At 33.0% G+C, this 288,358-nt stretch overlaps 1 protein-coding gene across 1 annotated transcript; it reads left to right on the top strand.

Annotated features, from left to right (window-relative positions):
* Positions 1-49,381: 49,381 nt before the first annotated feature.
* Positions 49,382-162,499, top strand: LOC137924171 (glutamate receptor 1-like). Its single transcript, XM_068767570.1, has 18 exons — positions 49,382-49,394; positions 50,520-50,672; positions 63,578-63,705; positions 68,204-68,333; positions 117,268-117,521; positions 118,574-118,723; positions 133,440-133,646; positions 134,494-134,601; positions 137,523-137,754; positions 138,904-138,992; positions 141,107-141,274; positions 142,249-142,380; positions 143,320-143,408; positions 144,897-145,050; positions 146,180-146,301; positions 155,965-156,079; positions 156,915-157,190; positions 162,434-162,499. Exons 1-18 carry the CDS (start codon positions 49,382-49,384, stop codon positions 162,497-162,499), a joined length of 2,586 nt encoding a protein of 861 aa, XP_068623671.1.
* The last annotated feature ends 125,859 nt before the right edge of the window (positions 162,500-288,358 follow it).

Genomic DNA, 288,358 nt, shown 5'->3' with positions numbered 1-288,358 from the left:
CCCACGAAGACAGAATAGCAGTTGAAATTCATATTCCCTTTACTTTATTCATACTATTTTACAATTTACATTTATATATAGCAGTGCACTTTGTTGCACGACTACAACTGTATGAGCGGAAGTGGCTAGATATTGGTCCTTTTCTTACTTAGGATGGTCTCCCACAAGGTAACGCCTGATTCCATTAAATTTGTGAGATTACCTGAAGAGCCTATTTAGGTATTAGGTAAAATATCTCATGCTCCCCTTTATAAAATTAATATTATTTGAAACGTACCAAGAATTGCATTACAGTAAATTTAAAAACAAGCAGAAGAACTAAGTTCACCGGCTTAGCTGAAAGAAATGCTAATCTAGTCGGGTGCATGTATGAAAAAAACTAGCTGTTAGATGCAGCGTAGCACCTAGTGATGGCACCAAATAAGTGAAACGAAGACATAGTTAAGTAAAAAGTCGCTTGATACGGGTATTACAAGACCATTCGTGGTGATCTTTGGGGCAACCCCATGCCTTGTACTGGTTGTTTACTGGCTTAGAAGAAGAAGAAGAACAAAAAAGAAATAAGTAAAAAAAATCAACAATGTGAAGTGTTAATAAGGCTTGAGAATAAACTTCTATATTTACTATTTTTAGGACTTTTGTGAAAGTGACTACAAAAACCATTCTAAGTTTTAAGTTCTTTTTAGACCAAAACGTCTATGTTCCCTTAGATCTAAGTTAATGTATGCCATTATAGAGGAATCAAGTTACGAAAAAGGAATGTTATGTCGATGATGAGTGATCAGTCCAGTTTTCACCTTGTGAATTTTTATGAAGACATTTAGATCTTTTGCAACGCTCCGAAAACACTTGTAGTATTAAATCAAAATATTCTAAGAGAAATGGCGGTGTTTCTATAAGCTTTGACTTGTAGAAGTTTTTTTTTTTAAATATTCAATAGTTGACATTGACGATATATCTTAAAAATTACATTCATTGCTTTGTTTTTTATTTAATTATCGAATTGAAATGTGAATTTTTAGGCCAACATTAATTATAATAAAAAAAAGTTTCAAATTTGTAACCTATGACCACATACCGCACTTCCCAGCTTGTTTACTATTGCCGATTAAACTTATTGATTTATTATGGTTGTGTCAATAATTTATTAGTCCGAACATAATTTATTTTCGCGCCCTGTGTCGCAAAAGCTGAGAACTTCAAGTGTAGCCAGTACACCGAGGGAATACAAAATGTTTGTCACGTACTAAAAAAGAAATCTTACACCAACACGTTGGCAGTGAAGAAATGGAATTTTCGGTAAACACATATTTTGTTTTTCTACCAATATTATAAATTGTCGCATAATATTTTTAAACGGTTTTATTTGTTTGGGTCAAAATTAGAAATTGAAATTTAAGCACTTTCCCGTTGTCAAATTGATCTGAAATTTGGTACACACATTTAATTTAGATGACAATACAATATAATAAAATCAATAACATTATAAATCTAAGATGGCCGCCGATACAAAATGGCGAATTACATATTTTTCCTTAACACCTTCATTAATATGGGTATCAAATGAAAGGGCTACACTAGTAAAACACGATGATTATGTCAAAATTTAAAATTCAAGGTGGACGCCGTGACAATATGGCGGACTAGGTACATATTTTTCCACAGCCACTAAAATATGGGTATCAAAAAACCGTTTAACTTAAAAGTTTTTTAAATGTATTTATTAAATATCGCGTTTGAGCGTGAGATTGTTAAATAAATTTAGGTTTAAACTCGCCTATATGCGGAATACTCCATTCGAGTATTTATTTAGTTAAATATGATAACGTCTTTTTTTTTAAGTCCTGTAATTTTAAAATCGACGCAGAATACCTTGAGAAAACGCAAAGGTAATATTAAGTTAAATAGAAAGAAATTTCACATAACACTTATAATAACTTGTGAATTTTTCACGGTTAAATTTATATAAACGTATAAAAAATCATGTAATAAACATAGAAATTAACATAACTATTTTACACATAACCCTAATTGTACTGTGATAAGTAGTACTTATAATATTGTAAGCTTTACGGTATTAAATTAGACTGTCTGTCCGTCCAGTTTCAGTAAAGAGCTATGCTCCTGTTCCCTAAATTTTGATATTAATAATAAAATATATCAAAAAATGATAATAATAAAAGAAATATTACTGAAAATCCTCTTATATAAATGTATTTATTAGTAGAAAGATAATAAGTGTAGCGTTTATTATGTATATATGGAATATAATACTATATAATATTTTTTCTAAAACATTCATATGTGTGCCTGCTTGATGTTTTTGCAGCAATTTATTTAGTTTTGTTTAGAGACAATATCTACATCTTACATTAGTTCTATAAAGAGTTAATAAATAAATAAATATATATCAAATATTTTTTATACATTGATAATAGTAAGATGTTTACTTTGGAAGTGTAACAATTCATGCTTAGTTACGTAAACAAGGAACATAAATAACAATACAGTAATTGTGTGTATTAAAATAAAGAAATAAAATAATAATGTGATCGAAATGAAATCCGCAACCGACTTTGATTCCTTATCGTTATTTGAAAAAATTGTTAACGACGTCGGGTGATGTTGGATGTAAACCGCTTCCAATTGCTGTTATCAAAAATTTTAAGAAGGAAACATATGTCCTAGATTAACCATAAATAAGAAGTAATAATCTTGCTGAAATTTTAAGAACCAAAATATAGTTAATATTATTGTTAAGCTTAATACATGGTCATATTTTTAAAATGAATTAAACAGTGGAAGGTATTTTTTTTTGTTTTGACTAGGCCACTTCCTTTCGGTCTTATCGGAAATTGTTCATCAGCAAGCGATGATGATAAACCAAAGCACCTAAAACCTAATACTATTACTTGCGATCCAGTTTTGTGTTTCAATGTTGCCAATTATTCAACTTCGGTGAATTGACGAAAGGGTATCCACTTTTATGTATTTTAATTTAAAATCCCACCTTTAATTTGCAAGCAATAACTACCGGTCATAAAAATATGAAAATTCAAATAAATACAAATTAACGGACCTCACTGAAATTCAGCGTTGTGATACGTTATAGGATGTATAGTATGTAGCTAAGTTTGAGTTCCCATTGTTGGTACTCCTATGATATAAAGCCTGTATTATTTTAAAGTAAACCACCCAAAAATCTTCTTTTATTGTTATAACGATGGTAAATAATATTTTTAAATTCAGTCTCAGTACTTTAAAACGTAAATATCGACGTTTCAGCCAAAATATGCCCACCGCAAGACATAGGCCGCCCCAAAGATATCTATGAAGAAAGATATATATATATATATACCAAAATCGACACGCTTGGTAGGTGAGTTAGCGACCATAGCGTAGTATCATGGTACGCAGAGGATGCCATGGTCTGTTCTTTGGAAACATTTCTCAACAGTGGCAATCCTATATAATACAGAGACTGTGAATCATCTAAGATTGTCTACCTGAATTCGAATCCGCGACCTGCAATCGCAAGTCTCAGTCCTCTACCGCTGAGCTACCACTGATACGACTTCGTAAGTATATGTTTAAACTTTTATATCTTTAAACATAGTAATAAAAGAAATCTAAATTTGAAAATTGCATTTAATATTCAAAACGTGAATTAAAAATGGGATATAATCTATTAAAGAATATTTAAATAACAAAACTCTTTGGCAAAATTGTTTTGTTTTCGTTTAGGATATCTGACAATAAAGGTATGTACATAAATCGGTATTGTTAAACTTTTTTAAAAGGTGTGTTGTTGTGGAATTTCTTCCTGCTACTTCTTCACAGCTATAATGCCTTTCTTACTTTGTTTACTCTCTTCTCTTATTTTTACTCTGTTCAGCTTTACGAAGCTAACAGCGAAATTAAAAGCTCCAATATAAAATAAATTAATTCCTTACCATTTGAAATTCGAATCAAATTAAAACAGTTTAATATATAAATATAACGTTCATTTCTCATAACTAAATAAATTCACTGTATTTGACGGATTTCCAGAAGAAATATTTAATACGAATTCATTTAAAAGTAATGAATGTTTGCAATTAAGATTTCTAAAATAGAGTCGACTCTACGTTTCTCGGAAAATACTATGGTAATGTTATTTATTTGCAAGCGTTTACTTTCGGCAAAATTTGACGTATTTTAAATTATATAGCGTAATTCCTTATATGTGTAAAAACTTAAAAAATGATGAATGTAGTATTAGCTCAACTGTCAATTAGTGTGTAATATACATCATCCAAAAATCAATGGATTAATCATCAATCATCACCAAGGTGAAGGCAGTCCATCTCCAGTCAATTAACGTACGGTACAGTACCCGGCGATAAATGTGGCACATCGACCTTTGGAAAGAGTCAATCGGCTGATTTGGGCTTCGTAGAGCGTTATCTCTGTTACACCAAATACAAACAGTCCGGTATCTATAAGGAGCTGTTACAACAAGTATAATTTGCTTCTTTTGATAATTAATTTTATTCTTTGTATAAAATACACAAATTTTTCTATAATTGGTGGCTTTAATTTGGGGTAGAATAAAATAAAAAATACTTTATCACCGTAAACTTCTTTATAGAATTATCATACAATTGAAAACTTTATTCTGTACTCTTAAAAATCTAAAAATATAAATAAGTGATTATACAGTTTGGAAATCACTATTTTTAATTGTTCTTTTTTTCTTTTCACTTCATTAAGTCAATATAAATATTTTAGCGAACATAATCTACAGTAATACTGCAGATAATTCCATACAAAGTCAATACACGAAAGCTTTTCATTGAGTACATTCGTAATATACGAAAAAAGTGTATACATTTTTGTCGTCTTTACATTTCACCTTTATATGGATATTGGAGATTGCTTTTAGTGATATTTATATCAGAATATTATCATATAACTTCATAAAATAGTTACTTTGATCTTTCACATCTCTACGGATTAACAAAGAATTTGTTTGTATCTATTTCTAGTGCTAATTTTTTTTTATTATACACAATTTTACTTTTAACAATAAGCTAGTTGTACTCTGCCTGTTTCGCGTGGCTTGCTTTTGAGGGTGGATTTTGAAAAAGATCATTTCCAGGAATTTTTATGATGTTAGAAATTAAAATATTCTGTGCATGTTTTGTACTTATGAGAACTGTAATATGAAAATAAGCAACTATTTATAAACCTTGACATAATTTCAAGGTTGTGAGTCTTATATTTCTAGATGTTGATTCCTTTGGGAACCTAAGTGGTCTTTAACTTGAATAAAAACCTTAATGAAACATGTATATATATTTTCTTTTAAAAATTTACAATATTTCTTAATTTGGTAAGTGTCGGACGAGTATGTATATTTATATATATATATATATATATATATATATATATAACTATATATATATATATATATATATATATATATATATATATATATATAACTATGGTTGTTAATGAGGTACGTAAGACGGATTCACAATTTTTAATTTATTACCTATTTGATTTCGGATCCGCAAGCCCAAAGAAGCTGTAAAAACCAGAAAAGCGTTCAACACCAATTGAATATAATCAGTTTGATGTTATCTAAGTTTATTTTAACTATTCCGTTTGGCTCCATTGTGGAAATTAATTTCACATGAATTTATAAATTTGATCTATTATATTTTCTCGCCTGCTTTTCTCGTTTTTCGAAGTGGACACTTTTAACTGTGAAGAGGCACGGTGTGGCTGTAAATATCCTGTCTAGTCTTTTTACGGCCGCTTCAGTCGTAACATGATGATTGCTCTCCGAGCTTTCCACTGTAAACGCAATAATTTAAGGTACAGACGTGTCGCGAATGTATTAGTGTTTTGAAATGGCAATCTCATTGATATAACTGTCGATGTTGTATTACGTGCAGCAAATGTTAAAAAATTTATTGTTATACTGTTAAAACGCTCGCTTCAATATGGAATCGGAATGTAAAACGAACATATAAAGATCGAAACATGATTTAAGGCGGCACTTGTGAAAGGATTCTTTTAAGGACGAGAATTGTATAATCGTGTGGAAAATTGTTAAAGTCAATATCATTTTTATCTGTATCAAAAAGTGTTAAAACAGTTTAAGTGATTTAAACATGCGTATTATTTATTTTCATAATATCGTAATATGTTTTAATAAGACACTTTACTTGTACAATCGAGTGGAAAAATGAAAAGTTACGTCGTAAATAATTTATGTAATAACATTGCTATATGTTTTAATAAGTCACTTCACGAAGACCAGAATGGTATAATTGAGTAGAAAAATGATTACGTACGCCAATGTTTTATAATCTGTTCTGATGGTTGAACGGTTATTTTTAATCTATTCAAAAAAAATAATTTGTGTAAATTAAATATGCATATTTATTTATCTTTATATATTTTAATAGCGCTCTTGTTAAAAGTTTCTATTGAAGGTGGTATAAGAAGGCGAGAAATGTATAATCGTGTAGAAAATTGTGTACGTACGTACGTAAATATTTTATGATCTAATAGAAACGTTTAAATAATGTGAGTAATTTAAAAATGTATATTTATTTACATATCGTCATAATATCGAAACGTGTTTTACTAATGCATTACAAACATATTCTCTGACTCGGGCGGTGGAAGCCCAGCAATAGAGGACTGGGATTCGCGATCGTAGGACCTGGGATACAATCTAATATAATTCACACTTTGTGCATTAATTGCATAGGATTGCCGCTGCTCACAAACAAATGACCAGAGGATGGACACAGAGAACGCTGCACTATTTATTATAATCTGTTATTATTATTGTGTAGTATTACAATACAAATACTTAAAAAATACTCAATTAAGAAAAGGACCAATATTTAGCCACTTCCGCACATGCAGTGGTAGTCGTGCAATGAAATGCACCGCCCGCCAGCCCGCTGATAAATGCGTATGCGGCAAACAATGCGAATCACACAACCGCCACCACCAAATCACTCAACACGTGTTTCACCCATCCACGGGGCATCTTCAGGAGTTATGTTACACCGGTTAGTGCCAAACACAGAGTCTCAAATAATAAATATTGGTCCTTTTCTTACTTAGGATGGACTTCCGCGAAGTAACGCCTGATTCCATTAAATACTCAATTGGTTATATTTTCTCTCGCTAATGTTCACGGTTGTTAAAGGGCTTTTGAAATTTCACGGCTCAGCCACGAGTCTCTTCGATCTTTTTACACAACATTCTAGTAAAATATTAGGTTTTATAATGTTTTTATTTACCGTACATGTCTTAAAAATGATGGTCAAAGTTCATTATTTTGAACTAATTTTACAAACCAGTCTAACTATTAAGCGATTTCTTAGCTATTGCTATAGCAAGCTAAAAGATTAATCTAAAAAAAGGCATAAATAATAATCTGGTATAAAAAAAATTGACTATTTTATGTATGTACCTGTCGGAGCATTGTGCGATAAAGACAACGCTCTACAAAACTGACAAGGTGATTGTTTCCTGCTCTTTAGTACGATGTGTTATATCAAATGCGAGTTATTCGTTAAGGTTTTCGATACAAGTACACTTTAAGTAAGTTAAGTGCTGAGATTATTATATGAATTGACAATCAAAGAAAAATCATATCTATCGGTCAATTAGGCAATAGATATATAAATAACTAAATTGTTTTGTTTATTAAACATATAGTATATAGGTTGTTAAGGTTCTTGAAAGATGTTGGATTGAGGGCATTTCCAATCGAAAATGAGAGAGGCTTATATTCAGCAGAGGACATTTTAGGACTAAAGAGATGATGTTGATGTATTAGCTGAATAGATAGATTTAATTTTATTAAAAATATTACGGTGTTAAAATGAACTGAATACATTTTCGCACGCGACTATATTCTTAATACAACCTTTAGTAGATGAGAATTTAAAAAGCTTCCTAATTACATCGCAGTATCGTTGGCTCGAAGCCAGTGCTTAGATAAAGATAAACGCATCATTTCCTTGATATTAAAATCCTTTGTGCAGCCTACAATGGAGAGAAATAAAAATAAAAAAAAATTCAAAGTTTCAACTAAAAGGTATTTAAACACCGAGGAGAAATGTAAATGTATTCTGATGGAAAACGCGTTTAAAACGAGTTTTTACTGTTCGTAATCAAGCTTAAACAAAAATAAAATCCGTTTCAATCAAAATGCCACTGTTTTACATTTTCTTCCGCGCGAAGTGAAATTTTTTAAGTTTTCCCACTCGTATATTTAAGTGTGAATTAAGTAATAGTCTTGTGATGGTTTCACTTTAGTACTAGCCTCCAATAAGCGGCTCGAATTAAGATATAGATTAATCTATTTGGTATATATATTTATATATATATATATATATATATATATAGAGAGAGAGAGAGAGAGAACTGTGATATACATAAAAATGTATAAATAAACTTAACTTCAGTAATTGAGGATGGGTGATAGAATATTGCAGCGGCAGAAAAAAATTTACCGAATTATGTTATGAAAGAACAGAATAATAGAGATTGTGATGAATGGAAGAAGAGTTAGAAAATAATAAAAAGGAAGTGAAATATTTAACAAAGAAAGTATATCCCTATTCCCAACTAAATAGGGGGTGTAACGAGATATCCACAATAGAATACCACACTAAACGAAAAAAACCACCACGAAAAAAATACCACACAACGATCGCCATTCTGCCTGTCAAGCCTGTGAGGCCTTTGAATCTATAACTTTTATATACTCCTTCAATAAATGCATAGCACAGTATTTATCGATTTCGAAATTATTTCACATTTAATCGATTAATAACTTGAACGATCTAGAATAAATTACAGTTATTCAGTATTCATAAATTACAGTAAAATATACAGTAATTCATAAATAACAGTAATTTTCTGCAGTAAAAACATTGTTACTATAGTAAATACGAAAAATATTAACAGTACATAATTTTTTTTTTTTAGAAACATGAAACTATTTTATACCAGATTACAACACACTTGTTACATTTGTATATAATGTTAAAATAAACAGCAAAGTAATGTTTATAAATAATTTTCATTACATGCATAATATTCAATATTAATAACCACACTCAATATTGTCTATAAGCAGAAAATCTATTTCTTGGAAAGGTGAGAACCTAACAGAAAATCAGACACAGGATCAGAAATAGAACCAGCGAACTCTACGTCTTTTTAAACCTTTTTTGCGTCATATATTGAGATATTTTGATCATAATAACTGGAAACGTCTGATAGCGGTGCAAAGTCGAAAGTTGAATGAAAATAGATGTCTGGTTTATTTTAAAATATTTATTGTATTTCAGTACCGAATCATAATAATAATTTAATGTTCAATGGAAGCAGGCGTTACCTCGCAGAAGTCCATCCTAAGTAAGAAAAGGACCAATATTTAGCCACTTCCGCACATGCAGTGGTAGTCGTGCAATGAAATGCACCACCCGCCAGCCCGCTGATAAATGCGTATGCGGCAAACAATGCAAATCACACAACCGCCACCACCAAATTTCTCAACACGTGTTTCACCCCTCCACGGGGCATCTTCAGGAGTTATGTTACACCGATTAGTGCCAAAAACAGAGTTTGTTGAGTTGACACATTTCGCATTGTTTGCCGCATACGCATTTATCAGCGGGCCGGCGGGTGGTGCATTTCATTGCACGACTACCACTGCATGTGCGGAAGTGGCTAAATATTGGTCCTTTTCTTACTCATAATAATAAATTATTATGAAATATATTTACTAATATTACGTAAAATATTTTCGTAATATTAATATTTAACTTGTCAACAGTGGCGGTAAGGGAGGGAGGATAGCGTGCAACACGCGAGCGTCTCCACTTGCCCGGCCCATTGACCCTCCGTTACTCGAAAAGAACAAACAATCCTTTGCCTCCAATTAAGCAATTTGTGTGGAAATAAATGAAACAGTGTATGCCGCTTACTGGCGCCAAAAAATTATAACGGCGATGTAAATATAACATTGTTTGTATGGAGCTAGAATAATTCTTCAACCGTTTAATTTGAATATCATTATAATTGTGTTTATATTTTTGGCATTAAAATAATTACTATTGTAAATAATAGTTGTAGATGTACCCTGCTGGGTATAGGTCTGCACCAGTAGACTGTTTCCATGTTGACGTCTGTCTAACATGTTAGAGGACAAAAGGTACTAGTGACCACTATGTTATGTAATGTTATATATATATGTCATATATATATGACTTCTAAATATGTTATTAAAAACAAATTCTTAACAAGACGTCCTAATTGAAACAACAACAATCATCTGCCAAAATTTACCAGACCTCATTACTATATATATATATATTTACTTTACTGGAGATAGACAGTAACAAACGGCAGTAAGAAAGTACAAACTTACAAGCTTAGAAACTTAAAATTAGTTACAGTTCTTACCTTATAACTATCTCACTGAGAACATATAATGATTTATAGTCAAACAATGAAAAAACAAATAAGAATAAAAACATTACTAAACAGGGATCAAAAGACTATGTAGTCAATTTATATTATGTTTGTTTATATATATGTCTATTCTCTTTATTCAGCATAACTATTATTCACTCTACATATCTCGTGAGAAAGTGACGTGTTTAAAAGACAAGAAAACAAAAATGACAAATAAGGTACGTTCATGAAGTTTTTTTAATGGCCACCCCTATTTTTTTTATTTATTAGTTTTTTTAAGGGTCCCCCCTTTGTACTTCTATCTATTGTGGGAAAGGGACTTTATTTTAATTTAATAATTTTTACATGTAATATTTTCATTTTCGCGCTCTTCAATCGTTCTTCCTATAAACATTCATTCCTTTTTTTTCTTCATTTCTTCTTTCTTTTCCTTTCATATCCCTTTTTAATTTTTACGATACCATTCTTTCTTCTCCTCGTACTTTAACTATTACAATTTCTTTGTTTTACTCTAAATCACATTTTTGATCTGTTCCAGGTATACATTTTTATATGTGATATTTTATGTACTTATTTATTTTTACACTTTTATTTACAATTTTCAATATTAGCTCAACTCTTGTTTCTTTTTATCATGTTTTCCGCAATTGTTCTGTACATTTTTAGGAACGTCGGTCTTGATTTCTCGTCGTTTATCAGCGACGCTATAGGATCCTCGCTAACCTTACTGCCTAAACGGCGTTCGGAGATGACCTGGAGTCTTTTGAATGCTGGACAGTGGACTACCAGGTGGACTACGGTCTAGTCCACGCTTGGTTAACAGAAGCACATTTATAAAGTTATAGGTAGGTAATAAGTAAATAAAAAAAATATCTTTTATGTTTGATTATACAAAACTAATTATTAGCGAATTGGAGTTTTATCCACCTAACCAAAGATAGAAACATAAATAGGATCATAAGAAAGACACCCTATTTCATTTTAACAAATTCTGTTCAATCGTAAACAAACATTAAAAAAGATTCTTTGTACCGTTGCAATTAGATCTTGTGAGTTATTTTATTAAACACCATATGTCTTGTTACGTACGGCCACAGTACGATCCCGCAAATGAGACTGAGAGGTCAATGCCCTTCGACCATTGTCCGTACTTTAAGTCTATCTTTTATCCAAAAGATTCAGCAGTCACTTATGCGGTGTTTAATTAAAAAAAATCGTATTTATTCTCGTAACCTTCGTTCAATTTATTTTATCTTTATTTATTTTATAATTAATAAATAACCGAAACTATCGTTTGGGTTTCTTTAATGAATAATAAACGCTATTAAAAAAAAACCCGCGGTAATAAATTGTGGCAAATCATTACTAGTCCGCCTTTAGCAACTCGCCTGTTGGAAAACGACGATATGTTCGAAGATGAAGCAGGTAGACTCGGTAAGTACCTGTTTTATCTAAGCCTAAAGAGACTAGAGTTATATTTGTCAAGAAATAAGAAAGCCGGTAGATTGATCCATACTTGAGCTACGCGGGTGAGAAACGTAGAATCGAAATTCTAATACTAAACGCTTCCAAGGTAACTCTACCGTGTAAAGATGGTAGTAGGCTGATCTTCTACTCATCATGTAAAGAAATTGCGATAGTAGGATAAGGTTGTGGAGTTCCGCAGAGCACACATACTTAAGCTACGCGTGGGAGAAACGTGGAATCTAAATTCTTATACGCTTCCAAGGTAACTCTACCGTATATAGATGGTAGTAGGCTGACCTTCTACTTATCCTGTAAAGAAAGTGCGATAGTGCGATAAAGGTCGTGGAGTTCCGCAGAGCAGGTATGTACTCCCACTTCAAGATATAGACCTCCTGCAATGAACGATGACCGTTCTTACGCATCTAGTGACTTATAGCCACCTAATTAAATATGCCTTCAGTCCACCTATTGGGGGGCTGTGGTTGAGAACCTTTCGACCTAAACAGCCTTGAAGATATGCCCCGCATTTTGTCACTTGTGACAGCCAATTCTTGGAGCTACATCAGTGATGTTGCTTTTCGCAACTAACCTCCGATAACTCTCTCTATTACTCTCTGGGTGATCTTGGACTTCAAGGCTACGTATGTCATCACAGACAACACTAGCAAGCGTGTCAGTAAAAGCCTATAAAAGCCTACTGGAAGTGAATATATATGTGGATAAATATATATTCACTTCCAGTAGTCAGACCTAAGATTATATATGTACCACATAATTACAGTAAAGGCGACGTATATAAAAAGGCTTTCAAATAAAAAAGTTAGTAAAAACTCAAGTTAAATCACAGAAACGGTTTTAGCATTCGCGCTGACACGGAAACTTTGAACCGTATTCAAAAGTGATTTCAAATTTCTCGCAATGAAAGCCGAAACACTAAATTGTACAGAAGGTACCGCCTTCGTAGACCACTCGAATTATTTGAAAAGAGATGGCGAAGTTCATTACACATTCAGATCTCTATTATTCGGCGCAGTGTTGCTTTGAATCAAGTTGAAATTTAATATCGACTTCTATTCAGTTTTCTTAATAATTTTTTAATCAATTTATTTTCGTCAATTCTGACTTCATTTCTTAGGATTTTAATTTTTTTAATTGTCAAAAAAAATAAAGCATATAAACATACAAAATGGCCTTTTTAAAAAGCAATGAATTTAATCGTTTATTTAGTATCTACTAAGAATAAAAAATGTTGTCCGCTTTTATATATCATGCAAAACTACCAGAAGAACAAAAAGTAAATTTTCCTCTACTATGACATTCTTAAATTTGAGCTACGTGAATTGCAATCAAAAACCATATCAGAAGAACCCACACAAAAAATTCATATTTTGTGATCGTTTTCATCAATATCCTTAATACAGTTATATAGTCATTTAAAAAGTAATTGAAGTTTAATTTTATCAATACTAATTTTTTAATTTATTGCAAGATAATGCCAAAGTAATATAAGAGTTTATTGTAAAAGCGTGCACAGGTGAATGACCTATCACCGAACGTGAACCCAGTCACTAATTTTATTCATCAGCTTTGATTCCAAATCAGCAGCTTTAATATACAGGATGTTTATATTTATAAAAAATTTAAAGGGGTAAATATTAAGGAACCGGAAAGTAATGTTTACCTATTTTACAGAAAAATCGATAGATTTTTACCGCTTCGGCATTGAAAATGTGTATACTAAATGGAAAAAGATTGTTGATAACGAAAGGGAATATATTGTTGATTAGAAATAAAAACTTTTTAAAAATGTAGTTGTGTGAATTTAACTAAAGGAAGCGATATTACTTTCCGGTCTTCTAAGTTATAACTCGCTTACTTGTAGGCAAAAACCTATAAAACTTCAACATCTGTTCACGCTGAAATATGTTGCATTAATTTATTATTTATATTATAACCTAAATAATAACTTTCTCTATAAAATCATGGACACATAGTATACAATTAATAATTTTAATATTTATCAATACGGAATTTGAAAACGATTTTTCTTACTATATCATTTTTCTTTTTTTTTAGTCGATGGACGCTCGCAAGGCAAAGGTTTCCGCCAAATTTCGCCACAAACACCAAATTAACAAAAAAAATAAACAAAAATTATCGTTACGTTGTTTATAATTTCTTAAGCTATTAATTTTATAGAAGGAATGTATTAATTGACAGAAAATACGCTAAAAATTTAAAACTTCAAAGTTTTACACATGCCACCCTGTGTAAATCGTATGAAAAGGAGAAACAATAGTTGTGGAACTGTATAGCATTATATTTATGCATAAATCACTTCATGAAGCATTTCGAAAACTAAGGACATAAAGCTTGTCCCACACAGGACTCTTTAGCAGAGGAAATTAATCGTGGCTGTGAACACGACAACCGGACATGTTACACTATGCACGTCGGGAATGATAATTTGATTGGCTGGTATAACTTTGCAGCACAGACCATTAGGATTACCTAATAAAGTATAAATTTTAATGTTAATCGTACGTTACATTAACAAATATTTTTATATTCATTCAAGGTTTATATTACACGATTAATTAGGTTAAAATACCAACCTTCCATCTCTCTAAAGAATATAATATTTTCTCCTCTGAATCACGCTCCCCCTAGATACTAGAACGATCAGAAATCGTTGCGCATTCAAAGCGATATTGATTGAAATATATTACATATACATTTTAATATTTATCACATATATATAAATAACATATCGCTATAGTTAGTAGTAGACATTAGTATGTCTAAATGAGGCGTTCTTTTAGACTTCGTTGTTATATTTCGTTTATTATATTTACTTATTTCAACTAGGCTATCATCCTCAGAGTTGTCGAAGTTAAACTCGCGAGTTTGAAGGCTTAATCTGCTAGAGGAACACGTCGATGTCGATTTACGCTAATGGTGTCGTCTCAGCGGGATCTGCCCTTAATCTCATCCAGCTGCTTCCTTTTAGTTTTATCAATAGCTTACCTCGACTCAAACTTATGTACATTCATGTTAAATACTTATTTAAACACTTCTTATACAATCTATGTATAGCAGCGGACTTAATATCAAAAGCATTTTCTACCAGAAAACCTATTGGGCGGTGCAGAGATGAAGAAAATGAATGGAGTTAGATGAAATAAGTGAACATCATAAAAGAGAAAGAAGTAGTTATAAAAACAAATAGGAAAATAATAGAGAAGATAAAAAAATACATAAGGTTCATATTTTAAAATACGGTCGTATTTTCTAACTTACTTGATAAATCATAAACGAAAAAAAAATATTCATATTTAGTAGATTTGAGTTTGACAAATTATTTATATTTCTATCATTCATTAATTTTTCTTCTTTGGTTTGTTTGACTTCTCTGATATGGTTTCGTGCTTTTTCATCAGCTTGATTTCTAACCTTCGATTAATTTATAACAGAAAATTAATTTCAAATGTTTCACATTACCTTACGTACAATATCATAGTACTAAAAATGAATTACATAGTAAGGAGAGAGACTAGTTTATAACCCATAGAAAATTAATACTAAAAGAATTTAAGATAATAATAACAAAACAAAAAAGGACGACTCTATGCATTCATAAACCTTTTGTGATACGAACACTTTGCTTTGAGAATAGACTGTTTGATTAGAAGAATAAACTTGCTTTTATTAAGTCGAGACGATCTGGAAATAGTCAGTCTTACAGAAAGATAATAATTAGTGAGTGGTGATAATTTATTAACAATAAAATTATTTTGTGTGTTAAAAAGTAAAGTTTATGAATAATAAAAAAATAAGAGCTACTCCATGCATTCATAAACTCGGAACGATAAGAAAACGTTTGCTTCGACAAAAGACAGTGTGATTAAAGAAAGAAAACCAGCGAAGGTATAGTCAATACGATCCGAATAGACCTCAAAACAATATTATAGAGAAATGTTGAATAGCCACTTGGTCTCAGAGGCCTGTGTCTACGATCACGGAGCCCCGCAAACTTTTATGTTGTGAAACTTAGCTGTTTGCGCCTGACATTTATTGCTTTCATATTTTACGATCCTGAGGGAAGGAATCGCTAACCATACCGTCAATGTAGGTACCTACGTATTGTACCGATTTTATTTGTTTCTTGGTTACAACGTAATATTTACATTCAAATATTTATAAATAGGTTCTCGATCATCATTTCAACCTCAGGATATGCACTTTTGAACACAGACAATTACCTCTGAACGCCAAAAAGATATCTTAGAAGTGATCTACACCCATGAGATTCAATAAGGAACGAGGAAATTGGTAGACAAACGAAAGGAACCAGCTACGGTACAGAGAATGGTTTAACTTATAGCCTCGTGGACAATTAGCGTCCACGAGACTATGGGGCTAAAGAACTGGGCAGTCATCGTCTTCCGTCAAACAACAGACAACTTCGGGTTGTATAACAGTGTCCATCACGCGGACGAGACTCAAGATGCGATCGTAAGATTCATCGATGTGGCGAACACGACAACCGCCGCACAGATACTAGCATATAATTTGAGGATGGCAATATGAAGTAGGGACGAGGAAGTGGTCACACGAAACCTAATTGTTAAAGCGTCGTAAAAATAGATTAGTAAACAAAAACAAACGTAAATGTAAAAACAAAGACACGGACACTAATATTTATGGAATAAAGATCCTGATAATAATGATAAAACCGATATAGCTCAGCAGATTGTCAAGTTTGGGTTTGTTTTGGGGCAATAAGGTTTGGGAATGGAGACCTCGAAAGGCATTTACAACGTAGGACCTCAACAGAAAAGACGATGATGATGATGAAAAGACAAACCTTCAAACAAACGAATCCTTCGGGTGAATACGATACTGAAATATGACTACAGTTAAATATGTAATGCTTAGAGTCACAAGTATTGTTTTATCGACGACGGCATTCTGATCCTCTGATATTCGCTCATCAATGATTTTATGTTTTTTTTTTTTATAAAATGCCTTTATCATCAGGTCATTAATTCGCTTCCAGACATCCGATGTAACCTTACGACTTATACATCCGTGTCAAACGAAACGCAGCCTTTGAGGCATTGAAGCGCTCACCCGAAAAAGCCTTCGCCGGTCAACCATACAACTATGAGGCGAACCAAACGAACTAAGTCCTGCATCGGACCTAAAAGCCGCTCTGTAGCGTCGGCCCCACTTAAGATATATATAAATAATAAAGTAGATTTAAAGCTTAAGACAAATATTTCAAGAAAACTATAACATAAAATCTGAGTTTATATAAAATCATACCATAATAGTTAAACGAAAGATTCGAGTACATTGTTGTATTTGTTAACAGTTAATTTATAATATTAACGAGAGATACTGCAATTGAATTGGTACTAAAAATAGTTGTAGGTTGGCTGCAATAAAGTGAAAATTACATACCATATTTAAAAGCAAAAACAAATAGAATTAATTACTATTTCTATCGGTCACTCCATAAATCATGAACGACTTCGCAGAATCATTTTTACTTTTTTGTAAATTTTATAATAATCTGTAGAAAGAACTGTGAAAGTTCGAAAAAAGATTTGAAGCTTTATATTGACAGTTCACTATGAACAACGTGCGTATGACAGTTCGCTGCGAATTTCGCGCGCCTTCAGTTTGTGCGCTGCAAATTTATCATATATACACCGATTAACTAACAAAGAACAATAGAAAACGAAATATATCGATAAAAAAAATTGATTTTTTTTACATTAATATTATCACTCTGATTGTAAATAGCAGATTTGTTTTTCCGTCTTTGGCAAGACAGTAAGTTGTTTCATAAAAAAATGGTAAATCGAATAACGTCGAGAATATTATTTTTCCATTTCAAACTAAAATTCCAAAATATTTAAATTGATGATTTATATCAGTAAGGATTATATGTCAATAAGACAATTTTGATGGAATAATGAATTAACGAAATAAAGGATACTAAATCGATTTTACTCTACATTGTTGTAAATATTTACACATAGTTCAAAGTTTTATCAACATAGAGTGCAATGGAACAGCCTTACAATGAGTTTATTGTTTTCGTCATTGACATTTCGTCCCTGGATATAAAATTAAATTATCCAGTTTATTAAAAATAGAATAAAGCGTTAAGAAAATTAAATAAGTAAATAATGTGAAATGGTAATGTGGTAACTTGATGATTTAAAAATGGAATACATCATCATCTAGTTTTCTTGTTGATGTTTCTGCTGTTAGCCTTGCGGGCTTTCACAGCTTCGTCGGATACAGGGCTAAATAAAAATTTTTAGACTATCCTACTGCCGTCTCTCGACGCGTGGTTGCGCTGCGAGGGACTTGCTGGTGTTGCTGCGGCTTCCTCCTTCGATGGCGGTGATGGAGTCTGCGTCGGCGTTATCTTCTGTCTTGATCTTGATTTTCTTCTCGCTACTGCCTCCTGGCAGTAGCTGTTCGGTGTGCCCTCTTGGTTGGGCGTGTCTTGGCCACTTTGAGAGTGGCCTTTTTGGTGGGGGCCCCCCCTGGTGTTTTCGGGGGGCGTTTTTTAATACCTTTCGGGGTCGGAGCGTCCTCGTCCGGTATTGCGTGGCGAGGCCTGCGCTTTGCTGTGGTTGCGTTGGTGTCTGGTTCGTAGTCGGCCGCTTGGGCCACCAGACTGTTCGGATGATGTACGGCGTCCTGGAAGTATCTCCTTGACGCCTCTCCGAAGAATTCTTGGATGGTTGGGAGGTTCAGGTCGCTGTGAAGATCGACGTTCCTCTGGTAGGGCTCCGCTCCGGTTGCTTTCCGGATGAAGCGGTTTTGGATCACTTGCAGGTGATTCAATTTTGACTCACTGACGTGAGCGAAGACTACGCTCGCGTACGACATTATGGGTCGTACGCAAGCCTTGTAGATGTGGATTTTGTGCCTCAGCGATAGTTTGCTGGAGGCACAGAGTAGAGGGTGGAGTTTACCCAATACAAAGGCGGCTTTGTTCCTCACGGTTTTGATGTGAGGTGAGAAGTTTAGGCGGGAGTCCAGGGTGACTCCTAGATATTTGACCGATGCCTTCCATGGGATTGGTCGGTCGAAGAGTGTGATATTCCCGAGTTTCCTTTTCTCGGGTATTGGCTTGAGTCGGGGCATTTGCTTCCTTCCGAACTTCTGGCCGAAGAGAACGGCTTCGCTCTTGTCCGGGTTGATGTCAATCCTCCACTTCCGGAACCATTCGCCTAGGCGGTTGGCGGCGGTCTGGAGTCTAATCGTGATTCGGCCCTGGTGCATGTCTGTGTAGAACAGGGCCGTGTCATCCGCGAACATGGCTAGTCCGACTTGGGGGTCTTTCGGTATATCGCTGGTGTACAGCGAGAATAGGAGCGGTGAGAGGCAGGAGCCTTGTGGTACTCCTGCCAGGAGCGGTCGTCTGGAGGACCGGGCGCCTTCCACACGATATCTGAACGTGCGGTTCTTCAAGAAGGCTTGTATGATGAGCACAAGCCTGTCGGGCACCTTGAGTTGATAGAGCTTATATATTAAGCCCTCGTGCCAAACTTTGTCGAACGCTTTTTCGACATCGAAGAAAAGTGCGCCGGTGAGGACGGGTTTCTTCTTGGATCTTGCTTGACCTGACAGTATGTGTTCTGTCAGTCTGTGTACTTGATGTACACATGAGTGCTTCGGCCTGAACCCGAACTGTTCGTCCGGGATGAGGTTTTGGCCGAATGCGAAGTTCTTCAATCTTGACAGGATGATTCTCTCGTACACTTTTCCCATGGTGCAGAGGAGGCTGATGGGGCGATAGCTGCTTGGCAGCTCCCTGGGCTTGGCCGGCTTGTGGATGCCGATGACCACCGCTTCCTTCCACTCATCTGGGAAGGTGCAGTTGGCCAGCAGGACGTTGAATATACCTGCAAGCAGAGTTAGTAGCTGCCCGGGCAAGGCTCGGAGCACCTTGTTGGTGATGCCGTCCGGCCCGGGTGCCTTATTAGGTTTGAGACCGTCGATGATCTCAGCGACTTCTACCTCCGTTACCTTTGGTAATTCTTCGCCCTCCGGGGGGAGGGCGGATCTCCTACTTACTTCTGTATTGACCAGATGTAAGTGCATAGGGTCTGTGTAGTGTGTAGATGGAGTACACTGGTTCTCTAGGCTGTCGGCTAAACATTCGGCCTTCTCCAGATCATCGAAGGCGGGATCGGCGTTGTTTGTCCTAACTAAGGGAGGGATGGTTGCGCAGTTGTTGGTCTTCAGGCTTCGAGCCAACCGCCAGAAGGCGTTTTTTGACGGTTCAAGGTCTCGAAGCAGCGCATCCCACTTGTCCTGTCTATAGTCTGAGACGCGCGCTTTCACTAGCCTTTGTAGGCGGCGCAATCTCTGTTTGTTCTCCCCGGAGGGGTGTCTGTCATGTCGCCTCATAACGGCATTCTTTTCTCTGATCAGTCCTCGAATGGAGCCTGGGAGAGCCCCGAGTCGGTGTTCCGACTCGGGTATCTCCCTTGTGGCTTCTTCGATCGCCGATGAGAGATGGGCTGTTAAAGATTTGATCGCTCGGCATGCTGTGTCGGGCGTGTCAATTGTGTCTGGGATCTCGTCCAGATGCTGGGAGTTCGTGGCCTCGAGTTTGATCCCGAGGCTACGCCAGTTGACGACGGTTTTGGTCAGAGGGACCTCACCGCCGGACTGGCCCAGTTTCATAATGACTGGTCGGTGGTCCGATGTAAGATCTTGGACCACCTTCATAGCTGCTACTTCTAGTGTTATATTTTTGAGCAGCGCTATATCTATAATGGACGGCCGATGAGTGGCGTTATGCGCGTACCTCGTCGGCTTATTCGGAGCGGCTATGTCAAAGTTTAGTGTCTCCGCTAGGCTGAAGAGCACCCTACCATTTTGATTTGAGCTTGACGTGTTCCAGGAGGTGTGTTTACTGTTGAGATCACCTGCCAGAAGCACTGCTGGACCCAGATTCATAATGGATTCTAGGTCCGATTCTAACATTGTTTTTCCGCACGGTTGGTATGCAGAAACTATTACTAGGGGCTGATGGCCCGTCAATGCCACTTTGCAGATGGTGGCTTCTAAATTAACTAGAGGAGGGAGTGTGATAGGCACACAGTGAAGCTTCGTCTTGTAATAGATCAGGGTGCCGCCCTTTGGTCCGGTCAGCCTGTCTTGCCTAGCTATGTCGTAGTTTGCTATTTTTGGATCTCGCGTTGCGGGTTTTAGGAAAGTTTCCTGTATGAGCATGATGTCTACATCATGTTCCCTGAGAAACAAGCCGATCTCGTCCCTCTGTGACTGGAGTCCGTCCGCGTTAAAGTACGCGACAGTTAGTGTTTTTGGTTTGGTCCTTGTTTTAGTTGTACTATCCATAGTGGTTAGTAACAGATTTAATGCTCTGCTTTTAGAGCCCTGATGGTTGCGGCGTGTTTGACCACCACCTCCATCCTTTCTTTCCACCCGCTGGCGGCGTGGAGGTCTTTTGAGAGCGCTAATACGCTATCTACATCTATGCAGTCCAGGAATCCCGTTAAGGATTCCAGTCCCGCGCCTAGGTCGGTCTTACCTAGTTTCTTGGCTGCTGGAGCTGGTGGTTGCGGCCTTGCGGCCGCCGCAGCTCGAGCTGGCTGCGTTCCCGGCAGGGGCTTAGCCCATGCCGAGACCCTTGGTGCCGGAGCCGGGCGCCAGGGCGCCGGCGGCGGCTGGGTGGCGGTTGTGGTTCCGCGCGTTTCCTGGCGGGGGCGGTGCTGATAGCGCTGGTTGCGCTTAGCTCCCCCGCGGTGCCTGCGTGGGGCTTTGGAGCACCCGCGGTAGTTCGCAGGGTGCCCCTCGGCCTTGCACAGGCAGCATGTGGGTGGGTCGGCCGAGTTGGCCTGTCGGTCGCACTTAATTGTGCTGTGGTCCCCGTCGCATTTGACGCATCGGGGTCGCGCGTAGCAATTACGCGCTGAATGGCCGTACAGTTGGCAGTTGTGGCACTGCCCTATTTGGCCCTTCCTGTGCGGGGCCTCTACCCTAATCCCGCTCAGCTTGCACAACGTTTTCACGTTGTACACTTTTTTGCCCTCCGGGGAGAGCTCTATCGTCACCATGAGTAGTGGGATAGGTTCCTTTGTCCTTGAATTGGACATTCTGTAGACACTCCTGACTGGAATGCCTTGAGCTTTCAGGTCTTCAAACGCAAGACCCGCGTCTACTTCTAAGGGGATGCCTCTAATGACCACCCTCAGTTGCTTATCCTCTGGGAGGGCATAGGTGTGGAAACCTATGCTCTGGGCCCTGAGGTGTTTAGTGACTTTACGGTAGTCTTCTACCGTACCTAGATTGATCACAATACCCTGTTGGGTGTTTTTTGCCTTAGGGCATGAAATTTTATTCCTCGCTATCCACTGGGATAGCTCATCCCATTTGCCCTTCTCCTGCAGGATGATGGGCGGAGGGGGCTTGGGACCCCTGGGTTCGATCTCTGGGGGAGCCTTGCGCTCCGTCTGGGCCACTTTCTTAGGCGGCGACGCGCCTGGGGATGGGAGGACCGAGGTGTCCTCGGTTTCACTTTTTTTGAGCGCACGTTTGCGCTTTTTAGTAACGAGGGTGAAGCCCTCGTCACCTGTCGAGTTAACATGTTGTTCGACCTCCATGTCGGAGCCGCTGGACTCTGACTCTGAGGTCGTTTTGGACCTCCCGTAGGAGGTGGAGGGCCGGCCCTGTGGGGTCGGACGGGTCTCTGGCCTGTGTGCGGCCTTTGGGTTTTTATCCGGCACTGCTGTGCCGTCGTCGGTTTCGCTTCCTAGGAAGCGTTTATGCTTCGCTATGAAGCCTTCCCATAGTTTGGGGTGAGATTCCTGAAGGAAGAGGACTAGGTGCCTCCCTAGTTCCTCCATCTTGATGCTGTTGGATGGTTGCGTCAGTTAGTTACTCCCCGCCTAGCGGCAGGGAGAGAGAGTCTTTCCTCCCTCGGTAGCCTGCTCGCTTGCGCGGCAGCCACCAACGGGAGGTAAGGGCGTCGAATTGGTCTCCCAAGGGAGACGAAATAAATGGTGTACTTACCCCACTGGAACCCAGCGGCGTTTTCCACCTCAGCGTGGCACGTGCACACTCACACACTCGGGCGCTCTGAGCGCACCGTCGGCTGCGCGCACTTGCACAAGACACGACCGCCCGGCGGGCTGTCGCGTCGAACACTGAATCACACAACTACTCGTCGGTAACTTTGGCGGGCAGCATGGGCTGCCGGGGACTGCACTATGGGAGCGCACGTCCGTCCGCGTCGACTACCTGCGAGCGAGTCTGTTTCAACATCATCATCTAGACATCATTGATTTTTAGTAGGACTGGTAGAAATCGAAGAATCTTTCGATGACCTGCAAGAAATCGAATGGAAAGGTGGACAACCTTGCGAATAGAAATCCTTCGTTGAAATTTATGAATAGAAAAGGATGAAATTGTACTTAAAACCTTTTTAAACTAATTCTATACTTTGAGGAATTTAAATTAAAAATAACAGATTAAGTGACCAGATAAAATTCTTTCGCAAGACTTATTTTAACTTACGAAAATTGTTTAAAAGATTGTTATAATAAATTAAAGAGTGAAAGTTACAGACATCAAAGAGTTTATTAAATTTCAATGTACACATATAGCAAGCGGCATCGACGAGAGGCATTACCTATCTTTGTAGAGATACAGCTTGTGTAAAAACCTAACTATAACAGTGTAGTCGTAAAACTCTGGAATGGACTTCCAATCACACTGGATACAGGCCGTATTCAACCGGTTCTACTGATGTTTGTAGGAGGCTTTATGTCGAGTAACAGAAGTCCTATCGCTGAAACGATGATAGTGATTATTCTGGTGATGGTGTAACAACTCAACTGTGAAGTTCACGGTAAGCGGGTCGACCCAGACTGACGGCCAGCTGAATGCATTACTCTTCTCACACACAAACACACACACACACACACACACACACACACACACACACACACACACACACACACATATATATATATATATGTATATTTATATATACCAATACAGATAAGCGAGGTACTTCTCATGTTATGTTGACCCCTTGCAATGCCATTTAGCTCAACTAAACTCGGATCCAAATGTCACGCGTCATCGCGCGGTAAACAGATCGAAGCGATTCGTTTCCGTAACAATTATCTTCCACAGTTTGCTATCAAATATAATAGAAAACAGTTCAAATATTGTTGGATCATTTGCCTTAATTAGTAAGAGCGGGTGCTTTTATATCATCAGTTTTAGAATACGTCCACACTATTTTGAGTTTGGTACTTCCGATCGACTCACGAGCTTGGTTCGTCATATTCCTGTTTGGACCAAATTTTTCATCACGAGTTAAACTCGTTAAAGCACGACAAATGTTTAAGTTTCATTATTAAATATCTAATATATAAAATTCTCGTGTCACGGTGTTCGAACTTGAACTCCTCTGAAACGGCTTGACCGATTTTTACCAAATTTTATATGCGTATTCAGTAGGTCTGAGAATCGGCTACTATCTATTTTTCATACCTCTAAGTGATAAGGGTGGTCTACCCCTAAATTTTTTATCCTATTTTTTATACAATTTTTTATGTTTTTATTTTTTTATAATGCAGCATATAAAAATACACACAACCCGAAATTTTCACCCCTCTACGATCAAACCCTTATTTTTTATTTGTTAATTAAAAACTTTATTTTTTCTTGTAAAACAACGTTTGCGGGATCAGCTAGTATAACTATACAATTACAATTTTGAAAACATGAATTCTTATAGAGGCCATAAGTAGACAGAGGTTCTTATTAAGGCTGTTAAGGAATGAAATTAATTGTCATAGACCAACGGTTTGGAAAGTTTAAGTGAGCAGAGGTTTTTTATTATAAACATTTATATTCTATGGTCATTAACGTCCGTGTCTTTGTTTAAATATTTACGTTTAATATTTACAAAAATAAAAAAAAATTGCTCAAATTTTCATATGTTACAGCGCTTACTAAATCTCTTAATCTATTTTAACCACGCCCTAATGTACAGCTTTTAAAATTATGTTTCATGCGACCTCCTCATTCCTACTCCTCATTCTTCATCCATTCCTCGTCAGTACACTTTGGGCACTGGGCAGGTTACATACAGAGATCACGCGGAGAACAGATGGGAAATGCAGCGTTGGATGTCCATGAACTTGATGTATATCATGTTGGCTGCAAAACGGAAATTAAAAATATGTTCTATTGCATAATCGACTATCTGGTCTTTGTCATAAAACCTCAAGTTAAACTTATTGGAATAGCTCAGGTGATCGACTATAACATGAATCGTATACAGAAATATTATGTTTGGTGTCAAATAGCATATTAAATTTAAAACAATCAAATCACAAATGTAATACTGTTGAAGAATGCTTTACCCAATTTTCTTCTCAAGATACGCAAAATTTGCATTTTATATACTTCAAACTAACGTTGACCCCAAGCAAGCCCGACGTCTTCCTACCGAAGCAACGATCAAAATCAAACTTGCTCGAATTTGCAATGGAAATATCTTTTTATTTCCCCTTTGAGCTTTCAAGGGGACTCCGCTTCAGTTGCTTAAAGATATTAAACTTCTTGCCTGTTTCGGGAGGTCTTTTTTTAATTGTGGCCCCAAAATCTACTCGCAATGAGGAACCAAATCTTATATACTTTAGTTTTTAAGCCACATCAACAACGTGAACTCAAAAATATGCTAAGAACATTACTGTTAATATTAAAACCTGTGCAACTTTAATAACAGATGTACATAACATTTTCATAAAAAATAGTTATAACAAAATAATTATAAAGATAAAAATAATTTATTCAACAATGGATTTTTGACAACCGTCATATTTTACGTATACATTATAATTATTAACATCAAATAGAAATGACTGTTTATACTTAATATTAATAAAGTATGGGTGAGTGATTGAACTGCCATTATTGTATAATAAAGTCGGCACAGCACCATTTTCATAGCGGTAATGTTCTTAGGCACTTTTATTACAAGCTAATAAACGATTATATTGCATTTACAGAAGTGTTTCGGAGAGAACGAAACATAGCTGATGCTTTCAAAATAATAAATTACTTTTTCAAATAAATTCTTTTTTATATATTTAATATATTTTAAAAAGAATTTTGAATGATACGATCTTTTTATCAAAATAAAACTGCTTTTTTTTAATTTAAGTAAAGGAAAATGTTTAGTTAGTTAAAACAATATTTTTGTTTTCCCATACAAACTTCGAAAGTAAATTAAACACTTGCATCTGGTTATTAAACATTTGACGTAAATCGAAAGTGAAAAAAGATCTATTAGGAAATAATATTATGTCTTATAGTATACGCTAGAGATAATTTATTGTTGTAATTCATTTATTGTTGTGAAATTAAATCGATAAATGAAATTGTTACTCATCAATACGTTTTACTTTATTTTTTCTATTCGTAAGCATTCGGCCAATTATTTTCATCCGCACGAAAAATATCAAATTATTTCGACAGCAATAAAATTGAATTAATCTTTATTTTCCTATTCTATAAAGGGGCAAACAGTTTTTGATACATAGAGGTTTTATTTAAAATTAAAAGTCTTGTCTATTCCACGATATATTCTACACTGGATATAATATTTTAATTTAAACATTTAGATAAAAATAATTTGGAGGTTTTACAATAAACATCGTTTCGTTGTCGTCGTTTGAGCCTTATAGATGCCCACTGTAGGGCATAGGTTTCCCCAAAGATATCTATGGGGGGATTGGCATGCGCGCGGCAGGCCGGATAGCGATCATAGTGTGATATAAAGGTAGCCAGAGGACGTTGCTGACCATCTCCATTTGTTTGTAAGTAGTACCATATATGATTTATGCATTAAATGTGGATTGTATAAGGCTGTATTTAGGGAATCGAACGTCGACACAACCTTCGATCGCAAATATAAGACCTCTACGATTGGGCTACCACTGCATCAAACATCGTTTACGAAGTAATAACTTCAATACATAAATGTACTCTTGTTTTTTTTCCGTCGTAAAATGTACCCTGTTATTTTATGAGCACTCAAAATGCTGGCAGTCAGTGGCCAGAAGATTCATCTTATGCCCGCTCTGTTTTGCCATGTTTGAACTATCTTTATAGCAGTTCTTTAGAAAAGGGATCCATTAAATTAAAATTTAATTTCTTGCGATTTTATGAAGCAAGACGATGACTAAGATTTTGAACAAAGGCGAATGAAACTCGGCGTCTTAGCTGGATTTATCTGTATCGGTATAGAAATTTATTACGATTGAATCTACGTAGCTTTGGAACGTGAAAGTTATGTATTTAACTGTATTTTTTTACGTAACAATATCTCTTGTAATTTCTTTTGAGCATTGTTGTGAAATTTTCTATACTTTTTAATTGTAACTTACAAATTATATTTTTCCGATTGCATTAACAGCTTACGGCATTCGAGGTTGTATAGCGCTGAAAGCACTTTTTTTAGACATATTTATGGTAATTAAGTACAAGGGCTTCCTCGGACGCCTGGACTTTGGACTTTGACAAACTGGTCTCTGAATACTTAGAAATACTTATCCGATGGTGTATACGTCGCAGATATAATACAGGCGTCGTCAAATTTAAGGCGAAATATAAATATACTCTACAGTTTGCCATAATACGAGTATTTTTTTTATGTGAAAGAAAGCTCTTTAGAATATGACAGGGTTATTAAGGGTTTCTACTTACTAACACCCGAAAGGTTCTATAGAGGTGACCACGAGCTGGTAGACGCGGTGTAAGTAGGCTCCTCACTAGGTGGACCATTTTTTATGGCGAAGAAAGCTCTTTAGAATATGACAGGGTTATTAGGGTTTTCTACTCACTAACACCCGAAAGGCTCTATAGAGGTGACCACGAGCTGGTAGACGCGGTGTAAGTAGGCTCCTCACTAGGTAGACTATTTTTTATGAAGAAGAAAGCTCTTTAGAATATGACAGGGTTATTAAGGTTTTCTACTCACTAACACCCGAAAGGCTCTATAGAGGTGACCACGAGCTGGTAGACGCGGTGTAAGTAGGCTCCTCACTAGGTAGACCATTTTTTATGAAGAAGAAAGCTCTTTAGAATATGACAGGGTTATTAAGGTTTTCTACTCACTAACACCCGAAAGGCTCTATAGAGGTGACCACGAGCTGGTAGACGCGGTGTAAGTAGGCTCCTCACTAGGTAGACCATTTTTTATGAAGAAGAAAGCTCTTTAGAATATGACAGGGTTATTAGGGTTTTCTACTCACTAACACCCGAAAGGCTCTATAGAGGTGACCACGAGCTGGTAGACGCGGTGTAAGTAGGCTCCTCACTAGGTAGACCATTTTTTATGAAGAAGAAAGCTCTTTAGAATATGACAGGGTTATTAAGGTTTTCTACTCACTAACACCCGAAAGGCTCTATAGAGGTGACCACGAGCTGGTAGACGCGGTGTAAGTAGGCTTCTCACTAGGTGGACCATTTTTTATGTAGAAGAAAGCTCTTTAGAATATAACAGGGTTATTAAGAATTTTTACTCCCTAACACCCGAAAGGCTCTATAGAGGTGACCACGAGTTGGTAGACGCGGTGTAAACAGGCCCCTCACTAGGTGGACCGACGATGGAGTCGCTGGATGCGGGCAACGCAGGACCGGTCATCGTGTCGATCTTCGGTAGAGACCTTTGCCTTGCAGTGTGCGTACATCAGCTAAAAACAAGAAGAAAACCCCTTTTAGTGATCACCTCGCCCTAAGAATTTTGGAGTGATTTTATGATCTCGTGATAATATGTGCATGTGATGTGTATGATATATATATATATGGAAATATATGTCTGGTCGATATACATCCAGTAGAAGACTCATACACTACTAAAAGCAAGGGGTCCAGACCTTATATATGTATTAAAAGTTGAAACTATTTGAAAACCATCTGTTCACATAAAGGAACAATTTTTAAATTTATAATGACATCTGTATTTACCTTTTCTATATTTATATATGTACAATATAAATACTTTTCAAGTATTTTTATGACAACACCTTTTTTCTTCAATGTTTCTATATCGTCATTTTAATATATTGTAAAGGCATAGCTGATAAAAAAACTTAATTAAGTTACATTTGAATGTACATATGTATAAAAATGTAAGCGATCCTCGTACAGATGCTATCTATCCATCTTTCAGAAATAGATATCGTATAATTTATAGCATATCCTTCGACAGGTTCAATATTGTATGTGACAGTGTTCGCAAATCAAATATTTTGTTTGACGGTAATTTCATGCGATGAAACACGGGAAAACGCTTCGCTGATGTTGAAGTAGGTAATTCAATGAAGCGAGGGGAGTATATTGCATTAAATACATTACTTCGTACAGTACTTACGTATAGTGAATTTTATATGACACCATTATATTTGAAATTATCATTTCAGCCGAAGAACTTCTGCAGCTGGACACATGTCTCCCATATGATATCCAATAAAATCGATTAAAACGAACAGATCGAACAAATATCTCTTATTGACTCTGTGTTTGGCACTAATCGGTGTAACATAACTCCTAAAGATGCCTGTGGAGGAGTGAAACACGTGTTCAGTGATTTGGCGGTGGCAGTTGTGTGATTCGCATCGTTTGCCGCGTACGCATTTATCAGCGGGCTGGCAGGCGGTGCACTTTGTTGCACGACTATCACTGAATGTGCGGAAGTGGCGAAATATTGGTCCTTTTCTTACTTAGAATGGACTTCCGCAAGGTAACGCCTGATTCCATTAAATACGAACAAATATCGTCTTCCGGAAACCTTAATAATCTGTCTACCTTGTGGATGTCATACGCTAAGGAAAGTCTTACGCCATGAGTCAACAGGTCATAGTGAAGGGCTTTAAGCCTTCGTCATAATTAAGTCGCTTTAATGTTTTCATGTTTGGGTCATAATGCTATTGCAGGTTGTTGTTGTTGTATGCAATGTTACTGTGTCCACTCCTGAATTTTAAAGTACCAGCTGCTATCTATTCTGCGTATTATGTGACTTATCAACTGACACTTCAAATTGCTGGACTATGTCCATCTTTTGTACTAATTTAGTAGTCCTTTTAGGACGTTTTCTTAAAACTTAAGTAACCTCTGTGTTGTAAAAATCTGAATATTGAACTACGAATGCGATTAGCGCGCTGTAACGTTTTTTTCTCTCTGAGAGCCTTATACAATCGATGAGTAAGAAAGGTTTCAACCTTTGAAATATAGGTATGTAGGATACAATGGAGAGATAGAGTTATAAATGGAACAGAGTAAAGAAGAATGGAAAAACGATGAGTGTATATATACAATAAAAACAAAAACCCTACTATATTTAGGCCAGAACGAATAAGAAAGGGCACCCATTGGCAAAGCCGCAATGTTAAAAATTAAGTTTGGAAATTATGAAGAAAAAGGATGTATATATTTATATATTTACACTTCGTGAAATAGCGGACTTAATACATTATACACCTTCTGTAATAGTCAAAATTCTGCAAAAATGACCAGTAGGTAGATGTGTTAATGTGGTAAAATACATATACACATAGAGTATAGTATCAACATTACTGTAACATCAATCAATAGACCAATACAAAGTATAAACTTCACACAAAGATCGCCACGATGATTGGTCTTACGTTGACCGCGTCCAGAAACTTCCTGCGAACAAGGATAGGATAGTATATATCATGGTTGCACAGACTTATTAAGACTAGGGGCCACTCGGGAAAATCATGAACTGATGGCGGGCCTGCCGCCTGAAGTATTGGTAATTAAAGACAATAAAGAATTGATAATAATTAGAATTCAATATTTTTCAAATGTATGTACGAGAGTATTAATTTTGCTGTCGGCGGGCCACCAGTATATGACCGGCGGGCCGCGGTCTGTGCATCCATGGTATATATGATAAAGTGAAAAGCACAAATAATACATTTTTTTTTAATTTCGTTTCACAAAAAATAAAATATTTTTTTAATATTACACACTTGGAGTCCATCGGCTGAAAAGAACTTATAACCAAACCTGCGTCACGGCAGCATCTAGTTATTTGCGCTAATTTCTTTTACAAAAGCACAACAGCTACTCTATATTTATCAACTGAATCACTAGAAATGATAATTATTAATTTACATTCATTTCATTATTATTAATAAAAAACAAAATAATTAACCTTTATTTACTTAGATTAACATTTAATAATAATAGATCTCTATTTGTATATTCCTTCAATGATAATGCCTCCTTGTTATCGCTGTTAATCGTAGCATGAGTTTTCTCCATTGATAAAACGTAAAATGGCGACGGAAAAATTGCAACGACTACTTTTTGTGCAAGCGCGTTACTCAGATAAGTGGACCGCGGAAAACCTCTTTTCTTCATCCTTTTACCGGTGCTGGGGGTGCATTTCATTTATATTTCGATTTTTTTTATATGCGCACATTTAATATAAGAATGGAATATATCATATGAACTTATTGTGAGCTTATTGTTTAAAAATAACATATTGTTTTTTAAATTCAGTTTCAATTTGTTAACGAAGCCATTATATGTTTTCACTGTGATCACGGATGCCATTATTGGGAAGTACAATCTGATTATAGTAAACATATAAGGGGGATATACCACAAGTGTCAAGCTTGGTAGGTGGGTTGTAGATCGTAGTGTGGCATTATAGTAGAGGGTGCTGCTGCTCATCCTCTGGAAACTTAGTAAGCAGTGGCAATCATATTAAAATAAAGTACTAAAAAGTAAAGTAATAAAGGACTCTGTGTTTGGCACTAATCGGTGTAACATAACTCCTGAAGATGCCCCGTGGAGGGGTGAAACACGTGTTGAGTAATTTGGTGGTGGCAGTTGTGTGATTCGCATTGTTTGCCGCATACGCATTTATCAGCGGGCTGGCGGGCGGTGCATTTCATTGCACGACCACCACTGCATGTGCGGAAGTGGCTAAATATTGGTCCTTTTCTTACCTAGAATGGACTTCCGCGAGGTAACGCCTGATTCCATTAAATAAAATAAAGTGTGAACTATACATGAATGAATTTTTAGAATTGAACCCGCTACCTAAAACTGTCAGTAGAGAATGGTAATCGTAGGTAGTGATACAGGAGAAAGGGCTTCTACCGCTGGGATACCACCGCTCCCAGAAAGTAACATTATAAAACATGAGATATGTAAGACAGTCTTAACAATTCAAGTTTCCGGTCTCATAGATTTTACGGAATTAGCGTATTCATAGAGTAGCAAGAACCGTTTCTGAATGTAATATTGAAAAATATTCGATCGACAGACTTCTGGTCGATAGACCGATCGCAAATGCAACATTCTGGCGACCAATAGAATATCCGTTTCACTGAAAATCTATTAATTTGTTCAAATTAATTTTAGATAAATTTTAATGGTTGAAAATAACATGATAGGAACATCTGTAAAGCCTTATTTAATAGAAACCATACTTACGGGCACGACATCATGATCTAGTAAAAGTCTATTCATTCGAAGGGACTTTTTCCGATGATTATATTGCTATTATATACTCGTATTATGTTTTAGAGCAGAGTTCCCCAAACTTTTTTGTGTCGTAGACCCCTTGCCATGTTATTTCGTGTTGGGTAGACCCCCTACTTACCTGATTTTGATTTCCTGTAAATTTCTAACTGTAGTGAAGTTTAGTGTTAAAAACTTAAAGTAATAACACATGTTAATTCATACATTTATTAATTAAATTTAAATTAAAACTACTAAAAATACTACCTCTAGGTACTTTCATAAATAATGTAAATGTTTTGATATTATAAAATAGTATGATATAAGTATTTACTTTCTCTACACATACAATGATAGTACCTATTTAGGTACTATCATTGTATGTGTAGAGATCTACTATCGTGGACCCCAATTTTTATTTCATGGACCCCCAAATTTTTTTTCGCTGACGTAGACCCTTGCAGGTTGTCATAGACCCCTAGGGGTCGATATAGACCACTTTGGGAACACTGTTTTAAAGGTTAACCATTACGTATCATTTATTAAATTTTTCATGAGAATAAACGATGAATTTATAAGATAATAATTTTCGAAATAACATTATAAATATGTGAATATAATATTAAAAGTTAAATCCAGTTAATGTAAAATAAGTCTCAAAGACTAAAGCAGAAGTTACGCGTTATATTAAAAGGATATTACATTAGAGTGAAACCTTTTTACATATTTTTATAAGAACATGGTAAGATTAACATGAATTCAATATATTTAATACAAATAATCTGGGTGGAGTAGGCGTTTTCGCTGAGAATTTCGGCTAATGTGTGAGAGAGAGCGACCTTAAGTAAGAGGGTGGGTTAATATAGATCCTCTTCAAATATTTATTTAAGTAAAAAATTCTAAATCAGGTTTAAAAACTAAAAAAAGTAATTTAGTTTTAGAATTAACTTTATGTAAGCAGATAATTCGGTATACATCGTGTTTTTAGTATGACTGCGGGTGTTGAAGGGTGTGAGGCAGCTATAGGGTGGTCCCACCCCGTTCCCCTCATACCTCACGCCCCCGCAACGCCATGCCAGCAGTCGCTAAGTCTCAGGTTTGCGCGAAACATCCAACACATAATCGTTCACGTTACTCATATTTATTGTTACATTTCCGTAACTATGAACATAGCATGTAATTAAAATTATCTATTCTTATATATTAAACTGGGTGTGGTTATACGATGTTTGTCATAAAAGCGTATTTTTTGTGGCTTGTCGGCTTCTTATTGTGTCATATCGGGGTGTTGTCGGCTCAACCTTTCGCGGTCGAGAAGATTGCTGTCGGTAAGTTATATATATATAGTCGATTACATATTTTCTCTTCACTTTTACCTCAAGTAATTATTAACTTTATTTCAAAGAATATTTACATTATTAGACATTATATTTACACAAGCTTTATACTTTATTTATACATGAAATATTATATTCGTATATTTTTACTAATGTATTTAATAATATATAAATATATAGATGCTTTATTTAGAAAATTCGGTAGAGAAATTTTTAAATTTTCGTGTTTTGTTGCGTACTCCCTTTAGCGATTGACGGTCTCGCTCTGTCGTGTGTAATATCGATTTTCTCTTTCTTCCTCAGAGCATTTGTCTCTGTCATTCCCTCTCTCTACGAGATTAGCTACGGCGGCACGAGGTACTCAATGCGTACTATAAAAAGCAGTAGGTTAGTGTGTTACTGATTTTGAAATCTATTATGGTTTACCTATTTATAGTATTAATTATTTTAAAAAAATTAACAGTCAAATATTCGTCAAATCTATTCGATTCGTCATTCTATTTTCAAACTTTGAGGATTCCTGCGAGCATCCTTTTATATCTTGTTTTTCCAAAAAAACCTTTTTTTTATTTTATGACCGCACTGTCACTGCTGCCCCAATGGCATTTGCTGATTCCGAAGACTTCTTTTAAAGGAGCGAAGTTACAGTAATCCCAAGGGAAAGTTCTCCTCGGGCTACTACATACCATTATTTTACAGGATTGGGAGGCCGCTTCGGTGAACGCTTCATATGTGACTAAATTCAAGGGCCCCCATGGGGGGATCTCATTTTGGGCTGTCACTACTTCATAACACCCGCTTAACATTTCGACACAAGGGCGATAAGTCCCGATAAGTCCGGCTACTGTTGCCTGGTTAATTTCACTAATACCACTTCGAGAACCGATAACGCCTGGAGAAAAGACTGAAGGAACTTTAACAACTCTTCTATCTAGGATGATGAAGGGTTGGCGTCCCCTGTGGTATACGAAGCGGCCTAGTTTTTGATACCTTTCGGTTCTCGAATGGCGACTATGACGGTGCACGTGGCATCTCTTATTGTCGTCGCGTTATCCGGAAACTCCAGTACGTGTCTTGATCTTATGAAGGTGAAGGATTTGAATGTAAAAGGGACCCATCTTAATATATAAATCGGGATCCAAAACTCTGGTTTCATGCCTTTGGATTTTGTAGGAAGTATAGGTTACACTATTTCAGCTGTAAGGCGTCCACGTGGACATGGACCTTTCGAGGAAGTTAACAAGATTATCTGTCTACTTTGTAGTTATGCTTAGAACTTAAACGACACATCGGCCATATGTTCTGGCTGGTATATGACTTGCCTACTACCATTTCAAATGACCAATCCGCTGGACTTTGTTGGTTGCTTTCATTCGTCTTTAAATTTCCTGGTTCTTGCTTCTAGTTCGGAGGGCAATCTTGAGCATTTCCCTCTATAGTGGTTTCGAAAACTATATAATCTCATCATGAATGATACCGTGTACGTAGAAAGAGTAGTGGTTTAGCAGTAAGGACTACGATTTTAGATCGAAGGTCGTGGGTTTGATTCTACTCACAAATAAGTTTCCAGAGCATGAGCTTTCCCAGCGTACGATAATACCACACTGCGATGGCTGACCTGCCTGCCTAGCGCTGCAATTATGGTATATCCTTCCAAAGATATCTTTGGAAGTGGTTCATGTCTTGCAGTGAACGTCTATGTACTGAACTGATGATGTTATAAACCAGGCTATAGCAATCATCCAAGTCTAGGGACAGCATATTGAGTACCTTTATGTTGGAATGCTTAGCAAATACTATTGAAGGGTGGCAGCCTAAATCGAAGTCCCCTTGTAGAGGGTCTTTGAAGATAGTCACTCGACGTAGCATTAGCCGAAGCGAACTATGACCTCGTTAGCCTTCCAATTCGGCGAAATAGTAGTATGTAGTAACTTAGAAGAAGTATTACACTAAGCGCCCTCTGCGCTGTGATACATCGAATCTCGTGGAATCTGCAAAGGATAGTTGGGCAGCAGTAAGAGTACTGTCCAGGTGGCCGTTGGAGCCGAAAGTATCCCCAGTGGCAACCACGACTACGACTAGATGTATCTACAACTTAGAGGAATTCGCTGAATGCGTAGGGTCAGTCATCGTGACGATATTTGTGACGTGAAGCCTACGCCTTACACTTGGAGTCCATCGGCTGAAAAGAATAATAAATGTCCAGTGCAAAAAAAATAATATTGAAGTATATGTACGAAATATTTTATAATTTTTTTTTTAATTTATCCAATAAGACTTTAAGTAAACTCTTTCCATCTTATTTATCTATGATTTTCTTTATATAAAAAAAACTTATATATTTTTGTATAGTTTTTAATAATAGGATTGAAAAGTACTTTTTTGCTTACCGTTTTTAACTAGATAATTATTATCTTTCTTTTGTGTATGATGGTAAATAAATAAATCATCATATTGAAAAAATTGAAAAAAAATATGCACTATTATGTATTTAAATATCTCGTTGTTTACACGATAATATAACATCTATGCATATTGACTATTTTATCTTTTACAATAAAGAAGAGTGGATCACGAATTTTTATAAATATAACCTTTATATATATGTATATGCCGGATATGATTATTAAAGTATTGAAACTCAGTTTAACTTCATTTACACGATTTGTTATGTATCGCTTTCCGATAAAACGTTGATTTTAAAAAAAAGGATTATTTATATAAAAATATGGCATTGTTTTAAAATATATTTATAAGTATATTAAATGTGTTTCTGCATTATTATAAGTTATATAAAATTTTGTAAATTTTTAAATAATTTGTTGTATATATGTCATTACGTAATTAAAATTGCGAACCAATTTGAAATATTTTTATTTTTGTTTTATTAAGGTTTTGATATTATGGTTAAATGTTATGGGTAAATTAAAAACACGTAGCAGCGTGATTTTTAAATATGTTTTTATAGTTCTCAATATATAAGACAATCTAAGTTACATGAATAAATAAATAATGACTCAGTTTTTATTACTTATTACGTCATAACCGTTAACCATTGTTGTGAAATACAATCGGCAAATAATAATTTATTAAAATATATAACCATTGTTCATTCTTAATTGCTCTTTATTTGAAGCGAATAAAAGCGATTTTTGAATCGAACGCGGCGATGTTTTCATTGTCACGGATTAACTCGAAACGAATTCCAAAACTTCGGATCGTTTAATCGGATCATCGGCTTTGTCTTCAATGGTACACAGTTTACAATCGTCTCTACGGTTTTCAAATATTTATTTTAAATGAAAACAATTACTGCCCGGACCTCTATTTTGTAAGAGATCGCTTATAGTTTTACTAAGGTCTCTTCATAAGACAAGTAACATAAGACAATATTGATATGAACTTGTTGAACCTACACTTACACTGTCCAATTAAAACTTTAGTTAAGCTGTGGTTTATTCGTGTTGTGTCAGTTTTAGTTGTACTAGCCCTGTATATGTATGATTGTAGTAATATATCTAATACATGCTAACCTTCCGAATTGAGAGACCATAGAGTGTAGAACGCTTAGGTTGACGCTGGGCCGTCACTATAATTGTACATATAGCGGACAGTCCCACTACGTCGGACTGTCCTGTCCGCGGCGGCAGCATGCGCGCCCTAGCGCATTGACGTAAGCCAGCAGCTCGGATCCCAGGTCGTTCAGCGCGTGCGTCTCACCGCACTCTGGGTTCAGCCGCACATCAGCGCACACGCAAGCACGCCGCAATAAACTCTCGCTCCGACGCGCCTACCTTTGTATAGTGGTTGTGTGAAAAATAAATTAGGATTTTCTCAAGAGCATACGTTTATCTCATTTCATCACCACATATATATTGTATAAAAGGTCTTAATATGTTATTAAATGCAATCAAGTTATGACCTTTTGGTTTTTATTCTTCACAGCCCATATATGGAAGGCATAGATATGCTCCGAAGATCGCCATGTTGAGCTGTATTACGTTGCCCGCATTCAACGCCTTTCCATGATCTTAACGTTATCAGTCCACCTAGTGACAGGCATACCCACGCTGCGTCTACTATCTCGTGGTCGACTTTCGAGAAATTTTCTGCCTATACGACCATCGGTTGCACAAGCGATGTACTCCTCCCACTAACACTTCAAGCGAGCAATTCTTCGAACTACATGGGTGATGATGGTTCTCATATTCTGGTTATTTATATTTTAACTTCTTGTTCCAATACAATATTTTCTCATTTCGTGTGAGTTCAGCAAATACGCTAGTTTTAACCATTCTATCAATTTAATCACCAGGTCATACCTTTTTGTATTTAATGGAATCAGGCTTTACCTTGCAGAAGTTCATCCTAAGTAAGAAAAGGACCAATATTTAGCCGTGCAGTGGTAGTCGTGCAACAAAGTGCACCGCCCGCCAGCACGTTGAAAGCGGAGCTGCTTTCTGTGTTTGACATTTATTGGTGTAGAATAACTCCTGAAGATGCCCCGTGGGAGGGTGAAACACGTGTTGAGTGGTTTAACGGTGGCAGTTGTGTAATTCGCATTGTTTGCCGCATACGCATTTATCAGCGGGCTGGCGGGCGGTGCACTTTGTTGCACGACTACCACTGCATGCGCGGAAGTGGCTAAATATTGGTCCTTTTCTTACATACCTTTTTTGACGATATATGTAACAATTAACCAGGGCGTGCGCAACTGCTATCTTCTTTTCAAGATCACACGGGCAAGTTGGACTATCCTTGTACTTCAATCCTACGGAAATCATTAGCGTTGAAGCGAGTAGCGGCTAAAACTACATCAATTATTGTATCTATAATAAGTGGGGGTTATCTCCCTTGTAGTTTGCGAGCCGAACTTGACAGCAAAGGCGTCTTGTTCTCAGCTGACGTTAATCGAAGTTAGTTACCAGTTTCAGCCACATATCGCTTCATTTATTGATCTTAATAATAAATTATTAACACAAAGAAATATTTTTGTAATATATCTTTATTATAATTTAATGCAATATTTTTAAAAATAACTTTTTTGGATTTAAATAATGCGAATCGTTTTAAATTTAGAAAAAGATTAGAATTACTTATTCTTATTGAAAAGTAGCCTTAGCCAAGCGGTAGGGGGCTGAGAAATGCGATCGTACGTTGCCGGTTTGATCACACTTTGTGCATTAATTATATATGATTGCCATTGCTCACAAAAAAACTTTTCAGAAGGTAAGCAGCAGCTTCTTCTGCGTAACATACCACATTATGATCTCCAATCCGCCTGCTAAGCGTGGCGATTATGGTACGTATGTAATATGAATAAAAAAGAATGCTAGTGAACACTATTACTTATATTTAACAGTGTAAATCGTTTAATAATATCTTATTTTATTTAAGAGCAATATTGGATGTTTGTTAATAAGATAGAATGAGATAAAATGAGATAATAACTTATCCTTAATTATTTAAACGAAAACTTTTCTACATGTACACAACACTTAAGATTGGATTTCTACGTATCTCCAGAATCGGGATACGTCGTAATTAAGGCTTTACGTTTGTCGGATGCCATCCCTAATTAAAGACGAAAGAGAAAAAGGGAATCGTATCCTCGGAGGCATTAGCAAACAACTGTACTTAATTCGGCGTATTCATTGAAGGTGCCCTTGCGTTAACTAAATCGATCAATCATGGGCATTAACTTATTTAATTGGTGGTTATATACTGCTTAAGTCTTATAGAATTCTCCTTTCACCAATCCTGGATATCTGGAAAATTCATAAAAGATTTATATAAATATTTTCTTATGTATATACAAAGTTATTGGAAATTTTCTCACACTAATTCCTTATCTATTTATGCTATATATCGTATAGCACAAATACACAATAAATTAGTGTATAACATATAAAGCTATGATACAAAGAGTTAAATCAATAAGAAGTAAATTAACTAGACATAAACAAAACAAGAAAAACATACAAGCTATACGATGGTATATGCCATTTAGTAGATGGCACGAATAGATAAATATAACATTAAAATTTTAATCAATTTTTATAGTAAATAGGATAAGAAAGAAAAAAAAATGAATCAGCGAAAGTTATTTGCCGTTTTAAATTAGAGGTTTATGGCGACTTTAAATAAGTAAATAATAAAAAAAATAGTTTTCTTCCGTTAGACGAATGAAAGTGTGTTGGCAGGTGATATGGCACATGGCACAGATAGCTGAAGGGGTGGAGACAGTGGATCGAAAAGCAAAGCGTGAAACGTTCAACTTAAAAAATGATAGAAAACATTGAATCAGGCCGCTTCCAATAATTCTAGTTTGATATCTGGGAGAGGCATATATACAGCAGTATACGTCTTACAGCTGAAATGGTGATGAAATTTAAAGTTATCTCCTCACTACCATATACTTATAATAATATGTTTATTGCAAAAAATACAATTACAGTTATTTTACTTTTCAAAGTAGACACATAAAACTACACTAATAATAAATAAACACACTATATTTAATGAGAGAAATTTATCTAAACATTCCTGAGTTGTTCCTAATGGTATATGTGCGTATGTTCGTTGTAATTTTTGTGTAAACATGTGCAAATGTCGTTTGTATTTTATATATCATCCCCCAAAGACAGTCGTTTGGTATATGATCTACTTATTAAAGTATTGAATGGTTAAATCTTTTAAATGGATCTTTAAGAGTTCATTGATCTGTAGATCTTGTTTGCCTCATCGCCCAGTGATGGCCAACTTTCGTGGGCTACATCAGACAAATGTCGGTATACACTCTCCTATCTCACTTATGTGTAGTTCTTGTCAAAATACATGAATGATTGCCTGTTATTGATATCTTTCGCGGCTTTTATAGAGTGATTTCCAAAGACTCCATATATCTTAATAATTCACTATATATAAAAGATTTTTAATTGATTTTAATTATTTTCTTGTAGAACATTGCATAGCGGAGGAACATTCCGTATTCAGTGTTTTCCTTCCATTTCTTTGCTGTCAACAGTCGTAAGCCAGCATAGGTACATTAACTATATATAAGGGGGACCGGAAAGTAATGTTCCTTTCTTAAGTTAAATTCACACGACTACATATTTAACAAATTTTTATATCTAATCAACAATATGTTCACCTTCGTTGTCAACAACCTTTTGTCATCTAGTATACACATTTTCAATGCCGGAGCGGTAACAAATCGATCGGTTTTTTTGTGTAAAATATCTCCGATCCCTCTAATATTATTAACTATAGGAGCAATAAACAACTTTATTTGTGATTAAATTTAATATATCTCGTTTGCATATCAAATGACATATAGGTTGGGTATAAATGGATCCTTGTGAAATTAATTACATTGGTAAATATATTTTTTCTTACCTTCCTTTTTATTTCTAATCAACAATATATTCACCTTTGTTATCAACAACCTTTTACTATCTAGTATAAAATGTTCAATGCCGAAGCGGTAAAAATTAATCGGATTTTCTGTAAAATATGTCGTCAGAAACGATATTACTTTCCGGTCTCCCTAATTGTTGTTAATTGTTATAAATATATAATGTATATTAATTTGTGTATAACCTAAATAAAAAAAAAATAAGTATATCCTTTTTAATGCTAGAAACTATTTAAAATTATACTTCACAAACATCTGTTATATAGAGACACCTGTTACAATATTTACAGTCCGAAGTACATATTGAAGCATCGAGTTAGATCGGTGGATTTTTACTACGAAATTATTTTTTTCTAAGGCTACAATACAGGATAATTGATTATAGGCTTCAAAGCTTTAAAAGTAAAGCTAATTTTTTATCATTTATAGACAGTTGTAGAAAAAGTTTTTATCACTTATTTAAATTAATTATTGTTAATTATCTGTATCTGCAGACTCTGTACTACCAGAAGGTATTGCCGCAGTTTCAGAATGAAACCTTTTATGGTGATGGAATAATTTTACACCTGTTATACCTTTTAAATAGACTGGACATGCATACATTCATACTAGACTGTATATAATTATTAATTTCAAGAAGGCTTACGGATTTGTAGCAAATATTTCATATTTTTAATATTTTAGGCGTTTCTTGAATCATATTCTATATATATATATATATATATATATATATATATATATATATATATATATATATGTGTGTGTGTGTGTGTATGTATTTATATTCATGACGTCGGTCTGCTTTACATATTGAAGTTTTAAAAAATGTTCTTTTATATATTAAGAATCACTAGAGCAATATTAAGGATAAAAACTTTTGCTATCACAAAAGTAGTAGGCGCTTGAATAATATTTAAGCTTAAGCTATTATTTTGCTAGCCGCAAGCTTCCACGTCTACTTATTTACACGTAAAGTGTAATAGTAGGCCTGTCAGCCAAGATCACAGGTTCAATTCTCGGGATGCAATTTTATATAATTGACTATTTGTAACTTAATTATATTTCATTGCCATTACTAACAAACAAATTTCTTTTTATACAAAAATAATATATACTCATAATCGTCATTCCTGTCACATCCTGTTCACTGCTGGACATATCCCCTCCCCAACATGGCTTCCCTCATCTAATGGAACTGGTTGTAAGCGGCATGTATGCAGTGTTTTACAATGACTTTAAAACAAGATCTGATCCGCTTTGATACATATGATTATAAGTACGGTTGGTTGTTGTTAACTGCAGTTGTTAAAATAATTGTGTCATGGGTAATAATCCCTACATCTATAGAAATATAATGGGAAAATGTATATGAATAAATGTAAATATTCAAATCAATGTTTTCCGTAATATAAAGAGACAAATATAAAAATAGAAATAATGTCTAGATTTCAAAATTAAATGATGACTTTTTACGTAACTTCGACTTAGGGTAAGATCGCTTGGGATAGCAAAAGTTGATCGTAGCCATCCCTGCAATATAGGGGGCGCCCCCTAACTTCGGTAGCCGGTAATGCTTAAACTTTATTCAAATTTTGTTAAAACTTTTCTCTCTGTTGTTTCGCTCAAGCTCAATATGCCTGGAAAATTCTTAACATATTTCACAACTACGCGAAACACACACACGGACGTATCCGCAAACATAACTCTTTTAGATCCCACAATGACAAGTGCGGTAACTTAACATGAGATTTAAAAGTTTCTCCATTCTCCTTCTTTGATCTACTTACTTCAAATACACTTGCATACTTTTACCTGTTACATGTGTTATACACAGGATGATTTGTTTTAAGTGTAAAAAATTTAAAAGGGTGAATGTAAAGTTAATAAAATAGGCATTATTAATCATAAAAGAAATAATAAATAAATATAATGAGACAACGTAAAAACATAAGAGAAATAAATTAAAGTAGAAAATAATTCCAGTGATAATGTACTGTGATAATAAAAGAAAAATAACTATGAAACTTTGGTTATGGAGAGGAGGCATAAAAGGTGTTGTTTAGGAGGAATGTTAAGGATTTTATAATGAAAGACATTGTGGGGAAAGGCAGAAGAATAATAAAAGAGATTAGAAAATATGAAATATACAAAAAAAAAACAGTTTTTTTTCTTGTCTAGAAATCTTTCCAATAGGACCACACAGCGTTTTTGGACGATATTAAGAAACTTATCAGTCCGCCTTGTCGTGACGTCAAATATAATCATTTAAATTAAGTTTTTATTATACTTTTTCACAATACTTATCAGCTACTGCCATTTTGTTCTTACGTGACCTAAAATACACATTTGAACATCCGATTTCGTTCTTTCCTTTGACACTTGCCTTTAGTTTTTAAAAAGGCAATCACCAGGAAGTCAACATATACTATGTTGTTTTATGTATAAATTGCTATTGTAGTTTTTATTGTGGATTGAGATGATCTTTTTAATATAGTCAGAGCGAAATAAATATAGAATTTTAAAACTGAGATATACATGACTTTTAAAAAAAATCTGTAAAAATTCAAACCAATTCACCTATAGTATTTATGTAAACCATTACCAACAGAAATTCCAATGGTACGATATATAAAAAAAATGAAACCGGACTGTTTGCACTATCGTACTGGGAAATTTAACTTTTATACTTAAAAACGTACAATAAAATTCTTTTGTCCAATATTATTTGTTAAAATTGAATTTCGAGGTTTTGTAGTCATAACATCGCAACGACTTGTTTTAACTAAACGATTTTGTTTACAAGAAATGTAATGTTTGTTTAGATTGAATGAAGTTGACAAATCAGAGAGAGACAAAGTTGTTAGTAAGAAAAGGACCAATATTTAGCCACTTCCGCACACACCGATTAGTGTAGTAGTGATGTAACATAACTCCTGAAGATGCCCCGTGGAGGGGCGAAACACGTGTTGAGTGATTTGACGGTGGCGGTTGTGTAATTTGCATTGTTTGCCGCATACGTATTTATCAGCGGGTTGGCGGGCGGTGCACTTTGTTGCACGACTACCACTGCATGTGCGGAAGTGGCTAAATATTGGTCCTTTTCTTACTTAGGATGGACTTCCGCAAGGTAACGCCTGATTCCATTCCTTTTCTTACACATATATAAATTCAACAAAATTAATATGAATCTAAAAATATATTTATTGAATTCTTTGGCAAGGAACACTTGAAATCAGCGGTTTATATATTGCATGCCACCAATTATTGCAATGCGAGACTACGTGACCGCGTGTAGCAATGAGAGTTTTAACATTTTAACTCTAAACTTATTTATGCGACATAAAATGTAATTACATGAAGAATTCTCGTGTAAGCTATTGGCTTTAAGCCAGCTTCCAGTGCGGTTAGGAATTGTAGACGGTTACAAATAATCTACTTGTTTATGTTATATCGTATACCATCACTGACACTGCGACATAAAGTTTTAACAACTTTTAATAGATACTGCTGATTCATAATTATTATTTTTACTTACAATTTTAAAACATTTGCCTTTTAACCTTGAAATATTGTTATTTCAAACTATGTACAGCACCCGGCAATAAATATTGCACATCGACTTTTGGAAAGAGACAATCGGTATTTCGTGCGACAGAGATAACGCTCTACGAAGACGAAATTAACCGATTGTCATTTTCTAAAAGTCGATGTGATATGTATCGCCGGGTACAGTACGTACTTTAGTCATATTTTATTACCACCTAAATAGTGTTAATTTTAAAACAGCTTTAGTTCAAGTGTGAAGTTGTATGTGTAAAAAAAAACTTAAAAAATTTCCGCTATAAAAAGAGGTCAAAGTTACCACAGCAGTAGTGCGAGATATGAACCAATACTCAATGTACGGCTCCAATATCACGTCTTACTAAGTCAATTGTATACTACCAATGGTGTTGCTATTGCCGATGACTTGGAAGATTTAGAGTAGCTCCTCCTTCTTGTCTACTACCTAACTGTGTGAGAACGGACCTCGAAAAATCTTACTAAGCAGTTGCATATATACTCAACGCGGATAAAAACTTTGATAGCGTGATTCAGAACCTTTTTTTCTAAAACTACCGCCGCTTGACCGTCCAAAAAAATCAAACCGCGTGATATCACGTTGCGCGTATTTCTAACTACCCGCATTTTATTATATATTTATAACGTGTAGATTATACATTAAAAAAAATCAAATTTGCAATTTAATGTACTCACGCAGGATATTATAAGTGTCGTGTGTTATTAAAAATAGTCAGAAGTTGTAATAAACTTTAGTTTTATAGTCTGAACTATTGCACATTTTTGGATAAGGTTCGTTGTAGCTTGAAGCTATTTCGGCACTTTCATTCAAACCGTTGTATCCGATTGAGTGAAGGCATTGATTTGTGGTGTCTAACATATGCACTTGAAATGTAATATTGCAATTCCTACACATCGAAACAGCTTTTTATTTATAGCCTAATAAAATGTTTGACATCTACTTATATATATATATATGTATATATATATCTATATATATATCGGCGAACTTTACTCTTCATACAAATTTTCTGCCAGCAATTGTAGGTACGTAATTGGTGGTGTATGTATATAGAAATTTAAATAGTGTATATATATATATATATATTAAATCAAAAATTAAAATATATGTATATCTTTAGATATAGATCGTTTAAATAATTTTTCTTGAACTCAGCTTGGCTTATATATCAAGACTCTTATAATGAATTACATATGTTAATTCTTTGCATATATAGATTACATATATACCAATTACGTACCTAGTTTTACTGGCAGAAAATTTGTATGAAAAGTAAAGTTCGGCGATACACAAAGTATGTTTCAAACATTATTTAATGGAATCAGGCGTTACCTTGCGGAAGTCCATCCTAAGCACCAACAAATGCACCGCCCGCCAGCTACGACTACCACTGCATGTGCGGAAGTGGCTAAATATTGGTCCTTTTCTTACTCAAATATTATTTGTTTACTTATTGTATACATAATAAATGATTAATTAATCCTGACTCAATCGATAGTAAAACAATCGTAAATTAGCGCCATCTATCGGTTGCCTTAGAAATTACAATAATAATGTAGTTAACACGTTCACTGCGGCTTGAGGTCGATTCAGCCTCATGGTAAACTTTGCACTGGGGCGGCGCGTAAAACTCGTGTTTTCTCTCTAGTGCGGCGGCTAGCTTTCTTTATGTCTGCGAAGCATTGACTCAATATTGTAAAAAAATATTAATGAACATGAGGCAGAAAAGGCCTCAACCGCACTACTAGGAAGTTCAGCTTGAGGCTGATTCGACCTCAGCCGCACCAGCTGAAAGTTCTTCAAAATTGGGCCCGCAGTGAACGTGTTAAGTATAGTAATTGTGACTTCAAAAAAATATAAAAATATAAAACAATCACCAAAGTATCTTACTACCAATACATACCTATAACTTTTATTAACCTATACCAATGATATATGGGGGAGATATACCATAACTTCCACCCTTGGCAGGTTGGTTGGTGAATAGAGTGTAGAATTATGGTATTCAGAGGACGCCGCTGATCATCTTCAAGTAACTTGTAAACAGTGACTATCCTATATATATATATATATATATATATATATATATATATATATATATATATATATATATATATATATATATATATATATATATTAGTATACAAAGTGTCAATTAGACGAGGCTGTGTATTTAGAAAATCGAAGCGACTTATGATATTTTTTTAGAAACTATTAGAATTATTACAGCAGAAGAATTGCTTGTGAGAAGTAGCAGTTGGCTGAACGCATTGACATACAACTGATGGCCGTTGGTACCGAAAGGTGATCGAATAGCGACAACGAGTCGGGAGATGCGGCAAGGTTAGACCCTCCTCTAGGTGAAACGATGATGTAATTATGGAGCGATAAAGTCGCTGGTTTCGGGGAGGGCAATACAGGTGATAGTGACGATTTTTTAAAAGGTCTATTCCTTGCAGCAGGCTTCGGTCTGCCGATATGATGATCATGATGGTGATTGAGAATATTATCATAAATTAGTATATCCTTTTTATTAAATACGTCTTTCAGGATATCCAATAAGGAAATTACACGCTATAACTTTGTAACTAGTATAAATTTTATTTAAGCAAATATTAAAATTTAAATGTAGTATAAATACAATAATAATACAGAAATATATTGTAAGAAATAGTGAATTCCCATAAGAGCAGTATATTGCAACTTGTGACTATCGTATCATAACATTCGCGGCGCTTTTACGAAACGCCGGAGGTTTAAAACACTTTTGTAGCGTTGAAAAAGTTTCTTTTAATCTTCTTTTAATGAAGTTGCCGGGTATAGTCAGGTAAGATACTAACCAGTACAAACAAGTCCGCCTCTATTTTAAAAACACGTTATAAAGAAAAATTATGATACCTTTTATACCCAACTATAATGAATTTTAGTTTCGAACTGGACAACTGTTACATTTTTATTACAGTGAATTACGGTTTAACTTATTCATATAAAGAATACGTTTTATAGTTTATTTTAAATTATTGTTTCATATTTATAAATAAATGAAACACCTGAGAAAGAAATTGCAAAAACTCTACAATTACTCTGCCGTCCGAACGATCTTTCTGAAAATTAAGAGAAAAATAGTAAAAAAACTTTTTTAATTGCACACTTTTTTTTACTTGCAACTTTTTTACTTTTTTAATTGCAGTCAAACATTTCATTATCCTCTTATTAAACCTACCGCATGAATTTCCAACAAGATTAGTTAGAAGCGGCATTCATATCTTTATTATCATTATCATAATTTATATAGAAGGTCCTCTGATCATTGGCCTCCTTCAAAGATTTAGGACCAATAGGACCCGGTGAAAGCAGTCTTCATCATGCTTTTTGCGATGACCTAAATAAGGTCATATACATACCATGTTCATACGCATTCAAATAAGTATATTTAATTAAGTTATGTTAATAGATACAGATCTAGACGAGACTAATATATTTAATGGAATCAGGCGTTACCTTGCGGTAGTCCATCCTAAGTAAGAAAAGGACAAATATTTAGCCACTTCCGCATGCAGTGGTAGTCGTGCAACAAAGTGCACCGCCCACCAGCCCGCTGATAAATGCGTATGCGGCGAACAATGCGAATCACACAACCGCCACCACCAAATTACTCAACTTGAGTAATTCCTTTTCTTTGAGTTTCCTTTTTCTTTTCCTTGAGAGTCCTTTTCTTACTGAGACTAATATAGTCTGTTCATCCTGTGCGTGGACGGTCGACGCTATGCCTGGCTGTTCGCGATCTCAACTCTACAACTTTTAAGTTTCCAACTTGTTTTACTGGCTATGTGGTCTCCCCACTATTTCTTCAACTTTACAATCAGCTTGACTGAGTCGGTGATTTTTATTTTTCTATAGATCTTCATGTTTTTGATTTAATCTTATAGATAAATCCCAAGCATACCTTTCTCTGTGGCACGTAGTCAAGCATTTTGTGACTTTGATGTAGTATAAATATATTAATTTTGATTTCATAGCTGTCATAAGGTTGTTTCTTGTAAATGATTTTCCTTTATTATATAAGATATTAAATCAATAAATCAAGTTATAAGTATAATATGTTCTATCTATATATTGTTTTTAGCGGTATATTTTGTGATTTCAATATTCACGGTGTATTGTTATAGGAGTAAAATCTTTAAATGAATGAATCTTTATGTATGTTGTGAAATATGTTACGTTAATTTATTATTTAAATAACGGGACAGTTAAAAACTTCTGCAAATACAAGGTCTATAGGGACACATAGTAAACAATAATTCATTTTAATATGAATTTTAAGGATATTTACCGCATTTAACCAATTTAAAACTTTATTTTTAACCAAGTAGAAAAAACACGTAAAATCACGAGCATTGAAAAGCGGGATAATAAAAAAGAATCCGCTGTAACGCTGAAAGAAAATGACACTGGAAATGGAAGAAATATTACTGGATATAGCGTTTGAGAATGGCTCTTAGGGGTAATGTCCGAAGGCGTTGGCAGTGAAAAAAGACAACGTAATAGTTTCCAGCCACGTGGAGTAAGGCGGAGTTGCGGATTCTGCGGGCATTAAAGGGGCAAGCGAACGGTTGCTTCAGTGATTTCGATAAGCGTTTTGGTCAGCGGTCATATTTCAAGACGATGACGTCATCCCGGAGCGGGATACGACCCCAGCTTTTTCAATACTTCAGATAAAGACCTCCACGGATACACTCCATTACTCTTGATTCAATAAATTACTCTCTATTGTTTTTGTACATCTTCTTACTGTAATTTATGAACGTTATAAATAAAGATAAAAATTGAATTTGTTAACCAACGATTTATTTTATATCTCCGTTTATACTTATGTTTCTTTTTAATCGAAAATTTTATTACGTAATAATTTTAATAGATTCAACCATTATCGATATCGTGACAAAATCGAGTAACTCAAACTTTTAGACACGAGATTTTTTTTTACCAAAAAGCGGCCAATGATATAAATTCTTTTTAGTACGGTCACTGCAAGGCCAAAGTCACGAACACCGGTCTTAGGGTGCCGTAGCCAGCTACCTTATCTATGTCGTCGAACAACCTAATGGGGGGCAAACCCACTCCGCGTCTATAGGATCAACTGAGTAAAGGATTCTTAAGTGAAAATACAATATGGACTACTTTAAGAATGTATTCAGGAGATGGTGGTTACATGCCAGTGTGTTCGCACGCCACGTAGATTAATTTTTATTTTAAAGGATATCATAAACGGGAAATTTACTATACAATTTCTAATTAATTTGGTTTGACTGTCATTTTTTTGAGGCCAAGATAAATGTTACAAATTTGAAAACAATATTCGCATCTTTCATTAAAGATACTAAAATTTTTTATACCTCTTGATAAAGTGCATAAAAATATATTACTCGTAATATCACTGTTGGCATTTAGGCATCTTGTTAGAGCATCGTCTTACTGGATGTCAGACATGTTTTGAATTTTAAATCAAACGATATACCAAGATATATATGACAAAAATAAATTAACGATAATCATATGCAGTCTTCATAAATAAACTTAAATGTTTAACTTAATAACCGAAAAATTCTAAAGTGACTTTTATTTCCAGGTGCAATCTTCGATCAGAACACTGAAGAGATACAGAATGTATTCAAATACGCCCTGACGGTCCACAATCAAAATATTAGCAGCAGACGCCTAGAGTTCCAGGCCTATGTCGACGTCATTAACACCGCCGACGCATTCAAGCTATCCCGGCTCAGTGAGTATGACGTCATTTGACACAAGTGTAAAAAAACAGGTCACCTGGAAATCAATCCTCGTGTTTCATACATACTTAGTCTTGCCATAAATATTGTTATAAAGAAAAGCACGATTTTTTTTTATACGTAACATTTATTCCTTTCATAGTGAGTTAGTTTAATACATCAATATATAACTATTAAAAATATACAATGTTTATTCGAAGTGGTCTCCATTGGCTGCAATACAGTCTTTTAAACGTTGAGGCCAGTTATCAATAGCAGCACGAACTCTTTCTAGAGGAAAATTCTTCACTGCCAACCGAATGGATCGTTTTAGGGACTCCAAATTATCATGGCGTTTAGAGCAAGCCTTACTCTCTAAAACTGACCATAAATCATAATCCAATGGATTTAGGTCAGGACTTGACGACGGCCAGTTTTCAGTGCTGATAAAGTCCGGAACGTTAGTTTTCAACCAAGATTGGGTGGATCGAGCTCTATGACCCGGTGCCGAGTCTTGTTGAAAGCACCATTCTTTGTTATTGAACATGGTGTTAGTTAAAGGCTTAACTACCGTCTCAAGAATGGTATTTTGATAAACTTGTGCCGACGTTTTAATACCTTTTTCACAAAAATATGGCTCAGTCACCCCTTCATAGCTAACACCCCACCAAACCATCACTGAAGTGGGATAATGCCCACGTTGTACTCTGTTTACTAATTGCGAAGCTTCTTTAGAGCTTCCAGCATAAATACGGTCATTTTGTTTATTAAAATACTGCTCAATTGTAAAAATTTTCTCATCCGTAAACAAAATTTTTTTGTGACCTCCCTTTGCGTACCGCTTAAGTAGTTGTTTGGATTTTACCACCCTATTCTTCTTTAAATTATCAGTTAAGAAGTGACCAGTACGTCTCTTATAGGCTGCAAGTCCTAAGTCATCTTTTAATATACGCGACATGGTTCTAGGAGCTATCTTCATCTCCCGAGATAAAATCTTTTGCTTACGGACAGGATTTCTTCGAATTCTTTCCCTAACTGCTTTAATCACCTTTTTCACACGAACGGTACGTGGACGGCCAAACCTTTTTTGTCACAAACAGAGGAGCTATCATTGTACCTATCAATAGCCCGGTAAACAAACATTTGACTAATACCAAGCAGGTGGAGGGTTTTAAAAATTGCACTTTTCTCCATACCTACTTTATGTAAGGCAATCACAGCGATTCGGTTCTCTTTATCACCCCACTCCATTTTAATATAACAAAATATTTAACAATATAATGGCGCGAAAATAAGAAAACACATCAAGCAATCATATAAAAATGACAGATTCCAAATTCAAACGTAATATTTTCTTTTTTTGAATAGTAACAGTATTTATGGCCAGACTAAGTATAAGTATATATTTATTTATGATTCTCTATATTATGTGAGCATTTAATAGATTAAAAATAAGTCCAAAGTATTTTCTTATTAACTTTTTTTTGTTAGATCTATTTCTGCTTGGGAAAACGTTAGATGATTATTTTATTAACACCTTTTAGATTAAATTTTCCAAACATTCTCGTATTTAGTTTTTATCAAAGCCTAATTATAAGTAGCCAGAGACATGTTTAACATGTAAAAAGAAGGTTTCATATGGCGAATTTACTACAAAAGAAGTCAAGAACGCCTTACATTTTACCATTCACAACAAGTCACTGAAATCTCATGTTCAACTATTGCATCTTATTAAATCACCATATAATCGTATGACCTTATAAAAAGACAATTGAAACTGAGTCAACTTCTTCTATTCTAGACCGAGCGATGTTTATTAGGCATGGCATTAATATCGGTAATTTATATTTTTTTGTAATATAATCAATGCAACGCAAACCAAAGTTCACAACGAGGATAGACAATCATATTAAGATTGTCGAAAGAGGTGCAAATCAGGTCGCTTTCAATTGGTTCTATTGCAATGTTTTATATATGGGGAAAATCTATGCCCATCATTGAACATCGTAAACGGCTAAATGATAGAGATACCACAATCTAGACTGTAAGAATGTTCAGTCATTGTTACTACTAGTTTTAAAAATTTAAATTCTAAACATATTTTTAAATACAATCACTTTTATTAAATATATGAATTTTGTATTAAATTTTAATAAATTACAAGGTATTATCTTCAAAATAAATTATAATAACGTGAAATAACGTAAGCCATTGTCCTCGAAAAGGTGAGGGAGCTTGTCGGAGGTTTTAATGAAAGTTTCGTCAGCTAGTGTTGTGATATGAATACTGCGATTTCTTTTTTTTTAGTCTCTTAATCAAAACACCAGACGTTACCTACCCGAACTTTCAAGGGTTTTTTTTCTATTACCTCTCGTCTATGGATATCAACGCTAATTTTGTGAATCAGTCGAAAGATTAAAGAGATTTTCTTTATTATACACTATCATAAAAATACCCACGGAAATTTCATACAACACTGACATATTCGCATGTAAAAAAAATATCTATTTATAATATCATATAACAATATTTTAAATAATTTTTATTTGTTAAAATTATATTAGCTTATGTTTCGTAGGAGCTAAGTTTTAAAATATAGGTAATGTGTGAAATTAAGTTACGCAAAATGTTATCGACAAATCTCAAGTTATTTTGGTTTGGCATAGGGTAAAAGAGCACGTCGGTGTGATCACCTGCCAGCATTTCTGATCAAATGTAGATAGTAACTAGATTCTACTATTGCCTGAGTAAAAATATAATTGTTTGAAAAAAGTTCGTTATAGAATACCTCGAGACTTCTCAAGAAGGGCACGGCGTACTGTAATGAAAAGAGAAATTGAGATTATAGAACCAATTAATTTTCAAGATCGGTTGAAGATACTGTATATGTCCAAAATATAAAACGGAATTCACACATTTAATAAAAACACGATAGAGAACTTTGTTTATGCCTATAAATGTATATAAGATAAAATTAAGGTTACCATGTGTGGGTTTTTCATTATCATGAAGTAAATTTAAAAATTTCATGGATCAAAAAAATGATAAAAGATCTCCTTCTGCTTCTTCACAGCCGATAGGCGCCCACTGATGATATAGGCTTTTCCGAAAGATCGACACGATGAACGATTTCGACGCGTGATCTAATACAGTTTTGGTGGCGTTTAACAGGTTAGGTTAGCACAAAAATTAAAACGCTTGGATGAAAGATAGACACAGTTTATTTTAAAAGTCATCCGCCTACAACTACAAGATAGACCAACGCCATAATAAATTATTCGTCATGCAAATGAAATAATTTTTACAGAAAACTTTTACCACTCATCTGTAAATATTAAACATCGATTCAAAATTGATACAAGATAGTCTTTAATTCCATGTTCTATCACAGCACTATAGATTTAATACAAATTCACGAACAATAACACATATATCAGTTGTCGCCGTTCGCCATTTTATATTTCATAATATTTTTCGGCGTGAGACGCGATTTTGACAACCGCCTACTAATCATACGCCGCGCGTCCTTACATTTTGCGCATGCGTAGACCGATGGATTGACAGATAAGAGAAAACGTTTTGCCAGCTGTGATTATTTCTTTTTTTTTTGGCTCCCGTTATTGGGATCCTCTCGTACCCCCTATCTGGTGTTTGACAGGGTCTTTTGGTTTACATTTATTTTATTTTTTTCACATACTTTTTTTTATTTTATTTTCTTTCTCCTCTTTCATACTTCATATTATCTGTCGTTCATTTTTTTCTTTCCACAATTCCACTATCTTTCTCTTTCTCTCTGTATCGCCTTTCATTCTGTGATTATTTCGCTACACAGTCTTAAAGCAGTCCATATTGTTTTACCACTTATGAATATTTTACAAGGTAGACCCCGGTAGACGCGGCGTGGGTAAACTCCTTCTTGGTAGACTGACGACATAGTTCCAGTTCTGAGAAGTTGATGAATGTGGGCAGTGCAGGACCGGTTGATGTTGCGACATTTGGAGGAGGCTTTTACCTTTCAGCGGACATCTATCGGCTGAAAATTAAAAGAGGAATGTCCAACAATGGTTGGATGTATGCCTTACAAATAGATCTAAAATAAAAAAATTACATTTATCTATTAATACAAAAAAAATTAAGTCAAATTATTAAGAGCAGAAACTCAGTTTTATTGGAGTACAATAGACCAAATTATAACAGCTTAAGCATAAATAATAAATGTCTTAACTTTGGATGGTACTTAAAGTAAATATAACCTTAATGATATTAACTTCACAATTTGACTCGGTCGCAATATGAAATTTAGAATTAACAGACAAATATAATAATGAATGGTTACTTTCATGATGTCGATTCGTTATTAACTTTAAGAGAATTGCGTTATTTGAAATTTAAGCTTTCGAGTTAAATTTATATTTGATATAAAATTTTTGTTGAATAATATCATACTTTAGGCTTCGGAGTTTAAGTTGGATTTTTTTAATCTCAACTTTAAAGTTCAAGACCTCCACAAGGTTGTGTGTGAACACAACAAAATACACATTAGTTTAATTAGAAATGGACACATGACCAAACCTTAATTAAATTTAACCTCAGTTTAATTTAAGTTTATGTCTTAATCATCATTATTATATAAGCTATACTACGTCCATTACTGAACATAGAAATCTATCGTAAATTTCTAAAAGAAATAGTTGGGATCGACCTGTACAGCGTTTTTCAAACTTTTTCAATATCGTCGTTCATCTGACATACATACAATAAAGTCTATTTTGAGGTATTACATTGTATTGTTTTTTTTTCAAGTAGTATAATAATTATGGGTTCCTAGGTCGGGAATAATATTGGAAATAAATTATTTTACTCCGTTATTAATGTAATTGTAAGACTAAGCACAAAAAACGTGTCAGAGTATGTTGTGCTATATTCTAAAATAAGGTAACCTATACAAATATGGTTTATAATCAAATCTGTTTCTAATTTCTATCATATTAGAATGTTCTAGAATTGTTCTCATGACGCAAGTGTTATGTTAATGATCCATTAGGGACGATGTTACGAATAATTGAATGTACTAACTGTTATGAAGTAAGAAAGGTGGCAGACATTAAAAAAAATACTGGTGTTTAGAATTTTTTCATTGTTATTTACCTATCCCTTGCCGCTCGTAGGTCTAAATCTGTGAACATTTATGAAGGGCGAAGCGCTACGAAATAAGGTTATTCATAAACTTTTTTAATATTTTTTTTTCTCGGAGCATAGAGACAAATCCCTCGGAGACATTTCTCTCGAAAGCCGGCATCAAACTTATCGCAACAGTGAAACGACGACACGGGGATTGTTGCGTTTGTTCCTCGCCGAGATACAGCCACGGCTTTTTTTTTTTTCACCCGCGAAAAAAATATGAACAATAGATAGAAGTGGGAACATATTTCGTATCTAGCGAAATAAAAAAAATAACACAGAGAGGGGAATAATACGAAAATACTGACACGGAAATTAAAAGGAGGAACAAAAGCAAATTGCCCATGAAAGAGGAGGAACGCCGACCGCGGGTGGCTCGCCTATTTGCTCTAATGACAAGTATTTTCCGGATAGCCGTGTCCTTCGGACTGCGAATTTTACGTCATTCATTTTATAATTTTAATTACGGTTATTTAAGATAAGTGCGTTGTTTATTAACTAAATATCTAGAAGTTGTTTATTTCTGTTCTATTTTTAAATATGTTATTATTGGCGAGCGCGTGCACTGTGTAAACAGATTAAATATATGAATATGATAGTGGTAATTTAATTATAATTTTACATAACTAGGTAACAGCAAAATAATACTTAACAATAGACTGACTGAATAAAGAAAATAATATTCAAAATCGCATCTCGGTACGAAACGTCAAAATAAAAAGTATAAAAAACAAATATAAATACAAAGAGGTTTTAAATGACCCAATCAGTCAGTTTGAAATGAAAATTAAAAAAAATATATCGCGATTTATTACTAACAGTCATACATTGAAGAAAATAGAAAACTTTTCTCGTAGGAAGCTTTTTTATCATTAAGATATTAAATACATCTATAAAGTTAATGCCCTGGAGTATATTTCTTTTTCTCATGAACTGGAAGCTTAAAACTTTTAATATCATAAAACTATTCCTAACGCCTATCACCCTTAGTCTCTATTTGTATAATAAACGGCGAGCAAATAAATTTTAATTTAAACTTAAATAAAAGAATAGGAAATACACATTATAAAAGTATAGGTTAAGAAATAAATATTATAGAGGGCACTTAATAATATAAATAAATTAATATTTAGCATTTATCAATTTAGATAAATTACAAGGCAGTAATGATTAGGCATCGTATAGGCAAAAAAAATTAGCATTGAGAAGAAATATAAAAAATAGAAATGATAATTAGTGTAACCAAAAACCAAAAGGTCTCAGACATTTGGATTTTTTTTTGTTTTTAATGGCGTTTCACTTCCCCTGTCTTGGGTACAAAGAGGCTACAAAGTATATATAAATATTTTTATCATCATAATAATAGCGTTCTCAACTTTTTTCTTTCTCAATGTCATTTATTTATTCATTTTTCATTATTCACAATTTCTTTCGTTAATCCATCACCAGCCTTATCTGAATTCATCACCTAACATTCGCTGCTTTCTCACCAGAATACTACCGGTTTACATTTTATTTTGTTTTGCTTAATTTTTATTTCTTTGTTTTCTTTTTTCTCACATTTACATTAATTTATATTTTCATTTTTCTATTTTCACACTACTTGCATCATTGATTTACGTATTTATTTTGACTAGTGTTAAATCCCTCCTTTTTAAAGGTCGCGAAAGAAGACACGTGGAAAAAAATCATGAAACCTGTCGGTGCATTTACTGATAAATAAATGCATTAATCTTTAACTTAATGTTACATAATACAAACAATACAGATCACGAAAGGACAGAACAGATATTAGCTTTGTTCTAAGATGTTTTACATTGTGATCCGGCTGTTACATTTCCATTGCATATACATGATTAGACCGTACCGTCTGGTAATAAATTGAGCCGTGTCTGCCTATACAGATATAAATAAATTACAAGTGCACTTAAACGTATATCTATGTAGATGAAGCAATGGCATATGAATTGTTAATAGACGATTTGTATATACATGATGACACACAGGTAACAAAGGAAACTGTAATCAAATAATTTCCAAGTCTTACATTGTTTCACTTTGCAAGAGCCAGAGTAAGTTTATTGGACTAAAGGGTTTGCTATATACAGGATGGGCTGCTTTTAAGCGTAAATACATTATAGATGTAAATGTTCATTTTAATAGCATAACATATAAATCCATCTACTTCTAAACATCCTGTACCAATTAATCAATATTAAATTTTCTCTATAAAATCGGACATTTCAATAATATCTGGCAGTATAAAGTATTTTTTTAACTATAAAATTAGTTCGTATTTATTGATGGTGTACCATATATTTTTAAAGCTTTTAAAACAATAAATAATCATCCTGTATTTTTTAAGATACTTCATATACTCGCTCATGTAGTTGAGTCGAAATTTCCTGAACTAAAATTGTATCTATATTGTTCTTTTGGGATTTGGTCGCCGTCGTTCTATACACGCCCATACACGCCCATAAGGCATAGAGCACGCCAAATATATTTGTACCATAATAACCACGCTGGCAGGTGGTTTTGTGATCGCAGTGTGGTATTATGGTACGCAGAAGACACTGCTGCCCATCCTCTGGAAACTTGTGACTAATGGCAATCCTATATTAACATATTTGTACCCATGTAAAGACACTTGTGTTAGGTTTGATTTGTCTATAGCACAGGAAGATAGTATACGCGGGCTTATGATAACCTATTGGTGCTTGCTCGAAGAGTATTCCGGAACTTCATGATTTAACTCCTTATTTCTTCTATCTGGGTCGCTTTTATTAACTGGTTGACTTTAGCCCGATATACAGTTTATATACTAATATATGTTGAACAATTTCCGACGCACTAATGAGGATTTTAGTATTTATAATTTTTATTTGGAGTTTTTTGATGAAAGGTTAAGATAACAAATATTTCATCACTTAATTGTATAGATTTTTCCCTTCATACTTGGCCCCGAGAATATTTTTACGTCAACCTCAAAACTACCATGATAAAATGTACCAATATGTTTGGATAGAACGATAGGCTCTCGTGAAGCGAAACCGCATTTGGATCAGTTCAGTAGTTTTTCCGTCATGCACCCATAAACACAACCGGTATGTATTTTAGTAATACTCAAAGTAAACCTTTACATGTATGTATTTTCTACTCTATTTACTTATTTCGAAATTTAAAAAAAAGTAATTATATATTGAATACAAGTATATTTTATGAGATAGTCAGTGATGTATTTTTATCGCTAAACATAGTCATCATTTCAGACATAGAACCTCCACTGCTGCATGTTGGTCTCCCTCCTTGATATCTAATAACGACGATTTTTTTTCTTTTTTCTTTTTTTTTAAATGGCCCTCGCTATTGGGAGCCTCTCGTACCCTCTACCTTGTGTTTTAATTTTTTCACATATTTTTTTTATTTTCATTATCGTCTTTCAATAACTACAATTGGAAGCAGCCAACATGAAGCGTCTTCTGATGACATTAAAAAAGGTTGTTTCAGTCTGTGTTCTCCTTTTTATCGTATTAGAGCTTCAGCGGCCATCTATTTTCATTTCAATTTAACAATTCTCTCTATCTACATATATTAAGTACTATCTATATTAAATATGTAATTAATGTACAAATTAAACTGAACTAGATTTATTTATTAATTACATAAAGCATTTATATAGAACCAAAAGCTTTGAATTCATTTAATAGTAATTTAATTTAATGCTTTCATGTGTTCAGAACTTTGTATAATATTAATATAAATTCTATAACACTGTATTTACGGTCAGTACGAAAATATGTATTTCATGTATTTTCATCTCTAGAATTAATTCAATTATTTATTTATTTATTCATATTATAATAAATCTTTATGGTTATCAATTACGTCATAAAAGAAATGACTCGATGAAATCAAAGGGTTCTAAGCGCGACTTCATCTGATAATGATAAACTTAAATTGTTTTTTTTTGACTCACAATAATAGAAGAATATTTCATGCGATAGAATTATTGGCTGTTGTTCATAATTCTTCTCTATAGTTCTCCAATAATAGTGGTTAAAAATGATCAGCGTTTTTCAAAAACTTTAGCGAGGTCACCTGTCCACCTTGCATGGAACTCCTATGATGGTTTTGCAGGACCATGGTCTCCACTTAAAATTTTTTAAGACGGTAATCATCTCCAGGCTGTTGAGACTGAAAAATTCTCGAGTTTGACTACGAGACGGTAAATGCAGCGTGAGTAAGACCCTTACAAGTTGGATCGACAACATAGTTATGATCGCGGTAACTCGTTGCATGCAGGCAGTGTAAGACAGGTCATTATGGCGATCTTTGAGTAAGGCATATGCCTTGCAGTTGGCATTCATCAGCTGAAAAGATGAAGAGTCATCACTTTCAAAAAAATCTATTGTTGATTTTCATAGCATCTTTTCACAGCAAATACGTCGCTACACTTCCAAACCCCTCTTTAAAACTAGTCCACAGTCGTTGTATAAATACTATCACAAATATCTGTAATAATACTTTATTACATATATTTGTGAAGTTGAAGCTATTTCATCATCAACATCATCGTTTTAGCAATAAGACCTTTTCCAGAGATTAACAATAAGACTGGCTGGTAGCGGCTAGGATACAGCTTTTACGAGTTTAATAAGGACGTATGGCAAACCTTGACGGACGTCTTAAGCTGCTATTAGTAATCATGATTAATTTAATTAAAAATAAATAGGTTTTTATTTACCTATATCTCGGGTAAATATTTATTTCTGAAAAGAGTTGTTATAAAAATATCATCTTAACGTAAATAAATGTAAACAGAAAATGATTCACAATAAAAAAAAAATTCTCATTCATTTTATATCTGATATTATTTCATCCTGATAGACATCCGCAGTAGGGACCTTCGTCCATTGTAATTGCACCTTAAAGCAATTATCTTAAAAGCCTGTCATTTGGGGGCAAATTTAATATACTTTAAAGTAAGAGAAGTAAGGGAATTTTCTTAACTTATTTACATTTTTCTTCGTGAGAATTTTATTTCTCACCTTAATGTTATATTATCAAATATAATATAATTAATCGAATTGCGAATATTTCGACAGATCGTGTACACAAATGCCCATGTTTTTCATCGTCGTCAACATTTTAACTTATACTTACACTGCTTAAAATGCTTTTCCATAGAACTTCAATATGATCGATTTTAAGCCTACATCCAACGTATTTTGATTAACTTAACAAATTCGTATATACTTTGTAAGTTTATATGCCATACCAACAGTTAATGGGACAACAGAAACTAGAAAATTAACACAATCTTAATAAAAAAGTAACCTGTCATAATATTGTAATCAAAAAGTAAGGCATATTTGTTAATAAAACGTAAATTATTTATTTATTCCTCCAAATCAAATTCATTCCCTTCAAAGCAATCCCTAACGCTTTTAAAATAATAGTCTGAATAGTCCATTTCCGGTGCATACTCTTCTTCTTTCTTAAAAACCATCTTCGATTCGGTTTTAATCTCATCAATCATGTCAAAACTGTATCCCTACAATGCTTTATTAAGTTTGCTGAATAACCAAAAGTCGGACGGAGCCAAATCAGGCAAATACGGTGGTCGCGGAATGATATTAGTCTAGTTCTTGACCACTTTTGACTTCAATCGAGACGACGCGATTGAGACACAAAACGTCCTTTAAAATAGTTTGAGTTTACCAAATAATACTCTTACTTTTAACAAACAAACGCTCGGCAAATATTATAGTCAGTTCCACCAACATAAGAAAAAAATATCTGCCTCCCTAATTCCCGGGAGTTTTAAATTAAAATTTCACCTTACTTTTTAATAGTAGTAAATTTCTCATTATAAACATATCCATATAAATAGCATATATAATATAATGCTTAAAAGTTTAGAAAGGTTTCAAGCGATGCATAGTATAAAAATATCAATAAAAATTAATGTAAAAGAATAATCGACAGAGATCTTAAGTCTCTAGAGAAGAAACCAACGATCGACAAGCGGAACATAGGACGTCGATATATAAAGTAGACAGACGACCTTTGTAGATCGTAAGAAGCTGGACCCAGGTCGATTGCAACCTTTATTGTGAAGTATCAAAGACTTTTTATAATATTACGTTAAGGTTCCTTGATTTTTCTTTACCTTATTACTTTTTTTTCTGATCTGAACGGTTCATAGCGCTACTATAATTAACTTACATTATATTAGTCTATTCTAGTTTACTCTATTTTTTTATTATTAGGTATTTATGTCAACCTGTATTCATTTTTACATAGTTCTTCCCTTTGCCACAAAAGTGTGGAAAGCCTTAAGGCTTTTACATCTACTTTATACTACTTAAACTATCTTTGTACAATACTTTTTATTCATACCGGTTCTATTAAAAATCTATGTATGAGACCTTTATCTAACAGACGTCATGGAGTATAAATAATGATAGATAATTATAATTAATCAAAATTTAATGACAATTATCTGTTGTATCTTTGATTCCCAGAATGTTAAACAATAGAACAATATAAGCACCTTTCATGGTTAAACCAATTTACAGCCGTTACTTTACCAGCTTAACCATGATGACGTATAAATTATACATGAAAACCTGTCCAATTTACGCCTTTGCGGTTTGAGCATCCACCGCGGGAATTCCCCTATGCAAATTATCCAAACAAATTAGATGTTTACCCAAATTGTTTGGTGATTTGTTTTTAGATCAATACAGAGTGTTTAATTAGCGTTCAATCAAAAAGTCTATTACGAAATTGATTTTACTTTTTATTATTAACATTGTTGGATACCCACTGGCTAAAACAGAAGCCTCTTTATAAGTTGAAATTACAGGCTATGATCCCGGCTTATTGCCAATAGGTAACCAACATCAATCATCATAACCAACGTCCCGTTTTTGGTGCGCTGAGATCGGATTACAAGTTTAGGTTGAAGCAAAGAGTCGAACAAAGGAACATCGCATTACTTATGGACAACGAGAAGAGTCGCGGTATTTTTCTAGATTATTGCAGAAGGGTCCTAGGAGATTCTAAATAGCTCTAGGCTAGGCGCTTTTATAGCTTAGCTATCTCCGAGTGAAGCTATAAATGATAACCGTCAAATAGCATTCATTAATAAGAATAAAAAATATTAACTTTTATGTGATATTGTGGTACGAAAATAGAACTTATAATAAACTAGCCGTCCCGACGAACCTTATTATGCCTTCTTAGTTCTTTTATCCGATAGACCCCACTGTAAGGTATAGACCTCTCTTATAGACCACCACGATGCGCACATCCAATGACTTTCCACGACCTTATTTTTGTTGTAGGTTTACCTAGTGGGGACCTGACCTGCTGTTTGAGAACCTTCCGACCGCAAAAGCCGTCCCCTGTACAAGCTACATGCCCCCTACTGCCACTTTGACCTTGACTTTGATTCTTCGCAGATCTCCTTATTTATTATTCTATCTCCAGGACATGTAATGAGAGTTAATAATAACATGTTTTTTATTTCTTAACAAGTCAACACAACTCTACTTCTTTCCTTATTTATTAATTTTATTAAAATAAGAAACATATGTATTTTTTGGTTATTTAAAAAGAATTCTTCGTCTGCAATATCTCTATTCTCGTCCGGTTTTTATGCCCAAACGGGGTAGACTGATGAAATAAAAAATATAAATGGCGCCTAATATTTTATATCTCTGTGCAGTATGCAACCAATTTGCGAGAGGCGTGTTCGCGATGCTGGGAGCTGTTACTCCGGAGTCATTTGACACACTGCATTCATACACCAACACGTTTCAAATGCCATTCGTCACACCATGGTTTCCTGAAAAGGTATGTTATTTATTCATATATATTTATGAAAAGAAATCAAACTAAAGGAACGAACGAATCGTTGGTCATGGCCTAGGCTTCCACAAAAGATATATATTTGAGGATATACCATAATCGCCTCGAATGGCAGGTGAGTTGGCGATCGCAGCGTGGTATAGGCAGATGACGCTACTGATCATCCTCTGAAAACCTATTTCTGAGCATTGTTAATCCTTTTTAATTAATGCACAAAGGTAACATAACATTGTATCACAGGAATAAAATATTTCAAAATAACAATAGATTTTATTATGAAATTGTGGATCTATCCATAAATATATTCTACTATGGCATTTCAGAGAAATATCGAACATTAAACACTAAAGCAGGGGTAGCCAAGTATATAGATAGTTCGGGTCGCATTTCAAAACTTATTAGTTTTTAAAAGTTATGCGAAAATATATTAAAAATGAAGAAATTGTTTTAACAACATGTAAACACGTTTACAAAATGTGTTTATTTTTGTAAACGTTAAAAATAAAACACATTTATTTTACTTCTCAATATTGGGTGAAAAATTCGTTAAAACACTTCTTAGTAAATCTTTCAGACTCTGGTTAATTAATACTGATCGCTGTTCATCTTTCGTAAGCTAAAATTATCCTGCAGCGTGCCGTAGGTTGGCAACCTCTGTACAATTGTTTTAAAATTTATTATTTCATAGAAAAAAATGTGTATATTATTGTAAATATTATCTCCCATAATTCTTCTTTTATTTTTTTTATTCATGTACAAAACTATCGATTTTTAATACTATAATATTCAAATTTAATAATATATATGAAAAAATAATTCAAATAATTATTTACGTAAATATATATTAAGAACAATTCCACGTATCTGTGAATCATGGAACATAAAATACTGTATTATACAAATTTAATAAATCACGTTTTTTTATATATTTAGCACTGCAATATTATAGAGCACCGATATCTAAAACTGTGGCAGTCAAATAAAACAAATTGTATTAAAAAAATTGTTCACGTTTTCACGAATATAGTATGAAATAAATTCTTCACATATTTAGCACGACAATGTTTTACAGCAAAACTTATATAAAATTCAATATTTTATACTAATAGATCATGCATACGTTCATAAATCTATGTGAAATATTTTTAATCATGATTTCTGCGAAGAAAAACATAGAAAAGTATAATAATTAAATTGTTGTTTTTTTGCTAAATAATTGTACATGTTGTATGATAAAATACTTCACATAAATGTCGTCAACGTTTCAGCTCATAGACGCCCACTGTAGAACATAGGCCTTCCGGAAAGATATCTATGGGAGGATAAACCTTAATCGCCACGCTTCGGACGATTTGGAAACTTGTCTTGGCAATCCATTGGGAATAATTTAGGATTATATTCCTAGAATCCAACTCACGACTTACTATCGCAAATCTCATCCCTCCACCGCCCTATTAAAAATACCTCAGTGAATTAAATGCAATGTACAAAATACCAATGAATCGTTTCATCCGCGACAGCAGAATTGTAAATTTTAACAAATCGCCCTCGCAATTTAAGCATTGAAATTTAATCAATTGAATAAAAGAAGACTCAGTCAGCTGAATTCATCAGACACTAACTTAGAGAAATCCACTCGCAAGCGGTCGGTACATTTATATTCATCAAAGCTAATGTTTGATGGAGACATTCTTTTTAAGCGAGCATAACAAAAAAATTTCATTTACTAATTCATATAGTTGCTATACCACAATTACAAACAAAACCAGTGGTTACATTTAACAAAATTATTATACACAGCGCTTAGATATAGATGTAAAAGTTTTAAGCAAGTTCATCTATAACATATTTGTTATCAAATAATGTTCGGTAAAATATCCAAAAATCTATGGCTTCAGCAATAATTAATTACGTATGGTTAGTATATATTATTGTAATATACCGCAGTGATTACATTTTTCTTCTTGTTAGTCGATAAACATTACTACAAGATATAAGCGTAGTATAAGCATTTCTGAGATGGTATATACAATAATGTCCCCGCTTGATGTGGATTGGTGATCGCATTGTGTTATTGTGGTTCGCAAAAAACGCAGCTGTTTAACCTCTGGAAATTTGATTATGGGCAATGGTAATCTTATATAATTAATGCACAAGGTGTTAATTATATAAGATTGTATCTTAGGATTCGATTCTACCGCTCTACCGTTCTCTACCGCTGTCTGCTTACTAATGTCTTAAAATGTACGAAATAGAAAGAATATGTCAAGTACTCGTAGATTTTTATTATTTTCAGCTTATAGGCTCCCACTGCAAGGGAGTAACCCCCCCCCCCCCAAAGATCACAACGATTACCGGTGTTACCTTTACTATATCGTCGGTCTACCTAGTGGAGTCCCATGCCGTGTCTACCGTCTCGGGGCTATCGGCTGTGCGATCTTCTTATTATTTTCTGCCTATAGGCTCCCACTGCAAGGGAGTAACCCCCCCCCCCCCAAAGATCATAACGATTACCGGTGTTACCTTTACTATATCGTCGGTCTACCTAGCGGACTCCACATGCCACGTCTACCGTCTCCGGGCTATCGGCTGTGCGATCTTCTTATTATTTTCAGCCCATAGGCTCCCACTGCAAGGGAGAACCTCCCCCAAAGATCACAACGATCACCAGTGTTACGGTACCTTTACTATGTCGTCGGTCTACCTAGTGGAGTCCCCGTGCCGTGTCTACCGTCTCGGGGCTATCGGCTGTGCGATCTTCTTATTATTTTCAGCCTGTAGGCTCCCACTGCAAGGGAGTAACCTTCCCCAAAGATCACAACGATTACCGATCTTACGGTACCTTTAATATATATATCGTCGGTCTACCTAACGGACTCCCCATGTCGCGTCTACCATCTCGGGGCTACCGGCTGTGCGATCAATATGCGACCCACTCACTGTAACTTCAGAGCAACTAAGTCGACGACCATCGTTCCTCCACCTAATCTCCTCATATTGTATTTTGTTTATTTACATAGATAGGACAGTTCTGAAATTATATTTTACTTGCGTTGTAATAATTAGTAAATATATTTTTAATATTTTTTATCAAACCTACTTACTACGTTTTTAAGAGTCCTTACCCAGGATGCTGCCACTCTGGTAGGCTTTAATCAAAAAAAGATCGCTTATGTTGCAGTTTCATTACGCGCTTCTGTCAGTTGCCATGTCAGTGACGTCACTTCCTTTTAATTTACGGCTCACGTCCGATTTGAAAAGTGGTACATTTGACTTGTATAATCGTGTTTTGCGTGCGATGAAATACGATTTCAAAAACGATATATGAAATATAAATTAAAAGAATTTTTTTATCGATATTCACGTATTCGCATTTGAAAGTCGTTACTTTAAATGTTAAAACTATTTTCTGTCTGAAATATTGTGGTGTAAATATTGTATTAAATAGAATGTTCTATGAAAGTTCTAATTTAGATTACAGATTATAAATAATACAGTTAAGTCGAAACGAAAGTGTGTTTTACTTTTTAAATGTAAGTCGCTTCTAAAGGATCTCATATAATCTTTGTCCAAGAATTTTAAGGCCTGCTCAGAGACTATGTCGTTCTCTTCCCACTCAAACCCTCTCTTAGACAGTGCTTCTTGCTACTCCCCCAGTACCTCAGTAAAGGCCAAGAGACGTCCCAAAGACGTACTCCACCACACTACACCTACTGCAGACACTCACAACATTTCAAGCGTTAACTACAAAGCACCTGCACCCACTGTACCTGCGACACTCTGCTCAGGATACTGGGTTATACATAACAGAACTAAAGACTGCTCACCACACCACAACACCTGTTTTTAGGGAGCGGCCACCAGATCCCTCACCGTGAACAGTGTGAGCGAACCGAGGTTGGGTCCTGATCACTCCTTGACTCCTCTGAGGTCCATGCTGCCGTCCACACAGGCACACCATATAGCATAGACTCTACTGAGCTCTACTCGGGTAGAGAGCTTTACTACGTATGAACAACTTCATGCAACTAGTACACACCCATCCGGCTTTGTTTGTTTTTAGTTCATGGACTCTTCCGCTCTGTGAGCTCAGCTTCCATAAAGGTATAGAAGGTTCTAGACTAACAGCAACCACTTCAACAGAGAATAAGTATATAAATTTATGGGCAGACTTATGACTCTGGACCTCTTAGGAGTGAAATGATGTTGATAATGATAGTTATTTATTGATCAAATGTAAAGTTAATAAATAATTTAGCGATACATAAATAATACACCGGTTCTGCTGTTAAAAGATTTTATATATTTGTAGCGTTTGAATTTGGCGAATGTGTTTATTGCGAACTATCAAACGCAAAGTGAACTTTATACCTAAATAAATAGAGTTTAATTATGTTTAATATATATAAATAATAATATATATAAATAAGTACATAGCTATGAAGGTACGTAAATAAGATACTAAAAAAGGTTTCTTTTCCAGGTCATACCACCATCGTCTGGTCTTATAGACCACGCTGTCAGCATGAGACCGGATTATCACAAAGCCATCGTGGATACAATTCTGTATTACGGATGGAAGGAAATTATCTACATGTACGATTCTCACGATGGTAAGTGTTACACATATAATTTTTTAAGCCCATAGCATAATTAATAAGGAAATTATATTTAATACACTATAATAAAAATAACATGCATACAATTCTGTATTACGGATGGAAAGAAAATTATCTACATATAAGATTCTCACGACCATAAGTGTTACACCTATAATTTTTAAAGCCCATAACATAATTAATAAAGAAATTATATTTAATACACTATAATAAAAATAACTTATATTACAAGATTAAATACTTTTCTGTCTTACGTTCTAGTACATGTTTCTCGAATAATTCTTAAAATTGAATAAAGAATGTCATTATACGTGTAAAAACTTTAGAAAGGTGATTGTAAACCTCATATGGTTTCAACTAAATTAATATACATCCTTTCCAAAAATCTGTAGTTTCAGAAATATTAAAAAACGTAATGATAATACAATAAGAAACCTTCGTACTATTGAAAATTATTACTCTGCCGAATTCTGATATAAAATACTTATTAATTTACTATTACAGAATAATCTACCTTTGAAAGGATTGAAAATATGTGCAAAAAGTTTTAAGCATTTTGTTGATACATCAGCTATGCATTTAATTTATTTATTCTTTATAATACACAATAGAAAATATATACATAGTTACATAATTATAAAGAAAAGTATAATGGGCGGTCTTATCACACGAGGCAATTACTATAGTGTTTTAATTAGTATTTTATGTCTGTATTATCGTTTATGCTTTATCATAATGTCAACTGTAAAATGTCCACTGCTGGAGATAGCTCCCCGTAATATATTTTCAATAACAATGGTGTGAAGCAGCCACTATCTATGGTTTTCTTTGTACCCTGCGGGAAGATGTCTAACCCTGCGCTTTGCAGTTCATGTTCACCACTTAGAACTTTAGGTACCAGCGACCATCTGTTCTGCGTACTATGGTTTGCTATAATAAAAAAATAAATAAAAATATATAGGTATTTCTTCTCCTTTTGCGGCTGAATTGCTTTTATAGTTTAAGACACCTCTGGGAGAGGTACAGTAATGCATTATAAATGTAAGTTTTTAAGTTATATATCATAAAGTTTGAAATGTATCGAGAATCTGTTTCTCGTAACAAAAGATTTAATTTTTATATTTTCAATTTATAAACTTTTTCATCCACCAGGAGAAGAATGCGTGGAGAGACTAATCTATTGAAAACCATAATCAAACTAGAGTTTCCTATTTAACACACATTAATATTTAAATTTTATTTATTATATTTCCATATAGAGAAAATATAACGATTCAGTAGAATTTCATAATACCACATAGAATAGACAATTGAATGTTGTCCAACATGAAACTTACTACCCTGGTGTTTGACAGGATACGTTGAAAGACCATTCATCATTATAATTTCAGCTGTAGGAACTCCACGGCTTGACATATGCCTCCTCCGTTAGTTTTCAAATAAGCCCACTTCGAAATGCCCACAGCGTTTCTCAACCAACTAAGTTTGTCTGTCCGTATATTGAGAACAGCAAAATAAAGTGCATTTTTTTCTGTTTTCATTTTTAAAAATATCCTTGATAAAGGTGTGTCAAGTATGTAACATTTAATGGAATCAGGCGTTACCTCGCGGAAGTCCATCCAAAGTAAGAAAAGGACCAATATTTAGCCACGTCCGCACATGCAGTGGTAGTCGTGCATTAAAATGCACCGCCCGCCAGCCCGCTAATAAATGCGTATGCGGCAAACGATGCGAATTACACAACCGCCACCGCCAAATTATTCAACACGTGTTTCTCCCCTCCATGGGGCATCTTCAGGAGTTATGTTATACCGATTAGTGCCACTCACTCACTCTGCTCACTCTGTGTTTGGTTTGCTGCTAAATATTGGTCCTTTTCTTACTGAGTATGTGAACGTTATTGATAGCGTTTAACAATATTGTGCGTGCATTAATTGTCGGAGTAAGCGACTGGCGGCTGTGACCATTGTTATCTTTTAAAACTTTTAAATATTTCCAATTAATTAAAATAATGACTGCGCGATTGTATCACTATTGAGATAATTCGCAGAAGAACCAAGATTAACGACGACACTACTCGAATAATTACTAGACCGAAGTAGCAGAAGGCGGTGCACATCGCTTGTGGTGGCAACGAGCCGATATACACGGCGTCGATACGCCCCCACAGACGAACTTTGAAAGAGTTTATGCCGTGCAGTACATATGTAGGTTGATGGTGAATGACTGTAATGGCTTGTACGACTGACTCGACAAATATATATATATATATATATATATATATATATAATATAAGTAACAAGATACTTATGTATTATTGCATTATTTTCTTTTATCTCCTTATATAATAAGTATTTCTTTAAAAGAGAGTTTTCAAGTTGTTACCGACCTTGTGGTCTATATAAAAAGCCAGAGCCTTATAGCAAGTGACATGACAGGAATGACAGTTTTCTCAATTTGCTTTCTCTAGTTCATAAATACGTAAAGCTGTGGTACACCCTAAGAGAAAGATTCTACAGACAGTGTTCCCTATCGTTGGCTCGAAGCAGGTGTAATGTTCCATTTTAAATTCTTAGTCCAGGTCCGGGTTCCAGTTTCGTATATATCATATTTATAGTAAGATTATACAGTATTCTGATAATAAAAATGTCATTTATTTGTCCAATAACAGTAAAAGTAAAACATTCTTTTTGCTAGAAACGAAGTGCTCAAATTAGGAAATCAGACTTCATCGCTTTGATGATAATTAGGATATTTATTATTTATTTACTTTATTGGAGATAAACAGTAACAAAAGGCAGTAAGAAAGTACAAACTTAAAAGCTTAGACATATAAAATTAGTTACAGTTTTTACCTTATAACTATCTCACTGAGAACATTTAATGATTTATAGTCAAACAATGACAGAACAAGTAAAAACATTACTAAACAGGGATCAAAGATTATGGTTTATATACTTATATTATGTTTGTTTATATATCTATATCATATATTTATATTATGGTTTAAATTATATTGTGTGCACTCAATAATTTCGAACGAAATTGTCTTTTAAAAGATACGAGAGAGCACGAGAGTATATCAATATCGATTTAGTGGAATAAGACAAAGACAGTTCTAGTTATATATGAAAGTTTATTTCGGAATTTAAAAAATAAGATACAATTAGCGAACTCAAGGTAATTGAACATTTTCCGTCAGTGTATTTAATTAGCACACTTTAAATTCATATGCTCCTTGTAATATGAGCATTGTGATTGTAATGCGAACAGGGATGTCACAGAAGAGAAAAATTAAATAAAAAAATATTCACGTTTCTTTATATGAATTTAAATTTCACTTATATTTTGAAATAATTATTGAGGCATTTGATTTAATTTTTTCACAGAAATTATAGTATGAAATTAGTAACGATTTTTGCAATATTTCAGCTATTCATATTTTCAGCCGATGGAAGTCCATTGCAAGTCAAAGGGCTCCCCCTCTCCCCAAAGATCGTCACCATGTCTGGTCCTGCGCTGCCCGCATTTCACAACTTCTCTTGACCTTAATTATGTCGTCCTAGTTCAGGGCCTATGCACGGAAACTACCACAAGAAATGAATTATCAGATAAATAGTCCAAAGTCTTGTAAATAGTTCTTAACCATTTTCTTAAAGATAGGTAATGAGTTAGCACGTCTTAATTCAGCGGTAAATCGTTTCACAATCGAATGGCATGTGAATTTTTGATTCCAGATTCTCTGATGATCTTAAAGACCTCTCACGTATGTCATGAAGTAATTTAAATCTTGATTTGAGATGAGTGGGAGCGGGTGGATTTATTTTATAATTATTCCGTCAATATCAAACCTATGTACATACTTTTAGTGACATCTGTAATTAAATTAAAAATTGAGTATACGGTTACGTTTATAAAACGAGTTTCAACCTTATTTTTCTGTGATTATGGTTGAAAATACAGCACACTGTGGATAGTAATTACGAAACGAATTCGTATTCCTTAATTGAAATATATCAGGCTGCGTTAAATAACATTTTTCGCCGAATTTTATTATAAAATATTATATAAATTTTGTATTGTTGAAATTAAAAATATGTGGATACCAGTAACTTTACAAAGGGTCTATGATTTTACGTATAAACACATAGATTTTAAAGTTGGTATCAGATGTATTCTAGCTTCATGTTATTAAATAGGTATTTGAAAGGTATTGTTTTTACATATTTACTTAAAAACTGGAGTAGAAAAGAATGTTTATCGAAAATAAAGCTTTGCATTTAGTCAGTGATGTGCATGTATTTGTCAGGAATTAAAAATAATTTTTAATATACATAGAGAAAATAAGTTTTTTTTTTTTTTTTAATTAAATTAGATTTTAGTTACATTTTTGGGCTCTGTATTCCGGATGTTGTTCTCGTTGTTAGCCTTGTGGAGCTCTTACAACTTCGTCGACCTCAGGGCTCGCGAGCTAATAAAAAAATTCCTTCCTTCTACTCTATACTATTCGCCGCCTCCCGGCGCTTCGGCGCGCTGCGAGAGACTTGCTGTGTTGCTGCTGCTGCTTTTCTCCGTCGACGGTGATGTTGGAGTCGGCGTCGGCGTCGGTGTCTTGATGTTCTTCTTGCAACTACCTCCTGGTAGTTGCTATTCGATGCGCCCTCTTGCTTGGGCCTTGTGTGTGACTTTCTTGATGGGGCCCCCTTGGTCTTTTGGGGGGGGCGCACATTTTTTGAGAATCCGAAATAACCCTTTAAGCGGTACGTGAGCTGTAGGATGCCTCCCCTCCCCCATATATCCTGTTCTTCCACAATAGTCCTCTTCATCAACACTGCACAGCTCTACTCGGGTAGAGCGGTGTAATGTTGATGATAATGAAACTTATAAAAATATTCAGTAAACAATTATTATATGTATAAAAAGTCGCTGCTTTACCATGGTAAAGAAGAACGAGAGATCCGCAAAAATTGGGACCATAAAAACATACATTGGTAGAGTTCACACAATCTCGATCGGATTTCTTCAAGATCCATGTTTCTGCCCCTTAGCTCAATATGAAGAATACCAATGAATTAGCCAGTTTATTTTTTTTATTTTTCCGTATCGTAGCTGTATATACACGTCATATAATTATATTATATAGAGTAGATACAACAAAAACTACACTAACAATAAACATTCATACAATTTTTTTAACAAGTTATTTTATATATACAAATTCCTTAGTTGTTCCTAATGATATTGTTTGTGTTTATGTACGTGTGTGTGCGTCATGTTTTTGCACGGATGTGTGTAGTAACCTATAATAAATAGTAATAATCAAACCAAAAAAATAAGCGTAGAAAATAAACCGCCATTAATTCACTGCTCCGAGTTCATAATCGATGTGTCGATTAGCGCGCATTTTATGCATTATTGTAGTATATAAATACACAATATTACCTTTTTTTACCGTATTTTGTATAACTTGTATTAAGTGAACTGTATTAAAATTGCATATTTTAATTTTAGTCCTTTTAAAGAAATATAACTAGCAGTGGTAGCCATGCTTTGTGCATTAATTACATATGGTTGCCACAACTCACAAAGAAGTTTCCAAAGGATATGCAGCAAGTCCAAACAGCATTTTTGGGGGAATCATGTGCCTTGCAATGAGCGTTTATGGACTGAAACGAAGCCATTATTATAACATCAAATTGTCAAATATCCACAGATGACAGACCTCCAGTCTTGTTTTTGGCCCTATATCTTTTCAATTGACCCCCGATTGCTTTTTTTATATTACTATGACTAAATTGTTAATGCATAGAAAAATAAAATCAAAATCGTATATACGTTTTGAGGAGGAATGGCGAAGGATGTATGATGTATGTATGAAAGGAAATAAGGTAAAGAAAGGAATGATAGGGAATGTGATAGAATAAAAAAAAACTAGTGAAAGATATTAAGAAGATAGAAGAAGAAGAAGAAAGTACAAAAATATGTCAATAAATCTGTAAATTATAATCTATACATTAGAAAACTATTTGTGAAATTTTTAAAATTATTAAAAATTCAGAGAAAAAAGTTTGGTTAGGTAAAAATTACAACAATATGTCAATAGGCTGATAGGTTATGAGTATACTCGATTAGTGGGCGGTGATGATTTACCACCCAAAGCACGTTAGTGATGAATACGATATATAATAATCAAGTGTGATCAAAGAAGGTGTATTCACTGTACATGACTCTAAATGCAGCGGCCACATCACTGAAGACGTTCCAAATTCAAATTAACGTTCGTATTTCTAAGAATGATTTCACATGGAAGTATTATAGTTGTACTGGCCAATAACACGGATCGTGAAGGCTTCATGTGTAAAAAATTTTATTGGGTGATTGCATAGCTTATTTATTAGCAAATACTTTTGTATTATATAAATATATGTCTGTATAAATAAAATATATACTCGCGATCGATGTTCGTAGAAGACGACATGCAAGAATAATATTTTTTTTTTCAAATTACTAGTACACTAAATTTCCTATATATTATAAATACGAATCAAATTTCATGACCTACTTAGATATAACCTTTAAACTCTGGGGGAGTTCGTAGAAGGCATAAATAATGTTTATGTTACGGTAACCGAACATCTCATTCGGGACTACATTGCTTAGCGTTAGCTTCGAGTTATGAAAGTTCTTCGGATTTATGGCCACTGCCTTACACATATACATGTTACTTCATCGATTTAATTTTGCTATGTGTGTGTTAGATTTCATGATTTTAATATAATGTAAGAAAAGGACCAAGGTGCTTAGCTTTGTGTTTGGCACTAATCGGTGTAACATAACTCCTGAAGATATCCCGTGGAGGGGTGAAACACGTGTTAAGTGGTTTGGCGATGGCGGTTTTGTGATTCGCATTGTTTGCCGCATACGCATTTATCAGCGGGCTGGCGGGCGGTGCATTTGTTGCACGACTACCACTGCATGTGCGGAGGTGGCTAAATATTGGTCTATAAATTAATATATGATATATGATACATAATATATGATCAATGGTTTAGAATATAATAAATATCGTAATAATTATACGAGTATGGTTATAGTGAGCATTTTTATAATCCGAATAACTACATTTTAAAATCAATTACTGTTTACTATTAGTCCTTGCAGATTTTATACTAAACCGAAAGTAAATGCTCTGTCGCATTAAAAAAGAAAAAAATAATGTATCACATTTCAGACAGATCTTTTTTTTAAGTATGGTTACAAAACCTTTTAAGGCGTTTAAGGCGTCAGCAGATGAACTACACGTTCAATACTAAACCTTTTACTAAAATACTCTAATCACAGTGTATAGTGACATATGAACTATGACATATTTTATATTTTAATCTACTCGTAGTATACAGATCATTAAAGTTTAGGGGACTGAGAAGAGGTAAGTAAGGAGTAAGACCTCCATCTATGAAGAGGACAGACGACTTTGTATGATAGATAAAAGACGGAAAAAGCTTCTAAATAACTAGTCTCCTTATGGTCATATTTGAAACCCAATGATCTTCCCATGCTACGTCCTAAAACTTAAATTATAACAATGATGTTGTGGTTATGTTATAAATATTTGGTATGAAGTATTATGTGAGAAATTATAGGATTTTACAATGACAAGGGTAAAATATACACAGGCTCCTGGACTAGTATATAAATATAAAAAAAAAATTACCACGACAATACAAAGCGCATCATATTAACAAAACTAAAATCACCGCAGGGTGTTTCGCGTATGTTATTTATGATGAAAGCAGTGCAACGCTAAAAAGATTTAGACATTTTTAATGCAATTTACTGTTAGTAACAGGTTTTCACCTCACGCCTCGGGCATGACAACGTATTCGTATTTTCTTCATAACAAATGTTAACTTCATAGCAGAAAAATATCATGCCATTAAACACTTTGTTTATTATATCTACTTCTTACACTACATATACCACTGTCTCTAAAGTAACTAAAGTTTTGCAATAAGTTCTGAATAGTTATTTTTACATATTTTATGGAATCAGGCGTTACCTTGCGGAAGTCCATCCTAAGTAAGAAAAGGACCAATATTTAGCCACTTCCGCACATGCAGTGGTAGTCGTGCAACAAAGTGCACTGCACGACAGCCCGCTGATAAATGCGTGACTCTGTGTTTGGCACTAATCCTCCCTCCTTTTCTTACTTATTTTTACGAAATCAAATTGTTAGACGCTCCAAATTCTGGATTATTTATTCTTCTTCTAAAAATTCTCCATAATCGTGAGCATTATTTATGTTATGAAATGTTTATCACTGCATATTCCTAGCATAGGTAAAAGCAATGATCGACTGTGAAATTTGACTCATCTTTGCTTAGATAGGTCTAGGAATAGGTCTCCAACGGTTTCTAGGGATTGGAAATGTAAAAACTTCTACTTTTAAAAGGTACTGCAATACATGAGGCGTAAGTAAGTGATTTCCGCACAAGCAGTGGTAGTCGTGCAACAATGTGCGTGAGTTTTTGTATTTGGTCTGTGTGTCACTCTGTGTTTGACACTAATCGGTGTAACATAACTCCTAAAGATGCCCCAGTGGAGGGGTGAAACACATGTTGAGTGATTTAACGGTGGTAGTTGTGTAATTCGCATTGTCTGCTACTTTGTAGCACGACTACCACTGGATGTGCGGAAGTGGCTAAATATTGGTCCTTTTCTTACTTAGGATGGACTTCCGCAAAATAACGCGTGATTCCATTAAATATGTGAGTAAGAGATGTTCGTGATGTTATGCTGGTAGCCATTTTGGCTTTGTGCAGCTTTGTCGAAATCGTGATCACGGAAACAATGATCCGTGAGCTAAAAAATTTTCTCTCCCAGATCGCATTTCAGTTACAACGATGACGTTTGCACGAAGAGAGACTATACCCGTGTTGGTGTAAAGTGTTAAAACAGATACAGAATGTAGGTTTGTAAGACATGGACTACTCGGTGGATGGAAGAGACACGGGTTTCTCCTGAACGCAAGAAATAAAACTGGTTCACCTTCTACGGGTGGCGGGGAAGTTCAAAGACACCTCTGATACTCTAAAAGCTCAAAGCGCAGGACATCTTTACACCGGAGAGCCGGAAATCTGAGCCTAATTGTGAGTCAATAATATGGGAGGCAGATAAGTAGAGATACATATCCGAACGCTTCAAGCACTGAACTCGCAAATTCTGTGAGGCGTGAAATTACTAGGTACTTTTCAGCCCTCACAAACTCTTTCGTAGAAACAACATCGCTTCCCCTTTTAAAAAAAAGAGTGCCGCCACATTTCTTACGTTGTAAGCTGTAATACGTGATGTAATTAAGCGTAACAAAACCGTGTAAGAAGACATTGTTAGATATCGAATTGGGAAGCGATGCGTGAATGTAGTGTAAATAAATTTATATTTAAATATATTAATATTCAAATAATTATACTTAAAATTCATTTATTTTTCTTCCTCTATTTATTTATTCGTTCTGAGGCTAGTGCGATCCAAATCAGTTTGATGTTTTTATTTATTATTGAATTATATATACTATATGCATGTTTGTATATATGTAAGTTGTGTTTCCATACTATAGTTGTCTGTAAGAGATTGCCTCGTGTGATAAGACCGATTGTACTTTTTTGTTTATTATTATGAAACTTTTTAAATGTATCCTAGCGTGTACAATAAATTATATTAAATTAAATGTGTGATGTGAGAATGATATAAAATATGAAAAATGAAAGAAAGGAGTAAGTGAGGAAGAGAGTGAAAATAGGAAAGTTTGTGAATAAGATCATTGAAAAATATTTCCATGTCATAGAAATAAGATGAGGTAACTAGGCGCCCTATATAACGGTGCTTTTAAAAAGCTCTTCCGTTACTATATTTGTTAACTATGAAGCATACATTTGTAGTTCTTAAGAGTATGAACCAAATATACAACTTTGCTACTGGATGGTTTGCAAAAGATTGCTATTCTAGAAGACATATCTCGTATACTAACTCTAGAACCGTACGGTTTCGTCATTATCATGTCAGATAGATGAACACTGTAAGCCAAATGCCATCATTGAATGATAAACGCATGTAATTTTAGATAAAAGTATAGTATAATTACCGTTGCTGTGACACAAATTTAAAAAAAGATTAGACAGACCTGATCTATTTCAAATAAAGAACAGTATTTGAGTGGATACGCGTGTTACTAATTACGTATATTGGAGTTGTTACATTAGAACGATCTCGTTCATTTCCGTACGTGCGGCTAAGTTTCGCTTCCCAGAAGTTAGAGCTTCGCACGCCACTCCATGTAATGATCTAACAACTCATTTTCTTTACCCTTTATAGTGTCCTTACTTATTGGATGGTTGTACAACAATGCGTTCATGATTTACTCCGTCGCTTTGTTTAGTACAATTCATTTCACTGCTTCGTCTAATGTCTTTAACTGTACATCTATTTATTTGCTACTGAATTTATTTTAGAAACATAGTGCATTGATCTTTATAACATTATATCAGAGCTATATATAAAATCATCACTACTGTCGTTTCCTCCAAGGGGCGTCATCTGTTGGATAGGTGCAAAACGATATTTACATACTTACTCCGCTGGCTCAGTGACCCAAAGTGGGTCTTGGCCGCCGAAGCGAGACACTTCCACTTTCCTCTATCTTGCGCCATCGTCTGCCATTGGCTGACATTCAATTCGCGCAAGTCTGCTTCAACGCGATCGATCCAGCGATACCTGGGTCTACCCACTGGTCTTCGACCCCTCGGTTTTTCCAGGTACGCTACATTCACGCTCCGATCCGATCCCATTCGCCTCAAGTGACCAAGCCAGCGGATTCGTTGAGCTTTATATTCGCCAATGATATTTGGCTATGCTACTAAAGTAGCAAAACGATACACAGACAATATTAACAAATTTTATCAATATTTTTGCTGTTATTTGTTCTTATAGTGATTGTGTCTTGTCTTATCTCTACCGGCTGGTTTCCGTAACTAAGCAGCACTGTGCTCATTTCGGGGTTTTTTGTACGTCCCCGTTTTTGGAGGATCTCTCGTACTTCCTCTGTCTTGGGTACACATATAATAAAAATAATAATTTCTTTACAGAACTCCATTTTTCTTCCACTTTAATGTCAATTATTCTTTCTTCTTTATTCCTCACAAATTCTTTCGCTCCTTTTTATTGTTTGTTCTGTTCATAGTTCACTTCACATTCGTAGCCTTTTCTTACCGAATTTTGCCGGTTTTACTTTATTTTAGTTATTTTACTTTCTTTTACGTTTTCATTTATATCTATTTTTCATGCGTCGCGATTAGCCTTACTCAAGCGAACCCAGCTCCCCGAGAAATCCCAGCAGAACCTTCATGTCTCGGGAAGGCGTCGTAGTTATTCAAGATGGGTAACCTTATAGGACGCTGTACTGTACACCGAAGTAGTACGTGGGCAGCAGTTTTATCCTCTTCTAGGCACGCCCTGAATAGAGGACTTTTTAACGTAAGCAGATGTTTGTTAAAAAGACAATGGCCGGTTAATATTCCTGCCACTACGTGCAGCAGCGGTCTCCAGAGCATGGTGTTTAAGTCGGCAGCGTATGGTAAGCATTGCCTCTGTTGTTTGTCGGCACTATTCATTGGTCGTCTATTGCTCACTGTGATGAATCTTAGTACGTTCTAGAAGAGATCTAGCCTTACCGGTTGGTAGAGAGATTAGTGGCTCCAGGATGTAAACCACCATGCTGGAGCCTCCCTGAGCCTGGTCATCTGCAGCATGGCAGCCTATGGAACCCCTATGACCTGTTAGCTACTCTAGTGTTTCAAGGTTGTTACTACTTACTTCCATTACAAGTTTGTGACACTCATATATTAAAAGTTAACTGTGGGATTCTTTCTAGCCAGTATCACCAACCCGCTGTCGGAGAGAATAATCGATAAGAGTATAATGTAACATTTTAAATTTAAAATTGTCAATATATATCAAATTTATTTATAATATGACCCATATTTAACGATAATCTATATTATTGGTTAGTCTGTGGTTTTGGTATTAAATATAATTATTAGTTATTTTACAGTAGTAATTTAATTTAAAAATTTTAATGTAATGTTTAATTTATTTATATAAATAATCATTATCATTATCATTTTAGTCATATAACGTTCACTGCCGGGTATAGGTCTTCCTACAGATCTTCAATAAGATCGGTTGGAAGCCATCTACTATCAGGGTTTTCGGAGGACCATAACAAGGTCATATCCACCCTGTAGATAGACATCCTGTGCTGAGTTCACCTTCCATGGTCTTATAATATTAAGTGCCGAGCAACCATATGTATTGCGTAACCTTCTCTAATAATGTTTATAGGCTTATATCGCAGCTGTGATATTAATATAAGGTATATAATTGTGATTATATTACTAGTTAAACCAGTTTAAAATCTCCAATCTAGAACCTTACTTAAACTTTTGACATATCAAAGACATATTTGAAATTGACTGTTAAATTTTTTTTTGGTTTAAAAATGTTCTCCGTATATCTAATATATAAAATTCTCGTGTCACGGTGTTCGAACTTGAACTCCTCTCAAACGGCTTGACCGATTTTTACCAAATTTTATATGCGTATTTAGTAGGTCTGAGAATCGGCTACTATCTATTTTTCATACCCCTAAGTGATAAGGGTTGTTCACCCTTAAAAATTTTTTTTTATTCTTTTGACGAAATTTTTTTTTATTTTTTTATGATACAACATACAAAAATACATACAACCCTAAATCTTCACTCCTCTACGATCAACCCTTATTTTAAAATTGAAAATTAAAAATATTTTTTTGCAAAACAGCGTTTGCTGGATCAGCCAGTATCGTATAATAGTCTTGTTAGTACTAGAAGCAACCGCTGCATCGGACATCTCTCAGTGTAGTCGTCGAGTTGTACCAGCGCTGTGTGATTTCATTACACGATAAGCCGCAGATAAAGCAACATTCGATATTCAAACGTGGAAGATAAATTCGATGCGGAGCAAGGGAACGCTTAGATGATATCTGAGTGCAATTTATTCAGAGCGTACTTCGTGACGTCCGATACGGTCTTAGTCTGCATAAGTCACTAATAGCCAAGATGCGACGGCGGACTTCGTAGTGGAGGTCTCATTGAATATGATATGCGATCAAAGCTACCGCCAACTGCCACCTTTTACGTGACCTCGTAATTTTTGGTATGATATTGAAAATTTTATAGAAACTAAATTTTACTATTCTTTTACCGCTTTGCATTGACTGCATATGAGATCTCATAATACATCGTTATCTGTGTTATCGAATTAAAACGTCATTAAAATGTTGTATATGCCCTGTTTTATTAGGATTTTGTTTTATTAGGTTTAGGATTTTAAACTCTAGGTTTCTTTTTTCTTGAGGTAGTAAAGTGTGTATATTTATTCAAGCTTCGCTCGTATTAATAAAGAACAATTTCATTACTGTGGAATTCCCCTTTTCAATTCACCGCAAATGATGTAATGTTGCCCCTACAACACTGTTAACTTACTTTATATCACTAAGAATGGCATCGGAAATTTTAAGTTTTTCTTACAATATTTTTTTGAACCAGTTAAAACGACATTAGACTACTTTTAAAATGAAACTACCTATACAGAGACATTGATAATAAAATAATGTGAAATTGATTCAAATGTTTTTTTCTAGATAAGAGCTATGAAACGTAGATATGATAATTATGTATATTATTTATTTATATAGTAACAATTTTAACAATTTGCGTAATGCAAACTTTATACCTTAGATTCATACAGTACACTTCAGCATGGAGTGGTAGCAATAACCAATAGACAGGTGTGTAGTGATAGAAAAATAATATTTTTTTCCTTCTCTATCGTTTCTTAATTTCTATCGGTAGAGTTATTTTTGTAACGCCTTGACGAATGAAAAGCCTTTTCATACTATCATATCTCTGTTCTCCTCAAGACAGTAGTAACAGAGAGTCTTGTTATTTCTTTTACTTGATAAGACCAGCAGATAGATCAATTAGGTCTTCTACCGTCTTTACCGTCCTTACTGTCTAAGTCATGGATGCACAGACCGCGGCCCGCCGGTCGAATACTGGTGGCCCGCCGACAGCAAAAATAATACTCTCGTACATTCGAAAAATATTGAATTCTAATTATTATTAACTCTTTATTGTCTTTTATTACCTATACTTCTTGCGGCCGGCCCGCCATCAGTATATGATATACCCGAGTGGCCCCTAATCTTAAGTCTTAATAAGTCTGTGTAACCATAGTCTAAGACGTCTGGCTGACTGTGATGTGGCGTAAATTATACAAACATAAAATAACATACTGTATATATTATATCTATTATCTAATTATACTGAATCTATTATCTAATTACTAATACAACCAAACTTAAATAAGGATTTATTATAATCATGAATTATACAACATAATATACAATTCAAGTTCAAAGTTCTTTAACAAACGTGTGTTGGCGGTGAAGACGTGATCGCTTACGGTGAACCTAAAAAGAAAGTTCAGGGTTACAAAGTGTTCAATGCATAGAGTTATGCATTGATTCGCAGAATAACCTAGGCCATAGACGTATTTCGAAGAATTGTTTGTGTAAAGTGGCAGCGGATAAGGTATTATACATCGATGCCCTTTATTTTAAAGATACGGATAATTGATATATTGTGTATCGTGGTACAAAATGATAGCATCCAACATTTTTTTCTCATTTAATACGAAATATAAATAAATAAATTTACGTGTTATTAATATATTAATGTTTAACGTTTTATGATATAATACAGACAATGGGAGAGAAAGACTTGGATTGCAATTATAAAGTGTAAACTGTTAAAATCCCACGCGAGCCTATTTTAGATCTGTCCTATATGAGATAATCAAAAAGTGGAAACTATTACGTATATCTGACAGTTTATGTTATGCATACATAATTTACAACTGATATCACTCCTTACCTGAGTCCACAGAAGCTAGGCTTTATGGTTCGTAGGTAATGTATTCATAGGCGTACCGTAGGCCATAGTTATGCATTCAATTGGGTTATATCGTGGCACTTGAATATTAATTCAATGCTCGGAATTTATAAACTATAAGATTACGAATGCGAAACGTCTTATGTATCTTGATACTTTAATTATTTGTATTCATAATGTCTCTTTTATAATAAACTCCGAATTTAAATTTTATAAGATTGAATTTTTATTATTTATTCGAATAATGAAACATAATTCATTATTTGTTATAAATGATACGAACTAATCATTATTATATTTATACGTTAGTATAGCCTTAACTTTTTTTGATTCCCGTTTTTAGAAACCTCTGTACCATTTATGGGGTACATTATATATTCGGATAAATATTTTTTTCAGTTAAAATTTTTATTTCTCATTTTTCTTCCATTCTTAAATAATTCTTTCGTGTTTTCTTTTTGTTGACCGCTGACATATCATCTGCCTTTCATCGCTCTTAGATCTTAGTTTGAATCATAGATATAAATTTATTTAATTTACTTCCCTTAGGGTATTTCCCAACCGCTGTAATAATCTTGAGTCTTATTTTTATTTATTGCAAACTACAATACTTTTTTGCAAAAATCTAAAACCATCTGCGCAGTTGGTCATAACCTTAACTTTATGGCTTGTGTATTATCGAATCAAGAAAATTCGATTCTTCTTGTTTTTATTTTCAGCTGATAAATATTCACTGTAAGGCTTCTATCAAAGATCGCCACTATGACCAGTGTTACGCTTCAGCATCCAGCTACTTCGCGAGACATTAAATATGTCCACCGGCTGGCCACTCTAGAACCTTTCGGACTCAACGGCCATCAATCAATTAGATTGTTAAATTACATATTCTAGAGGAGACCAAGCTTCTTGACAGTCCGGGATATATACCAAAATTTAAAATACTCTCGACTCGCAATTAAACACGTATTTAGAAGAGTCATATTTTTTTAAATAATTTATGTTTGTTGACTTCAAACTTTTAATTTAAAAATATTTATTTTACTTCTATAGACATGTTTTTGTTTGGAAAATTACTATTTTTCTTGCTTCTTAAAAAGTCATCTTTTTGCGACCATTAGGGCAATGTGAAAATTTTGACATCGCAACTCTGAAATCGAACGGGTGCTGTTTCCAAATCACTCGCATAAGTTTTTCGGCAAGGATAGAGTTTTTCGGTTTCCGTGAATCTTACCCTGTGCGATAAGTTGCAGTATCTCGTATTTTGAGTTTCTTATCACGTGTTTTATATATTGTAGATTACTTATGTTTATTACATACAACACCTATGATTTTTTCTTCATGATTTTCTACAAAAATTTTAATGAGAAATATCTGTATGACTAAGTTGTTATATGTTACATAGACAGATATTTTTTTTATGTCCGCCAAAACAAAACGTACGCCGTATTCCAGAGACAACCTAAATATTATCAGTGTAAACCACTAGTGAAATAACTCTACTTTCGGCGTTTCGTGATAATATTTACTCAAAATTGGCCGACCGAAATGTGGCGAATGATCACAGGTAAAACAAAGGGATGTTTTCGCTGCGGCATAAAGCCAGAATTTACTGGATTAGTAACAAAGCCTGGTATGAAAAAGCCTGATAAAAATTACTTCGCAAAAATTATTTTTCTATTCGCACAACCTACTTACTTATCGTTCATATTAACGAACACAAAATATATTTTAGGTCTAAAATAATTATTACGAAGTTATTTATTTATAAACTCTCTATTTAAACTTACAGGAAAATGCATCATTATTATATAATATCCATTTATATAAATTAATGACACATTATACAAAATATAACATTTAAATGATAAAACTTATTTGATGTAATATTCTTTATTTATGTACTATAACTAAAAAAAAATAGACTACTAGTAGCACAGCGGTAGAGAAATAATACTAAGGTAGTTCGCAGCATTCATATTTGGTTCATTGATTATATAAAATTGTCACTACTCACGAACAAGTTTTAAGAGGATGGGTAGCAGCATCGTCTGCGTGCCATACCAAATTGCGATCGCCAACCCCCTGTCATATACTTAGGGAAGGCCTATATCTTGCAATGGACCTCTATGTGCTGAAATGAGAAGCTAAAACTTTGTACTGAAGTTAAAATATTATATATATTGTACAATATTTTTTAGTTCAGTGCAACACATTTACAGTACATCACATATACATTGGACGATCATTTAAGTAAATTTCTTAAATGTCAACCATGATATATATATATATATATATATATATATATATATATATATATATATATATATATATATATATATATATATATATATATATATATAAAATAGAAGGACAAATAGCTTATCGTATTTGTTACATAAATATAAATATACATGTGTGTGTGTGTGTGTGTGTGCGTGTGTGCGCGCGCGTGTGTGTGTGTGTGTGTGTGCGTGTGTGCGCGCGCGTGTGTGTGTGCCATATCATTCTAAACACAGACTATTTAATTTTACTCTGTACTTATCAGCTCCTGAGGTTACTGCTACCTTTGTATTAAGTTACTACAACATCACTGATAATACTGCGCATATATATATAAATGAAATACCTATATACTTTAGTTGAATATAAATAAACTTTGAAACAATATGTCTAGAGATTTGGAGACTAGGGATCAATTTCAGGCGTATCATTGGGTGAATATACTAAAATCGCCACGCTTGGTAGGCGGGTTGGGGAATTAGGGTACACATAGCAACCCGTGGCCTGTGCTTTTAGTATGTTATCCAAGAACACGCTTGTTTGGTTAATTCTGGAGAATGTTTCAAATATAAAACAGCATATCCATAACAAATCCTTAACCACTTTTAGACTATCTTTTCAGGCGAAGGACGGCCACTACAAGGCATAGGTTACCGTTGATGATGACTGGTCCTGCACTTCCCGCATACAGTGACGTGCCGCTACCATAACTATTGGTATACCCACGCATCAATTGGTTTTTGGTGGCCATTCAAGAACTCTTCAGCACCATTGGCCCTCAGTTGCACGAGCGATACCACACCCACTGCCACTTAACACGATAAATTCTTCTCACGACCTCGGTGATCTTGTTTCTTATGTGATCTCCTCATTTCTGATTTGATCTTCAAGCTAAACTCCTAGCATAGCGTTCTCGCTTTCTCTCTGGATGATCTTGAACCTTCTTACAAACTCCGTCATATTTCAAAGACTTTTCACTACCATTACTTTAATAATATTAATAAAAAATTACAAAGTATTCGTGTCGTCAATTTTAATAATCTTCTGTAATGTATCACGTGAGTTAATATTGAAAAGCGTACAGTACAGAGTGGTGAATTCATTAAGTAATGGAATAATTTAGTTAATTGAAGGATGCAATTGGTTGTTCAACTTGTCCTCAAGCGAACTCTGTAAACTTATCAATTTCTTAACAAATATTTAACTTAGTTTTAACTAATTTAATTTTATCAAATATGAATAATAACTTTGTGTCTTACTTATTACATACTTAGAAATGTATTTATAAATGTTTTGCGTAGAAAAAATTTAGTTACTGCTCGATCAATTCAGTGAAGGTTTTAATTTAAATTTACTTTTCGTAAAAAGGCTTAAGAACAACACTTTTCTTATCCCATAAAAACCATGGGGAAATTGAATATTAATATTTTATGCCTATTATATGCCTTTAACCTTGCCCGCTATAACCTGGTAGATTATTTCGGTAGAATTATATTTTGTGAATTTTTTTTTCTGTCGTTTCAGCTAATAGACGCCTATATATTAGATGGGTGATGGTGGGATGGGATTAAAAAAAATTAAAAACAACACTTTTCTTTTCCCATAAAACCCAAGGGAAAATGAATATTAATATTTTATGCCTATTATATGCCTTTAATGCCCACTATAACCTGGTAGATTATTTCGGTAGAATTATATTTCATGAATTTTTTTTCTGACGTCTCAGCCAATAGACGCCTATATCTTTGATGGGATATACCATAATCGCCACGTTTGGCAGGCGGGTTGACGATCGCACTGTGGTATTACGGTAAACAGGAGAAGCTACTGTCCATCCTCTGTAAACTTGTTTTTAGACAGTGATAATCGGATAACATTAATGCACAAATTGTAAATTGTAAAAGATTGTTGTATGCCGGGAATCGAACTTGCGATTCAACATCTTAAGTTTCATACCTAACCGCTGTGATAGCACTGCTCAAATTTGATGCTATTATATATACATTACACGTATCATATTAAATGTATATGTATATATATATAAGTGTGTGTGTGTATATGTACGCGTGTGCGTGTGCGTGTGTGTGGGCGTGTGCGCGCGCGCGAGCGCGTCTGTGTGTGTGTGTGTGTGTGTGTGTGTACACATATATATAATATGCGCGCAGTGTGTCGGGTAGGTTGTAGAATATTTTACTTTTAATATTTAAGAAGATAAACGTCGACAGCTGTCACCACTTGAGCTGATAACGACACGATAGAGTTATATGTTCTGTATTTTGAAATAAACATCATGTCTTTACCTTTTACCTTCATGTATCTCATCTCCTATGGATGTCTGATAGAGATCGCTTAGTGTTAAAACCACCTCTTGTACCTCTGTATAAATTGTTACTTTATTTTACAATAAAGTGTAAATAAATAAGTAATTGATGTAATAAAAAACTGATATTATTTTAATATGTCACTCATTTTTATAATTAATTTGATGGGAGTCGGGAAGTTTGTGAAAACGTTATTTACGTTGAGTTATTAGGGGTCTCAGCTGGCTGATTCGAGAAGCTCGAAGGGTTCCGTGCTCCGGGGCTATTGATGAAGTTGTATTAATTTTAATTCATAAACAATAATGAATATTAATGACGTTTACTTTCGCATGGAAAATCAACCTAAACTAAATTTTCACCGAAGTGAACTCTGAAAAACGGAAACTTTTAAAACATTGATGGCTTATCGTTAGCATTCTAATTGATTTATTGAACTTTATTATTTAAACTAACTATTACTAAATACAATTGTGAAACGGCGAATAAATATTTCTTTAAGTTTTACTAAATAACAAACAGTTTTATATTTCGTCTGCCTCATTTAATATTATATTATAACATTCATTGGTTATAAATCAATAATAAAATACATTTAAAAAACTTTTAAGTTAAAAGGTTTTTTGATACCCATATCGTGGTGGTTGTTGAAAAATATGTACCTAGTCCACCATATTGGAACGGCGTCCATCTTGAATTTTAAATTTTGACATAATCATCGTGTTTTACTAATTTAGCCCTTTCATTTGATACCCATATTGAGGGGGTTAAGGAAAAATATGTAATCCGCCATTTTGTATCGGCGGCCATCTTAGATTTATAATGTTATTGATTTTATTATATTGTATTGTCATCTAAATTAAATGTGTGTACCAAATTTCAGATCAATCTGACAACGGGAAGGTGTTTAAATTTAAATTTCTAATTTTGACCCAAATAAACAAATTCCGTACGGGTCGAACTAAATAAAACCGTTTAAAAACCATTTAATTACCTTTCGGTCTTCATCAGCAAGCTCTCGTTCGGTTACCGATCCTTAAAAAAGGATATTTTTGGAATTTGATTATGAGATAGTATCAAAAAAGAGGAGATCCGTTGACGAAGCCTATGTCTTCCATTAGGCATCCATCGGCTAATGTGACGATGAGTAAGATACTGTCGAGGACTCCACGGTCTTAAAACGCAACGATACGTCCACCCATAAGGTGAACAAAAGACCTTTTTAAAAAGTTTAAGACCTCTAAATCTGGGAGAGGCATATTTCTAGCAATTCTACCTGCTGAAATGATGAAGGTGAGGAAATTATATAATGCATTAGTAAAGAGCCAATTAAAATGCAATGTCTTTATCTGTTGTCTACATGAAGCTAAATACAATTTCATGCTAGAATATATTTCGGGTAAATTTTTTATATTACTCACGTTGTTTTTAACTTGTTTTATTATCTTGCATTTAGAAGACAATATAAATATACTTTTTCATTGAGAGAAAGATAATCGGTGAAAGCCATGGATCCTGCATTGTATAGACTCACCTACTTCCTCCCGTGGGTGTCGTACGAAACGACAGAGGGATCAGTTTCCAGAGGATAGGCATGGTGTCCTCTGCGTGTTGTAATACCTCACTTACCACACTGCTATCGCCAATCCGCCTACCAAGCGTGCCTGTCCTAGCGTCTCGGGCAGGGGGTGACAAGGGGTGACAGTCCAGTCAACGTAGCGATTTTTGAGAGAGACTCATGCCTTGCAGTGGGCGTCCATGGGCTGAAAAGAAGAATCAGTTAAAGATAAAATTTGAACTTTTTCAATAATCATTTTTTTCTATCTTAAAGTATATATATATATATATATATATATATATATATATATGTAGCACAGAAATTCTCCCTTAAATACTTTCGAAACATGAAAGTAATAAGCAAGTTTTTATTAATTACAAAAATACGAAGTGTTTGAAATCACTGTCATAAAATAAAAAACAAGATTAAAAAAGGTATTCTAAATAATAACTTTGGTGTTGAATAAGAATATAAAAGGCTGCTAGCTATACTTCTATTATTTTACAATCGATTCATATTAGTCGACTCGTCGGATTTTGTGTTTATTTTAAATCTATACATATACAATTGCTCACCTGTCATCTCTTTAGTTTCGAGAGTTAGAAATTCTATTTTCAATCGGAATATAACATGGCTATTACCTTAAACTTTACGAAGTTTGACGTCTATCTTGGTTGGTAGCATTAAATAAATTGATGCAATGAACAATACTAATTTCGGACTCGCGCTCATGTCAGTGCAGATGGTTGTCACACTTCTAATTCCATCCCCAATTTTAAGTTCAATAGTGCTTTATATTATAAAATGTGCGGTTTAATAATCGTTCTCAGTTCTAAAATAACGATGTACGGGTGATTTGTTTGTTAAACAAATCATAACATGGTAAAATAGATATTTTTCTCCTTCTTCTTCTTTTCTGCGAATGGAAGCCCACTGTAAGGCATAGATTTCACCTAAAGATCATAAGGTTCTTTGTTTCCCGCATCCAGCTTTTTTTTAGTTTCCGAGGGGGAAATCTTCAGGACGTTCAAGAAGCCCCGCCTCTGGAGGGAGGACAGGGGTATGTGGAATTCCTACCCACTAACCCCCCCCCCCGTGATCGCCCTCTGCGCTGTACGGGAGACCGCGATATCTCCCCATCAGGGATCGCCACGCGGTTTTCGATTGCGGCGGGCTGGCAGATGGTGCAGTTCATTGCACGACTACTGCTACGTAGCGGAAGTAGATAGCTACTTCCGCTACGTAGCAGTATATATAGCATATTTGTCCTTTTCTTACTTAGGATGGACTTCCGCAAAGTAACGTCTGAATCTATTAGATATCCATTAATAATGTTTGATACCACTTCTTAGAGGATGGGCATTAGTGTCTCCTGTGTATAATACCACATATAACCTTCACCAGCCTGCCGGTAAAGCGTTTTGATTATAGTATATCCACATAGATATCTTTATTTTAGCCTTGTAGTGGGTATCTATGGGCCGAAATGACGACGATGATAATGTTTGCTTGTTAATACAGTGTAACAATTCCAGAACGTCGTACGTAGGTTTTTATGACTATGACTAATCGACTTATGACTATGAACATGACTAAACGACTAGTTCAGTGAACTCGATAAAAAAAAACATAACACATTAAAAGCGAGAGAATGTGAACGCGTTGATGCGAAACGAAAAAGAAAATAAAAGTTAATTGAAACAGCTTTGGCTTCACTTCATATCTATTATATTGCTTCGCCGACATCATATAATTACAGTATTTTCGAACGTATGTTTCCCTACGTCCAATGTTTATTGTTCACAAATTAACGGCCCCATTTGAAGTTCGTATTCAATGGTTTTATTTTCAGACTTGATTTATCGACATATTTAAGTTTCATTGATCACTGGGAACCTAGCGGTAAGAACTGTGATTTGCGATCGCTGGTAACGAGTTAAATTCACGTGATACGATCTTATATAATTTACAATTTGTGTATGTGTATTAATTATAAAAGATTTTCGCTGCATTAAAAGCGGAAAAATAAATTACGCTCCCCGTATCAACGTCAGAACACTCGACACACATCGAGCTCCCGTCGGACGCGATGCACCGAACATACTCCAAACATGTACTCACGACACCGGCGGCCGCGCCCGCTTAACCCGCGTTAAAGAGAAGGACAAGAGGTCCATTTCGCTTCTGACCGCCGAGTAGTCCTCGCAAAACTTACACTTCATTCAACACTATACACTTACATGGTTATTTCTTTCTTCAGGCGTGTGTCTTTGCTGTTACTACGATCTTCCTGCGTTAATTTTTAGTCAGCGGACCTCCTATTTCCTCCTATTTCTCTCTCGCTGTGCAGCTATTTATTCATTTAACACTAAACGTCGTACCAGCGCCTAGTAATAACATAAACCATGACGAAGGTCCGCTATGAGAAGCCATCACTTAAAGAGACCTCAGCGCAGGTCAATCTAAAACCGTGCACTCTTTGAGAGAACGAACCTACTTTAAATCCTGGAAAGATGTATATGACAACTGGCTTTTTGAAAAAAGAAACAGTTTTGTGTATGCCTTAGGTTTGCCGTACCACAAGCCACAGGCCTTTCCGATCTAAAACATAAATTCGAAGTACCTTTAATTTTATATACCAAAAGTTCATTTGCCAGTACTGCACTGTAGAATTTAACCTATCGATGAATCAACAGTTCTAAGTATTCATAGGTTTTCATAGGATTAATCATTGAAAGCTTATGAAAGCATATGTATTGAAATTTTCTATAAAATATAGCGTTTGTGAAACGGACGAAATCGAACAACTATTATGTTTAATAATTTAAATATTACCTGCTTTATGATATGTATATTACACGTGTATGTGTTTTATGGCATTTTTGGGACTTCTCGTACTACTCCTGTCTTGGATTCATATGGACTATGTTCACATTAATAATATTTTCACGTATTTTTATTCTCATCTTTTTTCTGTCTCATTATCATTTAATCATTCTTCTTTCAATAATCATTATATTTTTCAATCTTCCGTCGCTTCCGTCGCCTTTCCTCCAAAATACTGCAGGCTTACATGTTTTTATTTTCTCTTGTTCTTTTTTTCTTAGTTTTTTATTTATACATAACATAACTCATAAATTTATTTTTCTTTTTTCTTAACGCTATATCATATTTTTAATTGATAATTCCGTTTTTTGTTTCCTAACTTATTTCTTAATTTTAATGCTCTCTCCTATGACCTTCCTTGTACTCCAGGAAAGTCCGGTGACTGTCTTTGGTGTTTACCAGCATGACGGTGGTATCCTTGCTTATTCTGTTCTGCAACCAAAACCGGTGTTCCGTTCTCAACGCGCCAAATACTGTATACCAGGTTATCAGGTGCGTCATGGTCTGGCCCATCGCTAACGTAAACTTATATTTGTATATATATATATATAGGTTTTAGAGATATACGTATATATAACCTAGAATATATAGCCTAGTAAACCAACAAACTAATTCCGCCCACAGATGACACGATTACGTTGGATTCTTACTTAAACCGCCTAGACGGACATACGTACGGACACTAGAAGATATAAGATATATTATGCTACAAATTAATTTCATCTATTGAAATGTTTACAAAATAATACATACAGAAGAGAAACGTAGACGCTGAACATTTAGTAAGGGAACAAAATCACAGCCTTGCCGCACAAGTCATTATTTATATGGAAAAATATATATTTATTTATATCACACATGTTATTTGATGATAGGTATAAAAAGGGTGAAAGTATAGCTAACTTGTAAGTAAAATACTTTAAAAACTTTTACATCAATCTCAAATCACTCTGTATAAGACATTTAAAACATTAATTATTTTTATCATTTGTAATGCGATAAGCTAATAGCTTCTGTCAGTACGTCTGTAGGAAAAGGTCAAATCAAATAAAAATATTCTTTATTCTAATACTCTCTTAGAAGCTATTTCGAAAAAAATATCAGTTTTATCAATACTACAGGAAGCAACCACCGGCTCGGAAGGCAGTTCTGCTGAAAACAGCCGGCGAGAAAATCAACAGCTGCTCTTTTGTTTTTTGTCTTTTTTTTTTCAAATATAGTTTTACAGTGAGACCATGAAAATAATTAGCTTCCTGAAAAATCAACAACCACCATTAATCTCAAACATAAACATTTACATTGAATAGTATTCTTGTTATGTTATAAATCAAACATTTTTAAAATTCTCCAGTGGCAGATCTAAAATTAATTTTAGTGTTTTAATGTACACACATTGACATGTATTAATTAAATCAAGAATTTTGAAAGTAATTAGACACGTTCACCCATTTAAAGCCTTTTCACCTTTAACTAATAACCTTATAGTTAACGGTTGAATAATTTTTATTAGTTTTAATATAATTGCGATAAAAATTGAGAGAAAAACCGATATCGTCTCATGGCAGCATTCCAATAGTTCAAGTAAAGATAATAGTATATTATTGTTTGGTCTGTGACTAAAATATATCCTTCCGTTGCTATTATTCTCAAAACTTTCCGACTTATTCATTATCTACGACCAATAATACTTCACCGAAACAATGCAGAAGTTTTTAAAATCACAGTTTTTGTGCCATTAATAACTGATAAACATTTTTTATGTAAAATTATCTATTAGTGTGGATTTTTATTTCTATTGCGACTATATTTTGCGGTCTATTATATTGTATAAATCGACTTCTATTCTTCTATTGTGTTCACACCATCAATACCATACAATATTTTCCACGTGTAAATGTATTCGTTATATTATATTATATTTGTGTCTACAAATCCGAAAATAGTTAATAAAACATTTTATAACAACAATTATAGCATCAATTGATCAGTATCTCACATTTTTTTATCAAAAATAAAATCAGATACATCGCATTTTTCTAACAATATTCGTTTCTTTCCACATCTAAGAAAAATCAATATATATATATATATATACATATATTCTATATATATTATGAATATTTAAATTATATTTTGAAATATGTACGTTACATTCATTTTATTTTATCGAAGATAAATCGTAACAAAAGTTATCAAAAAATACAAACTTAGAAATATGTAATTAGTTACAATTGTTACCGAATAACTATCTCACTAAGTACATTTAATGAATCAAAGTCAAACAATAATAAAACAAGACAAAAACAATTACCAAACAGGGATCAATAATCCAGTGCATGCAGAACAGACAGTAATAATTACGAGTCACAGCAAGCCATCATATTTCAATGAGGTTTAAATTGTATTGCGTATATCCAATAATTTCGAATGAAATTGTCTTTTAAAAGATACGAGAGAGCACGAGAATATATCAGTATCACAAATATATGAATTGTGGAGGTCACTCATAGCAGTTGATAAAAAGAAGAGATTTGGAACGCATCAAATTATTTCTTATTACCGTCATTTTCTTGCAAGAGAAATTATGTTTATTGAAGTCCTTATCGAAATTTACCCAATACTGCAGGTGAACACAAACAACGGTTCTTCGCGACAATTTGCAACACTCTCGGCATTAATAATGACAAGTGATTCAGGTTTAGTCACAACAACGCATAGGACTACCTTCTTCATCTCTCATCATAGATTTATGCGATGGCAATTATTTTTTGTTCATTAGCTACAGGCTTTAAGTTACATAGATATACCGGAAAAAATGTGATAAATCAAAAAAAAATAGTAATAATTTATTCAGATAAAATTACGAAAATTAAAGGAAACTGAAAATTGTATGTACGATGTGTGGGTTTTGATCTCAAAATTATTCTAGCTCTAAACATTTTGTATTTAAACTTTCGGCAAAGGCCGACGCCGAAGATCTTTATTGTATTGTAACAAGTGTTTTCATTGCCTTTAGACTAGATCATGACTCATACATGGACTTATGGGGCATTATACAAATGCGCACTACATTTTTTTGTCGTATTATTTACTAGTGTCTCTGGACTAGATTCTTTAGGGTGCAGTATTATTAAATTTACTACAACGTTTATCTCCAACCGTAAACGAATATTGAATTCTAAAGTTCATTATGTCATTATTAGAGGTTTGACGGGATTATTTATTTCACACAAACACGAACACGTGCGCGCGCTTGCACGCACACGTACACACATACGCATAGACGCACACACACACACACGCGCACGCACACACATGTATACATATATATAAATATATATAAAAGTTAACAGTCAAATAGATTTTGATCTGAAAAAAAATTGTTGTAGTTTCGTTTCGTGCAGTATTAAGCGGTATTCGAAGGAAGATATTCCTTATGGGTTCATATTTAGTCCCACATGGTGGTAGAAAACCAGAGAACATTTGAACGCCGAAAAAGTCCTCCGATCAGGCCGGAACAACGCTTACTACCGCAGTATCCGAAGAAATACAAACGTATACGCACTCACGTCTATAATTTATTGTCCATCGGGACTTATTTGGGTGAGAACTTTATTAAGTACGATTGAGAAAGGTCTGTAAATACTTTATCAGAATGCCTCTTCGTTACGGCTCATTAAAAATAAATTATATTATCTTCTAAATATTATGTACAAGAAGAACAAACAACTAAGTCAAATTAATTATTTAAACCGATTTTCTAAACAAAGTTATCTTTTATAGGAATATCCGGCATGGGATATCTGCGGGGGCTACTTAATGGTTATGCCGGACTCCTACCTGCTAAAACCCCGTGGTCTTCTTCGATACTTTTGTTGAAACTACGGGAACGCTTTCGCATACCGTAGTTTCAACCGCGGTGTCCTAGTGCCTCAACTCCTTAGACTAGAGCAGTCCCACGCCCATCAAAAATACGCGAGATTTAGTGCGCGTGCTACCAGACCGAGCATAATTACAGCGGATCACTCCGAATCGCCCAGACCATGTTATGGGGTTGGAGAAGGTTCCAGAACGTCTAGGTCTCCCAAAAAATTTGTAGACGTTTTTATATACCTGGGACAAACCGTTCAGACACGTAATTCCAACTTCGATAAAGAGATCATTCGCCGAATTCATTTAATTGGGTAGCATTCGGGATGTTTCGAAACACCTCTTCCAAAATACCACAATAATAAATAGCTCTTCACGGTATAGCTTTGACGGGTTACCACCACACCAGACCACAGGCGGACCGAAGAGGGATCCGGATCCAACTACGGTCCGCCCACGCTCTTCGCGGTTAGGGAACAGGCGGTCGCTCACTAAAAACGGGTGTTGTGGCGTGGTGGATGATGTTTTGTTCTGTTGTGTAGGACACGACGACCTGTATAAAGTATTGGAGGTGTAGTGGTTGCTGACGGTGCTGAGTGGTTTGCGCTTGCAGTGTTGTGAGTGTCTGCAAGGGGTGCGGTTTGGCGAGTGTTCTGTGGGAACCCTCTGATGGGCGTGAGGAGAACGTCTTTAGGACGCCTCTTGGTCTATACTGAGGTGCGGGGGGAGTATCGTGAGGTGCTAGCTATTAAATTTAGGCTATTGGGTTGTGCGGAGGCTGACTCAAAGTAATTTTTTGAGTAAGCCAGAAAGAACCTTTAGATCATAGGGAGTTTGAGGCCGCTATGGAGGTCTACGTTGCGCTAGAATCAATCCGCCCCCGTTGCTATCCGGGAGAAGCGGTTTTGGAGCATTTGTAGAGCTTTAATATTGTTGAGTGCGGCGTGCGTGAATACAACGCTCGCATATGAGAAAACTGGTCTTACGCAAGCCTTGTCAAGTGCAGCTTATGCCTAAGTGACAGTTTGCTTGAGGAACAAATGAGAGGGTAAAGCCTATTGAGGACGTGAGAGGCTTTATTCCTGACTTGGCGAATGTGTTTGTTGAATGTCAGTTTCGAGTCGAAGGTGACCCCGAGGTATTTCACCGAATCCTTCCAAGGAATGGGTCGGTCGAAGAGGATGAGTGTGCCCTGGTCAGCGAGACGCTTGCGCTTGCGTGTCCGGGGGGCCCGGAGTCGACGCGAGAATATAATCGCCTGGCTTTTGTCAGGGTTGACGACTATTCTCCATTTCCTAAACCACTCGCCTAGGCGGGTGGCTGCGGCTTGGAAATGACAGGAAATTAATGCGCGTGGCATATGTGTGATGCCTGTGATGACATACTAATCCGAGACGTGGTAGAGTCGACGGAGAGTAATATAAAGCTATGGTTGGAGTTTCGCTGTGAGATCGAATAAGAAATAGCTTGAAGAATTGCTCGCCTGGAGTGGCGGTTGGCGGGGTAAATTCGAAAGGTACTTGAAATGCGACCAAGGGGGGGGGGGGGGTGGCAATGACGATATGGTTAACGTCGCGGGAAGTCGATAGATTCGGGCTGGAGAAAACCGATCATCATGACAATCTTTGGGGAAGATCCTTGCAGTGCACCATTTTGGGCCGAAAGAATCACATATACATAATAAGATATGCGTCATAGATTTTATGTATTTGTTGTAAATATTCTAATGTTTGTATCGCCAAAGACTTGCATAGATAGCGCAACATATTGCATGACAAGGTTCCGTAAAAGTGTACCGATCAGTATTGAGGGGTATAAAGTGAGAAGAGGCATGTTAGTTTCAACGATATTTTATTTAAGAGTATTTATATATAAATGAATGAATGTTGATGGATTTATTTGAGAAAGCTATTAAAGTTTGAAAAGCAATTAAAATTTTTGAATTAATCTAATAAAAGTCAAAGGTATAATTATAGGAGTCATGAACTGGATGAATGCGAGAGGTGAATAGAAAGGTCTTGTTCGATTCAGATTTATTAATTGAATTAAAACTTCAATAAGTTAAATTTCGAAGGCATAATTGGCTTCAACGAGTTATGGATGTTTCATCCTATGAAAGTTTTCAACTTAAGGAAATGAAATTAAACTTGTGTTCAGAAATTTAGGTTAGGGGGTGTATTTCGCAAAAATTACTCATTGATACAATTTCAAATACTTATCCTTTATTTTCTGTATAAAACCTTTCAGATGTTACACAACCAGATAAACGTAATAAAACGTCGGTATATTATCTAAAACGAGCGAACTTTTCGATATTTTAAACAAGGATGTATATTCTTTCGAATTTGCACCCTTATTTACAATACAATCTCCATACCGTCAACTAACAATTAAACTTAACTTTTGGATTTGATCCATGTTTAAGTTTTAAACCATTTTAGCAATCACAATTTCCACTGTTTTTAATTCTCAATTTATAAAAAATTATTACATGTGAAGATAAATTATATTATACTAGCTGCTCCCGTGACTTTGTTTGCGTGCTATGTACCAAAAAAACACTTTTTTTTTCGTTTAACAATTTTTTTAAAATAAAAGTACCTTTAGTTACTCCTTATTACATTAGCTATCTACCAATATAAGTTATGTCAAAATTTATCTTACTATTTCAGAGATAAGAGGGAACAAACAGGCAGTCAGACAGAGAAAGTTTTAACAAAAACATTTTAGTACATGTACGGTAAAGCGTCCGTTTTAATATAACATATAGACACAAAAAATTATTTATTTGTATAGATAACATACAGTTATAAATATATCGTTGAATATGTTTGATTTACGGTTGATTGACTAAAAACAAGAGGTATTTCCGCTAGTCCGGAAGGCCAAGGGGTTGCTCTTCTAACGTGCTTTCGAAAACGTTGCAAACGTAATAATTTAATATAAAAGAAATATAATTAGTTTAATTGCAATTATTAATCAAAATATTATATTTAATGTAATGTATTATTGTTTCTCGCCCGTTAACTTCGTATATTTGTGCGCATGAGACAGAGCTAAGAATAATAAATACGGCCGAGAATTATAATTCCATATTGACCATTAAGCATATGTAGATTTTAATCTTTAGGCACTTCTGATCTTTTCCTAATTCTCTCGACGAGATTTATTCAGTATATTGTAGCGTGTTAAGAATTTAATAATTGTACCGTTCTCGAGTTGTATAGACGAGCTATACATAAAGCGTAATATATATATATATATATATATATATATATATATATATATATATATTAATAGAATCAGGCGTTACCTCGCGGAAGTCCATCCTAAGCAAGAAAAGGTAGTCGTAAGATAAATGCGTATGCGGCAAACAATGCGAATTACACAACCGCCACCGCCGAATTACTCACACGTGTTTCACCCCTCCACGGAGCATCTTCAGGAGTTATGTTACACTAATTAGTGCCAAACACAGAGTCACGCATTTATCAGCGGGCTGGCGGGCGGTGCACTTTATTGCACGACTACCACTGCATGTGCGGAAGTGGCTAAATATTGGTCCTTTTCTTACATATATTTACTTATTGATGACACCTCCATAATTTATTATGAGTTAATTAAAATATATTATACTTATTTATACCTATATGACGTAATATTATATATAAGGAAGGAGATAGAATTATCTAATTTGTGAGTAACGCGCGTAAATAACATTACGTTCACCGTAAAATCAATTTCGAAAACACACAAGAACCCGTATTTCTAATCCAATTTGTATTCCTATAAGCAAGAATATGGGAATATAGGGGTTGAATGAAAAAGAACAATAGTATCCTATCAAACGAAATTGTTGAAGATACAGTGGCGACGGCACTAGAGCTGCGAACACAAACCAATAGAAAAGTCGATACGACTAATCAAGGGACGGTGAGGTTGTCCATTTAACGTTTCGAAACGAAACAATTTCACGTTTCGCCCGATAATTTATTTCCCATCGGGGCTTAGTTGGATGCGAGCTTTATTTAGTACGATTGAGAAAGGTCTGTAAATTCGTTAGCAGTACGCCAATTCATTACGGCTCGTGAAAAATAGTACACTTTATAACAATGATGTGGGCTATTGAATTTTTTTTTTTACGGAACCTTGTTTTATTTTTTATCCATATACAGAATGATTGGTTATAGGTACAAGAGCTTTAAATGGATGTATTTATAGCTTACTTACTGTCAAAAATGTATCGCAAGGTATAGGCTTCCCCGGGAGATATCTGTGAGATAAAATACAAACATAAAGCGTGGCAGGCGCGTCGACAATCGCAGTGTGCTGTCCAACCTTAAAACATGTATCTAAGTAAAGATAATCCTACATGATCAATGCAATGTGAATTATATAAAATTGTATCCCGAGAATCAAACCCGCGACCCAAGATCTCAAGGATCAAGCCTCTACCGATGGGCTATCACTACTCTATTATAAATATTCAATCAAAATATTCAACATAGTAGTAATGTTATAATAAACAAGATTAAGAATGTTTTAAAAATATTTAGTCATTTATCAATATACTTAATATATATATACATATATCATATATGTGCGCAGTATTATCAGTGATGTTGTAGTAAATTTATGCACAGATAGCAGTAACCACAGGAGCTGATAACTACACAGTAAAATTAAATATTCTGTGTTACAATGATATGACAAACATACACACATGTGCGTGTGTATGTGTGTGTGCATGTGTATGTGTGTGCGCGTGCGCATCCTTGTACGTGTGTGTGTGTGTGTACCTGAATTTCAAGCATTACTTTAAGTTATAAAGCAATTTTTTTTGGATATTTTAATTTGATCGCATAGCTGTCTAGTGTATTCTATACACAAATTAATTACCTTTTTTTACAATTATTGTCGATCACTGTAATTAAAATTCAAATCGGTTGAGAAGTGCCGACTAGAAATTTGAAGGTTGTTCTTTTTAAATGAAATTTAAATGTTTTGACGCATACATTATAATTTCAACTATATAAATAAAACAACTAACCAAGTTCTACACATTTTGTTTAACTATAATTTCTTCAATGCAACTAAGCAAAATAAATAATAATAAATACGTAAATACGTAATAAAATACGATTTCATTAAAAATATACTCGTAATTTTATAAATAAAACTAAAATAAAAAGGACTTAGAGAATTCATGGAATGTGCGCACATACCTATACATGATTTGTTTAATTTTGAAGACAAAATTATAATTTTAATTTAATAACTGTCACTATATAAATATGTAGTCTGTATTTATGTCAATATATAAATATATATGTATTTGAGCGCATCTGTATATATATATATAGATACAAAGATGCGCACAAATACACTAAAACCGAAATGAATGTGGAGGATACATAGTAAGGTTGACAGACGGGAGATGGACAAAAACGGTGACACTATGGAAAAGCTCTTGAAGAAAACGTTAAAAGGGAAGACCACTTACGAAATGGGCAGGCGATATTAACAAAACCGCAGGTCCGAGCTAGAGATAAACAGTACGAGATAGAGAAATCTGGGCTTCTTTGGAGTCGGCATTCAGCCGTAGAGAGGTTCTTTTAGACCAGAGTTCCCCAAACTATATTGTGTCGTAGACCCCTTGCCATGTTTTTCCGTATTGGGTAGACCCCCTACTTACCTGATATTGATTTCTTGTAAATTTCTAACTGTAGTAAAGTTTTAAAAACTTAAAGTAAAAACACATGTTAATTTATACATTTATTAAATGAATTTAAATTAAAACTACTCAAAATAATATTATGTATCTGTCATGTAAAATATACGTAACATTAAATAAACATAAAATAAACCATAATTAAAGTAACATAAGCAATAAGTCAATATTATTAGTGAGAAGGATGAACCTGATGCTTTAATAATAAATATCAACATTTGGCGTCAATTTTGTAAGAGTTAATCTTAAGTCTCATCGGCTAATGATGTCCAGTCTGTAAACCCCCATTTTCATTTCATGGACCCCCAAATTTTTTTTATAGACCCTTTGCAGGTTGTCACAGACCCCTAGGGGTCGATATAGACCACTTTGGGAATCACTGTTTTAGACTAAAGAAACCAGCTAGTAAAAAGAAATTTATAAATCTGTAACTTTCCTTTCTACATGAAATTAAAGGCTTTATTATTATATAGATACACAGCAGATAAAATTAATAGATATGCCTGTTGATAAAACTTTATCTGAACACAATTCCATTCCATTTAAATAAGGTATTTTCTATTTTACATGACACAGTTTTATATCATAGTAACAGCTCTATTAAAACATGCAGCGGTTATCGAGTGTTTTGAAACTTTCATATTAATAAGTTCGAGTTTTGCTCTCAATTCCACTAACACATTTCCCATCTAACATATATGTGAAACTGACAGTCCCCCGCCCGCTTTGCGTGGACTGTACATCCCTTTGTGAGAGTTTTGTTATAAAATACGTTCTAGGTATTTTTGATAATGTCACAAAGCCATGTAATATAGTTTCTGCGAATAAATAATATAATTAAACTGGCTGCCCTCCATCCGTTTTATAAATTTAATAAATGCTCCAACTGCTCTAAGCGTTTTGGTTATAAAATTATCGTAATGAGTCAGTGCACAGATGAAGATCACTTATCTAACAGGTGGCGCAAAAGTAATATCATATAATGAATGTACCTTAATTTTGAAAACGGTACCAATAGACTTTACTACTTATTAACAACTAATTCTTTATATATTTACGTCATAAATATCAAAGAACAGTGATTTTTGCCGCTACCTTTAAGAATTAAGATACGTTCTTATTATGTTATTACTTTTGCGCCATCTATTACCAATATTAGTTTATAATCTTTTGATCTGGTACAACTTCACTAAAGCTGCACGAAGCCTGAAACGGCTAGCGCGTGAATTACGTAAAATTCAATAATAGTCGATTATAATTATACTAACACCTCTAGTTAAGATCGCGAAATAAGTCCAGCATTGTGATGTTCTATGGCAGAGACCAATGCCTACCATTGAGGCAATTCCTACAACATATTGATATGTTTTATTTATCAATAATTATAATTTTTTTTTTAATGAGAGTTAAATGTAAAATTATGGCAATTGTGAGACTTAAATAAAATCATAAATAAAAAGATATATATTTATATAATATTCTTCCTTTCAGTCTCGTATCCTCTAGCGCTGAACTATCACAGCGTATATTATAATATATGAGAATATTTTTCTTATATGTTAATGTATTAACATTTTATTTCTATTTTCATCCTTTACTTTCATCCATTCTGAAATATTATATTTCTGTATTGAACAAAATGAACTAGAGGAGCCGCGTGGTTTCCTTTATAATAAAATATAACATTGGAAAGGGAATCCTTATAAACAAAGTTTCTACGCCGCCTATATCCAGTTCCTTTAGACGGTAACCGAGTAGGTTTGAATCTAATATAGTTACCGTATGAGTAGTGTTATTTAGTGGTTAATATCAGCTTATTTAGTTCATGTTAGGTTCGAATCCCGACAGGTAATGCATATGTGATACTCAATACGAAATCATCTAGTTAGTTCAAAAGAAACGTTGACAAAATTTTCTTTGATAAACTTGAATTGTCATTTCAGACATAGTACGTTCACAGATAGACATATGCGTTCATCGTAGATATCCGGTAGGATGCAACCTGCGTCGAACCTTCGAAAACCTTGAATACCTTTTCTGTAGCCTAATCTCAGCAAATGAAGTGATATTGTTCAGGTCAGGTACAGTAGAAATGACACGAACCTTCTTAGTGTACGTTGGTCTACAGCAGAGTTCCCCAAACTTTTTTGTATCGTAGACCCCTTGCCATGTTTTCCCGTGTTGGGTAGACCCCCTACTTACCTGATATTGATTTCCTGTAAATTTCTAACTGTAGTGAAGTTTAGTGTATGTTCAAAATTTATTGCGACCACAGAGCGAATACCAACATCCTACAACTAACACAATTTTATAAACATATATAATTTTTTTTTACTTCAATGGTAGTTTTATAAATAATGTAATTGATATTATAAGATAGTATGATTAAGTAAGTAAATAGGTACTATCAGTGTATGTGTTGAGATCCTCTATCGTGGACCCCCATTTTCATTTCATGGACCTCCAAATTTTTTTTCGCTGACATAGACCCCTTGCAGGTTGTCATAGACCCCTAGGGGCGGATACATACCACTTTGGGAATCACCGGTCTACAAGGACAGACAACCATGTTTGTCTCGTTGAATGTAGATACAGACCTTTTCCAGCAGGTTTTAAATATCTGTGATGGAAGATCTATCCATCAGTGGGCGTCGTGGTCAAAATTTATTTGCAACGAAGTACTATGTTCTGATGATAAAATCAACTATAGTTTAATGATGGCGTCCCTAAAGAATTTATTATATAGTCCGCACAGTTCCGTACCTATATATGAATTATTTCATGTAAAATATATAACTTTACTAGCTGACCCGCAAACGTTGTTTTGCAAAAAAAAATATTTAATTTTCAATTTAAAAATAAGGGTTGATCGTAAAGGGGTGAAAATTTATGGTTGTATGTATTCTATTATGCTGTGTCATAAAAAAATAAAAACAAAAAATTTCGTTAAAAAAATATTTTTTTTTAAGTGTGAACAACCTTTATCACTTAGGGGTATAGAAAATAGATAGTAGCCGATTCTCAGACCTACTGAATACGCATATTAAATTTGGTAAAAATCAATCAAGCCGTTTCAGAGTAGTTCAAGTTCGAACACCGTGACACGAGAATTTTATATATTAGAAGATTACATGTCAAATATGTAACTTTATTACATATAATTAAATCGTTTGTTATCCTGTCGCCATAAGTTACATTGGAAAGCCAGTTAAAATGACACGAAAATATATTATTGTGTTGCGGTTCCAAGCACGGCAGTTAATCATGGTCGCAAAGCTAATCAGTGTTACCAAATCGTTAAGGCACATCCATTATCTGCCACATACGAGTTATGATGCAGCGATTTGCATTGTTTCATAGTTGTACTGCAAGTGTACTCCGGTGCATTAACCCGCAAATACAAATCTCTCTGCGAATTATATCACACAGACATACTTTACATATTTACATACTTAAAACTTAATACATTATAAATAATATATATAATCGCTCGTGCAATCGAGGGCCGTTGGGGCCCACCACTAGACGTAACGAGAACTTAGTTAAGTTCGCGAGAAGTTGCTGAATGCTGATAGGACTCGTAACTTAGTTTCACATAGTATATACGAATAAACACATATATATATACATCACACATACATACACACACATACACATATACGAATAAAATCATATTGTTTAATCCTTAATATACGAAGCATTTGACCTCTGTCTTGTCAAATCTTAAGTGATGAGTCTGAATGCCAGAAGTAACCTATTTACTCTTAGTTTGAAGACGCTTAAGTTATATATATATATATCCACACATATATTGCAGTTTAGTTAAAGCCTCCAATGTAAATACGTATATGTTTAGACCCTCCCAGTCGCCTCTCGTAATCATTTTAACCATATGACTTCCGCTGTTGAACATAGCCTTTACAATAAATTCTGCCTGCATCTGTTTTCCAACAATCTTAACCTCTTTTCTGTTCCTCCAGAGCTTTAAGGTTCTAGTAGCAATCTGTACTGCGCGCCATGTGGCCAGCCGACAACTACTTTTAATTTGCAATCATACGAAAGCCTAACAGAGTTGTATTCAAAAATCTATTACATATAAAAAACCGGTAGCAGAAGTTTAATATAAGATGAATTTATTTAAAAACAAAAATGCAATAAACCGTGGTAACACAGTGATAATAATTTTCTTTCATACAATCTACGGCTCCTTTTACTCTGAGTTTATTTATATGTAAAAAATATCAAAATGTGGAACTCTGACGCAGTAAATTATTTAATCTATCATATTTATTATGTAACATTGTAATATTTATCTTTATTTAAAATTAATTTTTGAAAACGTACAATGAAAGCAATATATTAAAAACGCCTACATATTTTAAATAGCAATTATACAATTCAGTTAAATGGTGCTATTATTGACACGTAACTCTTGCTAAATATAATCATCATCGTTTTTGTTTCGTATTTTGGAAATATATGAAGACTTATGTTTATCAGTGGGTGTCCTGCGTTTAAAGTGATGAAGATGTAGCTTCACATTTGAACCTTTATATTAACGTCTAATTGCTAATCCGTGAGTCCCGACCGACGTCACACTTCAAGTTAAGATAGAGTAATCGTCTTGTTGACAGACGGACTTCGGAGTGACGGCTAAAGTGGAACAGCAGTCATCTGACTTTGTGAAACTTTCATGATATTCCTTACGAATAAATTGTTACGTGACTTTTTCAATACATTCACTTCATAATAGCATTCCGAATGGTATTGTTATGGTAAGTGGAAGAATCTTTTAGAACAGTAAAACTACACTACAGCAAAGACGACATTTATGTTTATCACCAAAATTAAATGTTTACAACTTTGCAGAAGTCTTTTGAATAAAGATTTGAATTTACTAGACGAGAATTTTTCAGTTTTTACGCTACCGAAATTATTTATAAATAGAAAAGAGAAACGTCAAAGGGACAGTAATGAAAGCTGGCACAAAAGGAAGTAGGTTAAAAACAATAAAACATAAATTAGTAAAATAAAAGATTGGTTGTAGTTCGCAAACGTTCGCGGATTCGGGATGTCGTACAAGCGAAATTGTTTCCTATTGTCTGTCATTGTAGAATTATTTTTTACTTCTCTTCAGTTAAATAAAAACTAACCTTTTTTAACGTTCAAGACGTAATTATAAATATCGATGCTGTTACTTTTAAATAAACTAGACGCCAAAACTAACTGGCCGGTTAAGGTCCAATGTAAAAGAAAAAACTTATAGTTAATATTGTCTTCAAGTCTTTTACAGACGGAAGCATAGTATTTTTTGTCTTTAATTGAGGAAAACAAATGTATTGGTTCTTAATAATTTAGTTTTTGACAAGTTATATTACAGTTTGAAAGGCAGTTTACTATCGTACAATTGGTATTGTAAGAAATATCATTATATATCTCGAGGTAAAATGCATTAATAATTAAAGATCTTCTACTGAAGAATTTTCTATACCAAATACTTTTAAGAGAGATTATTCTCTTGTTCACTTTATCTAAATATATTATGAAATGTATCCCTATTACCAACGAATACGTGATTACTTAAGAAAGACTATAGATTAATATCATCATATTTGTACAAATGGACTCATAAGAAAGCTCCAGGTCAACCAGAGAACAACGGAGAGGGCTTAAATCGGAGTTTCTAAGAAGATCCAAAGTTACCGACCTAGATAACAGCGTTGGAACCTGAAAGGTTCTGAAAAAGCTACCAGGGATCGATAGACGAAGCCTGGACAAATCCCCACCTTCACCCCATGCCGCAGGAAGTCAATGGCTCCGGGCAGCGCAAAATTATAAGATCATTATTGCGAAGGAAGAAAGGAAAAAAGAAGGAAGCCTATTACCTTGCAATGGGCGTTTATTGACTGGCATGAGCGAAAGCACAGCACAGCACAGCGCACAGGTTGCACAGCAGCTTGAAATATTTTAGAAAATACAGTGAATACCTTCACGCGTTTGACAATACAGTCACTGAAAATATATAACATTGATAGCTGCATCAATCACAAGATTCGTATCGACAACATTGATCGATTTAACATTGATGAAAAAAAAACTTTATTCATCACATCAATTCGTTGCTACTATATCTGAATATTTATTGTCTATTGAAATGTATATATAAATGGATTCCATTTTTATATGAAACTTTACGCTTTTCAACTCTGCAGCGGGTCTGGTCTTTGGTTTCGTTGCCAACCATAATGTAGCCATGAGATATGACTATCACAGACAGTCGCCTTGCAATCGCTGCTGCTTAGCGACCGAACTTAGTCGTAGCAGGTAACTAGAGCAACGCATTGTGATACTGACTTTACTCTGCCTATGCTACTTCGCTATCAAGACAGAGAGAGACAGCCGCTACCCGTATAAGTGTCAGCACAGAGTGGCGGCAGTTTTAGGTCGGCGCTACACCAAGACCGGCTACATTGTTCGAAAGAATGCTAAGAATATTATAAATCAAAGATATTGTAAGTAAAGACAGGAGAATGATGAAAACGCTTCAGCAATAAAACTGAAGGTAAAAGGCAAAAATGTCCTTATTACATATGTAGAGCGTACAAGATTCCCAAAAAGGGGAGCAACTAAAAATGTGCCTGCCCTTTTTAGTTTCATCATGAGTGACAAACTCACGTATACTGATCACCTCCGCCATGTCAATTTGGAAACTAGTTCAAGAAGTTCGCTGTTGGAAATGCTGTGTAAGATGATGGAAGCCCGTCGTACGCCTTAGAGCGTGGTGATATATATTTGTCATCCTATATCTATATCCAGTTATACAAACCGAAGTATACTTCAATTTAAACAAATAATATTTCGTTCTTTACTGCATATGTCATCAGCATACATTTTAATAACATCTGGCAATTTATATAAGGCTTTAATAAAAAAAAAAAAAAACAATGGGTTACACTAAAAAGGGTCGTTTTGATATTCGACAAGTTTAAAACAGACGTTGATACATAAAGGTCACAGCTGACGTCACAGGCCATTAGTCGAACGGCGACAGATGAAAACCTCAAGGGTCAAAAGCTCAGACGCAACACATGCGGGAAATAGTCCGGGTGCAGACAAAACTTTCGCCACATCCTATCTACACCGCCGCACATTTATCTACTTTAACAGCACAACTATGACAATTGGATGCTACAGAATAAACTCGTTTCGATACATCATCAAAACTGAAACGAACATTATTAAGGTTATATGAACATAAGTTCATGTACGTTTTTTCATGTTCAGATTTTAAGAATCACATAGCTTTAACATTCGAACAAGATTCATTACTCTAACAATGTTTAGATAAAGATTTTATTAGTAAATTCTATTACCAACAATGCATATTCTAAATAAATAATCATGTTGAGCATATAAAACCTTTTCTAAATCAATCCTAAATCCTAAACTAATTCTAGGTGTTAACAATTGTAATAGAAACTGTATTTTAAAATTCCTAAAATGCTATTCATTTCCACGTTTGATGAACGAGTTGAACAGGGAAATTTTCAAAATTTTCTTTTTACATACAAAGAAAAATAAGTGTAACACTTTATTACTTACCATCGTTGTATTATGTATAGATAATAATAATAATGTCTTGCTGTAACTATGTGTATAACATTTTTATGATAAATATTGTATACTAGTACTAGTATATATATATATATATATATATATATATATATATATATATATATATATGTATATATATATATATATATATATATATATATATTATTTATATATATATATATGTACTAGTACTTAATTATAATAGAAGCATAAAATAGTTAGATTTAAATTTAACAATAAACAATCTAGGTAAATAATTGAGAAGTATTAAGTAAGAATTGGGTGTCGTATACACAAAAAATAAATAAAGAATTTGCGATTATCATAAATATAAAAAATATAAATGATAATAAATGTAACTAATATAAAACATCTTTGCTATTTGACAGCAGAAGATTACATGGGGTTTCAATGAAAAATACCACCTCCGATTGTACTTCTTAGCTTATTTAAAATGATTTATTTTATTTTATTTTTATTCCGGAGACTTGATTTATATATAAAGGTTAATAAATAAATAAACTGTTTATATCACAGTATTTATAAATCTATAATTTCTTTTGAATAGTTTAGTTGGTTAGTTCAGTAAATATTATTATTGAAAGTCTTGATCATAGAACAATGGTATCCCATCAATACACGACTGAGAGTTGCGATTGTAAATCGCCGGATCCAATTCCGAAATACTAAACTATACAAAACACGTTTATTAATTATATAGGATTGTCACTCACACACACACACACACACAAGTTTCTAGAGGATGATCAGCAGCGTCTTCTTCGTACCATAATACTCTAGGATCGCTGAGCCATCTGCCAATCGTGGCGAATATGGTATATCTCCTCAGTCCAATAGTGGGCTGGGCTGAAACAACGGCGATGTCACCATTATCTTAACACTAGGAGGTCCATGGCTCGACATAAGTCTCTCCTAAATATTTCAAATAGAACCTATTGGAAGCAGACTGTCTTTCAACAGCCTTCATAAGGTCCAAAACTTAAAACTCCATTAGCCATTTATTCCGTGCAGTATTTCAACGGCTACAAACATTATGTATATATGTAATATCTTAGTAGGTAGTTAAATGTACCCCTTACTCAGTTTTTAGACAACTGTATGACACGTCAAATGATATATGCATTTTAAATACGGTACAGAAATGAATTGGTCTATGTAAACAACCAAAAAAAAAAATAAAGTTAAAAATAATAATTCCGGTGTGCCCTTTTGAAAGAAATTGATGAAGTTTTCAATGGGTTGAGTATTTGATTAATAACATAAAAGACTGGCGGGAAAGTTACACTGAAAAAGCTATAGAGAAACGCCCTCGGCGCCGTTTTATAAAAAAAAAATCCAGTACACGTTGTAGTGCTTGAAGCATTCAAACAACTTCAACGGAGTACTGGACCGAAGCAAGCGCTTTCACTGCTTAAAATTACATTGCTCTCTATACGCACTGAATATACTTCAGCGCTATTGGATTCGAATCTATCATCGGAACACGTGTGTTCTATATTTAAATTCATTCATATTATTTATTTAATAATCGAACTGGCCTGATAGATTTGCCATAATCATTAGCCAGTCGTAAAAAAAATATATGAAAATGAAATTAAAGATTTCTTACATCCTATATTGTTTGTCGCTATTTACTGATTGGTATGGATGTACTAATAGTAAAACCATATTTATTAAAATAATATATTTTCTTTGTCATAAGCGCCAGAATTTAAAAATAATAATATACAATTTTATTATTGATCTTCTTGTCAAAAATACAATTGCGGAAGACGAAGATCTTTGACCTATGTGTGTTGCCGGTGATAGGTTACGGATCCGGAATATGATATCTTACGGTAGGTTTTATAGGAAAGCTCAATATCACCCAAAGCGCAATGAGCTATGCTTGGAGATGGATTCAAGGACGCTGACCACCCACGCAAGGGCTAAAGAGCGAGGTGGTCATGTTCTTCTGTCGAACAACAGACACCTTCGGGTTGTATAACAGTGTCACATCCATCATGCAGTGGTATCGATATTACGTCACATGAACTGATGTGGCGAACATGCAACCACCCAGATACCGCCGTATAACCTGAGAATGAAAATATGGAGTAGGGAAAGGAAGTGGTCGCGCGAAACGTAATTTTAAAATCTGGACATTGCTAGGGTGTCGTTGAAATAGATTAATAGACTCCATTTTTCACTTAACCACTGTAACATACAATATAACGTGAACAAAAAAATTCGGAAATAATTAACGTAAACGTAAAAACAAAGTCACGGACGCCAATGTCTGTGGAACATAGATTCTTATAATAAAATAGAGATATAGACAGAGTTTCGCTGTGATATCCAATCTGAAATGAGGAGATCTACAAAAGAAATAAGATTACCAACGTTAATGATTACCATCTGAAGTGGCAGTGGATGGGAGATATCGCTCGTTAAACTGATGGCCATTGGGGCCGAAATATTCTCAAGTGGTGACCACCTAGTTATTATCACGAGAACTCGCTGGACGTGCAAGACCGATAATCGTCGGGACTTCAGAGGAAAGCTTGTTCCTTGCAGTGAACTTCTATCGGCTGAAAAAAAATTTTATTTTGGTTTTGATCGACGTCACTTATTGAAAACATACACAGTTTAGTAAGAAAAGGACCAATATTTAGCCACTTCCGCACATGTAGCAGCAGTCGCGCTACAAAGTGCACCGCCCAAACACAGAGCGAGTCAACTTTTTTGGCACTAGTCGGTGCAACATAACTCATGAGGATGCCCCGTGGAGGGGTGAAACACGTGTTGAGTGATTTGGCGGTGGCAGTTTGCCGCATACGCATTTATCAGCGAGCTGGCGGGCAATGCACTTTATTGCACGACTACCACTGACACGCGGAAGTGGCTAAATATTGGTCCTTTTCTTACTTGGGGTGAACTTCCGCTAGGTAAAGCCTGATTCCATTAAATATACACAGTTTACTTTGTTTCTGTTTTGTAAAGGAAAAATGTTATTTACACTAATTTACTCATTATTTTTTTAAATATGTTATATATAAAAATCTTTGTGGATGGTTTATAAATTTATTAAAAAAATAGACAAAATTTAGAAGCAGTTCTCCAATTTTACACTTAGCTACTTGATTATAGATTTCATTTATATATTTAAGACCTCTTTGTGGTTTAAAGGCCTTTAATGTACATGCTACCTTTTAAAGAAAAGACTAGATATTTTAACTATTAAAACCTTCGGTTGGGTTCCTTAAAAATTTAAACTGGTCATATGAAGTTTGTTTACACTGTGGACCAAACTAGAGGTAGACTGGAGGAGTCACAGTACAAGAGAACTTCATAAGGCAGTCCTCCATGATTTTCCTAATAGATAAGAGCCAATTTAATAAATTTAATGGCAATATGTACCCGCCTGTACAAATTTTAATATTTGAATAATTACATTCAAACGTTCCTTTAGAAACGTATTTAAACATTTCACAGTATGACTAAACATCGCTCGTTCATCCTTTTGATGTTTTGATATTACTATAAACAGTCAAAGCGTTTTAAAGTCTTTCAGGGTCCGAAAGTTCACTATCTTTATCATTATTCTTTGATCGAAGTACTAGGTATCCTTTCAAGATATAACTTGAAAGCTTTTAGACAGTTAATTTATTCAGTTTTGTTAAGTTTTGCTTGCCTTCGTTATTTTATTCTAAAAGCTATTTTAAATATTATTTTTATAATAGTTTCTTAGACTACTGTATATTACTAAATATCGTTCCTGATAACATTTCGATAACTCGTTCATAGTTTTGTTACGTTATTGTGTTTCGGAATTAGAGTGACATGTCAATTGACATGATTTGACAAGATCACGAAGAAAAATCCTTGGTTCATTGCTAATTAAAATACTGAAACCATAGACTCTTGGCAAACAGTACGTAAAGTTACAGATATTCATTGATCTCGCAGATACTAACTTCAACGATACTCGCTTGTTCTTTTCAGCCGTTGGAGGCCTACTGCAAGGTATAGGCTTTTCCCAAAGACTTCTCAACTATCCTGTGTTGCCTGCGACCTTAACTATATCGTCAATCCACCTTATGGGGGACCAATCCAAGCAATGTCTACCTGCTCTTGGTACTCAAGAACCTTTCGTCCCAGCAGTCACTTTATACGAGCAATTCTTCGAGCTGCGTCAATGATCTTGATTCTTCTGAGGATCTCTTCATTTCTGATACGATCTCTATATTTACACTAATTTTATTTTATTTTCATTTATCACTGCTTTTAAAAATAATAAAGCATGTTTTTATTTTATGATCAACATTATCACCATTTTAACACGGACGTCGGCTTCTTTAAAAACAATCAAAAACCAATGATATTAAAAAAATATCATTATAATTAGTTTACTTGAAATTAGTTATAAATAACGATTTAGTTAAGTAATTAGTTTGATAGATTTAGTAAACACTGAGTAAGAAAAGGACCAATATTTAGCCACTTCCGCACATGCAGTGGTAGTCGTGCAACAAAGTGCACCGCCCGCCAGCTCGCTGATAAATGCGTATGCGGCAAACAATGCGAATTACACAACTGCCACCGTCAAATCACTACAAGTGGACTTCCGCAAGGTAACGCCTGATTCCATTAAATATTTAGTAAACACTGTAACAAGCAGAAACCTGGACAAAAAAAAATCGGAAATGTTAAACGTAAATGTAAAAACAAAAGCACGACGATAATATATGTAGAATATATATTCTTATAGGAAATATATCTTAGGAAAAATAAATTACTGTAACATATATAATTTAGGTGTAAAGGCTTTTTTTACCTTTTTTAGATGACAAATGAGGTATATATTAACAACTTTTAATAAATTACATATATAATCCATAATTCTTGTTATATATGCTATAAATATTTTTATAGCCTCTATTAGGGGCCTCTTTAACTTATTCAATAATTTTTTCACTATTTTCTTTATTAATCACTCTCTTTCACGCGTCACCATATCTTCCATTCTTTACTTTCGTCCTTCATAATATCTGTCGTTTTGCTCTTTTACCTTCTTTCTTTCCTCGCCTTTCTTCCATCATCTTCTTACTCTAAGGAGGCTAGGTACATTTATTTTATTTTTTATTTATTTATTAATTTCTTACATTTAATTTTTTTATTATTAATACTTAACAATTCTACACATAATTTGTAAAACATTTCTATTTATTTTGTTAAAATCGTTTACATGCTTTTTTATTTCATAGCTATAAATATTGTAAACCAAAAAATATCTGTATTGAATTGTATTGAAGAAAATTCGAGAATATATTTCTTATGTTATCCATGTCATTAGGGAGTTATGATGTAACACAGGCGTCTCTTAGAAACCGAGCAAAGGAGTATTTTTTTTCGCCACTTCCATTCCCGCTTTGTCCCTTTTTTCGTTTGGCTTGGTTTATATGGGGCGTTTAATTCGATAAAATTCGCATGGACTCGAATCGGTTTCGGAGAGTTGGAAAATGGAGTGGCATAAATATGTTTCTACCCACATCAATGTAACGTTTTCTTTTGGCTTTACTTAAAGGTACATTTTTTTTCTTACAATAAATTTACTAGATTCTCTCTCTCTCTCACACACACTCCATCTATCTAATATATAAAATTCTCGTGTCACGGTGTTCGAACTTGAACTCCTCCGAAACGGCTTGACCGATTTTTACCAAATTTTACATGCGTATTCAGTATGTCTGAGAATCGGCTACTATCTATTTTCCATACCCCTAAGTGATAAGGGTGGTCCACCCCTAAATTTTATTTTTAATTTTTTAGACAATTTTTTTGGTTTTTATTTTATTATGATACAGCATACATACAAACCTAAATTTTCACCCCTCTACGATCAACCCTTATCTTACATTAGTTAATTAAAAACTTTAATTTTTTTTGTAAAACAACGTTTGAAGGATCAGATATATATATTATATCTAATAACTACAATGACGTACATAGTTTTGTCAAATGTTTTGTATGATCGCAGTTCGAAAAATAAATAAAGAAAAATTTACAATTATAAACTTTGATTTATTTTATGCGATGTTTATATGTACGTATACTCGCAAAAATAAATTTTCTATTGCATTCTATACACTCTACGAATGTTGGAATATTCTAAACGATGTTTATTTTTTATTTTATTTGACATCGAATGTAATGCTGCTGATGTACCGAGTTATCAATTTATCGATTAAATATTTTAATAATAAACAACATTAATATTTTTGTATGTCTTGATTTCTTTAGAAATAACCTAATCAAAAGGTAACATCAAGCTGTGTTTTGTTTTATTTCATGTCGTATATATGATATTTTTATAGTAATGCTACACGGTTTTGACGTAAAATTCTTACCCTATCAAGATGAAATGGCAGTGGTTGGACTATTGCGCAGAACAGAAAGTTGCTGTGGTCTTAAGGATTTGGAGATCATAGACCATCAAGCGTAGCACAGGAGGTAGAACTACACAGTGCACAGACGTTCTTTTTAAGGTTGTCGAAAAACACTTGTTGCAAGACTTTTTATTAGAAATCAATATTGAAGGGTTAAGTTTAGAAGACATCCTATAGTTGAAATGGTGGTTCAAATAATGATGATAATGTATTTTGTCATTGAAGTGTTATTAGTATTATATTAACAATTTTTCAATTTATCACTCGTAACATCTATCTACCTATCAATCAATCTATATAGATTGATATAAATAAGAATAAAAACTCATGATTACGTATGCAATTACAATGAAAATGAGTAAATTTCAGATTTGCCTCTAAAGAAATTTCAAACCGATATAAGTAAATATTATTTAAAAAATATATTATTATATACAAGAATACTGCACTGATGTTAATGTGTGGAATTTAAATGTTGTTGATGATCACTCAGGAAGCTAATTATTATCGCGCACTCTTTATAAAACTATGTATGTGAAGAGCAAATGTAGAATTTCTCACCGGCTCTTCTTAGCGGAACTACCTTCTGAGCTGGTAGTTCCTAGTAGTTCCTTCTGTAGGGACACCAATGCCTATATTTTATGTTGACTGACAATTCGAAAATGCTTGTTATAGCCAATTCGATATAGAGATATATTAATTTTGATTTGATTTATGAATGTACGCGTATTTTTAGAGTTTTTCCTGGATTTTATCAATAATACAGGGTGATTGTTTATAAGTATAAAAGCTTTAAATTCATGAATATTTAGTCCATTTAATGTCAATTAACATATGATAAACCATATTAACAAATCAATATATACTATCTGTCTATCCGTCTCTGTAGATTTTTACTACCAGAAGTAATTGGCCTAACGCATTTGAAAGGAAAAAATAAATTAATATAATAAATTTCAGAGTGTTCACTTTATATAAGGCTATTGTAAATAGGCGTTCGCCCTAATAAATATTTTTACACCATATCTTATAACCAATTACCTAATATATATATTTACATAGAATTTATCCTCGATCTACAAATCAAATGTTGAAGTTAAAATAACATGTTCAATACAGTATTTAATTATAATAATTTAGAATTGTTGTTGATATAAAATTTCTTTTGTCATCAGGTCTGCTTCGACTCCAGCAGCTGTACCAGACAATGCAACCCGGAAGGACAACGTTTCGTATATCGCTTGTAAAACGAATTAATAACGCATCAGATGCAATGGAATTTCTGTTAGCTTTGGAACAGTATGACCGATGGAGCAATAAACGCATAGTGCTCGACTGCAATGCGAGAAACGCGAAAAACATTCTCGTGGAGCACGTACGGAGAGTGCAACTAGGCCGCAGGACCTACCACTACATGCTCAGTGGTCTGGTAAGCCCCCGTTTTTCTGTTTCACTGACCTCAGGTCGTATAACGTCGAACGAAACGCCGCAACCAATTCGAAGCTATCTCAATTGTCAACCATTTTGCACTGGCGCCATCGAAAAAAGATTCACCAATTCACTCTTGAACAATTCGAATAGTTACATTTTTTACAACGTTTACCAAACTATACAGAACATTTTTATATTCTATTACACTTCTGATATATTTTTTTTAATTCCGGCTGCCTCTACTGAATTTATGTCGTGAAAATTTATTAGCCTATCACTGTTTAATCATAAAAAATACTTTTCAGAGTGATCACTTTATTATGTATTATTACCAAAATACGTTTTATATTTTACTTAATGTTTTCTATTTTGACATTTTAGCAAGCTTTAAAGCGAATATATTGTCGTTGATTAGCGTTAAACGTTTAACATCTACAGACAGATATTTTAATTTACTACGAGGAAAATAATGGTCGATCGTCGAACTTACTAATTTCCTCGAAATTGTACCATTATTTCTCTCCATTAGAAACTTCCTTGTGTCTGAAAGACGATATGAATAAAAATATATTATACCAAGGGTAGCCAAATTGCAGCTCTCTAGCCACATGCGGCTTTTTCAACGATTATTTTTGACTACGATTAATTGATATTATATTAGTCATCTCCTGAGAAATCGAAACAAATTACTGGTGTGAATAATTATTATTATTATTCCACCATAACATTAGCGAAATCAAAGCACCGATCATAATTAACTAACCGGCATTTTAAGCATCATTAGAAGTGCTGTGATATACATGTGCCATTATATCTAATTTCAATTCAAATATTTTGTACTTTTGCTTAAATTTTAATAAATATGATTTTTGTAACATTTCATATTTCGAATAAATGGATTGCACTATCAAAGAGCTTGGCCGCCCCTGCTATATACCGTATGTCAAATTGATCCAGATTTTATTGAGTTTCTCACTTAGAAACACATTCGATAATTCTATTTTTTATACTAATACTATTTATTTAAAAAAAAAACTTTTTAATTACCAGGTAATGGATGATCATTGGGAAAACGAGGTCACAGAATACGGAGCGGTGAATATAACTGGGTTTCGAATTGTGGATCATTCCCGGAAGATCGTACGCGATTTCATGGACGGCTTGCGAAGAATGGATCCCCGGTTCAAGGGGACCATATCGGTGAGTGTTCTGATATCGCAATGTCGCAATACCCAATGCGTTTTCTGTCCCTGGCAGTTTAATTACCGAGCCCAGCTCCGGTCGAACTAACTCGATACGGCATTTGATTAATGGTAATAAAAAAAAAATCCGGATAGATTGCGAAATTATTTATTTACACACGCTACTTCTCAATTTTCACATTCACTTCGGTGTTTATTTCAAAAGTTTATTCTTAATAGAGCTATCCGTATATTTTAAATAGTTTAATAATGCATTGAATAATAAGTTATTAAAATTTTCTAAACGTACACCAAAACATTGTATATGTAAATAAATACATTTAAAAAAACTTTGAAGTTAATCGGTTTTTTGATACTCATATTGTGGTGGTTGTGGAAAAATATGTACCTAGTCCGCCATATTGGAACGGCGTCCATCTTGAATTTTAAATTTTGACATAATCATCGTGTTTTGATACCCATATTGAGGGTGTTAAGGAAAAATATGTAATCCGCGATTTTGTATCGGCGGCCATTTGAGTTTTATAATGTTATTGATTTTATTATATTGTATTGTCATCTAAGTTAAATGTGTGTACCAAATTTCAGATCAATCTGACAACGGATAGGTGCTTAAATTTCAATTTCTAATTTTGACCCAAATAAATAAATTCCGTACGGGTCAAACTAAATAAAACCGTTTAAAAATTAAAATAAGATCATAACTCTTTTCTTTGGATTATACAAAGTTAATTAATACTTCTATTTTATAAATAAATATGTGTATCTTTATTGACGTCAAATGTTTCACAGCTGGGGTTCAGAAGGTTTCATGTAGTCTGTGGTTTTGAAAAACAAAAGTTTGTTTTTACAATTTCCATCATAATGTTTCAATTTTTTTCTTTCCGTCTCCTTCTTTGCCTTAGGTCTTAGGCTTATTTTTAGGTTAATTTTTATTACATAATTACGACCTTATATATATTCTTATTTTTAAATACATGACGTAATGTTCTAGCTCGTATAGTAAAAAAATTGTGGGTGTTAAATAGATATTTAATGGAATCAGGCGTTATTTTGCAAAAGTCCTTCCTAAGTAAGAAAAGGGCCAATATTTAGCCACTTCCGTACATGCAGTGGTAGTCGTGCAACAAAGTGCACCCCCTGCCAGCCCGCTGATAAATGCGTATGCGGCAAAAAATACGAATTACACAACTGCCACCGTTAAATCACTCAACACGTGTTTCACCCCTCCACGGGGCATCTTCAGGAGTTATGTTACACCGATTATTGCCAAACCCAAAAAGCAGCTCCGCTTTCAGTGGGCTGACGGGCGGTGCACTTTGTTGCACGACTACTACTGCATGTGCGGAGGTAGCTAAATATTGGTCCATTTCTTACTTAGGATGGACTTCCGTAAGGTAACGCCTGATTCTATTAAATATTTACGACCATATATATACTTATTTTAAAATACATGATGTAATGTTCTAGCTCGTATAGTATAAAAAATTGTGGGTGTTAGTTCAAATAGAACCTACTGAATTTGTTTTTGACCTTTTTTCAGATCGCGACACTTTGAAAATGCAACCATTGTAACTTTTGTCAAGTTTAAAAAATATACCTGTAACTCAATTTGATTCTAATTTCAATCTAATTGTGCCTTCCGCGATTCCTCCTGCGTTCAAAAGTGATCACCTTTAAGTCAAGTGGAAAAATAGGTAAATGAATAAAAATATATGTCCCTTTGTTAGCGGTGACACTAACTTTCGTTAAGAACTTACTATAGATATAATCCTATGAAGTGATTTCTTTGCTTTAAAACTAACTTTCGTTAAGGATTTATTATAGAAATAATCCTATGAAGTAATTTCTTTGCTCTAAAACCAACTTCCGTTAAGAATTTATTATAGAAATAATCCTATGAAGTAATTTATTTGCTCTAAAACTAACTTTCATTAATAACCTATTATAGAAATGATCGTTTGAAATAAGTTCTTTGACACTATCTAAAGCCTTTAAAATGCTTATATTAATTGAAATGTAAACAGACAGTGTTCATCATGTGATGGTTGCAATATCACGTCACGCGATCTCGTATGTGTATTACATAGACTGGACTCTAGATGCGATCGGGTGGTAGTAATTCTAATTTTAAAAATTAGACATTCCTAGATCGTTGTAAAAAAAAAAATTATTTCACTTTGAGAATAGACTTGAGTAACTTAGTTCTTATAGAAGTAAACACTGTGTTACGAAAAAACAAGAGCAAAGAAAAAAAAATGAAAACGTTGATGTGATTATATAAACAAAGGCACGTATGCTAATATGTGTCTGATACAGATAATAAAAAATATTAAATAGTCATTTTATTTAAGCTGTTTAGGTATATTTTTCAGTGTTACCTTTACCACTATAATTATAACTACAAAATAAATTATAAATTAAATGAATCACTCTTTTAGTTCTAAATAGAACAATAAAATTTATCGTTTTAAATTGAAAAGTATTCGTATTTTTTTAAAAAAAAAACTATTTATCATCTGTTTCCGGACTAGAAAGGGCTATGTACGATTTCTACCGAGTAGAATCTTCACGATGTTCCTCTATGATCGATTCTCTATATCGATACATATGTACGAAAGGTAAAGATCGTCATAAAACTTTGGCCACTTAATCATTTGGTTACTTCCATCAGTATGTCTGCTACAATGCACCCTTGTCTTCTCCCGATAACATACACTATTTGCGTGTGCAATTGATTTACCACCCGAGCACGTTGGCAAGGAAGATGACAGCCAAAAGTGATCAAAGAAGGTATATACATAAATGTACAAAAATTGTTTACAATTTACACGACCGTACCACAACGGCAGCGACCACATCGCTGATAGCTTCCAAATTCAAATCGGCGTTCGAATTCGAAAGCTCAAAAATGATATTACATAAATAGTAGCCAGCATTACGAAGCATAAACTTTATACCGTCCTGTCCAGATGACTTTGATAATCTTGTATTCTTAATTTAATTTTTATTTCTGTATACAGACAACAAATAATAACAAGAAAAACCATTTTATTCAAAAATTGAACAGTGGTAGCCCTGTAATAGAAGACTTGACCTGCGATCGTATGTCGCGCAGTAGATTTCATGATTTTAATCTTATATAATTCACACTTTGTGAAGTTACAATCTAATGTAATGTAATAAATAAATGTAATTACTTGATACATAAGACTCTGCGTACCACAATACCACAATCCATCAACTCGTCTCCAATCGTGGGGATTAACCCTTTTCCTATAAATATATATATATAAAAATGTATGTGTACATTTTTATATGTATAATACCTCAGATACCATTGGGGGAGGCTTATACCTTGTATGGGCGTCTGTAGGCTAAAAAGAGAAGAGAGAAAGTCGAGTTTAAAATATCTACATACTTTAAATTTAAAATGTTTCTTAGACGTGTTACTACAATGTACTTACAAGTATTATATTGATTTGTTTAGCTTATTCTAGCTCTGGAGATATGGATACCATTTGTGTGAAGGCCTCTCTTCTTTTACCTTCCAGAACTCTCTATCTTTTGCTATGGTCATTCAATTATATATCTCTTTTTACTATATCATCTGCCCACCGTTTTATATTCCTATCAAATCGTTATTGTTGATACCAGTTTTTTAAAATGAACCTGTGAAAATACAGAAAATAAATATCTTAGATTTTTTAACCTAGATTTAATTGTTAATCGTAAAATTAATGAATAATAAATTTATTTAGAAAACTTATTTGGTTAAAGATCATATAACAGATGACGCAAACATTGTATTTATACTGAACATTCCAGTCATTCGCATAACATCGTCACAGTATGGGTTCATTTCATACTGTCCACACTTTATTGATTTCACCCATTCGTTGCTTTGATATTGGACTATTTAAGTCCATCAATCATGGTTCCATCTTGCAACGTTGTTAGGATTGAGTAGTGTATGACTACCGCATATTTCATTTCATATACGTGTTTATATATGAATTTTATTTAATCAAGTACAAATTCAAAATAGGCGTTTATATGCACTTTTGATTCGACGATTATTATAACATTATAAGCAGTAAGCTATGTTATATACGTATATATATGTATAAGTATGTATGTCTATGTATTTTTAAGTATATTTATGTTTATTTGTTTGTAAATATGTATTTTTTGTACACGAAAACTACCGATTATTAGTACTTTTATTCATACTATGGTTGTCTGTAAGAGATTGCCTTGTGTGATAAGACCGCCCTAACTTACTAAATGTATCTTAACGTGTAAAATAAAGAATATTAAATAATAAAATTTTAAAATGAAATATAAAAACTTTCGATGTGTACATTAATTATCAATCATGCAAATGAGTCAATTATGCAGCTGTGGTTGTCCAACGGTACAGGTCTGAGATTTGCGATCTCAGGTCGCAGTTTTCATTCCCGGGATATCTAATATATAAAATTCTCGTGTCACGGTGTTCGAACTTGAACTCCTCCAAAACGGCTTGACCGATTTTTACCAAATTTTACATGCGTATTCAATATGTCTGAGAATCGGCTACTATTTTCCATACCCCTAAGTGATAAGGGTGGTCCACCCCTAAATTATATTTTTAATTTTTTAGACAATTTTTTTGGTTTTTATTTTATTATGATACAGCATACAAAAATACATAAAAACCTAAATTTTCACCCCTCTACGATGCACCCTTATCTTACATTTGTTAATTAAAAACTTTAATTTTTTTTTGCAAAACAACGTTTGCGGGATTAGCTAGTATTCTTATATAATTTACAAATTGTGCATTAACTATATGGAATTGCCACGGCACACAAATATGTTTCAAAAGTTTTAAAGTCGACATTTCAGCCTATATACGCAAGACTTAGGCTTCCTTTAAACATATTTGTGGTATCATAGTACAAGGATAACGCTGCTACAAACTGAAATCCAGTATAATTAATGCATAAAGTGTGTATTATAAGATTGTAACAGTCGTTGTTGTCGCAGTCCTCTAATAAACTTAAACTTTTCTGGCTTTCCTTAGATGTCGTAAACAGATAAGTATATTTTATCAAAAATGAAAAATAATATTTATTTATATACAAGGTATACAATACAGAATGCAGGATGAAGGTTTTCTCAATTATAAACAAGTACTTCCTACGAATAACAAATAGTCAAAACTTTTATAGATTTTTTTATAAGAACAGCAATCCAACAACAAAATCAATCGAACAAAATTATAATACTTTTTTTATTTAATGCGTTTGTTCTTATTTATATTAACGAGATCCAGTATTTAAAATAAATAAGTAGACTGCTATTTCATCTTACATTTCTAATATTTTTTGAATGAATTATTTTTCGCCATCTATCAAATACATCGAAAATAGGTAAAGACATTCACATTTCACCAAACCCTTATCGAATTCCGACGGTAAATGCTTGTACATAAAACCTCTAGGTAGGTAGATATAATTTTCTGTACTTCTGTTGAGAAAATATTTTGACTCGATACACAAGTTTAAATGAAATTACTTCTCAAAAACTTCCGACTAAATCAAACTCTATTATCAGTCTATTATCATTATCTATCAAATTAGGTGGATTCATATCTTAATTGAAAACATTTTTTTTATTTGTGTCTATGTTCCACATACATTAGCATCCGTACCTTTGTTTGTACAATTACGTTTTATATTTCAGTTTTTTTTTTATTTTTGGTCAAGTTTTTGGTCTCGTTTTTGAACTATTTACTGCCTATAATCATTAACTATATAAAATTAAGTTAATTCGATTTATTATTATCATCATTTTTAAAATTAACCTTTTTTAAACGGTTTTAATTAGTTCGACCCGTACGGAATTTATTTGTTTATTTATTTGGGTCAAAATTAGAAATTGAAATTTAAGCACCTTCCTGTTGTCAGATTGATCTAAAATTTGGTACACACATTTAATTTAGATGACAATACAATATAATAAAATCAATAACATTATAAATCTAAGATGGCCGCGAATACAAAATGGCGAATTACATATTTTTCCTTAACCCTCTCAATATGGGTATTAAATGAAAGGGCTACACTAGTACATCAAGATAATTATGTTTAAAATTTAAAATTCAAGATTGACGCCGTTCCAATAAGGCGGACTAGGTACATATTTTTCCACAACCACCACTATATGGGTATCAAAAAACCGTTTAACTTAAAAGTTTTTTAAATGTATTTATTTATTTTTAACGACATCCTAACAATGTCTAGCTTTTAAAATTACAATTTCTGAGACCACTTACTCATCCCTACTCCAAAGTGCTATCGTCAGTGGAAACAGAATTATATCTACATCATTTTAACATTAACGCTTCCAATGTTGAACATAGGCTTCCATCAGAGATTTCCAATTGAACCTATAGGATACGGAATACATACAGAGAGAAGAATCGAAGCAATTTTATTTTATACAGACTGATCAGTTACAGGTATAAAAGCTTGAAAGAGATGAATATATAGCTCATTTTCTGTCAATTGACGTATCATATATCTTATCTATATAGTAATAAAAAGCATCTTTAAATTACAGACATTATATATTTACAAAAACAGTACATTAATATTACATATTTCAGAATGATAATTACATAGAATGACAGGAAAAAATGTTTAAAATCTTTTGATAAATAAAATCGGTAAAAAAACTTTTAAGTTAAACGGTTTTTTAAACAGTTTTATTTGATATCCATATTGTAGTGGTTGTGGAAAAATATGTGCATAGTCCGCCATATTGGAACGGCGTCCATCTTGAATTTTAAATTTTGACATAATCATCGTGTTTTGCTAGTGTAGCCCTTTCATTTGATACCCATATTGAGGGGTTAAGGAAAAATATGCAATCCGCCATTTTGTATCGGCGGCCATCTTAGATTTATAATGTTATCGATTTTATTATATTGTATTGTCATCTTAATTAAATGTGTGTACCAAATTTCAGATCAATATGACAACGGGAAGGTGCTTAAATTTCAATTTCTAATTTTGACCCAAATAAATTCCGTAAGGGTCGAGCTAAATAAAACCGTTTAAAAATAAGCTATATATTCACAGCTTTTTAAAACTTTTACATCTATAACCAGTTATCCTTTATAATTGTACGTGCCCATGTAATATTAGGGGGATCGGAAAGTAATGTCGCTTTCTTAACTTAAATTCACATGACTAAATTTTTAATAAGTTTTTATTTATAATCAACTATATATTTATCTTCGTTATGAATAGCCTTTTGATATCTAGTATACAAATTTTCAATACCGTAGCGGTAACTAATCAATCGGTTTCTTTCATAAACCTACCTATAAACAACTTTATTTGTGATTAAATTTAATACATGTAAAAAGATATATATATATATAGGTTGGGTATAAATGGATCCTTTTGAAATGAATTACATTTGTAAATATCAACTTGTTTACTATTGACGATATCGCCATACATTTCTCGGCCGATTACTTATCGCACGAGAAAGTTTTCTAAAAAGAACTTCTTTCGTAACTTGGTCGCTCGGACCGGAGTAAAGAACGTCTCTATTCGCTAAGTGAATAGTGTAACAACGAAAAGACCCTTCACAAGTAAATAGTCGAAATAGTTTCACTGGTTACTTTATATATGTATTAATTTAAAAGGGTACACGTTTATATAATAGTTTTGATGGCACTGAATGATTTGAATGTTCACTTATATATATGAGACCCGGTGTTTTACGACGAGTTTCACAAGGCTTTCATAAAGGCCAATAGTGAAGGCTGAAGCCTGAGCTTGACCACGACACCGAATCATAAATGAGGAGATACTCAGAAGAACCGAAAGATTTTAGCTCGTTCACCCCTTCATGTGGAACAAGGACTTAGTTTACATACGTTTAATAATTTTGTTCAGGTTAAAAGTTTTATTTTATTTTCTCCTTCCATTATTACAATTTATTCTACTATTCTTTATCTTTCTTGTTTCCCAAATTCAAACATTCTTTACATATCTTTCAGACATAATCCTTCATCCATTACGAACACACCTAAAGTATAACACCTTTTTACGTAAGTTTTCTTACTTCAGGTCTTTTCCGACCTTGATTACGTAGTTAGATCTTATTTATATGTATTGCACTCTGAATAATTGCCTCAGATACACGGAATGACTCTCTTCGTCGCCCACTAGGGAGGCGATGTTCCTAGCGTCTATAGTTTTACCTAAATGTCTCACAGACAGACCGAATTTCTACAAATACGAATCCGAATTGTTATCGAGTGGTGACCAGGAGCTGATAGAAGTAGGAGTACTCTCCATTGTGATGATTTTGGAAAGACCTTTGCTTGAGTATCTATTGGCTGAAAATAAGAAGTTTCTATCGAAGAAGACGACCTTTAAAGATAACGGTCTAATGATATTAATACCACATTTAAACTCATTAAATTAGTTTTTTTTTACATTTATTTCCTAGAATTAAATTTTTGTAAATATGTCATTATTTATTTTCACTTTATTGTACACCAAATAGATCAAAAAGAAATGTCACAAAATAACATAGATAATAACTAAAAAAAGAATTTATTTGTATAACGGTACAAGAGGCGGTCTTATCGCTTCAGGCGATCTCTTCCAGACAACCTTTGGGTAAAGTTGAGAGACTTAAAGAAGAGGGCATTTTAGGTTGTACATAATAAAAAAACCTTAAAAGAGGGTTATTTATATAAAAGAAAATTTATTTTAATTCAAACCGGTGTGAAAGAGTTTTTTTTTATATTCCAAATTCGATCTATAGATGTGTACAAGATATATTTTAAGTTATAAGAATATTTATTTAAATAAATGTTTAATAACAGTTCCTGTTCTAAATTAAGTAATTTAATGCTAATCTAAATAAATTTCTTTGTACCGGACTTCTCCTTTTGAAGTATATAAGTGATTAAATAAATATAATCTTTTAAATACAAGTATTTAAATACAATCCTTCCTCTCCAATGTTGAGGGTGCATTTAAATCTCCTTTAAGGTTTCGTTACAACAAAATTTTACGACAAACCCAAAGCATAACATAAAGTCAGTTGCGAGGTCTTAAATATAGCTCGGCGTGTAAAGAAAATTTCAACGTTGAGCAATATAAACCGTTTATGTAGATTCCACTAACTTATACTCTAATGAAACCGGCATAAATTATTACTCCATATTACGATCTCACGGCTCCGAGTTACACTTTGGTCCTTTTTACACTCAACCACGCCTACACGGGGGAATTGTTTCGAAGAAATTGCTAATGTGATAATACATCATAATGTATGCGTTGAGTGATTCGTCGAATTTTCGTGTTGCCAAGTGGTAAGAGAACTTTGCGAGGTAATTTTGCACGCGATATATATGTTAGATTTAATTATTATATTTCGTGTATATTATTAAGCTTTAATGGTTTTAATATATGATTATAAAATCAGGGTTGATGACTTGTGTATGTTTATGTTCCGACGAATATAAGCTCTACCGTTCGTAGGTACAAATCATTTAAGATCGGTACAGCAGTACCGGTCGAGTGTAAGTGAGTGTCATGTAGATATTTTGATGACATGCGGATACGAGACATGGTCACTGACAACAGTCAATCATAGAGCAACAGAGAGCGCTATGCTAGGAGTTTGACTGCGAGATCAAATCAGAAATCAGGAGATCAGCAAAATAATCTAGATCACCGATGAAGCCCAAGTGCTTGTCTGTAGAGTCGATGGCCGCAGAGGCCGAAAGGTTCTCATGTGGCGCCCAGGATCCGGTAGACGCGGCGTGTAGATTGCCCATTAGGTAGACCGATGACATAGTCTCGGGAAATCACTGGATGCAAGCAGCGCAAGACATCAGTCGGCATCGTGTCGATCTTTGTCCCCTTGCAGTGGGCGTCCATTGGCAGAAAAGAACGAATAAAAGAAGTCCTGTGGTAGATGATATTTTATTATAAAATAATTTACGAGGTTCACTTATTACATGACTTAGAATCTAACTGAAGTACCATATATTGTCGTCCTTCAACTTCAAATCAACGCGGTATTAAATTTGTGATGATGTGAGAATATCTTGCAAAAATCTAAGAAAGTTTTTTTAAGATAGCTTTGACAATATCTCTTAAACTGTAGATACATCAATTCATTCCCAAACTTTTTTTAACAAAATATCCTTTACACTGTACGAGGTGTTTTACTAAAATTTATGTATGTATTAAACAAATACACGGGGTTTAAAAATCATATGCCGTTCGATTTCGGAAGGTGGCTTACTAATAACATATGTTTTTTTAATACTAATGATTGGTAAATATCGCCAAGAAATAGATATAGTCAAGAAAATCACCAGGTGGATTAGAATCCGCAACCTCTCATTAGAAGCGAGGCTTGATTAAAGATTACAATGAACAATCCGGGATTTGAGTCCAGAGATATCGTATCGGACTAACACCACGCAGCGGTTGTAGGTTGAAGGATATAACTCAGTACGTATGTAGATAGAGAACTAAAATTTGTTTCTAATTTATAACAAAGTTATCAAAGTAGTTTGAAAAAAACATACGAAAGCCAACTCTTAACGTGTTACATAGAATGGGGTTAAATTGCCCTTCCCAACTTATGTATTGGGAACATTGTAAGATTCAAAAAAAATGTCTAAATTAAATGTGGGCACTTTTCAGGTAAAGAATTATTGCCATCCATGTACTTGAAACAAATCTGGTTTCAAGTACATGGATGGCAATATAGGGGAGCCCAAATAGATTCACGGTATTCTCCTGAAACAATAAAAAAAAGAATCTGTTTTTGGCACTAATCGGTGTAACTTTACTCCTAAGGATGCCACGTGGAAGGGTGAAACACGTGTTGAATTATTTAACAGTGGTAGTTGTGTAATTCGCATTTTTTGCCGCATTTATCAGCGGGCTGGCGGACGATGCACTTTATTGCCCGATTACTGCTGCATTGGCGGAAGTAGCTATATATTGGTCCTTTTCTTAATAAAGGAAATATTAAAATAAATATTTCTCGAGAACAACGCCATCTAGAAGCGTTGCTGGCAACAGTATGCAGTTTTATCGATACCTATTTTGTATATTAGCGCCATCTATTGAGTTTTCTGTATTTTATATAAATAAAGCGTAGATCGAAAGCCATTACGTAAATTGTATTAGACATTAGTAGACGACTTAAACGAAGAGAAAATAAACGAATTTAAACCCTAACAAATATTTATGTGTAGTTTTATTGGTCGAACCTTTTCCATACACTACTGTGGGATTGGACTGCCGTACAGAAGTATGTACACTATTGACATCAAAATTGTGAATACAATTAAAATATCTAGAAGTAAACATTGCGTCAAACACTTGATAAACACAAAAAATTAGATATTTAATGAAATCAGGCGTTACCTTGCCGAAGTCCATCCTAAGTAAGAAAAGGACCAATATTTAGCCACTTCCGCACATGCAGTGGTAGTCGTGCAACAAAGTGCACCGCCCGCCAGCCCGCTGATGTTGCGTTGTCGTAACGCATAAATAAACAAACCCTTCATGGGTTTGTTTATTTATGCATTATAGTTCTTCAGTCATCTTAGAACTTTGTTTTCTTTGTTTTAAACCTAAAATTAAAAGTATTAAATGTATCTTACTATAGCAAAGAGTTTCTAGTTGATTAAAATGTATGGAACTTGGTTTGTTGACTCCTTTGCATGGATATTATAACGTTTAGTTTCCGGTTGGTTCTTCTCAGCAGATCAGCATTCCGAACCTGGTGGCAGCTTATTACTTGTAATAAAATAATTGACGATTCAAAAGTACATGTTTATGTCTAATTATAATATTACGAATTTGAATTTAAATAATTTTGAAATGTTACCTAACAAATAAGACATGTAAAATATAAACATATATATATCATTTTAACTTGAGTGTGAAAAGAAGATAAAAAATAACTCGTTAAATCAATTTAACGAAGGGTTTTATCGCAACAGAGGACATATATTAAAATTTATACTAGGTGTAGAAATATGATAAAGCGAGGTAAGATTGAAATTATCAAAGCTTTAAAGTTACTTTGATGCAGTTAACATAAACGCCAATATATTTGACAACGATATCTCTTTGTTTTCAGACATGTTATGTTTCCTCTAGAGGTACGCAAAGAGATTATAGAGTATACGAGATAATCTACCACGCGGAAACAGTTTGCCACATTCGCTTCATATTTTCAGTTGCGAAATAATAAATCTTACTCAAAAGTAATAAGGATTAAATTAACACAGATGAAACTGAACGCTCTTCTCTTACTAAGCAGTTGCTTATTTTAAGCCACTTAATGAAATAGGTTCTTATTTTTGAAACTGTGTTTATTATTTTTTAGCATATGGCATAACAATGTATTGATCTAAAAAATAGTTATATTGGACGGGTCGAATAGAATTTTATTTGAAAATGGAACTATTAAAAAAAACGGTAGAGAACTGGCAATCGTATGTCGCGATTTCGATTCCCAGGAGTGTGTCATAGTCTCATATATAATTCAAACTTACATTAATTATATAGGATTGCCACAATTGACTATAAGATTCCAGGGAATGGACAGTACCTGCTTGCCAAGTGGCGGTAATCATACATCCTATGGAAGAGCTTCTGTGAACCGGGCGTGGACCAGACCATGGTCCACCTGGTAGGCCAATGTCCCGCATTCGGAGGACTCAGGGTCGACTCCGCATGCCGATCAGGCATGAAGATCTGCAAGGAGTTAATGACCTCGCTAATAAAGGAGATCGAAAAGAGACCAATATTCCTCGAACTTTGCAGGAAAATTACAAAAAAAGCAATCCGTAGAAATGAAAGTTAAAAATTAGAATAGGTGCAAACAATGAAATAGCAAATAAAGCCAAATAAAAATGAAATGTATATAGAACAAAATGTTTAAAATAAAATAATAAAATGTAAAACTGAGGAATGAGGTGAGGAATGAATGATAACGAATGAAAGAGAAAGGCAGAAGAAATGTGGAAAGAATGATTAAGTACGAAACATTAAATAAGAATGCAAGAAGAGCGTGCAAATAAAAGTAATTTGAAAAGATATTATTAAGTGAAATAACACGACCCTGTCATTCCCAAAGATGGAGGTACGATAGGACTCCAATAGCGGGCACGCCTATACCTTGCAGTGTAGAAATTTATTAATAGAGTGAAAGTTATGATATTAAAATTAACACTAATATTTGGTGATATATTTTTTATTTATATCAAGTACACATGGAGGGTGATTGAAAATAAATGTAGAAGCTTTAAAGGAGTGAATATTCAGCTCGTAAGCTGTCAACTATCGATTAGTAAATCCTTTCCAAAATATCAATGGTTTCATAGATGTATAAGATTTGTTTTCTTTTTATGAAAAGCACCGTCGATAAGGAAATAAAATACTAACTAAAAACTGTTTGCTTTTTCTTAAAAGCTAAATATTTTTATACAATTTAATAAATGTAATAATATAGTATTTGTTAATATTATATTATATATTTTAAAAATAATTAATATCACAAAAAAGTAAAGAAACCGACATAACATGGTCCCATTCGAGACCGTGCATATTTTTGGTAACCATCCCCAGGATCCAAAATTTTTATTTGCTTAGTATTGACCTTTTTCGATACAAAAACACGTTGGCAATAAAAATCAGACAGAACATATAGCATATTTTATTCAATCGTTTACGTGATTGTAGAAAAGTTATAGATAGAGAGAGTAGGAGTTAGTTTCTTAAAAAAGTATAATCATGCTTTAAATACTTTTGTTCTTTGATATCAGTTTTGAAATTTTTAACATCAATAACTTTTATTTCTAAGTGAAAATAGGTTTACCTTACGTTTTCAACAACGGGCGTTTAAGAAAGCCGTGCGTATAAAAATTGCTTAATTCAAATAAATAATTAATTTTAACATTGCCCAAACTGATGGCCATGATTTATAACGCAATTAGTAAGCGTTTTTTATAATTCAGATCGAGTGACTCGATCTGCGAGTTGCCAATTTATTAGCAGTGGTGTTGATGAAGATTTATATATATATTCATTCATTCATGTCTGCCGATAGATAGGTGACAGCGCTAGGCTGCCCGTGTTCAGCGACTTTCGCGACCTTTATTATGTTGTCAATCCAACTAGCGAGGCGGCCTATTCACTCCACGTCTACCGGCCTGTAACCACAATTTCTGAACCTTTCGAATCCAACTGCCGTCGTCTGTACGTGCAATTCTTCGAACTTCGTCGGTGACTAATTCATTTGCAGATCTCTTCATTTCTGATTTGATCTCGCAACGAAGCTCCGAGCTTAACCCTCTCAATTGTTCTCTAGGTGACTTTGAGCTTTCTAATAAGGCCCATCGTTAGCGACCACTTCTAGGGTCCATATGTCATCACTGGTAACACATTGGTTAAAGACCTTCGTCTTCAAACATTGCGGTGTTTAAGACGACAAGATGTTTCGGAGCGTCTCAAACACAGCTCATCCAAGTTGGATATATATATATATATATATATATATATATATATATATATATGTGTATATATGCGTGTGTGTGTATATATATGCGTGTGTGTGTGTATATATATATTAAATTACTTTATTCATTTTCCAATTAGGCTCAAACAGCATTGATGTACGACGGAGTACAAGTGCTAATGGACGCTCTTGGAAGGCTGATGAGGAAAAAACCAGACGCCTTCAGGAGTGCGTTACGTCGTGCTGCCGCCCAGGCGAACACAACCAAAGTGATAGACTGCAACCCTGGCAAAAGCTGGGTAGTGCCGTTCGAGCACGGTGATAAAATTTCCAGGCTCATTAAAAAGGTAAGTGAATACTTTATACAACATACAATCTTACGTTAAAATTCTAGAAATATATATTGTACAAGTTGGACAAAAACTTAATGTATTTAATAACTAAAAAAAAAAATCTTTCAAAATCTTCTTTATCAACGTTTAAATGTACATGTATCTGAATCAAATCAAAGCATATCTTTTATGGAAGATATAATTCCTTAGCGGACTTATACAACCTTCATATATATCCAAATAGTTTAGAATAGCGATAAGCAGATTAGATCCTGAAATGAATAAAATTTCCTATTGCACAATAGTTTTATAAAACTATTTAAATTAGGAACTAGCGAATTATTACATTTAAATAATCAAGTTTCGTACATAAAACCTTTTTTAGTAATACTCTTTTTATGGCGCGATACATATGTTTAACATATGCCCCTATTTAAAGAAAGTTTAGTGCCACAATGTAAATGTTCTCAGTTCATTGTGGTATTTGTTATGGAGGCAAATAACAGAGAGCAAGCATTCCGTTATAAAGCGGTTTAGGATTTGAGACGACTATTTTGTTGTTGTTTATTAATTTGTATTTGACATTCTCTTGTGTGAAGTACCGTTCAAATTTTATTGTCAACTTCATCAACCAACCAATAGGGTGTCATGGGATGTCTACTGCTGTATATAGGCCTCCCCCATACGTTACTGATATGACCAAATGGAAGAGGTCAGCGTTCAGTGTTTTGTGTACAGACTGTGGACACCTTGTGATTGCATGTTCTACACTTTGTTTGCCGACTAGTTTCTATATCAAGGCCCCAATGGATATCTGTTCTACGCGCTATGTGTGAAATAAACTCAAAATATTTTTTTTTAGACGGACATTGAAGGGCTAACTGGAAATATATCATTTAACGAAGAAGGACATAGATACAATTTCACTTTGCAAGTTGTAGAAATGACCGTAGAAAGCGCAATGATCCAGGTAAGTTCATATACCACGTTGATTTCATAGTTTTACGTCCGAGGTATCGAGGTAAGCTGATATGAACTGGATAATGTTTTCTTTTTTATACATGTTTTCCCTCCCGTGAGGTAGGGCAGGCATTATAGAGTAAGTTTTTTATATTTTAATTTTGTTCATCATTCTTCTTCAATCTCTTATTCTCCCTTCTGTTTCATATCTTCATTAAAAATCGCCTTCCTTGCCTTGTTGTCATTCCTAGATCACAGATTAATACAGTATTATATCTGCCTACTGTTGGGAACAACAAGATGATGTAATTATAAGTTATTACATAATAAATTAAGAAATAATTAAATGTTATAATGCTAAACTTATTTAGCTTAACCGAGCCTATATAACCACAACAATACCGGAAACGTGAGACTGTCATCAAATCTGATTTCCAATAGGAGAGGTCGGAAGCGGTCTGCCTCCACTGCAATATATATATATTTGTAGTTTTAAAGCCTCCAAAGTAAATACGTATATGTCAGCCATACGACTTCCACTGTTGGACATAGCCTTTGCAATAAATTTCCAATAGGTCCGGATTAGCGGCCTGCTTTTCCGTTTCCGTTTCCTTTTCCGTTTTCCAACAACCTCAACCATCTTTCTGTTCCTCCAGAGTAGAAAAATAAAGAATGAAAATTACACTTAAATTAAAGAATGTACACATTTAAGTTCGTATGTATAATAGTTTTTTTTAAGAGCACACTAATAAAATGACCAATTAAAAGTCAAGCTAGTAACTATATATGAATATATAGAGAATTGGTAAGAGATATTTAAAAATAGACGTGGCGTGGGTTGGCAGCCCACTAGTTGGTCATGGTGGCGATCTTTGGGAGCGGCCTAAGTTTTGCAAAGGGCCTCCATGGACTGATAAGAAGAAGATTGAAAAAAAAAAACACTTAGAAATACTCAACAATTTTATTATAACAATACATAATAATGTACCTAAATATATTATATTTACTCCTAATATTAACATAAAAATACAAAAGTATTAGAAACAAGGAAAAGAAAAATAATACTTTAAAATAGTGTCAAGTAATACTATTATTATTTAACATTTCTTCTATCTAGATGAGAGAGATGACATTGCCTCATCTTCAGGTATTATATACTGTTGTTAATTAGTGAAAGAAATCAAATTTTTATATAAATTTTAAGAACACGTCATCTGTTGCGAAAACTTTTCAAATAAAACATTCTAATGCCCTATAAGTAATATATTTTTCATTGCCCATTTCTCACTGTTACTTCGTAAAGAAAAAGTAAAGTCTATATCTTGGACCTTAAACAAGCGAAATAAAATTTAATATATTTTTTATTGTGATATTCTTAAATATAAATTTTACGATAGCACAACAGAACAGCAATGTTTATAAATTTTACTGCTGCCCGACTCTCTTTTGGGTAAATTCTGTTTTCTCACGTTCCTTTAAAACGAGGTCAGCTTTGGCCGATATGAATTATCTTTTACATTTTTATATATTCTACAAACTCTCTCTGTGACTTATCAAAAGTTTGAACGCTGAGGTGAAATCGGGAGGGAATATTTTTCTCAATTATCTTACCTTACACCTAGATAAAGTTTTAGTTTACAACTGTTATTTTAACAATAAAAATAAATTGTTTATTTTGAACAACTGCGATATATCGTTGTTAGTAACATTTATTATATGAAAATAGCTATATTATCATTGAAAATTTATTTTATTTTCAATATTATTTATTGTAATAACATATACATAAGTGTGAGCGTATATCAATGATGGGTAGATTTGATTCCCGCTATACAATCTTATATAATTCACAATGCGCAATAATTATACAGGATTACCACTAATAAGTTTCCAAAGGATGAGCAGCTGGGTCCTCTGCATACCATAATACAATACTGTGATCACCAACCTAGCAAGCGTGGCGATCATGGTATATATCCCATCTATGGTATCTATGGTATATATCACGTCTATGTACTGCAACATTGACAATATATAAACATTTCATATATAAAAATTAATTGTTGACTGTACAGATTACTCGACCTTGATACTTACCAAGGAATACGTACATTAAAAATAAATATGGCTATGTAATGAAAATTTTGTTCGTTTATTGTAGCTTTGACCCACTGTTTTTACGTTTCTCTCTTTAGGTTTCTTTTTTATTAGTATTCTTATAGATGGGCAATAATGAAAAATCGCCTATGTACCCAATTAAAAAAAATATGTACTTCTAGTTTTAATATATCCATAAAGGTTTATGTTAATATTAATGATATGTATAATGTTGCAAAATACAATAAATAGTAATAGTCAATTCTTCGAGGTTATACATAAACATATCCCCACATAAACATTTTCATACATAGATATATACCATGCATTATTATATAATATGGCATTATATTATTCTTTAAAATGGATTATATCTAACGCTTTTTCCAGTCCTTGTAACAGTCGAAATAGTCCGGTGTGGCCTTAGAGACCTTCTTCAACTCAGTTTTGTAAACGGCGTAAAAGTATTGGCCTTTTGATTTTGCTGAATAGCTAGAAGTCGCACGGAATCGAATCAGGCGAATACGGTGGTTGCGGAACGATATCAACCAAGTTTTATAACTGAAAAAAATTTGCGATTTTGAAACCAATCGATACTTGACGCATGGGAGACCCAAAATATCCTTTAAAATGGTTTGAGTTGAGACAAATGATTTTACAAAACTATCAGCGAGGTCTCTAATTGTCGAACGAAGATTTTCAAGTGCAAAATCTTTCATTTTTTACCTTACTTTTTGATCCCAATTTAAATCACAAAATTAGTTCATATTATGAAACAAACTAAGTAAAAACGTCTCTTTATTTTGAATAATAAATCTCTTGTTTCATTGCAAGGTTGCAACATGGACAGACAAACAGGGGCTTACATTGGTATCGCCGAAGTACATACAACTACATTCCCCATCGTCACTGGATCCAAACAAAACTTATATCGTCAGTACTGTCATTCAAGAACCTTACATGACATTGAAGCTCGACACTAAGACCCATGGCCGAAGGGAGGAAGAATTCCAAGGATTCTGCAAGGACCTTCTCGATCTGGTTGCGAAAAGGCTCAAAATAAAATGTAAGTGTGTTTGACTTACCCTTCTATTACTAACTCTTTAACAGGTAAAGAGAAAAAAGCAAACAGAAGAATGATAGCCAATGTGATATCCCTACTCAAAATAAACAGAGCTATGAAAATTTCAAAAAAAATTATAATTAACAAATATTATTAAAATAATTATTCCCAATGCATGCTATCACCTAAAAAATTCTTCATTATAAATTTAGAAATCTCGTAACGTATTTAGCAGATTTTATCAAATGAACTATTTTTCAATGAATTGCTAATGCTATAAGAACAAGAAAATAAAATAATGTCGACTTTTCCTTTTGTAATGCTGACAATCACTGCTGCCCAAATGGCATTTGCAAATTCAGCGTGTTCGAAGTGGCAGGGCGAAGAGTGTGCCTAGCTTAAAACTATAACATTTTTTTTAGTTATCGAAGTTCGTTGGGTCTCTTTGGCTCGGAACGGTACATAAAAGTCGTTATTCGTTACAGCCCATAGTCGCTTCCTTTACCTCCCCCAAAGATATCTAAAGGAGGATATGCCATAATCGCCACGACAGATTGCCAATTGCAGTATGGTATTGCGGTACGCAAAGGGCGCTGTTGCCTATCCTCTGGAAACTTATATAGTTAATGCAGAAAATTTGGATTATATAAGATTGTATTCCGGGAATCGAATCCACGATTTACGATCGCACGTCCAAAAGGACCAATATTTAGCCACTTCCGCACGTGCAGTGGTTGGTAGTCAAACACTGCACCGTCAAATCACTCAACACGTGTTTCACCCCTCCACGGGGCATCTTCAGGAGTTATGTTACACCGATTAGTGCCATGACTTTCATGATTTTTTCATGAGATTTATGATTAGTGATTAGACTCTGTGTTTGGCACTAATCGATGTAACATAACTCCTGAAGATGCCTCGTGGAGGTGAAACACGTGTTGAGTGATTTGACGGTGGCAGTTGTGTGGTTTGCATTGTTTGCCGCATACGCATTTATCAGCGGGCTGGCGAGCGGTGCACTTTGTTTCACAACTACCACTGCATGTGCGGAAGTGGCCAAATATTGGTCCTTTTCTTACTTAGGATGGACTTCCGCAAGGTAACGCCTGATTCCATTAAAAAGTTTGTATTAAATAAAATTATTATTAACAGATGAGCTTCGTTTGGTAAAGGAAAACAAACTAGGAGTGAGCAGCCATTTTGATGCCTGGTCCGGACTGGTAGCCGAGGTTGCTAAAAAGGTATGTATGTAAAAAGGTATAATGTAATGAAACTTTATAACTACTGTGTAAAATACTGTGTAAAAGCATTTATAGTAACAGACTGTAAAACCAGAAGTTATTGACCAACCTGCTAACCCGCTAGGCTATATCGGCTACATTCGTTCGTTACCGAATCTCCTCATTCTTCACGACTAGCATGGCACTCTGCATCGCTCGTTGATCCTTCCACAGAGACTCATATCTCGTGTACAATACAAAAATGACTACCATATATTTCGGAGTGATTTATATTATTAATTAAATGTACAATGAAATGAAATATGTGGCGTTTTCTGTTATTGATTCCACTCAACTGATACTTACAGACTTATAACAGTCTTCTGATTTACTTAAGCCTCACTTATTCTAACTTATTTAACATCAACTTAATGATGCCTTAAGTACTAGTGCTTTAGCTGAAGATGTTCTTACTAATGAAGATATAAGGATTAGTTTCTCTCATTATATTGTCAACGGTCCGATAAACTTGTCCTGTATCGTTTTGATTTTGACGCTCCTTGTTTATTCAAGCAACTATTAAAACCACTTCTCGGCTTACATGTAGTTCATACGATGCATTAAGGAAACGGTAGAGACGGTCATTAAATTTGTTACATAGAGCATGCATTCAAAGAAAATACATTTCGACTAAGATGACAGGAATTGCGCAAAGGAAAAAGTTATTCATATTATCTCGGTCACAATACGTCATAAAAGTGTAACGAAATAATTTATGTAAAACCTATTATCCTGGCATACGTTATCCTATCTTATTCTATGGATATTCTATTCGAATTTAAATGAATAAAAAATATTTTAAGCATGGAGTTTTTAATAAACAATAATATTATTTTTATTTTATGGTTTAGTGCTTAAAAACATGAGTAAAAACGACTTAAGATTAGCAAATGAATAACTAAAAATATTTATCGACATTACAAATTAAAGCATTATTAAAAATTTGAATTTTTTACTACGAAAACCTTCTTCGTTATTATTAGAAAACACAATCAAAAGATGAATCTTTTCCATACTATAATAGTCTGTTAAATATTGTTTTGAGTATTAAAACGTATGTGTGTCTCTTATGATGTTAAATTAAATAAAACAGATTAAGTTTTTCCCAAGTTACTGCTTAACTATGGAAAATAAAAACATTGCGACATAATAAACTCAAAGTAAACAATTATAACAACAGGAAACTTTTTAACCGGAGTGAATTATTACAATCTTTTTTCTTATTTTGCTGTCTCCTGCTGGTCGGTGGATACCATCATCATCATCATTTCAGGTGTAAGATATTCTCTGTTGGACATGGGCCTACCCAGAGGTTTCTAATAGGAACGGTTGTATGTGTGTGTTGAATTATGTCGTCTGTCCATCTTGGGGTGGATGTTCTGCACCATGCTTGTAAGTCCATGGTCTTTGCTCCAATATTAAGGCTCTAATTAATACCAAATCGTAGGTAATAAGTCATCTAGAATACGTTTAATTCGTAGTTTCAACCCATAGACGTAATGCAAGACATGACATTCCCCAATGATATCTATAAGGGATATATACCAAAATGGTCACGTTTTGTAGTCTGATTGACGATCGTAGTATGGTAAGGTAAGGTAGGTAAAGACGAAATTTATGTTGAAATCTTATTTAAAACAATAAATATTAATTAATTATAGTAAATAGTAGCCAAAAGTATATTCTTATAAGGTGTTTTAATTTGGTTACTTTCCCTCTCAATTTGAATTTACTTTTTATTTTATTTTTTGTCTTTTATGATATTAACTAACTTCACCTACCTTTATTAATTTATCTTTGCACAGCCGGTTAACTGGTTAGAGAATGCCTTCGGCTTAAAGTTGTCATTTATATAATAAATGTATGAAATGTGTTTTAAACGAATAGATAGTCTGATTATCGCTGTACTAGGCCTTTGGTCAATTTTCTAGAATCCACGACTACTTTACAATCTTTATCTTTGAATGGGAAATCTTTTCTCGCTTATTTTTTATTCTCACTTATCGGTTGCATTATAGGACATTATGTTTTCACAGGACGCCAAAGTAATCAATGTTTCTTCTATTCTATCATAGGAAGCAGATTTGGCGGTGGCTCCGTTGGCGGTCACATCGGAGAGAGAACGTATGGTCGATTTCAGTGAACCTTTCCTCTCTATGGACAATCCTGTTGTACAAACAAAAACACCTAAACAACTCACCGACACGTTCAGTTTCCTCAAGCCGTTGTCAAAGGAGATATGGGTAAGTGACAAATTATATAAGAATGACAGAAATACGTTTTGATAGTGAATTGTGGGACTGTTGAGACTGGTTAATATTCAACGAATGTTTGATAAGAAACCTCCTTGGTAGTGAACAAAAGTTTGCCGCCCCAATCTACGTATGAACTAAGTTTCTTTGGAGCCGAAAGCGTAACCAAACATTTAGCGATAAAAGCTCACGCGACAAGATTGTTTGCGACTGTTTGGGCGTTCGGAATACGTATTTGATTTATTGCATCTTTGTGAAATAACGTATATTTTACATAAAGATATATATTTGACGTTTTATATTCGAAGGAAAATATAATTTAAGTTCATTTTTATTAAAATCATTTGGCCACTTAGAGTTTTATTTTGATTTAACACATTTGTGTCAAATAAGTAATGTAATACATGATCTATACTTTTCATTAAGATATCTTCTTTAATGGTCTATATACGATATTTAAACATGACATTTCTTTGTGAAAATTTGTATTTTATTTTTTTTTTGTTTCACTTATGCGTGCTATTCAGTTTCTTCGCGGCCAGCATTTAAATATATTTATATTCCTAATTGAAATTTTATAGTTTTAAATAATTACGTTAAACTATAATTTTTTTTATTAACCATGCGTATTTTCTAGTTTATTCTCTTAATACGTTATTTGTGCCCTTTGTATAATATTAAACGTAACGCATGCTTAATAAATAAACATAAAATTTAAAAAGTCATGTTCGAAATAAAATTTCTATGCTTAACAGCTAAGCTTAAAAGTAAAAATCTTATTATTTTTATTTTAATAACTTAAGTACTTAGTTAAGTTCTTAGTAATTAATTTATTCAAGCATTGTGAATTCATATTTAATTTATTTCATTTGTGTTTGTTAAATATATTCTTTAAGGGTGGGTTAACATTCGATATTTGAATATATTTTCTTTGTACAAATGGAATACATTTTTTTTTATTTTAGTTATGCGTGCTCTTCAGTTTCTTCGCGGTCAGCATTGTTCTGTTCTTGGTATCTAGATTCTCTCCGAATGAGTGGCGATCTGTATCTATTTCGGACACGCATATTGAACAACCTTTGTCAAGTACAAATGAGGTAAGTTTCTTCATGTTTCATTCGTATTTAATTTTAACAAAATTAATGCTTTATTCCAAAATATTAATATTTATTTTGATATGTACACATTTTGGTATTTAACGAGTGATGTCAATGATAAGTAATTTATTATTTTGAATTTGGATAATTATAATTCATAGATTATAAATATAAAATACGTTTTTTTATTTTGTTTTGATTTCCTGTTTTAAAATTATTATGTAAATGTTTTAAAAGAAGCATTTTACAACAATAAACAGTAAATATAGTTTCTCAGTTTACAAAGCAATATGTTTACATTGTTTTATTATCATTTATTGAACCTAAAAATCATGAGAAGAAAAACATCTCTTTATAAATTATCCTATTAAAGGAACGGCTTTCTTTTTAATTTACCAAAAATTTGTTACATTAACGTTATTTATTTTTTCAACCACGACCACTCAGTTGTGAAATGAGTGGTCGTGGTCGTGCTCCGTACATTCTCGTTCCCCTGCTGTTATCGCTATGGGTCGATATTGTTCGGTGTTTGGCGGATTGGGAGCATTAATGTATTTATTGACAGTTTTGACGATATCTGTTCATCTCGCTGGAGATGAACGGATCGCTTGCCTTGTACCACCAAACGTTCCATTGGATCCTCATTGGGTGACATGTGGACAATAACAATTCTTTCACATAGAATTATTAAAGGATTTATAATAAATATTGATCTTTATTGTGCAGTAAAATCAATTGTAATAATGTGGTTGACTTGTTAACATTTGTTGGCATTTAACTCACTGTTATAAGAACACGTCAAAGTTTAACAAATAGTCTATTTTTCTTGATCGTTGACGTTCATACGTTGCACGTATTGCCCCTACTAAACTTCCTCCTTTCATATTCGTTTGTAAGATTGGTATTGGCGGAGTTGCGTGCATAAATATTTTTTTTTAGATCATCCTACACAATGAGTTCAGCATTTGGAATTCATTTTGGTTCTCGCTGGGATCGTTCATGCAACAAGGTAGCGACGTTGTACCGAGGTATGCGATAAAACTTTTATTATTCTTAAATTTTCTCATGAGTATGAAAGGCATTACAACAATGTTAGTTGTCGATGTTGTTGAATTTAAAGTGAGGCAGTCGATATTACTCCGCGCGCCGGGGAACCCCTAGATTAAATTCCATGTCTTCAGTTAAATTGTACGTGCTTGAAACACGATCGTTTATAGATGTAAATACGAATAAGGCAAACACTCAATAGTAATAACAATAATAATTTATAAACCTTATTTATACTCCAGTCTTGCTATTTTTATATATACATAAATATATATATATATTGTTTCCAAATTTGATCACATTTTCGGACAGTACCTGCTATAATAATACAAATAGCTGAATCGCTTAGTGTAGTGTAGTGTAATCGGCGATGTAGTTAATTGTTAAGCTGTACTGCAGTAGGTAGCTGGGAAATGATTCCCATTGTTGGTACTGCAATAATAATGGCCGTATGAATTTTATGCTAATTGGCAACGATATTTTTTTTATTTCTTTTGCCTTATCACACTAATAATTACGCAGGTTCTTATATTTATACTATGATGGATATAGAAAATGGCTACCCTCTGCCCCCTCCCCAAAAAGAACAAAAATGTAATACACCCAACCTACGCTTACTTACTTTTACATATAGTCTTACATCAATACGTTGGAATCTCAAATATAATACGTTAGAATAGTAGTCTAGTATATGACTACAATGAGCAGAAAATTAAATTTTGAACTTGTTAATAATCCTATCATCAACATATATACAAAATGTATGTCTCTTCCGAATTATGGAAGGTGTTTTAGGACTGGTAATACAATAAATAAAGACACACACACACACACACACACACACACACACACACACACATATATATATGTGTGTGTGTATATATATATATATATATATAAAAGTGTGTGTGTGTATATATAAAGAGGGATAATGTGTCAGTTCAGATTATACTGGACAGCCGGCAGCTTCTCGAAGTGCTGGTTTTCAACCGTTCCCAGCTTTCTAAGATATTATGTAGAAAGTTTAAGTTGGCCTACTATAAGATAAGTAATTTTCCACGTTTCGAACTATAATTAAAACTCCAGCGTGTGCGTGATGACAGTCATAGGCTTATAAAACTCAAACATATTAACCATTATTCAGGTTGAGGTCGGTCGTAGTTATCTTTAGCTCGAACTACTGCGTTTAAATTTAACTTGATCACCCAACAAAAGTCGATTTTTTTTTTCAAATAATCCTTCCCTTTCAATGTTCAAACAAAAACCGAATTCTTTTTTATCTATTGTATTAAAAACTTCAAAACTGGTGTCAAACGGATGATTATAATGCCAGTAGAAAACATCGATGAAATATATTTTTTACTTGACAATATTTATATATATTTCACATTCTATTTATTTACATTACAGGTTGATTTTTATAAGAGATTAGTTTTCATTATAATTGAGATGTATAAATTGATTTATAGATCATTATCGGGAAGAATTGTTGGGACTGTATGGTGGTTCTTTGCGCTTATTCTGGTGTGTTCATATACAGCAAATTTGGCAGCGTACCTTATAATAGAACGCATCGCGGATCCACCTCAATCGTACCAGATAACGCCGAAAGTCCATTCCGAAGTAAGAGACAAATACAATTTTAAATGGCACAGGTAACAAATAACAGATCACTATGCGAAGCGTGACTGCCGCTGCGAAATTTTTACATCATCATCGTTTCAATTGTTACCTTCACTGCTGGACATAGACGTCACACATGAATTTAATATAACTGATCAGAAGAGACCTTGTATCCAGCGTCTTGACTTGGGAGTCCGTGGTCTCCACTCCATACCTGACCTGACCACTGCCACTTCAATTTTCCAATATTCCATGCTATTTATTTATTTATTTACTTTATTGGAGATAAACAGTAACAAAAGGCAGTAAGAAAGTACAAACTTAGAAGCTCAGAAGTATAAAATTAGTTACAGTTGTTACCTTATAACTATCTCACTGAGAACATATAATGATTTATAGTCAAACAATGAAAAAACAAATAAAAACATTACTAAACAGGGATCAAAGACTATGGTTTATATTACGGTTTAAATTGCATTGTATATACTCAATAATTTCGAACGAAATTGTTTTTTATAAGATACGAAAGAGCACGAGAATATATCAATATCACTAACATATGAATTGTGGTGTATTAGTGTTATATTCCAAATTTTTACTTCATATAAATAAATATTCAAAAATAAATTCGTGCTCTACATACACTGTAAGAATATATACAACATTAAAAATTATTAGAAATTAATTTTAACCGAGATGAAATCATAAATGAAGAGTTCTGCACCAAGAATCACAGATGTACTCTAAAGTGGCAACTGGTACAACACTCGTGCAATCGGTGGCCGTTTAGGTCAAAATGCTTTCGAGTGGTGACTACCAGTTGGTTGACGCTGAATAGGCCCCTTACTAGTTGGACCGAAAACATACTTAACGTCGCGGCAAGTACTGGATACGGGCAGCCATTGTGGCGATCTTTGGAAAGACCTAAGCATCACATATATATTCTATACCCTCATCTGTATATAGACCGTTTCATAAGAGTATAATAATATAAACACGTTGTCAAAATTACTTATTACATATCAATATTGTATATATGATTGTGAGTAAAAAATACTAATTGCAGATATTCCAGAATTCGCTAACTACGTCGTACAATTTCGCAAATGACCCGGACTTGATACCAAAGGACAACGTGCTTTTTCAACCAAAGAACAACAAAAACGGACAGACATGCAACACCTTGTCGCGTATATGCCGATATAGACATGTGAACTTCGCAATTGCAATGCCGAAAGGATCACCTCTAAGGTAAACATATTTTTCACTCTAGTCGTACTTTTCTTTAGTCGTACTTTATTAAGTCATACTATATAATTGTACTTTACAATTAAATATTCTTTCATGTCATATTTTTTAATAAGCTTGTCGTCCGCTTCAACGTTATTTAGCTGTACATTGGTTGTCCTTCTTAGTCGTACTTTATTTAGTCATACTATTTAATTGTACTTTACAGTTAATTGTTATTTATTGTCATACTTATCAATAACTTTGTCGTCATCTTCAATGTTATATAGCTGTAGATTAGTTATCTTGCTTATTCGTTGCTTTGATACTTATATTAAAAGTAGATAGTCTTCTTATTTAGTCGTTCGTATGTGTGAAGTTTAATTTTCTCAACTCCATACACTAGGAATATCGATGCATGTTTTTATAAAATTAATATCTTATTTAAGAAGCCCTTTGATAGTACTATGACGTCGCTTATCAATGAAGATTGCGGTCAAGTGTTGGCCTATATCTGATATTAAAAATCTATTTCTCCCTCAGCAAATCTTTTTCCACCATAAGCCTCTTCACAAGTGGAATGAAATCTATTGCTTTTATAACTTCATTTTATCGATACGAAGAAAATTACGTATTTATGACATTGGGGTAAAATAGCCCTTAAAAATTAGATACTGCACTGTAAATCTACCAAGATTGCTATAGTGCTACCGATACCGCTGTTCCGCGCCTTATATATGCGCGCGGTGGGACGAGGGGAATATCGGCTGCAGCATTCCATCAGTGTTGTTATTAACAATTGCGGCTACGCTGCTCACTCTCTTTTCTCCACACGCCCCCTACCTCACCGCGTTTACCTAAGGCGCGGTAAAACGCTTTCGGTAATACCTACAATATGCGGGTAACCTCATGGGTAACCTCCCCGCTACATGTACTGACGATATAGTTAAGAATGAGGTAAATCACTGGATACGAGCAGCGCTGTACCGGTCATTAATGTGATGTTTGGGGGAGGCCCACATCTGGCAGTGGGCTTCCATCGGCTTAGAAGAAGAAAGTTCTAGCTGTCTTCTACAACAATGAGAACCAGACTATCGATATACACAAGTCAGTTATTAACAACTATGAACCAAACTTTTCTCTACGCCGCATAGATTTATATAAAAAAAAATTGGGAAATACAAAGTCGGTATACACATGATATATTCGTCTTTCTTTCTGTAATAAAATTCAGTTATTACAACTAGGAGATAAAACGTTATAAACTATTATTGTATAAAAGACTTTATACAATAATAGTTTTTTTAGTTAGTTGTTTAATTTGTGAAAGCAACATAATAAAAATTCGTCTTTTTATTGTGTTCTTTTCTTAGACTGAGACGCGTTTGTAGCCCTTAAAACGTTTAAACAAAATATGTAATTAAATGACAGGTGAATTTAATTTTAAGTAAATTTTACTCTACTAATAAAACTTAATAATAACTTAAAAACACTTCTACACAAATTTATTTCAATAATATTTCTCTACGCCGACACTTCATTGAGTTGAAAAGGAATGAAATAAACGAATAACAGTAGACGATTTTTCTCGCCTAGCTGTGATGAATGTAATCCTATTGGTTTCAATCTATTCGACTTCAATCTGATTTTTCAAGGAAGTGTGCTTGAAGAATCACGCTTTCGACTGGTGTGAAAATGAAGTGTGTGTTCATTTGGCTGGTAATATGTGATGCATATTTTTACGTTGATATTACTCTGTAGATATAAATGTGTTCTTTCAGTAAAATAATTACGTTTAATTTTTTAAATCCCTCAAAGATCATTACCATGTCTGCTCTATCCTGCGACATTTCACGACTTAAACTATGTCGATCTACCATGTGAGGTGCCTATTTTAAATTACTTTCTGTCAACGTCCCTTCTTCGTCATCTTTTTAGTCGATGGACGACCACTGCATAGCACAGGGCTCCCTCAATCATCGCCACGATGTCCGTATTTATATTTTTACATAATATTTTTTAATTTATTATTCTTTATTGTACATGTTAGGAATTAAAAAGTTTCACTATAATAAACAAAAAAGTACAAATATCGGTCTTATCAGAAAAGGCAATCTCTTACAGGCAACCATAGTATAGAAAAGATAGAAGTACTAATAATGGGTAGTGTACGTATCCAAACATACATATTTACAAACAAACGAACGTAAACATACATGCATATGTTTATAACATATATATTTATAATAAATAAGGTTTAATACATATTATAAATATAATACAATAATAAATAAAAACATCTAACTGATTTCTATCGCACCTGAAAGAAACAGAGGAAGAAAAAGAAATGAATTAACAGATAGATAATCTTAATATGTTGTTATGTGCACGTAAAAGATTTTTTTTTTAATTTTAAATGTAACGAAACATTTTGTACATATACAAGAAGCGGCATGGCTCAGTGGTCGGAACACATTGTTACTATCCGTGTGCATTCTCCGCTAACACGTCGTAATATAAAGTTATTTAGAATCAAAATGCATATACCGCTTTTGAGTTCCGGCAACGTGTATTAACTCTCGTTTTTGAGCGTTGGATTATGGCCGCTGAAAAACTCATAAAACAACTCAAAATCTTACAAAATAACTAGGAATAGCGAAAGTGTATTACTATTATCTTTAGTAGTCTGATAAAACGTGAACATTGTTGTGGTAAAATAGATCAAAATCACTTTCTTCACTTACGGATGTACATTCGCACACATTTAGAGTTGAATTATTACCGTGTAGTCGGTATATCAGTTTTGACGATGACTGTACTTTCACTAGCCTCTTTTACATGTCGCGATAGCAATAAGATGGGTGACAATATAATAAAAAAAATAAAAAATAAAAAAATAGAATGCGGAACTTTTTTCAAATATTGTCCCAAAATTATAAAAATAAAACTTACCACGTAAGGTCGGTTAAAGCATGCAAATGCAGAGAATGTAATATAAATAAAAATAGAAATATGTTATAGATAAAAAAAACATATATTAATAGTAAATAATGACTTCAAAGTTTGTGGCGAAGGAAGATATGTGATGTTTGAACAGATTGTAAACATATGAGAAGAGAATATAAGATACATTATCTAAAGCACGAAAGAAGATACAGAAACATACACTGTGAAGTATGGCAGAAAGTAGTGTCAATAAAGTATAAGCTGAAAAAATTTATTCAGAAATAGAAGTCCCTGTCATGTTGGGATAGGCTTGACCGAAAGGTCCTCAAAACTCGGGGTCGCATCAAAGACTCTTAAAGTAATTTTAATTAGGATTCATGTTTCTCTCAAGGACCTTTGGTGTTAAATATTTAAAGCAAACATCTGGTTAATAATTATTACAATTTATTATTTCATCTGGCATTGCCTAGATAGCTCTCTTAGGCGAATGCTTCGTGACCCGGCGACCAGGGGCAGGGGGAAGCCGAAAGTAAATCGAAGCTTGAGCTGTGATTCATATTACACTTAACATTCTAAAGCTAACATTACTGCCAGACGAAGGGGAGAGAGAATGCTTCCTCAGCTACTGCAGGAAGGTGGTAATAAATGCAATAGGTAAAAATAAAACGAACACTAAAATATAGAAATAAAAGGAATATAGTAGTAGCAAAAATACTGTAATAAATAGTATAATATAAGATGATAGTTACAAAGAAAATACGTGTTAAATATTTGAACAATAAATAATGTTGCAAAATAAAATAGTAAGGAAACCAAGAATGTAGTGGTTGAGGATGGATGTATGGCTAATGGAATGAAAGAGAAAGACTGTGAAAATTGTAGAATGAAAGAAACAGTACGACAGATAAGATGATATATGAAAGAGAAGAATGATAATAATAAAAAAAAATGAATAAATTACTAGAATTAAAAAGTCCCTGTCGGGACCATTTAAATAAAAAAATAAAAAAACATTACTGCCACTTACGAAAACTTGTGCTACTGAAACAGCTACACTGCACAGAAGTATATCGCGGCGAGGTTTAGTAACAAGTACTTGATGTATAGTAATAAAATATCCTACACTACCGCAATAGATGTAACCTGTAATCCAAATTAAGTTCAAATCAAAGTAATCTTTATTCGAATAGGCTGTTTTAAGCACTTTCGAATCGTCAATCAACATAAAATGTCGGCATTGCTATACCTACAGAAAGCTACCGACTCGGAAGGCAGTTCTGCTAAGAGCCGGCGTGAAACTAAACAGTTGCTCTTTACAAATATAGTTTTATAAAGAGTGCGCAACAATATTTAGCGTCCTAAGTACAACAACATTTAATTTGACACATTAACAACAGTATAATAATATAATATTTTTTTTAAATTTTGGTTTTAAATCTCTCCTGTGGTTGATTGAGGAATTATATTATACATACGTATACCTTTTGTTATAAATGATTTATTTAATTTTGGAAGACGAAAACTATGTTAATAGTTTATTTTCGTGTTATATTACTGTCGTCATGTTTATAACACTTTTTTCAAATAATTCTGGATGTTTTTATAGACAAACAATATAGATATATTGCGACGAAAGAAAGCAATTAACGCTAAAAATAGCATTTTTTGCCATCGTTTTACTCCATGAGGTTCTGTATAAGTATAATTGGTCGAGCCCTTCTCGTGTTTCACCGCTAGAGACACTTTAGGTGATTATTTTTTATTTATACAGATAGATTAGGCGAAAATTGAAATAAATGCGTCTGTTTTATCTCACAGGACTCTTACGGAAATAGTAAGGGTCATTTAAAACACGGGGACTAGGGAGGAAGAGGGGGATATCCCCCATGTGTGGACGATTTTGAATTTGGATTTTTTTTATTTTTTCTGGAGATTTTTATAGTCCGTTAGTAGTAGAGATGCTATAATACACACAACATAATAGTTCAGGGATTCTTTGTAATGTCGAACCTACGCTTTTATAGCTACCGAATACCGAAATCTTTTCTAGACTTTCGTCTAAATCACTTAAACTTATTTAGATATTATCAAAAACCTTTTACTAACTGTATATTATTCAACTGAGTAATATTAATGAAAAAGGCAAATAAAAGTTAATGTAATTTTTTTGGCGTTTCGAAAAGAGCAAGTGTCAAATATCTTGCCGCTTTTTCTCGGCGCATATCATTCTTTCGAACGCGGTGGGAAATATAACATTATATATTTAAATACGCAAAGTTAGTTCCTATCATAGTGTGTTAGTTTAATACATTAATATATATGGTTTATAACCATTAAATATATATTCGGAGTGGTCACCATTGGCTGCAATACGTTGTGGCCTGATATCAATAGCAGCACGCATTATTTCTAAGAAGAGAAATTCGTTTACTGTCAAATTATTGTAGCCTGTAGACCAAGCCTTATTATTTAAAACTGATCATAAATCAAAATCCAGATAATAAATTCAGGAATCAATGACTACCAGTTACCATCTCTAATGAAGTCGGGAGCGTCAAGTCTTACTGAAAATTATGTTATTGGTTATTTAACATGATGTTGTTAAGATAGTTAACTACCTTCTAAAGATTGGTATCTTGATATATTTGTGCCGATATTTTGATACCTTTTTCATAGAAATATGGCCTCCACCAAACCAGCACTGAAGTCGGATAATGATCACGTTGTATTCTGTTCACTAATTTGGTAGCTTCTTTAGAGTTTTAAACATAAATACGGTCATTTTATTTGTTTAAATACTGCTCAGTTGTAAAAATTTCTCATACGTAAAATTAATTTTTCTGTGACCTCTCTTTGCGTACTGCTTGTGTATTTGTTATGATTTTACTGCTCTATTTTTTAAAAATTATTAAATGACCAGTGCATCTCTAATAAGGTACAAGTCCTAAGTCATCTTTTAAAATACTTGTCACGGTTCTACTTGCAGTCTTCATCTCCCGAGATATGAATCTTTGGTTCCGGACTGGATTTATTATAATTCCTTTGCCTACTGTTTTGATTTTGGCTTTTTTGTACGAATACTACGGACGGATAGATCGTTTTCTTTGAAAGGTTTCATTGTACCTATCAATAGGCCAATACACAAACATTTGACTAACACCAAGCGTATAGAAGATTTTAAAAATTGTATTTGGCACCATACTTACTTTATTAAATGCAATTACCGCGATTCGGTTCTCTTTATTACTCCTTCCCTTTTTAATATCACAAAATACAATACAATATATTGACGAAAAAAAGCAATGAACAATCATATAAAAAAGATAGATTCCAAATTCAAAAATAATGTCTTGTTTATTTTTAATTATAACTGCGTTTATGACCAAAGTATATCAAAGTTAGTATTAATAGAAGTATTATATAGAAATATTAATATTAATAGATAGAAAAACTTCGTTTAACTTCAGACTTGCCTTTGAAAGTATTTTTAGATATTTTATTAAAGTACGTTCTCGATTTATTAGATTAGCAGTAGTTGTTATATCGATGTCGAAACACTTTATGTTTCAAGAAACTTCTATATCAAATAAGTTACTTTTTACAATATAAATGCATTAATACTTACTTACATATTACTTCCAATAATAAATAGTAACGCATAAAAGCCTTACTTAATAGAAATACTTAAAAATATACTAAAAATACTTAAAAAAAATTTTAAAAACAAAAAATATAATAAAAGTAAATTATTAACAATGTTGTAAATTTTTCCAATACACACATAAAAGTAAATATATACTTACATATATTTAAAATCACCAAATATACTTACTATATGTACATATGAATATGAATTTTAAAGACAGATGGGAATCGAATGTCGACTGTTTATTTGAGTGACTCTTTCTTGTCAGTTTTCTTAGTCATTTTTAAATGTTATATCAAAATCGACAAAACACGTGAATAGAAGTCAATTTAAAATTTTTCTACTCCATTCATATGAGATGAAGAAATAATAACATATTTTTATAGCGCTATATACGCCCGGCGAAATCCTCTGTGTTCTGAGCTGACACCATATAACCATTACCATTTTTTAACACAGCCCATAAAAAGGTCGCGGGGAGACAGCCCCGTATTGGAATTTAGAGAGCTTTTCAAACAGTATCTATTGCGGATTCCGGTTACGAAAGAAATACGCGCGTATCTTGACGTCTGGTGCGAGCGTTTTAGATTTAATATGCGATTATTTTAGTGACTCTTATATTTCTCACCGTTTATATGTAAGTTCCTTGTTAAAGTATATATTTTATCTCAATAATCTCTAACACAACTTACCATCATATACCACTTTATACCAAATAAACAAAGAAAGTGAGGTATAATTAAACTTCAAACTTTATTACTAATGCAGTAAGAATTATCACCACATCAGCTGAAGGACGTTCATCACCATAGTCCTCAGTTTTTACTCTTAAAACCTATTGTAGATAGACAGGAGATGGATCTTCATCACCACAGGCTAACCGAAGTCCATAACTTTGTTGAAGACTGCAAGGAAAATTGTATAAAATATATTTTTAAGCTGTAATTAATTTGTGAAAATAAATCATAGAATCGTGTAGTGTAAGTGAAAGTATTAGTTGGGATTTCTTTTCGATTTTATTTTAACTGACTAGTTCTAGGCACATTCAGTGCCAAAAACGTATGTGGTTTTAATTAGTTAAAATTAGCTGTCCTATCGCAGTTGATTACAAAAAAAAAATGAAACATATTTTAAAGTGATCACTTTATTTTTTAATTTTACGAGTCAATAATAAACAAATGTTTACAAAAATTAGTTTTCAAATTTTTATATATAATCATGCTTTAGTATACGATATTTTTTGTTTCGTCACATCCTAACGCCTTTTTTTGTTTCAATTCACGTCAATTATTTAGCTTCTAAGTTCAGTTTTACTTTACTCTGTGGTTTGTATGGACAGATAAATGTTTTTTCACTATTAGAACCTTCTTTGAACAACCAATAAAATAAAAAAGTATATTTCATAAATCGAGCAAGCTGCCTGACGACACGATTTATTTTATAAACATTTTCTGCTATTAGTTAATGATAATACCTTCTTAAGTTATTTGGCACGTTCTTGACAGTCTGTAATTAAATTCGCGCAATGTTTTGAGGTTATTATTTCTATTTAAACTTTGATAGTGTTTCAACTCTTTTTACGACGTTTATATTTTTCATTTGTTTATTATAGCTTGCGTTTAGTTAAATATAAGAGAGGCTTATGTGGTAAACGGTGGTGTAAATAAATATTACATTAGCACAAAGAATGTAGACTGTATTAAATACGTTTTAATATACAATTGAAATAAAATTATAAATAATTTTAACAAACATAATTATGTTTCGTCGAAATAAGAAAAGAACGATTTGCAATACGGCATTTCAAAAGCGGAATTACAAACTCCGCGCTCGAATTACCGCAACACGGGGGTGTACCTACTATCAAGCTGAAATCTCGACTCTACGGTAATTCCCGGTTGAATACTGAACAGTCGTAAATTTACATGGGGCCGCGTCAGTGTGGAAAGTGGGTACACTCCGCGTACCGAATTTATACCAACCACCTCCCCCATTTTATGGTACGCGATTTGCGGACGTGATTTTTAACAACAATTTAAAAATTTGCATTTTATTTTCGTGTCGGATGTCTTTTTATGATTCGTTGAAATGTTACGATGACGACAGCACTTCAACCGCAAATGTTGTTCATACATCTTTGTCGGTTTTCGTGATGAGATTTATATGCGTTTGTTTTTAGTAGAAATCATCCTTTGATTCGTTTTTTTTTATACAACAACAATTATATATTCAACTTTTTTATAATTTCAACTAATAATTTACCATGATAAAACAAGGATCCGAGACGTGGTCACTTACGACGGGCATCATAAGGAAGCTCGAGGTCATCCAGAGAGCAATGACCTCTCCATTTCTCCATTACTCTTCTGCTATGCTCAGAGTTTCTCTATGAGATCAGAACAGAAATGAGGAGATCCAATAACTAAGATAACCGACGTACCTCGAGGAATTGCTATTCTGAAGTACCTCCACTGGTGCAACCGATGGAAGTTGGAGCCGGAAAGTTCACCACCAGCTAGTATACGTGGTGTGGATAGGTCGCTACTAGATGAACCGACAACATAGTTAACTTCGCTAGAAGTCACTAGATTCTTTGCAGCGCAGGATCGGTGATCATGGCAATACTTGGAAGAGGCTTTTGAAGAAAGAAAAAGACTTAGAAGATAATTTAATTCTAAAGTCATTTGATATATTCTTTCATCGATTTAAATTTTCTATCACTCACGATCTATCCAATGCTAGACGTAGGCATGTCTCAGAGATTTTCAGTAACACCTGAAACAGCCTGCATTCAGCGATTTCCAAAGTCAAGGTCAAGTACTACACTGCGCTTGAGGGTCCTTGGTATACGATACAGTAATTTAATAACCCATGGGCTACTTGTTGTGCGCTATGTGGCCTGCTCGCTTCCACTGTTACTTGCAAATCTGCTGTTGCTTTCGTTCTCCTATGGATCTCCTTATACGTGTTTCTCTTTGGTATAATCCTCTCCGTGTTTCTGAACTGGTACATTAAGAGCGTATTACCAAATATATGTATTTTCTTAATCTCTTCTCGTTTTATTGTACTAATAAAAAAGCTTAAATTGTTTATAGGGAAGGAATTAATTTGGCTATTATTAACATGAAGAAAGACGGTACCATACCAAGACTATGGCATAAATGGGTGTCCATCAGCAGCAAGTCCGACTGTGAAACTGAGAAAGAGGAAGTAAGTACTATTAACTTTTATATATATATCTGTAATTCATGTATATATTTACAACTTATTATATAATAATTGTAGATTTTAATTATGATTAATATATTTTTTATTCGGTTCGCTATACTTTTGGATAACACAGATATAAAATTAAAATTATATGATACTAGAAACAGAAATAGATGTACGACTTTTAACAATGTATATTACATGTGATATCAAGTAAAAGTTTAACAGATTTAAGCAACAATTATGTTAATATGTATATAAACAATGTGATAATTTATAAAACAATTATTATGAATCGATTGTATTGAACTAGTTGTAATAATAACTGGACTCCCATATGGACAAGTTAAAAAACACTTCATTATGCTGACGGTTGTTATATAAAACGAAACAATGATTTCTGATACAAATTCAGAACGTAAATAAATATTGTAGGAATATGGCGCATATCATATTTCTAAATCACTTATAATGTTAAGTGGTAGTTGATAAAGATGATAATTACCGTAAATACGATATAAATATATATAAAAAATCGTTAAATTTGTAGTTTCAAGTTTAAGGGTGGATCAGACATTTAATCTATGTGTATCTACTAAAATAGACTTAAAATAAAAACATTAATTTCGTATAAATGAATTTACTTTTTTAATGTATATAGATCTTTTATTAATATTAAAGTAATTTGAATCAACTGGAACATTTATTTCTTTGACTTATTATTACTGCAATAAGTAATAGAAAATATAATATAGTAAGAGAAGTAGTAAAGAAAATATTTTTTTAAGGTTAAAAATGTAATGAATTTTATCAAAATACTGGCAATATGTTATAGGAAACAACGATAACGGAGATGACATTAAGTCAAGTAGCTGGAATATTCTACGTGCTAGTAGCTGGCTTGGCTTTGGCACTGACAGTAGCTCTACTGGAGTTCTGTCAACACGGTCGCGCTGAGGCGGCAAGAGCCAACGTTCCTTTACGAGCAGCGCTCAGGGCGAAGGCCAGGCTTGCTTCCAGGTCCCAGCACAAGAGTCCACACGTTGGAGTGCAACGTCCCCCACAACGAGATCACGAACGCCTTGGATGGAATGGAACCGCCTTTGCTGGGGTAAGATTCGATTGATTTGCGATAAAAATCAGACACTTTAAAGTTATTTAATCGTAATAATATAGGATAAACTGAAACACATTATTTATTTAACTCTATTGCGTATCAAGACAAGAAAAGAAAATGAATCAATTGAATAAGCAAAAATAAGTATAACAGCTGTCTATAACATATACGTTTTAAATCAATAAATTTAAATTTAATCAACAAAGATCATATAGTCAAATAAAAACTAACTATTCTACCTACGATAAATTAAATAGTTTATTTTGTCAATCTTCGAAATAAATTGTGATGTTAATAAAATTAAAATATTACCGGAATTCGAATCAAATAAAAATATAAAGTTGCGGAATATTATAGAAAAAAATTTTTTGCTTTCCGTTATAGACTCTGAAAGGACATCGTAGTGTTATTTTCAGTCATATAATATCTTGGTAGAGCTTCATTTAATGTTAAACATGGATAACTTGTAAGTTTCCAACATTTACGAAAGATGTCAAATTTTATTCGATTTCAAAGTGGTTATATAATCTAACATCAAATACACGTTGTACAAAGTCAAAGGTTCAATGATCGTTTGATATAAAAATATCTAAACATTTTATACATTCGAAAAATAGAGAGAAGTGGTATTCTTTGTTTACCTAAAACTATTGGGACTCGAAAAACAGTGACACTGTAACAATATCAAAAAGGTAAGGAACGTTTGGGAAATATCTAAAGAGTCGTTCGTACGACACCTCTCCGGTCGTTTAGTCGAATTCGCTGGAAGCCTGCATCTTGTATGAGCACACCCTAATGGGCATTCAAGATATCCGTAGCGATACCAAATTCTTAATTCCAGTGTACTGTTTTGTAAAAATTTATTTAAACACAAAATGGCGGGTATAAAAAATTGTTCACATAATTGAAACAATTTTATGCTCAAATTTAAATTTCTTAATTATTTTAATAGTTTTTAGAAGTTATAATCTAGTGTAATATAAGACTTTATGTCTCTTTGATAGAAAAAAATGTTATATTATTGGGGTATAATTCCATTCCCTGGTCATATGGGCCGAAAGATTCACGAGCGACCACTAGAAGGTAAAGTCAGCGAAGGTAGCCCTCCACTAGATGGAACAACGACATCGCAGGAAGTAGATGGATTCAGCAGCGCAGGATCGATGATTGCAATATTTGAAAGAGGCTTTTGAAGAAAGAAGAAGACTTAGAAGAATAATTTACTTCTTAATTCGTTTGATATGTTCTTTCATCGATTCGAATTTTCGATTACTTACGATCTACCCACTGCTAGATGTAGTGTTGTCTCAGATTTTCAATAAGGTCGCAGAAAGTCGAAGGATACGGTAGCGCAGGATCTGTCATCGTGGCGATCTTTGGGGGAGGCACATGAGTTGCAGTGGGCATCCATCAGCTAAGTAGAAGAAGATAAAGAAGAAAATTCCATTCTTAGAGTTAACTACAAGAGTAATAGTTTAATAAATAATTTTATTAATGAATGCACCTTTCAACATTGTTTAATTTCGTAATATTATAAAATTTTAGTTCCTTATTGATTTCTACTCGGTGAAATATATTTATATCAAATTTCAAGACTAAGCCATATAATTCCAGAGATATTGTGACGAATACAATACGTAGATGTTATAAGTTTTTGGTAGAACTAAAAATAATAATCAATTTTATAAAAATAGCTATGTTGTTGTTAGCATTATAAATATACCTCTTTAATAATAATGGTAATATATACGCTATAAAATTAATCAAAATTACATTATTTGTTGATAAATAGTCATACTTTAGTGCTAAAATAAAATCATACTTTATCTTTTTCTAGGCTAAATAAATTAATAATTTTTTTGAAGGCAACTGTTCACCTCTAATTATTATGGTATAACATTTAAAGGTTTGGATAACTTGTCGAAAATCCTTAAACATTGGAAAGTATTTTAAATAATAGGTTAGGAATGAACTTCTCTTAGTTTATTACAGACTTTTTTGAAAAGAAAACTCGACTGCATTTGTTATGGACTATTCCGAGTTCGAAATGCCTTTGTAACGAAATGCTTTTGAAATATGAATGTCGTTATAAAAGTACCGAATTTGATTCTAGTTTCAAATTAGTTCGTAAGTCATTCTTCTTTTGACTTATTATACACTCTATAAATCAATAGGATAAATAAAAAAAGTTAACAACAAAATTAAAGTCGCATTGTTGAGATACAAATATACTGAAAGAGTACAGATCAATGCGAATTTTTATATCTCACATATTTTCGATTTTCGAAATTGAAATCTGTGAAAAAAAAATACGGAATATCTAATAATAAAACGACGACGACTTCTGAATCGGACTTGTTGTTATTAACTACAACATTAGAACAAAAAGTACTAATAGAATTTACTGCCCTGGGAAATATTCAACTAAATAACCAGGAATACGTTTATAGTGAACTTGTAAACCAATTAAGACATACGGATTCGATGTATAGTGGAATCAGGCGTTATTTTGCGAAAGTCCATCATAAGTAAAAAGGACCAATTTAGCCACTTCCGCACATGCAGTGGTAGTCGTGCAACAAAGTGCACCGCCCGCCAGCCCGCTGATAAACGCGCATGCGGTAAACAATGCGAACTACACAACCATGGCCGTGAAAATCACTCAACACGTGTTTCACCCCTCCACGGGGCATCTTCAGGAGTTATGTTACACCGATTAGTGCCAAACACAGAGTCTGTGTTTGGCACTAATCGGTGTAACATAAAGTGGCTAAATATTGGTCCTTTTCTTACTCATACGGATTCTAGATAAGATCGCTTACGATAGACCATATAAGAAGACCGTAGATCATATATAGAGCAATGGAGAGAGCTATGCTTGGATTTTCGCAGCGAGATCTAATCTGAAATGAGAAGTTATGCAGAAGAACTAAAGTTACTGACGTTGCTCGAAGAATTGCTCGTCTGCAGTGCCATTTCAGGAAATTGCTCGTGCATTCGAAGCCTATTGGATCCGAAAGGTTCTCGTGTAGTGACCACTTGCTGATAGATGCCGCGTGATTTGGCCGACCACTAGGCGAACCGTGAGCAAAGTCTGGATGCAGGCAACGCAAGACTTGCAGTGGGCTTTGATTGGCTAAAATAAAGAAGAAGAATTTTCAAGCTGTTATCCACGTAGGATTTTATTCTTCTATTTACTGTGACCGCTTTTGTACGTCATGATAAGAATAATATAATGCTAGAATAAAAATAATATTAATGCCAGAGAATAATAATAATTTTGATATAAACTGGAAACAGATTTAGCTATTATGTAATGGCATTGTTCAAGTTAAAATAATGAGGATACCAAGGGCGAAACTAAGATCATTTTTAGTACAGCGAAGGTTTTCAACAGGCCACTTTAAACAGCGAAACTCTAGCATTCTAAAAAAAATTGAGACCGGGATTTAGCAGCGTTAAGAAGATGATTGAAAATTAGATAGGAAGAAGAGTCTGGTACACGAAATTGAATGTCAATCCATTACAAAAACGCCTTTTTGAACTGCTCGGATGGTAAGCCTGTACCATACCGACTCTATCCGAATTCATAAAATGATAATAAGTTACGTCTAGTTCTTAAAACACAATTTTAAATCACCAAGCTACGACTTTATGTATTCTTCTTAATATGTTTTTTTTTTTCTTTGATTTAGTACACTGATTTCCTCCTAGGAAGAGAAGGGATTGGAAATATGCATCGGAAGATTTATTAAACACAAATTCTTCTTTGTGTAAGTTGATTATAAAACTTGGTTCGTAACCCTTTATAAATGATCACGATATATATAAAATAAGTTATCACAACCCTACCGATTGTACGTTACCTATGTTTACCTGTGTGTATAGATTCAATGTGTCCTAATGACTGTAAAATTTTATTTTTTTATGAATCCTCATAAACAGGATGATTCGTTATAGGTGTAGATTATTGTGAAAAAAAAGGGTGAATGTGTAACTTATTTTTCGGCACAATGCTTTAAAACAGTTTTTCCAATGAGGCCCAAAGGCAATTTGATTGTTAAGGCAATTCGAAAGTGATTTTCACAATTTTGTTTTAATATAAAAATTATCTATGCTACTCAGAAGGACGTAGATTTTAGAAATGCTAAGGTAGTGCAAGGCACAAAAAAAGTTGAAAAGTAGAGCTTTCAAGTAATGCCACCTATTTATAATGACGCTACATAAAGAGATAGCTCTGAAATATGTTGCGTCGATTTATTTTTAACAAGCCAATAATTTCTAGCAGTATAAAGTATGCAGAGATAAATATTAACCAATAATTAATTTTGATATACATTAATTCGAATTTTAAAAACGTTATTCGTTATTCTATGATCATTATATTAATTTGTATTTCTGAAACCATTGATTTTTGGACCATAATTAAATTGACAACATATAAACTATACATTCACCCGTTAAGAACTTTTACACATATATCCAATCACCCTGTATAATTGAGACATGTTTAAACCGATTACAAGGCACCTACACCTATCCATTAAAACAAAAAGTAACGTGTTATATACACATATATTTATATTATATTGTGTATACCTGTACTGTATTTGCCAGAGTTTCATACCTAGTGTGTTATTTGAATAGACATCGGACAACGGAAACTCTAGAAGATGATAATAAAAACAGACACATGTAAACTCTTCTTTACATTTGTCGCTTTCGTTAGCTTAAAAGAAAGGCCTTAAAGGTTCTGTATTAACTCGTTGGGCAAATAAAGTACAGTACCTTAACCATAAATTAAAAACCCCCTATAGTTTGATATTTTTTCACAAAATGGCATTGCGAATATGACTGATATTTTTATTGTCAATTTGTTTTTTATTTTAACATATAGATATCACAGCATATATGGATTGACTAAGGATATAAATGGGAATAAATGTTATAAGAATTATGAGACGAAATATTTGTTGCATATTTATAGGTATATGTGGACAGGTCTTTCATTTGGTAGACAGATGACATTAGGACCACGGGAAGTCCATAGATCCGGGCAGCGTTAGTTCGGTGATCTTAGCAGACTTTATGGGAGACCAATGCCTTTTAGTACACATTTTTCGGCTGATGTAATTGAGATTTGAAGTCATCTATGTTTCTAATTCAGATCTAAATATAATTCAAAATGAAAATCGAAATTTACAGTTGACTAAATGTTGAATATCTCTGCATTTCAGTATTTTGCGGCCGGTGCTCAGATATCGCAAGAAGATGCTGTCCACGCCAGCTTTACTCATGTCTGATCGTCGGAGAAGGGTGTCGTAGACGTACGTCACTCATCGTTCTCGAAAATACCTGCCAACGCTGTTGATCTTTACCAACTGTAAAATTTATTTCCCTTTCGTTATATATAATTTTATTTAACATCAACATTTATACATACGGTACATTTATTTCCAAAGACTAAAATATAGTTTAGTTCAGGGGAGAGCAACCTTTTTAATCAACGGGCCAATATAAATTTTAAATATTTGGGCTGACCGCACGTAATGTAACACTTTAAAAAACTTTATTTTAATGCAAAATAAAAATAAACTTCAACGAATATGTCTGAATATTTGAATGAAAAATTTATATTAGCGTGTATATTATACATATACAGCTTTCTAAATGTACGTGCAGTTTTTATTGGGGGTAATTATTTATTGTTTCGATTTAGTACGTACCACCGTTTTATTACAATTAATATTATAACAATATATTGATCAAAGAAACTCCATAAAATAAATTAAATTTTAGAAATGCTTGACGGGTCGCATAAACATGTTTAGCGGGCCGAATGTTGCACATCCCTGGTTTAGTATGAATCTTATACATTCTGGATTAATACTAGCAAATGTTTTCAAACTGTAGCAATTATAAACGTCATTTTTTTTGTAATAAGTTTTTACTATCAATGTTTACATTTATTTTCCTTAAGATTCTAAAACATTGACCTAATTTGAATTTTACGTCTTCTTAATTATTAAATTTGACAACAATTAATATCTTTACCAACTATATTTATTGACTCTGGTTCGTTTAACTTTAAATTTATTTAAATTCTCCATTATTTAAAAAAATTGCCAACACTGTCGATCTACATCAATTATATTTGTTAATTATATATTTTTTTAATGTGTACGAATAAGTACATACATATATATTTTTAAAGTCGAACAGTCTTTTTTTAACTTTTCCTATTTTGTAATTTAAAGATGTATTTGTGATATGTACGCGCATTTAAATTGAATTAAAAGTATTTTTTTTAATTCTCGATGACGATATAAGAAAAAATAAAATTTATTTATTATTTTTATTTATTGTTTATGGTGAAATGATGAACTATTTGATTTATTAATATCTCTCATTAGGGTATAAATTAATATTATAAACTATTCCTATAACGTAGATTAGATTTTCACTATTCTCTAAATTCTTCTATTTAATCTATTTGTCTCGCATATGCGGTTTTAGAGCGATGTACAATCGAGAACAAAAACGTCCAAATAACCGATTACTTTTTATAATTACTTCCATTTATTTTCATTCTTCTATTTTTGAGAAAAATATCAAATTAACCAATATATTAGATGATTGTGAAATATTTTGTTCAGAATATATAAGACATGTTTTATAATGTTAAAAAAAAACTGTTGTTAAAGTTTTCATAACTGAAATAATTTTCAATATGCTATAATATTATATACAATTTAATTGAAAAAATTTTGTATGAAAGAGTGCCAAGCTCGAGGCTGCCAAAGTCAACTTACGATGGACCTTATATGAAGACTTAATGTCACCCAGAGAACAATAGATAGGCCTCAGAATTTTGCTGCGAGATCGACTCCGAAAGGAGGAGATCCGGAGAAGAACTAAAGTCACCAACGCAGCGAAGAATTTCTCGTCTGAATTGGCAGCTGGTGAAGCCCAAGATCGGTCATAATGGCGATCTTTATAGGAACCCTGTGCCTTGCAGAGAGACTCTATCGGTTAACATGAATGAATGTTTCTCTTCAAGGGTTCTGAAAACTGCAAAGCCAAGTATAATAAATGTCTAATATTTTCATTATTTATTTATAAATTACTAAAATTTTAATAAGAAAATAAGTGACCTCTTGTTTGGACATATTAAAAGGAAGCTCATGATATCCGTATCTTAAATCGGAAACTTAAACCACTTGTGTATCTGATTGCACATCGTCTAAACGTCTTACTCTTAAATACTAATTATAATTCTTAATGTAGTTTTTATGATCTTTTAATATAACAATTTATATTCATCTTCTGGTTATGTAGAATATTAATATAAGCCGTCTTCCGCGAACAACGCTTTTGAAATATAAAAGCAATAACAGATGCACAGATTTTCAAATGTTATGAAATTTTTAAAATAGTTTATTACTTAACTGTACAAAGAAAGGAACACCAATTCTATAGATTATTGTTCAAGTGATTATATATAAGATATTTTATTGTTAATATACACAAGCAGTTGGTTACAAAATGGCTTCACGTATTTGTGTAGTGCCGCCGCCATAAATGAATGCCTTTCGCTTATATTTATAAATAATAACTCACGTACTAAATGCCGGTGCCTACATATTTGCCATTAAAAAGAATTTTATACAAACGTTTGTAATGATAATCTTTCAATTAATATATATAAAACATAGAGATATTGTGACATTGATACAGAAACAGTTTTAAATACGCCATAGAAGCTCAATTGTTACGGATAATGTTACAATAGATTGCAGATAATATCGATGATTTCAATAAGCCAGTGGCTCTCAACCTTTTTCTTGTCGAATAAATGTCATATATTTAAGCTCGTGATTCATGGATTTAATAATACGTGCAGTATTTTTGTACATATTTTTATTAGCACCTCGCGGACAACCTCTGTTTTGGGTTCATAGTTTTTCATAATTATTTATTCATATTCTACTTTTTCTCTCTCTTCTTACGTCCTTCTTAATATTTCTTCCTCATAACTAACCTTAGCAATCTTACAGGCGTTATGTTTTTACAAACCGTAAATTCTGTAAAATTGATTAGAAAAATTAAAAAAAATAAAATAATCAGTTACTCATTTATGGCAATATTATAAAACAGTCGATAATTTCAGCGCTACCAGAATCATTGTACGAAATGACTACGCATAACACGTTTTGTACATATGATTTACATATATATTTTCTATATAAAGAAATTTTGAATATTACAAAAAAACTATATGAACAAAATGTCTGTGTGTTTTAACTAAAAACACTATATTAGGGCTTAAAAATCCTAATAAATCTCAGAGTACAGAAATATAAATTAGACAATCCACACGTTAAAGAGGGAAACATTTCTCATATGATTGATATGAAAACGCAATATAAAATTTTCGTGTTATAAAAGGGGTTTATTTGTTATAAATGATTTCATAAAACGGGAATCTAAAAATATCATAATTTGATATTTAATTTGCACATACATGAATAAAATTGTACATAATACTAACGAATACATTTAAAAATATTCTATAGTAATAACGCAAATGGATTTAGAAATCTTTAAATGTGTACTTAAAAATAAAAGGTTGAGAATCACTGTATCCCATGGTTTATAATACACCAATACCTCACTTTGCGTCGCGGTTACGTTCCAAAAAAACACCACGCAAATTGAAACGCCGCAAAGTGATTTAAGATTTTCTATAGTAAACCATGTAGAGATCGAAGATAGGTTCCCATGGTCACGAAAATAATACTTTTAAAAAAGAAAATTGAACAAAGTAAACATTTAAAAAACAAAAATAATATAACTCTGCTAATCAATAAATTTGAATAATATTTACCTCCTTTTTAACCATAAACAACAGGTAAAATTTTTTATAAATTTATTATTCTTTAAAAAAAAAAACCACAACACACTACGTAATCGAAACTGAACTTTAAAATTAGCAAAACAAAGTGAAAATAAAACTGTATTAAAATTGCGTTGATTTGTAGTTGGAAAGGGAATCCCCGAGTTTTGATGACATGGCGCAATTAGAAACAAAAGTGCTGCCATCTTTTAGAAAAAAAAGAAAATTAAAAAATTAAAGATTCGATCCCAAAACAACGCAACCTCGAAAATCTATTGACGCACAGTGAAAATTAGTACTAATTAAGCAGCGACGTTACTTCGAAAAAAAAACGCAAAACGAAACGACGCAAAGCGAGGTATTGGTGTATATCGTTAAACTTAAATCGACTTTATGTTTTATCGAATCTTATTTAGATCTAAAAAAAATATTTTTAATTATCAACTTTTAGCACTACTTTGAACAATCATAATTGAGTTTAAGTATTTTATTATAGTTTCTAAAATATTTTCTTTTCCATTCTTTATATTTAAAATAGATTTAATTGATAACATATTAGTGATAAGTAATATAGATTAAGTGGTGAAGTACTTTTCGCTCGTATGTTTAATAAATAATAAGAATTTTAAAATTATTAACAGCAAGGCATACCGAACTGTATATATGATAGTATGTACTATCGTTACTGCAACAAAAACTTGACCGAAATAAATCCGAAATGACATTTTTACGTCACACTAGAATGACATTCTTTGATTATATTATGTCAATTACCAATCTCATGAAGATTATTAAATAATAATGATATTTTATTAAATAATGTTTAATTAATCGCTTCGCCGACGGGTCAATCAGGTAGGATTTCTTAAAATTCGTTCTTAACGCAAGGAATATTCGTACGATATTTCAACTATACTTAGTCTGGCCATAAATACTGTTACTATTCAAAAAAAGAAAATATTACGTTTGAATTTGGAATCTGTCATTTTTATATGATTGCTTGATGTGTTTTCTTATTTTCGCGCCATTATATTGTTAAATATTTTGTTATATTAAAATGGAGTGGGGTGATAAAGAGAACCGAATCGCTGTGATTGCCTTACATAAAGTAGGTATGGAGAAAAGTGCAATTTTTAAAACCCTCCACCCGCTTGGTATTAGTCAAATGTTTGTTTACCGGGCTATTGATAGGTACAATGATACCTCCTCTGTTTGTGACAGAAAAAGATCTGGCCGTCCACGTACCGTTCGTGTGAAAAAGGTGATTAAAGCAGTTAGGGAAAGAATTCGAAGAAATCCTGTCCGTAAGCAAAAGATTTTATCTCGGGAGATGAAGATAGCTCCTAGAACCATGTCGCGTATATTAAAAGATGACTTAGGACTTGCAGCCTATAAGAGACGTACTGGTCACTTCTTAACTGATAATTTAAAGAAGAATAGGGTGGTAAAATCCAAACAACTACTTAAGCGGTACGCAAAGGGAGGTCACAAAAAAATTTTGTTTACGGATGAGAAAATTTTTACAATTGAGCAGTATTTTAATAAACAAAATGACCGTATTTATGCTGGAAGCTCTAAAGAAGCTTCGCAATTAGTAAACAGAGTACAACGTGGGCATTATCCCACTTCAGTGATGGTTTGGTGGGGTGTTAGCTATGAAGGGGTGACTGAGCCATATTTTTGTGAAAAAGGTATTAAAACGTCGGCACAAGTTTATCAAAATACCATTCTTGAGACGGTAGTTAAGCCTTTAACTAACACCATGTTCAATAACAAAGAATGGTGCTTTCAACAAGACTCGGCACCGGGTCATAGAGCTCGATCCACCCAATCTTGGTTGAAAACTAACGTTCCGGACTTTATCAGCACTGAAAACTGGCCGTCGTCAAGTCCTGACCTAAATCCATTGGATTATGATTTATGGTCAGTTTTAGAGAGTAAGGCTTGCTCTAAACGCCATGATAATTTGGAGTCCCTAAAACGATCCATTCGGTTGGCAGTGAAGAATTTTCCTCTAGAAAGAGTTCGTGCTGCTATTGATAACTGGCCTCAACGTTTAAAAGACTGTATTGCAGCCAATGGAGACCACTTCGAATAAACATTGTATATTTTTAATAGTTATATATTGATGTATTAAACTAACTCACTATGAAAGGAATAAATGTTACGTATAAAAAAAAAAATCGTGCTTTTCTTTATAACAATATTTATGGCAAGACTAAGTATAAGCTTTATAGTTCTATAGAGGTAATAATCATTATATATTGAAAACATATGTATAAAATTATTTTAGTTAAACTTACTTTTCGACCAGTTGTCGGTCGCCAAAATGTCTGTAGGCCGAACGTACAAATAGCGCTATAGATACTCAAACTAGATACAGTTCGGTATGTGTTTGCTATGTTTTAGTGTAAAAATAACTTTGAAATGCATTTAATATTTTATTTTTTATGTTTTATCATATATAGATCGTTCAAATGGAAACGTGAAAATGATCTATAGTCCTATATTTGAATAATTCTTTTCTTGAAATATTCCAAAAATTCAACGTATTGCAATTATTAAATTAAGATTTTTGTGAGAGACATCGGATATTGTCACCTGCTTTTATTTAATGTAATCTGTACACTTGATGTTGACTTTTATAATGTTATGCATAGGTTACATAGACTCGCATGAAAATCGAACGCAATTAGCGCGCGTGACAGTGACGTCATAGATTCTAGAAACGTCGCGTTCCGTTTTGCTTTTAGGAACGTTCATTTTTGAATAGGCGAGAAAGTCGCTACATATTCAGTATTCTTTTTAATTAACATTATATTCCATTAGAATAATAATATAAATTAGATAGTATTATAAGACTAAATTTAATTGCAATATTTTTCGTAAATATTATTGTCGTTTCACACTAACTATATTAATATTATTCGCGTATTAAATTTTCATTGTAATAAAAAAGCATCTATAGCAATAAATTAATGGTGATAATGAATGAATCACTCCACTTATCCCGATCTACAATCATCTTCTCTATTATTGTAGATTGAATTTATTATTTTTTAATTAAATTATATACTATTAAATAAATTCCATATAAACATTTTTAAATATTGCTCGTCAGCTAAAAAATATATTCCTTTATCATTAGAACATAATTCAAATTACTCATTGTTAATATTATTTGTAATAATAATAATTAACTAAAAGTTTTATGCTATTTATAATATATGAAATAATTTTCAGAAAAGCGCGTGCAAATTGAAAGATAAAAAAAAATGTTTTGAAATAAATGTATATCGCATTTCAATATAATTCTTTATTATAATATGTAATCTAAATATAGATGTAAGTGTGTTAATATAAGATATTGCTAATGCCGACAAGTGTAGTCAATCCACAAAGACAGACGACTTTGCTAAGGTCGTTAGAAGATTTTGGACGTAGACCATTTCCAACAAGTCCTATAAGAGATCTATAGGAGGCCTTTGTCCAGTGGTGGACATTAAACGGCTATGATGATGTAGATGACAATGCTAAAATACAAAGTTCAAGTGCCAAATGCCTTAATATGCCATTTTATAGAACTATATATCCAATGTTCCTTAATATAATAATAGTTTGTTATATGAACAGTGACGAAATATTCGGACGCAAATACCTAAAGTTATTGAGCTAAGTAATTATGGAGTAGGCGTCAATTAATTACTTTTTATTTAATTTAATATAAAATTAACTGTATTCAAACATTATAGATTATTATACAAATATTTCAAATATATAGTGAGACAAGAAACGGTTCCTTGTCTACTGTGATCAAAAAGTAAGGTGTAATTGTCATTTAAAACTTCCGAGCATTAGGATGGTAGCTAAATTTTTTTCTAGGTTGTTGTCAATCGTCTATTTGTGAAAAGGTTTATTTATCTTCTGGTCACACGTGTCTTTGTCAAATGTTACAATTTTGTCGAACGCGTCGTCTCAACCACCGTATTCATATGTTTTGGCTCCGTGCAACTTTCTGCTATCAGCAAACTCAAAAGGCCAATTCGGGGACGGCTCTTTATTAAACCGAATCTAAAGGTCTTGAAGGCTATACTGAGAAAAACTATTCGGTTTTTTCGGGGACTGGAAAAAGCGTTGGTAAAATTCCGATTTATTGAAACGAGATTACTAAGAAGGGTATGAAATTGATTTGGAAAAATAAATAAAGAATTTACAATAAAGAAATTCACCATACTTTTTGATCACAAAAATAAATCTAGTACGTGTGTTGACATCTGTAGTAAATTAAAAAAATGATTACCTAGATAATGACAATGTTAAATGTGGAAAAACTATGCTAGTATTATATTTAATTAAAGATTAATTAATTAAATTGTATGAGAAAATAAATAAATACTACTAAATTAAAAGTCACTATTTACAGTGTTCCGCAGACGAACGAAACTAACTGTCGTAGCCTAGCGGAATTTCAGGTTGAAGTACAGTTAGCAGGTCACTTAGATAAAAGACCACAAAGGAGACGGATGATATTGTTAAGATAGTAGGAAGATACTGGATGCAAGGCGCTGCCACCTAATCCTAATGATAGTGTTTAGCCTATATCTACGAGTAGCTGGCTTGGCTTAAAAAATCCACCTAATTAACTTAATTAAAATGTGGAACATTAGCAAGTAGTTTATTGTCTCACTCATCAGTTCGACATAAAGTCGGTTTCCATATTAAACCAACACATTAACTTTACATATATATGCATCCGAATATCATCACTGTATAAATTACACTTGTTAATTTTAACGTAAAATTCCACTAATAATTCGATAGGTGTGTATTAGACTAAGTATTTTATCTCGTAATTTTAATCATATAAATAATAAATTGAAGCAATAGTTGAGATTTGTCAGTACAACATTTTAAAAAGCTCTTCCATTTTAGTGTCCAAAATAAAAAAGTAAAAAAAAATTTTTGTACTGCCATTACAATATATATTCATAGTTAAATATACGATTTACATTTGTATTCGTTATTAGCACATTTGTATCTTTTTAACATTGTAATAAATTGTAGTGAATTTAGTCCGAAATAAACTATCGTTTTCTTTCACCGATAACCCTGATCTATTTATTTAAGAAAATAGCAGTTAAATAGCTTTTTGTGAAATTAAACAAATAACAAAACCAACTGAAGAATAAGAGATGAAAATAATAAAAATAATGGAAGTAGCGTCTTATATTTTATTTTTGGTGTGGTATTTTACCATAGATAAAAGCATTGGTACACTTTCTTACGAAATCTTCTCCCTGCGCTAACGCTATCCGAAGTGGTGGTAATGTTAGCCAGGCAAAAGTTACCAAGTCGAGGTTCGAGGCTTTTGGGTGCCCTTAAGTTGAAAAGCTAAAGGCGGTTTGATAATCCGTCCAAGCGATTTAAAAGTCATATGGACTCCTAAAAAATCTACCTAAAATAAGATTTAGGTTAAGCGTCATCTACGCCCTTCAAAGTGCTAATAGGATTATGGTGACCATCTGTTATAAATTTATTTTAGCATCATGATGTTAAAATATATGATAATATTAGAGTTAAATTAAAACTTCTCATAGGCTACATTTCCAAATTCATCCAAAATGTATAACAAACAATACATTTATTGGCACCGATAGATGTCGCTACTCGATTCCTTAGAGCTACGATTGGACACGGGCTGTGGTGCGAAATAAATTTATTTTAGTGCCATCTATGCAAATAGAATGGAACTAATTTTAAAAATAGCAAGTACTAGGAAACAAATTTTATATAATTCAATTGTACTAATAAATACTTCAATTAATGCATATAAACAGTTAGTTTTCAATGTTAAAGTATTATTAATTTAATACATAGATTAATTTTATAAGTAATGGTACAATTATAACGAGCATTAGTGCATTGTTTTCTCTGCAGATGGCGTTAAATTATAAATGTCTAAAGACAATTATGGAAGAACAAGAGAAAGAGCAACCGTCTGAGTTTAGTGGTTGGGGAAGCAATCGGTATTAATACAAAGTCGTCATTAGCTTAAATTAAATTCCCACAGATTACAGTATTTTTACTTTAACTATAAATGTACATAAAAACATTTGTCTGACAATGAGCGAGAGATGGAGCTACCGTACCAGTTTGTGCTTGACGAAATAAGGTCAAGGTTACACTTAAAATCACGTGCGAGTAGTAATGTCAACGCAGCGTTGCTTAAATATGGTCTGTATTTGATTGTATTAAAGTCGTTATTCACTTAAACCAGATTCTCCGGGATTGCGGAATTTCTTGTTTACAAATTTGAATATAGCATGTACGTTTAAATATTTAAGCTGAAACTTGTCTTTCAAAGAATAAATATCTAATATGTGCTACACACGTAACTCGTAGCACTTTGGCAAGAAAAATATGAATTTTACGGTTATACTATAAATTAGTGATTCTCTTATGATTGTTATTATTAAGAAATAAGTATATTACAATATTTTATTTATAAAAAGCTATGATTATTCGTAAAATAAAATTAACTTCACGAAACAGTTGAAATTACTACTTTGAGTTAAAACACCTTTTGTCTACTTTAAATCAATTTTTTTTTTTTCGCCAAGATTTTAATTTTTTTTTAATTTTATATATTGTGTATATATACAATAAGATGGCTTCGATTAGCCAGATGTACACGAGATATTTTAGAACAGACGCCTTAATGTTTGTATACCTCCAGCGCCCTATCGCGTCGCTCTTTTTTTTTCAGGAAACAGTGCATTTAGACTAAGACCATTTTTAAAGAAGCGAATAGAGGGTTACCCTCTTCATCTACGGTCACTAAAGCTTTCCCTTTACGGCATGTGCCATTGTATGTATTGTATGTGGTTTCTTACCAAAATCATTACGCAACACGATAAAACATAAAACATGGAACTAAAAATAATACAATAATTAAAACAAATAATTAAACGCATACAGGAACAGACATGATTTATCAATAACATATGTTTCTGCAAGATATAGGCCGCCTACAAAAATCGCCAAGATAATCGTTTTTGATCTACTTGCATCCAGAGACTTCTTCCAACTTCAACTATAAAAAAAAAGTTTTAATAATTCTTACTAATACACTATTATAAAACAACTAGCTGATCCCGCAAACGTTGTTTTGCAAAAAAAAATATTTTTAATTTTCAATTTAAAAATAAGGGTTGATCGTAGAGGGGTGAAAATTTTATAATTTAATTTAGGGTTGTATGTATTTTTGTATGTTGTATCATAAAAAAATAAAAACAAAAAATTTTGTCAAAAAAATAAAAAATAAATTTTAAGGGTAAACAACCCTTATCACTTGGGGGTATGAAAAATAGATAGTAGCCGATTCTCAGACCTACTAAATACGCATATAAAATTTGGTAAAAATCGGTCAAGCCGTTTCAGAGAAGTTCAAGTTCGAACACCGTGACACGAGAATTTTATATATTAGATAAATAGTTTATTAGGTAGTATACATTTTAAAATAATGATCAGTATGTGTTGTGTGTGATCATTTTCTCAGTATTTACTTCATTATCCGTCTAATCCATTAAATGGCTTTTTAACTTTCACTGTACAGGTTCCTAATCCATCGTGTTGTAAGAAGATGGATTGGATACAGTGCTCGTTGCTGAAGATATGCTTATGTTTAATAAGGCCTCCCTATAATGCATTCATTTTCACCGACCAAACTCCTCACCGCACTTAACCCAAACAAAAATAAATAATTATTTATACTCAGGCAGGTTTTAGACTGCATGGCGCTATGATGGTATTGGCTTCATGCCTTAAGATTCTTGGCTCGTACCGCTTCATACTTTAAAGCCTTCACTTTCACGAAACCTTTTAATCCATTTATGTCTGCTTTTGTTTGCTATATAATTCTTAGATCTTGTCAAGATATTAAACACTGCTCTGTACGTGAATCCAAATTTAAAATTGTCAAATGGTAATTTTCCCTGTTATATAAAGAGACTGAAAACACTTTTAAAGCGATAGAATAATAGTTGAGTTTGTTTCCTTATTTTTCATCCATTATATATATTGTCTCTTCTAGAGCTTAAATTCAGTTATAAGTGTTATTTTATATAATTATTTTTTCTTTCTATTTGCCGTGCAATCTAGTATGTGAATGTCACTGCTCCTGCCCCTGCGGTACAGGCCTTGTCTAGTGTGGGAACAAAACTCACATTGGTACACTTACATTATTATAACTGTAACTTTAATTATATAATGTGGTTTTACTATATATATAAATAAATAGAGTTAAAACTCAAAGGCTTCCATAAGAGTCGAAATTCAACATGATCAATGACATGGCTTACAATACTGTTTATTTTTCTTATGCATGAAATTAAAAACTTTTTATTTGTTGTAAATTGTGTAAGAATGCTGAGAAAGGTTTTTTATACGTACCCGTTATTGGAGACCTCTTGTATATAAATTTTTCACTGATTTTTTTATTTTCAACCTCATTTGTTATACTTTACATTATCTTCTACACATTTTTCTCTTATTAGTCACATTCTCTTTTATTCCTTTCCTCACTTTATTTTCTTTTCTTATGTCACCTTCCTTACTTCGCCTTCGCTTCCAGCCAAAGTACACTTATACATTTTTTTATTTTTTATTTATTTACTTTTACCCATTAAAATATTTTACATTTAAATTTTTTAATTTACATTGTTGTTAATTCTTTATTAAATTCTATATCACATATACCGGATGGTTTTATCGAGTCATACCCAAAAAGGATTTGTTGCTTTAAATTACCTTATTTATTATCTGTTTACAATAGTCCATGAAGATTTGGCGCCTTTCTTCTTTCTCTAACAGCTTGGAAATGTTTGCTCCTTCTATTGAAGTCTCTATTGAAGGTTGTATAAGTCATCTACTTCCACGCTATCTTATCGTCTGTTCTTCCCTTGTCTTATCGTCTGTTCTTGGTGTAGTAGTAACAGGGTGTTCCGTTATAGATTAAACTATAGCAGGTAATTATTTACGTCATCTTTTACGATCTACAACCTTTTATCTGCAACTATTTTTTTGTAACTTATCTGGTAGTCAGACGAAGTGTCAAAAATAACTTACTATTCCTTGGAATTTTCAGTTAGGCATGATTATTTTGGAACTGTCCATGATACTGTATCGTTTAAATATTAAATTAAATCACCTGGTGATATAACTCCATATACAAAAAAGAGAAACCTCCCATCGGTGGCGTGTAGTCATGAAACCTGTTTTTCCGATATTCGTTATTCATGAGCGATGTCCTTTGGATATTAATATTGGAGCACCTAGAACAAAATTCGATCAAATCTAAACCCTATAACCATTGTTATAAAGACATTATTCTCTTAAATCAAATGACATAGGCGGCTTACTTGCTTATTCAAGCGATTTGAAAGCCGTACGTTGGCAGGTACGCGAATGTATTTATGGGTAACCGAAACTTTTTCTATTACCTGCTGAAACGAAATACGTATAGAGTTCTGAATAAATTATTTGAAAGAAAATATTTTAAATTTGATTCATGTGACAGTTTAACACGTTCACTGCGGCTTGAGGCCGATTCAGCCTCATGGTAGATTTTGCACTGGTGCGGCGCGTAAAACTCGTGTTTTCTCTCTAGTGCGGCGGCTGTTTACACTCAACCGAAACATGAGGCAGAAAAGGCCTCAACCGCACTACTAGGAAGTTCAGCTTGAGGCTGATTCGACCTCAGCCGCACCAGCTGAAAGTTATTCAAAATTGGGCCCGCAGTGAACGTGTTAACAAACAATATGGGATTTATTTAGAGAATTATAACTTCATAGGTCTTGGTAGTTCATCATCATATTTTCAGTAGCAGAGCGCCCTCAACTGGACAAAATCCTTAACCACAGGTTTCCAAAAGGACAGTCTTTTTAAATAGTCCCTCCTTTTTTGGGGGCTTCTCGTTCTTCTATCTTAATCTATGAAAAGGACTTGAACCTACGAAACATATTTTTTTCAGTATTTTGTTATTCATTTTTTTTCTTTCATCCTCTACATAATATCGCATTCTCTCCTTTTCATTTCTTATCAAATTACATTTTTATTTACGTTCATTTTTTTATTACATTTGTTTTTCACCGTTGTGAACCATTTTTTTAACAGAACAAAACAAACATACACACACACGCATTCGATATTCGATTCACGATAAATACATAAATAAATAAATAAACTAATGAATAAAAGTTTGTTAATATTAGTTATTTATGATGTTGATTTATTTAAAAAAGAAACCAGTCTATCACGATGTATAGAAAATACGTATAAATTGACACGGAGGATGTATTCAAAGGTAGTAAAGGGAAGTAATGTGATCAATTTGCGGCGCCTTGAACGACAGTCGATGTTTTAACCCAATAGACCCGACTTCCGCTATCGACGCATTCAATCATTCAAATCTCGCTCAGGTGACTCGAGATAATCTAATACAGTGCATAAAGCATTCAATCGCAACTCTACGCGGTAGTATAAAAACCGGTGATTTCACACACACATTTCACAATCATTGTGTATAAATACATTTAAAAAACTTTTAAGATAAACGGTTTTTTGATACCCATATTGTGGTGGTTGTAGAAAAATATGTACCTAGTCTGCCACATTGGAACGGCGTCAATTTTGAATTTTAAATTTTGACATAATCATCGTGTTTTACTAGTGTAGCCCTTTCATTTGATACCCATATTGAGGGGGTTAGTGAAAAATATGTAATTCGCCATTTTGTATCGGCGGCCATCTTAGATTTATAATGTTATTGATTTTATTATATTGTATAGTCATCTAAATTAAATGTGTGTACCAAATTTCAGATCAATCTAACAACGGGAAGGTGCTTAAATTTCAATTTTCATTTGCTTCAATTTCTAATTTTGATCCAAATAAACAAATTCCGTACGGGTCGAACTAAATAAAACCCTTTTTATAAACTGATCTAAAATACGTTACATTAATTTATTTTACTACTAGAATGCGACAAGTCAATAATTTCTGAGAGTACAAAGTCTACCGGGATAGTTTGTAAACAATCTTTAATTTTAAAATATCTATACGAAATTTAAAAACTAACTAAATTTATTACAATATTCGCATTTAATTTTTTAACTTTGAAAGCAATTACTTTGAATTGACGTAAATGAGCTATAAATTCACGCCTTTAAAGTTCTTACACCTATAAGTAAGCCTTTATAATAATTTGTACGCTTTTATAGTTAGTGGTAGCCAGGATTTCGAATTAGGAGAAATCAAAGGCTCTTTCGTCCTGTTCATTGAGAGTCAGTCTAATTGCCAAAAACTTGACGGTCTTTTAAATAAAAATTCAACGACAATTGTATTGCTAAGAGAAACACTCGTGGTTTGTTCTATTAAAGATTTTTTATACATTTTCGTTATATCCAATTAGCTTCTAGTGGAGCGATGATACTTCTTCATAGATGAATCGTAACGAATAAAAAACACAACGAGTAAATTCAAACATCCATAATTGACAGTGTTAAATAAATCATTTAATTTAAACATTCATTGACTTTTTTTAAATTTAGCAATAGAACACTTTATACACATATAAACTGAATTGTGGTCGAAAGGTTCTCGAGTGACGACCAGAGCCGGTAGACGTGTCGTGGGTAAGCCTCTCACCAGGTCGACTGATAAGTCGCTAGATGCGAGAAGCGCAGGACCGGTCATCATTCCTATCTTTGGCAGAGGCCTATGTCTTGACAACTACGACCAGCTAGACGCGGCGTCGGTAAGCCGACCACTAGATGGACCGACGACATAGTTAAAGTTTGTGGGAAGTCGTCGTGACGAGGGGAGGAGGGTTGGGGGAGGCCTATGCCTTCCAGTCGACTTCCACTGGCTGAAAAGAAGAAGAGCGTACGTATTAACTTGTCTTTTAAATTAGACTACGAAAGACCAATAACGTTGATTAGTACGAAATCTAGAGTTTTAACTATTAAATTCTATAAACAGCTAAAGAGAAGTCACAAATGCACAAACCAATAGAACGACGGTCATAAATATTCCACGTCGAAATCCTACGTAATTCCTTTACACTTCCGTGCAAATACAAACCGCGCTATGGATTGTAGCGTTAAGCTTTGTAAACAACGACTGTGACTCTAGTCGAATAGAAATGATTTTAACCGTTTTGTTGGGTATTATAATTTTAGGTAAAGAAAATTTAGAAATAGAGTGAGGATCTATAATTGAAAAGTAAGATTCTCATTAACGTAATGCTTTGTATTGACTCTTTTATTTACTGAACATTCACTGCTGGTGAAATAGCATTTGCAGATTCTAAAGGCTAGCCTAACACATCTCTTAACACGTTCACTGCGGCTTGAGGTCGATTCAGCCTCATGGTAGACTTTGCACTGGTGCGGCGCGTAAAACTCGTGTTTTCATTCTAGTGCGGCGGCTGTTTACACTCAACCGTATGAGGTATAACAAAGACAAATATAGCTTTCTTTATGTCTGCGAAGCATTGACTCAATATTGTTAAAAAATATTGATGAACATGAGACAGAAAAGGCCTAAACCGCACTACTAGGAAGTTCAGCTTGAGGCTGATTCGACCTCAGCCGCACCAGCTGAAAGTTCTTCAAAATTGGGCCCGCAGTGAACGTGTTAAGGTAGTGAAGCGCCATGGATTTCGAAATATCCTCACCTCAGGTCGCTACATACTACAACTTCGACAGACAGGTAGCTTTCGAGCTCTAAGATCGCTTCAATTGAGGCACGAGAGTGATTAATCTCAAGGTTTCACACGAGGAAACCCAGGCACCCATAAATGGATCCTTTGGTCGACGCGTATCAACACAGTGTCCTGTTATACTGTAGGCGTGAAATTCCGTCGTCGTTTAATTGTAGGCGATAACGTATATACGAATGTATATAAGATCATCGATGTTGCTCGAAGAATTTGATCATCTGAAGTGGGAGTATACGGGGCACATCGCTCATGGAACTGATGGCGGTCGGGACCGAAATGATCTTGAAAGGCAACCACGAGACGCAGCATGGGTTAAGCTGCGAGAGTCGCTTAATGTTGGCAGCGCAGGATTCGTTACTGTTGCGATCTTTAGGAAAATCCATATTTTGCAGTGGGCGGCTATTCGCTGAAAATAAGATATGTATATATGTGTGTATGTTCAAGTGTTTCAGATACACAATTGTTCTAATTCCAATAACATATTATTTAAACGTTTTTATAAATTAAAAAATATTACACATAAGGATACGATAAAATTAAAAAATGTTCAGTTTCTATTCGCTTTTTTTATAAAAAGTTTGGTAAAAGATGAATTTTGTCTATTAATTAATTTTAATTGGCACAAGTAAAGTACTATAGTTTTATTTACTCTATAATTATTTCTTATTGTTTTTAGTTACTACCTATATTAGTTTTGTTCACATTTGTTACATGTTTTGCTATTATTTTGGAATAATCAAGAAACACTGGCCTGTCGGGTTTTTCTTCTATTAATGAGGCGATGGTGTCATCACCTTTTTTTTTACTCAACCTGCTTTCGTAATCGTACCGAAGTCCTCCGATCGCGTACACAATTAGGTTACATTCTGCGATTTATTAAGACCAATATGATATTTAATTTACCTCTACCATTTATATAGATTTGACAGGAAGTACTCAAGCGAAGATCTGTCTGATTTAGACAAGATGTCTAGAACACCTGGCGAATGCGCTAACGAGCCGACCGCTTAGGCAATGCGCCAATAGTCTAGACTTTACCATAACTATTACTATCTGGAATGTATGGAATGATTCCAACAAATATCTTAAGATTAATTGCGGACATTCTCGAGTACTGTTATCTATAACCGCTATTATTCATATTGAATTTATGTCACCAGGAGTAACATTTATCGATAGAAACATCTAATACTGGTTTCTGGCGTCTTATTAAGGATTCCCCCCTTCGTCTAGAAAGTAAATAGATATTAAGGCTATAATTATGTTAGAGAAAATTTTATAAAATTACTATTTTAAAATACTGGTTTCTTTTATGAAAATAGGAAATGTTACAAGGAAACAAATTTTAGAAACGTTTAATTTTATCGTTGAAAAATGTCAAAAGTTTGGCGGAATAAAATTCGAGAGAAATCTATGAAACATTCAATCAGTGTTGCCTTAGATACTTACACAACCACAACCGAATTGACTTTTGGCTTTCTACAGAATATCGGAAAGGAGATAAAGCAAGGAGAAAATAGAAAAGAAGTCTAAGAGGAATAAAGAGAGATAATAGAATAATAATAATTTTATCTCTGCACCGCCCTAACGGTTAACTGGCAGACAATGCCTTCTGCATTAAGTTCGCCGGTGTACAAAAATGTCTAAAAAGATTTTATAAGTAAGTAAATAAATAACGCGTTCCGTAACGAATAAATGCTATCACCGCTAAATCTTTACATCGGTTGGATTGATTACTAAAAACGGGGTTCAAAAAAGAATGTACTTCAATTAAAAATCAGAAAATATTACATTCACCAATCCTTACTAAACATTATCTTACTAAAATTAATCTAAAATTGAACGAAACTTAAGTGAATTATTTAAGAAAAATACTTATACATACATACATATATATATATATATATATATATATATATATATATATATATATATATATATGTATATATAGTACATAATGTTGCGACCACGAGCAAACACAGGACCTGTTATTGTGGCAATTCGACAGAGGTCTAAGCCGTGCTGTAGGCGTCCATCAGCAGAAAAGAAGGAAATAAAAAGGAGACATAATTTTAACGTTATATATTTAGATAAGCTGGTCTTATACTGTGATCAAAAACTAAAATGAATGTAAATGGAAATAGAGGGAAATAGAGGGTCAATTCTCTATTTCCAGGTACGCTACCTTCACGCTCCACGTAGACCCAGGTATCGCTGGATCAATCGCGTTGAGGCAGACTTGCGAGAATTGAATGTCAACCAAAGGCAGACGATGGCGCAAGATAGAGGAAAGTAAAAGTCTCTCGTCTCGGAGGCCAAGACCCACTTTAGGTCACTGAGCCAGCGGAGTAAGTAAGTAATTCTCTATTTACACTTCTAAATCAATTTCATCCCATTCATAGTCTTTTCCGTCCGATAAAACGCACTTCTGCTAACGCATTTTCCGGTATAGCCTTAAAGACCTTCTTCGATTCGTTTCAATTTCCTCAGTCGTGTCAAAACCAAGTCTACGCTTCGGCCCTTTGAGTTCGCTAAATAGCCAGAAGCCGGACAAAGCAAATCGCAGAACGATACAAGTCGAGATATTGACGCTTTTTTTTCGAAAAGATTATGCTATTTTGGCATCAATAGACAGTTGACGTACAGACACCAAAACTTGCTTCGAAATGGTTTGGACTGACCCAAATCACATTCTGACTTTAGACAAAAAGATGCTTGGCATATGTTATAGATAGTCCTACCAACGTAAGAAAAACCTAGCCAAAAATTACCTACTTTCCTAATGCCCGTGAGATTTAAACGACAATTTTACTTTTTTATCATATACATATCTCTAGGCTTCATTAGACTTTATTTATCGTATTATATATGCACCTAAATTATTACGTAAAATATTTTAGAAAAATAACTTGTAAAAAAATTAAAACGAAAGAGTTTTAAGTTATTATAATGCTTGAGAATGAAAAACTCTACAAAGATATTAATGACCACAAAAAATTCTTTTGAGTTTGTTTTTGAGCTCTCCTCTGTGTTTTTTGATCTCTACTAATTTTAAATTGATGGAATCAATTATAGGATAGCTTAAGCTGGTTATGATTTCTATTATGGCGACCAGGAACAGGTTGACCCGGCTTGCGAAGGAGTCACTATGGGTGGACCAACGACATCGACTCGCTGCATGCAGTGCAAGACCGGTGATCGTGCCAACGTTTGGAAAAGGCCTATGATTTGCAGGCTTTTGTCCGCTGATATAATATTAGAACAGTAGCATCCATATTAGCAGAATACATGCCGTTATTACTCTAAACCTAATCCGATTAATTAGTCCATCCAATCTTGTACATGTCGAATGGGAATACAAAATCAATACGGATAACTGTAACTGGCATATTAAGACGTTATGTGCGCACTTAATCTTAATTGAGGCGTTGTGGTTCGACGCATACATCGAATGCCATTTCAGTGTTGCTGTCACGTATTAGATTGTTGTCGAGATTAATTATCCATTAGCCATGACGTCATCGTAATATGCAATTACCTTCGCAAATGCAATCCGATTTAATTGGACAATATTAAATCAAATTCACGTGTTACAGAGGTATGTAAAATAGGCATTGATTACATATGTATGTGGTTACGTAACTATAACATTCACTTACAAATTTATTTCCAAATAGTTAAAATATTACAGAGGCAATTTTTTTGCTATAGCGATAAAGGGAAAAGTTTAAAGAACAACTCGAAAATCTCTAAAGTAAAAGAATATATTAAAATGTAGATATTTAAGAAGTAATTTACATACGACTTTGAATCGTCGATTATAAGGAGTAAGCTTCCACAGGCTCGGAATACTGATCTGCCAAGAGCAGGCCAGAAACTCTGTAGTTTTTCTTTTAAATGATATTTAACATTTTTTTTGTAAATTCACATTATAATATCAATCATGTCACATTTCGATCAAGTATAAACTCTTGAATGCTATAAGGTTAATTAACAAATATAAAAAAAAACAATTCATATGGTACAAGAAGCGGTCTTATCGCTCGGACAATCTCTACCAGACAACCTTAGAGGATGGGATGAGAGACATGACGGAGAAGGCTGTTTATTTATGTCTTCTCCTATCTCCATCCTAAGGTTGTCTTGTAGAGATCGTCTCGAGCGATAAGACCGTTCCTTCTATCTGTATATAATATGTTTCTTTTTTTAAATTATAATCTGTTATTTTGCAACATTTCCATTTCGTTTTTTTTTTTAAACAGTTTCAGTGTACAAAAAGTATAAATATATAAATAAAATAAATACTATTAATTTTTGGTATAAAGTTATGAAACTGTAGTTCTATAATATCTTGTTAAACTTTATTATATATGCAGGTGCATAAACAATTTAACTTTTTGAAGACAAAATTTAGCCGTTACGATTTTAATATTATTTCTTGTATTTATCATGTGTCTGTCACAGTTTTTCAGATAAGATTTTAAATTATGGCGTATAAATAATATATTATTATAAATGTATTGCGAAGCAACTGTTAGAGTACTAGTTTTTTTAAAAACATCATTCAGGCGATCTTCAGCTTTTAAGTTATAAATAGATCTGAAAAAATAAATAAATATAAAATAAATGTAAGAAAAACAAATAGATAAAATTACATTATTATAACGAGGACCAGTAACTTTAAATAATTCGTAATTTTCTTTCCGTCTCCAAGAAAATTGCGTTTGTTCATGACTTTCTCTTGAAGAGCTTAAGCGAATTTTTGTACTCGATACAAAATTCAAGTGGATTCTTATACTCCTTCACCTTAACACTAAAATAGTTTCACAGGTTTAAAGTATTTCATTTATTCCGACTTCTGAAGAAGAATCTTACCTGTGTCAATTACATGAGCTAAAACTCTTTAAGATTTTAAAAAGACTTTGTTAAGCAGCTTTATTTATCATTGTCTTGTAATTTGAAATGCTTTTGGATTTCTTTTAAGTTTTATTTAAAATCCTTTTTAAACATTTTTTACAATTTATATTATACACTAGCTATGCCCGCGAATTCGTCGATGTAGAATTTAATATTTAGTTTATTCGGTTTTTTGTTGGTATAAGAATATTTCTAAAATAATAATAAGCCAAAGTTACTCCGTATTACATCAGCTAACTGCCAATATATGTCCCGTCAAAATCAGACCAGTCATTTCAAAGATAATACAGAAGAAACAGATTAGACAGACAATAATTAAAAAATATATCATGTACAATATATATCCAAGAGCATGTAGTGAAACGGTTATATTAATATTAAAACACACACACTAATTTTATTTAATAATAATAAGTATATGTAACCATGCAAAAATATATGTGCATATCATTAGGTCAATAAACAAACTTAACATATATATGTTATCGTAACTCTACGCATTAATTATCTCTACGCAGTTGAACGTCATTTACAGTTCAATATTAGGTCAACACGTCCATTGAATTGTAAACAATCGAGGCCATTGATTGGAGTTAAGTTGTCAAGTGGTTTATTGGAAATGACCACTTCAATTCAGGAAGGTGTTTCAGTGATTGGCCCTTTCATAGCATTGAATACCTTTTGACGTTCGAATTTGTGGTTTGTTATATCAAATGACAATCGACAAGTACAGTTAGCACTTTGTAAATTTATTTATTTTACGTTTTATAAACGTAAATATTATATTTTTCTTTTTCATTTATTACAATAATTACGTCTTTATTTATTTATATAATCTGAGAATGGCTTGTACTTAACTTTGCACTCTTATCAGAGTGGTCGAGATCTTGCTACGTGTCGCCATGTACATCGGTGTTTGGCGGAGTTTCATTATTTCAGCAATAAGACATCCACAGCTGAACATAGGCTCCACAGACCATAGACTCCACATGCATCCAGAGGCTTCGACGATCTTAACAAGTTCGTCTGTCCATTCTGTGGGTAGAGTCCAACGCATTTCATGCCATTGCGTTTGTCAACGCCTAAAGACGAAGGTCTTCTCCAGTGTGTCTCCGGTGATGACTTACAGATCTTATATGAAAGCTCAAGGTCACAAAGAGCAATGAAGAGATCCATGATTGGAGTTTCGCTGAAGAAAATGCGGAGACGAGAGGAGATTGTAGAAGAACCAATATCACCGACGAGTTCGAAGAATTGGCCGTGTGAAATGGCAGCGGGCGCAGCACGTCACTCTTGCGACCGATGGTCGTTGGAGCCGAAAGTGACGAACACTAGCCGATAGATGCGGCGAAGTGGGGGACCTATCCCATTAGGTGGAACGATGACATAGTTAAGGTTGTGGGAAAGGCTTTGGATGCAGACAGTGAAGTAGGCTTCTGTCGGGTGAGAAGAAGAATAAAGATTGATTTAAAGTTACTTGTGTATGTGTATGTCAAGAATAGTATATATATATATATATATATATATATATATATATATACTAGCTGATCCCGCAAACGTTGTTTTGCAAAAAAAATTAAAGTTTTTAATTAACAAATGTAAGATAAGGGTTGATCATAGAGGGGTGAAAATTTAGGTTTGTATGTATTTTTGTATGCTGTATCATAATAAAATAAAAAACCAAAAAAATTGTCTAAAAAAATTAAAAATAAAATTTACGGGTTGACCACCCTTATCACTAAGGGGTATGGAAAATAGATAGTAGCCGATTCTCAGACATACTGAATACGCATGTAAAATTTGGTAAAAATCGGTCAAGCCGTTTCGGAGGAGTTCAAGTTCGAACACCGTGACACGAGAATTTTATATATTAGATATATAAATATATATAAATATATATATATATATATATATATATATATATATATATATATATATATGTTTATGTATAACATGAAGGATGCTATTTCTATGAAATTAGAAATATTCCTTAAAGAAATAGTAGCTTATCGCGACGTGCACTGATGGACGCGAGCCTCTTTTATATCTGTGTGTATATATATATATATATATATATATATATATATATATATATATATATATATATATATATATATATATGTATAAATATATATATATATATATATATATATATATATATATATATATATATATATATATATATATATATTTATATATATATACACAGATATTATCACAGATAATAAAAAATCTTTTCAACTGTAGTAGGAACAATATTAAAAAGTTTGTAGAGTTAAAAACGTGCAAACCTTAATTTAATGTATAAATTTATAATCCGTGTAAACGGTGTGAGTGGTTGTTAAACAATTTGATTTAACTAAGCTCACCTGCGGTTTTCGAACACATAGCCGCATAATATCCAAACCACTTCTCTAATTAGCACGCTATGCAAACTAAACCTTATCTCTTAACATACGTTGATATAGTGAGTATAATATATCTATCATTTAAATATTATTATCAAAACTGTGACGTCATATCATTATCATCATTATTGATGTTCTTTTTTTTCTCTCACGTTCCTTCTGCCTTGCGTGAGACAGTGATGTTATAAATTCGGGTAATCATAATTAAGTATGTTTAATATACATTTGTCTTCTTTCTTCTCTCACAATATCTTTTATGCTTTTTATTTTTTTTATCCATAATAAATTTTGAAACCATAATCTTTGATCCCTGTTTAGTAATGTTTTTATTTGTTTTTTCATTGTTTGACTATAAATCATTACATGTTCTCAGTGAGATAGTTATAAGGTAACAATTGTAACTAATTATACATTTCTAAGCTTCTAAGTTTGTTCTTTCTTACTGCCTTTTGTTACTGTTTATCTCCAATAAATTAAATAAATAAATATTCTCTCAACCATTGCCTTCGTGCACGCGCTCGAAGGCAGGAACCATAGATCTTGCCTCCACCGCCTCCGACAGCAGTACTCATTGAGGTGAGTATCCTGTGCGCGTACGACACCAAGAAAGAAGTTCTCGCCAGATAACCTGGCTCCCAGCTCCTGGGCCCTCCATTCCCAGGCGTCCATTTGAGGATTCCCCCCAGTTATTTAGAAATATAGGCTCTGACTATGTTAGAGGAAGACTTTGTAATATTAAAAAAAAGCTGGCTCCCATATGGTACCGGATTTGTTAGCACACTCTCTTCTCATCATTTTATCACGGAATCTAACCTAAATTATACTATTATATAAGCTGCTTTCAATCGGTTCTATAGGATAAATCATTGACCCTTCTGAGATTTAAATGGTTATGATGGGAATGATGATAGTGCTACGACGTCAGACACTTGCTATCAACTTCTTCAGTTACCACCAGTTCAGATTTTGTTTGAGGTTAGAAGCTTCTGTATTTAACGCAAGCTGGTGGAATAGAGTTATTGGTGTAGAATTTAGTTCAATGAACCTTAAAAGTATTCCTTCAAAACCTCACGAAAGCTTCTTTACGTTTTCTATCGAGCCTTCTTCTAGATATAGATCAGTTACGATATCATGGATTAACTTTGATGATTTTCATTTAATTATTTTTCATTAATATTTTTCACTTTATGTTTGAACGTAAGGATAAAAATGCCAAAACTGCTTATTTTGATAAAAATTATATCACATTTAAATGTAATAAATATGAATTAAATATTTTAAAAATAATTGTGTCCGAAATAAATAGAGTACGTGCTAAATAACGGTCGTATTGTTGAGCGCCAAAATCAACAATCGATTTCATCCAATGAGCAAATAATCAAATCGCTTCGTATGTTTGAACAGTTGATTGAAAATTTGATGACACGATCACAGAATAATCGATGTATGGACATTTGATAAATTACGAAAATAAACACATGTGTTGACAAAACGTGCTCCAATAGAAATATTATGACTAAGCGGTACGTGCTTCAGCGAAAGAATTCTATTTTTCAATCTACCTTAACTTTTATAGGATACATAAAAGAATGTATTTATAAAGTATGTAGTTTCCTTTGTCCCTGTCTATAAATATAAATAGTATGTTTGTTTATAGATAAAAGCTCACCTCATTTTATATGTGAAATCGTTTTATTTAAACACCATTAGTTTACAAAGTGAATTATATAAGATCGTATCTTGGTAATAGAACTCGCAATCTGCGCCCCACCACTGCTACCATAGAAATATTTTTAAAAATTTTAACAGCCGTGAAATTTTCAATTAATAAAAAGGTAATGAACAATATATTTTTTGAACTTTAAGTAACATATTTCAAACAGTGGTCCCTTCCATACACGCTATCACTTGGACCACGTGTATGGAGGTTTGATAGTAGAATGCGAAATGGAACTGGATATACAAATCATTTGCGGCAGCATTGCTTCTCTCTTGGAAGATGACAAGAACCGCTGTATTTTCCTACGGTTTTCTACGAAGGTGGTATGTGACGTAATAAAATGTAAGAAAACTGACGTAGAGCTATAGACTCGAAGTGTGTTATAGAAATTAAGAAATTTTAGTTTTAGAATTCACTAAATTAAAATTTGAATCGAATGTAAAAAAAAAAGAAAATAAAACTGTAATTATAAAAATGCAAGAAATGTGGCGAACGATGACTGTAAACAAATGCTGTGAGATTGATAGAGAATGAGAAGCATGAAAGTGAGATGAAAGGAAGAAACTGTGATGAACAAAAGAGAGAGAGAGAGATTATTAACCCTTAATTAGGCGCATTAAGAAAATCACTCAATTAGGCGCATGGGGTCTTAAATGACCCCAAAAAAACATTGGAAAAGAAGTATCAAAAAGGAATAAAACTTCGTGGATTTCTATAGCAATTAATAAAGTTCTTTAATATACTTAACATTAAGAAACAAATACTTACTATGACATTAAAAATATTAAAAAAAAAACGAAACAGTAAACCTCTCTTTAAACTAATTTTTTGGCATAGCCGAGATCAACTTAAGAAATAAAGTTTATTCAGCCTCATCAGCGGAATCTTCTGTTCTGCATCCGACGCAGTAAATCCTTGAGTGTTGCTGACAAATAAATTGACGACACTTGAAACATTTTCTTGGCACTTTTTTGTCGTCCTTTCTAGGACATGATGAACAGCGCCCGCGCTTAGCTGTCGATTGATAAACTGCCTTGTTCACATTATAAACTTCATGGAGCCGTTTTTTTGTTGTCGCTGGTACAGCACGTAGTTGTATGCGACGTTTATGGTGATGTTCCACAAGTGCCGCAGCTATTTTCTTCAAGAAAATCCGTCTTGTATATGTCAAAGTCTTCTCAGTATTCGCTTTGTGTATAATAAATGGGTTGATGCCAGGTATGTTTATACTCCAGGTAAATGTAAAATAATATTTTGTGCTCGGGTCCTTACTGCGTTCGATGACTTTACACCATTTCACTTTCGGGCCATTTCTCTGAGTATGTCGAGATAAAAAATAATTATCTTTCGTTGATACAGGGATGTCTTGGATATGTTCAGACTCCTCAATTTCGCTTTCTGAATTATGAGCACTATCAATGACAGCATCTTTTAAAGTTTCGTCTTGCGAATCCAAACCAGCAACATCTTACTCTTCATCAAGCACTTCATCCAGCCATTGCAATACTTGTTTGTCGTTAGGCATTTCAATTCAAAAAAAATAAAAAGCATAGAAAAAAACACAAAAATACATAGAGAAATCATAACGTATCAAAGTAGACACATACAAAGATAAATAGTAAACAATATACTAATATAAACACAAAAAAAATCACAAAAGTAAAAACTTACCTTTACCAAAAAATGGAACGTAACTGGGCGCATGGGGTCAGCTCTCTAAAGGACAGCGATGTGTGCGCAGGAGTTAATGTTCTGGATGCGACTAATTTACGTACCCCGCGGGGAATGAGAAAGCTAGAAAGAGCGTTAGTACGCTCTGAAGACTGTAAGCCATTATTTTTTGAATTTCAAGCGGCCCTGACCCCATGCGCCTAATTAAGGGTTAAAAGAAAAAGATGAAAAAAAATATTTGTAATTTTTGCCCTATAACATTATGGGGGAACGAGAGAGCCTCAAAATCGGAAGCTATGAAGACATATATCTAAATAACATAAGAAAATAAAATAAAAATAAAAACTGAAAAATTAATTTACAGGAAAAAAATAAAATTCACAGAAATTCATTTCGACCTGACTTAAATTCGCATTCAAACATTTAATTCTCGCCGTGAAATATGTTTAAATGATATTTCGCACCATTCAAATTTCTCAGCGGAGGCGTGAAATGGCACATCAGTTGGTTTCACGCTTTATTTTAACTTTATAACGCTTCTGTTATTCTGAAGAGGATTCAATTTTAATTTTGCACCCTTTGAAATATCCGCTTAGAATTTAAAATATATGTAACTCTTTCCTTTATTTAAACCATTATCGACTAATAATCATTTATTAAGAGTTCCATATGTGTCATAATAAGAATATTGTAACAATCATTATAATGGCGATGATAATGTTATTCTGAAACTTAAGACTAATATGGTTCCTAAGTGAGAAAAGGACCAATATTTAGCCACTTCCGCACATGCAGTGGAAGTCGTGCAACAAAGTGCACCGCCCGCCAGCCCGCTGACAAATGCGCATACGGCAAACAATGCGAATTACACAACTGCCACCGTCAAATTACTCAACACGTGTTTCACCTCTCCACAGGGCATCTTCAGGAGTTATGTTACACCGATTAGTGCCAAATACAGAGTCTCTGTGATAGAAGGAAAGGAAGGGAAGGAAGGGGGGAGGGAGGAAAGGAAGTGTCTGGGCTATATTCGAAAGTGGATGGGTGCTGTTAGCCGTTTTGGCTTTTACAGCTTCATCGGACTCAGGGCTCGCGGATCCGAAATCCGCGAGCTAATAAACTTAAAAAAAATCTACGTCAGATCCTTCACCTGACGTATTGTATTCGCTAATTGTTACCTAGTCGGTTTTCGGAGAAAGGTGTGATCACTTCCTCCGAAGACATTTCATCTGAATAGTGTCTAAATATTGGTCCTTTTCTTACTTAGGATGGACTTCCGCAAGGTAACGCCTGATTCCATTAAATAATATGGTTCCAATACACCATAATATAAGAAAAGAATACAACAAATTCGGACGGTTTTAATTCCTGTCATCTCTTTTATAACCACCCTTAATCTCTTTTCATACATTAAACGCCCTATAATGATATCTATGGGAGGATATACCATAATAACTACGCCTGGCAGATAGGTTGGTGATCGTAGTGTGATATTATAGTATGCAAAAGACGCTTCTTATAATATCACCTATAATTCATTAAAGAATGCTTTTAAAGTAGTTTCCTAGAAACTGCGTACTTTGTGGTATATTATCGGTATCATAAGTATATTATTCTATTATTGACTTTATCGTTTCAGCCCATTGTAAAACATAGGCCTCGTTCGAAGGTATCTATGGGTAGGTAGAACATAATCCAGTGTGATTTTGTGGTACGCATAGGATGCTGGTATCCATCCTCTGGAAACATGTATATGAGCACTGGCAATCCTATATAATTAATACACAAAGTGAAAATTATATAACATCGTATCCAACTAACTGATCCCGCGACCAACATTCGCAATTCTGAGTCCTCTACCACTGGACTACCGCTGCTTAATAAAGTGATGAAAATGTGTGTTACAAGTGATGATTTATGGTATAGCAACGTGGTCGTTCAATCTACTTGTCCTTGACAAGCTCTCTGTCGAGGATCTTAAGTGGTGAAGAGACCACGGATCGGCAAGCACAGCAGTGGACGGATAACCTTGATAAAGCAATCGAAAGACCAAAAATTCAGGCCGCTTTTAACTGACCTTGTAGTAAATTTATGGGTAAAATTTTGTAGCGTTTTTCTGAACGCAATTATCGTACAGGCAACCCTTACAAGGCTGTCAAGGCTGTGTGACTTTGTTTTAACTTGTCGATATTGATAACCTTGTTCTAATTAATCGTTTAAATTTAACATAATCATTAAATAAACATATTAAAAGTCCACGTTTAATTCTGGCTTCAAATCTTCGAGGTTAATTGGGATGATCAAGGATTCGAAAATTAATAGCCTATTTGTTTAATAAAACGATTTGCTATAATTCAGAGATATAAGAGGTATAATATTGTAAAACGGTATGCAGTGGCCCATAAAAATTATTAATTTTATAGAGCTTAGTGGAAGGTATAACAAATTTATCTTTCTATTGAAATATTTCCAAATGCGACCGTGTTCTAAATGGGAATGAACATTGTATCTTGTTAAATATGCAGTGAGGATCGGGTGACAGAGAATTAAATCTGGCAAGTCTATAACAGTTTCTAGCAAAATTCGATTTAAGCTTTGTGGTTTTAAACGGTTGTACGAATTTACATTCATAATTCTGAATGTAAGTTACATTATTAAATAATTGTTTAATTTTTGCTTCTCTATTCTGTATATTATTTTTGATTTAACACTATCCTTATTTCATCGGTGATGAAACTTTATCCATGTATCTTTTTATATGAAAATATACCTATTCTTTGTGATAGTAGCGAACGCAATGATGAGACAGATTCTAGAGTATAGATCGCGAGCTGGCAAGTAAAGAGTAGAACCTTCACTCAAAAGGTATATATACGACCTTATATAAGTAGTCGGATGGCGGAGGAAAGCTTCTTCTAACTAGTCCTTTTCGAAATCTATGAGGCCTATGTACAGCAGTGATTTTACGGCCTCAACAATTATCAGGTCTACGCTATGTTGCCTTCTTACTGCCATTTCATCTTACTAATCCGCTATATTGATTATTCGTCAACAGATATCTTTCATTAATTTAAATTTGGAACATACATATACATAAAAATGATGATTCGTGGAAAAAACTAGGTCACCAACGTTGCTCGAAAAATTGCTAGTCTGAAATGGGAGCAGGCACATCGCTTGTGCAAGCAATGGCTGTTAGAGCAGCAAGGTTCTCAAGCGGCGACCACGTGTCGGTAAGGTAAGGAAAATAACTGGATGTTGGCAGCGCAGCGCGTAATCTTTAGCAGAGGCATATATATTGCCGTGGGCGTCTATTCGTTGAAAAAGAATAAGATATACATAGCGTTTTCATAAAATCCATTCGCCTATATAATGTAATAATAAAATATGACGGCTTCGAGTGCCGGTCTGGCGTTGAAAACAGGGAGGAGACAATACCCTCCCTGATAGACGGAGATGACAAACAGGCATTCATATCCCTTTGTAAAGAGATCGCAAAAAGGGCGATAGAAAGAAATAAAGCAAACAGAGTATAAAAATATAAATAGATTAAAAATGTAAATAGAAACAAAACTGTGATAGAAAATAATTATAGAATAAGTAACAATGTAAAATAAAAAATACAAATCGAAAAATGTAAAAAGAAAAAGGGAAGAATGATAGACGAACAGAACAAAAGGGAAAGAAAGTAGAAATGTAGCATGAAAGATAGAAAACGGACCGAAAGAGAATGTGAAGAATGAAAGAAGAGAGAGAAAATAAAAGATAATGTGAAAAAATTAAATGCTAATAAAGTCCCTATCCCACCACAAATAGGGGTACGAGAGGCCCCCAATAGCGGGGGTCATAAAAAAAGAGAAAAAATATTAAAATATGTATTGTAATTAGCATGACATTGACATATACGTTGTTTTAATGTTAATAACGCGATAATAATGTTTACCTAAAAAAACATTTTCTTGGGTTCCCACTTGGAACACTATTGGTGATTAATTTTTATACTTTGACATATTGATCATCAAATCAGATTAGTTTTTTTTTAATACGATCGTTATTAAAATTTAATGATTTTCGGTTTTATAAATTTTAGCTGAGCTTTCTGCTCTTTCATCCTTCACATTTAATCCGAAGCTTTTATATACGATCCTTCTTTGCATTTCAATCAGTATAGTTACAAGTTTTCAGATACTTAACTTTACAGAAATCATTACGCATACAGAGTGATTGTAAATAGATGTAAAAGCCTTAATCGAGGGAATGTATAGCTCATTGCAGAAACCTTTAAGGCTTTTATACCTATTCTCGATCACCTGTACAAAGTTTTCACTCTGAAATATGTACAAGCCTATAAAGTGTCCAATAAATAATGTTAATATGCAGTAAACTGACATTTGAGTACGCATTTTCTTACTATATTTTTATTACTTAATTTAATGTTTTTTTTAAACTATAAGTGTAATGTTGACATACACGCTTCCCTTTAAATCCTTTACACTTATAACCGATCACCCTATATATACTTTTTCGTATTTATAATATATTTAATACGACTTAATACACGGAATTTATATTTAAAATTTCGATTTTATAAACATTAGTTTACATTTGACAAGATTTTCATTAAATATTTCTATTTACATCATTTCAAAATAGTTTTGAAATACACTTGGATTTGAAATAGAATTTATAAACTTGTACTATATTTTCAATGCTCGAAACAGTCAAAACGAAATGTTCAAACATTTCTAATATTTTTAGAGAACGTGAAAAGCCAAGACAAGACATTTCTAACAGAATCAAAGTGTTTACAAGGCTGTCTGCTCAAGACAAAGCTACACAACAGACAATAATAGTTTGGAAACAAGATATGAATTTAATAACTCTCGTGGATATTTCTGATACCACGGAATTTTATATGAGTTCTTCAAGACAATTTTGTTAGATTCCAACAATAGTCGAACTAGTGTCATGTTATTTCCAAAGACAATAATTTCTAGGTTGTTCGGAATTGTAAATGAAAGCTTACATCATCAGTTTGACTTTCATCATCGAAATTATCATTGTAGCCACCGTAGATAGGCATCTCCCACGGACTTATAATAGGACCTTCGCCCGTCCACCTTGTGATATGACGTCATGCGTTGCTTTTGATGTTTCATGATCTCCGCTCCTAATATGCGGTTTGTCTACTGCCAATTCTCTGGACGATGTCACGTACTTTAGATCGTTTTCTCATTTCCGATTCGATTTCGTAAATAAATCCCAAGTATAGCATATATAGTATAGTCCAGGGGAGGCTAAACTGCGGCTCGCGAGCCACATGTGGCTCTTTGAACGATTATTTTTGGCTGCGATTGATTGTCGAATTATTTCAATATTTAAATTTATATAACCTATGTCAGCTCCTGTGAAATCGAAAAAAATTACTGTCGTGAATAATAATTATTATTATTTCAGCGTTAAATAAGCAAAATTCAAACAATGATCATAATTTACTTTCCGGCATCTTAAGTATTATTAGGAGTGCTGTCATATACGTTTGCCATTGTATATAACTTTGTTTTTTAAACGCGTATTAAATTTCGGCTCGCGAAATAATTTAAATTTCGAACAATGACTCCTACTATTAAGGAGTTTGGCTACCCCTGGCATAGCCTGTGGAGAGTTTAGTTTACTTTGTGAGACTTCTGACACAGAGAATAAAGCGAAATAGAGATATGAACTAGAATTCAATAAAATTGTTCTCTAATGACACAATTAAATTGAAAATAAAGCCAAGGTAACGTGTGCTGATCGGATAAAAGCCCACAAAAAGTCTTTGCAGATATCTTTATATTACTTACACAGACGTTTTATATTAGCTCTATTTTCCAAAAACCGAATAGCTTTTTAAGATTGTAATATTTATTTCGTTTAATTCAGACCTTGATTTTTTTTTATAATATGCGCAAATAGAAATCGATTTCTGGAATAAAAAGTTAATTCCTTTTAAAACAAGGAAAGAATAAGATAATGAAGCTAATTCATGAACTCGAAGAACGAAGTTACAGTTCGATGGAGAAGCGAGCTTTTGCATTACAACTGACTCCATTGTTCTCTCTTTAAAAGTGTATGAACGGGAAATGCCTACAAGTAATCTAGAGATCATTTATATTATGTTAATTTAAAAAACTAAAATGTAAATAAGGCTTACAATACCTTTACCTTAATTTATTACAATTAATATTATATCATAAATACTATTAATTTAATTAATTTTTTTGATTTTTTAATTACATAATGTCATACTAGCCTATTATATGTAAAAAGTAATATAAAATTTTACATGTACTTTTTTTAACTTGCACGTTTTTTTGTGTTTATCTACTCTAACTCTCTAGTTATATATATTTATTCATTTCAGAACAATTTTTATAGAATTTCATATATTATTTGTTAACAAGTCAATACAACAACTGAGGTAAGTAAAAATATAAATAGTAATTTTTTTTTATTAATAATAACGGTTTTAATATAGATATTTCAAATTTCAAATAACGGTATTCAGATTTTAGTTCGGTATTGTAAGCCCTTTATGTAAGTAGCTTAGTTGATGATATTTGTTAAATCTTCTAGTTTTTCTTCTTTTCAGGTAGACGTTCACTGCAAGATATAGGCCTCTGCCAAAGATGACCGTGTAACCGTTGCAAGTTAACGTTTTACACTGCGAGTTTTTCACTTAAAATTACTTACTATTTGAGGTTGAATTCATATAACCGTGCACCGGAACCGACACAGCCTGTGAACTACCGGCGCTTCCTGCTCTCGACTTGCTGCCGCCTGACCAGTCCTGGGAGATCGTGCGGCTGGCTACCACCACCATCAGGGGAGTACCGAGCTGCGGTGCAAAATTAGACCAGGCCTTCTGCCCACTACCCCTAATTAACTAAATTTATATATATAAATATATATATATATATATATTTCCCCCTTAACGGCACAACCGGTCCTGCGCTTCCCGCATCTAGCGACTTATCAGTCGACCTGGTGAGAGGCTTACCCACGCCACGTCTACCGGCTCTGATAGTCACTCGAGAACCTTTCAGCCCCAACTGTCATCGGTTGCACCCATACTGCCAATTCGAACGAGCAATTCTTCTAACAACGTTACAACGTTCTTCTGTGAAGCTCCTCATTTCCAATTCGATCTCGCGCTGAAACTCCAAGCATAGCCCTCTCCATTTCTCTCTGGGTGATCAAAAACCATATGTAACATATTATCCAGAAGCAACCTACCACATTGGTGGCTGATATAAGTGGAATATAACTGTTTAATTTTATACAAAATAACACATTTATTTCAGCCAATGGACGTCCAACTCGATATAGACATCCCCGTGGATGTTAAATTGAACCGATTGGAATGCCTGCATTCAAAGTCTTCGTCGGAAGTTCATTTTAGCCAGGAGTAAAACGATAGAAGCAGAGCAGGTGCAAAGTTGCATTGTTCTTCTATAAAGATTTTAATTACCAGTTTATAAGTATTTATCAAGGGTCATCGGGAACCGTCTCGAACGCAGGTTTGATGGCTTCAAGCCTCCCGAAAAAACCTGTTGCCGAAGACGCCATTGTACCATGTGGTGTACCACATTCACACGTTTCATTAAGCTATAGAGAAGAACGGTACGTAGCATAGTAAAAATATCTTTAATTCGGAAACATGGGCGGCGCTTGTATCTCTCCAGCTATGCATAATTGACTACTGTATATAACTATATTGAAGTGTTTATTTAATTACGTTACTCTGTCGGTCCAAGTATTTTCTACTGGAGAGATATAAAATCAACATTAAAAAATATAATCGATGTTAATGTGTGGAATTAAATGTTGTCGATGCTCACAGGAAGCTAATTATTGTCAAGCACTATTTATAAAAATAAAACTATATTTGTAAAGAGCAGCTGTTGAGTTTCTCGCTGGTTCTTCTCAAAAATGCCTTTAGGGGCCGTGATAGCTTTCTGTAGGAATAACAATGCCGACATATGTTGATTGTCGATTCGAAAGTGTGTATAATAACTTATTCGAATAAAGAATATTTTGATATTGAGGAGTACACAAAGAACAGAAATTGAATATTAGCGTGACAAGGACAGGCTATCATTACGAAAAGTTTACTACGTGACGTAATACGTTGTAATGATTAGGGATATTGTCTCATTATACGAATGATTACATCGTTTGCTAAAGAAAAGCAATATACATGTTACCATAGTTATAAATCAGAGTAATAAAAAAATGAACGATCGTCTGTGTATGGTTTATTTTATGGTTTTAATATGGTTATGCTATTAATCTTTAGTATTAATTGAGTAATGAAGATCTAATGGAAAAGAACTTTGACCTATTGTGGTGGAATGTGGTTATTTCGTGGCGATCTTATGAACCTTTATGCATTGGACGTCATTCGATTAAAAATAATAACAATATATATATATATATATATATTTATTAGTTCATTATTTTGTAATATATTATATATTAGTTCATTATTTTGTAATAGATTAGTTAGATTTATTTTTATGAGAGTGGTATCCCTACGTCTGTCAAAAATAGATGTACGTCGGGTGAGGTGAGGTATATATATATATATATATATATATATATATATATATATATATATATATATATGTATATATATATATATACACTCTCATAAAAATAAATCTAACTAATCTATTACAAAATAATGAACTATAAACACAAATATTCCCACAAACACACGCACATATATATTTACATATGTATATATATATATACATAAATATATATATATATATATATATATATATATACACAACAACAATTTTAGTATTTTTTTATACATAAATTGATCGCCGAATCAGAATAGACTTTTCTCAAATTTTGTTTTCATTGTCATAGTTAAAAAACGTATTTCGATTTCTTTAATAATTTGTTAATTTTTTATTTTTAAAATCCTTGCCAAGTTTTATACTTTGTGACCTATTATCGTAAACTGCGTTTATTTTTTGGTCTTAAATTTACAGACGCAAGTTAATACGGCCTGTATTAATGTAATGTTCCAAAAAGTTCAAATATAATAAATTAAAAATATGATAAGAATCTCAGACAATTTTTATTATAACAATTTTTGCAATTGTTTTAGGACACTTATTGATCGTGATGAATAAACTCTTTAGAAAAATAGATACTTCCATTTTTTGAGCCATTTGTCACTTGAATGAAAGCTTTTAAAATAAATAAAAAAAAAGAAACTTGTAGCTGTCTTGTAACTGTGTGTGTTGTTCCAATGTTTTTCGTTAAACTGTTTCAAAATGATATAAAAAAATAAATGATTGTATTGCATTATTTTCGTCAGTCTTGCTATTTATAAAAGACGTCATTCTAAATTCAAAATGATTTCTTCACGATTTTCATTTTAAATATGTAAATGACTAAAATGGTTCCTTTTAATATTATTATTATTATATTTTTGGTTGTATATACAGGGGGCCTAGATGTAGCGTGCTCAAACTTATTAAGAACACATTTCTTCAATGGATGAATGCTTTAACTATAAATAAATAATCATTTGACATTAACATAGTTCCAATAACTCGCAAGAAAATATATCAACAGTTTAAATTTTACTATATATTCAGGTGGTAAGATCAAATCCGTACGTAACTAGACATCAAGTTATATGATCCCTTCGATTTCAGTGATAAGACTAGGCAATATAATAAGGATTAAGGTAACCCAGTGTCCAAGAAATCCCGACCCCCAGTCATAGGAACAACGGTGTGGGGTTGACGGGGAGGCTATTGACAAGTAAATGACCTAAAATAAGTTAATTTTCAAAATAGTTCATTAAAAATAAAACTAATAAATATAATGAATTATTTAAAATAGTTATTTATTGTATTAGTAATGTTATCTTTTTAAACCAGATTTTTTTTCTTCTCGTTCGTGATCGTGGTGAGATCGTGGTCACGCTCTTGTCATTTCTGGTGCCCTCCGCTTCTTTCTTCTTTTCTTCTTTAACTATGAACAGAGTCTATACCCACTATTTAATTTTCTTTACAAATACAACATATAGTACAAACTATGTTTAAAGGTACATTATACATAGCTCTTTGATACTTATATTAATAATAATTACTTATAAATATAGCCATGAAAAGAGAAAATGTGAGAAATAGAGAGAGAGAAAGAGTCATAATCTACCCTTTGAGCCCAATGCGAGTTGATTTATGGCAAAGAATAACCGGTTATATATAATTTAAGTTGATTGCGGGTCTTCTTCTTCGTCAGAGGTCCAGCATTACTAGACATATGCTTCCTCCATATTTTTCTCACTGGTTCAGCTGGAGGCGGTCTGCATTTCAAAAATAGTGCGCCTTGTAGAAGCCGTATTTGTCTCGTTTAAAGGTAAATCACATTGCTTATTCTATAAGCTATCAATGGAGTGTAAAACAATAAGATGTAATAATACGGATTACGAGGAACGCTCCATCTCATTCGTCAAGCAATTATATCTCGGTGAAACAAAAAATTTATTGCAGCAGCATTACTTCATAGTAGTATATATATATATATACGTAGCGAGATCGAATCACAAATGAGATGTGAAGAAAAACTTAAGTCTCTAACATAACTTCAGAAATTGTTAATTAATATTAAACCTAAAACAAATGAAACCATTTTCAAACTTTTAATAACCATAGGCAAGAAAAGCTTATTTACACACACACACACACACACACATATATATATATATATATGTGTATATATGTATATGTGTGTATACATACACACACACATATATATATATATATATAAATATATGTGTGTGTATGTATCTTGATTACAGTTTACTATTTAGCGAAAGGAAATTTTGAAATTAAATTTCGTTTAAATCAATTTACATTTAACGTGTTTAATTTTCAGTAAACAATTTTCCACTCTAAAATTACAAAGGCTTTTGATGAAACAGTCACACTTAATTCTACGTGTTTAACGAATCATGCCACGGTTAGCGGCATTTCGAACGAACAGGATGTGTTTATTTGAATTTGAATAAACCACAAATCGATGAGTTGATCAGAAATGTAAATTCTCGCACCTATATATTAACACATGCATTCAAAATTATTGTTAGTGGTTTAAATACGCCCTTAGTAATATTATTTATTTTGTCGATAGTCACTTGTTAAATGTCTTATATATAATATGTAATTTTAAAATTAAATACACCGGCATTACTTCTAGTCTTAAGTTTTTGTAAGCATATGTAATGTAATGTATTTCACACAAAGTTTTTATAACCTTCCTATTGATCCGTTCATATGCTATATAGTAAGTACAAAATGAAAAGCAAAAGCCTTCGCCGAAAATCACCACGATGATCAGTCTTATACTGTTCTTGCTCCACCTGTGTGTGATGTGACAAGTGGGTAATCTACCTACTTTACCTGCTTTACATCTTCTTCTCATTTGCGCACTCTTGTCATATTTGTCGTAGTCTTGTCATCAGTTCTGATGCCTCTGCTTCTCTAGCTATGTATCTCTGTTGACCCAATTGTCATCACCATCTGCACGCGCCGCATGGCGACAATCAAGCGCCCGAATCCCACGCTTCTAGACAAATAAGCTATCTAAGCTATATCTAACAAATAAGCTAAGTATTTATTCATCCATTTAAATTTACTACACCTATGATCAATCACCTGTACATAACGTAAAGGGTAATAAAGAAATATATGAAATTATTAATCAATATCTATTTATATACAGTAATACCTCGCTTTACGCGACCCCGTTATACGCGGTTTCACTATAACGCGAATTGCAAATTTCGCGCTCAAATGCCTCGAATTACGTGAAAGAGTGCATAAAAATATAATATAGTCATCAACTTCTCTATGGTGTCTTGACCATCTGTCAAACAATTAAAAACAGTGTTGGGTGTTATGAACGTATTTTACAAGAACGTAAACAAAACGTTACCCAAATGACAACAGATGTATTTTTCCGTAAAAAATAAGAGTATGTGTTGCATAAAGTGTTCCTAGAATTAAAGTAATCGATTAAAAAGATTTGTATTTTTTTGTAATAATTTTTGACTATGTTTAATCATAAACCTCGTTATACACGAATTTCAGTTAACGCGATGTTTTTTGGAACGTATCCCTCGCGTAAAGCGGGGTATTACTGTACTCTATATGTTCACTAACAGTAACTTATGCTACGTACAGTTAGAATGAAAGATAAGTTCTGAGATATTGTGATCGTGTGGTAGCATAAGTGATTTCGATTTCGCCGTGGGAGCAGACAGACTACTAGGGGTTGCGACCAAGCGGTAGAGGGACTTGCAATTTATTGTATTGCATTACGTTTGCATGATTTTTTGTTAAGGCACCTATATTATTATGTTTATATCTATCAACTGATAAGTCTACATACACCTAGCAGGGCAATCCGTCCGGACGAGGCGACATTGACCTTGGTTCCCAAATACACCCTGAAAGATCTGGTGCCTAAGGCAACCGGAAACAACTGCACTATTATACCAGAGTAATGCAAAAGGTCCAAGAAAAATAAATGCCGTACATATCTATACATTTAAAATTAATTAATAAATAATTGAATTTATTAAACTTAAAAACAGAATAAATTTTTATAACTAAAGATAATTGTGAAAAAAATGGTCTTTGACTTTTGTCTTAATAAACTTCGGAATGTTGCACGTGAAAATATTTTATCAACTTTATTATATTTTATTTATAACACTAGAATCAAAAGTCATAAATCAATTAAAATTGGATATAGAATTAAACACAAAGATAAAACATTTAAATTTTAAAAAAAGAATTATTTAAAAATGTAAGGCGGCATAAATTTAGTTCAAGCACCACAGGGTCTATAAAGGTTATATATTGCATGGACTTAATAGTTTGGCGTAAAGGAGGCCTCTAATTGGGGCATTGCCAGCCTGGTAAGATTTAAAGCTTTGTAACATGCGTGCTGGTTAATAAACTGTGTTCTTACTGTTGTTCCATTTGCCATTGATTTATATTGCAGGATAAATACTTGTTTTAATATAGGAGTTAAATTTCGGGAATGTATTAATAAGGCGCATCTACACTGTCGAATATTTATAGTTGTAAAAGCTTTAATTTGCAAAGAAGGGTACACACTATCAGTCTATATATATATATATATATATATATATATATATATATATATATATATATATATAAAACTGCTTTTATATATCTCACTTTAAACATATAGCTTACATAACAAAAAACAAATTGATACCCTTAATGTAAACAATTTTCAATTATATCGCGAATATATCGCCAAAACGCCATTCTTTAGTCAGTGGCATTTGAAGTTCGGTCTCCGGTCTGCGGGTCTGACTGAACGGTCCACATTTTTCAATCTACAATCTCTAATCTTCGAGAAGCGATCGCCGGACAAGCATAGCCGTATATTATTTACAAGTCCCAATACGATAATTGTTTACAAGTCCCAATGGGTTGATCTGTATTTGTATCTGCAATTTACTTAATAACTAACACCACCTTTCAAACAGATGATGAGATCGTGACCTCTCCCCACTTTGCATTATTTTGAAGGCTTCTTCATCTTTTAAAGAAGTAAAGGAGATAAATTGCTTCTTTTAAACAAAATGTCTGCGAAAAGAAAATTTAACTAAATAACTTTGACGAGTGAAATAAAAATTATATAACTTACTACAAGTTAATTATACTTTCAAATATTTTTCCACTTTCAAAGGCAATTTTTTGTTAATTTCTAAATTTCTTTTTGAACTCACTGCGTGGCCCTATATACTTTCACAAAGGAACTCAGACTACAATTATAATTTGTAATATTTTAATTAAAGAACAGCACGCGTTTAAATTTACAAATATATTTTATTGCAATTAAGTTCTACTCTACTACTTACTAATTATAGGAGGCTATAATTGACTTACTCCACAATTTATAAGTCCAATTAGATAATTACAATACAAGTAAAGTGTATTTATTTTCTTTGTTCTACTTTAAATATCTAAAGAATATTTATTAATTATCGATTTATCATTAAAATTAATTTCAGTTATAATTACCCACTTAACCAACATTGTGTCCTTATGTCCTTAGCGGTGCATTGTAAAGGGGAATCCCACAGAAATATAATTCTTTATACATCGCGCTAAACAGAGCGCTCTGTAATACTTTTCGACTTGACTGTGTCATTTGCTGACGATTGTTTGAACATTGTTTTTTAGTATAAAATTCGAACAAACATGGGCTTGACTTGATGAATATACAGACTAATATGGATTTCGTTTTGTTACTACCTCCAAGAATTACCGTCCTTAAGAAAAATCCCATAATATCAATATCGTATAGCTAAATGATTATAGTGCTTCCGAAACCGCTACACCGTGCCATATGTATTCGTATTTTCGTATTCTATCTCGAGGTAACATAAAGGTAGAGAAAAAAAAGTCTACCGATTTCGGTCAGCGCTAATGGGGTAGCTGATGCTCCCAAAGGCAATGAAATGAATTTGGAAGAATAAATAAAGTATTTAAATTTTATACATGAAAAATAAATAGCACTTCAACTGAATAAATTTATTATTAAATAAATTCTCTGTAGCATTTCATACCGTAATTATAGCCTGGGCGACTTAAAAGAATGACCTACTATAAGTTTAATAAATATTCCATACCTATAAGAGTTATTACCTTTACAAACGCAACACGTAATAATGTAGGCATGAACATAGAAACACCTTCAATGTTTAACCCAATTCAGTGTTTTAATTATTTCGTTCGTAACTTTTTATGACTTTAATCTTCTTTATTTTATAGTTATATAGGCCTAAGGTTACCAGAATAATGGAAAAGGTTATGCTTGGAGTTTCTATGCTAGATCTAACCAAGATGACATGGCTTGTAGAATTGCTTGTCTGAAATAGCAGCGGGGAACATAGCTCGTGCAAACTGATGGCCGTGGGGCTGAAAGGTTCTCGAGTGACCACGTAGGTCCACCGCCTTAAGACAAAGATGTAAGGTGTTTTTTATATGATTTTGTATAATTTAAAATACACTAGCATACCCCGCCAGCTTCACAAACTTTAACGCTATCCTTATAGACTTTTTTCTGTTACTAAGCAAACAAATAAAAAAAATTAATTAATGTAACATGTTTTAAAATGATCACTTCATGTTTGATTAAATGTGAGGTAAATAAATTAATTACAGAGCAGTATAGCTTCGCGGTAGAGAACGATCGCAGTTTCGAGTCCCAGGATACAATCTTATATAAATAATACTTTGTAAATTAATAATTAATGACTTGAAATCGAATTTTATTTCATGAATCGAAACGAAATAAAAATCTTAGATTATTAAATTGTCAAACTGATCCAAGACTAATAGAGCTGTGGTAAAGGTGTGAGACTTGGAATCGTATGTCGCGTATTCGATTCTCGGAGTAAACTCTTACATATAATTCACACTTTGTGCATAAAAACACTTTCTAACTACGTATTTCTAACACAACGGGTCAAACGTTCCAACTTTATGTTGTGTGCTTGAATGAAACCTCTAAAACATGGTTTTTAGGAAGGCAATAAAATAAAATGTATTATAAATTATCCAATATATAAAATTCTCGTGTCACGGTGTTCGAACTTGAACTCCTCTGAAACGGCTTGACCGATTTTTACCAAATTTTATATGCGTATTTAGTAGGTCTAAGAATCGGCTACTATCTATTTTTCATACCCCTAATTGATAAGGGTTGTTGACCCTTAAAATTTTTTTTTTATTTTTTTGACGAAATTTTTTGTTTTTATTTTTTTATGATACAACATACAAAAATACATACAACCCTAAATTTTCACCCATCTACGATCAACCCTTATTTTTAAATTGAAAATTAAAAATATTTTTTTTGCAAAACAACGTTTGCGGGATCAGCTAGTTAAACTATATATTGATCATTTCTATTACAAACGCCAAAAAATTGAATTTTTGATCTATTTTCTATGTAAAAGTTCAAAATGGGTCATTTGATCCCGTTATGGTACGTTTAGTGTTAATTATATAGGATTGCTACAGCTTGCAAACAAGGTTCCAGAGGATGGGCTGGAACATCATCTGCGTGCTATAATGCCACACTGCAATCGACAACCTGCCTATCAGGCATGTTGATTATGATATATCCCCAATCTTTGGTGCCTACGCCTTATAATGACGGTGTATAGTCTGAAACGACGACAAAATAAATAATTTATGAGATAGATCAATATTCGCCGATGGCAAATATAAATTATAAATGTGCTTAGCATGAACTGTCCAACGAGCGAAGTAATATGTAATAAGTGCGCTTAATTTCAACAGTATTAAAACTTCCTGAAAATTTTCAAGTTTTTTTGCAATATTATAAATTAAGTTCCGATTAGAAACTTTCACAAATTATTATCAATACGTAACGTATTAAAAAACCAAATTAATTTGATCAAGACAGTCTCAAGTTGTGGCGTGCCTAAATGAAAAAGTGATACTTTTATATATTTGTATATATTGCTAGTATAATAATATTACAATAAACGTACAGCTTATGTAATAAAAACAAATATACAGAACTTATAACCTTAATAATCAAATATCAATTACATATATATAACTTAGATCTATATATTTGATGTAGAAGCCTTTTCTCTTCTAGGAAATATATGATTGCTATTCATTCTATGATTAACAAGATACGTTTGAGATTATAAAATTTGTAACAATATAATAACTACTATATTATATGGCCGTTTTAGCTCATATGCCTCCAAAAATATCTATGATGAGATATACAGGTGTTTATACAGACGGGTTGGAAATCGCAGTATTATGGTACATATAGCTCGCTACTGTGTATTATATTATGTGTATTATATATATTCTCTTGAATCTTTTTTGATTAGTAGCAATCTTATGTAATTAATGCACAGAGTGTGAATTGTATAAGATTGTATCCCGGGAACTGAACTCGCGACCTACGATCTTAAGTCTCAGTTCTCAATCAGTGAGTTACCACTGCTTGACACTACGATTACATTGATATTAAAATTGTTTTAGTGTTTAAATTATAAAAAAATAGATATAGATAATATTTGAATAAAATATCTTTTAATCCTTGTAAATATTTAAAATAATTTTCGAACAACCATACATTTAAAAAACTTTTAAGTTAAACGTTTTTTTGATACCCATATTGTGGTGGTTGTGGAAAAATATGTACCTAGTACGCCATATTGAAACGGCGTCCATCTTGAATTTTAAATTTTGACATGATCATCGTGTTTTACTAGTGTAGCCCTTTCATTTGATACCCATATTGAGGGGCTTAAGGAAAAATATGTAATCCGCCATTTTGTATGGGCGGCAATCTTAGATTTATAATATTATTGATTTTATTATATTGTATTGTCATCTAAATTAAATGTGCGTACCAAATTTCAGATCAATCTGACAACGGGAAGGTGTTTAAATTTCAATTCCTAATTTTGACCCAAATAAATAAACAAATAAATTCCGTACGGGTCGAACTAAATAAAACCGTTTAAAAATCGCTTAATTAAATAGCAGATGTTTTGAGTATAATAATTAACAAGAGCTCTTGTAATTTTAGAAATAAACATCCGGAGCGACAGCGAATGCATTGTGCTCTAGACGTCACGTCCTAACAATGAACGATTGTTCTCGAAGCTTGCAATGATTTACAGAAACAACATACTATAATAGAGCAAGGATATAAACCAAAACTAATTTATATAGCTATATATATAGCTATTATGTCTATTTTGTGATGCTATTTTAAACTTCGAATTGTTTAGTGCCTTAGTGATTGTTAAATACAACTTCTGTTAGAGTTAGCACTTTTAAAATCAAATGTAACTTAATATCTGTGACTTTAAAAAATGTACATGCCTAGTACAGTATAGAGATGCCGGATGCAATCCGCTTCCAACCGGTCCTTTTGGAAGTCCACGGAGAAAGCCTATGTCCAGCTGTGGACGACCTATGGCTGAAATGTTTTTTTTTTAAATATATTACCTGGAAATGAATTGTTTTACTACTTTATTAAGAATATTGTGAAAGTGATCACAAAAATCACAAAAAAAGTCTCTGCGTGTAAAAATAATTGTGGGCTCTTGTCAGATCTAGACGCGTTTGGAACCCGTCGAAGGATGCCAATATAGTGCGACCCAATCTACGACTGTAAAAAATATAAGTTTGTTTAGTTAGATTATCTTCCTTGATCGTCGTCCCACGTTCATTGTTGGACATTGGCCTCCTCAGACATTTCTTCAAATCATTTTTTAATTTAATTCATCCCCCGAAGTTTCTGATAGATTGTCAATAGGTGTAAAAGCAGTCAAATTAAAAGGTTAAGTTCATTTTATTTTAATTTATATTGTACACGTTATATTAAAATCAATAGTATCGGAAATATTTATAAGTGTTATCATAATATAGTAAGAGGAAACGTTTAAAAATGTTCTGATAACAGCATATTAAAATTTAATTGTTCTTGTAATAATATTGCAACGTAAAAAGCCGCCATATGTGAAAGTTCCCGCGGACGTCGTCACAACGCTCAACGTTTGCTCGTCTCGCCCACTCGTCTCGCTCACTCGCACGGCGCGCACTATACACGCTCTCGCTTGCGTCTTGGCAGGTAGCCAAGGCGCAGCACATGCGCCCGCGGCCGTTGCAGTTGGGGAGTCGGATTTGAACTAGAGAACGATGCGCAACCGCTCGTCGGCGCATTATTCATTTTCTGGGCACAAATTATGTTAATTATTCAATAAACGTTTTTCCACATCACATTCTACTTTTTATTAACTTATGGATGGTATCTGCAAAGAATAGGTTTCCTCCCATGCTGCCTTCAACTTCTCGTGACCTTAAATATGTGACGATGTGCCCGCCTACTCCCATTTCAGACGAGTAATTTTTCAACCTACATCTGTGATGGTTCTCCTTCGGATCTCCTCATTTGTGATTTGATCTCTGGGTGACTTTGAACCTTCTTATGAGACCTGTCGTCAGAGACCACGTCTCGGATCCGTACGCCATTGCCACACACATTGGTCAAAGACCTTCGTCTTCAGAAATTGTAGTATTTTTCACAAGAAGAGGTTTGGAAGTAGTCAATGGGCATCTATCTGTTGTTATACGGTGATATGTTAAAGCAGATCTGTACTGCTAGAAGTTATTGGCATGCCGCATTGTATAGAATAAATAAATTAATGTAACAAACTTTTAAGTGATCACTTTATACGGAGTGATTAGAGATATGTGTAGAATCTATGAAGATGTTTTGAGCTATACAATCAAGCCTTTACATCTATTTACAATCATTCAGTATAATATAATATAAAAAAATCTCGATTTGTATATACGTATCTAAATTAAGTTACAGTTAAGTAAGCATTAAAAATGTGAGCATAAACTTTATTAAAAAAGCAACTGATGTAAATTGCGTGCGTGTTTAAAATTAATGTCAACTTAGTAATTGCCTAGTCGCGCCAAGGGAGTTGTTTTATATTGAAAAGCTCAAATACACCACACTTAGGTACTTATTTAAATGAAACGTGCTTTTAATATTCATAAAAGCTCTGAACACCGCTTCGAAATTCAAAAGTCGATACGGCAAGCGTCGGAGTGTACAATTTTTACGAAATCTCAAGGGGCTGTGGTTCATTTTCCACTAGACTGCATTTACTCTGCGTCGTTATGAGATGTACCCAGAGATAGTGTATTTTTTACCGAGAATGATTTTTATACGAAGAAAAATGTATTAAATTTTTCAACTTCACAATTTTAAAAGCATTACGTTAATTTAATTTTTAAATGTATATTAGAATAATTTTACAGTTTTAAATATTATTTTAATTTGGGAGAAAATTTTCGGTAAGTATGAATCATGGAAAATAACAAATCTTTTTCTCTATATACATAAAAATGTGAATAAAAATTAAAAATTGAGTTAAAAAGGACCAATATTTAGGCACTTCCCCATATGCAGTGGTAGTCGTGCAACAAAGTGCACTGCCGGAGATGCAATAGTGTTAAAATTTTCTATCATTATCTATAAATTGGTGATTATAAATTGCATTATATTAGAGTTAAACATTGTTGAAAGATATTTTGCTTTTGACGACTGGTTTAAATATTAATAATTTAAAAATTTCAGTGCTTTAATTGGCTTTAAATTTAACACCATTTTATATTTTCTATTGAAATAAAAAAAACAATAACTTCTATTAGTAAAAAATGATTTCTTTTCTGCTTTTTTTCTGCTGATGAACGCAATTACAAGAGATAGGCGTACTACAAAGACTCCATTATGACCGGTCCTGTGCTGCCCGTATTTAGCGACTTCCAACGATCTTAACTATGTCATTGGTCCACCTAGTGGGTGGCGTTCCCACGCCACGTCTATCAGCTCGTGGTTGCCAATCAAGAACATCGGCTACAAAAGCTACGTTTCACTTCAGATGAGCAATTCTTAAAGCTACGTAGGTGATCTTGGTTTTAATTCTAATTCGAATTTCGAACACGCTTTTTCTTATAATATTTCGATATCTATTATTTAAAAAAAAACATTATTCGAAAAGGGTGTGCCGTATATAAATTGAAATCAAATGAGCTCTGTGTTTGGCACTAATCGGTGTAACATAACTCCTGAAGATGCCCTGTGGGGGGGTGAAACACGTGTTGAGTGATTTGGTGTTGGCGGTTGTGTGATTCGCATTGTTTGCCGGATACGCATTTATCAGCGGGCTGGCGGGCGGTGCATTTTATTGCACGACTACCACTGCATGTGCGTTGGCTAAATATTGGTCCTTTTCTTACTTAGGATTGACTTCCGCGAGGTAACGCCTGATACCATTAAATATTTAAGATCAAATGAGCTGTCCACTTATACTTTTTCTACACACTTTTAAGTATTTTGCACCTATACCGAATCATTCTGTACTTAAACAAATAAACTATTAAATAGTTTTTTAATAATGTGATATAATTGTCGAGAATCGAATCCGCTATACATAACCTTAAGCCGCATTTAATCACAATTCCCCGCTGTGTGTTGCTGTTAACGTGCAAAACGGTATTTATGGGTTTGCTCCGCCCGTAGGTGTTTACAATGTACTCTGCAATGCGACATTCATGTTACCAATACAATGCCACATTTCTACGTATTAAATCGACAATTTAATTCTTTTGTATTATCTGTATAAATATTTTAATTAAATAATAGGCTACAGATTAAATATATACGCTGAAAATTGTGTTAAAATTCTCCGGTAAAAAAATGTGTCATTTTTTGACGATATTTTTGTACCTATTCAATATGACTACTGATATAGAGATGTTATAGGCTCGAGTAGTAGTCTGCATGCAGTGTCTCCTGAAGATATTAAAAATGTCATTCCATCTTGCAGGAGAACATTATCAGTGCTGTCCCTGTCCTTGGCCTCTATTCCAAGACTTCAAGGCCTGGAGCCATGTCAAATGATGTCATAAAATACACAGATAATTAAACAATTGTCTTTGTATACATTAAGGAGACCGGAAAATAACGTCGTTTAGATCGATATATTTTACAGAAAAAACGACTGATTTTTACGGCTCCGACATTGAAAATTTGTATAATAGATGTCAAAAGGTTGCTGATAACGAAAGTGAATATATTATTGATAAGAAATGAAAACTTGTTAAAAATTAAATCGTGTAAATTTAACTTATGAAAGCGACGTTACTTTCAGGTCCCTCAAATACATAGTCTACCACTAAGTTATAAAATGGAATCACAATTCATTAATCAAGCCTTTGAATTTCACTTATTAAAGTAACTTGAGAACTTTATTCGTTTTTGTTTCAGCTCATAAACATCCATTGCAAGTTATAGGCTTCTCCCTATGATATCTATGGAGAAATATATCATAATCGCCGCCTTTGGTAGGCGTGTTTTCAATCGCAGTGTGGTATTATGGTACGCAGGTAATATAGCAGGGATATATAGTTATTGCACAAAAAGTGAGTTATTTCTATTATTACAAAATTGCATCCCGGGAATCGTACCCAAGATCTGTGATCGCAAGTCACAGTTTTCTACCGATGGCTTGCTACTGTACAACAGGTGCGAACTTTATTCTACTTATTTTCAAGGCATATCAATTTTGTGTATAAAAAGATATGTACAAAAAATCGCTGCAAATATTAAAACACTATTACATTTAGTTTAAATTAGGTGCACCTAAACGTTGTCATATTAAAAATTAGAAGCAAAATTAAAAATGAAAGCCACCTTTATTATAAATGAAGGACGTTAACTGCTAAAATAGGTCTCCTTTATAGATTTATAATTTGACCGGTTGAAAGCGGCCTGTGTATAGCGTCTTTTACAAATATAACAGATTCGTCTATACATTTTCTAAGTACGATAATAAAGGCAAACTATGTAGTCATTATAAAAGAGTAATTGTCAGGTTTTTTTATAAATGTCATGGTGTAGTCATGAATAAAATCCAAGTCTAGATGTTCGTGTCAAATGTGGTGAAAATAAGCCTTGTAATGTTAGTGTTTGTTTTGTGTTTTTTTTTGTTATGGTTAGTGCGATAATTAGGCACTTTAAAAAGTTTTTAAAGATTATCTTTATTTTTAAAGTTAACCTTTTATATTTCGCAATTTCCTTTACAATTTTGGATATTCTTATGTATATAAGACAATATTATTATATTATTTATATATATGATCATGTGACGTTACAATAATATTTGTTCTAAAGTTTTTTTTTAAAGAATCATGTCAAGATCAATTGTGTCAAGAATGAATAGGTATCTTCTAGGCAAGCATCTGCCAGTGCAGATCCATATATGCCTTCCACCTATTAAAAATATGTCAATGATAAAAAATAAAAACCCAAGATTTGTCAAGAATTGTCATTGAAACCTCCCGAACATTAGGAAGGCAGTTAAATTTTTAATCCTAGGTTGTCCTGTCTATTACGTTTACCAAGCGTCTGTTTGTCCGAAGTTGGAATATCATTAGGCTCAGCCAAAAACATTTTTAAATATATTTTGTAACGTAAACGCGTCGTCTCGATTGGCCGATGTCAAATTGAATTGGTTCTTCACGACTTTTTTTTTTTGCCGAAAACTCGAATCATATCGTTCCATAATCAATGTATTCGCCAGATTTTACTTCATGCGAGTTCTGACTGGCAGAAAACTCAAATAAACCAATGCGAGGATGTAGTTTTGAAACGATTTAGCAGATAAAAACCGAATCGAAGCTCTTGAAGGCAATACCGGAAAAAGATTATCCCGACTATTTCGAGGACTAGAAAAAGCGTTGGCAAAAGTGTGTTGTATTAAACAGGGATTACTTTGAAGGTAACAAAATTTATTTGGAAGAATAAATAAAGAAATTTTGTACAAATTCATCTTACTTTTTTATCACAGTAGTATGTTCAAATCAGCTTTTTTGAAAGTTAATAATCAAAAACAAAAATGTATTGAAAATAATGTTTAATATTAAATTGTAGTTCATTTAAAAAACATTCTTTTTTTCATGATTAAATATAACTTTTGATCTATTTAAGCTAATAAATGTATTAATATAGTAATTGCGAGTCGAAAAGTTTTAAAATAAAATTAAAAATTCTATTAATGTTTGTTTGCAGGCAATGCTGTATTCTATTTTTTTAAAATGGCGGAGATTAAATACCTGTATAACATCTAGTCATCTCAACGTTGTTTATTATATGAGAATCCAACGTAGCAAGCGAGCCAATTTTCCTCTAAGATATAGTGCAGTGGAAGCAATTCAGCTTCACCATAATGGACGCTCTCAGCAAAGTCAATTTGAGAGAAAACTTAATTTCGCCTCGGGGGTTTTAAAGATTTCCCCGCATTATTTACCGGATTTTACGGCGTTGCGGTTTATGAAATATTTTAGCACATAAAAGTTGAATTATTACCAACATACCTACTTGCTGAGAAATAAAACTTTATAAAAATCTTTTAACTATATACATATAATTTTTACATATGGGAGAGATTATAAAGATCACTGTCTTGGCTCGAATAATTGCTCGTCTGAAAGGTAATGGAGTGGCGACCACGAGCAGGTAAAGCCAGTCCCCCCCCCCTCCCGGTGGACCGACAACATAGTAAAGATTAGCAAAGGAACGCTAATAGTAGCGATCTTGGCTGATCTATACCTAGCAGTGAGCGTCAAGTAGCTAAAAATAAGAATGGATTATAATTACGTATTTAATTCATTATAGTAGACTCTGTGTTTGGCACTAATCGGTGTAACATAACTCCTAAAGATGCCCCGTGGATGGGTGAAACACGTGTTGAGTGATTTGGCGGTGGCGGGTGTGTGATTCGCATTGTTTACCGCATACGCATTTATCAGCGGGCTGGCGAGCGGTGCATTTTATTGCACGACTACCACTGCATGTGCGGAAGTGGCTAAATATTGGTCCTTTTCTTACTTAGGATGGACTTCCGCGAAGTAACGCCTGATTCCATTAAATCATTGTAGTATGTATATAGTATGTTATGTAGTCTATGGACATCATTATTATCTGTGACTATAAGCAATACAAGAGACGTGAATCACTGCCTAATTGTAATATTATTTATCCAATACCCTGCCAAGCCTACCCAACTTTATGACATGCATAACACTTATTTTCATATGTATAGAGAAAGAGAAACGGTTACATTAAGTGACAAATAAAAATATAAGTGAGTAATTTCGGCTATGCATAGTATACAGTGCACACACCACAAGAATCTGATGGTGCATACCATATTATAGCCATGATTTTCAGAGATGTCATAGTGACGCATTTATGGACCCTGAAACTACGCAAAAATAACCATAAAATACAAAATTACAACGTATATTTTATGTAGAAATTGTAATTATGGATCCACACAATCATGAAGAAGATTGCATTCGAGATACTACGTGACAGAAGCAGGAATGAAAATATCTGTAGGCGAATTAGTTACCTGTATAGTCCAACAGAATGCCAAGTAAAAATTGTAAAAGTCATGCACATAGTTCGTTGTTCTGGCTTTATTAATAAAATGGTGGCATCCTATTGAAATTTGTCATTATTTTAGACGAAATTTAATAATTTAAAAATAAATAATGATTAAAATATTATAAAAAAAATGTTCTGCGCTCCACTAAAGTTAAGAAACGTATAAAATGTTTTCAATGTATACAACGTTCAAGTTATGTTAGAAAATGGTACGCGAATGATATTACATTTGCACGTCTAACACTGTCACGAAGTGGAACACGAGATGTAGTACATGAAACGCTTTGAGTTTCTTGAATTTAATTCTTCTCACGTATGACATTATTTGAAATTTGAAATAACAAGTGAAGTTGTAGCGTTGGTTTCGAATAAACGAACATATTCGCGTCATGTTTCGTTCTGACTTTGTTTTGAATAAAAGTTGTTTTAAATTATCTCTCAGCCTAAGACATAAAGGTTATACATTATAGTATGTATATACATAAAGAACAGCCAAGTCTTTTATAATTTTCGTCTATACATTTCATTAAAACTGAAGTATCTGTTTGTAATATTAAAATAACTGCTTTTTACTAAATGCAATACATATACTTTACATTTATAATTTTCTTTATATTCTTCCGTTTGTCTATCTATTTGTTTCGGCTGTTCTCTAAAATGGCTAAACCGATTTTAACGGAACTTACACAGACAGATAGCTATGTCTCCTAAATTTAATTAATAAAGATAATAATAAAGATAAATTAAAAAAAAACATCCAAAATTTATCAGCAGAATTAGCCGAAACTAACAGATGTTTGTTCCGGCTAATCTCTGAAATTACTGAACTGATTTTGACGAAATTTATACTGGCATATAGCTGATGCAATAAGGAATAACTTAGAATATTTATTTATTTTACAAAAACTCTTAAATTAAAAATAAATAATAAAACTAAAAATTTATGGCTAAATTCCACGCGGACAAAGTCACGGGCACAGTTAATATTTAAATATAAACGAACTGTTATATATTAATTTGTTTACAAGTTTATTACTGACCAATTTTTTTTGTTTATTTATAAATAAAAATTGAGCTGTGGCAGCCCAGTTTTAGACGACTGAGACTTATGATCGTAGGTCACGTGTTCAATTCCCAAGTTACAATCTCATATAATTAAACTTTGTCACTACAAGTTTCTAGAGGATGGGCAGCAGCCTATGCATACCTTAATACCAAACTGCAATCGACAACCCGCCTGACAAGCGTGGTGATTATTTTATATCCCCCTATGGATATCTTTAAGAGAGACCTTTGCATTGCACTAAGCTTCTAAACTCTAAAACGATAAATATAAATCACCTACAATATTTGTAAATGTTTACACTAGTCATGTATTATAATAAATCTAACTGTTTTTTAAACTTCGTGACATTACACCGAAATTTGATAACATATTGGCTTGATTGCATTTGCAAATATTCACCGAAATAATGCCTCGTCGCATCGTCGGATTAATTATGCAATAATGCATTATAAACAGATATTGTATCGCCCAATTAAATTATAATTAAGCCTTTGAGCCAATTATCGGATAATGTACAATATAATGGTAATGTTATTTAGTTAATTTAAAACCTATATGCGATAATAATTATGAATTTATATAGGTTGTTAAATGGTGTAATATATATATATCTAATATATAAAATTCTCGTGTCACGGTGTTCGAACTTGAACTCCTCCGAAACGGCTTGACCGATTTTTACCAAATTTTACATACGTATTCAGTATATCTGAGAATCGGCTACTATCTATTTTCCATACCCCTAAGTGATAAGGGTGGTCCACCCCTAAATTTTATTTTTAATTTTTTAGACAATTTTTTTGGTTTTTATTTTATTATGATACAGCATACAAAATTACATACAAACCTAAATTTTCACCCCTCTACGATCAACCCTTATCTTACATTTGTTAATTAAAAACTTTAATTTTTTTTGCAAAACAACGTTTGCGGGATCAGCTAGTATATATATATGATAAAGTTTGGTGTTTCCTGGGGGGTGGAATAAGAAATTAGAAGATTAAAAAACCAAGCTAACTGATGTAGCTCGAACAATTGCCCGTCTGAAGTAACAGCGGGCACACCGTTAGTGAAAACGATGGCTGTTGGGGCTGAAATGTTCTCATGAGGCGACCACTATCCAGTATACGCAGCGTGATTGATGGGAGGTCTATACCTGGCAGTGGACGTCCATCTGGTGAAAATAAGAATGTATTTTAATTACGTATTTAATGTATATATAGCAACCGATAGCCGTTGGGATTTGGGCACATCGTTAGCGCGCCCTGCTGGAATGTTACCCCCCACAAGGAGGACCGACATCATAGTCAAGGACGCAAGAAGTTTCTGGCTAATCAACATTATATTCATCTTCGTTATGAACAACCTTTTGCAATCTAGTTTACAAATTTTCAATTCCGGAGCGGTAACTATCAGTTTTTTATAAAATATATCGACAGGAACGATATATTGTATAAAATCTAAGAGAGGTAGAGTGAATTCTTGAAAATTGTTGTAAAAGATTTCTGCCCACAAATGAGCTATACACTCATCTCTTTAAAACTTTAACCACCACAAACAATCGCCCTGATTAAGAAAGAATATGTTAGGTAATAGAAATATTATTTCTGTTTTTAAAAATAAATATGTCTACATTAAAAGATTTTATAAAAATCTTATGCTTCTTATCGAATAATGCAATACGTATCCATGAATAAAATACAACAATAACAATGAAAACGTGTACTTATTCTATTTTCTTTGAAATACACAATGGAATATTCCAGAGAGGAATATAATATCCAGTGTATGAAAAGGATAATGCATTATGAAAATGGTCAGGGGATTCGGAAGGCGTTCTCATTTTATACACAGTTGCAATGCGGCTTTCCTTTGTGTAAAGGCAATGCATATATGGAAGCAATTTTTGCATCGCTGCAAGCATTCGTGTTACAAAATCCATTAACATAATACCAGGGCTGTATTTCAAAAGGAATTAAATGATATACTTGCAAATAAAAATTGTGCATTGAATTTGGAAATGAGTTGGGAAAATAATTTAGAAAACTTTTCGATAATCCAGAAGAGAAATGGTCTGGTGAAGAAGAATTGAGGCAAAACAACATGCACAAGAAAAAACACAAATATAACAGAAGAAGAAATGTGTGTATTAAATTTGTAAATTAGTTAGGGAAGATTTATTGCTAAATTTATCGATAGTTCAGAAGAGAAATAGTTTGAAGCAAATCGACATTCACAAGAAAAAAACAAGAATAACGGAAGAAAAAACCGTTGTGAGCAGATTTAAAGTAAATACATTAAATATCGAAAATGATTCTTCTTGTTGAGAAGACAGAATTCTGAATCACGAAATTCGTTCATTTTTGAAAGTAAACATAGTGGGAGGTGAAAAAAATTCATAGCAGAACGTTGTGGAGAACCGGATTAATGCATGATTGAAAATTTGACATTTATGTAATCGCCCAGCGCGCTAAACGGCTCTATACCTTAAGTTTACATGACGATGGTGTCTTAACAGTGAGAACACAAAAACTAACTTAATTACTTTCAAATCATTGTTTTAAATATAATCTTATTCGCCAATATGCGTGGCCAAAAGTTATCATAGCACCACAATGCGATAGATCAACTCGCCTGCCAAGCGTGGCGAATATTCTATATCAGTGATTCCCAAAGTGGTCTATATCGACCGTAGGGGTCTATGACAACCTGCAAGGGGTCTACGTCAGCGAAAAAAAAATTTGAGGGTCCATAAAATGAAAATGGGGGTTCACGATAGTGGATCTCAACACATACACTGATAGTACCTATTTACTTACATCATACTATCTTATAATATCAAAAACAAATTGAATTGACGCCAAATGTTGATAATTTATTATTAAAGCATCAGGTTCATCCTTCTCTCTATAAATATTGACTTATTGCTTATGTTATTTTATTTACAGTTTATTATATGTTTATTTAATGTTACGTATATTTTACATAACAGATAGAAAATTTTATTTTGAGTAGTTTTTATTTAAATTCAGTTAATAAATGTATAAATTATCATGTGTTTTTACTTTAAGTTTTTAACACTAAACTTAACTACAATTAGAAATTTACAGGAAATCAATATCAGGTAAGTAGGGGGTCTACCCAACACGGAAAAACATGGCAAGGAGTCTACGACACAAAAAAGTTTGGGGAACTCTTTTCTATATCCTCTCATAGATATCTTTGGTCTATATCTTGTAGAGAGCTTATATGGGCGGACGACCACGACCACCACATCTCTAATTATATCTGTAACAACTTTATAAGGAGTATATGGTGGTGAATTTTCTCATTTATATATTGTCGACGTGCATATGTTTGCTTGATACATTTTCGAACGAGACGGTAGATGAAGTTTTAATTAATGCTGGCTAGTATAGCACGTGATCTCTCGTTAATTACCGTTTAAATATCGTTCCACGAGGCAAAATGCTAATAGTTTAAGCAAACTTAGTTTCAGTTTGATGGCTTCTTCGTCGATCATGCATTATACAAACTATTCATAGTTATTTTATATTACATGATATTTTTTAAATTCCGATTTGACTAATGTTACCATTGACATATAGATTCGAAACGTCGTCGTTTAAGATAGACCTCATGAGGAAGCTCAAGGTCACCCAGAGTTCCAAAGAGGAGCAAAGGTCACCGACGTAGCTCAAAGAATTGAACGTAAAAGGTGGCAGTGGACATCGCTAATGCAATCGATGGTCGTTGTATCCGAATATTTCTCTTGACTTCCATTAGCTCCCCCCTAGCTGGACCGACAACATTGTTAAAGTCACGGGTCATTGATGACTATCGGTCTATCACGGTGATCTCTGGTATATACCTTTCACTGGGTATATGTCGGCTGACAAGAAGTTTCTGTCTTATAGCACAATGATCGACGATGAAGAGCTATTACCAATTTGTCTTATCCTCTGCTATTAATAGTCCGGTTAACTTTGAGACCAGCGAGTAAGTGACCTGATCTCCAACCGTGTACTTTCCCTTAAAACCAGTAATTTGTCGGTAAGTTATCTGTCGGTAAGTTAACCAGTAAGTTATCTGTTTGTGGTCAAAACAACTTGAAACTCGGTCACATCCATTAGAAAAGCGGGTAAAGAATCAATGTGCGTCATTCGCTCAGTTCGCTAGAAGTTTATGTAGTTTAGTTGTAAGTTTGTGAAAGAAACATTGAGTTTAAATGATTATTTACCTATTGTTATTTATAGTTTTCTTAATATGAACTGTAACGCCAGCAGTTCTATATATGTCGCTTTATAAATTTAATAAGGAAATATAAATTAAAAACACGCGAAAGTCTAAACAAGATTTCTAATGAGTAAAAAGTTGATTTCTTTTCTTACATATTTCACAAAATATTGGGAAACTTTAAAAAAATGACAATGGCACAAAATTTATACATAATTCAAGTAACAACATAAGGTAAGCGCTGACAAGGCTTTGGGGTAACGTGATACAACGTTTGTGCATTAAAAAATGGTAGTCACTTTTTTATTTCAACAATATACTTAATGACTATTGAATAATATAAAAGGTTATATTACGTCTAATTTTATTATAAAAACTTTCCCTTGATTATGGGAAATATATAATTTTTCGTGTCTTCCCTATATGAACTATATATATATATATATATATATATATATATGAACTATATATATATATATATATATATATATATATATATATATATATATATAGTTCATATATATATATATATATATGTGTGTGTGTGTGTGTGTGTATGCATTTGAACTCGTTCACCAGCTGTAATGCCAATCGAAGTTTAACGTGACTTTGTTCCAGACAATTACTCCGTAATAACATGACTTAATGGCGTAATGTAGGCAGGAACGACTAGTTGTTCTATTTTTAAATTTTTATACTATTTTCAAACTGGCCAGTGCTTAAAACTTAATGTTATCTACTGGCCGGTGATATTAATATGACAAGTTTTTTGCATTATATAATATTCGTGCGAAATCATCAGCACAGATGGACTTAGACAATGCCAAAATATTTGCAATATCGTCGGTTGAAAGCGGAATATTTATATTGAGCGTGTTCCAAAGATGTTCCCAAGGTTATTTGTACACTGTGTGAGTAAAGGTCCTATCTACATTTCGTACCAGTGTAACTTCAGAAACTAGAAGCCATAGGGCTTCTGTCAATTCTACGTACAAATGCACCCGCTGTATAATTTCCTTAGTTTACAGATCAAATGATTTCTGATTCTATTTCAAAAGGAATAAAAAAAAATTGAATATCGAATAAAATAACTTACAAATTTTCGCCTAAATTCTAAAATTAAATAAATGTAAAAACATATTTAGGTATGTTATTCTAAATCATTTACATTTCCTATTAAATACATTACTAACAATGATTCTGTATTAAAATTTTTCGAACACGTAAGAAAAACATGTACAAAACAAATTAGTTTTATTAGCCTCCTGCATGCACAGTCTACAGACGATAATAAAGAAAGCGGATAAAATTCTCTTTGAGAGAATCAAGATATGTGAGCACGTTGCTAAGAATGCTCCTTGGGGAATTCACAAAGCGTTTGTAATAAAAATAACAGCTTTAAACGCGCACTGAAAATAAACGCTTGTAATTTGAAAAATGTTTATAATGTTTTATCAAAGAATAAAAACAGAAGGTATTTGTGCGTTGAATACAGTGTTATTAGCTACAAAAGCTTTATGAAATTTATGAATTAATTTCCAACACTATTTTTGACGTAAAATATTTTTCTAATAATGTGTTTTATTTTTAACTTTTTTTAATTTATCATCTTGTATATATATATATATATATATATATATATATATTATAGATATAATTTGTTTAATTTAAAACTAGAGAACAATGTGAATAACCGTGCAAGAATTCTATAAAATACATTACATTTTATCACAAAGCTCTATATCAGATAACATGTTCTAGATTTAGTTCTTGGAAACAACCCACAAAGGCGGGTTACAATGCTATTATTCTCACACCTTGTGAATTCAAGTAGAAGCACCTCGTATATATCCACGTAATAAAGCACACGCCCCGGACACATCGCTGCACCTAATGTATACTTTTATCATAAAATATTTCTAATCTTTCTCGGAAGAGTTCTTACAGCACTCGAGTTTTAAAAATGTTCACATTAGATTTTTTTTTATTTTTATGGCTCCCGTTATTGGGAGCCTCTCGTACCCCCTATCTGGTGTGGGACAGGGACTTTTTGTTTACATTTATTTTATATTTTCACATACTTTTTTATTTTATGTTCTTTCTCTTCTTTCATACTTCATATTATCTGTCGTTCATTTCTTTCTTTCCACAAATCCACTATCTTTCTCTTTCTCTCTGTATCGCCTTTCATTCATTCCTCATTACTTTTACATTTTCTTATATTCTATATCACATTACTTCATTTTGCTTTTATGGTGTCTTTGTGTTATTTGTTTACAATTTTTTACTTTTTTAGTCTTTATTTTTATCTATTGCTTTCCCTATAATTTTTTTACAGAGGTGAATGAACTCTTTTTTAGTTTTTTCGTCGTATATCAGGGAGGCTATGGTTTCCTCCCTAATTTTTACGCCAGATAGGCACTCGAATTCGAGCCAGACACATTCGATTTAAATCTGCTTTATTTCATTTATTTGCCGTTGTATATTATAAATTGTTTATATTCTATATTTATGTTATATATGAGCAGCAGACTGAGAGTTACGAACGCAGATCGCGGGTTGAAATCCAGTGATACAGTCGTATATAATTCACACTTTGTGCATTATTCAGGATTGCTATTGCTCGCATACAACATTCCAAGGAATATGCAGAGGAAGAGACAGATGTAAACAACTGAGACTTACGACAGCAGTTCTCGTGTTCAATTCCCGGAATACAATCTCATATAATTGGAAAAGGATGGAAGAGAGTTCGTCCTCAAATTCTTTAGGAAAGTTGCACAATACGCAATAGACAAGAACAAAACATAGGCGGATAAATCATTGTAAAGTTATTAAAATAGATGTACCCGAGAAAATAATTAAACCAATTAAAACTGTGATACCGTAATAGAAATGGATAACTGAAGTGTTTGAGGATGTACGAAAGGAATGGAATGATTGAGGAAGGAAGATGGTATTGTAGAATGATAGAAGGAAGAAAAAAAAAAGATATTGTGTACCATGAAAGACGAGAGCGAAAATAAAAATTTAAGTGAAAAAATTATTAAGGAATACAAAACCCTGTTCCCTATTAAATAGGGGATAGAAGGAGAGGTACCCAATAGCGAGGGCCAAAAAAAATCTAATATATTTCAAACTTTGTGCATTGATATGACATTGCCACTACGCATAATTTTTCAGAGGATACGCAGGAGCGTCATCTGCGTACTTTAATATCACACTACGATCGTCAATCTATCTAACAAGTGCAGCGATTATGGTGTATACCACCATTGATACGTTTGAAGGAGACCTATTAGTCTGTGTGTTGAGAATTCGACAAAGAGGACAACGACGACTGCTGCGACGACATCGATAATATGGTAGAGTTGTAGAATGGAGATCTCGGACTGGAAATTTTTATAGGTATCGATGTTTGTCGCTTCATTTAAATTTCAGCTACAACAGTAGTTTGCGCTAGTTAAATATTGCGGTAATTTGGCTTAAAATTTTTAAAAACTTGCGGTAATCCAGGCGAATCAGGCAATGTTTTTTCTGATGCACTGATAACACGCGTATTGTTAAGGGTAGCAATTTTTAACGTAGAACAAAGGAGGAAAATACCAAACAAAATTAATATATATATATATATATATATATATCGTATGCGTGTCTGTCTTTTTATTAGCTGTACACTTATATTATTTCCGCGTGTCTATTGTATTAATATATTGCTATTCGTTATTAAAGATTTGAAAATATATTCTACATTTTTTGACATATCTATACCTTGAATTCATGTTGAATTCAAATTCGTAAAATATATTTTAGGCAAATAAATATGCGTGTATGTGTGCATGAGTGTATTAGTGCGTGTGTCAGGCAATTTTACATATATATATATATATATATATATATATATATATATATATATATATATATATATATATAGAAAAGGAAGGTGATGTGTATACGAAGACATGTAAGCCAGGAGAATGTAAGATATTTTGATGCAAAGTATATGACGAATGAAAGAGAACGAATTGTGGAGAATAAGAGAGAGAAAGAGAAGTGAAAATAAGTATGTGAAAAAATTATTTTACAGAATAAAAAGACTCTGTTCCTTCCATATACGGTGTACGAGAGACCCCAAACCAAGGTCAAAAATAAACAATTGTCTATCCTGCGAGACTTCGAACGGTTTTATAATTAACGAGTGCTATATACCTTTTTTATTATCATTCCAAAGATGCTGGACATGCCCTTATTCTTGTTATCTTTCTATAAACGCTGGACAATCGGTTCTATTGAAAATCTAGGAGCAGAACTATGACAAGCAGTGAACGACTTTTGTCCAAAATTATGTTGGTGATTTAAGTAAAATGATAATAAACATGGCTATTATTACATGCTAGTTTAATGTATTAATATGGTACGGTAGGCTTCAAAGAAGGTTCCGTCATTCAATTAAATTTTCGTTTTTATTTTACATAGTAGTACTTGTTACTATAGGACTAATGAGGGCTGTACAAAGAACTTTTGACGACACGTTGTCTATTATTTCCCTCGGGTAATGAGGCGCTATTCACAAAGTTGTTAAAGCTCGTTATTTTTGTCTATAGGAAACAAAATCAGCGAAAGGTTGGATAAAAGCCAAAATCATAGAGCAGCTATTGTAACCTTTGGTATACAGATAAAAATATTTTAGATATTGTATTTAATTAAATTATATTTAAATAAATTGTTGTGATAAAGGCTGGTTTAATTGACATAAAATATTTTAAATAAAACCAATAAGTATTTAAACATTTAATTAAAAGACAAGTACTTTATAATCTATACTATTTTTCATATATCTGCGTTCAAAAAGTAAATTGAAATTGTCATTAAAAATTAGGGCATTAGGAAGGCAGGTAATTTTTTTCTAACTTGATAAGACTGTCTATAACATTTGAAAGCGTCTGTTTGTTTTTCACTTCCCTACAGGATGTAGATTGACCTAGAATGCTCCTAGTATTGGCTTTTATAGTCGTCAAAAATATTGAATCGGGCATTCTAGTGTGTAATAATTTTGAAATTATAATAAGTTTGAAATTAATGTCATTGTCAATTTTCTTTTCAGCCAGCTGTAGCATAAAACCTCTGCACTCGTTACGAAACTATAATTTGGATACTACTTCTAATGTATTTTAGTTATACAAACTTCTTGGATCTTTTCTAACCATTTTGTATGTGACAGCTATATTGACGTTTCCTGCCTTCGTGACAGTATTGTCTTTGACAAAAAAAAAATTAAAAAAAAACTATACAGCAAATAAGTTGTAAATTTAATAACAATAAGAAATATATAAATGAGTAATGGACACGGACATGTATATTCATTGTTTTATATGTTATATATTAACAAACTCCAGAATAATTTTTATTAATAATTTCAAACATTTCAACCATTAAACCTTAAAAGCACCCAAGCGAGTCGTGTTCCGCATTTAATTTTTGTATTTCATAATACGGGTCATAAATAAATTACTCTGTATTATCGCTTATAATCGAATAAAGGCTTTAAAAAAAAGTACAGGTATACACTTAAAAAAAGTAATTACTTGAGGAAAGAAAGAAAAACGTCAAATAATGTTAACACGCGACACGTGTAATGTTTTTATTATGCAAACGAAGGCAAATTGAAGGCTTTATAGGGGTTAACAGTTCGCGATGGCCACAGCGAAGTTTTAACTAATATGTATATTTCGTTTCTATCAAAGATTATTTGAAATTATATTAACAGTTAATAAATATAATGTAGTTAATGTTATATCGTTTAGCAAAAAAATTAATGCCTTTATTGCATTCTCTAATAATAACACTAGAGTGAAATGAGACTAGTATACGGATAAAGTTAGTAAATTTAATTTTTCAATTCAATTACTAAAATACAAATACTTAAACAGGAGAACATAATAAGCATGGAGGAGAGAGAGGTCTTATTTCTATTACCAATATTTTACCGGTTTTGTAGATATTTGGTTTTATAAATCCAAAATATTTATGCGAATGTATACTGGATGCAAGCAGTACAAGACCAGCTATTATGACGATCTTTGAGGGAAGTCTACGCCTTGCAGTGGGCGTGTATCGAAGAAGAATAAATTAACCTTAGAGAAGTGCTTGTAATCTTTTTCCAGAAATAAGTAATACCTGTTTAAGAAAAGTAGTGCAGTAGTAGTCGTGCAACAAAGTGCACCGCCCGCCAGCCCGCTGATAAATGCGTATGCGGCAAACAATGCGAATCACACAACTGCCACCACCAAATCATTTGTTTCACCCCTCCACGGGCCAAACACAGAGTTAATGGCACTTTTCTTACTTAGGATGGACTTCCGCAAGGTAACGCCTGATTCCATTAAATAATATCTGTTGTTTAATGTAAATTTATCGGACGATTAAAGAAATAATAGACCGCCATTTGAAGTTCTTTTTTCACTAATTTATATGATAACTTTATTTCCCTGTCTCGTCTCAGAACTATTAAAAATTTAATTGTAATTTATTTGGTTTAACAATCAATTATTTAATTACGTTGCTAACAATTGTATAGAAACTTAATAACTGTACTATCAACACCATTCTCTCTTAAATAATATTAAAAAAACACAATTGTAAAAAAAAGAACTGTTTCTTTTTTACAAACAATTTTCTATAATTAGAATATACCTCTGTATATATCTCTAAATATTAAATATATCTCATGTAAAACAATTTTATTTATACCAGAGAAGTGATATAAGTTTTTCATTTATTTATATATATAAAAGAACAATATATCTTTCGCAGATAAAACTGTTTAAATAAGAATAGTTTACTTTGGAATATTTTAGATTGCATACACTATAAAGTTTTTTGCGAGCCAATATCATGCCATTACGTAGTTTCGACGCCAAAAGTTTCGTAACATAAACCAAACGCTATCGTCCATAAATCATAGTTGCCTTAACTGCAGTTTGAAACTAGCGGCAAAAATATTTTATGAAATCGTTTTTAAAATCTATCCAATATATTACAACATACTATATCGTATATTTATATAAATTTTGTTATGTTTGTTTTATGTTGTGGTAGCTTTAGGTCTGGGTAAAATAAAATGAAAATAAAACATGTTAACATTATGTTTACGTATTTAATTATTACCTATTGTTAAAATGAGACATTGTTATAAAAATAAAATACATGTTTTACAGCTCCTAATATATACCGGACTATTTTTATTTCGTGCGACAGAGATAACGCTCTACGAAGCGGAAATTAGCCGATTGTCTCTTTCCAAAGGTCGATGTGCAATATTTATAGCCAAGTACTGTAATATTAAGAAACTTTTTATTATTCATGTATATATGTGTTCATGTATTCGTTTATTTATGTATTGATGTATTTATTCATTTAGAAACACCAGTAGTATACATAAGGTAAAAATAAATTGAAAGTTACAGTATACATGATATATAAATTCAATGCTAGAGATTTTACATTTTTAATCAGTACAGGAGAGACAGCAGGCTTCGCATCCTCAAGGTTGTGAAGTGGAGACCACGGATAGGCTAGCGAAGGTTATAGAAGGCTTTGTTAAGGTCGACAAAAAGCTCTGGATGCTGGCCGCTTCGAAACGGTCGTGTTTGAAATCTATGGGTAGGGTTATGTCTAGACGTCAGCGTCTTACCCATAAAATCATGAACATGATTATCAGATGGAGACCACGAACCAGGGCAGCCAGGACGTCCAACTATAGGACATACGACCTTGTTATGATCGTATGAAGATACCCTAGGAGGCCTTATTCGATATTATTACTTCCCCTCTATACAACCTGAGGATGGCAATACGAAGTAGGTATGATGAAGTAATCGCACGCACCGTAATTTTAAAAATCCAACATTGTTAGTGCGTCTTTAAAAATAAATAAGACATCAATGATATTAATTTAGTATTCATTTACAATTTAAATTAGAAAATAATTTAGGAGACTTAGTAAACACTTTAAAATTTTGATTATTATTAAAAACGTAAATATTAAATGTAATATTAAAAACAAAGGCAACATATATCTGTAGAATATAGATACCACTTAAAAAAATAAGGCTTCACTCTTTTAATTTACAGTAAGAATAATAATTATGGTAATTAATATCAGTATTGTGGCATTGGCTTCCAAGAAAATACAATTACAATCTATACATTATTATTTTTTAATAAAAATGAGACGCTAATAAAGTAAGAAATGATTTAAAATGAAATAACCAATAGTGAACTTTTCCATTCATTCGGGTTACGGGATGATTCTGCCCGTGAACTCTAACGAACTTGTAGTGACCTATAAAACGTTTTTCAAGGCCGGCAACGCAGCGCCATCTCTGTTTACATTCTGACAACTATTTCACGGCTTACATTTTTTTTATCCGTATTAAAATTTTATTTAATTATTACGCATTATCTGTGTTTATTATAAATCCGTTTATTAATTACGTATTTTTATTGTGTAAAAAAATTTTGAGTTTTTAAAAGTAATCAATTTTTATTATTGATAACTTGTATTTATTTTTATGATATCTGTATTTTAATATGTATAACAAAAGGATCTTATAAAATTATTGAAAGTCTTTGGGGAAGGTCGATGTACAGTAGTGTCCGTCCATAGGCTAAAATAATGATGGTGATGATTTTTAATATTTATCTTCACCAGATTTTTAATATCTATCACTTTAGTAATATGATAGAGTAGATGGTGTTAATTAACTTCATGATCTTCCTCTGCGATGTCTACTTTGATAGTTTTTGTCTCTTATCATATTAGTTACGAAAATAACTAACAACGTATTTATAAATAGCAGTTTGTTAAGAAATAATTCGCTAAAATAGCGTTTTAATATAACGTTAAATGTTACATACGTTTTGAATAAGATCGTAGAATGTATCGACATTTGTGAATAGCTCTTTAGACATTCAAACTACGCCGTTTACCGATATCTAAGTAAATTAATCAATTGTCATCTAACGCGCCACCTCGTTTATAGCAATTGAGTGTTCATGCCGTTAGGCGTACAGATCGGTCGCTGTCAAAGGCGAAGTGGCACCTCGAAGCGCACGGAGCCAGAGAGCAATTAAGATGACAACCCTTTGTGTAGAAGCGATAAACGGAGTGATCATTTGACACTAGAGGTAACACACACCTCTATACCCCTCTTATACATTGAAATGTTTATTTACGCTTAAAATTAAAGCATTTGTATAAACTTAAATTTAATAAATAACGAATGAATGAATTGGTGGTGGTGCAGGTTCCAATAGGTCCTATTGGAAATCTCTATGAGTGGCTTATGTCCAACTGGACATCTCAAGGCTGAAATGATGACAAAGGTTACGAAAGTAAATAAGTTTTAAAATCAAACCAAAGAAACTGGAATTGAATTCTAAGATTCGTAAATAGAATTTATTAAAATATAATAATATCAAAAAGTTTATTTTCGAGAAATATCATATTTATTCTGTTCAGACGGAACTTAAAGAAAGATTAAAAAAAAAAACTTTATTTTCGATAAATCGAATCGATAATCGATCTTTGCCTTTTGTATGAATTCAAAAAATAAATTTTAAATCGATTCGTTTGTAAAATGAATACAAAAAATGCGTGCTTGTTCCAATGTTGAGACTGGAGAATACATAATATTTTTGCAAGTGTAGCTTTCAATAATTGCAATTAAAGTTTTTAAAGATATTAAAAAAGCAAAAAAACCCAAGATGGCCGAAGTCCAAAACGATGATCCAATGCATGGCGTCATCTTTCTTGAAACTTTTATGTCTTGGAATATAACTATATACTTTTAACTGTCAAGATATAATTTATAATAAATATTGAGGGAAATATAAAATAAAACACAAAACGACTAAATAACGGAGATAATTGATGAAGTACATTTGTAATGCACGCGCCGACCCATTCACACTGAAACATTAAAAGTGAGTCTAGCTATATGTAAGAATTTTTAAATTTTTATTAGTTATGTGTAAAAATTTTTATTTAAAAAAAACTCGATTCAGTTTTCACTGTAAAATTGCAAAATACATTTTATTAAAGCCGTCACTTTATTTGTTATAAGGTTTCAAGATTTAATACAATAATAAAACCCGAAATAGTGAAAAAATATTCCGCGCCATTAATGCAATTCACGCCACTCAAAAATCTTAAAACTAAAACGCGAAAAATCCGGATAAACCATATAAAAATTTATCTTCAGTCGTGTTTCATTTTTATAAAATTCTTCCCACATCGTATGCTCTTTCAGTTTAACGTTATTCAAGTATTATTTGATATACCGAGATTTTAAAATCAACTTCATTTTCAATAAAGCGTGAAGCTCATATGAGCCTGATTGTATTATGTTACCCGCTTTTCGCTAAGAAATACATGGCAAGTTTAAATAAAACATTACACATTTTTTCTTGTATAATATTTCGCGTTAAAACTATGGGCAACATTATCATTGTAAATTAATTAAACACATAATTACAACTTTTAAAAAAGCGTTCAGAAAAATATTTTGCAAGTGTCAAAGGCCATATGTTTCAATTGACCAAATTAGTATATTTATAACTGATTAATCAAAAAACTTTAACTTAACTTTCTGCTAAAAATATTTTTTGAGTTCGATTAAAAACTTTTTAAGAGCCGATACTGTCTAGCCGATAATAAGCTGCAATAACTAAAACAATTTAAAAAGGTAATCAAATATTTAGCGCCAACCTAATCAAAGTTGTCAAATTAGTTATGCTTTTTAAAAACTGACAAGATCTGTCAATTTATACCTGGTTGCTTTATAATTTATACAATTCATACAAGACTTAATATTTTAATAGGACTTCTAAGATATAAAATAAATTTTAATGAGATTTTCTTCCGATATATACAAACATTTTGTTTGCGGTAAACTAGATAGAGAAAGAATAATATGTGAAAGTCATACTGATCGTCAATACTAAACATATTTAAAACAATTTTAACCAATGTAGTTGACTCTAATGTTTACATTTTGTCGACGCAAAAGTTGTAAAAAGCGCCATCTATTGACTAAAGATTGAAAGCCTGTACTTTCGGCAAAACGATGGTAGCGCTCTTTTCACGTTTCGTTTTTCTGTATTTCGGCGCGGTTTTTTCGTTCTACCGACATCTAAAAAGTTATCTACAGTAGACAGTGTGTGTTATTTATTATAAATTATGTTTTAAAAACACAATTCAAAATCAGTATGTATTTGAACGTACTTTTATTAAGTCCCTCCAGTTTGCATTTAAGTACCAAATGACCATTTTTAAAAACCAAAAATTTTTGTCTGTGCTAAACGATTCGAAAAAAATATATTTTAAAATAATTCTCCCTTGATTATAATTATATACTTTGAAATATTTTAGAAATGACAGCAAACTTTTTTACAAGTACAAAAAACAGGTTAAAAATTTTTCACAAAAATTAAATTTTAATTTTTAAATAATTCTGATTATTTTATTTATATTTATTTTGGAAAAAATTTCAAATATTTTACAATAGTAATATTCAATATTCAATGTATCAAATATTTTTATCAAAAATTTAAAGGCTATTTATTATTTTTTTTACAAAAAAGATTTTTTATAAGATTAAGCAATTGAGATAATTAATTTGATATTCGTTTTCTCAATGTTACTACCTTCTTTCATCTGTTTTGAAACTTTCAACGAACTAATACGAACTATTACGAACACCTCCGACCTTCTCGTGGACATGCGCAGTGGACGCCAGCGGAGAAAGTAACTTTTTTAAATGAAAATTGCGCGGAAACAATCTCGACTACACATTTCTATGAAAATAAGCTTAAAAATAAGTCTACATGCTTTTGATATAGTCAGAAACAATTAAATTCAACTCTAGAATGAAATTTATGTGACGAAACGTTATGTTTACAAAATTTAATGACTTTTTAGAAAAGTGTTGAAATAATTTTTTAACTGATGGTTTTAAATTGAATACGTGTTAAAAAGTGTTTAAACAGTTTTTTCAGAAGTAAAGAAAAAGTTTTGGAAAAGTTATTTCGACGTCCCATGGCGCTTTTTTCACGTAAACAATGTTTAAAGTACTCTTAGATTGTGTTCTGGTGAAGGTTGTTGGTTTTTTTATAACCGGAGGTGCAGAATTAGAGTTTCCCGCGTAAAATTGGAATTGAATGTTTGAATTTCGCGCTCAAAGTGACGTCGCATGGTCGCGGCGGCGCGTTAGACGATGGGGCTAGCGACAGGCGGTGTCGGTCGGGTTTCGAGCCCCGATCGATTTTCGGCATGGGGCGCGTGTTGACGCGGAGTAAACTGGCAGTCCGCCGCGTGACACCGGCGGTGACGGAGCTGGAGCACGCTCGTCCATGATCTCACCGCTTGTGCCATGAGCGGCATGCCGCTCCTCCTTATCTTCGCTGCCGCCTTCTTCCCGCAGGCCAACCACGTCGCGTAAGTACTCAAGAACCCTTCTTTCATTCATATTTTCAATTTAAACCATATTTTAAAACTTTCGGATTTTTCGCGCCAAAAACATGTAAACAAATGTTTGTTTACTAACAATAACTGACATGAAAGTTACTTTGAAGTGTTTGAAATAACTAGTGATGACATATTAACGATCTAATAAAACTATTTAACAGGTTTTAGTGAAAAAAATGCAGAAAAAACATTATTACAAAAGTTTTGTTTACATACGAAACTTTAACCTTGAAATGTTATGTCAACAAAAACAGTTGTGTTTATAAATGTTTTTTTCTTAATCCTATGTGACTTATTGCTTTCTAATGATGACTCTTTATTGCTTCTTAGTGGTTTTTGTGAATATTTGTAAGATTTAAGCGGCTTTTTAACAAACATTGAAATGTTTTGACAACATAAACAATGTTATGTTTCTAATGTTTTTCGTATTCCCAGTGACGTGTTGTATTAAAAAAAAAGTGTTTTAAAGTGGTTTTAAGTGATTTTCGTGAATATTTGTGAGGTTACGGAAATATTTCAATCAACTTTGAAAATTTTAGAGAGGTAAACAATGTCACGTTATCAATGTTTATCTTATAAATGGTGACTTTTTGGTTTCTAATAAGTGTTATAAGGTGATTTTAACAGGTTTTCGTGAATGTTAACCAGGTTTATTCAATTTTTTAACCAACTTTGAAAATTTTTATAACGTAAACAATGTCACGTTTTCAAAGTTTTTTTCATCACAGGTGACTTTTTGGTTTCTATTAAGTATTATAAAGTGATGTTTATAGGTTTTCGTGAATATTTGCCTGGTTTATCCAACTTTTTAACCAACTTTGAAAGTTTTTGATAACGTTAACAATGTCACGTTTTCAATGTTTTTCTTATCACCGATTACTTTTTGGTTTCTAATGAGTATTATAAAGTGATTTTAATAGGTTTATGTGAATATTTACCAGATTTATCCAACTATTAAACCAACTTTGAAAATTTTGGCAACGTAAACAATGTTAAGTTTTCAATGTTTTTCTTATCATTGGTGACTTTTTGGTTTCTAATAAGTATTATAAAGTGATTTTAATAGGTTTATGTGAATATTTTCCAGGTTTATCTAACTATTAAATCGACTTTGAAAATGTTGGCAACGTAAACAATGTCACGTTTTCAATGTTTTTTTTATCACCGATACTTTTTGGTTTCTAATAAATATTACAAAGTGATTTTAAAAGGTTTATGTGAATATTTACCAGATTTTTCCAACTATTAAACTAACTTTGAAAATTTTGGCAACGTAATCAATGTTGAGATTTCAATGTTTTTCTTATCATCGGTGACTCTTTGGTTTTTTATAAGTATTATAAAGTGATTTTAATAGGTTTATGTGAATATTTACCAGATTTATCCAACTATTAAACTAACTTTGAAAATTTTGGCAACGTAAACAATGTTAAGTTTTCAATGTTTTTCTTATCATCGGTGAATTTTTGGTTTCTAATAAGTATTATAAAGTGATTTCAATAGGTTTTCCTGAAAATTTTTCGGGTTAAAGTGATTTTTGGGAAAAATTTGGAATGTTTATTTTTGAAACTTCGTATCATCACGTGTGTAAATAAACGTTTTCGGTCTGCTACAAGAATAGTTCGTCTTATAACAATATTTTAGTCAAGTGTACATCAGTTAAAGCGCAGACATGTTTATGTTTTTAAAATTTTTGTGGAGTATCATTTGGCTATGCACGAGGTCTTTGCTGATCTCTTTTTTTAGGCTTTAGTTAAATAAAAATAACCTTGTTATATGCAATAATTTAATGAATATTGTATATAACGGAAGTTTAGGTTTTTATTTTTAGAAATAAATTTCAACTTTTTTCTATATTCAATAATCAAAGTTTTTTGGCGGAATTTATACACGAAGATAAATGATATATGCATCATCGATTCGTTCTAAGGTTGTTAAAAATTTTGAATTTAGAACACGTATTCCTTCATTGCACATGTAAATATTTTTGGCGGGAAAACATGCAGTCAGCTGCACAGAAAGCCTTAAATATTATTACTACATAATAAGCGATAATGAAATAAATTTTATCTGATATCGTGATTTTATATTAAAATTAAACAAACATTAATCATAATTAAATTTTACTCTGTACATACATCAGTTCAGTTTTCGAAAATCGAATGATTTAAAGAGGCTTTTAAAAAAATTTCTTTCTAAAATTATTCATTCAAATTAAACTATAACTTTGAAGTTAACGCGGAAGTCTATAAACTTAGAACGAGAGATAAAACGCTTAAAATGCAACCTGAGTGGTAAATGTTTGCATTATATATTTAAAACGTGATCGTAAATCTTTAAAATGCTACTGGCTTTACTTTAAGGTACTTTTAAAGTTAGAAACGGAAGTTAGTCTTGAGGTTGACTGCTGTTTTTAATGTATGGTTGTATTGTTTTTGTGTGTAGTTTATATTCATTAATAACACCTTTCCGTTATAGGTGTTGTTAATGAATATAATATAGATTAACGAGTATAATGCAGTTTGAATTCAAAGCTACGTAACATATATAGCAAGGAAATATAAACAAGCTCCGCCCTGAACCCGTTCTCCAATCGCATTGGTCAATTCGATTGAACAATCGATTCAAGACAATAGTAGGCGTTTTTGATTGCAATGAAAATCAAAGGTGTTGACAAACAATTGTTTAATTTCAGTTTAATTTATGTGAATTAAATTATATTTATTAAATCAAATTTAATTAACTTTAATAACAATTGAACATGATAAGTTCAGTAGTAGGTATCGAGCTTTGAAATTTAAACGGCGTTAGGCGTTTCTAATTGCAATGAAGATCAAAGGTGTTGACAAACAATTGTTTAATTTCAGTTTAATTTATGTGAATATAATTCTATTTATAAAATCAAATTAAATTAACTTTAATAACGATTCAACATGATAAGTTCAGTATTAGGTGTCGAGCTGTAAATCGAAGTTAAACCTATGCATGCATAATCAACCGTTACAAATGAATACTAAATGAAACGACTGAAGTGAATTTTTTTTATTTTTAAATTTACTCAGTATTATGAAGTTTTTAATGATAAAATAATTAAGCAATAATGAACATCATTCATGTAAGTTTCTCATTTGCAGACCTATGACAATTAATCAAATGGGATTATGGAGAATCGGCATTTCTTCCGAAGACATCGGGAAGACGAGATTTATCGTAAGATTGGTTTGGTTGTTAGGCAAAAACATTATTAAATTCGTCCATTGCAAACACTTGCTTGAATATTCGAATCCACTTAGACAACATGGTCTTTTGGATTGATTTAAAAATAGAACGTGAGCTTCAATGAGCCTAAAGATTTCTTGAAATGGCCTAAGATGGAACTTAGTTCGAATAGAACTGTTTTTTCAGTTCTATCTATGATTAAAATTGTTTTTAAGATCTCTTCTATTACAATAATGACATTCTTATTACATTCACGAAAATAGATACTGAATTTGGACTAAATTTCTAAAATATTACGTTGTTAAACGTTCTACAGGTTATTATAAGTATGATGTTCTGGAAAAGGAACATGGAATGATTTTTTCAGGGACAACAGGCAGCGTATGATATCATCGGGAAGGTGTAAATGCTAAGTATATGTTTAGACACAGGACTCTCGTATGTATGGTTAATATGGTAAAAAAAGTAAACAAAGTTATTCTAAAGCAGCGTTTCCCAACGTGGGGCCCAAGCATCATTGGGAGGCAACTCGAAAGTGGACTTGACACGAGTTTAACTCTTTGGCTTTAATTTAAAAATTACTTATGTAACATAGGGAGGTTTAAGAATTTTGGAAAGGCTTAGATGGGGCCTGGTACTAAAAAGGTTGGAAAATACTGCTCCAAAGTCGCATAAAAATACTCAATGCTGAAACTTAAGGCACTTCTCTGAATAGGTCATACATAGAACCTGTGACCTCTGTTTTAAGTCGCAATGGTTAATTACGAGTTTATCACTGAAAAATAAAATTAAAAAAGAAACTCAGAATAGTAATAATCTTAAGTTAAATAAATATTCAACTAAAAATTACTTAAATAATGTTTTGAATATTTTTAAAACTAAAAACAAACTCTTTATAAATATTGACTACAAAATTGTTAGTGTAAAATCACCACTACTAAATATCAAAGTTCCTAACTATTTCATCAAAGAACTAACCTATAAAAATACAAAACACACAAGTTATAAGATAGCGAAATGTCCCTAAATGTTAATGAACAATACGGGGAATAATCCCATCAAAGTCTCTCTCTGACAGATGTTTTGCCTTCATCGTGAATAATCAATTTGAACAATAATAAGTAAAAATGAAATACAATACAGTGTTCATTGTAATGCTTAATATACAACTTTAGGTCTATTTAATGATAAACAAATAATGTGCCGAACAAGGCAAGAACTGAGAAATAAAACGGGCACCTTCTGCAAAATACTAGGAAACTTATAAAAAAGATGGATGAAATTATTAAAATCGTATCAAATTTTAACGCGGCCGAAAGGGATTCAAAGATTGTATGACAGTTTAAAAAAATAAGTGGCTAAAACAAAACACCTTTACATGCTATTAAGAGGTAAAATTATTAAACTCCTTGAACAAAATATTTAAATTATACTTCATAATATCACATATACATATGAGAATAATAATTTACTTAATCCTTAAGCCAAATAGAAACCTTAACTGATCAAGTTAAAACATAAAACCTTGTCAAATTGGATGTAAACTTTTCACGAAGGCTTCCTCAACCTCCCTTGCAATTGGGATTTTGTTAACATCTTTCCTGATCTGTACTCGGCAAAAGAAATAATTATTCCAAATTTCAAGTCTCTACTCCTTATGGTTTCAGAGATATAATAATAAGTCAATATGTAAGTGGAGATCACTTATAGATAGGTATACGAGTAAATGATAAAGCCTTAAGGAATTATGAAGAGGTGCAACCAGTATGTTAACAATATATTGGTTGCCGTCAACAAGTCTATCATTAAACAATAGGGGATATGAACACTATAAATGGTCAATAAAAACCATCTAACGAAGAGAAAAATGTGCACAACACAACTGGGATTTTGAGACGAAATTCGCACTTCAAAAACACGGGAAGTACATATAAAAAATTTCAAAGATAAATACACAAGCTTTTGCCATAAAATATCCTATACAATAAGCACATAATGCTTCACTTACCTTCAAGTAAAATCTCTTAACATCTTTTCCGTTTATGCAGTAAAATGCAACCCAAGTGGCATCTGCAAAGCTCTGTGCAATAAAAGTCTTCAGATTTAAAAGCTCGGGGAAAACGCAGTGCAATAAAGCGATGCAGTAACTTGAGTCACTACTAAGTTTAAACTCACATCAAGTTAAGTGAATACACACAAGGGTGCTTATTCGTAACTTGACTACGTTCAATTGCGTCAAAGCTTACCTTTTGAACTTGTTTAGCGAAGTTGATCGCATACGAGTTTATTTCTTGAGAATGAAATGTCTTTAAAAGTATTTGAACCAAATATATTTAGAATGCTGCTATTAAAAGCAACTATTTGGATTTAGGTACATTAAAAATTGGGGAATTTTGCTGAATACGGGCACTGTAAGATCGAAGATCTATACCTTGCAGTAGGAGTGTATCTACTGAATAAATAAATAAAATAACCACCATTTCCTTCTGCAAAAGGTCTTTAGTTAAAAAACCGTATTCACAGTACTTTTAACTACACAAAATTAGTTCAAATTTTGTTCAATTGCGTTGTCTTCTTATCTTGCTTCTTTTGCTAGATGGTGGTTTCTGATTCTTTACACTTTCATTTCCAATTCGATCCTTTTGACACAATTTAACACTTAATAAACACAATACAAAATCTGATTCATAGAGCAATAAGTATGCAAATCTTCTCAAATAGAATAACTTCTCTAAGTCAAACTATTTTTTGGTGATATTATACTATACATGAAACTAAAATTACCAGTATCATTTAAATCTCCAGCGACTTATTGTCAAGAGTATATAATTAATCAAAACCACATTATTAACACTGATTTGATTTGCGCTTATACATGAAAAATTAAAATATGTTTAGACAAGTCTATTGTCGAAAAACGACATAAATTTTGAAAATGTTATTGTAAATTCATCATCATTATATCAGCCGATAAACGCCCACTGTAACGCAAAGGCTTCATCCAAAGATCACCACTAGCCAACGACCATCCGTGACCTTAACAATGTCTTTGATTCACTTAGTGGAAAGCCTACTCTTGCCACATCTACCAGGCACTTGCCCACTGCCACTACAGATGAGCAATTTTTCACTTCATAATTGCTAGAACAGAAATTCTACCTTTTTATGTCTCATGGGAAAGTACTTCTTGGTAAACCATTCCGTTAGGAAGACATTGGAACGATTAAGTTCGACTCTTATCCGCTAAAATACCACGATCCTTGTCACTTTTTGTCAAAACTATGCACACGTCAACTGTACTTTCAAGGACGTTGTCCTACTCATTGTCAAAAAATGACGCGCCAAAAAATGCTAGTGCAATTAGTTTCCGAATCCACCGCCAATTCGGCGGTCGAAGGAGATCGTCGTAGAACCCCCTTGGACATCCATTACGAAAATACTACTTTGTTGTAACACAACACGAGACGCGAAGAAGTTAATTTTAAAACATTCTATTTACAAGTGAGCGGCCCATTCATAGATATTACATTTATGTCCCCTATTACTTTGTAATGTTAATGCAATAGTACTTTGCAAATATATGAATTTCCCTCCATACTACTGCATTATTGTTTGTCGTACAAGGAAAGTAACTAGACACGTTTATTATCTGTTAAATATAGTGTTTTACACTAACAGTAGTACTTGTAATTTGTTTCACAGATACGTGTATAAAATTATGTTAAACTCACTTAACAATATTGTAAGTACAATAAACATAAGAAATACAAAGCCGAAATGATGCGGCCTTAAAACTGGTCCAAATCTAATAGATCTTTGATCCCTGATCGACTTGACTGGCGATCTTAAATTGCGCAATCGATTCCCGGGATACAGTCTTATATAAATCACACTTTGTGCATTAATTATATAGGATTGCCACAGCTCACAGACAAATGTCCCAGAGAAAAGGGTGCAGCGATATCTGCGTACCAGCCTGCCATGTATTGTGTTTAGGTTAAATCCCCCCTATATATCATTGGGAGAGGCTTATATCTTGCAGAAAGCATCTATGCGCTGAAGCGACAACTCAAATCTTGCTTATGGTGCAAGATAAATACAACTCTTGCAAAAACTATTTTTTTATTTATTTGTATATAGACCTCAAGGTACAAGGCGGCACCTGTCCCCCTTCCTCTAAATTCCTTAACAAGATCGCATCCCTACCTCATTCTGGAGACACAAAGACATCTAATATAATTAGAATATTAGGTGAAAAAGACTTCTTAATAAATACGTATATTAATTTACTTTCCTCTATATACACAATATGCAATAGATACTTAATGCCTTATTGGCAGATAACAACAAGCCATGTGTATAAATTTTATAGATAAATAATAGAAAACATAAAATACAATATGCTAATTATACAAAATCAACACTATACTTATCATATTCTAGACACACCGTCTTCATTTCAGTGCGCTTCGAACGCAGTGTTTCCAACCTCTAGAAACTTTTTAGTAAGCAGTGGTAATCATATACAATCACTGAAATCGATTCCGCGACCTACGATGGTGAATCCCTATCCACAAACATAGTACATAGATATACACACACACACCTATATATATACATATTTCGAGAATGTTTTTAGAGATTTACTATTTCGTAAATGATCATAGGCTTATATATATAGGGAGGTGAATGATTGCCAGTACTAAGAAACTGGTTTATACATATATACCAAAAGTTCAAGCCGTGCAAAGCAATAGCTTTTGAAAGCTATTAACGATGTACAATGCACAAATTAGTTTCGCTTCCCGCGAAACCCCATTATGTTGCAAATTTATAGCGCGACGCACAAGTTTCGACGGCATTGTGAAGCAAATGTTAAATGCATTCGCTTCATACCGCCGGACAAACTATCCAACAACATTGATCTATTAAAACTTTCACGTTGTGATATTGTTAGGCAGTTATATATTAACAGAAGCTAGCAAACTATTAAAGTTAGATGTACCTCGTTCCCGGTATTTGGAATAGTTAAATTGCCTTTTGTTATACATAAATCGTATCTAATAATTTACTTGTTTTGACTAGACATGGTTTTAAAAATTAAATAAAACGTGTAGAAATCTAGGGGCGCAGGTTTAAGATAATATGGCAGTTACATTTATTTTATATTTTATAGGTAAAACATTTGACCTCTGTCTCGCCTGATGTTAAACGATGACGCGGTCTACGATGGTACATGCTTGCCTAGAAGAAACCTATTCACTCTTATCTTGAAGATTTCTAAGTTATAATTGTATATAAACAATGAAGCCGGTAAATTGTTCCACTACTAGTAAACACCTAGTACGTGTAGAACAAATCTTAACCGTGTACAGATGTGAATCCGTATTATCTTGTTGTCTAATGAAAGAAAGGAGATGTGGGAATTATTTAGTGTAATTCCACTGCACACTCTCCAAAATGCAGTCTTCATTATTACCTAACGGGTAAACTCTCATAATTTTTATTTAAAGATGTGGCTGGTTTACAGTTATTGTGATGAAAAACCACACCCTTCTGTTGATTATTTTCTGCTCTTTCTTGCGTAGTTTTTACTAAAATCTCATTATTTTGACTGGAGAGATCCTAATCGAAGATTCTATCTAGCAATTAAAGCTTGTCAAAAGCAAAAACCTTGATAATACCACCATACATACAGCATCGCGCTGTTGTGAGTTAACCAAGGTTTTAAGCTCTATTCTCAGTTGAGGTACTAGACCACAGCTGTTAAGACTTCTGTAGTATAGAAAGATGTTCCAGTAGTTTAACAAAAGGCGTTGAAGAAGACCGTGGGATTTTAGCCGGTAGAAGAACGGTATAATCCTTTTATTTGCTACCGTCACGAAGGGGAATCCCGTAAAGAATATCACCACGAAAAGATAAGGTTTTGCCACAGTCTGTATAGCCTGTCTGATCTACGACAAACTATTTAAATATGGCCAACATTTTCGCAGGTACTTGACGTACGTGATGCACTCAACAAATAATCATTAATGAATACATGCTTCAAAAAGTTTCTTTTCGTAAGCTTGTGTGGCTGGCTGTTTTGGGATCATTTTTCAACTCTTCAGTTACGTCATATCTACAGAAATGTTCATTTCAATTAATTTTTTTTAAAAACATTGTCTATCTTATCCGTAACTTGTCGACCAGAGCGCGGTGCATCTTGAACGTCAAAACTCCCGGATTCATAATATTTAAACCATATTTATCTTACTGATACTGAATTAAATCCATAAACATTATAATTTTCATTGATTTCCTTTTATCTATATTTTAAAATTTAATAAATATCTGTGAAACTTCGCTCTTTAAAGGTTCGTAGCACAGTTGCTACGAATAAGCTACGAATTAACCTAAGCGAAAGAAAAGTAGTAATAACAAATTTATAATAGATTCAGGTGTTATTTTGCGCCTAAGTAAGAAAGGGGCTAATATATAGCTACTTCCGCTATGCAGCAGTAGTCGTGCAATGAAGTGCACCGCCCGTCAGCTCGCTGATAAATGCGCGCGCGGCAAACAATGCGAATTACACAACTACCCAACTACTCAACTACTCAACTACTCAACTACTCAACTACTCAACTACTCAACTACCGTGAATTCATTTCATCTGTCATCAATCGTCATTAATCATAGTGGAAGTAGCTATATATTAATAACAAATTGTCCGAATAATTATAAAATTTCGCCTAAAAAAGGCTTCATCATCATAAAAGCGAAAGCCTTCAAAAGACGACATGAGTTACAAAATTTATTAACATTTCCAAAACCACTTTAAACCTCGAAATGAATACTAATATAGACATTAAACTAATTAACTGAACTTTGTGTACTCATATGAAACTTCGTACTTCAAACGAATTATAAAAGCTCTATTTATACATTAATATGTCGTAGCACTAACAGGGCGAACTTTCGAAAAGCTTCACTTCAGTACTATGAATATAACTACACGTAAGGCACCGCTTTCAAGTCACACTCATGTTGGAGAGCACTTTACGTAAATAAAGTATATTATTTCAGAGCTTTCGTCGTTTATAACTATTTGTTTGATGAGAACCGATGAAATTTGTGAGAGAGAATCCAATTATACGTCCAAATATGCATCTTTAGTTAAAGCAAAATGAAGATTTTTTGGCTGGGTGTTTTTATGTAAAGTTTATAATTTTTACTGCATTTTTACTTTTATCACAATTGATCTTATAACTTTTCAGCCTATTCTCATAATTTTATATACAATTTCTTTTATTTAAAATTATTATTCTATCCTTTTTTCAATGTGCAGAAATTATGTCATTTTTATTTTTACTTTCAATACCTACATGGAAAACATTCCATTTTGCCCCAAATTCGTTGGATTACGAGTCATAATTATGATCAAAAACGCTGAAATATCGAGGACAATTGTTTTGAAAAACATATGAACAGGTCGAAATTTTGTTAAATGTTCGTTAAGGTTGTTCTACGGTTTTTACAAACACGCGAGTTAGAAAAATGAAGGCTATGTTGCTAGTAATTTTTTTATTCCGATTGTAAAAAAACGTATTTGAATATATTTACAAAACATTTAAGAACTTTCGTAAGAATACCTTTTATTTTATGGGGAGATCAAAACATATTTTTATAATCATGTGGGTATATATATTTTTTGGCTAATAAAACTTAAATACATTTTATATTCGCATAATCCGAATCAAGTTCGTGTATTTCAGACACCGCGTACCTATAAATCATATATAAATAACGACAGTAGTTTATTGGACAACAACGACGTATGGTTCGTTACATAAATCGTACACTAGATAGTACATTCGCAGCAATGTATGCCGCAGCCAATGGAGGCGTCACAACTGCAACCTCCCTCCGTTACGTACATACTCCCCGTTCCACCCAAGCTAGCTCCGCCTCAAAGCCTTCGTATAATTTTATAACCCAACTTATAGCTTTTGGCATTAATATCTTTTAACTTAAAATAAAAGTTAAGTTTAACCTTTTATTTTTAATTCAGAATTCAGCTGAATAGTATAACTTAGAACATTTTAACTTAATAAATAAAATCAGAAATTTTCACATTCGTGCCATCTCTTTTGACATCTTTTCGTTGTCACTTTTAACTTAAACAGATTTTCGGTTTAAAAATTATATGCATTTTCGATTCATTTCAGTCGTTGTAATGAATATATAGTACATTCGTATTAAAATACTGTAACTTATGATGATAACTTAGCCACGCCTCCTTGACCTAAGTGACTAAGTCCAAAACTTAAAGCCAGTGTTAGTCCCAAGTGGTTTTGAATATGTTTGTATTTAAATACCTCTTGACTTTATATGACACCTATCAATAAATTTACAATAAAATATAGAATTATCGATTTTTAATAGACCACACATACATTAAGTATAGAGAATAAACATTATATTATAAAATATACACAGATAAATAAGAATTAGTAGCTTTTTTTTGTTATTGACCCCCGCTATTGGGGGCCTCTCGTACCCCTATTTATGGTGGGACAGGGACTTTATTTGCAATTTAATTTTTCACATGATTTTTTTATTTTCTCTCTCTTCTTTCATATTTTGCTTTCTCTTTCGGTCTATTATCTATCTTTCATGCTACATTTCTACTTTCTTACCCTTTTGCTCTGTTCATTTATCATTCTTTCCTCTTTTCTTTTTACATTTTTTCATTTTAGATTTTTATTTTACATTTTTACTTATTTTCTATAATACATTATATCTCACATTTGAGTTTTATTTTATCACATTTCTTATTGTATATTTGGATTTTTATTTTTTTGTATAACGTTTTGAATTCCCAAGAGGGAGAGGGCGTCCAAAAGCTACGTGGTGGTCTAATATCAGAAAGGAACTGGAAACCCTTCAACTTGATGCGGGGACAACCCAGGATAGAGTGGCCTGGCGCAAATTGATAAGGAGACCCGACCCCAAATAAAGGGAAAAGGGAAGGAAGAAGAAGAAGAAGATAACGTTTTTAACTATTTTCTTGCAACAAGCGAGGAATTCTTTCCTAGTTTAGAATTAGTAGCTCAAAGAAAACATGTGAAGTTGCAGTGAGCGAGGTATATCGCTAGTGCAACCAGTGACCGTTAATCGAAAGGTTTTCGAGTGTCGACCACGAGCCAGTAGACGCGGCATTGGTAGGCTCTCTAGCAGGAGGACCTTCATAGCTAAGTTCGCGGAAAGTCACCGGGCTTCCACAGCACAGGATCGATCATCGTCAGTGCGGGTTGAAAAAAAAAAGAAGAAAAATTTAAATTTAACTGCGTTCTTTTTTAACCGACACTATAAATCTTTACTTTCAGATTTCGAATCGCAGATCGTAGAATGATACTATTGTTAAGTAATAGGTATATTCTAGAACTAAAATATCACAATGATAGGGTACATCCAATTAGAACATGCGAGGTAGAACCCGACTCCTTCCTGTAAGAGAAAGTATTTGTGTGTTTAAAAGCATAAATATTCGTCAAAATCATTATCAGTCTACATTCATCTACTGCTCAATATAGACTTTCTCATATTGTATCCACTAATTCGCATAAGGCTTTCGTGGTAGATTTCACGCCGTCTCCTTTCTATAATATTTTAGGCGGAAAGGAGAAGTCATGTCATGTACAAATTAATCTGCCTATGTGCTTTCTCATGACATCCACCAATCTCCTTAAACTTGCGTTAAGCCTTCGATACGACCGAGACTTGAGCTGTGCTGCAGTCCCCCCAAAGGTGCTAGATTGACTAATGGTACCTTCAGATAATAATGTCAAATTTAAACAAAATATGGCTTAAATCAATTAGAAGTTATACCATCGGTATTATACAGACTTCATTTTAAAAAGTGTGTAGTGGAATTGCACCAAATAATTCCCACATCTCCTTTCTTTCACCGGACTTCCTTCCTTTATAATGATAACAAACAAGGAGTGGAATAATCTACTAGCGTCATTGTTTCCAGACAATTATAAATTTAGTAGTCTTCGAGGGTTAAATAGGTTTCATCTATGCAAGCATGTAGAAACGTAGACCTCGCAATCGACCGACCAAACGAGACAGAGGTCAAATGCTTAGCTTATAAAGGATAAAAAACCATCATGCTAAATGCCATCTATAGTAATACATAGCACGTAATATTTATAAACCTTAAATCATTTTCGGCCCAATACAGACCTTCATTACATGTAAGGTCCAATCTGTTAGATATTGACCTAAGCACATGCGACATTCAACAATTATAGTTTAGTTTTTCATGATGATCACATTCATAAATGCAAATATTAGAGCATACAATTCCCAAACTCTATTCACCATCATAATCATACCAGCCATTAGAATTACACAAGAATAGGTAATTAGAGAATTTAAATGATTAAATGTACAAGTCATTTGTCAAATATCTAAGACTTTTACATCTATTTTCAATCAACCTGTATGAAGTGATCACACTGAAATATGTTCAATATTACTATTAGTTAATATATGTTTAATATTAACATCTGCAGAGACACATACTATGTAATAATTCATTTCAACACTGGTATAAACAACACTATAGTAGTCTGAATTTTTTACGCTTTTTATTACTATATTATTTCTACGTTCTTTATTATTTCTGAAACAAATTATTTTTGTATAAGACATATATTAGTTGACAGCAAATGAGCTAAAGTCACTGTTTTAAAGCATATATACTTATCAAGCAACCTATTTGTGTCGGTTTAAACGGAGCAGTTGTAGCCTAGCGGCAGAGGACTGATATTTGCAATCGTAGGTCGCGCATTTAATTCGCGGATTACAATCTTATATAATTTATATTTTGTGCATTAATTGTACAGGTATGCAACTGTTCACAAAAAAATTCCAGATGATGGGCAGCAGTGTCGTCTGCGTACCATAATAGCACACAGATCGCTAACCCGCCTGCCAAGCGTAACGATTAAGGTATAACATATTTCGTTATTTTTTTCTTAAACAATGAAACGTGGTAATTCTTAAATGAATTTTTTTTGAAATTCTAAATTTGAAATGAGCTTCAGACTTCTCATTGGTGTTTCCAGTTTGTTCAGTTTCAAAGAGCAATGGAGTCAGCTGTTATGCAAAAAGTAGCGACTCTGTCGATATGTAACTTAGGCTTGCCGCTTCTTTATTAACTTAGTTGTAACTTGTTTGCTTGTTTTAATGGATATTTGCTAAGAAACTTGTACTTGTGGTAATCAGTTTTTCTTTGGGTTCGTAAACATAGATCAAAGTTTAAATTTCTTAGATGGGAATACGATTTTATGGAATAATTATACTGTATTTGCTAGACATGATTAATAACTTATAAAATTATATACATTTATAACTGTTTTACTACAAATAAATATATATATTATATCTACACGTGAGAATCGAAAAAAAATATATACATAAACATGTGACTTGAATCCAAAGAAACAATATACAACATTCGAAAAAAACATTAAAATAATCGTAGAACAAACACACATGGGCACTGTGGTACACATAAATATATATGCCACAGATGTCATCAAATAAAATACGACACGGAGGAAAAAGATCGTCTAAGTTCGTACACAACTATATGATACAATATATGTCGAATGACACAATAGCGGTGCACACTTTAAATAAAATATAACAAAAAATGATATTACTTTAAAGTATTTTCCCGCGATATTTAACAAAGATGAAAATCCGAAGCTTTTAAGTTGAACCGTAAGCTTTCGAATAAGGTAAGCCGCAATAAATCGCATCGGAAAATTCCCTGGATAGCTTTCGCAAATAAACTAAATATAATATTTTTCTCTACATTCTCGACTTTCAGTTGCTTTAGTCATTTTAAAATCTTATATAAATATATATAAATTTGTTTCAATTGCTAATCAGTGCTAAATTTAATAAATTATATGTATTAATAAATAAATAGATTCTTATAAACCGATAACACAATGCGACTGACAGTCGATTTGATTTCCCGATCGGCGTTCCTGCTAATTAGTGATGCGGCCTGTGCGATCAGGACTCCGATAACCGCAAGCGAGCTTAACACGTTCACATTGTTAAACATCTACAACCAATATTTGTCAAGAAAACAAAATTTGCACATCCATTCTTTATTTAAAATTTAGTTTTATATTAAAAAAATGTAGATTGTATATACCTCTAAGGCTCTTTGTTAAAAGTTGCCAAAAAAGGCCTGCCGTTTATTGTAAAATCTTCTCTTATGATCTTTATTCTTTGGAACACTTGTAGCATCGTTTTAAGTTAATGAAGATCTAAAGTGAGGAGAATATAATGTGGTCTTCATTTTTGAGAAGTATTCAACTTTTCGACTGGTCATTGTGAACACGGTTTTCATATTTATTAATATCTAATTTCGCAAGAGTTTCGTAAACCTCAGATATAGCGATGAGTCACCACATTTGTATGTAATTTGTGACAAATTGTATTCGTCTGTTTGACTTGACATATATTTCTACATTCAAATTTAATCTCTTTTTCTCTTGGTAAAACCAATAACTTCGGAACGAATTTACCCTTTCGTTATTCATTCATATAAGTTACATATATAGATATAAAACAAAAATTTCAATAAGTACACATATGTAATGACTAAATGGGGGAGGTGTATGTCTTGCACGGGTGGTCCATCGGCTGAAAAGGAGAAGAACCAACCAATAAAATGGTCACTCTGAAATATATTACGCCAATTTTTTTCTATCGTATTACGAATGGCCAGTTATTTCTTGCTTTACAAAATCTGCCAGGATACTCAATATAAATGATTAGGACTAGAAAATAAAGTTCATCAAATTTTTAAATATTAATGAATTAAAAAGTATTATGTTACTTAAGGAAGAAAGAGTGCGTATGTTATTATTAATTATACGAAAGAAGTTGTTTTAAAAATCTTATATAAATAATGATTGTAGGAACTTTCGTAAATTTATAAAAATAGATTTATACTCCGTGTCAAAAAAATCGAGTGCTATTGACTTGTCGAATTCGCTTGCCCGGTTCACGTATCGACTAATTTTCCAACCGTACCATTTCCAGTATTCATTTTACGTTTTCACATTTATCGAGCACCGCGCTCGAAACGGATGGGAATTATAAAATGAATTCTGTATTTCCAGCAGCGGAGAGGCGGTGAAAATAAAAATGCATTCTCGTTAGCTTCACTTTGTTTGCCTTTTGCGCTTTGGCCTGAAGGTTTTCAAATGTGTTTTTAGCCGGTATTGCGTTTTAATAATCCTCACTTTAATTAAAAATTCGCTTGTTTATTCATTTGTTCAAAAGAAAATTCCATTTATGATCATTTAAACACATAACGATAAAAGATTTTAATTTTATTCCAACAAGGATCAATTCAAAATTCAGCTCTTCATTTTAAAAATGTTGGTTTCAAATGTGCGATTTGAGAAGAGCCCATAACAAACTTCCATGAGCTTTGTGATCACAGCAAGAAAAATTAATTCCAAAGCCTTAAAGTTTTCAATATATACACATTTTGCGGGTGGCAGTGGAAAACCGCCTGAGCACGTATTCTTTCTTCTTGGCAAGAAAACTGAAAGCCAGTATCTATATATTTTATTATATCGATACTATTATATTTACAATACAATTGTTATTGAATTAAACACTATAGGAGCAGCTATCTCGCTCTTCGAGTTCGAATTCATACGACCCGTTCGAATTGAAATTCGAACGGGTCGTATGAATTTAACTCTAAAAAGTATTTATTACTTTAGTGGCCAGTAACATAAAATTTCTTACGTAAACGATACAACTGTAAAAGTATTTTATATAAATAGAAAAATGGTTAAGATACTAGTGTAATAAAAATGTATTTTTAATTTGTTAATGGTAGAGGCGGTTGATTTTAATTAAAATAAAGTGCTTTAAAAAATCATACTGAGAATCTACAAAGTCAGGGGTGGAGATTGCTACATGAAATTATAGTAATTGTCGTTTATGTTTATATATATACATATATATATACCTAATTTGCCTAATAATTATAAGGTACTTCATGTCCAAAAATTGAAGGTTTCAGAAATAATAAATAATGAAATGATACCATATATTTTAATTAGTACTTGTTTACTATCTGTATTGTCAGAAGTTATTGGTCTAACCCACACAATAGAAAAAGTAAATTAATGTTCAGAGTGATCACTCTAAACAGATTGATTATACAGTAAATTCTTTCATTTAACCTTTATCACGAAGTCATCATTTCTCTTACAATAATAGTCATTCGTTTAAAAATCTTCCCGGCATTAGACATGGAATTTCTATGAAAAGAAAATGCAAAGCTAAAATCGTAAGCGAGCGGGCAGATGAAAGAAAATACGCTGTGGGTTATATAGAAATTGCAAATGGAGTAAAACCTTTGCATTCAAAGTATAAATGGGGAGAAAATATTCTTTCAACTTATTCACAATAGTCACTGAGTCATTTAATAAATTGTTCTCTATTTAAATATAAAATATATATCTCTTAAGACTTTCTATTACAAGTAAGCGATATAAATAAGATAATGATTTAAATAAACTACTATTACTACAAATCAAGGTATATTTGGAGGTATGCCATACGTCATAATTAGTATATAAGTAGTAAGTAGTATAAATACACTATATATTTTGTTATAAATATGTTAAACATAGACTTAATATGGTAGTTTTTATCGTACCTCATTTTATTATTACATTCACACTCACTATTTAGAAATCAAAGGCTCTTGTATTACAGTAAAAGTTCTTTATTCGCGGGTTATATGTTTTATAAATATGCGGCGAATACATACATAATGTATACGGAATTGTAACTTATATAGGATTAAATGGGATACGTACCTAGGTGACAAAATAATAAAAAAAAAACTAATTTATAAAGAATCAATTTAATTGAACTTTTTGAACGGTTTGATTAATTATCTTAAGACTAATATTTTTTTAAAGAATGCTGCAATTTTCTCTTGCTTGGCAGTTTTTTTAAAGCTCCTTCAATTCAGACTAGTATTAGAAATTTTCCTCTTAAAAACAACACTTCGTTCCATTGACGAATCAATGTTCATAAAGAAATCGCAAGTCTCATCTTGTATGCTTAAACCTTCATTAAAATTTTTAATATTAAATATCACGTTTTTAGTGCTTGTTGAAGCACCTTCTTCAATGGGATGTGAATTTAACATTATAAGATAACTTTTTTATTTAACGGTATTTGCAAAGGATATTAGGTTGGATACCTATTGGAATCCTCTTGTTATTATATATGGCAGTATTAGATTCGCGAATAAATAAACTTATAGCCGCGAATGTTTGAGTTGAGTGTTATGTTTGTCACAATTTTTATGCCTCTTAAAGTATTTTTAACTTAAATCTTAGGTTCTCAAATGATCAAATTCCGGCCACTAACACACAACATATAGTAAGGTTGATTAAAAAGTTTCATGTATGTCTTAGTTGTAAGTTAGCAAGCCATAAGGTGATCAGACTACCTCAGTCAATTGGAAATCTATGGAAGCAGAAATAATGATGAAGATTTTAAATTTAACAAAATGACATCTTTTCATGTGCACTGTAAAGTATGTAGTGATGTACTATACAAAATCATTAATGATCTAGTGCAGTGTTCTGCAACCTTTTCTCATCTACAATACACTAAAATCTTTCCTAGTATTTCGCGGCACACCGAAAGCTAAATTCGAGAGACGAGTGCACGTCACGTGCTACTGTGTCTCAAATACAAAATATGTATAGTAAAAAAAAGTAAAATTGTAATTTATTTATATTTACCGTGGCACATTTGTATCCGACCTACGGCACGCCGGTTGCAAATCACTTACTTACTCCGTTGGCTCAGTGACCCAAAGTGGGTCTTGGCCTCCGAAGCGAGAGACTTCCACTTTCCTCTATCTTGCGCCATCGTCTGCCATTGGTTGACATTCAATTCGCGCAAGTCTGCCTCAACGCGATCGATCCAGCGATACCTGGGTCTACCCACTGGTCTTCGACCCCTCGGTTTTTCCAGGTACGCTACCTTCACACTCCGATCCGATCCAAGTGACCAAGCCAGCGGATTCGTTGAGCTTTATATTCGCCAATGATATTTGGCTGTGCTACTAAAGTCTCAATTTCGGCATTCTTTCGGAGCCTCCAAGATCCGTCTTGATTTCTCGCTGATCCCAAGATCTTCCGCATGATTTTGCGTTCCGTCACTAGCAGTTTTTGTTCTTCTTTCAAAGTTAGCGTCCAAGCTTCACAGCCATACATCAATATTGGTCGTATTACGGTTTTGTAGATACGGACTTTTTTACTTCTGCTTAGGAGCCTAGACACTAGAACCTTGTGAAGTGCTGCACTGCATCTCAGCGAGTTCTGGATACGGATATCGATCTCCTCTTCTCTGGTGTTGTCATCCGTTATGGTGCAGCCTAGATACCGGAACTTCGCCACTCTCGCATATGAAACGTTGCCAACATGAAGTTGCGGAGCACTGATATAGTGAATTCCTTAGAATTTATCGCAAATTAAATCAAAGGTTCCTCATGTTACTAGATAATATTTTCATTTGTTCTTTTACAGAAAAAATCTGGGCCGATATTCCATTATACATCATCTTGTTCATACACATTCTAGCGTCTGTTAGGATTATTATTATGAGTAGGCTTGTGTCTAGAAGTGAATGTCTTTACGCAGAAATAACGATGAAAAAGTCGGTACGAGCTTACAAAATTGAATTATAAATAAACGTGAGAGAAAAGGGTCAGTGTACTAGAAAAGAAAAAAATAAAGATATAAAAACAACTGAATGAAACATATTTGAAATAGGTCGTCGTACCGTTCAAGGAAAATGGGTCACAGATCATCGAACTATGTTTACGGTACAAAGTTATTTCGAGAGACCGACGGTCAAGCGTATATTCCAAATATAAACATCGTATTCTGAGTATAAATACACCAAACCGTAGAATTTTATTTCGAATTCTCGCCTCCATTCATCGTAAAATCTCGCGACGTTATTTAAGCATATAGCAAGCGTTTAAAGTGAGTAACTTTACTCTTAAGGATATTGTTTATTTATCAATGAAAAGCTTTCATACTAGTTTATAAAACATTTATTTATAGCACCTCTGTCTTTGCCTACAGAAGTTATTTATTATTATATTTGATTTATTTATTCGTGTACATTATTTTCCACTTTCGATCATTTATAGACATAAATTTGAAAAGCCTTATTCGATAGAAAAGTCAAATTTCCCTTCAATTGTGTCCTTATCGAAAAGTCAATTACAAAGTTAGACGAATTTTTTTGTGATACATAATATCCTTACATGAGTAATAGAAAAATTCATTACCAAGATATGTAATCAATTAGAAAATCACACTGTAACAGGACTTTTACGAACAAACTAGTAATGGTTACATGAAAACTTTGTTTTTGAATTAAAATCAGGCTATACATTTTAAAAGAAAAATAGAAATTTATTAGTATAAACGATTGTATTCGTTATTCGATAAAATTATTAAATTTTGAAGTTAATTAACGACGCTTCAAAACATAATGTATCGGACAGTTAAATTCAACTTAATTAGTTTAAAATTAATTACGCTTTCAAATTAATTAACCGATAATTAATCGAATTGATGTACTATAACTTATTTGTTTTATTACCTAGTTATAGAAATTACGATGTGGTGACTGAAACAGATGAAAGCTTGGATTCGGTTGAAGTTGATGCTGTTAGAGCGAGGACTTTTGCAGTTTCATCTGGGCGGACAGAACGGAAGGATCCTTGAACTTAAATAAAACAGATGTCCCGTAGTACTTCATATAGTTCATAAGTTTCCTTTTTTCGTTTGGTTAGTTTCCTGCTTTGTGTGGAGCAGAGATGTTACAGTATCGGGGTGAAACAACCTTCACAATTTCTTTTTATCTTTCTTTGCATCCTTCACATTTTTTTATACGTTCCTTTTTAATCTTCTCTACTCATTAGTTTTTTTTCCTTCATCTACATTCCCAGATACGTTTGTTTTTTACAGTATCTTTTATTTTGATTTCTTAATAAATTTGAATTCAAAATGTTTATTTTTACCAATCAATAGTTACAGGCCATTAATATTTTTATTATATTAAGCCACTTGAAATCTCAATCTATCACTTCGAAAACACCTTTAAAATGTCTACAATTTTTGTTCAAATTTTGTATTACAATAATAACTAGATTTATTAATATTACTTGAATAATATCTAAGCCTAGAAACACTCAAAAAAATCTATGGCATTAACAACTGTCGTAATTATAAATGTTTTAATAATTTAACTGTACATGTTTTAAAAGTAAGTATAATTGGCGGTTTTATCGCATTACGCGATTCACTACAAAAAACCTTTGAATGGATTGAAAAAGATTTGCAATTTATTAGAGGTATGTAAACTGGTTCGAAAATAGAATCAAAGTAAATAAATTGTAAAGAAAAAAGCAGTCGGTAATTATGTATAATTAACTGAAAGTGTATAAAATAATTAAAAATAGAATATGTATAGAAAGGCATGGCCCTCTCTTAAAAATATATATACGTATATATATATACATATACATATATATATATATATATATATATATATATATGTGTGTGTGTGTGTGTGTATATACATATAACAGTCTATGTACATACAAATAAGGTACAAATATAACAGCCAAAAAAGGACAAAATAAATCAGAGACATTAATAAATAAAGCTGTTGTATTAGCTTTCAAAAAGTTTATATAGACATTCATATAAATACATTACACAGCAGTAATTTTATACGCTGTTATAAATTTCATAAATCAATCTATTACGTGAATCATTAATGCAATCAAATGTATTGTGATTGAACACAGAATATGCAAAAACACATTTTCAATTAACGACTTAATGTCATCGAGTAAGCAAATTCACAGTACGGATATCTAAATTTCCATTTCGAATTCGAAATTACTTCGTGTTGCTCAATATTCGGAGGCGCTTTATCGCTGTCTATATTTGGTCAGATCATTGACACTTTACGATGATTGTGTGTCGGAAGTTGAAATGCATCGGTGTGTTGGCCATTGACAAGCGATTTCACTTTGCGATAACTCGGAACATTTGAAGCGAATTTCCGATATTTGCTTCGAATTCAAAATGCATTATTCAATTTTATTTTGCTTTCGTATAATTGAGGTATGAAAAAAAAAACTATATGTAATAAAAACATGGAAGCTACAATATTTACCCCACGCGTTGAGAGACACAAAATACGAGATACTGCAAATTATACTATAGGGTTATTTTTTTTAATGGCCCCTGCTTTTGGGAGCCTCTCGTACCCCCTATCTAGTGTGGGACAGGGACTAGTTTACATATATTTTTTCACTTACCTTTTATTTTCATTATCTTCTTTTAAACATCATATGATCTTTCGATCTTTTCATTCTTGCCACAATTTTTCTGTCTTTCCCTTTCGCTCTGTAACGCCTTTCATTCATCCCTCATTACTCTTTTACATTTTCTTTATTTTTATTTTGTTTCTATATAATTACATTATCGCTTTGTTTTATATTATTTTATTGATTTTAGTTATTTACATTTTTATTAGCTTTTATTTTTATCTATTACTTTGCTCATTATTTTTCTACAGAGTAGGAAGAACTCTTCTTTGGTTTTTTTTTCTCTAATCAGGGAGGCTATTGATTCCTCCCTGATTTTTACACCAGACCGGCACTCGAAATCGAACCGGAGTCCCCCGAATGCACTAATACACTGGGTCACAGGGTGGATCACGGTTTGGTTCACGCCCGGTTCGCAGAAGCACGAGGGGTCCCCCTTGAGCTTGAGCCTGTGGAGGTACTCAGAGAACCCCCCGTGCCTCGTGAGGAGCTGGACCAAGACCGCGTCCACCTCGACACTGCGGAGCACGCGGTAGGCTGAGATGGCGTCCGGGAAACCTATAGGGTTATTAACCTTCACGGAAAGCTAAGAGTGGGATAAAAGAGGAATATACACCAGCGGTTTGACCCCATTCGGATTTGAGAGCCGAGTTGTCAATAATTAAAATTACTCTAATTGCCGCCGAGTTTCGTAAGTGTGCAGCTTGAGAAAAAAAGTATTTTTGCCGATCGTTTTTATAAGTCAACAGATTTCTATGTAAACAGTAACTTGAAATTTCAATGATGTATTATATATTTACACGAAAATTACCTCTCTCTCTCTCTCTTTTTCTGTATGTCTCTATCTATATATGTATACATATTCAAATACATATAAATATGAGTGAAATCGATAAAGACGTATGTAAGTATTAATTTGTACATATAAGAGACGCGGTAGTCCAGCGGTAGAGGATTGAAACTTGCGATCGTGAGTCGAGGATTCGTTTTCCGTCTACACTTTTATATCACCACATTTTGTGCCTTTATTATATATGTCTGCTACTTACAACTTTCTTCACAGTTTCAAGAGAATTGGCAGTGGCATCCTCTGCGTACCATACCACACTGCGATCGCCAGCGTGCTTGCTAAGTGTGGCGATATCTTAAATTGAATATGCCTTGCAGTTGGCGTCTATGGCCTGAAATAACGAAACTAGGAATAGACAAACACTTTGAAAGCCCGTGCCACTATACTGTAGTAGTCTCGAGCACAAAGTTATTGACGTACCTTGAAAATAAAGTTAAAATTCGTAAGTGTTGGGCAGTAATAACTCAGCGATAGAGGAATGTTACTTGCGATCGTAAGTCTTCGGTTCAATTCCCGGTACACGATCTTTAATAATTCACACTTTGTCCATTAAATATGTAGGATACTTACTTGCAATACCACATTGCTATCAACGACCCGCCTACCAAGGATAGCAATTATGGTATATCCTCCTATAAATATAGGTAGAGATCTATGTCTTGCAATGGGCGTCTCTGGGCAGAAACAACGAAGGGACAATATTCAGTGGCTTTCTCAGCTCTTATCATATTACGCCTTAGAAACGCACGTAGCATTACTTTATAGGAAGCCGTTGTATGGAAGCAAATTTCGATACTAGTTTATATCGAATTGGTATCTTTAATGTTTAAATAAATTTATAATTTTTTATTAATTTTAATTTATATCGCTAGTGTTTTGTTGACAATATTTTTTCGCGTTTATTAAGCGCAGACAGTTGAGAGAGGGTTACCGCTATTTGATACGGATCTTACTTCTCCCAGATGGGAGTCACGACAGAGTTTTATCATTATTTACAATTTTTGTTATAGATAAATACAGCTAAAATTTAAACATATTAGCTTTATTTGGTACATAATTTTATTTCAAGCTACTGCCCAATCGCTACAGATAAAAAAAAATTAGAATATGTCACTAATGAAATAAAGAATAAAAAAAAATTACCTAGCCACCTAAGAGTAATAAGAGGATCGAAGGAAGGCGATGAAACCAAGAAGGAATGAAAGAACAAAATGAAAGATACTGTGATGGAAATAAGGTAAGAATAAAAGAAATTGAGAAGAATGACAGTGAGTGAAGAATAAAGATGAAAAATCTAAAGAACTTAATTGGAACCAAAGACCCTGATCCCAACTGATACGTACCCCTACGAGGGGCCTTCAATAGCGGGGGCCATAAAAGAAATCGCTACATATCGTTAAATGCGTTGAGGTTTAGAACAATATTTCGGGTCAACTCATCAAAAGATTATACCGTAGATATCACTAAAGTAACTTTAATCAACGTTTAAATATTTCATTACAGTGAAACTAGGTCTCCGTTCTCATTTGGGTCGTTGCGTGTATAATTTAGCGATAATAATAATTGAATATATAATTCACGTAGTCATTTTACTTTGCATGCGATTTCGGATCTCCTAACTAATATTTTTTTTCCTGCCCGAAGGTCTGCACGAAACATTTTTCGTATTTGCATACACAGCAAGTAGGGTAACACGCGATCACGCAAAGTGACTTTTAGGTAGCACACGAGCGGCCGCGCCCTACTTAGTGTTTTTTTTTTTTTTTTAGGAGCGGCTTACATTAGCGTATTCAAAGCTCCGCATTATTACTTTTAAAAGAAAATAACATCCGGTGCTTTCAAAGCTACAAAACTACTTGTTAAGCTTAAATTTAATTTATAACTTTTAAAGAGATCTTAATTCTTACCATATAATTTTATTATACAGGGTGATCAGTTATATAGGTTTTATACGTGTATATTTTTTGTTTATATGTGTATATCACGGTACATTCTGTATAAAATAACGGTTTGTTAAATAAACTTTATTAACATATAAAATTATTATTAAATACTTTTCTTGAAGATTTTGTATCCGTTTATAGAGGTGATATAAAATAAGTAGTTAAACTTAAAAAGATTTTCTGGTGATAAAGGAGCTATACATTCACACCTTTAAAGGTTTTACTCCTATAACCAGTAAGCCTGTATAAAATACTTTTATAACTAAGGGTCAGTTATTGTTCTAATGGTGTTTAAATATCAAATCGTGATAAGAAAAGTAATCAAAAAAAGTTTGCTTTATAAGAATATAGTAGAATATTTATTTCATATTTATACTTCTTATCTTGAAGTCATATCGTTTAGTAAATCTAAACAACCGCCTATACAATATTTTTTAAAATTAATTTAACGTAATCATGTGGCATTTAGAGGGCGGCATGTTACAAGCTTTCGTGTGGAGTAGAAATAAGTTATATTTTCGAAACGGAAACCTGTTTTTTTTTGACCAACGCTTTTGTTATAATTATTTAACACGAAGTAATATTACATTGCGCAATATCGACGTTGTATTTTCAGCTTATTCCTTCTTACTGCAAGAAATAGGCCTCACCTAAAGACATTCATGGAGATAAACCATAATGATAATAGTTGACCATCGCAGTGTTGTATTATGGTATTCAAAGATCGCTGCTTCATCCTCTGCAAACTTATTTGTGAACAGTGATACTCTAGAATTAATTCACACTGAATTATATATTTGTCTGTATTCAGGGAACCATACACGCGATATATATATATATTTAAATATATATACACATATATGTACACACACATACACACACACATATGTGTTTGTATGTGTGTGTGTGTGTGTTATTTAATTAAAATGTAAAGTTAAAAATTAAAATTTTATATAATATAGTAGTCAAATTGCTACGCAAGTAAATGCATTGTACATAGAATGAGGTTTCAGAATTAAATTAATATTAATTATTTTTAACGCAAGTAATATACTACCCATGTTTTATAATTAATGTATTAAGTGTGAATTATATTAGACTTTATTATACACTTGAGTCGAGAATCGGCGATATCTGTTTAAGAACATTTATCAAATATAAATAATCCCCATAACGATAATTTAACACAATTTAAATATTTTAAATATTATTCTAATAAATTGGCAACGAATTTCGTTGTCACATCTGTAAATTTGTCAATACGTTGCGTTCGAAAAAAATAATTTTCGTTGGAATATAACTTTACAAAATATATCTCTCTCATAACACAATTTAGTACAAACCGAATTTTTATCTAAAAAATACATACATTTTTATTGTAGTGCCGACGAACGTAGCTATTAAATCAACTGACAAATTTAAAACAAACAATTCCTATTTGTATTTGTTCGTTCAATGTTTTTTTAAAGCTATACCTGTTTTAAAAAGACAAAAGCCCATGTTTTATTCAGCCAATACAAGATACTTAATATTTATATTTTTTACGATCGAAATATACCGTGAATGCGAATTGAACTCTAAACAATCAATCATAGACATAAAAAAGAATATTTATTTACATTGGTCACGACATAACTTAATAATCACTTTAACGATTTTAATCTTTCTTAAACAGGCTTTCAAATACTTAGAAGGTTCGATTTTGATGATTCATTGTTAACCTCATCTCGTCTAAACACCGTAATGCCTGAAGATAAATGTCTTGACCAAGATGTTACCGGTATTTACTTACGGATTTAAAACTCGCTTAGGGTTGGCTGTAGAAGAAATTTCAAGGCTATTCTCGAAATAAGGAGATTCGTAGAAGAACCAAATGTATGGACAAGGCTTGAATATTGCTAGCATGAAGTCGACGGGACATATCGCTCGTCCAACCGAGCCATTGGTGCCGAAAGGTTCTCTAGTGGCGATCATGAGCCAGCAGACGCGGCATATCCAGGCCACCAAGACCAACGTCCATCTAGTGGACTTATCCATGGACCAACGTCCATGGATAAGTCCACTAGATGGATATCCATGTCGTTGAACATAGTTAAGGCGAGGTGCTCACTGTTTTCGGGTATAGCAGACCAGTCATCCTACCACCTAGCTTTTTTATACACAAGTATCTCACACAAAAGTCACTCAATGACTATCGCGGTTTATGCTTACTATACTATTTTTCCATAAAATATTGAATGTCCAAACCTCTGGTTGGAAGCTTTTCGAGTTTATCGGATTCCGTGCCGTATGTCTCACGAATGTGCAGTTTTTATAATATTTAGAATATTTGAACAATTGCCTGCATTGGTACGTCATAGAGTCTTTAGAAAGCATCTTAATAATTCACTGTATACATAATAGATTTTTAATTTTATTTGAGTATTTTTAAGTACGCAGCCGTGAAGATGATTGCGCGTCGATGAAAACATTTTTATATTAAGAGCTCTTTTGATGTCCAAAGCCTTAAGCAATTTTCCTCATATAAACGATCACTTTTTTGCCTCTTTTTGTTTTGTTGTGGCCTTATCTCTCTTCCTACTTTGTTGTGTATGTGTGTTTCACGTATAATGAAACACGTTACAGTATTATTTATGCGGTAACTTTGATGTTCTTGTAACTTATGTGTACTGCTGGTGTAACTAAATAAATAAATCTATGAAACAGCTGATGAAACGTAATGTTTTAATAGCAAAAATATTTGAAAAACTTTAAAATCAATCGACAATTTTTCTCAATCTTTGATATCAGATGGACATGTTTCTCAAATTTAATAGGTTCATACCGGATATATGTTTGGCATATGTTCTTCGTTTCAGCTGATAGACGCCATGATTACCAGTCTTGCACTGCCCGTATCTTTTTAGTTGACTTGTTATTAATTTAAAAAGCTTAAAGAATAAATTGCTCTAACTGTTATACCGAAAACATTTTTAAAAATTATAACAGTACTCGATTTCTTTATTTGCTCCACTCAGATCTAGATGCGTTTGGAACCATCACTTTTTAAGTTCAAGGATGACGTCATAGTGGAACTCTATTTAAATATATTTTCTATTAAATTAGCTTCTTTTGGCACACCACTCACGATACATACAAATGACGTATGAATAAAAGGTTCGATGCCAAAAAAACCTTATAACGAATTGGCGAAACGCCTAAAACGAAAAATTCAACGCCATATTGTTCACAATTCATTTACTACTTTTATATTGTAGTTACATTCTTTTCAAACATTTTATATTTTATAGACATACGGTATAAATGATTTGTTATAGGTATAATATATAGCACATTTGCTGCAAATTAATGTATGGTACCACCCTATCCAAAGTTTAATAATTTCAGAAATTTTTATTTATTATCTGTAGATTTAATTTTTTTATTGCCAGAAGTTATGTAACATTTAAATAGAGGTTCAGACTGATCACTTTATATAGGGTGACTAGAAATAAATGTGAAATATTTAAATGTTTTTGGTGATAAATAAGTTACATATTCATTCCATTAAAGCTATACATCTATAACAAATAAGCATGCTGAATTGACAATAGAAATACTGTACTTTGTGTTACAAGCAGAAGCCGTCGATTCAGCCCATAGATGCCCACAGCATAGGCCTCCATCAAAATATCTATAAAGGAATATATCATAATCACCATGCTGAATTGGTACGAACACCCTGCTGCCCATCTTCGTCGGCTATCTTGGTTCTTCTCGCAGCATATTCCGAGCACAGCCTTCTCCATTGTCTTCTGGGTGACCTTGAGGCTTTTCATGATGTACCTCATAAGTGACCACATCTCGAATTCGTATGTCATCACCGGCAACACACTTCGGTCAAAGACCTTCGTAAGTAAGAAAAGGACCAATATTTAGCCACTTCTGCACATGCAGTGGTAGTCGTGCATTGAAATGCACCGCCCGCCAGCCCGCTGATAAATGCGCATGCGGCAAACAATGCGAATCACACAACCGCCACCACCAAATCACTCAACACGTGTTTCACCCCTCCACGGGGCATTTTCAGGAGCTATGTTACACCGATTAGTGCCAAACACACTGCATGTACGGAAGTGGCTAAATATTGGTCCTTTTCTTACTTAGGATGGACTTCCGCGAAGTAACGCCTGATTCCATTAAATACTAAAGACCTTCGTATTTAAACATTGCGGTATTGTGGACGAGAAGAGGTTTATGAGCTTCCTGAACAGTGGCCATACGAGTTGGATTCGGTGAGAGATTTCTTTCTCGAAGGTGGACTTAGCAAGCTAGAGGGTTTCTCCCAGGTATATATAGTCGTCTACTTCGAGCGTAGCACCTACGACAGAACAACGAACATGCCTACTTAGTATATAATACATGTAAACAAGCTCCGCACGTTTGTAATTCTCTTAGTTTAATTGCATGCCTAACTAGCCCATATTCCTGTTGGATTAACAATACCGCTTTCTATTTACCACGCTTAATTGTAGCTGCCGCATAGTGGAACGTTTTACAAAGCGAAACTTTGACCTTTTGTACTGTTCGTTGGAATGAAAGGTTCCTTTGTTACATTAGTCTATTGAAGAATGATTGTTCAGCGAAAACTTGTGCATTTCTATGAAGAACAATTCGCTACTCTCGTATTTTTTACTTTTGAAAATATTTTTTATTAAGCTCTGGTTTTAATTGATATTCCATATAATTATAAATCTTATTACATTACTTAGGTCCGCGTCTTAGTGTTAAAATAAAGTGTAAAAGTTAAGTAAATTAGATATTACATGAATAAATAATAAATTATTCGCGGAAGGCAAATATTATATATATATATATATAATATTCGCCTACGTATAGCATTTCATATATATATATATATATATATATATATATATATATATATATATATATATATATATATATATATATATATATGAAATGCTATACGTTGTTAGGCGAATACAGCAAGCAGCACAAATTTACTGGCGTACAACCTAAGGATGGCAAATATGGAATAAGGATGAGGAAGTGGTCGCACGATCTGTAATATTAAAAACTCAAATACTGTAATATTGACTATATGTTAATAAATATAATAGAAAAATATAGAAGTTCTATAGTGTAGGATTCAAAATACAAGATTAATAAATTCTAAAAAAGTTTATTACACATAAAGTATGTTAAAAATTTTACTAGATGCATTTCAGTGATATTGAACATGTAAATAAAATGCTTAAAATGTTGTAGTAAGAATTTGTTTCAAAGTTATCACTATAAAAAAAATATATTTTTAGTGGGTTTTTCTGAGATTAGGATGCTTTTGAAAAAGGCTTCTTATCGTCTCCTACTGTTCATATACAGATTTTACTACATACAGATTTTCATTAGTATCAGTTTTTTTCATGGCCCTCGTTATTGGGTCCTTCACTTTGACCTCTAGGAAAGGAAAGGATTTTTTACAATTCGATGAAAAAAAATTACTATTATTTTTTTACTCACCTTTTTTCAGTTACAATCTCCGTCATATATTCTTTTACTTTTCTTCATAATATCTCACATTCTTCTTAGCCAGAGCTAAGTCATCATTCTTGCTTCTTTTTCGTTCCTGGAATATCACAGTAATGTTCCTTTTATATCACAGTACAGTAATTCTTGTCTTTTTATATGTCTTATGTTTGTCTACTTACTATCTTATACAATTATTATAATTTTCCAGTCATAATAAAATACCTATAATCACGTTTTATAAACATTGATAGTTGGAAGTAGCATGCATATAGCGAAATGTAAAGTTTTAAGATGAGTGTTATATTTTTGCAGTAAATCAAGCTAATCAGAATTATCTTTAATGTTTGATACGTGTATAAATTAGAAAGTAAAAAAATAGATCTATAACATACCGAATTCTATATTTAAACTATCTTAAAGGTCGAAATGGTTTTCTATATAAAATATAGTTTAAATGTAAAACATTAAATATTTATAATTCTCTTCGCGTATTTAAAAAAAAAAAAACGTGATAATCATTTTAATGTAAGCGTTCATAGACGTTAATATTAAACAAGCGGTGTGAATATTCCTCAGCAAATGTGAAAATATTATATCTCGGGTCGAAGGACGGTAGAAAATTATTACGCTGTTGAATATTGTATGAACACTCATTCGAGGCAGCGAGTGTGTATTTTATTTTACCTGAGTGTTTACGATATGTCTTTTTGGATTTTGAAATTCATTCAGACAAATCCTATTACTTTTAGTGCCCTTATTGAATCGTTTACGACTATTTTAATACTGGATAATATAAGTTAATATTATTACGCATTTTCGAGAAATAATAATTATTTTCTTTCATTGCGGCAATTTTTTGACGAACCATGAATGATAAGTTACCTTAAATTTTTATCTTATTATCCTTGAGGTGTGCTCTCTTCGCAGAGAGAACTAGTTGGTTAATATATTTAACTAAATGTAATCAACGAGATAAGTTACTAAAGCTCGTTTTAGCAAAACTTATTATTTAAACCTTTATAGTTGAAGCTTTTGACCTCTGTCTTGCCTGATCTTAAGCGATGACGAGGTCTACGATGACACATGCTTGCCCAGAAGAAACCTATTCACCCTTGTCTCGAAGACTTCTAAGTTATAATTCTGAAAATAAGTCCGCCGGTAGATTGTTCGCACCATAAAAGTAATAGAGGAAGGAATTTCGACCGTGTACGGATGCCGTGAATCCGTGCTTCTTGTTGTCCGATGGAAACAAGAAGATGGAGGAATTATTTGGTATAATTCTGCTGCACATTCTTCAAAATGCAGTCTGTAGAATACCGGTAAACTGGCAACTTTTCGATGCTCCAAGTTTTAAAGGTTAGCGATCACCAAAGCATCGCTAGCAATCAGCTTAAAGTGTACGTAAGTAAAAGTTAATAACAAAAGATTTATAAAAGTCTACTATTTTATATACTAGACCTATGATTATCTATCTGTTTATTCATTTCTTTTTCTTCCTCTGTTTCTTACTGAGACAAGTGCGATCGAAATCAGTTTGTTTTTTTGTTTATTATTTTATTATATTTATAATATGTACCATATACATTATTTATTACAAATATATATGTTATATACATATGTATGTATGTTTTGTACACGTTAATATACCCATTATTAGTACTTCTAATTTTTCCATACTACGGTTGCCTATAAGAAATTGCCTCGTGTGATAAGACCGTTCTCTGCACTTTTTTATATTATTATGAAACTATTTAAATGTGTTCTAAAGTGTATAATAAATAATATTAAATAAAAAAAGAAAAGAGGATTCTAATCGCGTCCTTATCTAAGAATACGTCTACACAAAAAACTTTCACATATATCTTTAATAAGTACGTTTTTTTTTACTTTCCTTGTTACAAGCATTCAAAATTTATTGTTTCGCATTATTCACTTCGTTACAAGAACTTGTACAGAAACCCATATTGCGTATAGTTGCCGGAAGGTTTATATTCATTCCATCAGCCGATAGATGGAATGAATATAAACAACAACAACAACAACAACAACAACTACAAGGTATAGGCCTCCCCCAAGGCTTACTTCGATGACCAGTCTTCGTTTCACTCCTCCAAGGTGTGCTGCCCAAGGTGCCCATATCCTGCTACTTCGCGACCATAACTATGTCGTCAATCTACCTAGTATGAGTTTCACACACACCACGTTTACTGGCTTGGTAGAAAATACATAAAATATATAAGTTCAATAAACTTGAACATATTGATTTCTTTTTACATAACTTAGAACACTTAACGTTTTGATGCAATAATTTTTAGTACAGTACTTCCCAAAACAGTTCAGTTTTATAACCAAGACATAACATTACAATCGAATATAGCACATAAGAATTGGAAATAATCAATTTTGGCAATGTTTCAAATCGTTTTAAACTTCAATTGGAACAGATAAGCAATATTGGCTTCAAACAGAATAAATAGGTTGCACGAAATTGTTTCATTTCGATTAAACTTGAATTTCAAAGCAAATTGAATCGAGAGCCAATGATTATATAACTTTTCAACTCTTCAATTTTAATCCTACTCGGGAGAATTGTTTTTGGATTGAAGGTTGTTGAATTCAATACTTAATCATCTTTCGTCGATCCTAAGTCACGGGTTCGATTCCAAGATACAATCTTATATTATACACACTTTGTGCGTTAATTTTATTGGATTGTCACTGCTCACAATAAAGTTTCTGAGTAAGACAGCAGCATCTTCTGTGTACCATAAGACTATACGGCGATCAGTCCATCTGTCAAACGTAGCGATTATGGTAAATCTTAGCATAGATATTTTTGGCCTCTTATGCCTTGTCTTGAACGTCTTTGGGATGAAACGACGACGACGATAAAGTATGATTATAAATACGAATTTTTGTAAATTGAAATATTATTTCTTTATATCTTTTATTCTTTATTATTTATTCGTCACCCATTATCAATGACATAAGCCCAACGAGGTTTGGTAAACATTACATCATCTAAATATTTCTGTTTTTGAAAATATTTTTGGTATTTATTACTTTCGATGAACTCATAAAATATAAATTCAAATAGCGTGTTTCGCTAACGAACATTGGTCTAGTTTCTAGTAGTGTTATATTTTAATTAATTTATAAAAAGTGCTTTAATTTGATTCTACTATTTGAGTTTATTACTCCACGTGTAGTAAAATTTTTAATCACTTTATGATTGTTACTAGAACTAAACTAAAACTGTGTTTATTTAAATTTATTTTTAATAATACACACTTGTTTGTATTAAACAATATCTCGTCGTTTTAGCCCATAGACACCTTCTGCATGATATAGGTCTCCCCCAAAGATATCTATGGGGAGATATACCATAATCGCCATGCTGGTCAGGTGGGTTGGCGCTTGCAATATTATGGTAAACAGAGGATGCTGCTGCCCATCCTCTGAAAACAATATATAGGATATAGGATAATATATAGGACTGTACAAACATAATATATAAATATATAAACCATAGTCTTTGATCCCTGTTAAGTAATGTTTTTATTTTTTATTTGTTTTTTAATTGTTTGACTATAAATCATTATGTGTTCTCAGTGAGATAGTTATAACGTAACAACTGTAACTAATTTTATATGTCTAAGCTTCTAAGTTAGTACTTTCTTACTGCCTTTCGTTACTGTCTTTCTCCAATAAAGTAAATAAATAAATATCCAGAGAATAGAACCCGCGATCTACAATCGCAAGTCACAGCATTTACCGTTCGACTACCACTAGCTGAATTTTCAATTTATATATTTACGAATATTTATTTAACTGTAAAACATTGTTAAATTCAGAACATACTCGTATATGTATTCTGGAAATATTTAAATAAGACATATGTAGAATTAAATTTTATGTATTTATATAAACGTAACATTATTACAGACCCAGGCTATCTACCAAATTAAGCGCCACAGCCACGAGAGATAACTAGCGATTATGTATGCATTAAGCAAACTGTTGATTATTCATGAGGCAATTTCGCATGACAATACACAATGCAATTTGGCCGGTTACTACGTGACAATAATTCAATAATATGAAATTATCGAAATGTCCAATAATCGCACGTAGTTTGACCAATCTGACTCTATCAGCGGGATATGTTTGCTTAAATTTACATTTCTAATTACAAATTCAATTGAAACTAGATTAGTTATCAAATTTTTAATTTATATTCTATACAATTGACAGATAGATCATCACATCTAACTCGAGAGCGAAGTGCATATAAATGAATATTTATTTACACATCTTATATATTTGAAATATAACTACAAATTTAATGCAGAAATAAGTATCATTGGCAGTAATGTCTTCAGTATGCTCATAGGCCTCAAGTTAAATAGAAGCCTTTTTAATGTGCTTATTTTTAGCGTCTTCCGATAAGGTCATATGTCCACCTCGTGGAAGAAAACTTTACGCTGTTATTGACTGTCCGTGGTCTGCAGAACCTATAGGCAGCAGCGGACATAAGATCGTTTTGTTGCCTGTTTTAGCTGATGAACAATCTCGTCGGTCTACTTACGCCGCGTCTGCCGGCATGCGGTTGCCACTCAGGAACCCAAAGAGCCACTTTAAACAAACAATTATTCAAGCTATGTGGGTGGTCTTAGTTCTTCTGCAGATCTGCAGATCCCTCTCCATTCTGTTACGTGGTCTACCAACTACTAAATCAACTGTACTGTCCATACTATGGTAGCAAGCACATCACTGATGACTTCCGAATTCAAATTCTAACACCGATTTGAATTACATCATTGAAAGCGTTCGAATTTGAATTTGGAACGGCCCAAGAATGATTTGACATAAAAGTATTGTGGCCATAGTGGCCAGTAATATGGAGCATAATTGCTATGTCCAGTTGTTTAGATAAATTAATTTTATCAATTCTTATATTTGTGTATATATATAAATATATATTTACTTATTTATGTTTATGGCAAAGTAATAATATTTCGAAGAAAGCTTGTCTATTTAACCCCAAACGATAATCGCATTTCCTAACCACCATGTCGACGACTGGTGCAATTAATAATATGAAATGAACCTTTTCAGTCTTACGGGAATAGAGGAGCATTTTAATAGCCAAGGTTTTTCACACCTCGTCCCGTTGTATGGAATTTTGTACCGTAAACACATGAGAGTAAGGTGAAAATTCCTCTGTATATGAACTGACATGCGCAGTAGCGAGGTACGCCCCTACGCCCTTGGCAAAAGTCCACGTTTACTTTTGAGATACCTGGGAAATGCTACAAGTGATGATTTCGTAAAATGTATTCTTTTTTCAAATACTCTCTTGTTTATTTTAGTTTGCTATGAATTATAATTGAAGTTTTATATATTGTACATTTTATTCGGCGAGTTTTTAAGTATCTTTCTATCTGACACTTCTTCTGTCTCCTTTTATCGATCTTTGCTTCTTTATTCGAATCAATAATCTTTACGGACGTCGCTTAAAAGATTACCCAAATATGTAAATTTATTTAACATATTTTCATATCTTTTCAAGTAATGACAACGTAAATAACACATACTATTTCAATAAACATTACAATTCAACGCGGGTCCTCTTTGTTTTGGCACCGTTTTTAGGACTTGTCGTACCCTTATCATATTGAGGATAAAGCGTATGAAATATTTTTTTTTCAGTTTATGTTGCCATATCACTCTCCTTTTCCGTTCTTCACATTTTATTTGACTTTTCTATTTATTTACATTCCATTAACACATTGCCTCTTTTCCTTTGTCATACCCTGTTAGTAATGTTTTTATTCTTATTTGTTTTTTCATTGTTTAGTTGTAGTTATAAGGTAACAAATGTAACTAATTTTATATTTCTAAGCTTCTAAGTTTGTACTTTCTTACTGCCTTTTGTTACTGTCTATCTCCAATAAAGTAAATAAATAAATTAGACCAGTATCAAGCGCGATCAGCTTTTTATATAGCCCGCTAAAGCAACATTAACTTTCCAATCCACTGGGATACATCGATTACTTATTTCATCTTGTAATACCTCAACGGGCTTGTTTTCGCAACTACAAAATATTGCGATTATTTTGCGTCAATTTGTTATTACCTTTATTCGACCAAAATCATTCGAAGATAAAAAATAATAAGTAAACATTTGCAGATATAATATGAAAGTCTTAAGAACAATATAGATAGTGACAATAGAGGATAACATCGCTTCACTGCTGAATAAAGAGAAGTGTCGCCAGATCTTAAATAAATAAAAAAAATGAAAATAATAAACAAGACTGATAAAATATCTGTTATAATAGATATGTAAATAAAGTGCGATATAGTTAGTAAGATAATAAATATGAATAAGGAATAAATTATTCTTTAAAATATATGAAAGTTAAATAAAGAATTAAAAATAATAAATTTGAAATTATATTACTCTGGAGGGAAGGCGAAGAAATTAAGCGATATACGAAGGAAATTAGACAGAAGAATGAAAGGCATTACGAAAGATAAAAGTCGAGTATGGAATTATAAAAAAAATATTGGAAAGAATTATAATATAAATAAGAATCCTTTCCATCCATGAATAGAGAGACCCCAAAAACAGAGCCTTAAAAATAGAGTACAATTTGGTTACGATAATAAAATTCGAAAGAAAAATTAATGACGCAGCTAAAACCGAAATAAAAATTTAGTATTATGTGACGATAATATAAATAGCATTTAACGATAGCGTTATAGCCGATGTTAAAATTAACGATACACTTAATTATAACGTTATACTTTCGAAACTTAACAAAGCGCTATTTTCACCAGCGATTAATGAACATATATACAGTTTATTAAAATTATAATCCTTCGTGCTACGGATCGATATACTTATTGCGATAATACTAGCCGATTTTTATTGACAAACATTATTATTTCTTAAAATAAAGACATTTATATACAGACAAAAGAGCTCTGACTGCTATTATATAGTATAAATAAAAACGAAAGGATACTCCGGTGTTTATGTGTATACGTAGTCTGATACAAAAGATTTCTTGTTTATCATGAATACTATGATGTCAATATATGATTGCTAACGGTGGACCTTTAAAAAGACCCAAGGTTACCCAGAAAGTAATGGAGAGAACTATGCTTGGTGTTTTGCTGAGAAATAGAATCAGAAATGGGAACTGTAGAAGAACCAAGGGCGTCTACTTGCCTCGAAGAGTTGCACATCGCTAGTGGCATAGGCGGAGCATTTTCATAGAAGGCTTTTGGGGTCGAAAGGTTCTGAAGAGACTACGAGACAGTAGATGCAGCGTGGATAGGCTCCCACTACATAATTATGGCCACGAGCAGTTGCTGCATGCAGGCGAGTCTAGATCGGATATTGTTGCGATCTTCGGAGAGGCCTATACCTTGTAGTGAACGTTCCATCTTAAACAACCACGTTTGAGATCCGTATATCAAAACCTCTTGATCTCATTAAAACATCTGCTGTATATTCAGGTGTCTAAGAAAGAAACAGGTAAATAGAAAACCGTTGAAAACACCTAAGAACTGTTTTGTTATTATATAAAAAAGGTTTTTGATATAAATAAGGTAAAATAAATCATCGATGTAAAGACCTATAAGATTGGATACCGTAGAAATAGTGGAGAACATATACTTTGAGAACGTAAAAAGTTTTACGAAAACTAACAGAATATTGGTTGACCCACCAAATAGAGTGAAGCACTTATAATGTTCCTCTTATCCGCTTAACATAATGAATGTATTTCCGTGTTTTTCTTTTCTAATATCATATTGAATGTTGGTTTTGAAACGATTGACTTTGGGTGATTAGTAACATATTTTGCATTGTTTTATTATCTGATCTATATATGGTATATATGATAATATATCTATGAAAAGCATCTCCGCATGTTTATTTCTCTCTCATACACATAAGAAAAATTCTTCTATCTCTCTCTTGGACTTTCATATGTTCAATCGATACCTGCGCGAACTAATGTTTTGACTACTTTCCAAGCCATTCCATTAGAATTTCTCTAGCGTTTGGTTACTGCAAATAGATTTATGTTAAGTGATCTCAGCGGTACAGTATAAAAATCGATTGAGCTTTAAATTCAATCAGGCCAAAAGAATTTGTAAATAAATAAAAATATATTTTATAGTACAATTAGGCTAAGCAAAATAAGATAAAATCGTTAAAAACAATTTAAGTTAACATGATTTTTTGCAAATTAATACGTAATGGAAAATAATTATTTTCCTATTATTAAGAACATAAAAAATAACGACAATCACACTGTGGACAGCCGTTATTTAATGATTAGTGTTTGAGACCATAATTCAAGGAAATTGCTCTTCGAAAGAAAATCTGATAAGTTTAGTAAAACTTATAACTGTACCATGGTTTGCCACGATTTTGAAATGAAAAATATTTTATATAATATTTTTCAGATGGCTCTGGTATATATTCAATTACTATTTAGTTTATATATAAACACAATATACATCGTACAACTTTATTTATAAGTTTCTAAGTATGTAAACAATTTTTTTAAATAGTGAAGAAAGTTGTTTAAATATGGAATAATTGAGTTTGCTTTCTATTTAAATTGGTTTATGAAGATTTTTCACATATTAAAACCTCCTTGTTGTTTGTAATATGTTTAAGCAACATCTAAATCTATGCATATAGCCAATACCCTTTGTACTGACAATACGAAAGGCAAAATGTAGAATATAATTTTAACACATTAAAACCATGCCATATTCTCTCTAATCGGTGTCGTCAATTCAATCCAAAGATTTCCACTGCAAGGAATAAGCCACCAAAGATATCTATGGGGGATAAATTATAATCGTCATGTTTAGCAGGATGGCTGGCAATCGCAATGTGGTATTCTACGCAGAGAATCTTATACTCCCTATACTCATATAACTTATACTCATGAAACTTGTTTTAAAGCAGTAATCCTAAATAACTAATGTACAAAGTGTGTTTTATATATAATATAACAAAATAAGTTACTACGCATGAATTATTAAAAATGACAAAAATGCCATGTGTTTATAAATCATTAACTGCCTCTTTTGCAATTTTTCGGCTTTCTGGTATTTTTATACTAAGGTAATCATATATATACCATGATATGGCAAGCATAGCGTCTTCTATACCATACATAGCTTATAATGGGAATGTTAATTCATGATATATAAATTGTTTTTGATAAATTAATTGATATCGAAACAATGAAGAGAAAGCATGATTGTGTCTGTGTATATTTTCAGTCGTCTTGTACCTGAAAGGATATTTACGTTAAATTCTTAATTCTGTTTTCAAAACATGACAATATGTAGTAGGGATTACCTTTCATTATGCGGTGGTAGCAATATCACATCACACGAAATCGTGCGTGTATTACTCTGGTGAAACTCATCATTATCTCATCATCGATATGGTGAATACGGTAAGTACCGCACAAATAGCATATAATCCGAGGAAGGCAATACGGTGTAGGGATAAAGAAGTGGTAGCACGAACTGTAATTTTAAAAACTGAACATTATTATGGCGTCATTAAATATACAAGACATCGATGATTTAAAAATATAGTTGCCTTTTTTAGTTTTAAATGGTTTAAGATTTACGTTAGGAAATCGTTTAGGAGACATAGTAAAAATTAATTCGAAAATATTAGATATAATAGTAAAAAGAAAGGAACAGTCGCTTATGTATGTGGAATATAGATTCTACATATAAAACGTTTTTAAAATTAAACTTAGACAAGTATTAATTATATTTGTTTGTTAATAATAATATGCATATCTTTTCAATTGTGTTTTATATGCATAAGAATAGAGCTTTTAACAAACAACCTATCGTTAGAAGTAACGAATTATTCAAAAGCTCTCTATGTAATCGATAAAGACTACCTGAAGATCGACTTGAACAAACATCGTCAATTTTACCGCAAACGAGAAGAGATATAAATGATTTTTCACGCCTCGGCCCGTCTCAACCAATTTTGTGACGTAAACGTTTAGAAATAAGTTCAAAATTCCTTTGCACTTGTATATCCAGGACTTGTCATGCGCAGTAGCGAGGAACGCCCCTGCGCTCTTAGTAAAGGAATGCGTCTATTTTTAGACAACCGGAAAATACGTCAAGGATTTTGAGATAATAATACGTAATCTCTTGTTTATTTTCTATTTTTATGAGTTATTTGTGTCAAATTCTTTAGTATCATTCAGGATAATTGCTTATAGGTGTAAAATCTTCAATACGGTAAATTAGGTTTGTCAGAAAAAATATGAAAAGATTTTAGACTTATTTTCAATCATTCTGTGATCACTCTGAAATACATGTAATTATTTAGATTAATATCTTTTTTAATATCGCAATGCGACGGGCCAATAACTTCTGGTTGAACAAAGTACGCAGTAACAGATAAACAATAATTAATTTTAACATTTAATGATCTAAATTTTGTAAAAACATAAATATTACGTTAATTATTTTTGAAAACATTAATATTAGATATAGTGTACCATAGACTAATTAATAGGTAATAAATTACACATTCACCTTTTTAAATAAATAAACTATTACTCTATATTTTGTGAATCAATTTTAAAATATATATCGTACCTACCTCGTGCCTTTACGTATTGTTTCTCTGCTATACTTCTTCCTTCACTTTCTTATTTAAATGATTTGTTTTTAGTATGGTCTTTTGCATTTGTATTTTTAAAAACATTTATCAAAAATGTTAGTGACTTATCAACCAAACATTACTTATGTTAGTTTTATAGTAAAGCCAAATATTCGTAAAGGTAATTGCACTTGTTCTTTATATAATACTTTTAAAAGTGAGTAAAAAAAAAATAAGGCGTTATATGTACAAATTAGAGTGGGAATTTTAGGTAATTCTTATGAACTGATTCCAAAATAAATAATTATTTACTACTAATATGATTAAATTTTGTGGAACTGTTACTATGTTAGGATATTGGTCTTGTAGTGGAGAGGTGCTGGAGGCAATTGCTCTGAATTCTGTGGATTGTTTATGAAATTAGGTCATTGGTATTGATCAAACTCAGTGTCTACTAGCCATTCAAAAGGTCGATTTTTAAGTTCTTGATCCTATAGCCATAAAAAGAGTTGATGAATAGGAAAACTCTTCAATACTGGACAGGTAGATGGTGACTACATGGTCACAGCCCCATTCGCTAATCAGAGTGAGTCAAAAAAACGCTCAACAATTCATATATTAGTGATATTGATATATTCTCGTGCTCTCTCGTATCTTTTAAAAGACTATTTCGTTCGAAATTATTTAGTACACACAATACAATTTAAACCTCATTGGAACGTGACGGCTTGCTGTGACTCGTAATTATTGCGGTGTGATATGCAGAATGCGCTGGATCTTTGATCCCTGTTTAGTAATATTTTTATTTGTTTTGTCGTGGTTTGACTATAAATCATTAAATGTTCTTAGTGAGATAGTTATAAGGTAACAATTGTAATATATTTCTAAATTTCTAAGTTTGTACTTTTTTACTGCCCTTTGTTACTGTTTATCTCCAATAAAATAAATACTAAACACTAAAGTGGAATAGCCGAAATAGGCACATGGTGTAATATAGTCCGAAATTAGGATACAAAAAGTGCTACGATCCTTTATATTAAAGAACATGATGTAGAGTTGAATTCTATGAGTTTATTTTACATCTTTTAATATATCATAGAAAGATTTACAATGATTCTTTACAAAATCTGTATTGTTTACATTCTTTTTATACATAATAATCAGTTGAGGTTACGTAGTGTTTCGATGTCGAATACAGTACTCTTAGAGACCACGAATCACGGACCGGCATAGTTGGATGTCTACCTACGAAACGACAGTCGGAAGACGTTAAATGTGGGCAAGTTACAACTAATCATATTTAACACGTTCACTGCGGGCCCCATTTTGAAGAACTTTCAGCTGGTGCGGCTGAGGTCAAATCAGCCTCAAGCTGAACTTCCTAGTAGTGCGGTTGAGGCCTTTTCTGCCTCATGTTCATCAATATTTTTTTACAATGTTGAGTCAATGCTTAGCAGACATAAAGAAAGCTATATTTGTCTTTGTCATACCTCATACGGTTGAGTGTAAACAGCCGCCGCACTAGAGAGAAAACACGAGTTTTACGCGGCGCACCAGTGCAAGTGCGTGTTAAGTCTATAGCAGAGTCTTATCTCCAGCTGTGAACTTTATACAATTTGAATTTCTTGTATCATATCTGTATTTACTTGCTATATGATCGCTGTAGGTGAACCTGAATGCGACTTAAACAACGAGATTTTAACAAATTCGCTTCGTTTCAGAGAATTTTGTATCTTGAAACCAACGTAATAAGTTTGAAATTCCTTTGAGATTTTTGTTTAAATTATGTTTACTTACACCGCTCTCAGGCAATGACGAGTACATCAGTGTCATTACCTACTATTTTGAATTACAGCTTTTAAGTTATTTTCTATCAGAAGCTAGATTTAATAAGTTAAAATAAACGTTTCCAGTCTTAAAGCACGCAATAAGCGCTATCAAAGGAAAGATTTTTCACACTTCCCAATGCCTCATTGAATAATGTGTCGTAATTAGGTCGTGATAAGTTTGAAATTCCCTTGCATGCACAGTAAGCGCTATCAGAATAAAGATTTTACACAACCTCCTTTTACCTCAATAAATATTTTGTCGAAAGACGTAACAAATAACTTTGAAACAACCTTATACTCGCTTCATGTATTTTATTCAAAATTAGTTAACTTTCACCGCTCATTATATCTGTGTCACAACCTCCCATTTTAAATTATAGATTTTAAGTTATTTTCTATCAAAAGAAAGAGTTAATAATTTAAACGTATTCAATCTTAAAGCACGCAATAAGCGCTATCGAAGGAAAGATTTTTCACACGTCCCTGTGCCTCATTGAATAATGTGTCGTAAGACCCAGGTAATAAGTTAGAAATTCCCTTGCACGCTTGCCTTTCACGATTTTCCGGGAATTGTCATGCGCAGTACCGCCCCTACGCCCTTGGTAAAGGACTGCGTCTATTTTCGCACACCTGGAAACTGTGTCAAGGGTATTGATAGTAAAACGTATTCCCGTGTTTGAGATTTACTCACGTTTATATTTACGTTTGGAATAATTCTATAAATAAATTCCCGTAATATGTATCCATTACGTATATAAAATAAGAATTGTAGCCACGTGTTTTTACGTATCTCTTTCACTGTTCTTCTATCCCTTTCTTTCGGTATTTCTCTTTCTTATATAAATCAATAAATTTCGTTGGTAATGTGTCTGGACGTTCTATTTTGTATGAAATTACTAAAAATATTCACTGGTTATGTTAGTAAATAGATTTCAAATAAACTTTTACTATTATTTTAGTACTGTATGTTTACAATATAAAAGTTGTAGCCTCTTCATCTTATGATTGTCAGTCTGTGTATACATATGTGACATCTACGAATGCGTTACCTCCTTGACTCGCCTGTGGTCCACGCTGCTGTCCCAAGTTCACACACAACATAGACACCACTCAGTTTTCGGGTAGAGTGCTTTACTACGTGCGAAAAACTTCATGAAATTGATACGCCCCCTTCCAGCTTTGATTGTTTTAATTTTTTAACTTCACGGACCCTTCCGCTCTGTGAACTCAGCTCTGATGAAGCTATAAAAGATAAATATGTAAGATAAGAAGATTCTTTTCAAAGTCTAAACACAACACAACCTCAACTAATTGTGATATATGAAGGAATGTAAACCGTACAGATAAACTAAAGAATCTTTGTCAATATTTTGAAGACATGTTTAAAGACGTAGGAAAGAACAGACAGAATTTTCCTTTCTTTGTCATGTTATTTTTATATAATGGAATCAGGCGTTACCTCGCGGAAGTCAATCCTAAGTAAGAAAAGGACCAATATTTAGCCACTTCCGCACGTGCAGTGGTAGTCGTGCAACGAAATGCACCGCCCACTTGCCCGCTGATAAATGCGTCTACGGCAAACAATGCGAATTGCACAACCGCCACCACCAAATTACTCAACACGTGTTTCACCCCTCCACGGAGCATCTTCAGGAGTTATGTTACACCGATTAGTGCCAAACCCAGAGTTAAGAGTGTTCTTTTTAAATGAGGATCGTAAACCTTTTTGGGAACCTTTTTCGGAATGTCTTCCGCCGTTTATGTGTTCGGCGGTGTGCATTGGCTTGGCAAATGTGTTGATCTCTTGATAAAATATTGAAAGAACTATACACTGTTTCATCTTTTCAGTCGATGTACGCCCATTGCATGGCATATTCCTTCCTCAAACATCGCCATGATGACCGGTCCAGCGACGAATAGTAAATTGTTTACAAAAAGTTTACTTATCGTCTTTTATTTACTGTATATAATTCTTCACCCTGTGTCGTATTCCTACTGTTGATAGTAATAATTTTTGGAAATTTTGTCTTTCATAATGTTGCGTCATCTTTGCTTATCTTCGACGGTGTGTAGGACTGTCGTCGTCTATCTACATTTTTAGGAATATTTTGTGAATATTTTTAATTCTTCTTTATTACTTAATGGTAATGGTATTAGAGCTCAGGTACTCTATACGTTTTTTCAGCCAAAAGACGCCCTGTGCAAGGTATAGGCGCTCCCCAAAGAGAGCTGGGGAGGGTGGAGGAGATATACCTTAATCGCTATGTTTTACTGGCGGGTAGGCGATGGATGTAATTATAATTTAAAAATACTTGATAACTTAATTACATTTTTTTATACATACATCTACTCATCACTGGTAGCCCAGCGGCAAAAGACTGAGATTTGTGACCATAGATCACATAGGTTCGATTCTTTAGGTACAATTTTATATAATTCACACTTTGTGAATTAATTATATAAGATTACCACTGCTTGTAAACAAGTTTACAAAGAATAGGCAGTAGTACTGCGATCGCTAAACCGCCTGCAATGCCTGCTAATTATGATATTGGTTATCCCTAGTTATCTTTGAGGAGACTTATGCCTTGAATTGGGAATCTATGAAACGAAGTGGATTTGTATTAGGTGGAAATAGAACCGAGACACTATAACCACCTAAAGAGTTTGGTCTTTTTAAGAGAAAATGTCGAAATAGGCTTTCAAAGCAGCCTTCAAAGCGGCAAAGCAGCTCCAAAGGATCTTTTAAAATATCTGATTCTGGTCAGAGATTAAGAATGTCACTGCTTCGCAAGAAACCTTCCTAAACCTGTTACATGAGACATTAGACTCTACCCGACTCCTCTCCTGTCACTGCAATGAATTAGGTACTCGTATGGTGAATTCTAGTGAAGTTATATGTCTGCTTAAAAGTTCTGATATAAAATAAGAAAAATTCACGCTATTAAAAACATTATGTAAATTCGCATAAGTAATAATTGATAATTTATTTAGCACTTAATAATACCGTTATAGCTGATATTTATATTAGCATTTAATATCGTTATCTACTTTTGACAGTTATAACGAATAACGGTTTTCGCCGCTTTTGCGCAACCATAATTTTAGCAGTCTGTTTTAATTATACTTTGCGCTACGGATTAACTATTAATTTTCAATATTAACTAACTTTGTTCTCAATTATAATAGCTCATTATAGAGATAAAAGAGCTTTAAAAGCTTATGCTGTTTATTACAATGATTAAGTACATAATTACGAAATCATATGTGTTTTATTTCAAATAACAGAATTGATAATATTGGAGCAACTTGCAATATTTCGATATGTCAATAATAAAATTCTAAAGCGTAGCATGTGCTACGCCATAGACCGAAGTGACAAAGAAGCTTTTTACAACAAAGCTCCCCAGCCATATTAAAATATCTACTTTGAAATAAAGTATATTTCTTTTCATACCACAAGATACAAATAAATTATATGGGAATAAGAGAAGATACTTTTTATTTAATTTTCATTGTTTTAAAATATTTAAGAAAATATCTATATCCTATAATGTTAATAATCGTCGATTCGAAAGCGCACACATACTTGAACAAAAATATTTGAATTTGAATTCACAATGCACGTTTCTAATTTTAAAAATTAAAAATATAACACGTTTTCCTTTTATTCGTATATAATTCGTTGCAGGTTCTCACGATTCATTTTGTTTTCATTTGTTAGCAGTTTCAATGATATATAAATTCAAATAGCCTATTTAGATGGTTTTGACGATGACATTATATTAACAAATTAGTACTATAGCATAAAAGATGCGATTTTGAAGTTAACATTTTTCCCAGCTTGCTGCATCTCAACGAATATTGCGTCGTAAGTCGTTACCATAAGGTTAATTTTGCCTTGCGTTTCGCTGTTTGTTATCAAGCAGTGATGGGTAGACCAACGCCACAATATCCGCTTTTAAATTACGATTTTTATCTACTTTTCCACAAGAAGCTCAATCTAATAACATAAAATAAACGTCTTGGGTCTTAAAACACGCAATACGCGAATATCAAAGGGAGGATTTTCCATACTTCCATTGCTTCGTTGAATATTGTGTCGTAGTAGCCACGTAATAAAGTTGAAATTCCCTTGTACGCTTACCTTAAACGATTCTCCGGGTCCTGTCATGCGCAGTACAACGCCCCTGCGCCCTTGTTAAAGGACTGCGTCTATTTTTAGACACCTGGAAACTGTGTCAAGGGTATTGATAGTAAAACGTATTCTCGTATTTCAGATTTACTCACGTTTATTTTATTTCGGCTTCGAATTGTTACTATTAATAATTTCCTTTTATGTGGATTAATTTTATTTATAACATTAGATTTGTAGCCACGTGCTTTCACGTATCTCTCTGTCGCCCTATTTTCTATCTCTTTCTTTCGGCGTTTCTCTTTCTTATTTAAATCAATATACTACTATTAATGTTGTAGAACGTATTTATGCTTTTGAAAGAGAACCACTGTGGGTAATGCGTAAGAATATAAAGGCGTTTTATTGATTTTTGACATTTCTTCACAATTAATGAATAATATATCTGTGTAGCATTAATACCCAGTGTCTTACTGGCCATTACAGCTACAATAGTTTTACGATAAATAATTCTTGGGCGTTTCGAAATTCGAACGCAAATTTGGACTCGGCGTAATTAGTGATGTGATTATTTCTGTTGTATTAGGGTCGTGTAAATTGTAAATAATCTTTGCACTTATGTGAAATCACCTTCGTTGATCACTCTTGGCTATCACCTTCCTCGCCAACGTGCTCTGATGGTAATAGTACTAAGGTATCAATAACTTTAAGTTAAAGATGCCTTGTAGTGTTACGACAGTTGGTAAAAAAGTTTCTATGAAAGATCCTTTTGAGATATAATCCAACTTTTTGAAAACACTCCGTATCCACACTGATGTGCTGATTCCTGGATGCCAAACATATGCTTCTAGTCGATATTATTGAAATCTAAACGATTGGTTATGTCATTTTACGTATAAAGGGCAAGAAAAAGGTCGTAAGAGACTGTGAAGAAAGAAAACTGAAATTAGAGGTATAAATGAAAAAAAATATTATACCCGAAAATATAAAGTACCTGTCCCAATAATATGATGGTGGAACGAGAGTCCCACGATAACGGGTGCCATATAAAAGAGATATCAATAATCCACATTAAAAAATTATATGAAAAAAACATGTTTAACGTGTGAGTCTTAGTTTACCTTGATCTGTAATAAGCGTGACGAGTATATTTGAACTAAAACCTCCAATCTTAATTACTATCGTACCGAAAATTCGATTTAATATTATTGCCGCAACGTGAGAATCGCTTTAAAATCCAGGATTTTTAACACCTCGCCCCGTTTCGAGGGATTTTGAGTCATAATAATACTTTAGTCATAAAATCCAAATTCCTTTGCACGCGATTTTCCAAGGATTGTCATGCGCCGTAGAGAGCTACGCCTCCCTGCCCTTGGTTACGTGTCAAGGGTGTTGATAGTGAAACGTATTCTCTTGTATACGATTTTCTCTCGTTTATTTTGGGTCGTTATGGATTATTCTATAAATATTTTTCGGCGCTGTATTTCATGAATTATATTTTTAATATAAACGTAGTAATCACGTGTTTTATATGCCTCTCTATCACTTCTTCCGTCTCTTTCTTTCACATATAAACTAATACACTTTACTTATTACAAAGTATTGTTATACAGAGTGTTTAGTTACATGTGTGACAGCGATAGAGGTGTGAATGTATAGCTAATTTGTTAAGAAAAAGCTTTAAACCTTTAACACCTATTAACAATCACTTATCATTAAGCGATCACTGTGAAATATGTTATAATAATTATTCTTTTCTATTTCATATGTGACTGGCCAATAAATTCTGTAATTATAATTTTGAAAATGCCTGCTTTGGACATGTTATACCATACATAAATTGACAGCACATGAGCTTTACATTTGCCTCTTTAAAGATTATTACTCTAAATGAAAATCATCCTGTATGATGGTAAACATTGTAATTTAAATAGAAATACATTATAATATCAATACGGGTAAAGTGTATTGATTATGGTAGAACAGAAAGGGAGAGTGAAAGAAAAGGACAGACGAAGAGTGACAGGGAGATACGTATAAACACATTACTGTGGCGACGTACGAGTGATTCCTGTTACGTTTATTATTCAATAATACAGTGTTTGTTCATAAATATAAAAGATTTAAGACATTTAACGGTCTGTAGCGCTTGGGCAGCGACTTGAAATAAAATAATGAACTAACTAATACACAATTGAGCAAAACTTACAAATTTTATTGTTAATAAGTATAAATTTTAACTGCATTTACTCATAGGGGAAAATTGTGTAAGAAAAATTGTAAAAAATATAAAACGCTGTCGTGCCTCGCAGCTGGGAGAAGAAAGATCCGTATCAAATAGCGGCAACCCTCTTTCAACTTTCTGCGCTTAGTAAAAGCGAAAAAAGATATTGTAAAAAAAAACAATAGCGATGCAAATTAGAATTAATAAAAAATTTATCGTTGAAAGTATAGCTAATTTCTTGTCAATTAATAAACGGTATATCTTTTAAGAAATCAATAGTTTCAGAAATATTATGTAAAGTAATAATAGTACGGTTAAAGAAACGTTTACGAAATTCTAATTATTACATATTAAAATTAATAATTGTTTACAATCTGAACTTACAGACTTTGTACTATCAGTACTTATAAACATATATCATAATAATACAAAAACTGAAAATTTGTATGATGACAAAAGGTTGTTAAAAACGATGGTGAATATATTTTTGATTATAAATAAAAACTTGTTAAAAATGTAGTTGTGTTAATTTATCTTAAGAAAGCGACATTACTTTCCTGTCCCCCTAATTATTAGAGTCACAACATAGAGAGGTCGCCTAGCAGGCTTAAGATTTAATTGCAATGTGTTCTCGTTCACCTTCACTCACCAGGCTATTCTCCATACCTAATCAAATATTAAATAATCCTACTTATGCTGCCTATAAGTATATATGTTTCCCAGTATGATAAATTATACCACAAGTTTCTATGTACTTGAAAATAAGAATAAATATGATCTAAAAAACCTTGTTGTGGCTCTTACGTAATTAAGATACTTTAATCGTAGTTACAGTTCATATATGACAACTAAAAGGCAAGAGCGTCCCCAAAAGATATCTATAGGTCGATCAGAATGTAGTTTCATAGCACACGGAGAATGTACCCATCCTATGGAAACTAGTTATGTGAACTCTGATAATCCTATATACGCACAAAGTATGAATTATATAAGTTTGTATACCGATAATCGAAACCGCGACCTCTGAGTCTGAGTCTCTACCACAGAGCTACTAATAGCAGTCACTAATAAAACGAAATAAAAACGAATACATAGAAAGTAAAAAGATTAATAGGAAAATCAAATAACACAGGTAATACGGATTAAAGTTAGTTTGTACGAGTACTTTTTACTCTGTGAAAACCAGTGTAAAAACTTTCCCCTTCGAACCCCGAGAGGAAGCGAACAGGGAATTTCATAAGGTGAAACTTTTGACTTCTATGTCAGATTTTCGAAAGGGAAAGTTGTCGATGCTCAAAAGTTAAGGGTTTAGAAGCGTTATATAATGGATATTATTTTTGATGTTACGAGTGTAAAAATATAAAACGAGTTTATTTAATTAACGTGTTATAGTCAAGAAAATTCTTAGGAAAATATATAGGAATTTCCAATGTCGTTTGAACGTACAATGCCGATAAGTATAGGCAAGGACATTATTTGATTGTGTGGCATAAATTTTGAAATTTATATGTTCTATATTGTAATTCAGTCAGCGCTTTTAGACGAAAGCTAACGAAAAAAGTAAAACTTTTAACACGGGGTCTATAATTATATTTACAAAGTTCTTTTCATGAAAAAATGTACAGATATTTATCAAAATGTTCAATCCTCCTCTATGAAACCAATAAAATAAGCACGAGTAAAGTTATTGCCGATTTGCACACAGATTGTAAAGTCGATTTGCAGGAAAAATATTTTCATAATATTCTTAGAATAATATACTCTGTCGACTGAATTGTAAATATTTGAAAGGAGAGCAAATTTATTCTTACTCGAAGATATGTTATTTAATGTTGTTTTCTTCTACGATACGCAAATGTAAACCAATCTTTATATATATATTGGAATGTTTGTTTGTTATATTAAAATAATCGCTTGTTACAACATGCATGTGAATATATGAACGGTACGTATTATACCATTCTTTTAAATATTTTGCCTGTCTGTTTGTTTCGGCAAATCTTTGAAATGTCTGGATCAATTTTAACCGTATATGGCGATCATAAGCTTGTACATAATAACTCAACAAATGATATATTACGAAAATTATTAACTCCGTCTTTACAACATACAAACATGTTACCGCATATGGTTAAATTCGCGCTTGTTCATCTATAACTTACATTTTCTTTGGATGTTTCTCATTCAATTACATTGTTATATAAAAAGAGTAAATGTTTAATATTTTTATTGAAAATATTTATAAACGTTAATTCCGTTACTAGCGCCATGATTGTTTTTTTTCTAATTTTAATTAATCTTAGAAAAAGTATATTCTTTTTTATAAAAAGTGGAATACTACTCTCTTCGCCTGTCGGTAAAATTTCGTTCGGTTTTTTTGCCGAATCTCCATTTGTATAATGTCAAGGTACATAGTATAGGTTTCATTTAAGAAAGTTTGGTATTGCTTCGTATCGTATTCATATATATTAGAATATATTGGAGTACATTGAGATCATGGTGAAGGCTATGTTTAGGATTTAACAGACCAGCGAATTGGCGAGCTATGCGGCGTTTGGTAGATTACTAAAAATTTTCATTGACTTTATTTTATAAAAATGGTCACGGAAAAGACGTGAATTTGTTAAAAGATGGTCTTTTCGTATATAATTGTATACACTTGATAGATATGAAAAAATTAATAAATTTAGTAAATAGGTCTAAATCATTCATTATAAATATGGTAGACAGGTGCAAAAATTTGAATTATTTTTTTTAATTAAACTTTACGCACAATTTTTGATATAAGCTTCCCTCAAATTAATTTATTTGACTCTACTATCTTTAGTATTTAATGGAATCAGGCGTTACTTCGCGGAAGTCCATCCTAAGTAAGAAAAGGACCAATATTTAGCCACTTCCGCACACGCAGTGGTAGTCGTGCAATGAAATGCACCGCCCGCCAGCCCGCTGATAAATGCGCATGCGGCAAACAATGCGAATCACACAACCACCACCACCAAATCACTCAACACGTGTTTCGCCCCTCCGCGGGGCATCTTCAGGAGCTATGTCACACCGATTAGTGCCAAACATAGAGACTCTGTGTTTGGCACTAATCGGTGCGGAAGTGGCTAAATATTGGTCCTTTTCTTATCTACTGTCTTTAAATATGTTCCATTAAAACGACACATGAATGCGTTGCAAGATAAAATAGAACACAGATCGGGATAGTAAATTAAATAGCAATTTTAACTACATAATAAATTACGTAGTTATGTAGCACGCCGTTTATTCAAACATGTTTCAAATGTTCACTGAACTGATCAATGCGCATCGATAATCGCTTTGCGTGTTCACTGACCGATTTGTAACGGCCCCTTTGAACGCACGCTCGGTTATATATTGTTTGCTATTTTCGTTTCCCGTATTAATCTCAGGTCAGTCGTACAAGGTATATTTATAGATATATAAAATACTTTTTATTTACTTTTTATTTTATTATTCAATTATTGAATAACCTATACTTTACATTAATTATAATAAAACAGAAGCTAGTATCTGTGTATGTATCTTATTTCTGTTACAAAATAATTATAAGTGTATATATATATATATGTGTGTCTTTAATAAAATAATTGAAGTTATTTAATTATCTTGCTTTATTATCACTTTAAAATTTTTAACGCTTTATTGTAACTTTCAATACTTTATTTTAATAATTTTTTTTAAATTTATTGTTACATAACTAGCTATGCTTGCGACTTGCGTGAAATTTAGCAAAATATTTCGTTTATCTTGATATTTTTTCTTTGATAATTTTTTTATTATATTAATAACCTTCGTTCCTCCTTATTACATCCGCTACATGCCAGTATAAGTCCCGTCATAAGCAGTCTAACCATTTCGGATATTAATCGGAACAAATAATGAGACAAAAATTAATAAAAGTTATTTTGGTACATGTATCTGATATATATTCATATTGTAAAAAGCGTTTATTTTAATAATTCAGACAAAGGCGCTAATTTTATTTATGATTATAGATAATTCATATGCATTACACGGAAGCGTATTGTAAAATTCTATACTGTTGGCTCATAAACGATACAAAGAAAATGTATACACAAAAAGGCACTTTTCCGACACGTAAATTTTATAAAACACTGCAAATTTTCTCAAAGCTCCTTCTCGACCGCTAGTTAAACTTTAAGAAGCCTCAGTGGAGTGTGATACTCTAGCGCGCTATCAATTTATGAGCTTTAACATAATCTCGGTGCTTCATGCACTTCGTTTCGCTTATGTTATGAAAGATAAAAATTCTTTTATCATAAACTTTTATGCACGGAAGTATAAAGTTTTATACATCTCTCTTCGAACCAACAAAGCTTACATCACTTCAATATTTTTATAATCCGACTTACATAGTCGCTAGTAGTTTTTACTCATAGACGTTCTTTGCTAGATTTAGGCCTCCCCCAAAAATATCTATGGGATGTACCATTATCGAGACGCTTGGCAGGCGGGTTGACGATGGTAGTGTGGTATTATGGTAGGCATTAAACACTGCTGACCATCCTCTATATCAGCGACAATCTTATATAATTAATGCACAAAGTGTGAATTACATAGAAGGATACATATATGTAATATGTATCCTGGGAATCGAGCCCGAGACCTATGGTGCAAGCCTCAGTTGTGCTACCACTGTTCCCACTCCTGGTTTAAACTTTTATAAATTACTAGCTGATCCCGCAAACGTTGTTTTGCAAGAAAAAAATGATATTTTAATTTACAAATAAAAAATTAGGGTTGATCGTAGAGGGGTGAAAATTTATGGTTATGTATTCTTGTATGCTGTATCATAAAAAAATAAAAACAAAAAATTTCGTTAAATTTTTTTTTTTTAAGTGTGAACAACCTTTATCACTTAGGGGTATAGAAAATAGATAGTAGCCGATTCTCAGACCTACTGAATACGCATATTAAATTTGGTAAAAATCAGTCAAGCCGTTTCAGAGGGGTTCAAGTTCGAACACCGTGACACGTATATATTAAATTTAAAGAACTATGTTAAAAATGAATATATGTTGTTTAGTATAAATGTTCATAATCTTAACATTTTGTATAAAAAATTTTTACTGCTTATTTAAGCTCAGAAGGGTTGTTTCTGAATAGCTGCAATCCTATAAATTAATGCACTACATAATGTGATTTATATAAGTTTTGTATCGCGGGAATCGACGACGCAACCTAAGATCGTAAGTCTAATTCCGTTGAATTACCACTATTCTTACTTCCGGTTTATAACTTTTTTTAAAATTATTTATATAATTAATTGAAACATAACAGTTTTTATATTTACCATACCGTTAAGAAGCTTCTAAATGTCGATTTTGATACATTTGATTACTCTTGTTTGTTTATAACCTTAAAAGTTTCTATAAAGATCCTTTACTGCGTATTAGAGTCAAGAGGATTGTTTATGAGCAGAGGCAATGCTATACAATTAATGCACAAAGTGTGAATAATATAAAATTTTTATGCCGGAAATCGAAGTCACGACTAACGATCGCAAGTTTCAGACCTCTACCGCTAAGCTGCCACTGCTTACTTAATTAACTACGTTCATAGTAATGACGGTCTAATGGTTAAAGACTGACTTTCACTGGCCACTTTCGATTCTCGAAAAATAATTTTATAACGATTATCGCTGTACTTAAAACGTGTAAAGGTTTAAAAAAAGAATCTATTTTTTTTAAGAACTAAAATATCTTCTATTAAAATGTAAACTACCATTAATTAAATTCATAAAACATATTAAAATATATGAATGAAAATGGCATATTATTATTATAAACGATTTTTTAAATTATGAGAATCCTTGGCAATAATGTAGCTTGATTAT

Source organism: Battus philenor, unplaced genomic scaffold (genome assembly GCF_028537555.1).
Source record: "Battus philenor isolate CCGP_79_NKW_IND1 unplaced genomic scaffold, ilBatPhil1.0.hap1 SCAF_1, whole genome shotgun sequence".
NCBI lineage: Eukaryota > Metazoa > Arthropoda > Insecta > Lepidoptera > Papilionidae > Battus > Battus philenor.
Note: the sequence above shows the minus strand (reverse complement) of the source record. Positions and strands in the feature narration are given on the sequence as shown.

Bases quoted from the DNA above. Each gene is read 5' to 3' on its own strand.
- LOC137924171 (XM_068767570.1), top strand. The intron at 138,993-141,106 runs GTATGTATGTAA...ATTCTATCATAG, and splicing joins TAGCCGAGGTTGCTAAAAAG to GAAGCAGATTTGGCGGTGGC. The intron at 145,051-146,179 runs GTAAGAGACAAA...TTGATACCAAAG, and splicing joins CGCCGAAAGTCCATTCCGAA to GACAACGTGCTTTTTCAACC.